Raw genomic sequence first — 288,358 nt, 5'->3', positions numbered from 1 at the left:
AGGTCCTGAAAAAGAAGGGCCAACACTGCAAATACTGACTCTTTGCATAAATGTCATTTAATTGTCGATAAAAGCCTTTGAAACGTATGAAGTGCGCCAGTCTATCCGGCGTTAGGTACCACCTTAATGGGGTTTTCCTATTTTGCTCTGCATGGTATATGCATTTAGAGCTTTTCATGGACCAGTACATGGCATCCATCCATTTACCCAGAGAGAATTCCTTTCCCATTTCTGCCTCCCACCTGGACATAAAAGGCTTTTTGCTTTCTTTGTCTATTGACATCCGAAATGAATGCCAAAAGGAGAGGCTGGAATGGGAACAGTTATCTGCTCTTAGTAGCTTGCCAATTGGGTCACTAACATCCGCTGTAGCATCTAAATTGAAAGATGAGAGAAAATGACAGATCTGTAAGTATTGATAGAAAATAGAGATAGGTAAGTTATAGGTGGAATGCAATACCTCAAAGGATCGTAGATTGGACTGGTCAAATAGGCTTCCAAGCGTACCAATCCCGCAGTTCAGCCATCCTGTGATATGAAGTGTAGGGATATGATACTCTATGGCCGAGATGGGGAAATGTTTCTTTTCCAGGGGTAAAGGTGCTCTGATTTTGAATAAGTGCACCCATGCGAACATGGAGGCTTGCATTGTGCTTAGTGGCACGGGAAATGTGAAAGGTTTTAGCAAGTAGGCAGCTAACAATGACTTAAGGGACCGTCTCCTAACATAAACCTCTTCTATACTGAGCCATTTGTGAGGTGACGAAGGTGACCACCACTCCATAGTTTGGTCCAACAGATTGGCTAAATAGTAACTGTATAGATCTGGGACCCCCAGCCCACCTTTACTAATAGAAGGATACAATACATTATTCCTAATCCTGGGGGGGGGGGCTTCCCCATATGAAGCTAAGCATGTCACCTTGTTGATGTACGATCTTGGTATTTTCAGAGGTATGCACCTGAATATGTACAGAATTTTGGGAAGAATTAGCATCATAACCGCGTTTATTTTTGCAATCCACGAAAGCATTGCTTTACTGTACTTGGAGTAGTCAGTTTGTAATTCAGTCCTCAGTTTTTTAAGGTTTAGTGAAAGCAGATTAGACAATGAGCTAGTAAGCTCCACTCCTAAATAACGTATCGATTCGGTGGCCCAGGTGAAGGGATAGCTATCACTTAATTCCTGATGTAAACTTTCTGGTACATTAATAGGGAGTACATTCGTTTTGCCAACATTTAGCTTATAATAGGAGAATGAGGAATACTGGTTTAGTATTTCAGTTACAGCCTGAAGTGATGTTAAGGGATTAGAGAGTGTCAGGATAACATCATCGGCATACAAACCAATGCAGTGTGAACATTTCCCTACTGTGACTTCAGATATTTGCGTGCAGTTTCGTATTTTTTCCGCCAATGGCTCCATTACCAGTGCGAATATCAGAGGCGATAATGGGCACCCCTGTCTAGTCCCATTGGTAATCGAGAAGGGAGCAGACAAAAATCCTGAAGCTAAAACATTTGCCTTTGGCGCAGAGTACAATTCTAGTATAGCCTGTAAGATATGCCCGTTGAACCCAAATTTCCTAAGAGTCTGATCCAGAAACCCCCCGTGCACTCTATCGAACGCTTTTTCAGCGTCTAAGGAGACAAAGATCGTGGGGGCTCTGGTCCACTCTGCAATCTGGATCAAATTTAACATTTTCCTAGTGCCATCCCTACATTGTCTACCTGGCACAAAGCCCACTTGGTCAGGATTTATTAGGGCAGGTAGCACCTTGTTGAGTCGAGCAGCCAATATCTTAGCAAACAGCTTGAGGTCAGCGTTCAACAGGGAAATTGGCTTAAAGTTCTCAGGGGCATCAGGAGGTTTCCCCGGTTTGGGTAGAGTGACTACAGTGGCCTGCAACATTTCTGAGGGAATGTCCCCAGAAGTCAGAAATGTATTATGCTGCTTAACTAAGTGAGGGATTAGTGTAGGGTGGAATGTTTTATAATATTCTGCTGGGAATCCGTTGGGTCCTGGGGCCTTATTAGATGGGGTATTTTTTATGGTGATGGAAATTTCCTCTGGAGTAATTGGCCTATTCAGAATACACAAATCATCCGCAGAAACCTTGGGAAGCTTAAGAGAGTCTAAATATGCAAAATTGCTTATGCGGATGGCTGAACCGTATTACGATCCGATCGCAAGTTGTATAGGGAGGAATAATACGCCGCAAAGGCATCAGCTATTTCCTGAGGGTGCGTAAACACTTTACTGTTGTACTTTAAACTAGCTATCCTAGCTGCAGCTGCTCTACTTTTTAATCTGCGCGCCAATAATGCCCCTGCTCTGTCCCCTGTGTGATAGAAGTTTGTCTGCATTCGCTTTAGACTTAATTCTTGACGGTATAAGAATAGTCCTGAGCGCAGCTCTGCATTCCGGTAGGAGAGCTAATGTAGAGGAGTTGTTGTTTAACTTATGGTTTTTCTCTGCATCCTGCAGTCGAGTTAGAGCATCCTGTATAGCCCTATTTCTACTTTTGTTCATTCTCGCCGCTAGTTGTAACAGAATCCCTCTCATATATGCTTTATGGGTAAGCCAAAGAGTGTGAATACTAGTGTCAGGAAGATCATTAAATGCCAGAAAGTCTTGTAAAGTATCTGTGATCTGCTTAACTCTTTCAGGGCATTTCAGTAGGTAAGTATTCAACCTCCATTGCGGGCGCGGGAGATTGGGGAGACCATCTTCAATTACAATGCTAACTGGGGCATGATCTGACCATGTCGCTCCCCCAATGTCAGACCTTGCGACCCTATGCAGAAGGCCTTTGGAAACTAGAATGTAATCGATGCGACTGAGATAAGTGCGCAGTAGATATAAACATGTAATCTCGCTCCTCACTGTGCTAATATCGCCAGATATCATGAAAGGCAGACTCATATAAAGTCGCTTGTAGGTCTACTCGACGGCTCCCTTGTGTGGACTTACAATCCAATGCTGAGTTAATCGGAATATTAAAGTCTCCTCCTATTACTACCTCCCCCACCGCTATTTTCTCCACTTTGTTAAACAGCCTCCTACAGAAGGCCACCTGTCACTACCAGAGCTTTGAGACGTTCTCACAGCTCTGTTTCTCCACCCCTGTGATGATGTCACTATTAGAGCTTGGAGGAGTTCCCTCTGCCCTGTTTCTCCGCCCCTGTGATGAGGTCTTTACTTTCTGTTTCCTTCCTCCCAGCTGTCTCTCCTGTGTTTGATTTCGCTGCCTTTAAATCACCCCTCCTCCTTTGTAGAGGTGCGGATTATACTTTTCATTTGAGCTGTATCTCTCGCTTGAGTATCTTCACCTGTGTGATATCTTTCACTGGATCTGTGTTCTGCTGAAGCAAGTACTTCGGATATTGTCTGCTGACTTTGGATCTGTTTTCACTGCAGCCACACCTCCTTCAGTTAAGTGTTCAGATATTGTGTGTTTCTGTTTCTTTGCTGACTGGATCCGAGGCGACCCCGGTTCCGTCCATATACTGAGCAGGGCACCGGTGGCCGTGCCCCTTCCACTATTGTAGGGGTTTCAGTGGTCATCAGCCTAAGGTACGCGGGCATGTCTCGATCCACCATATGGATCCGGACATGTGCATAGCAGCTTAGGGAGAGCTTTTAGGGTCTGACAGGGGTCACCCTTTATCCTCCCTAGTTTGGGTCCGGTCAGTTGCTATTCACTGTGTGTTGCTCACTTACAGCCGTGACATTATAATCCGCCAAACCGTCCTTTTTTTACATGGATCCGCTTTCTGACCTGGTTGACCGCATGCAGGGTCTTTCTTTGGAGGTAGCGGATCTCCGTCAATCTATGACTTAGCTTCAAGCATTGGGCTCTGCTCCGGCCCATGGAGTCTGTTGCGAGCCAAAGGTCTCACTTCCGGAAACGTTCTCCGGGGGCAGTGAGAATTTTGTTCGTTTCAGAGAGGCATGCAAACTCCATTTTTGCTTGTGTCCCCATTCCTCTGGTAATGAGGAACAGAGGGTGAGGATTGTCATCTCCCTGCTCAGGGATAATGCTCAGACTTGGTCTTTTTCGTTGCCATCGGGGGATCCCTCCCTTCGATCCGTGGAAAGATTTTTTGTGGCCCTGGGGCAGATATATGATGACCCGGATCGTGTTGCTCTGGCCGAATCTAACTTACGTTCTTTATGCCAGAACAAACTGTCTGCGGAGCTTTATTGTTCTGAATTTCGGAGATGGGCAGCTGATTCAGGTTGGAATGATGCTGCACTCCGGAGTCAGTTCTCTCATGGTCTCTCAGAGAGATTGAAAGATGCGTTTGCTTTCCATGAGAGACCAACGTCCTTAGAGTCTGCCATGTCATTGGCGGTACGCCTTGACAGGCGTCTAAGAGAAAGAAACGAGACCTCTCTGTCCAGTCATTTTCAGTCTAGGGGCAGTGGTGCGGACTCATTCACTGTGCAGGGGCCTCATCCTCTCTCGGTTCCCTCTGTGGAGGAGCCCATGCAGCTAGGTCGACTTGCCCCTGATAAAAGAGGATTTAGTCCTCAGAGAATGGTGTGTTTTTGTTGTGGGGGCATAGGTCATTCGGCAAATGTTTGTCCGTCTAGGAAATTCTTGAACTGTACTAAGAGTTATAATAAGAGAAAAACCTCAAAAGGTAAATCATCAAACTCTGCTTCATCTGCTACTTTGGGCAAAGTTGATGTAGGAATTGATGCTTTTCCTCTGACCTGCAGTTCCCGTTTTCTCCTTTCTGCCAGGGTAGCGCTAGGGAGCAAAGTCATTTCTTGTGAAATTTTTGTCGATAGTGGAGCGGCCGTCAATCTTATTGATACTCAATTTGTAGCCATGCATGGTTTTCAGGTTTGCACATTAGAAAAGGATATACCTGTTTTTGCTATTGACTCTGCTCCACTCTCACAGAGATCCCTGAAGGGCATTGTTCACAATATCCGGTTAGCGGTAGGTGACACTCATGTGGAGGATATATCTTGTTTTGTCCTTAACGGATTGCCTTCTCCTCTAGTTTTGGGGTTACCCTGGCTTACTAGACATAACCCCACTATTGATTGGCAAGGAAGGCAAATAAATGAGTGGAGTGAGTTTTGTAGAGAGAATTGTCTCACAGCGATCTTTGCAGAGGTGTCTACTAAAACGGTGCCATTATTTCTCTCTGATTTCTCGGACGTGTTTTCCGAGAGCGGTGTTCAGGAGCTACCTCCTCACCGGGAGTTTGACTGTCCCATTAACCTCATTCCCGGCGCCAAGCTGCCAAAAGCACGCCTCTACAATCTCTCACAACCGGAAAGAATCGCAATGCGAACTTATATCTCTGAGAGTCTCGATAAGGGGCATATTCGTCCCTCAAAATCACCTGTTGCCGCTGGGTTTTTTTTTGTTAAAAAGAAAGATGGCTCTCTGAGACCTTGCCTAGATTTTAGGGAGCTGAACCGTATCACGATTCGCGATCCCTATCCCCTTCCTCTGATCCCGGACCTCTTCAACCAAATTGTTGGGGCCAAGGTTTTTTCCAAATTGGATTTGAGAGGCGCGTACAACCTGGTCAGGGTCAGAGAGGGGGATGAATGGAAAACGGCCTTTAATACCCCTAACGGGCATTTTGAGAATCTCGTTATGCCTTTCGGCCTGATGAATGCTCCGGCCGTCTTTCAGCATTTTGTTAACAGTATTTTCTACCATTTAATGGGGAAATTTGTATTGGTGTATCTTGATAATATTTAGAGTTTTTCCCCTGATGTTCAGACCCATCAGGATCATCTTTTTCAGGTTCTGCGGATTCTGCGGGAGAATAAATTGTACGCCAAGCTGGAGAAATGTGTTTTTATGGTATCGGAGATTCAATTTCTGGGTTTTCTCCTCTCTGCTTCTGGTTTTCGCATGGATCCGGAGAAGGTCCGTGCTGTGCTGGAGTGGGAGCTTCCTGAGAATCAGAAGGCATTGATGCGCTTTCTGGGTTTTGCAAACTATTACAGAAAGTTCATTTAGAATTATTCCTCTGTTGTCAAACCCCTCACTGACATGACAAAAAAGGGGGCAGATTTTTCCTCTTGGTCGGAGGAGGCGCTTGTAGCTTTTTCTAAGATTAAAGAGAGTTTTGCGTCTGCTCCCGTCTTGGTGCATCCCGATGTTTCCTTACCTTTTATTGTTGAGGTGGATGCTTCCGAGGTGGGTGTGGGTGCGGTTTTGTCCCAGGGCCCTTCTCCTGCCAAGTGGCGACCCTGTGCCTTTTTCTCTAAAAAACTCTCCCCGGCAGAGAGAAACTATGATGTGGGAGATAGAGAGTTGTTGGTCATCAAGTTGGCTTTCGAGGAATGGCGCCATTGGTTGGAGGGGGCCAGGCATCTTATCACCGTTTTTACCGACCATAAGAATCTGGCGTACTTGGAGTCGGCCAGGCGTATGAATCCGAGACAGGCCAGATGGTCTCTGTTCTTCTCCAGATTCAATTTTGTCATTACATTCCGCCCTGGGATCAAAAATGTGAAGGCTGATGCTCTCTCTCGCTGTTTTCCGGGAGGAGGAAACTCAGAGGACCCGGGTCCCATTTTGGCGGAGGGGGTGGTTGTTTCTGCTCTGTATTCTGATTTGGAGGCCGAGGTCCAGGCTGCCCAGACTGAGGTACCTGCCCGTTGTCCTCCTGGGAAGTTGTTTGTGCCTCCTGAGTTACGTCACAAACTCTTCAAGGAGCATCATGATACTGTTCTTGCTGGTCACCCCGGGAGTAGAGCCACGGTAGATCTCATTGCTCGGAGATTTTGGTGGCCGGCTCTTCGTAAGTCGGTGGAGGGTTTTGTGGCTGCTTGTGAGACGTGCGCTCACGCTAAGGTCCCTCGTTCACGGCCTTCAGGTCCCCTTCTCCCGTTACCCATACCTTCCCGTCCTTGGACACACCTCCCCATGGACTTTATCACGGATCTTCCTCGTTCCTCAGGGAAGTCGGTGATCCTGGTGGTGGTGGACCGTTTTAGCAAGATGGCTCATTTCGTACCCTTCCCTGGTTTACCCAGTGCTAAAACGTTGGCGCAAGCTTTTGTCGACCATATTGTTAAATTGCATGGCATTCCCTCGGATATTGTTTCCGATAGAGGCACGCAGTTTGTGTCCAGATTCTGAAAGGCTTTCTGTTCTTGCCTGGGGGTTCGACTGTCCTTCTCTTCTGCTTTTCACCTGCAGTCGAATGGTCAGACTGAACGCGTCAACCAGAATCTGGAGACATATTTGCGCTGTTTTGTGGCAGAGAACCAGGAGGATTGGTGTTCATTTCTCCCTCTTGCTGAGTTTGCTCTGAACAACCGTCGTCAGGAATCTTCTGATAAGTCACCATTCTTTGGTGCATATGGGTTCCATCCGCAGTTTGGGACATTCTCAGGAGGGAATTTGGCAAAAGATTCAGAGTAATCTTAGAAAGATGAGTGAGAAATATAAGCGTGTGGCTGATAAGAGACGTGTGCCTGGTCCGGACCTGAATGTGGGTGATCTGGTGTGGTTGTCTACAAGAAATATTAAACTGAAGGTTCCCTCCTGGAAATTGGGTCCCAAGTTTATTGGGCCTTATAAAATCTTGTCAGTCGTCAATCCTGTTGCCTTCCGTCTTGATCTTCCACGGGTTTGGAAGATACATAATGTATTTCACAGGGCTCTTTTAAAACCATATGTCCAGCCCACGGTACCCTCCTCTTTGCCTCCTCCTCCGATTTTGGTTGATGGCAATCTGGAGTTTGACGTTTCCAGAATTGTGGACTCTCGCATTGTCCGCGGTTCTCTTCAGTACCTCGTTCATTGGAAGGGTTATGGTCCTGAGGAGAGGATGTGGGTTCCGGTGTCGGACATTAAAGCCACTCGCCTCATCAGGGCATTTCATAGGGCTCATCCTGAGAAGGTGGGTCCTGGGTGTCCGGAGTCCACCCGTAGAGGGGGGGGGGTACTGTCACTACCAGAGCTTTGAGACGTTCTCACAGCTCTGTTTCTCCACCCCTGTGATGATGTCACTATTAGAGCTTGGAGGAGTTCCCTCTGCCCTGTTTCTCCGCCCCTGTGATGAGGTCTTTACTTTCTGTTTCCTTCCTCCCAGCTGTCTCTCCTGTGTTTGATTTCGCTGCCTTTAAATCACCCCTCCTCCTTTGTAGAGGTGCGGATTATACTTTTCATTTGAGCTGTATCGCTCGTTTGAGTATCTTCACCTGTGTGATATCTTTTCACTGGATCTGTGTTCTGCTGAAGCAAGTACTTCGGATATTGTCTGCTGACTTTGGATCTGTTTTCACTGCAGCCGCACCTCCTTCAGTTAAGTGTTCAGACATTGTGTGTTTCTGTTTCTTTGCTGACTGGATCCGAGGCGACCCCGGTTCCGTCCATATACTGAGCAGGGCACCGGTGGCCGTGCCCCTTCCACTATTGTAGGGGTTTCAGTGGTCATCAGCCTAAGGTACGCGGGCATGTCTCGATCCACCATATGGATCCGGACATGTGCATAGCAGCTTAGGGAGAGCTTTTAGGGTCTGACAGGGGTCACCCTTTATCCTCCCTAGTTTGGGTCCGGTCAGTTGCTATTCACTGTGTGTTGCTCACTTACAGCCGTGACACCACCTGTCTGACATTGGGGGCGTAGACAGACACCAAGGAATATGGTTTACCATCTAGGGTACATAATAAAATAACATATTTCCCAGCTGAGTCAGTTATACATTTCTGTAGGGAAAAGGCAACCGTAGACTTTACACCAATGAATACCCCTGCTCTCCTCTTTCTCCTTGTGTGGGAATGGTGCACTACAGGGAAGCTCCTATGTTTACATCTGAATGCATCTCTTTCCAGTAGGTGTGATTCTTGAACAAAAAGCACATCACAATTGGCTTTAAGGGCTTCTGACCAGAGCTGCGTGCTTCTATATGGAGAATTTAGCCCGCGCTCATTCAAAGATAACATTTTTAACCCCATTGTTTATACATAGGAGCTCCCTGCAATGCACCACGCCGCACCTCTCTGTCCAATCCCGCCAAAATCGAGACCCAAAAAACACATGTTACATACAATGTGAGTATAGGAACCAACCAAAAAATAGAATAAAATAAAACAAATGTAGAAGGAAAGTAAAGTAAATACAGTGTGGTCATCAAGGCGTGTCAGGCCTGACCAAAAATTAACGGTCAAGAGACCAGAGAGAACAAGTCCAGTCGGGGCAGAGAACTAAAGCTCCCCGCTTCGGACTAACATCAACAAATGTGGACAGTCATCCGGCTACTCCCTGCTGGAATGAACTCACATATCAGGCTACGTCCCACTCCGGTGGGATCTTGTCTGGATGCGGCGCGGCTTCCTTTGCCTGAAAAGAGTCCCCACTGATAAGGCCCCAGTCGGTTAGATGACGAGTCGCCACTTGAGGTGAGTTGAAAACTTGTAGGCCCCCATTATACGTGGCCAGCAGCTTCACTGGGAAACGCTTTGTAAGCGTTGCTGCGGAGAGATCAGAGTATACCTCAATACCTGTAAAGTCCTCCGATGGGGACGGGTTCTGCCTCAGGACCATCAGGAACGCCTCTTTAATGGTGCAAAAGTGGATCCTGGCAATAACATTGCGTGGAAGAGATGGATCCAGACCTTTAGGCTTGGGCACTCTGTGGATACGATCTAAGATCATGTCCCTTTCTGTGGACCCAGGCAGTGCGGCTTTAAGAAGCTGCTGCAGGAGATGATCCAGCTCATGTGCTTCAACAGACTCTGGGACCCCATAGATTCTTACATTGTTCCGTCTGTCCTCCAAGTCTTGTAGCTTAGCTGTTAGTTTAGCAACATCATCTTCCATAGCCTCATGGGCATCGATAAGGGTGTTGTGGGAGGTAGCAAATTCAGACATTTTAACCTCCAGATGCGACGTGCGGTCCCCAATGCTCTGGATGTCTTTTCTGAGATCTTTCAGAAGCCCCAGCATGTCCTCCTTCATAGAGGAATGTAAAGTGTCCAGCATGGAGCGCATGACGTCTGCTGTGAGCTGAGTATTTTCAAGGGATTCCCGCTCAGGCCTGCTCCTAGCAGCCGGGCTATGCGTGGGTAGCGATGGCGTTCCCACCGGAGAGGTCAGCGTGCAGGCTGGAGGTGAAGTCCCCCTTAGGCCAGACTCTGCTGGCGTCGATTTACCAAAGAATTCGGTCAATTTTGCCGGAGCGGGACGTCTCCTAACCTTCCCCATGTCTGGAGCTCCTTAGAAGGCTGTAACTGGTAGTGATAGGATGCCGGAATAGCTGCTGTGAGCCGCTTTTTAGATGTTTAGTCCAGAGCAGATGCGCTATGCGACCGGCGCCATCAGCGAGCAGGCCACGCCCCCCCCCCCCCCCCCCCAAGTGCGTGTAATTATATTTCACTACATCACAGAAACAACTGAAACAAAGATCTAAAAGCAGTTTAGCAGCCAACTGTGTGGAACCTAATATTTGTGTCATTCTCAAAACTTTTGGCCACGACTGTACGTTCCCAATAATCAGATCAAACATCAGAGGTGTGTATCTTCAGCATAAAAGTATAGTGATATTACTCAGTAGTGGTAATGATAGTGGTTATGATGCAGTGGTAGTATTTGTGCACTGTATAGTGGTATCGCTGGTAATATTGACCTTTGAACAGTGTTTTGTTCATGTTTAGTGGTAAGGTTGGACTAGTTAAACATGAATGTTTTCTTCAATCTTGTCAACTACACAACTATGTCATTATTTCATATTTATCTTTGTATGGACATAACATTTGTTTCATATATATTGGCATTATTGTGAAAACTACTCTATATACATATATAAATTATTAGGAACCTAACCCCCCCCCCCTTCCTACTCCAGTGCTTGAGCCACTTGTTATCAACTGTTCCATTGTTTTATCAATGTATTCACATTGATCTGTTTGGTTTACTGCACCTTTCATTACTACACCTGTGTCAGCCCTGAAGTGGGTGGAGCCATATATTATGATGTCATTTCCCTCTTTGTTTCTGTTACTCCTCCTTCCCTCTGTGTATAAAAGAGATGTGATAGGGGTGTATTGTATAGTCTGATGAAAGCACGTGTTGTGCTGAAACGCGTCACTATATGCCTATAATATGTGACTGAATAAACGCAACATTCATCATCATCGCGAGTGCCGGTCTTTTTTCCTTTTTATTGCAAGTATTGGGACGTCTACCCACTGACTCGTGCACCGCGTCCATTCCAGCAGTGCCGACCCTTCTCTACACAAGAAACACCTCCAGGTCAGGAATATCCACAGACCAATGCTGAAACGATCTCCGGGGTGTTGAATCTTGCATTTAAATTATCTCCTCGTAGAAAGAGAAAACTGGTTTATATGGGTGTCCCCGCCTAGCAGTAGATTCAAGGGGACCACATTTCAACTGTAGAGGTAAAGTTTTAAATTGTGTCCCACAGGCGTGTCTCAACTGGAGGTTGGGGTAGGTTGTAATCTCTTTGGAGACTTTCAAAAGTACAGAAAAAATCAGTCTTGATATATTTGGGTAAGATATCTCACCCCTTTCTGAGGATAGAATTCATAGTCAGCGAGATGGAGGAGCTCTTTAAGATGCATGTTTCGCAACAGAGGGATATATGGGGACCAGGTCTCGCCATCCGCACTCACATGTACCTCTACAAATGTCTTCAATGCTGCCACCACATTTGCCATAGCCTCCGTATAGTGTTTCACCTTGTGCGCCCCTCCCCGATATATCAGGTTTGCCAGTGCTACGTATGAGCCCACTAGCGCCGCCTCAAGGACCACTTCTGGGTTATTCGCATCCGCACTGATCCACCATGATGTATATACCAGTTGCGAGGCAATATAATAAATATACATATCTGGCAATCTCAGTCCCCCCTGCGAGTATAAAGCCGTTAGGGATTTCCTAGCCAACCTAGGAGCCTGGTGTCTCCACAAAAATGGTGACAGCACTCTATCTAAGTACTCAAAATGAGATTTGGGAATTTTCATTGAAGTTGCTCTGTAGACCTATAGCAGTTTAGATAATACCATTTTGACAATGTTTATTTGGCCCACCAGTGACAGTGGTGGGTTTTCCCAGGCCTCGGTTTTACGGGTAATATACTCCATTGTAGGTACCACATTCAGTTGATAAAACTGACTAGGGTCTCTGTGTATCCGAATCCCCAAATACAGCATACGAAGCAATCAACCACCTCTAATCGAGAAAGTGGAGACATGTCTGTTCTTTCCACCTCATCAACAAGGCACAGGCCTAACTTCGCCCAATTTACCCGAAGTCCAGAGTAAGTTCCAAAACAGTCTACCGTAACCAGGAGTGCCTCTAGAGAGGGACCAGGATCTTCTAAATATACTAACATATCGTCTGCATATAACGATAACTTCTCTTGCATTCCTGCTATTGTCCACCCCTCTATCAGCATACTGTTGTTGATCAATTGGGCAAGAGGTTCCATGACGAGGGCAGACGACATAGTTGACAAGGGGCACTCTTGTCTGGTACCTCTATGTAACCTAAAGGGCTGTGACAGGTAGCCATTTCCCCTTACTCTTGCCTTTGGGGCCTGATATAGTAGCTGCACCCACCATACAAAAGACAGGGGGAACTTTAAGCAGTTCAGTGTCTCCCACATGAACTGCCATTCAACAGAATCGAAAGCTTTCTCATTGTCAAGGGAGGCGATTGACCGGGATCCCGCATTCTCGTGTCTAACCTGCAGATTTGTGAATAACCTCCTGAGATTTATATCTGTGGTCTTACCTGGCATAAAGCCGGATTGATCGGGACCTATCACCGAGAGTATAACATCACTAAGACATCTAGCCAGAACTTTCGCTAAGATCAATGTTCAGAAGGGAAATTGGTTTATATTAACTGCACTGGTCCGGGGGCTTCCCAGGTTTGTGGATTACTACAATAGTCGCCTCCATGAAAGATGGGGGCAGCCTTTTGTGTTCAAAAGCATATTCAAACAGTTTAATGAGCCTCGCACATTTGTAACACCCTAGAGTTGTGTTACTACACACCTCTACCCCGCTACTATCTTCTAAGAGCTTTATACTGTTATCTGATATGATTTTGCTCATGTCTTCCACAAACGTGCATATAAACCAAGTTAAAAGCAATTGTTCATGTAATTTGCCTGGTTACCAGTAGGTGGCAGCAACACATTGGCAGGTACAGCTTAGAATATTCCAGCTTAGCTCCCCCTCTGTGGAGAGTGGGCTGTTCCCACATCCTGCAGCATGGGTGGAGAAGGAAGTTAGAGTCAGTGTAGCCTCCCCCCTGCTAGGGGAAGGCTGTGTGATAGTGTCCAGGAGACCCCCTGCATAGGGAAAACATCAAGGATCTAGTCTCAGCTGAGACTTGGTCCTATACCCAGTCTGAGCACCTTCAACCTCAGCTGAATGAAGAAGCAGAAACTACAAAGTCCAAATGTAGTGTCCCACTAGGTAGGAGTGGGCACTACACAAGGGTCAATTGGGTAGCGTGTTACTTCTACTCACAAGGGACAGTGCTATTGTATTGATCTATGCATTTAATGTAATTTACTGTGTTTTACATGCAATATTTCCCCAGTCATATGCTTTGCAGGCCTAGTTGGGTGTAGTTAGACATCCCAGACACTAGAGGGAGATAGGGAGCCCCTAGTATAAATGTCCAGGCCTAGACAGGGAGTGGGTAGGTCATAGTCAGGAGTCTGTGGAGACAGAAGTGAGAAGGCACCAGCCCAAGATATGCTGAGGGCCTCCTCCTGACATGCAGCTGGATAGTCCTGGTTTCTAGCTGCACCAGGGGGCTAGATGAAGTACAGCCTGCTTGGAGACCGAGTGTATTCCAGGGGACTAGAGGAGTTACCTCGTCAGCCTGAAGCTCCTGAGGCTAAGGATAGCTCAGTTGAGACACCCCAGTGGTAGGACAGGACCTCCTGGGAGAAACCTGCAGTTATTCTCAAGTCAAGTAAGGATATTTACAGCCAAGATAGGTACACTAATAGGTAGAGGAACTATAAAGCAAAGCAAGGATTAAATACGGGAGGAAGATATATATATACCAAGGATTTAAGCAAGCATTTAGGCATCCGGTCCTTGGGATTGAAACCAGACAGTTCTAAAAGAACAGTGTACACTATTTCTGAGGAAAGGTACAACCTGATTCTGAGTGTATTGTGGATTTACCCTCTGAGTATCTTGCACCGAATTATACCTGCCAGTATTTGTATTGAAGCCTGCTTGTAAAGTACTTGATATAAAGAACTGCACTACTCCCTTGATGTATAAAGTTGGACTGTTAAGTAAAGCAACGTTTGGTTCACTATACCACCTGTGTACCTCACTTATTCCAACCATAAACCGGTGTGCCACCGTTAAAGGCACTGGCGTCACGAACCTTAAAGGGACCTTGCCCCAGGCACTCAAAATACCCGTAACATCCAGGGCACCTCATCCACCATCAGGCCTGGTCCCTACATACAGAGTGTGCCCCAGAGGAACCGTGTCTACCTCTCCTTCACTGCCACATGCCTGCCCAGGGTTCTCCAATACAGTGAGCAACCCTCGATTGCCCATAACCGTCACCTCACTTCGCTATACCCTGCAGGTCTGGCGTGTTGCATAAATTGGCGTCACGAACAGGATACGAACATTCCTGCGCCATTGCGGATACAAAAACTGTGTGCTGTTTATTGCGTTAAAGTGACAAGCCCTAATTGCTTTATTGAAAATTGCTGGGCCAAAGTGAACTGTGATAATTACGGTGTGAAGATTGTATTGTATGGACTGTTTTCTGCTTATTTAAGCCACCGCTTGCTGTCAGTGAATAGACAGCGCTTTTGCTCAAAGATAGCCGCTTAGCTTGTCTGGATTTGTTTGCTGCGTCATCTTCATACTGAATTGGCGGTAAAAATTGGCGCCTTCTGCTGAAAAGTGCGGGAAGGCTATATGTCGGCGCCACCGCCCTGTCTGGACATTTGCATGTCTGCTGAAATGGACTCCGCCTCCCCCATACTGGAGTACCTGGGGCGCGGCCTCCCAGTGCAATGGGAGGATCTGTCTGAAATTGTGGGCGCCACCCTGTCGCTCTCCAGAGAAGGATCGAGCATGTTGAAGAGTGAAGACTGCTCTCCTGGGATGTCTGCGCCTGATCTGCTAAAAATGAACATTGTTGGTGTAGAGCAAGAGGACGCTCCACCGGCCTACTCTCCGGGACCAGAGAGACCCGCCTGCCCGCCACCGAGGACGCAACCGGAGACCTACTATGGCTCCTGGAGAGACTTTTTCCAGCCCTCCTTCAAGTGGTCAGCGTTGATGGCAGAGATCCGGGAGGCCGCAATAAAGAAGACTACTAGAACTAAAATCTATTATGAAGAACTGGCAAAGACCGTTCATGAGTGCCACACTGACACCCAACCCCGCCTGGAAAGGAGAATGGGGTTGGTTGTGGCCTTTGACAAGGACCGATGCTTTGGTTTCATTAAAGACTATATTACCGGCAGAGACTTATACGTGAATCGGACGTCCGTCAAGCGGAGTTACCTCCCAGAGCATCTGCATAACCTCCGCGGGGGAGAGGAAGTAGAGCTCACCCCTGCCGAGGGCCTGCGAGGCCCCTACGCCACTGCCGTGTCCCGTCCTAAAAAGAAAACAGAGGACTGGGACCTTGATGAGGACCACCCTGGCTGCGAGCGCGAACCTGTGCGCTCTCCAGAACCGGCCCATCATGCCTTCCAATAACGGGGCTCCTTCATTGGCCCGAATGTCTTTTGGCAACCAACAGTGGTGGAGAAGAGGGTAAGCCCATGGCCCTCACCTGAGCTGCCTCGCAGGGAGAAGACTGTCCGTGAACTGCAAGATGCCGAAAGATTCCGTGCTGCCCTGGACAACATCAGGAGAGGAAGAGAAGCGGACGCCTCACCTGAACCTGCAGCGGCTGCGCAGGATGCGCCAACTCCTGTACAAGTGCCGGCGGCGACAGCGGAGGACAGCGATCCCGACTCCGAAAGCCTGGACGACCAGATCGTGCGGCTGGAGAAGAAATTGCGTGAGCTGCGCCAGATTGCCTCCGCCAGGATCCAGACTCCACCTGACCTGAAAGAGAAAGGACTTAAGGACTCGGACATCTCCGGGTCTGAGGTGAGAGTACCTGTCCCTTCCAGCCGGCCCTCTTTAGTGTCAGCACCTGCGGTGAGGTCTTCCTATGCTGTGCACCGGCGCACAGAGCCAGTCGTCCAGGAACCCACCGGACCGCTTGCAGCAGCGGTACCCAGGCCAGTGCAGCAACCTCCAATTGCCATGCCTGCACCGGTGCGGTCAGCAACCCTGATTACCCCTAGGCCTATGGGGCCAATACCTATTAGGGGTCCATTCATGCTGCAGTTGCCCCCCAATACTGTGTTGTGGGCACATAGGCCTGTTGATCCTCAGTACAGGCCCAGTCTACAAATGGAGCCAGGGAGCACCACTGAGATGCCTAGTGGATTTGACATGCCCCTGTGAATTGGCCTGCTAGGCCATTGATTTGATTTACTTTGCCAAGGGACCCTATAAAGTGGATTAACCCTTCCGGGACAGGAGTCCTTTGTTGTTTTGGCCCTCTGTTGCTGCTGCCAGATACCCACGGCTCAGTGGAGGCGGCAAACCACTGAAACACCAAATGCAGCAAGGCCATATTGTTTACAGGACCCCCTGCCTGCTTTTCTCAGAGTGAAGAAAATCCCAGTTGTGCCTATTTTGTGTATGTTGCACCTTTAACCCTTTAACCCCCTTTTCAGGTTGATTAAGGGTATTACAGCACTTATTTTTATATTTATGCCATTTAAATAATGTGGACTATTTTATGTGCTGTCATTTTATTGTGCAACTCAAATTGAAAGGAATGCGCCCAGGGATAGACTCTACCGTACAAGAGCCTCTGAGATTTTGCTACTACTTTAAGGAAATGTGCCCAGAGTTGGACTCCACTATATGCGAGCCTCTGTGATCCTATACCTCCAACCTTTGCTGTCTTTGATACTTGCTGCAGATAAGAAAGGAACCTGGGTACGGACTCATTTATATACTTTGAGCCTCCAAGAATTGTTATTTAATGTTTTTACATTTTCTATGGACTACAACTGTTCTATTATGGACAATTTGCAATTAAAGTATTATTATGGACTATCCTGGTATTTATTGATACGCTGTGCCAGGTCAGCGCCCCTGTTCCCTTACATGATCCTGAGAGAAGAGAACGACGCCCCTTTTCACCGAACTTGCTCCTTAGCCAGTGGAACTGCCTGATATATACATATTATGTATTTCGCAAATGTAGATGTATTTTCCTGCTTTGCATTATTTTTCTATTACAGGTGCAGTATCCAGCTGGGCAGGGCCTCTTCCATGTTGCGCCGAGGACGGGCAACGTCATAGCGTGGGGGTATGTAGTGTCCCACTAGGTAGGAGTGGGCACTACACAAGGGTCAATTGGGTAGCGTGTTACTTCTACTCACAAGGGACAGTGCTATTGTATTGATCTATGCATTTAATGTAATTTACTGTGTGTTTTACATGCAATATTTCCCCTGTCATATGCTTTGCAGGCCTAGTTGGGTGTAGTTAGACATCCCAGACACTAGAGGGAGATAGGGAGCCCCTAGTATAAATGTCCAGGCCCAGACAGGGAGTGGGTAGGTCATAGTCAGAAGTCTGTGGAGACAGAAGTGAGAAGGCACCAGCCCAAGATATGCTGAGGGCCTCCTCCTGACATGCAGCTGGATAGTCCTGGTTTCTAGCTGCACCAGGGGGCTAGATGAAGTACAGCCTGCTTGGAGACCGAGTGTATTCCAGGGGACTAGAGGAGTTACCTCGTCAGCCTGAAGCTCCTGAGGCTAAGGATAGCTCAGTTGAGACACCCCAGTGGTAGGACAGGACCTCCTGGGAGAAACCTGCAATCATTCTCAAGTCAAGTAAGGATATTTACAGCCAAGATAAGTACACTAATAGGCAGAGGAACTATAAAGCAAAGCAAGGATTAAATACGGGAGGAAGATATATATATACCAAGGATTTAAGCCAGCATTTAGGCATCCGGTCCTTGGGATTGAAACCAGACAAGAGTTCTAAAAGAACAGTGTTCACTATTTCTGAGGAAAGGTACAACCTGATTCTGAGTGTATTGTGGATTTACCCTCTGAGTATCTTGCACCGAATTATACCTGCCAGTATTTGTATTGAAGCCTGCTTGTAAAGTACTTGATATAAAGAACTGCACTACTCCCTTGATGTATAAAGTTGGACTGTTAAGTAAAGCAACGTTTGGTTCACTATACCACCTGTGTACCTCACTTATTCCAACCATAAACCGGTGTGCCACCGTTAAAGGCACTGGCGTCACGAACCTTAAAGGGACCTTGCCCCAGGCACTCAAAATACCCGTAACATCCAGGGCACCTCATCCACCATCAGGCCTGGTCCCTACATACAGAGTGTGCCCCAGAGGAACCGTGTCTACCTCTCCTTCACTGCCACATGCCTGCCCAGGGTTCTCCAATACAGTGAGCAACCCTCGATTGCCCATAACCGTGACCTCACTTCGCTATACCCTGCAGGTCTGGCGTGTTGCACAAAGTCCTAGGAAAAGCCAATTCCACCTCAGCTAGTCTGTCCCCATAAAGAAGAAGTTATAGAAAAGTGCAGAAGATGAATTCCTGTCACAATTACAGAGCTCCCAAGCAGACAACTTATCCTGCAAGCTCCAAATTTAAAGCAGAAGTATTTATTTCTGCCAACCATTGCCAAAACCTGCTGGGACCAAAGCTGTATACTGCTTGGATGAAAGTTATGTCAAGTAAAGCAACGTTTGAACTTCATCTAAAGGTCTGGACATAATCTCTTCTGCAAAATTCCTCTATTACTCCTACTATCACTACACTCAAATTTATTGCAAGTGAGCCAGGAGCCAGGAGTCCGGCAGTACCCAGGTAGGAGACACCGTGGCACAACTACCACTAAACTATAGAGACATTATAGGCCATTACACCACTCTACCTAATCTGGGATGTGCATTATAACACCTTGGAAGGGTCCTGGGATAGTACCCTGCGCATGCTGCAATTGGCGTCACAAACAAATACAGGCTATTATCCACCTGACCTGGCCACTGCATTAAAGTGGCATCAGCGTACCCGTTCCTGGTCACTGCAAATTGCATGTCCACATCTAGCTTGTACCACTCCAGAGGGAAGCTGTCCAGACCAGGGGATTTCCCGACTGCAATGCTCTATATAGTAACTCCTGTCCGACTGGGATAACGGTGTGAGCGGAATGGCCCTCAGGAAATTCTGCAAGTCACTAATCGCAGAGGGTGTTTTGGATTCATATAGATCAGAGTAGTATCAGGCAAACTGTTCACATATTTCCCCAGGCTAATTTATCTGAATTCCTTCTACACTAGTAATATATGAAACCACTGTTTGCGGCAATTTAGTTTTTGCTAAATAGGTTAGTGCTCTCCCATTCTTGTCACCCTCCGAGAAAACCAACAGTTTTTTTAATAATAGCTTTTTCTGAGTATATTCCACTAAATGGAGGTTGAGGCGTCTTTGTGCTTCACCCAATACCTGCGTGTATCATCACTCAGGTTCTGAATGTATACTTCTTCCCTAAGCACTAGTTCTGCTTCCAATCTAGCTCTAGTAATCCCAAGTTCTTTCCTATGTGATGCTATAGCGTGTATAAGCGTGCCCCGTAAAACCGCCTTGAAAGCCTTCCATTCTACAATAGGGTCTGAGGATCCCTCATTACAAGCCCAGTAATCAGTCACACCCTGTTGTGCTGCACTAGCCACAGGCAAAATCTCCAACCACTTACAGTTAAGGCGCCACTGTCTATCTGGGGGTGCAATCGGTTGTGTCAGAATCACAAGCAAGGGGGCATGGTCTGAGATACCCTTTGGCAGGTATTCCACCATAGTCATCATTGGCAACAGATCTCAACCACAATGTCTATATGAGAAAGCGTAGCAAATGATGCTAAGTAACATGAATACTGGTGATCCCTAGGATGTAGGTGTCTCCATCCCTCTGTTAGACCATGGGCCTCTGCCCAGTTATTGAACGATCTATTATGGATAACCTGAGGGAGGAGTCTATCCGCAATCGGATCTAAGACAGTGTTATAATCATCCAACATAATTAGAGGGGGAAGGGGGGGGGGGGGGGCGGTCGGTAGGATCGCCACTTTTCCCATTATGTCATCTAATACGTCTCGCTGAAATGGGGAAGGAATATATAGACCAACTATTACATAATCTATTCCCCACACAGCAGCAGAAACAATGACGTATCAGCCAGAGATATCTAACTGCACTGAGTGTAACTAAAAAGGGAGCACTTTAGCTATAATCACTGAGACTCCTCTAGCATAATTGCTATATACTGCGTGATAGGCAGACCCCACCTACGGTCGTTTTAGAGCTAATATTTTCTGCCCTCTCAGGTGAGTCTCCTGCAAGATTACAACATCTGGGTTGTATCCCTTCAGGTAGTTGAATACAAGGGATCGCTTCACTTTGTCATTAAGCCCCTGGACATTCCAGGAGACAAACCTACAGGTAGCCATTCCAAAAGAGGAACCCTATGAAGCGACATGAGAGGAACCCAGAGTGCACAGGCCAATCATACCCACATGCACCCCACAAGACACAGGACATAGAGGAACATAACAGATTAACCCATATCAGTATTAGGAATAACCCCTTTCTCTGCCCAGACCCCCCCAACTTATCTGAGCCTAGCATCCCAAACCGTCGATACGCTAACCTTCCTTTAGAAACACAGGGAGACACATAGAACATGGACAGTCACCAAGTCCTCGGTATTGTCGAACTAATTCAAGGGTCAACGAAGGTGTCCAGTCCATCTGAAGCTCCTCAATAGTGTTGATCGAGCACCAAAGTGCTCGGGCCGAACACCTCGGGATGCTCTGGTGCTCTACCGAGTTCCCAAGCACAATGGAAGTCAATGGGAGAACCCGAGCATTAAACCAGGCCCCCTCTGCTCTGAAGAGGGGAGGGTGTCTGGTTCACATGAAAAGGTCAGAAATTGATGGAAACACCACTGAAATGGTTCCGAAACAGCATGGGGAGGATGTCTGGATGTATCTTGGACTCGCAGGTCGCTGCTGAGAACGATGTTGTCCGAGTGGTATGCAAATTTTAGGCCTACACTCATAAAGCCTATGCACTAAGTGAAAGGGCTGCCAAAAATTACAAGGAACCGGCACTACAATACACTCTTCATTACACATAAAGGAGGGCATCACACACACCCTTGAAAAATTATGATTGATGGCCTGCAGGTGAGCTGACCCTCTAAAAAATTATATGCGAGGGCCTGCAGGTGGGCTGACACTGTAAAACATAATATGCAAGGGCCTGCAGGTGAGCTGACCCTGTAAAATATTGTAGGTGAGGGTCTGCAGGTGAGCTGACCCTGTAAAACATTATATGTGAGGGCCTGCAGGTGAGCTGACTCTATAAAACATTATATGCGAGGCCCTGCTGGTGAGCTGACCCTGTAAAATATTGTAGGTGAGGGCCTGCAGGTGAGCTTACCCTGTAAAACATTATATGCGAGGGCCTGCAGGTGAGCTGACCCTCTAAAAAAATTATATTTGAGGGCCTGCAGGTGCGCTGACCCTGTAAAACATTATATGCGAGGGCATATATGTGAGGGCATTATATGCGACGAATAAGCATGTTGATATGATGGAAGAAGAGGAGGAGGATGAGAAAAGGAAGATTCAACCATACACCCTTGTTTGTGGTGGAAGGGGTGCATGGGAATACAGTGTATTCAGTACATTATAAACAACACATTTAAAGTGCCTTTATGTTCATCAGCTTTCCTCTGGTGGAGTCAAGAAGTCATGGTCAATCCAGGTCTTGTTCATTTTTATAAGATTCATCCTTTCAGCATTTTCAGTTGACAGGCGGAAACGCTTATCTGTTATAATGCCACCAGCAGCACTAAATACCTGCTCAGACAAAACGCTGGTGGCAGGGCAGGCCAGTACCTCCAAGGCGTAGAGCGCCAGTTCGTACCACGTGTCCAGCTTGGACACCCAGTAGTTGTAAGGCACTGAGGGATCATTGAGGACGCTGACACGGTCTGCTATGTACTCCTTTACCATCTTCCAAAAATTTTCCCTCATTGTGACAGTAGGCCGTGCATCAGGGTAAGGGTGCTGGTGGGGTGTCATGAAACTGTCCCAGGCTTTGGAGAGTGTTGCCCTGCCTCTGTTGGAACTGCTGTGTGTTCCCTTTGTCTCCCCTCCTCGGTTGTCCATGGAACTACGGACTCTGCCGCCAGCTTTGTCAGATGGAATATTTGCGCTTGCATTCAAATGCCTGGGGTAAGGACATTTGTACGCTGCACTGGGACAAGGAAGTGGATATGGTCGCTGATGGTGCTTGCGAAGGTCCAGGTGCAGGGAGGGAGGCATCTGGGCCTGCGCCTTCGACAGGGGATTGGCCAGCACGTAACACAGGGGAAGAGGAGGCAGTGGTGTGACTCACAGACACAGATTGTGGACCCAGGTGTTTGGCCCACTTATTACGGTGCTTGGATGCCATGTGGCGGATCATGCTGGTAGTGGTGAGGTTGCTAGTGTTCACGCCCTGACTAATTTTGGTATGGCACAGGTTGCAAACTACTATTATTTTGTCGTCCGCACTTTCCTAAAAAAAGCGCCATGCTGTGGAAGACCTACCCCTTGTCAAGGGAGAGTTCCGCAAGGGGTGCTCCGTGGAACAGTTGCGGGCCTGTTTGGTGTGGCCCGCCTTCTCCCTTTTGCCACCCCACTGCCTCTTCCAGCCTGTGGCGGTGCAGTAGATCCCACCCCCTCTGTACTGCTGTCCTCGCTTGGCTTTCCACCTTGCCAGGTTGGGTCAGTGACTTCTTTGTCTACCACCTCCTCTTTCTCACTCTGCTCATCCTCCTGACTTGTTGACCTAACCGCAACCTCAGTGATTGACAACTGTGTCTCATCCTCTTCATCAACCTCTTGAGACAGTAATTGCCGTTGACTTATTGGCATTTGTGTCTCATTATCATCCACCTCATTAAACAGTAATTACCATTCCCCACCGTCATCTTCTTGTGACTCTGAATGCCCAAGAGTTTGGGAATCAGGGCACAAGATCTGTCCCTCTTCAAGCGTGCTTGGCGAGAGGGCCAAATCAAGGAATGGCGCTGATAAGAGCTCCTCAGAATATCCGAGTGTGGGATCGCTTGTTTTCCCAGACTCTTCATGATAGGAGGAAGGAGGATCAGGGTGAGGATTGTGTTGAGCTGACTCTTGGCTACTGAACCCATTGGGGGGGGCAGCGGCAGAGTACTCTCGAGAGTATAGTGAGAGCCAGGGGCGGACTGACCATTCCGGCGGTGGTGGCAGCGGCAGGGAGAGATGAGCGCTTTCACTGTGGAAGTGCTCATCTCTATATTCATCTGATGGACGGTGTGGGGCAGGGGAGAGGCGTCTCACTTGCTCGTTCCTCTGATAGGCTACAGGCTACAGCCATACAGAACGGGACACAGGCCGGAAGAGGCCTGCATCGCATTGCAATGTCATGGAGGTAAGTATAAGTGTTTATTGTTTTAATTATTTTTAGTACAGTATGGCAAGAAGGGGGGTGGGGCCCTATATACTGGCACATTATGGGGGGGAGCACTATGGAGAAGGGTGAATAAGCACTATGGGGGCATTATATAGGGGCATTTAATACTGGCACCTATTTTGGTGCCATTATGGGGAAGGGGGAGAGAAGCATTATGGGGGCATCTATGTGGGGCAGTCTATAGGAGCATTTTATGCTGCCACATTATGAGGGGAACTATGGGTACGGGGGAGGAGCACTATGGGGGCATCTCCTGCGGGCACTATATAGGATGGGAGGAGCACTACGGGGGCATCTTCTGGGGGCACTATATAGGACAGGGAGGAGCACTATGGGGGCATCTTCTGGGGGCACTATATAGGAGTATTTTATACTGGCACAAATTATAGGGGCACTATGGGCACCTTAGCTCAACTGGGGGCACTAAGTGTTTTTTGTAGTGGCACACAGTACGGGACATTGGATCACATGAGAGCACTCTGGGGACATTGATTCTACTGGGGGCACTAAGAAAAGGTACTTTTTATTTATTTTTACTGCCACACAACGGATCATTTTTTGTACTGGCGCCCATTCTAAGGGGGCTTTATCACAACTGGGGGACTATGGGAGCATTAAGACTTCTGACACTATTACAACTAAGTGCACTCTGGCACAGAATTATTACTATTGTTGGGATTTTGGGGAGCACTATTACTATGGGGGCACTCTGGCACAGTATCAGCTTAGCACAGTTATTTTTGGGGGACATTATGGTTACACTATTAGTGTCAGGGGCACTATTTGCTAGGTGCAATTATTTTTTGGGAACCGCGGCACTCGAGTTAAGTAATTAATTATTTATTTATCCATCCAGAAAATAAGGTTAAGGCCAACGTTTCGGTATCATCCCGCGGTTCTATTTTATTATACACTGATTGACGCTACCGCTGAGCACTGGATCATTGCTAAGGAGTGCCGTCCAAACAACCTCTATATTCAATTATTTTTTTGGAGCATTGTGTTCCAATAATTATTGAAAGGGGTGCTGTGTGTAACTAGTATTTTCAGGGGGTTTATCTCTTTCTACAGTATAGTTTTGGGGGGCACAGCGTCTCAGTATTGGGGGTGCATGATGGGATGTTGAGAAGTTGGGAGGAAAAGTAGGAAACTAAGATGTCTGCCTGTCAAACTCTGCAGAGATGAGAGATGGCTGAAAGAAATCATCACGGTGGTCTGAATGGAGAAGATGAAGAAAGAGAACATCTACATCAAAGGAGACGTCATTGTCTCTACCTGATAGATGATGATAATCCCGTCCGCGTCTGTAGACAATCTAAATTGCAAATAGTAGAACTATTCAAATACTTAGGGATCGTCATCCACAAGGACTCTGCAAAGTTTTACCAACTAAACATAGTTCCTACGATGGCCTATATTGCTAGGAAATTGGAAGCCTGGGAAAATTTGCCTCTAACCTTAGTGGGACACGTTAACATTATTAAAATGGTCCTCTTGCCAAAATTGTTATACTTATATAGGGCGGCGCCAATGTCTCTACCCAAAAAGCATTTCTCACTACTGGACAGGATGTTTACCCCTTTTCTGTGACGTAATCAATCCCCCAGAATAGCAAAACAAACCCTCCAGGCATCTTATGGGCGGGTGGTTTGGCGCTGCCGAATCTTTCTCTCTATTATGAAGCGGTACAATTGAGTTTTGTAGGATGGTGGATCAGAGCTGATGCGAGCAACCCGGCAGTTGTTTTAGAAGCGGCTCTAGTGGGATCCTATGAAGCCCTTGCAAATTTAGCATACAGGCAGGGGGCTTATGCAGCGCATATCTTCACGCCTGCAATGGCGGCGACATTAGCAGTCTGGAAAAATAGAGTGGAGGTACATATGGCTCAAGAGAGTGGGGAGAGCTGGTCACCATATTTACCCCTATGGAGGAATAAAGTCATCCCGGAATTGATATCTCTCACGGATTTTGAGTTCTGGCCTCAGAAGGGTTTGCGATATCTCACTCAAATGTACGAAAAAGGTTTATTCAGATCTTTTAGTAGTCTTAAGCAAGAATTTCAGTCTCCCCAACATTCTTTATATAGATATTTCCAACTGAGACATGCCTCTAGTGCCCAATTTGGCAGAGGACCATTGGCGCTAGACTGCGGTTCAGTGGAGGCAACAATAAGGCGGACCCGCCTAGATAAACCAGTATCTACCCTGTATGCTTTACTAATGGTGAAATTAGACTCTCCGATAGATAGGTCCTTTGGTAGATGGAGGCGAGATGTGATAGAGCTGGAGGCCCATCATGTGAAGGAACTGAGCCAGACGTGGAGAATAGATCAACTGTTATTAGCGCCAGAGATCAACTTATACAATTGAAATGGCTACACAGAGTATATTTTACACCTGGTAGACTATTTAAGATGTGCAGATTAGCCAATCCTCAATGTACACGCTGTGGATCAGGAGGAGTCGGATACTTCCTTCACATGGTGTGGCAATGTCCGGTTATTCAAAACTTTTGGGCACAGATACATGCCTATTTACACTCAAAGGTGGGGTTTCCGGAGATTTGTGTGCCGCAGTCAAGTCTGCTGGGAATTGTTAATGATATAATCCCCACCAAATATGGTAGAAGACTATATAGGTTATTCCTATATTACGCTAGGAAAACCATACTTTTGAACTGGAAAGCCCCTAAGGTTCCCACTATACAACACTGGATTCAACTAGTTAACACAGATCTGGAGCTCTATAAGCGGGTCTTCGAGCATAGGGATACTCCTGATCATTTCCTTAAAATTTGGAATCCTTAGATTAATGCGCAAACAGTGACACTTTCATTAAATTTTGGTTCCTGTGCTGACCGGTGGAGGAATGGCGTGTTTGGTTGTATGTTTGTTGGTGTGAATGTGATCCAGTACACTGTGTTTATCACTATGGTTCGTTAGCGAGCTGATTTCAGGCAGGAACCTTATGTAGTACACTCTATTCTGGAATATGACCTATGCTTGGTGGTGACCATTAGGATATTTTTGCATTTTGTGAATGTGCATTGTATAACTTGTAAGTCTGTTTCTTGGAAACTAATAAACAGATACTATTAAAAAAAAAGGAGACGTCATTGGATGTAAGAGGAATTGGCACGATATATGGGTGGGGCTGTGTGTGGGTGTGGCTTGAGGGTGGGCGGGGACACAGGGGCTCCATAATCTCCTATTGCCAGGGGAAGTGCCCCTCTCAAGATCAGGCTCTGGATCCGCCACTGACTGAGACTGGACTTGCTGGAAGACAGGGTTGTGCTTAAGCGACTGGAAGCATTATTTGCTGCAATCCAACCGACCACCTGGTCGCACTGGTCTGACTTCAAGAGTGGTGTCCTGTGTCGCCCTGCAAACTGGGACATGAAGCTAGGTATCGTGGATGATTGTTTTTCTTGTGCTCTGGCAGCAGGCACAGTTTCACCGCGCCCAGGGCCACGGCCTTTGCGTGCACCATCAGCATCACGGCCACTGCCCCGTCCCTTACTGCTAGCCTTCTTCATATTAAATGTTATATATGCTTGAAAGTATGTCACATGTACAGTAGCGTAGGATTTGGAAATGTATGCGCAAACAAATTAAAAAAGGTATTTGGGATGTGGAAACGTCACACAGGAGATATACCACAGATAATGTCAATGCTGTCACCAGCTGCTAATAAAAAATTACGATCAACACTACTCCTCACCCATAATTCGGCCATCCGTAGGGTGTGCAGTGTCGTGGATACTTGGGAACCCACAGATGATCAGCCTCTCCAGTCCAGCCAGTCAGATGGCTCTTCAGAGGTAGAAAATAATTTTGCAGATTCCCCATCTTGAACTCTGAGACGCGAAGGATATAGCGTAGTTGTGATCCCACCGCTGTAAACGGTCGCCTCTGCCTCTGGACCTCTGATGAGAAATCTGGGTAGAATGAGATTTTAGTGTTTTCAAACTTTATCTCTTTCAACTGGCGAGCTGCTGCTAGTATAGTGTTTTGATCACGATAGTTTAGAACTTTCAGAATAAAAGGGCGTGCAGGAGCCCCTGGTGGTAAGGGTCTGGTGGGTATTTTGTGTGCCCGCTCCACAATGAAATTGGAGGACAGATTGATAGGGGCCAGACTTTGTTTAATGAGGTGCTCCGCAAAGTCCTAAGGTGATTTTAGCCTCGTGGGCCACGTGGCTCTCACAGTCACTCTGAGAGGCAGCTAGCACTAGAGAGCCTCCTTGCAGCTCTCCTCAATATCGGTGCAGTGAGGGAGCCGGTAGATTCAGGCAGCAGGGGAAGCGCCCTGTGTGTCACAGCGAAGCCAAGGCAGGGGACTGCGCCCGACCAGTGGAGCCGGAGCGGAGGGCAGAACAAAGCCCAAATTGGTCTATCCCAAGGCTATCACTCCTAAAGATTGATCGCTTGATGGCCAGGATATAAGCAGGGTGTTAGAGGAGCTGAAGTGTCGAGCGTCCGCACTCCATGACGGTTAGGCCACGCCCCCTGTTTAGCCAAGACATGAACACCACTGAAAGTCAATGGGAGACGGATCCGTTTTCTATTGTGTCAGATTGCTGCAGTTTGCTCTCCGGTATGAGAGATTACGATTTGTCCCCATTGATAAATGAATGGGGACAAAACGGAAGTGTGTTTTCGAGTATTGAGACCCTATGACGGATCTCAATACTAAAAAATAGAAAAGCTAGTGTGAAAGTAGCCTAAACTGGATCAATGCATATGTTTTTCTTCAGCCTCACAAACTATGTAAAAAACAACAACTTTCTTTCCTATTCCAGATAGATTGGATAGAATCCTCAATACTTAAAGAGTGGTGAACACATTGCATCAGTATCAGGCTGGCTAGGGCACAATACATAGGGTACCATACATAACATGCATGTTGCATGTCACATCTTTTTGGAGAGAGAATCTACCACAGTAATCAGTCACATAACAGCCCAACAGTCTGAGCATTTTCAGCCCTCTTACAAATGTTTTCTGTTCTCAGCATTACTAATCCTAATGCTCACTGATTGATCCTTGTACCTTACAGATTGGATCTTCAGATTCTCTCTTAGATGTGTCTGCCAACTAACTAGAAGAACTAGATTTTCAACTCCACCCCTCCACTGAAATTCACACGGCACGATCTTCAATGACAGTTGTAATGTGGAGGGGGATTTGCTTAAAACTTGAGCACCTATAGCAGCTGTACTCCCCTTCTATTTTACAGCAAAGGAAACTTCAAAGTTCTGGAAGGAATAACCCAGAGTAATGCATTCGCACAATGTTTGATTTTTAACAGTAATTAAGGGTCCATTAGACGTCCATAAGTGTTTTGCAGTCTGCAAAACACGGATACCAGCCGTGTTTGTTTCGCATCTTGCGGACTGCACATGGCCGGCCCTATGATAGAAATGCCTATTCTTGTCCACAATTGCGGACAAAAATAGGACATGCTCTATCTTTTTTTGCAGCCCCATTGAAATGAATGGGTCCACACCCGTTCCGCAAATTTTCATAATGGAAGTATAGCCAGAAATATGGACGTGTGAATGAACCCTTAATGCAACGCCTACAATCTGTGCTTATAGTTAGGCTTTAATCAGTGTATAGCAACCCTTAAAGGCTATGTAAACATTTGGAGGCAATTATTTTATTGAATCTTACTCATTTTTGTCTAAAAATAATTTTTTCAATTGGCCTTTATTAAAAATATTGAGCGTGCTGTGGTTTTTGACCGGCTGCCTCTCGGCATGTTTGCAGTGCTGCATATATTGCTTTTAGAATTAGTGACTTTTAAAAATACCTTTATTTGTGATAGTGCGGGTATAGGTATGTATATACCAACAAAGTGTACTACGTTTCAAAAGGATTATATATAAATTTCTTTTGACAGGGGAGTAGTGACCCCTACACAGGACATTCACTGGTGACACAATACTGTCTATAGACTCAACGGTTCGAGAAAAACGCCAAAAAGGACAGGGTCTGAAAAAGGGCAGGGCAGACACGACGCTTACCCTATCAGCCCTAATGACTGCTCAGCCCAGGGTGACCCCCTGATGGTGGGGGTTCCCTGTCCCCGAACCTAAGACTATCAAATCCCTAGATCGACCCTAACCAGGGAAGAATATTAGATATACAATAACGGTAAAAAAAGGATATACCGAAAGTGGAAGGTGGTCCAAATGGATGGGGTCGCCACCTGCCCTCTCAGAAAACCAAATACAAATATTACAAATACAGAGAGAGTGGAAGGGGGTCCAGATTATAGGAAAATCACCATTCCTCTCAAATAAACAATACGCACGTTTTGAATATGCACATCTTAATACACAAACCTCAACGCGTTTCACCTGTAAAAAATCAGGCTCATCAGGAAGTAGGTAAACATTTGGACGAAGTCCAACCATGATATAGATGTGATCAATGATACAAAGGCGATAGTATAAATGGAGCGATACTTAGCTAGAGATGTTCAATAAAGGAGGCGTAGGTTAAAGGGTTACCAGAAGGCAAGATATTTACATCCCATCAGGAGATACCTAAAAAGGTGTATATAAATGGAGGAAAATTAGGTCTAGGATGACTAAGAAAATCACAGCTATAACAGTAAAAATCGCAGGTTCCAAACTCATACTGCAACTTACATGATGTTGATGCTGGCCAAAAACACGGCCCAGGTAAAATGCCAGCATCGATTCAATCCATTTATAGGGTCAGGTCGGTGTGTCCGGACGCCGGGACGCACTGTGGAACGCATTGGGCTTCCGGCCTCCGTCACTTCCGGCGCCGTGGAACGCATCGTGAGCCGCATATGGCTCGATGCCGGCACCGGAAGGTAACGGGCATATGCCGTACTGACCAGGTGATTGAACATTGGAGGGTTATAGATAGGACGCCAGCACATTGTTATTGCTGCAAATGACCATAAATATATCATCCATATTGTGCCACATATAAAAGGTATTTAAATGAGAGATTAATAAACAAGGGGCACAGGAGACCCTCAGCAACAACCCCCACAAAGACATGAATGTACCACTCAGCAGGTGATACATAAAAATTAAAGATATTAACTAAGATGAAAAAATACATAAAGACCTGCTTCTACAATCATATTGATGGAGTTTAGAGGTACCAGGTCGTATTTAGAGATATGGGGAGTCAGTCTTGTTAACCCCTTAATAAAGTGGTGCTTTTTGCACTGATCAGCACAGAATACTAGGGTCACATACCACTGATACTGAAAAAATTACTTAGGATCATCAATATTAAAACGGACAGGGAGGATATTAAATAAAACATGCAAAATTTAGTCTTTCATTGAGACCAAGGGGGGACTGGGATTGAAAACGATAAATCCAGGAGGACTCTTTTTGGAGAATCCTTCTGTCCCAGTCGCCCCTCCTCTCAGGAAAGGGGTCCACCTCCAACACCGAGAAACGAGCCGAACTCACATCACCCTTGTGGCAGCTATTAAAGTGATGGGCCACCGGAGTATCCTTGGATTTTTTAATGTCATTTAGATTCTCACAGATTCTTCTCCGTAATTCCCTCTTAGTCTTGCCAATGTAGTCCAGCGGACAACTACATTGGCAAATGTAGACTACGCCTTTGGTTTTACAGTTGGCGAAGTCACGGATCGCGAAGGATCGTTGGGTCACAGAGCAAGTTATTGATTTAGATGGGTTAATAAAATTGCAAGCTTTGCAGGAACCACACTTAAAAACACTGAGGGGCCTACGGTCTAGCCACGTGCCATCTCTCTTTGGGCCTTCATAGTGACTATGGACTACTAGCCGATCTCGTAGGCTTCTCCCTTTACGGTAAGTCACCTGAGGATAGTTCCTAATTACCTGTGTTAGGTCAGGGTCCATAGTTAAAATTGCTCAGTGCCTTCTAAGTATGGATACCACCTCCCCATTCCCAGAGTCAAAAGTAGAGATAAGACGCATCAGATTCTCGTCCGTGTCTCTTTGTCTTGGTATTAAAAGCTCTTCTCTTTTCTTTGACTCTGCGAATTGAAAGGAGTCCCTAAGGATTTTTGAAGGATAGCCCCTCTCTCTCAGTCTCTTCCTGAGTTTTCCTGACTCTTGATAAAAGTTACCTCCCGACGAACAATTCCTACGTACCCGTAGGTATTGTCCCCTGGGGATCCCTTTTTTGACGGCGATGGGGTGGTGGCTCTCCCAATGGAGGATACTGTTCGTGGTCGTGGGTTTCCGGAAAACCGAAGTATTCAAGGTACCCTCTACTTTAGTCACCACAACGTCCAAAAAGGTGATCTGTTCTAATTGGGTTTCACAGGTAAATCTCAGGCCAATGTCGTTAAGATTGAGGGTATCGATAAATATGTGAAAAGCTGCAATACTTCCTTCCCAGATCAGAAACACATCGTCGATGTAGCGAGTCCAAAAAGAGATGTTCTCACTCCACCACAGGTGCTGATCAGGGAAAACGACACCATCCTCCCACCAGCCCAGGAGGAGATTTGCATAGGTGGGGGGCACAGGAATTCCCCATTGCGGTCCCCCTGAGCTGGTGGTAGAAGGAGCCGTTAAACAAGAAGAAATTATGAGTAAGAGTATATTCCAGTAGTTGCAAGATAAAACCATTATGTGCAGAAAACTGGGTTCCTCTTGTATTTAGGAAATAATTCACAGCTTTAATTCCTTTATCGTGTGGAATCGAGGTGTAAAGCGATTCCACATCGATGCTTGCCAGGATACTTTTTGGATTTACTGTGAGAGTTTCAATTTTACAGAGAAAATCCATTGTATCACGGGTAAAGGATGGTAAACTTGAGACAAAATCACGGAGTACCTTGTCAAGGTAAATTCCGCTGTGATGTGTCAAGGAATTGATACCCGATACAATGGGACGCCATTTCAGGGGATGTATCTCCTTATGGATTTTGGGCAGGCAGTAGAAAGAGGCCGTTTGTGGGGTTTTGGGAAGGAGGAAATCAAATTCAGTCTTAATGATGGCACCTTGTTGTAGGCCCTGACTGAGGATTCCAAGAAGGTCTATGCGGAATATCTCAGTAGGGTCCACAGGGATTTTTTTATAACTGTTTTTATCATTCAGTAATGTCAAACACATTAGTTGATATTTGTGGTGGTCAAGAAGTATCAGGTTGCCACCCTTGTCCGACTGTTTAATAATCAACTCCTTGTTGTTTTCCAGGTTTCTCAAGGCCTGGAACTCTGATGCTGAGAGATTCGAGTGGAGAGGCACACCCTGTATTCTCTCGATATCAGAAATAACGAGACGCAAAAAGATATCGATGTTTTCGGTACTTACAGGGGGTGGCAGTCTGGTACTTCGCGGCCGTTTTGGAGATCTGGAAAATCATCTGGGCTGATTCCCAGGTCCAAGCATGTTTTTTTATTACAATTTTTAAAGAATTTGTGCCATTTCAATTTCCTAGCGAATAAATTCAAATCCTTTACCCAGGTAAAGGTGTCATGTTTTGTTGTCGGCACAAAGGACAGGCCCTTCTGGAGTAAATTAGTCTCGGCAGGGGTCAAGTTATACTCTGACAGATTGACTACCTGCAGCTGATCTGTTAGTTGTTTCGACTGCGGCCCCTTAGTTGGTACGAGGCCTGAGGAAGACGAAGAGGAGGATGAAGGAGGGTTGAGATCTGCTACAGGGGCGGCAACGGCGGTGCTGTTTAGAGGCAGGCCTTGATAGGGGGTAAACTGAGAAGGATTGTCTATTTGTGTACGATTCTGGGGTCCTGGTTGTCCAGATCCTTTGTTTCCAGATCCTTGTCCCCCCCAGTAGTTGCCTCTCTGCCCCCTTGATCCTTTCCATCTCTGACCCGGCCCTCTGCCTCTTGAGTAGCGACCTCCTCTAATGGTTCCTCTTGTATGGGAAAAAACGGTAATCTCTGAATCAGAGAAATCCTGGTCAGAGGATGATACCTCTGATTCAGTTACTGAGTTTTTGGTGCTCAAAGAGGTATATGCTTTATTGTCTCTAAATTCGCCCAGATCTTTAATAAGCTGTTGATGTTTCCTCTCCTTGATGAGGTTCTGGAACCTTTCAACAGCCGATTGCAGCGAGGATTCCCTTTTGTCGAAATCGGGATCCGATTTAAGTTTTAGACGCTGTATTCTCAAAAATTTGTTTTTCCTCATCAAGGAGAAGTGACATCAATCTCAGGGAGCTACTAGTAATCTCTTGTTACCACTTGGACACAAAATCTGGAGACTGGACACGTTCTGCTGGTCTAAGGGGAATACACAGGCCTTTTGGTACGATTTTATGCTCTAAATAATTTTCGAATGACTTAATTTCCCACCACGACTTAATGTTATCCTTGTATCCCTAATAAAGATCTTTAAAAACAATTTTGCAACTGGCTGAAGACGTCAATCCAGCAACCTCCCTGTCTGAGAAAATATCCTTGACCTCATTAATAAGATCCTCAGTAAAAATAGTACCCGTCAAGAAACTGGCCATACTTGAATTCATACAAAAATTGTCTAATAGTTAGATTTTTTTTATTTTCTTATCACATGAGTTTTAAATATATTGCTTTTTAGAATTAGTGACTTTTAAAAATACCTTTATTTGTGATAGTGCGGGTATAGGTATGTATATACCAACAAAGTGTACTACGTTTCAAAAGGATTATATATAAATTTATTTTGACAGGGGAGTAGTGACCCCTACACAGGACATTCACTGGTGACACAATACTGTCTATAGACTCAACGGTTCGAGAAAAACACAAAAAAGGACAGGGTCTGAAAAAGGGCAGGGCAGACACGACGCTTACCCTATCAGCCCTAATGACTGCTCAGCCCAGGGTGACCCCCTGATGGTGGGGGTTCCCTGTCCCCGAACCTAAGACTATCAAATCCCTAGATCAACCCTAACCAGGGAAGAATATTAGATATACAATAACGGTAAAAAAGGATATACCGAAAGTGGAAGGTGGTCCAAATGGATGTGGTCGCCACCTGCCCTCTCAGAAAACCAAATACAAATATTACAAATACAGAGAGAGTGGAAGGGGGTCCAGATTATAGGAAAATCACCATTCCTCTCAAATAAACAATACGCACGTTTTTAATATGCACATCTTAATACACAAACCTCAACGCGTTTCACCTGTAAAAAATCAGGCTCATCAGGAAGTAGGTAAACATTTGGACGAAGTCCAACCATGATATAGATGTGATCAATGATACAAAGGCGATAGTATAAATGGAGCGATACTTAGCTAGAGATGTTCAATAAAGGAGGCGTAGGTTAAAGGGTTACCAGAAGGCAAGATATTTACATCCCATCAGGAGATACCTAAAAAGGTGTATATAAATGGAGGAAAATTAGGTCTAGGATGACTAAGAAAATCACAGCTATAACAGTAAAAATCGCAGGTTCCAAACTCATACTGCAACTTACATGATGTTGATGCTGGCCAAAAACACCCCCAGTAGCCTGCTCAGGGCCCAGGTAAAATGCTCGCATCGATTCAATCCATTTATAGGGTCAGGTCGGTGCGTCCGGACGCCGGGGACGCACTTCCGGCCTCCGGAACGCACTGTGGAACGCATTGAGCATCTCCAGCCGGTCCCCGTTATAGTAAATGGGTCCGGAGCGGACTTCCAGCAGCACACGTGTGCTAGGGTTAGTACAGTTCCAGCAGGCATTTCTTCCTAATGCTTATGTGAAAGAAGTGTTAATAGGGCTGATCCTGGTGACAGAGCCTCTTTAAAGTTATTGTTCAGGATGTTTTTTTTTTTATTTCCACCCCTAGCCAGCAGAACCTGTAAAGCGAAACATACTTACCTGCTCTCCCCCACTTGGTTCCTGCTCCAGTCCCCATCTGTCAACATTGAGGGTGTCAGCTAGGAGAGGGGACACCCTGTTACCCTTAAACGTGGGATCCCCAAGGGACAATTTCTAAGAGCCCGGAGAAACTGCTCTGAATTAGGTTATTTCGGAGCAGCAGCCCGGGACCTTAGAACTTGTTTTATTGCAAGGGGATACCCTCAAAGTGTCATCAGGGATGCCTATCACCATTCGCTGAGTTGCAGCCGTGCTGAAATGTCCTAGAACGGCCCAAAAGGAGGAGAGTGGGACTAGAATTATTGGCATGTTTGACAAAGCACATGCCGAGATACGGAAAATTCTGCAATCTGAATCGGGCATCCTCCGCTCTGACCCAGACATAGGGGATCCTATTCCCAAGTACCCCCAAATTATATCGTCGCATCTGGAATTTGCAGGATAGACTGGTCCACAGCCTGTATGTTCATCCTAAACAGGAGACATGGATTCGTAGTAATCTAGTGGGCACCTTTGCATGTGGATCCTGCGTGGCATGCCAATATGTCAAGAAAGGAAAAGGGTTTAAGAGCACTATTACTGATAAGGAATACCACATCAGGTCCTTTATTAACTGTCGTACTGTGGGGGTCGTGTACCTACTTTCATGTGTATGTGCTACACAATACGTAGGAGAGACGAAAAGGGAATTTAAGAAAATAATTGGTGAAAACATGTCTGACATAAGAAACAACAAAGATACACCAATTGCACGCCATGTCAATGAGCACCATGGCGGCAACTGTCGTGTCCTTAAATTTCAGGGCGTCGAAAGCGCCAGGAGGTCGCAGCGGGGTGGAGATGTTTATACGACACTCTTACGCAAGGAAGTTCAATGGATCTTTAACTTGGGGTTTGGACATTGTGTAACATTTAGCATGCCTTTTCCTAACTATAGTTCCATCACCTTGGTTGTCTTACCCTGTTGAAGACTAACATAGATCTATCAGGCCTGATGTACTATGGTCAGTGGTGTATCTTGGTTTTGTGCTGCCCTAGGCGAGACTAAATTCGGGCACCCCCCTAATATAAATTTGACCCACCCCTTCCTGTCCAGGCCAAACCCCTTTCTCTCTAAACCCCACCCCTTCCTATGTGCCATCCACAGATCCCCCCTAAACAGTGCCATCCACGGATCCCCCTCCCCTAAACAGTGCCATCCACGGATCCCCCTCCCCTAAACAGTGCCATCCACGGATCCCCCTCCCCTAAACAGTGCCATCCACGGATCCCCCTCCCCTAAACAGTGCCATCCACGGATCCCCCTCCCCTAAACAGTGCCATCCACGGATCCCCCTCCCCTAAACAGTGCCATCCACGGATCCCCCTCCCCTAAACAGTGCCATCCACGGATCCCCCTCCCCCTCCCCTAAACGGTGCCATCCACAGACCCCCTCCCCTAAACGGTGCCATCCACAGACCCCCCCCTCCCCTAAACGGTGCCATCCACAGACCCCCCCCCTCCCCTAAACGGTGCCATCCACAGATTCCCCCCCCCCTCCCCTAAACGGTGCCATCCACAGATTCCCCCCCCCCCTCCCCTAAACGGTGCCATCCACAGATTCCCCCCCCCCCTCCCCTAAACGGTGCCATCCACAGATTCCCCCCCCCCCCTCCCTTAAACGGTGCCATCCACAGCTTCCTCCCCCCGACGCTCACAGGAAAACATTTAAAAACAAATCAGTAACCTAAACTTTATTCATTAGTGATGTCTTACTGTATACCTTACTCTGTCTTTCAGCTTCGGTAACAGCAGGCAGTGCGGGCGGGCGGCGCTCACTCACTGACGTCACGCGCCTGCTCCTCCCACTAGGCGGCGCAGGCGCGTGACGTCAGTGAGTGAGCGCCGCCCGCCCGCACTGCCTGCTGTTACCGGAGCTGAAAGACAGAGTAAGGTATCCAGTAAGACATCACTAATGAATAAAGTTTAGGTTACTGATTTGTTTTTAAATGTTTTCCTGTGAGCGGCGGGGCCCTGTATATTCTAACCCCCAGGCAAGCGTCCCTGTCACCATGGGAACGCCTGGGGGTTAGAATATACCATCGGATTTGTGTTTTCACGCTCTCACTGAGAGCGTGAAAACTCAGATCCGATGGTATATTATAACCCCCAGGCAAGCGTCCCCGTCACCATGGGAACGCCTGGGGGTTAGAATATACCATCGGATCTTCTGAATATACCGGAGGCGTCTGATGGGACAAGGGGCAAACAAGGCATTTTGCCGCCCCATTGGCAAGTGCCGCCCTAGGCAAATGCCTTGTTTGCCTCGCGATAGATACGCCCCTGACTATGGTGTAGGGATCTTGCTCGTCTGGTTCCGATTCATACATAGGATTGTCCGATTTGACATTTGGACATACAGTCAGGTCCATAAATATTGGGACATCAACACAATTCTAACATTTTTGGCGCTATACACCACCACAATGGATTTGAAATTAAAAGAACAAGATGTGCTTTAACTGAAGACTGTCAGCTTTAATTTGAGGGTATTTACATCCAAATCAGGTGAACGGTGTAGGAATTACAACAGTTTGCATATGTGCCTCCCACTTGTTAAGGAACCAAAAGTAATGGGACATAATAATAATCATAAATAAAACTTTCACTTTTTAATACTTGGTTGCAAATCCTTTGCAGTCAATTACAGCCTGAAGTCTGGAACGCATAGACATCACCAGACACTGGGTTTCATCCCTGGTGATGCTCTGCCAGGCCTCTACTGCAACTGTCTTCAGTCCCTGCCTGTTCTTGAGGCATTTTCCCTTCAGTTTTGTCTTCAGCAAGTGAAATGCATGCTCAATCGGATTCAGGTCAGGTGATTGACTTGGCTATTGCATAACATTCCACTTCTTTCCCTTAAACTCTTTGGTTGCTTTTGCAGTATGCTTTGGGTCATTGTCCATCTGCACTGTGAAGTGCCGTCCAATGAGTTCTGAAGCATTTGGCTGAATATGAGCAGATAATATTGCCCGAAACACTTCAGAATTCATCCTGCTGCTTTTGTCAGCAGTCACATCATGAATAAATACAAGAGAATCAGTTCCATTGGCAGCCATACATGCCCACGCCATGACACTACCACCACCGTGCTTCACTGATGAGGTGGTATGCTTAGGATCATGAGCAGTTCCTTTCCTTCTTCATACTCTTCTCTTCCCATCACTCTGGTACAAGTTGATCTTGGTCTCATCTGTTCATAGGATGTTGTTCCAGAACTGTGAAGGCTTTTTTAGATGTCGTTTGGCAAACTCTAATCTGGCCTTCCTGTGTTTGTGGCTCACCAATGGTTTACATCTTGTGGTGAACCCTCTGTATTCACTCTGGTGAAGTCTTCTCTTGATTGTTGACTTTGACACATATACACCTACCTCCTGGAGAGTGTTCTTGATCTGGCCGACTGTTGTGAAGGGTGTTTTCTTCACCAGGGAAAGAATTCTTCCGTCATCCACCACAGTTGTTTTCCGTGGTCTTCCGGGTCTTTTGGTGTTGCTCAGCTCACCAGTGCGTTCCTTCTTTTTAAGAATGTTCCAAACTGTTGTTTTGGCCAAGCCTAATGTTTTTGCTATCTCTCTGATGGGTTTGTTTTGTTTTTTCAGCCTAATGATGGCTTGCTTCACTAATAATGACAGCTAATAATAGCACACTTGAAATTAACTCTGGACCCTTTATCTGCTCATTGTAATTGGGATAATGAGGGAATAACACACATCTGGCCATGGAACAGCTGAGAAGCCAATTGTCCCATTACTTTTGGTTCCTTAACAAGTGGGAGGCACATATGCAAACTGTTGTAATTCCTACACCGTTCACCTGATTTGGATGTAAATACCCTCAAATTAAAGCTGACAGTCTTCAGTTAAAGCACATCTTTTTTGTTTCATTTCAAATCCATTGTGGTGTATAGAGCCAAACATTTTACAATTGTGTTGATGTCCTAATATTTATGGACCTGACTGTATAGACCTGGGTTTGGAGCGGCCGTGTACAGCCATCCTAGAGCCGGGCACATGCGGTCCACACACCATCAGATGTGGATTGCATACTTCTTGCACTAATTACTCTTTTCATCAAATTAAGTTCCTGATGACATGTGGGGCGTGATACCCCATATAGAAACGCATAGAGCTAAGGGAGGTGAAACTCTTGGGCCACAATAGGAGACTGGATAGGATTTTGAGCACATGTACACGAGCGCTAATTATTTGGTTTTCTCTTGTGGTCTCTTGTGTGATCCCCCTTGTCTTTCACCCTTCCAATAGGAAAGGCTGTGATTTATACTAAGTAGAAGGGTGATTGCAGTGAGGCACTGCTACTGGATTAAAATATAGATCAGTAGTCTATAGTGCAATTTATAGGGTGCACCTGAGGGGAGGTGGAGTGTTCATCTCACCTCTCATTATCTGAGTGCCCCTATAGCCTGTTCTTGGTTGATACCAAGGTCTAGGTGCCCTGATTTTATCATAGAATTACTCAATAAAGTTATTTATTTTTAATGTTAGCGTTCTATCAGGCTGAGAATTACATCACCGCTGAGGCCAGTTATTGGCTGCAGTTCCACTTTACCCTATCCATGTGGATGTTGACAGATGAGGACCGGATGTGCAGTCCAGGCAAACTTGGAGCCAGGGAGCTGGAACCAAGCAATAGGGGGTAGGCAAGTATGTTTCTCAGTCTGGGATGGGATAAAAAAAAATAAAAAATCCAGGACAAACCCTTTAAGGCCCTTTCACATGGGCCGTTGCACAAGCAATTATGGGAAGCAGACCATTTGTTCCTAATCACTGTCTGATCGTTTAAATCCACTAGACATGCATTTACATGTATAGGGAAAAACGATAGCTTCTTCAATCGCTTGTCCTCCATACATTTTCACTGTTTACCAGCAGCATCACCCGCTATCTACATAGGGCGATGTGTGGTTGACAAATTATAATTTTATGTGCCGCATACAAGATGCGACTTTTTACTCATTCGTTGGTTGATCAACAGCACATTTATACAGGGGAATTTTTGGGAACAAGTATTTCTATGGTAATTGTCCTGATCCTTGCCCCTTGTAAAAAAAAAAAGGGTTTTTAGCTGGATGTCCCCATACTATCCATTTTCCTTGGCTTTTTGGTCATTCTAGATAAGCCCCACTGCCTGTCAATGATGTGAGTGGTTATGAAACCTTTACAGCAACTAATATCAGGCTAATTATCAGGGATAAGGGTTTGTATGCTCATTCCTATTAACTTGCCCATGTAAAAGTGTCAGCAATCACCCAACGAACAAGCAAACACGGCCAACACCAAAAATAATAGCTTCTATATAGCACATCCTTTGAATCCAGAGGGAAAAAAAGCTGTCTGGTTTGAGAGCTGCACTTATACAAGCAGACAAACAACGTGAGTTTGTGAGCGTTCGCATGTTTGATTTCAAGTGTGTATTTGTATTAAGTGTGTGACTTTAGATTATGTGACTTCAGATTCAGCGCCTTTAGGAGGGGACTACAGTAAGTTAGATTCTTATCACTGCACCATATTGTATTTTTTCTCTTTTCTTGCGTAATCCCCATTTAGTATGTGTTTCATTATTGACAGTGCAGTCCAGTGCACATCTTGTCTAATGTATGCAGTCTTGGAACAGCTGTTTGAGGGTGCATATCTTTGTTCAAAATGTGAGCAAATTGGCCGCTTGGAATCGCACAGAGTATCTAACCGAGCAAGTTTCAACACTGAGAAGCGTTGACAATTTGGAAAAGAGATTGCTACTCACTGATCAAGCACTCTATGGGGTAGATGTGGGGGAGGGTGGTAGTGAGGAGGCTCAGGAAAGTGAGGTAGCTAGCTTTATAACAGTTATAAAGAGGGGTAGAGGGAAGAGTGCCAGGGAGGCTAGCCCTGATCTGACATACCCCAACAAGTTTGCAAGGTTGGCAGATGAGGGGGATGTCATTTCAGGGAGAGCCAGTCAGGGGAATGTAAGCTTCAGTAATCAGGGGACCAGGAGAGCTGGGCAGGCCAGACAGGTGCTGGTAGTGGGAAACTCTATTAGGGGTACAGATAGGGTGATCTGTCACAAAGACCGGAATCGTTGAACGGTGTGTTGTCTTCCTTGCGCTCGAGTTTGACACATCGCGGATCGGGTTGACAGATTACTGTGAGGGGCTGGAGAAGATCCAGCGGTCATGGTCAATATCGGAACCAATGACAAAGAGGTAGGTGGAGAGTCCTTAAAAATTATTTTAGGGATTTAGGTCACAAGCTTAGAGCAAGCTCAAAGGTAGTGTTTTCCAAAATACTACCTGTACCACAAGCCACGCAAGAAAGCCAGCGGGAGATTAGGGAGGTTAACAAGTGGCTCAAGAACTGGTGTAGGAAGGAGGGGTTTGGGTTCCTGGAGAACTGGGCCGACTTCTGTCGGCTACAGGCTCTATCGTAGGGATGGGCTGCACCTCAATGGAGAAGGGGCAGCTGTGTTGGGGGAGAAGATGGCTAGAAGGTTGTAGGAGTGTTTAAAATAGGGACTGGGGGAGGGTAATTACGTTATAGGATGGGAAGATAGTGCAGATAGAGACTGGGGGCAAGGTAATGGGACTGGGGGAGGAATGGAAGAAGGGACTAGAACAGTTAATGTAAAAAATTAAAGTAAAAAATATACATAAACCTCTTAATTGTATGTATACTAATACCAGAAGCTTGACTAATAAAACTGGTGAACTGGAGTTGGTGATATGTGAGGAGGACTATGACATAGTGGGAATTACTGAGACATGGCTGGATTATAGCTATGACTGGGAAGTTAATGTACAGGGTTTAAATCTGTTTAGAAGGGATCGCAAAAACCGGAGAGGGGGTGGGGTCTGCCTTTATGTAAATTCCTGTCTAAAGCCCACAGTCCGAGAAGATATAAGTGAGGGACATGAACATGTGGAGTCACTGTGGGTACAAATACATGGATGTCAAAACAATAATAAAATACTAATAGGAATTTATTATAAACCACCTAATATACCAGAGTTCACAGAAAAACTACTACTAAACGAGAAAGACGAGGCGGCAGATCATAATGAGGTAGTTATTATGGGGAACTTCAACTACCCAGATATTGACTGGGAAACTGAAACCTGTATATTTCATAAAAGAAACAGGTTCTTGGCAATAACCAAAGACAATTACCTTTCCTAACTGGTTCAGGATCCGACTAGAGGGACAGCCATACTGAACTTAGTATTAACCAATAAACCTGACAGAACAACAGATGTGCAGGTTGGGGGGACACCTGGGAAAAAGTGACCATAAAGTAATAACCTTCCAATTGTCATTGAAAAGAGTGTTTCTTCAGGGAGTAACAAAAATACCAAACTTAAAAAAAGCTAATTTAGCCAACGAAGAGAGGCCATAGGCCTAAAGTCCTCAAAAATAAAAATGCAGCCACAACATGGGATATTTTTAAAAGCATCCTAAAATCTAATTGTGAGAGGTATATACCTTATGGGAATAAAAGGTTAAGGAACAATAAAAAAAAACTATGTGGATAAATAGAACTGTAAAGAAAGAATTTAAATCACTAAAACAGGAGGGTTGCAAGAAAGCAATGAAAAACTATAAGGAAAAAAAATTTGAATATGTAAAAAACAAATAAAAGCAGCCAAACTAGAGACCGAGAGATTAATTGCCATAGAGAGCAAAACTAACCCTAAAATGTTCTTCTTTGATTAAAAAGTATAAATCTGAAGGTGTCGGTCCTCTACAAAGTAATGAGGGGGGAGTTGCAGAGAGTGTATTCACTGAGGAAAATACACTGTCAGATAAAATGCAGAATGTAAAAGTAAATTCCCCATTAAAAGTAGTATAGCGGCATCTTAAAAAGATTAAAATAGACAAATTGCCAGGACCAGATGGCATACACCCCAGTATCCTAAGAGAACTAAGTAGTGTAATAGCCAGATCCTATTTAAGGGCTCTATACTGACAGGGAGTGTTCAACAGGATTGGGGCATAGCAAATGTGGTAGCAATATTCAAAAATTGTCCAAAAACAGAGCCAGGAAACTATAGGCCGGTAAGTTTAACATCTGTTGTGGGTAAACTTTTTGAAGGTTTTCTAAGAGATGCTATCTTGGAGCATCTCAATGAAAATAAGCAAATAACGCCATATCAGCATGGCTTCATTAGGGATTGGTCATGTCAAAAAATTTAATCAGTTTCTATGCGGAGGTAAGTTCTAGACTTGACAGCGGCGAATCAATGGATGTCGTATATCTGGACTTCTCCAAAGCATTTGACCCTGTACCGCATGAAAGGTTAGTATATAAAATGAGAATGCTTGGACTGGGAGAAAATGTCTGTATGTGGGTAACTGGCTCAGTGATAGAAAACAGAGGGTGATTATTAACGGTGCACACTCAGATTGGGTCATTGTCATTAGTGGAGTACCTTAGGGTTCACTATTGGGCCCTATTCTCTTCAATATATTTATTAATAGTCTTGTAGAAGGCTTGCACAGTAAAATATCAATTTTTGCAGATGACACTAAACTGTGTAAAGTAATTAACACGGCAGAGGACAGTATACTGCTACAGAGTGATCTGGATAGATTGGAGACTTGGGCAGATAAGTGGCAGATGAGGTTTAACACTAACAAATGTAAGGTTATGCACATGGGAAGAAATAATGCAAGTCACCCCTAAATGGTAAAACATTGGGTAACACTGACATGGACCTAGGAATTTTAGTGAACAGCAAACTGAGCTGTAGAAACCAGTATCAGGCAGCTGCTGCCAAGGCCAATAAGATAATGGGTTGCATCAAAAGGGGCATATATGTCCGTGATGAGAACATAGTCCTACCACTTTTAATATCACTAGTCAGACCACACATGGAGTACTGTGTACAGTTCTGGGCTCCTGTGAACATGGCAGACATAGCAGAGCTATTAGGGTTATTCAATTAAGAAAAAAGATGACTGAGGGGAGATCTAATAACTATGTATAAATATATCAGGGCATCCTCTGCGTCTGGAGGAAAAAAGGTTTGTACACAAACATAGAAGATAATTCTTTACAGCAAGAGCAGTGAGACTATGGAACTCTCTGCCTGAGGAGGTGGTGATGGTGAGTTCACTAAAAGAGTTCAAGAGGGGCCTGGATGTATTTCTGGAGTGTAATAATATTACAGGCTATAGCTACTAGAGATAGGTCGTTGATCCAGGGAGTTATTCCGATTGCCTGATTGGAGTCGGGAAGGAATTTTTTCCCCTAAAGTGAGGAAAATTGTCTTCAATCAAATTTTTTGCCTTCCCCTGGATCAACTTGCATGATAACAGGCTGAACTAGATGGACAGATGTCTTTTTTCAGCCTTATAAACTATGTTACATCTCATTGTGTTAATAGTGATCTGCTGCTTTGAAACAATGATTCTCTATGGGGAGATGATTGCTGTAGGCAGTGAACAGAACAGTTTTTCCTGATAACTGCCCAAAACACCAGCCCATGTAAAAGGACCTTTAATTCCACAACCGTTTTGCAACTTTTAGCACCACAGACCAACAGCTGTAACTTCAAAGTACAAAGAATTGTAGCAAAACAAGATATAAAAGGAGTATACAGGATGCAATTGAATGTGGCATATCACTTGTCATGGTCTTTTACTTTTTTGCACAATAAAATCATTTAAATAAATATTTTTAAAAAATGTGCAAAATGTTTGTGCAACAATATTCTGAAAGCCTTTTTTTTTTACTGTTGAACAGTATGGGGGTTGTTTTCTTGTTGAGACGAGTTGAAGTTTTCATTGCTATTACTTTGGATACATACTAGTTTTTGGTAATTTTTATTTATTTTTTTAGGAGCCAGCTTAAACAAAAAAATTCTGCCATTATTTTTAGTAGTTTTATGACTTCATTAACTGTCAGCATCAAATTAATCCCTACCTACAGAAGCACATCTTCTCTTACTCCTAAATCAGCACATGCTCCTCCTTGAAACATATGACCTCCTCCGCAGAGCAGCCCATTCTTCTAATGCATAGAACTCAATCCTTCTGCTCATAGTTTTTCATTTACTGAACTATGGATGCAAAATTGTGGAACGGATGGGGATCTATTTATACAGTCGTGTGAATGCACTCTTGTCAAGAGAACAATAAAGTTGTCATGTTGATATCCCTATTCTGCAATCTACTATTATACTAACAGATAATATCTTCCCATTATCTATATAGGAGATTTATCTCCTGTGCCGAGTGCTACAAAAGAAAAAAATGTGGTATTAAATTTTTTGTGATATAGTATCGCTGAAATGAAAGAAAAAAAAACTGACAAAAATTTGTTTAAAAATCATTTTATATGAATACCGATTTAAAAAATACCCCTTACTAATAGAAATGTCCCTTTAAATAGGATCTGTCACCACAAGATTTAATGCAATCTGAAAGCACCATGTTATATAGCAGGAGAAGCTGAGCAGATTGATATATCTTTTTGTGGGGAAAATTCTGTAAAAACTGTAATTTATACGTTTATATATTTGCCTTGTCCACCTCCTGTGAACAGCTACAGTACCTGATAACAGACAGGAGGTGTTATCAGTGATAGCATTGTGTGTATAAGTGTGCATAAGAGATAGCTGTCAGTCAGGCTCCCTATACCGATAGGTATTCCCAGGAGGTGGACAAAGCAAAGATATAAATGAATAAATTACAAGTTTTACTGAATCTTTTCCCACAAAACTATAAATCAATCTGCTCAGCTTCTCCTGCTCTATAAGGCTACTTTCACACCTGCGTTCAGGTGTCCGCTCGTGAGCTCCGTTTGAAGGGGCTCACGAGCGGCCCTGAACGCAGCCGTCTGGCCCTAATGCATTCTCGTGGAGGCGGATCCACTGAGAATGCATCCGCCTGCCAGCGCTCAGCCTCCGCTCCGCTCAGTGAGCGGACACCTGAATGCTGCAAGCAGCGTTCGGGTGTCCGCCTGGCCGTGCGGAGGCGAGCGGATCCGTTCCGACTTATAATGGAAGTCAATGGGGACGGATCCGCTTGAAGATGACACCATATGGCTCAATCTTCAAGCGGATCCGTCCCCCATTGACTTTCAATGTAAAGTCTGAACGGATCCGCTCAGGCTACTTTCACACTTAGAAAAATTTTCTAAGTCATAATGCAGACGGATCCGTTCTGAACGGAGCCACCGTCTGCATTAATATGAGCGGATCCGTTCAGAACGGATCCGATCGAACGCTAGTGTGAAAGTAGCCTAACATGTTACTTTCGGACTGCATTGCATTTTGTGGTGACAAGTCCTATTTAATATAAACAATACAGAAACAGAATCCCAACCTGATTTCCTATTTCGGGGCAGCACCTTCTAGGTCTAAACCATGCTAATAGACATAATGCTGTTAACAGTGCTCTATTCTCTATAGAATATGTCAGCTCTGAAACTAGTTTTATGTTAGTATTGCTTGAACATTGCTATTTTCAACTGTTATTTAAAGGTAAAGTGGCAAGGAAGTTAATTAAGCTTACTGTAATGTTGTGTTATAAAATACCACTTCTAACATGTTTTTGGTTTACACAACTTTTTTGAACTGAAAGTGAAAAAAAATTGAGTTTCTAATAAGTCTGATTCTACATTATATTAAGTGTTGAATCCTCTAAGATAACACTACATGATAACATGTAATTTAATACTGAAACATGGAGAGCTGCAGGGTAATCTAAACTATTCGATGTGCACGCCAACTGCCACTCCCAAGATGCTCTTGCACACTACTTGGCTTCCTTCCAGTCTTGTTAGCACCAGGTTATATTATATACTGTAAACTAAATAATAAACACAACAAATCATGTTATTTATAAAAAGAAAGAGGGATTGCCTTAAAAACGAAACCCAAAAAACGAAATCCCAGAAGTTGAGGACAATATGTACCACGCAAAATAAAAATAAAAAAATAAATAAAAACCTTCTTAACAGGTACATTGCTAAAAAAAATGAATACTTATGGCTCAGAAGGAGGGTATGAAAATACTAAAAAAATAAAATAGACAAACAAACTGGGGTTTATACAGTTTATTACTATATTCTGCAAGACTTTTAGAGTAAGGCCTCTTTCACACGGGCGTCATGTTTTTTGCCCGGATAAGAGCCGGGTGCGTTGCGGTAAAATGCGCAATTTTTCCGCGCGAGTGCAAAACATTGTCATGCGTTTTGCACTCGCGTGAGAAAAATCACGCATGTTTGGTACCCAAACCCGAACTTCTTCACAGAAGTTCGGGCTTGGGATTGATGTTCTGAAGATTGTATTATTTTCCCTTATAACATGGTTATAAGGGAAAATAATAGCATTCTGACTACAGAATGCATAGTATAATAGTGCTGGAAGGGTTAAAAAAATAAAAAAGTTAACTCACCTTATCCTCTTGTTCACGTAGTTCGTTCCCGGTCTGTTCTTTGCTAGCTGTGGGCTTGGGCTAAAGGACCTTTGATGACGTCAGATCACATGCTCCAATCACATGGTCCATCACCGTGGTGATGGAGCATGTGATCTGACGTCATCAAAGGTCCTTTAGCCCAAGCCCACAGCTAGCAAAGAACAGACCGGGAACGAACTACGTGAACAAGAGGATAAGGTGAGTTAACTTTTTTATTTTTTTAACCCTTCCAGCACTATTATACTATGCATTCTGTAGTCAGAATACAGTGAATAGATAATACAGTGAATAGACTGTCACCTAGAACCCATGCGTGAAAATCGCACCGCATCCGCACTTGCTTGCGGATGCTTGCGATTTTCACGCAACCCCATTCACTTCTATGGGGCCTGCGTTGCGTGGATTATCGCACCGCAACGCACAAAGAGGAGCATGCTGCGATTTTCACGCAACGCATAAGTGATGCGTGAAAATCACCGCTCATGTGAACAGCCCCATAGAAATGAATGGGTCAGGATTCAGTGCGGGTGCAATGCGTTCAACTCACGCATCGCACCCGCGCGGAATACTCGCTCGTGTGAAAGGGGCCTTAAAAGTACTTGATCTGTACGTACAGACATCTGACTAGACATATCTTTTTGTGTGTACCCTCTTCACAATAAATGCTGTAAATAAAACATTAAAGGGGATGTCTTCTCTTTTTATTATTGATGACCCATCCTCATGTGTAATTACAACTAAGCCACCCCATATACTTCAAAGGGATGGCTCCTTCCTATTCACTTTCTTCCTATTCGCTTCCTCTTCAAACAACTGATCAGTGGTGGTGTCGGGTATCAGACCCCCGCCAATCTGATATTGATGACTAGGGATGAGCGAATCCACTTCGGATGAAACAACTAAAGTCAATTTGCATAAAACGTTGTTCTAATACTGTACAGAGCAGGAGCTCCGTACAGAATTAGATTGTATTGGCTCTGATACGGCCGAAGTTACCATTTGGAACTGAACCCGAGTTCGGGAAATGTTTTTTTTACAGTACAAATTAATTTATGAAGTTATTACGCGAGGTTGAAGCAATAACTTTGGCTCATCGGAGCTAATACATTCTAATACTGTACGGAGCTCCTGCTCCGTACAGTATTAGAATTAAGTTTTATGCAAATCGACTTTGGTTGTTTCATCCGAAGTCGATTTGCTAATCCCTATTGATGATCTATCCTGAGGATAGGTTAATATAAAAGAAAAGCGGACAACACTTTTCTGGGATTTTCCATGACTTACCTACTGTATTAGTGACCTATCTTTATTATTATCTAATCAACTGTGGGTGCTGTCACCTGGCACCACCGCCGACCAGATGTATTCCTTAACTGTGGTGGCACTTTTTTTTTTTACTTTCCCGTCAATGTAGCTGCATGAGGGTTAGATTATTTGCAGAATTTGTTATTACTTTCATCATTTTTGGGAACATATAATTTATTGATTAATTAATTTTTTTGGGAGGGAGGAGGAAGAGGAGGCTGGAAAAAAGTAATTCTGCATTTTTTTCTTTAAGCTACTTACAGTGCATTATAAATATCATGTTAACCCCTGAACACATAATCATGTACATGTACATCATAAGTGTTAAGGGGTTGTATGAAGCGGGCTCCCATGCTGAGCTTGCTCTGTATATTGCAGGTGCTGGTTGTATAGTACCGCAGACACCTGCTGGCAGTGACCGGGAATGCTTGACGCAGCCTTTAAAAATCTCATAGGCTGCAACAGTATTCTATTGCAGTCTATGGGACAAGTGATAAGAAGATTGAATGTATAAGTCCATGGGGACTAAAAAGTACAGTAAAAAAAGTGAAATGTTTTTAAAAATATATAAATAAATAAAAACACACAAAAGTATTAAAAGGGTTATCCAAGAGTAAGATAGACTTCCCAGAGTGGCCAACCTGTGGTGGAGATCATACTTACCTGGTTCCCGCTGCTGGGTTCGGTCTTTGCCCCTTCCAGGCCGCTTCCTCCTCTCCCTACCATGCTGAAATCAACATCCATCGACAAGTGATTGCTGCAGCCAATCATCGGCCACACAAGTGACTTGCTCCCCTAAAGTCACATGACACAAGGGGGGCATGTCATCGCTGCGGCCTGTAATTGGCTGAGGTGGTGATATGCCCCTGAATCCACATCCCCCATTGACAAATATTGTTTTCAGAGCGCACAGAGAGGAAGAGATGGCTCAGGAGCATCAGACACCAAACTCAGAAGCAAGTAAACCCAGATAAGTATGGATCAGCTACTCTGGGAGTTCTGTCTTACTCTTGTATTCAAAAATCCATCTCTCCATTTCCCAATAATGCACATAAAAATAAACAATAAAAAATAAACATCACTGCAGCTTAAAATGCCTGAAGTATTAAAATATAACAATATTTATCATGTTCATTGAATATTGTTCAAAAAACTGTACAAAAAATACCAATTTGCTGTTTTTTTGTGACGTTGCCCCCTAAAATAATTGAATAAAAAGTGATCAAAAACCCTTATGTACCTCAAAATGCTATCAATAAATAAAAACTCTGCAAAAAATGAGACCTCAGTTGTCAGAATATAGCGCTACAAAGAAAAAAACATTTTTTTAAAATAGTAAAACATAATAGAATCTATATAAATTTAGTATTGCCACAATCATAACGACTGCACAATAAAAGGGTGTTATATTATTTTAACACACAGTGAATGCTGTAAACACTAAACTAACTGAAAAAGCATGGAAGAACTGTTCTTGTTTTTCTCCACTTCCCCCCCACAACAATTTTTTTTCCCATTTTCGATAAATGCTATGGTAAATTAAATTGTGCTATAAAAATACAACTTGTCCAACCAAAGATAAGTCGTTATATGGCTATGTGAATGGAAAAATAAAAATTGGCTGCAACCTTGGGGTTTAATTTATCCTACGCATTGTTAGAATTATGGCAATGCCAAATAAATATAGTTTTAGTAATTTTGCACAGTAATAGTATATTTTATGGGAAAAAAATGCTATTTTTTTTTTTCAATAATTTTGGAGTAAATACAATTTGTTTATAACCGTTTCATTTTCTTTTTCAAGGGATAAAATTGCATTTTTTAATATCATATGGTATAAATGTTTTCTTTATTCTACAGTTCTACAGACTGTTATGATTGCAGCAATACCATAACACTTAGTTACTTTTAAAACATATTTCACCATAATAATTTTAAGAGCCAGTTCACATGTTTTTTTGGTGCATTTCTGCCTCAAAATAAGCTACAAATAACTTCTTAAAAACAGTCCCCCATTCATTACAATGGGATGCACCACATGGAAAAAAGAAGAAGCGTATAAAAAAAAGAAGCAGGATACCATATCCTAGGGCGGAATCCATGCTGAACCTACCGTGTCCGCAACAAAAACCACAAGCTGAAAATGCAGTTTTGTATTGAAGTTTTTTTTTAAACGAGTTGGTTGTTCTGAATGATATGTGGCAGTCAGGAGGCCCGATCGTGCTATATCCGTGCAAAGTTCTCATCATTTCATGAAGAGTAGTTGTTGCTACTATGCCCCAAAATGAATATACTTTTACTAAAATAAACATTGCAACTGTCACTTATCATCCAGACCAAGGGGTAATCTCTAAAATTCTGTAAAACTCTAAGGTCCTTCTTATAGTGTTATCCTTGTGTCTACATAGCATAGTCAAATCATAGTGTTGTACATTCACTTAAATCTTGATGTATCCATACCATAGATGAGTGAATCAGTTTGTAACGAACCAGGTGTGTTACAAACGTCCGAAAACTTCGGCCGGCAGACGAAACCAAAGCTTTTTAGGTTTGTTTTGGGAAAATTCAGCAAAAAGGCATGCAGCGCCATTTTACTGCAAATGTCAGTGGTAAAAAACACAAGGGAGAAGGAAGACAGATGCTCACATGACCCCAAGAGGAAGTAGAGGGGGAAGGCCTGCCCTGATTGGCTCACAGGCCAACAGACAGCCTGGATGAGCCAATCAGTGCTGTAGTAAACAAGAAGGTGCCCTTGCTGAACGAGCTGAACGAGCTTCTGAGTTGGGTGGGCTGTGATTGAGGGTGGATGGGTCTCTGCAGTATCTGACAGAAAACAATCTTAGGGACAGTGTACAGTCACAACCAAGCTTCTATTGTAGTCTAGTGGGAGGGACAGTGAAAGGAAAGGCTAGAAAGAAGAATTGTATAGTATAGGGAAAGGCAGAGAAAACTGTCAGCCAGGGAGTGAGAAGTGAGGAGCTGAGGCTGGGTGTGCCTGGCAGTGCCTTCTAGCTGTGATTACTGGCTTATAACACAGCTGCAGCTTCTGCAGAACCTCAGAAGCAGCTATCTTCAAGGACGTTTCTTTTCTTTTGCCATTTTAACAGAAATAGAGGGGTTTTTTTTGTAGGGGAATAAGCTCAAAACTGTTCAACATGTGTTTTACCATACAGAGGATCGATAGCATTTGAAATCAGGGCATCGCCTCGGGTATCTTTGAGTCCTTTGAACAGTTGAGAAATGAATTTGGTCTCCCACAATCGGCCTTTTATAAATTTCTGCAATTACGCCATGCTTTCCTGAAGCAGGCAAAAATCGACGTCATTGAAATGTACTACGGTACCGCTGTTTCAACAGATCCTTACAAACAATTCCTCATGTGGTTTGATGTCATCCATTTATAGGAATTTGTATGTAAAATCACTGAAACAAGAGGTCCTAGCAGTCAAGCATAAATGGGAGGCAGAGGTGGGGCCGATTTCGGAGGAGCAATGGAAGTCGATTTTAGCGCTAACTCCACAACTGTCGGTGTGTGAGGGACACCGTATGTCTCAGTTGTTTTTACTGCACTGTGTGTATAGGACCCCAGAGTTCCTATGTAAGATAGGTGTTCGGGTAAATGCGGACTGTCCTAGGTGTGGTAACGGTCCTGCATTCCTGATGCATATGTTCTGGGACTGCGCGGAATTTTTGGACAGAGATTTTGATCAAAGACGCCCTCTAACATAGTGGTTCCGCCTGGACCGAGGGCATGTGTGACTGGGATATTGGACATTAAAAATCGTCATCACCGTCTGGGAGTACAACGCATGCTTTTTCAGGCCAGGTAATTGATTGCAAAACACTGGCTTCGACCGCAAGCTCCGACCAGGAAAGAATTCTTAAATAGGTTGTCGGAAGTCTTGCGACTAGAAAAATGTGTTTATGTTAAAGAAAGTGTGTGGCGAAATTTGATAAGATTTGGGAAAATTATAGGATACGTTGCCCTGACTAGTCTCCCTTACTAAGGATGTAGATTCGGGAGCTGCTGTGTCGATCAAAATATTCTCCTCTCTATGATGGTATGTATAATTGAAATACCGTTGATATGGTAGGATAATACCTGCTGTACTTATATGGGTGATACTTCAGGTACTGACCATTAGAGTTATGAACATTGTACTGGGTTGGAAGCCTGGTGCCCGTTTCATCGCCTGGGGGGGGGGGGGGGGGAAGGGGTCAATATACATGTCTTACAGTATAACGTTTAGCGTTTTTTTTTAATCTCTGTGTAACCACAGTAGGCAAGAACATACAAACAGTGAGCCTTAAGTGGAACCCTGCCCGCTTTTCCTGCCTACTTGCAGTGCAAGCCCTAGGTGGCTACTCTGTAGTAGTGATGAGCGGCAGGGGTCATATTTAAATTCGTGATATTTCACAAATATTTTGTAGAATATTCGTCATATATTAATGAATTCGTATAATCTACATTCTTTTTTACGCAAAAATCGGCAAGGTAATGATAGCGTAATATGCAAATATTGCGCGCTCAATACCGGCGTGGGTTAAAAATGAATATATAGCACTATACAATATAGTGCTATATATTCGTTTTTAGAATATTCGTTATTTTTTTCCATCTGAAGTCATGATTCCTTCCTGCTTAAGTTGCTTGTGGGCCAACGAGTAATTGGCCCACAAGCAAGAAGCAGAGAGGAATCATGTGTTCAAATGGAAGAAAATGCTGAATATTCAATATAACGAATATATAGCACTATATTCTAAATATTCGCAAATTCTCAAAGCGGCTATATTCGCAATAAAAATTCACTTTTCGAATATTCGTGCTCAACACTACTCTGTAGCAGAGTAAGTTCACAACTAGTTCCCTACTCTGCTACAGTGCAAGACAGAACAACAAAGAGATGGCGTCATACGGGAAGGAAAAAAAAGAAAAAACTGTACAAAATCACAAGACAGGGGGTAGTCACAAAGCCAAGTCAAAGTCAGAACCAGATGGAAAGCACAGTATCAAAACATGAGACAGAGAGTGGTCAAAGGCAAGTCGAGATCAACAACAATAATAGCAATCCATACGCACACAGAACCAGGAGCACAGCTAGGGAGTCTGACCGATCTGGCGTGACCCACAATGCACGTCAATGGGGACGGATCCGTTTTCTCTGACACAACAGAAAACGGATCCGTCCTCCACTGACTTTCAATGGAGTTCATGATGGATCCGTCTTGGCTATGTTAAAGATAATAAAACCGGATCCGTTCATAACGGATGCAGATGGTTGTATTATCAGTAACGGAAGCGTTTTTGCTGAACTCTTCCGGATCCAGTAAAAACGCTAGTGTGAAAGTAGCCTAACATGTTTTCCTAAAAATTCTGAGTCCTAGGAGACTAGAGGGTGTTATATATCAATTTCCAGGACAATTGAAGCCAATCTGATCTTATAAGTGCAGGACAATAGCCCCCCGGGCGGCCTGGCGTGCACAGCATCATTGTAATCTATGATGCTGTGTACTCCCATGCGCACGATGTATGCCGCTCACGGACCGTATGTCTCGGAGGGCATCGTGTGCAAGTGGCCTAATCTATATATAGATCTCTCTATCTCTATATAATTATATCATAATCTACCCTGTACTATGATACAATTATAAACCAAATCCATCTGAGGAGTCCAGAGTAGACTGTGCCTACTACACTATGAAAATTTTTTAACACCTAATTTGTATTTTTTAAAACAAACCTTGTTTTTTTGTTGAAAAAACAATTATTTTAGATTATAATAAATTAACTTAACAAGGTTACTGGAATATTATACGTGTTCCAAAAAGCTTAGATATTTTAACCTGCTGTCACTCCTGTATCGCACCCCACATGTGGCCGGCTCTGGTGCCCTTTTTACCTACTAATGTTTGCTCTTTTGGAATGTAACTTATATCTGTTATTTATGTCTGAGCAAGAATAGGGGGGTTATTTAGCCTGAAACATGTTAAAAGATTATCAACTTTCTCAACATGTTGACCATCACAGAAAATCCTTTTTTGGGTGTTAGCGGAACCTTGGATTTTTTTCCCTACCTTTGAAGACGCATTCATCCACTAGAGGTGTTGCCAGCCAACCTGGGACTGCAGCGCACCCACCATATATCCTGATGCCTTTCAGCACAGGTGAGCAAGGTGAGCACCCAAGCTACATTTTTTTGTTTTAGTGCACACAACTCTTCATATGAGGCATCTCTGGGCTTGTATGCTGCTATAGCCTATGACACAAAGCTTTTTATAGTTACATCAAAGGTAGTTATAAGAGAAGGAGTGGTGCTGTGACCTGCAGCTTTACTTCCCCTTCTGATTATGGAGGTACTGTATATAAAGCCTACATGATCACCAGGATGAAAATGGATGAATACTTTTGAAGAATGAGTGGCCCAGCAATTCTACCCATCACGTCTTTTGCAGCTGTACAATGTTCATACACGCTTCGAGTGAAGAAAAATAAAATGAAGACTGGACTGTCAGTGTGAGCTGCACGTGCTAGTTTTGTGCGAATGCAACTGTGAAAAATACTGGAGACTAATTGCTAGTTTACAGAGAGATAAATGGTGCTGTGAGGAAAATTCACTTTATGAACCTCTCATCTTGCTTCTGCATCATGCTGTTTTGTAAAAAAATATAAAATAAAATACAGTACAATCTAAGCTACACTTAGTTACACTAAAAAAGTCAAGTATGTATGGAGATGGAGGCCTGTAGTCTGCCCTGGTTGGTTCAGGCCAGAGGGGTACAGTATAGGACCTCCGACACATGCGAGGGTGGGGACACAATACTGGACTTCTGACACATGGGAGAGGGGCACTATATAGGACCTCCGACACATGCGAGGGTGGGGACACAATACTGGACTTCTGACACATGGGAGAGGGGCACTATATAGGACCTCCGACACATGCGAGGGTGGGGACACAATACTGGACTTCTGACACATGGGAGAGGGGCACAATATAGGACCTCCGACACATGGGAGGGTGGGGACACAATACTGGACCTCTGACACATCGGAGGGGGCAGATTATGGAAATGAAAATGAGAGTGGGCTAGTGTTCCTCTATTCTGGCGACCAACATAGAGAAACACTGGGGTTAGGTGACTCATTAATCCCAATGTCGCTATTATGTTAGATAAATAAATCACTTATTATTAACATGAGGCACGTGGGGTTTTTACTGTCATATCTCCATGTGCCTCACATTAATAGTAAGAGTGACCCCATCATGTACATTCTCACATAATGGGAAATCGATACTCGGCAATAAAGGGTTAATGCATGGGTATTTTTTGTGGGAGTTTTTGGGTGGTATTGAATAAGTATCTAGTATCACAATACTTTTCTTGATATTTAATTCAAACTCAAAATTCTGGTATAAAATTTTCAGTTGCCTAGGATTTAGCTCTGGACTTTGACTGGGCCATTCTAACACATGAATATGCTTTCATCTAAACCACTCCAATGTAGATTTGGCTGTATGTTTAGGTTCGTTTTCCTACTGGAAGGTGAACTTCCACCCAGTCTTAAGCCTTTTGAAGTGTATTTCTTATCATCCTCTCTGACTAGTTTCCGTGTCCCTGCTGAAGAAAAGCATCCCCACAGCATGATGCTGCTACCACCATGTTTCATAGGGGTGGGGGGGGGGGGGGGGGGGGGTGTTCAGGGTGATATGCAGTGTTAGTTTTCGACCACACATAGGGGGCCATTTACTAACCAGAAATACATCTATATTAGGTGTATTGCTGGCGCAGATTGTGGCACAAAGGTCTGTCTCATTTACCATTTTCTACGCCTGGTTTAGGCATAGAAAATGGTCCATATGTAAGACAGTTAGGAAGCCTTCTTACATTTTGAAGTGTAAGTGGATAAGCCAAAGTTATGTTAAGGACAGCTTCTGTACATAACTCTGGCGGATCCACCACCAGCTATAAGGAATATTAAGACCCCTATAGTGTTTTGCATTTAGGCCAAAAGGTTCAACTTTGGTCTCATCTGACCAGAGCACCTTCTTCCATGTTTGCTGCGTCCCCTAAATGGCTTGTGGCAAACTGCAAACAGGACTTCTTATGGCTTGCTTTCAAAAATGACTTTCTTCTTACCACTCAGATTTGTGGAGTACACGACTAATAGTTGTCCTGGGCCTTTTGACTGCTTCTAGAATGAGTGCTCTCCTTGCTTGGGCTGTCAGTTTAGGTGGACAGCCATGTCTTGGGAGGTTTGCAGATGTGCCATACTTCTTCCACTTTCAGATGATGGATTGAACAGTGCTCCGTGAGATGTTTGGAGCTTGGGATATTTTTTTATAACCTAAACCTGCTTTACACTTCTCCACAACTTTATTCCTGTTTGGTGTGGTCCCTGGTTTTCATGACGCCGTTTGATCACTAATGTTCACTAAGGGCTGTATTGCACCAACATATTATCTGAACAATTTCTGTCCAATGAGACCAATAGTTTATGTGAATAAAAAAATATCCGTGTGTGTAATTGGCCATCTGACCAATCATTGGTCAGAAAATCTGTTGGTTTAATACAGCCCTATCAAACCTCTGAGGCCTTCACAGAACAGCAGTAGTTATTCTGAGACTATATTAGAAAAAGGTGGACTTCTATTTACTAATTAGGTGGTTTCTGAAGGAAATTGGTCACACTGGATTTTCTTTAGGGGTATTAGAGTAGAGGGGGCTAAATACAAAAAATGAATACAAAATTAAAAAATTTCAAAACCATGTATCATTTTCCTTTTACATCACACACACTTGCTACTTTGTGTTGGTTGGTCATATAAAATCCCAATAAAATACATTTAAGGGCCCTTTCACACCTGCGTTATAGTCTTCCGGCATAGAGTTCCGTCGTCGGGGCTCTATGCCGGAAGAATACTGATCAGGATTTTCCTAATGCATTCTGAATGGACAGTCCGTCCTTCAGGATGCATCAGGATGTCTTCAGTTCCGGAACGGAACGTTTTTTGGCCGCAGCAAATAGCGCAGCATGCTGCGCTTTTTGCTCCGGCCAAAAATCCGGAACACTTGCCGCAAGGCCGGATCCGGAATGAATGCCCATTGAAAGGCATTGATCCGGATCCGGCCTTAAGCTAAACGTCGTTTCGGCGCATTGCCGGATGCGACGTTTAGCTTTTTCTCAATGGTTACCATGGCTGCCGGGACGCTAAAGTCCTGGCAGCCATGGTAAACTGTAGTGGGGAGCGGGGAGCAGCATACTTACCATCCGTGCGGCTCCCGGGGCGCTCCAGAGTGACGTCAGGGCGCCCCAGGCGCATGGATCACGTGATCGCATGGATCACATGATCCATGCGCATGGGGCGCTCTGACGTCACTCTGGAGCGCCCCGGGAGCCGCACGGATGGTAAGTATGCTGCTCCCCCGCTCCCCACTACTACTATGGCACCCAGGACTTTAATAGCGTCCTGGGTGCCATAGTAACACTGAAAGCATTTTGAAGACGGATCCGTCTTCAAATGCTTTCAGTACACTTGCGTTTTTCCGGATCCGGCGTGTAATTCCGGCAAGTGGAGTACACGCCGGATCCGGACAACGCAAGTGTGAAAGAGGCCTAAGTTTGTGGGTGTAACGTGAAAAAAAAGTGGAAAGGTTAAAGGGGTATGAATACTTTTTAAAGTCAGTGTACCTATAGTTAAGAGGTTTTTGTATTGTATATTTATTACCCTACACCTTTCCTTCTGAACTGTTCTAGTCCCTCCTTCTATTACTCCCTCAGTTCTATTACCTCATCCCAGGTCTCTATCTGCACTATCTTCCCCTCCTATAATGCAATTACCCTCCCCCAGTCTCTAGTTTAAACACTCCTCCAACCTTCTAGCCATCTTCTCCCCTAAAAAAGCTGCCCCTTCACCATTGAGGTGCAGCCCATCCCTACGATAGAACCTGTAGCCAATAGAGAAGTCGGCCCGGTTCTCCAGGAACCCAAACCCCTCCTTCTTACACCAGTTCCTGAGCCACTTGTTAACCTCCCTAATCTCCCGCTGCCTTGCTTGTGTGGCTCGTGGTTGGAGTGGGCGATATAGACGATATTCGATATAAATTTGGCCAACGATAGAGATTTTGCCTATATCGTCCTACCGCTCTCGGCGCGCACAATGTTATTCTGAGCCGACACAGTGGAGAATGAGAAGTTCCCCCCTCCCCACTGTGTGCGGCTGCGGCTGGCCACCAGTGAGGACTGAGAGGAGTAGGAGCGGAGGGACTGTGGCCACTGCGTCACCAATGAATATAGTCAGGTCCTGAGGGGTTAATTGCGGCGGATCGCAGCACGCAGTCATAGAGGCTGGGTATGGGATATGGCCGGCACACGCAGGCTACGTTTGTATTCAGGCATTAACTATATCCATTGGTGGCGCAGTGGCAACAATCCCTCCCTTCTACTCCCCCTCTTCTCAGTATTATATTAATTGCGTTCCCCTCCCCCTGCAGTGCGCCCCTCTCTCCCCCACAGTATTAAATCATTGCTGGCAGTGGCCCCAGGGTCCCCCCCCCCCTCACCTATTAGTGGCAGTGGCAGCTTCTGATCGGAGCCCCAGCATTGTAATCCTGGGGCTCTGATCGATTACCATGGCACTACTGAAGCAATGGCTGCCATGGTAAGCTCCCTGCTGCTGTGTGCACAAATCACAGGGCAGCAGGGAGAGTGTAAAGTCTTATTCACCCTAATAGAGCTCTATTAGAGAGAATAGGACAAGGGATTAAAAGATCCCAGGTTCTAGCCCCTAAGGAGGCTAGTAGTAAATAAAAAGTAAAAAATAAATAAAAAATAAGTTTACCCCCCCAAAAAATATAGAAAATAATATATCGCAATATATATAGTTATTGCACATGCTTCAAATTATATCGGGATATAGATTTTAGGCCATATCACCCAGCCCTAGTTCATGGTACAGGTAGTATTTTGGAAAAGACTACCTTTTAAGTCCTTGCGTTGAGCTTGCAATTAATGTCCTTGAAATCATTTTTAAAGGACCCTTCACCTTCCTCTAACTTTGACACTGATTCTAAAGTGGACCATGACTGCTGGGTCTTCACCAGCCCCTCCCAGTAATCTGTCATCCCGATTCGTGATTTGTTGAACTCGAGCGCCAGGAATACAACACACTGTTCAACAATCCCTGGCTTTATGACAGATCGCTCCATCTGTACCCCTAATAATTAAGTCTCCCACTACCAGCACCTGTCTGGCCTGCCCTGCTCTCCTGGTCCTCTGCTTACTGGAGCTGACATTCCCCTGATTGGCAGAGGAAGTGTCCGGCTGCAGCAGTACCATCCCCGGACTGACATCCCTCTCATCTCCCAACCTTGCAAACTTGTTGGGGTGTGTCAGATCACGGCTAGCCTCCCTGGCACTTTTCCCTCTACCCCGCTTTCTGTTATTTAGCTACCTACCTCACTTTCCTGAACCTCCATGCTACCCCCCACCCCACACACACACCTACCCCATAGAGTGTCTGCTCAGTGCGCAACAAACTCTTTTCCATATTGCCAACACTTCTCAGTGTCAAAACTTGCTACTTTGGAATCGTACATCATGTATCTAAACGACTGAGTTTCGACACTTGATCAAAGATATGCACCCTCAGACCACTGTTCCAGGACTGCATGCATTTTTTTTTTTTTTTTTAATCAAATATAATTTATTGAAATAAAGTGTTTTTTTCCATATACAAAAGATAAAGAATGGACATATCTTTGTGTTGATAAATGATAAAGCAAGATGAGAGTACAAATATTGTCCTGTTTCATAAACAGTTGTACAGTGATGTCTACAAAAATAACAAAGTACATAAGCCCCCCCAACAATAACCAAGCAGAGAGACGACTACACCATCCCCTATGTGGACGAGTTAAATAAAGCGTATCATGATAGGCACGTTGTGGGAATTGTTGTGTGTATGAGTATATGGAAAAGAGGATGTCAGATGCGGCCATGGTGTGTGACCGTAGTATCAAGCCACCGTCTCGGCAGATGCCCCAAGGACTCAGGTCACATATCCTACTATAGACAGTTTCCCCATCAAACAATCCATTGTCAGCGCCAAAGACGCCAGACCAGGAACTGCAAACCATCCTTGCCATATTGACATAAATTTAGCTGGGCATCTCCTTTTTAGGTATACCCCTCTTTTGAATCGTAGAATGGTATTTAGTTGGTTTACATATGCCTGGTAGGTGGATTCCTCTGTATCCAATGTTTAGCAATTAATATCCTAGCCTGGAAGAGCATTCTTTGAATACACAAGGATATTTTATCATCTATTCCCGGCAAGTTTAAAAGACCTAATACACAGGCTTTGGGGTCTCTAGGTATTTGGGCTATGATCTTCATTATCTCTTCCCAATACCCCCCAGCTCAGAGCATTCCCAGAACATATGTATCAGAGACGAATCTGCCCTTCTACAGTGGGGGCAGTCCAAGTCTGTCCACAGACCTACAAACCGGATTCCCAAAAAGTTGGGACACTATACAAATCGTGAATAAAAACTGAATGCAATGATGTGGAGATGGCAAATGTCAATATTTTATTTGTAATAGAACGTAGATGACAGATCAAACGTTTAATCCGAGTAAATGTATCATTTTAAAGGAAAAATACATTGATTCAAATTTTCACGGTGTCAACAAATCCCAAAAAAGTTGGGACACGTAGCAATAAGAGGCTGGAAAATGTAAATTTGAGCATAACGAAGAGCTGGAAGACCAATTAACACTAATTAGGTCAATTGGCAACATGATTGGGTATAAAAAGAGCTTCTCAGAGTGGCAGTGTCTCTCAGAAGCCAAGATGGGTAGAGGATCACCAATTCCCACAATGTTGCGCAGAAAGATAGTGGAGCAATATCAGAAAGGTGTTACCCAGCGAAAAATTGCAAAGACTTTGCATCTATCATCATCAACTGTGCATAACATCATCCGAAGATTCAGAGAATCTGGAACAATCTCTGTGCGTAAGGGTCAAGGCCGTAAAACCATACTGGGTGCCCGTGATCTCCGGGCCCTTAAACAACACTGCACCACAAACAGGAATGCTACTGTAAAGGAAATCACAGAATGGGCTCAGGAATACCTCCAGAAACCATTGTCAGTGAACACAATCCACCGTGCCATCCGCCGTTGCCAGCTGAAACTCTACAGTGCAAAGAAGAAGCCATTTCTAAGCAAGATCCACAAGCTCAGGCGTTTTTACTGGGCCAGGGATCATTTAAAATGGAGTGTGGCAAAATGGAAGACTGTTCTGTGGTCAGACGAGTCACAATTCAAAGTTCTTTTTGGAAATCTGGGACGCCATGTCATCCGGACCAAAGAGGACAAGGACAACCCAAGTTGTTATCAACGCTCAGTACAGAAGCCTGCATCTCTGATGGTATGGGGTTGCATGAGTGCGTGTGGCATGGGCAGCTTGCATGTCTGGAAAGGCACCATCAATACAGAAAAATATATTCAGGTTCTAGAACAACATATGCTCCCATCCAGACGTCATCTCTTTCAGGGAAGACCCTGCATTTTTCAACAAGATAATGCCAGACCACATTCTGCATCAATCACAACATCATGGCTGCATAGGAGAAGGATCCGGGTACTGAAATGGCCAGTCTGCAGTCCAGATCTTTCACCTATAGAGAACATTTGGCGCATCATAAAGAGGAAGGTGCAACAAAGAAGGCCAAGACGATTGAACAGTTAGAGGCCTGTATTAGACAAGAATGGGAGAGCATTCCTATTTCTAAACTTGAGAAACTGGTCTCCTCGGTCCCCAGACGTCTGTTGAGTGTTGTAAGAAGAAGGGGAGATGCCACACAGTGGTGAAAATGGCCTTGTCCCAACTTTTTGGGGATTTGTTGACACCATGAAATTCTGATTCAACATATTTTTCCCTTAAAATGGTACATTTTCTCAGTTTAAACTTTTGTTCCGTGATTTATGTTCTATTCTGAATAAAATATTTGAAGTTGGCCCCTCCACATCATTGCATTCAGTATTTATTCACGATTTGTATAGTGTCCAAACTTTTTGGGAATCCGGTTTGTACATTGTATAGAAGAATGGGAGTTCTATATACTCTATGTACCAGGTATAGCTGGGATAATCTTTGAGCCTGACTAAGCATGAGGTTGGGGGTTAAACCAAGGACATTATCCCATTGTTTCTGAGAGATACCACCTACGTCTTGTTCCAGGTAGAGGGCCTAATGTAGTACATTTATTAAATAAGTACTTATATAGCAGAGATATGAGTTCTATAGCGTTACCACCACACAATAACTGTTGCATTATAGGAGGGGAAGCGGACAGCTGCAGACCATCTTTGAACTGTGTCTGAAAAGCATGTTTCAGTTGTAGATATTGGAAAAATACTGTTCTAGGTAGGCCAAACTCTGCCTGAAGCTGCGTGAACAGCTTCATAACCCCTTCGATTGAACCTGATGAAGAATAAAATACATTCTTTCTCCCAAGGGGAAAAGCCTTCCAGTCTGAACAATTCTGGTATTTGAGGATTACGCCATAGGGGCGTGCTGTCACTAAACCCTACAAGACATCAGTTCCTTGAACTTCGACCAGACCTTTGTTATTAGAGAAATTGTAGGGTAACTTCCAGTGCAAGACTGTGGCTTTCCTAGCTCTGCCATAGTGATAGGTGCCTTCTGCTTCATAATAAAGGAGGCCACCCTAGGGACTCACCGCTACACATAGTCCCATCCCCTAATGTGTTGTAATTCTGCGGCAATGAAATAAAGCCATGGGTTTGGAAGAGAGAGGCCTCCCTCTTCTTTGCCTTTTTGGAGAGTTTCTATGCAGATTCTGGATTCCATTCTTTTCCACACCAAGGAACCAAAAATACCATGAATCCTATATAATATTTGCTGGGGAATTCATATAGGGGAGTTATGTAGTATATAAAACACTGGGGGCATGAATATAATTTGTAATTAGATTACAGCGTCCAATAACCGAAAGAGGCAATTTACACCAAGCGTTAGTCCTCTCAGTAAATTTTGTGATTAGGGGGGTCAATATTGACTTGAGTCAAATCCAGCTGTTGTGGAGGGGGATCAAGCAGCAGAATTACAGATTTATCTCAATTAATTGTTAACCCTAAGTATTTCCCAAACTCAGTAATATCGCTCATAATAGGTTGAATAAAACACCGTATAGGAGCATGTCGTCAGCATACAGAGAGACCCTCTCCTCCCAAGGGCCCAGTGGAAACCCCTTCCACACCGTAGAAGAGCGCAGAAGGCAGGCCAAGGGTTCAATAGTGACAGCAAACAATAGGGGGGATATTGTTCCCCTATGCAATGTAAATTGTGTAGAGAGTACCCCATTTGCCCTAATTTTTGCTACCGGCGAGCTGTAGAGCAGATTGACCCAGGACATGAGTCCCCGGCCAAACCCCATGGCTTCCATAACCACCCAAGGGTATTCCCACTCCACGCTGTCAAAATCTTTGACAGCATCTAAGGATATTATGGCGCAGCAGCCCCCAGTGTCCACAGACCTCTGAAGATAAAAAAAAAAAAGTCTCCGAAGGTCAACAGAGGTACTCTTGTCAGGCATGAAATCAGATTGGTCCTCATGTATGAGGAAAGTAATAACCTTGTTAAGCCGATTGGCCAGCACTTCAGCCAGTAACTTCACATCAGTTGACAGAAAGGAGATGGGCCTATCGGATTCAGGCAGAGTTGGGTGCTTACCGGGTTTTGGCAGCACGACCACCAACGCCTCCCTCATAGATGCCGGCAGCTTCCCTGATCGCAATGCATCATTAAAGGTATCTAAGAGGTCAGGAAGAAGAGACTCTTGGTATCTTTTAAAAAACTCTGACGGCAGGCTGTCTGAACCCGGGGCCTTCTTATTAGGGAAAGAGCCATCTTAAGTTCCTGCAGCTCAAGGGGCTCATCCAGATAACTGGCCAACTCCAGGGACAGCGTAGGCACAGACATATTGGCAAGATAAGATTTTATAGCAACTACATCTGTTAGCAATTTGGAGGAGTACAGTTCCTTATAGTAGTCATAGAATTCATTGAGGATGACCGCGTCTTCTGCGGAGAGGCCCCCCTTTCTAGTCCTAATAGCCGCTATCCTAGATGGGCCCTTCTGCGAGCGAATCACTTTGGCCAATAAACTTCCTGCGATCTCACCTGCCTCAAAATATTTCTGTTGTAGGAAGAAACACTTATTGTCGGCTATTTGTAGCAGATGGTCATTAAGTTTAACTTGAGCCTCCCTCCACGCGGATTCATTCATTCTGCGCGAAAGGGGCGCCCACGTAGGCAGCCTCACAGCTTCTCACTTCCTGTTGTATAGCCTTGGTGAGTTCCCTAGTCTTTGTTTTACGCCGTTTAATTTTCTGTATATACAGACCCCTTACATAGTCTTTCATAGTATCCCACACTGTCTCCATAGCAGCCAATCCTAAATTAGAACGGAAGAATGTAAGAGGCTTCCCTTCATCCAGTAACTGTATCGAGAATGGGTTGAGTTTCCAAAGGAAAGGGTTGTCTGGATCGCTGCCCCTCTCAAGTTGTAACTCTATGGTGATGGGATAGTGGTCTGATAGGCTACATGGTAGGTATTCTATAGAAGCGATATAAGATGAAGCCTCCAGTGACCCAATAGGCAAGTTTATTCTGGACAGATAATTATGAGAAAAGCAGGAGTATTGGCGCTCCTGAGGATACCGAATTCTCCACAGATCATGAAGATCCAGTTCACGTAATAGCCTTGCCAATGAGGTTTCCAAGGTATTTGTTAGGACAGGACCTTGGTGAAATTTATCTAGAGTTGGGTTTAGATATTTATTGAAGTCACCTAGCATAGGTATCGGCGCCTGTGGGCCTTGAGTTACGAATGCCATCACTTTCTTTATCACATCACATGAATAGGGTGGCGGAATATATATGGTGATCAAAAAAAAGTATACCTTATATATAGAGCAATGTAGGCAGACATATCTGCCATCAGGAGCAATGTCATTGGAGTAACATTCAAAAGAAATAGCTCTGTTCACTAAGACGCTAACCCCCTTAGCATGTGTAGAGAAGGTGGAGTGGTAGTGTCACGACCATGTTTATGGCCGTGACTCCTTGGGAGCCGCATACGGTTGCCCGCGGTTTTTGGGTTGTTGTGTCAACCGCAGCTGGAAGCATTTTTGCCTCAGGTGCGGTTGCCGCGGACAACAGTTATGTGTGCGGTCCCCTTGGAGTTGTGTGCGTGTTTGTATGCACTTTCGTATGTCTGTGTGCACTCTGTGTTATGTGTGGTGTGCACTTACATTTTCCCCTCACTGTGGTTGCCCGTGGCAACGTTTGGTCGTTGTGTGTACATGTGGTGGCAGTGTCCCGGCCTTCGGGCTGACTCCCAGGACATGAGTGCCACCCATGTCGTTGCCTGCGGCAACAGCCACAGTGTGTTTTGTGTTTTGGACACTTCCCCTTTTTAGTTGTGTTTTCCTTTGTTGTTTGGTGCAGCTTATGGATCTGGATTCCTGTGTGTGGATATGTGTTTGCCAGCACAGGGATCCAGTCAGCAAGGCTGTGGCAGGTAGGTGGAACTAGTTTAGTTCACATGCCATATCCGTAAGTCTGTTTGTGTTCCCCTTTTCCCTGCAGCTTGGCCATTGAGACCCCTGTTCCTCCACGTCCTGGAGGAACAGGCCGTCTTACCCTGACTCTTAGTCCAGGGACCGGACGGAGGGTTGAGTTAGGGATTCGAGGTTCCGGAGCATGGGTCCTCCTACCTTAAAGGTCAGCCCATGCACCTAGGAGTTAGGGTCAGGTTAGGGATGCGTTAGGAGGTGACCTGCTCCCTAATCCTGTGTTCCTGGCCGAGCAGCCTAACATCTTCTGGCATCGCACGGCTGAGGATTTTCCCCGTCCTCAGCCGTGACAGGTAGGCATGTGAGATCCACGGTTTATGCAGCCGTCTCTGGGACTGCCAGGACAGATGCGTCTCTATGAGACACAGTATGGCTGGTTGATATTTCTGTGCAGCCATATAGACTGCCTGACATTTTGTAGCATATCCCAGGCCCCTGACATTCCACACTATGACCTGAACCCTACCCGCCATCGTTTAGAGAGATACATAAATGTGAAAAATGGAGATCCACATAGGTGAAACAAAAAGATGTGCGCAAGCTTGTCTCCCTGCAAATTCCCACTCAATGGAAACACATAATAAAAAAATCCCAACAAAAAGAACTCCCACGAAAGGAACATGAGGCACAAGAGATTCCTGAAGCCAACAAAGATGCAAACAGCAAAGTTTCTCTATCTACAAACAACAAGTCTAGAAGCAGTGGAATTACGACAGCCCCCTATCCAAAACTACAGTGTATAAAGAACAGTAAAACAAAAGGCAGAGGGGAAGCGGTGATGTTAGGCTAGTTTCACACTAGCGGCAAGGAACTCCGGCAGGCTGTTACAGCGGGTGAACAGCCCATCGGATCCGTGCTGCCGCTAGCGCACGCGTGCCCACGGAATACCATTCTGGCCCCTTTGACCACAATGGAGTTCCGGCGGCAGCACGGCAAACATGCCGAGAGGAGGCCGTAGTAAAACTATGAAATATCACCTTGCCGCTAGTGTGAAAGTACAAAAGAGGTGGAATACTCATCACCATGCCCCGGAAAGCAATGTAGCTCCCTCCTCTAGAGTCCACTTTATAGCGAATAAGTTCTCCTGATTATCCAGCCCCAGCAGATTCACGTTGGGAACTTTCATTCAGATCGAATCCGGCGAGACAAACAAATGGACCGTTCCTCCAACAACTGTGGTTTTGGTCTGCATCCGAACAGCATTTTTCGCGGATCGGATGTGGACCCATTCACTTCACTTTTTTCAGCAATGTGGGCATATATGAACATGGGACCAACACAGATGTCTTCAGCTGCCAAGCGAACATGTAACAGGTTATAGGTACAAACCTGCTGACAGCTGCCCTTTAAGACAAAACATACTTTAGATCACAACACACTTGCAAACTCGCTCTTGTAGTCTGCTCATAAGACTGCTATTTGAATCAGCTCCAAACCAGTCTGCAGATTTCTTTCCCCGCTCTGAAATCAAAGGGAAATTAATGGGGACATCTGCTTTAGAAAAGCTGCGACACATCATTACTTACACAGCAGAACGTCGGGCAGGGACTGACAGTCCCCCCATAGGATAACAGAAAACAACTTCAGACGCCGCTCCAAATTTTACGTTTTATCTGCTTTTCTTTATTCCATTATTGTTCAGCCATATGAGGTGCCATAAAGCATTAACCCCTTCACTACGGCGCTGGAGCGTTGGGCAAAATATAAACTTCAAAATCATTAAAAAAAAAATATATATATATATATAAAAAGTTTGAATCACCCCCCTTTCCGTAGAATAAAAAAAATACATAAATAACAAAAATATAAACATCATGGGTATCATCATGACTGAAAACGCCGATGGTGTAATGGAAAAAAGGGTCAAAATGGCCAATTTTCCATTTTTTTATCGCTTCTCTTACCCAAAAAAATTTATTACAATGTGATCAAAAAGTCAAACACAAAAGTGAATAAAAACTACAGATTGTCTGTAAAAAAAAACACCCACACAGCTCTGTAGATATAACTATAAAAAGCAAAGTTTAAATGTATGTTTGCACTATTTAGAAATAAAAAACCTATACATATGTGGTATTGTTGCAATCCTACTGATCCAGAGAATGAAGGACACAGGTCAGTTTTGCCGCAAAGGGAACGCTGTAGGAACAAAACCTATAAAACGATGGAGGAATTGTGTGTTTTTTTCCCAATTATACCCCATTTGTAATTTTTTTGCCCGCTTCCCACTACATTGTATGCAATATTAAATGGTGGCATTAGAAAGTATAACTTGCCCCACAAAAAATAAGCCCTCATATGGATTTGTGAACGGAAATGTGAACAGAAATATAAAAAAGTTATGGCTCAAGGAAGATAGGGAAGAAAAATTAAAACGCAAAAACGAAAAACCGTGCGGTATCCTAAGGGTTAACATGTGTTGCATTCAAAACATAGGTAACGTTTCGGGTCTGTATTCGGGTGACCCTTTATCAAGCTACAATAGAGCATATGACATATATTCAATGAAGTAGTAATGGTATATTCCCATTAATTACATTCACTACACAGTACATAGAAAATTACATTATCAAGTAATGCAGGTATGTACCATTGGATAAGGCTGTACAGTCGAACTGACAACATGGTTCCAATCACAAAAATCTTGGAAGAACATGATATATTGTTAATTATTAGCTGATAAAATGTTGTTGAAGAACCCCTTTAAAAATACATATATACACTGTTGTTGATGTGTATAACATGATTATATAATTAGAAGGGGGAGGGGCTTAAGTGACCACAGTAGAAACTAGAGTGGTCCTGAATACAATGGTATATATCTTACAATTAAAGAGTGTTGTCTATATAAGGCTTAGTTGTATAGAGGGGAGCAGTAGATATAGGGGATAGTATAGCAGTGAGGGCAGTATCAGATACACCAGAGTGGTCCTCTATATTGTGTTGGTCCTATAGTGGTGCTAAATGTAGGCATGGTAAGGTTGTCCTTACTTCAGTACCTCAAGTTGTGAGTTATATGTTAGTAAAGATACTGAGGTATATAGTGTTATGATATGTTCTTCAAGAACACATCATGCTCTACTGGATTATTAAAGGGGTTTTCAGGGAATTAAGAAAACAAAAATACTTAAATATTACTTTATTATAAATATATCCCCAAATACCTTTCATTAGTTATAATGATTTGTTTTGTCTGGGGAGCAATCACCGGGGAAAATAAAATGGCTGCCGTCCTATTAGTATACATAAAACCTGTCCTAATCACACATGAGGACAAGTTACTTTACAACACTGACATAAAGAGCTGCCTCATCCTCCTCTTCTACTTCTCAGGGATTATGATCCTGAATACAGTTGATAAGAATTTACAGCTAGAGTAAAAAAGGAGACATGAAGTATGGAGACTGCAAACAAGTGCTGCTGCTCATTACCCCACCCTCCTTTCTGTACTTCATGTCTCCTCAAGAACTCAATATCTACAGAGATTCAGCTGAAAATCATATTAAATTATATTCAATATAATAATCCCTGACAAGTAGAGCAGAGAGGAGGATGAGGCAGCTCTTTAGCTCAGTGTCCTGAAGTAACTTGTCCTGCTGTGTGATTAGGGCAGGTTCTGTGTGTACTAATATGACAGCGGCCATTTTATTTCCCCTAATGATTTCTTCCTAGACAAAACGAGCCATTATAACTAATTAAAGGTATTTAGGAATATATTTATTATCTATACTAATAAAAGCCCTGTGTGCGTGTTGGTGTCCGTGCATGTGTGCCGATTATTGAATTGCACATGCGCCGGCCAATCAGCACACGGCGCACCACACGCCTCCCGCACAGCGCACGCTGTCCTATCACAGCCGCCCCACATGCCGCCCACACCTGCCAATCAACACGTGGCGCACCACACGCCACCCAGTGCAAATGTGCAGGCTGCGGCAACTCAGGAGCTCTCACTAATGGCTCCTGAGCTGCCATGAAACTGTGGGCGGACAGGAGTTAGCACAGGCTGGCAGCAAAGTTAGCCTTCAGTGAAGCCTCCAGCCCACGCATACATCGCGGCACTTAGCAGCACCTTGGGCGGGTTGGCGGCTTCACTAAATGCTTAATGATGCCGGCAGCCCGCGCTTCTATTCATAACATTCATTATTGTTGGGCTGGCGGCTTCTCTGTATGCGCTGTACTGCCGCCAAATATGACTATAACCCCCCTCATCCATAGGAATCCACCCATGTACTGCAGTATTTGGGTGGATTCCTATGGATGAGGGGGGTTATAGTCATATTTAATATAGACACATGCCAATTACAGAACAGTCCCTGGACAGTGTTTATTTTAATTATGACTATAATCCCCCTCATCCATAGGAATCCACCCATATACTGCAATATGGGTGGATTCCTATGGATGAGGAGGATTATACGGTAGTAGTCATATCATGGGTATCACCACGACCGAAAATACCCATACTATTAAAATATTTTTCCAATACAGCAAATGGTGTAATGGAAAAAAGGGTCAAAATGGCCAATTTGCCATTTTTTCAACGCTTCTCTTACCCAAAAAAGTTATAAAATGTCATCAAAAAGTCACGCACACTCCAAAATGGTATCAATAAAAACTTTAGATTGTCAGCAGTGTCAGTGCAATACCAGCACCGTACACACCAGCACGCCGCCCGATCACCGCCGCCCCACACGCAAACGCGCCGCCCACACCAGTGCACACTGCGTGCCGACCAATCATCACACGGAGCTCCACACGCTGCCTGCACGCCGGCCAATCGCCGCCGTGGCTCGCAGGTTATGGTGAGCTCTCCGCGTCGGACCACCACCGTTACTGTCCCTGCATCACACAGCCACATAGCCGCTGACAGCAGTCTCAGCAACCAGTCACTGCCAGCAGTCTCAGTGCCACCAGTCAGTGACAGCCGTCTCAGCCATCAGTCAGTGCCACCAGCCACAGCCACCAGTCAGTGCCAGCAGTCTCAGTGCCAACAGTCTGTGTCAGCCGTCTCAGCCATCAGTCAGTGCCACCAGTCACAGTGCCAGCAGTCTCAGCCACCAGTCAGTGCCAGCAGTCTCAGCCATCAGTCAGTGCCACCAGTCACAGTGCCAGCAGTCTCAGCCACTAGTCAGTGCCAGCAGTCTCAGCCAGAGCCACCAGTCAGTGCTAGCAGTCTCAGCCACAAGCCAACAGTCTCGGCCACCAGTCACAGCCACCAGTCAGTGCCAGCAGTCTCAGTGCCAACAGTCTGTGTCAGCCGTCTCAGACATCAGTCAGTGCCACCAGTCACAGTGCCAGCAGTCTCAGCCACCAGTCAGTGCCAGCAGTCTCAGCCACCAGTCAGTGTCAGCAGTCTCAGCCACTAGTCAGTGCCAGCAGTCTCAGCCAGAGCCACCAGTCAGTGCTAGCAGTCTCAGCCACAAGCCAACAGTCTCGGCCACCAGTCACAGCCACCAGTCAGTGCCAGCAGTCTCAGTGCCAACAGTCTGTGTCAGCCGTCTCAGCCATCAGTCAGTGCCACCAGTCACAGTGCCAGCAGTCTCAGCCACCAGTCAGTGCCAGCAGTCTCAGCCACCAGTCAGTGCCAGCAGTCTCAGCCACTAGTCAGTGCCAGCAGTCTCAGCCAGAGCCACCAGTCAGTGCTAGCAGTCTCAGCCACAAGCCAACAGTCTCGGCCACCAGTCACAGCCACCAGTCAGTGCCAGTAGTCACAGTGCCAGCAGTCACACAGCCATCAGTCAATGCCACCAGCCACAGTGCCAGCCGTCTGATCCATCACTCAGTGCCATCAGCCACAGCCATCACTCAGTGCCACCAGTCACAGTGCCAGCAGTCTCAGCCATACAATGTGGTCAAGTTCCCTTGCCATTTAATATAGACTGTTCCTACTAATGTTTATGTACTACTGTTCTAGCGCCCGTTATTGTAACAGGCTTAATGTCTGGTAAAGTAATATTTAAGTATTTTCCTTTTCTTAATTCCCGGAGAACCCCTTTAAGTTATCAGCTAAAAATAAACAATATATCATGTTCTTCCAACATTTTTGTGATTGGAACCATGTTGTCAGTTCAACTGTATGGTCTTACCCAATGGTACATACCTGCAGTACTTGATAATGTAATTTTCTATGTACTGTGTAGTGAATGTAATTACTGTATTTTTTGCTCCATAAGACGCAATTTTCCCTCAAAGTGGAGGGAAAATGTCAGTGTGTCTTATGGGGCAAATACTAATGGAAGCGTTCATTAGAACCGGAGGACCGGGAAGCAGAGAAAGCTCTGTACTCACTGCTTACCGGTTGTCGGCACTCTGTGACCTCACACCGTGCACACCGGTTCACAGCACTGCGCGCAGCAGGAAGAAGAGAGAGATCTGGATCCTGGGAGCCCGCGGCATCCGGAGCAGGAGAGGTAAGTGTATTTTTTTTTTTTTATTTGCTCTGAGGCATGGGGGCCGGTCTGCGGCATAGGATCTGATCACCTGAGGTCTGAATTGGGGGTCTTATTTATATTGGGGCTCTTATCTTAGATCTGATTGGGGGTCATGCACATTGGGTCTGATTAACATTGGGGGTCTAATGATTTTTTTTTTTTCTTATTGTCCTCCTCAATACCATCACTATTTCATTGAATATATGTTATATGCTCTATTTTAGCTTGATAAAAGGTCACCTGAATACAGGCCCGAAACGTTGCCTATGTTTTGAATGCACAGCATGTTAATGCTTTACTGCACCTCATATGGCTGAACCATAATGGAATAGAGAAAAGCAGATAAAACATAAAAGCCGGCGTGCCACCTGAAGTTGTTTTCTGATGTGTCCCAAGGGTGGAGAGGGACTTCAAAAGGGACGAGCACCTAACAAAAGCATGTCTTGGATGAGTGCTGTGGCCAGGAATTAATCCAACCCATAGACCTCTTTCACACAGGCGTCGCGTGTGAGGGCCGGATAGGATGTGGGTGCGTTGTGGGAAAATGCGCAATTTTTCTGCGCGCGTGCAAAGCGTTTTAATGCGTTTTTCATGCGCGTGAGAAAAATCTGCATGTTTGGTACCCACAACGGTGTTGTGTAAATTTTATTATTTTCCCTTATACCATGGTTATAAGGGAAAATAATAGCATTCTGAATACAGAATGCATAGTACAATAGCGCTGGAGGGGTTAAAAATAAAAAATATTTTTTTTTTAACTCACCTCATCCGCTTGTTCACGCAGCCAACTTCTCTTCTGTCTTCTTTGATGACCTGGGAGGAAAAGGACCTTTGGTGACGTCACTGCGCTCATCACATGATCCATCGCCCGAGTGAAAGAGGCCATAGGATAACATTAGGGGAAGTTATTATGTGGCAGATTTTCGGGCACTTTTTTCCATCACATGTGAAGGCACCCTAAGGGCTCATGCACATGAACATTTTGGGCCTGTGCCGCGGCATGCAAACAGAATGGATCCGCAATCCACAAGGTACAGAGCGGTGCGGAGGCACGGAGCGGAATCACTACGGATTTCTGTCCGTGCCTCCGTACCGCAAAAAAATAGAATGCATTCTATTTTTTTGCGGTGTGGACTGAATGTTGCGGATCGCAGACCCATTCAAGGGAATGGGTTTATATCTGAAAACAGCAGCTGGTGCACCGCTATGTGTGGTCCGCAGCATGGGGCGCACATGTTCATGAGCCCTAAGGCCTCGGTCACATTTCCATTTTTCACTGATGTGTGCTGTCTTCATTTTCTGCGGACAGCACACGTACCCATTGATTTAAATGTGTCTGTTCACATTTCAGTATTTTTTTTATACAGTTCCGGACCGCAAAATACTGAATGCTCATCCTTATTTTTTGCGGATCTGTCTTTGCGGACCGCAAAATACATACGGTGGTTTGCATGAGCCCTAAATCTGTTGCTTCTTTGTACCGTCTGTGCTCCACAAACTGACCACGAACGTGTGCGCACAGTGGCCGTGCTGCGGCCCGCAATGCACGAACAGCGACCGCGGGGCAGCCGCAGCGGATTGCGGACCAATTCACTTTAATGGGTCCGCGTTCCGGCCGTTCCCACAAAAAGATAGGACATGTTCTATCTTTTTCCTGAACGGAAGTACGGGACGGTACCCCACGGAAGCACTCCGTAGTATCTCCGGATTTGTGGACCCATTGAAGTGAATGGGTCCGCATCCTTGATGAGGAATGAACGCGAAACGGTTCCCTGTGAATTGCGGTCGTGTGCAGGAGGCCTTACGTCATCATTTTTGGGCATAATGCCCATAAATGTCTTGTGTCCCCGCGCCCTTCTACTTAGCTCCGTCCATTTTTATATATTTTTTTTTTTTAACATCAGCAAACTACACAAAATGATGTTTGCTTAAAAAAAAGCATCTTTTGTACGTCAGAAAACTGGTGTTTTGCAAATGGACCCCACGTTTGTTTTTTTCGTGACAAGCTATTTGTATTTTTTTGCCAAAGTCAAAACAGGACTAAAAAGGAGGGGAAATATCAAAGACTTTTAACTGCACCTAAAAAAAGCAGTGACGTTTTTCTAAAATAACGCTGTGTGTGCCCCTGTACACTGCGGTTAGCTCACAGGGGCAGCGCGGGACGCACTTGGCAGAGACCCTTGTTTTCGGTGCCTATCTGCCCTTGAGGCAATGTCTGCCTGCTCGTGATAACAGTGCCCCTAGGTGTGTAATCTGCAGAGCTCTGTACAATTGCCAGGAGGAGTAATGTGGGCGCCTGGCAACCACCGCAATTACTGACTATTCCCCAACGTCCCGAGCTCAGCCCTCGCCAGCTGGGAGCCAAGCTCCTCCGCCATTGGCCACATTCGCGCTTCGCACCCGCCCCTTATCATCCTTCCTGTCCAATCACCTCGCGACTCCATTTGACAACTCTGCACCATACGGTACGGGAGAACCGAAACTATTTTTTGCGCTCCCAATTAAGAAACCACCGTTTACGTCTTATTTATTCTCCCCCTTCTAATCGATCCCCCCCCCCCCCCCCAAACAAGTGGTTTACCCCAGACGGGGCGGGAAATCCAATTCCGAGTTTTATAAAAAACAACACACGCCCCCTCGCGGGTGGGCGTGGCCTAGAGCGTTTGGTGGGCGGGGCTCGGTGGGGACGAGCGCTGCTGCGGGGAGAGACTTGCGAGTACTCGGTGGCTGGGCTAGCGCTGGACTCCCACAGCTACCAGAATGTGACCGGAGGAGCGCTGCGAGTGGGCACGCGTCGTTACAGCCGGAGCCTGGGAGGGACATAGGCAACACCTCATGGACACCGGACGCCTGGTGTGAGAAACTTCGCTATGGCTGCCCAGTCCAGGTAGGGACCAGTGTTATTTGCAGCGGCGACCTGTCTACGTCACGACCAGCCTGTAATGAGGGGTGTCATTAACCCTTCCCGGCTCCATTCATTTCATTATAGGGAGCGGGCAGAGGTGGCTGTCTGTAGCTTCTATGTGGGGGGAGGGGGGCGCTTCTGTTAACTCTTGGGTGTCCTGCTTGTCATAACCTGAAGCCTGACATATGACAAGCAGGTGGGTGACTGCGAATTAACCTCTCAGCTCCTGGTTACTTGGCTCCAGCCAGTTGCTTGTAGAAAAACGTCCTCTCGGCTTCTAGTGTGAACAGGGCCATTGCTGGTGTCCTGCTCAGTCATCCCCATTATGTCCATGCAGGCTTGCTGGAAACACTTATTACTTGTTTTGGGCAAAACTTTACCTTTTAATGCACTTTTTACAACTTGAAAGCAAATGTTTAAAAACGTCCTCCTTACTTCTCCCATCTGCCCCCTGTGCCCCATGATCCAGAAAACAGGCAGGGGCTTACAGTGCTTGGCACGTTCTTAAAGGGATTAGTTCTAGGGGCTTGGTAACCATTTGGCGGTATTATTCCATAGAGTTTATGGATGAAATGTCATAAACCATCTGCAGTAGAGGCCCCTGACACTGGGCAGTCCTTCGCCGTGCGCTCCGTATTTCCAGGCTGTGGCCAGCGAGAGGTTTGCTGACCCAGCAGTTACCTATATGCTGCCTTTTATAGAGCTAGCAGCTCTCGGCCTTTTCTAATGTCCCTGGTGACCTCCCCTCCCCCCATCCAATGACCTAGAAACTTTAATGGCCATTTGAGGTTACCAGAAAAGTTGGCCAGATGGCACGGTACCCTGGTCAGTCGTGCAGCTTGGGCCTATCCGTCAGTGCCAAAAGCCGCCTGAAAGAATTTCTAGCTTAAAAAGCTCTGCCAGGAGGCCTGGGTGGACTGCACTTCTGGTCAGAGCAGGGGTCAGCAACCTGTGGCGGTCCAGCTGTTGTGAAACTACAATTCCCAACCTGCGCCATTCATTTCTGTGGGAGTTCTGAGAAGAGCAGAGGAAGTATGCATGATGGGAGTTGTAGTTTCACAACAGCTGGAGTGTCGGGAGGCTAAGCGTTAGGATCTGAGTGACATGGCCACATTCGGATGGCTAGTGAACTAGGTCAGAACAGCTTCATAATGGCAGGTGCTCCCGGTGGGTAGTACCTGCCAAAAGGACAACACAAACGCATTTTTTTTCTGTGTCCGTTCCGATTTTTAAAAAAATGTTTTGGGCCCCTATGCAGAACTATGGGGCAGAAATGATTAAAGCGCTGATGGGTACCCGAGGCAAATTGCTAAAAATAAAATAAATATATAAATAAAAATAAATGGCACTGGGTGTGATAGGTGTCGCACAGTGCTTCACTGCGTAGCCGAAGAGTGGCCCTGCACAATGTGCTCATGAGCATCAGCACCTCGGGTCACCAGTACTCGAGCGTAGATGAGTGTGAGTGGGCGTATGGATACTTACCGTCTGATTACTGCAGCGACTACACATCCTGCCGACTTAGGACCACCATATGACCGAACGGCGTGTTCTGCTGATATGGGGAGCTCCCTACTCTTCCTGACAGAAGATGGAGAGAAGGATCAGGTGAAGTGAATATTTTCGCCCCATACGTTCGACACTGCTGGAATTGTCTGCCAGTGGCTTTTGGCCCCCCTCCAAATTGTATGCATACATATGTTCAGCCAAACTGGAACGGTGGGCAGGCAGGCTGGGGGCGCTTCCAAAAAAATAAATAAAAAAATCGTTATTCCCAGAGATGCCCCTTTAAGGGTACATGCGGATGGAAGTGTAGTTTTTGCGAATTTTCCACACATTCACTTGTAGATTTTGTAAAAGATTTTGATTCTGATCGGCGCCAGTTCTCAGTGTTTGCTGCACAAGCAATTGACCTGCTGCTGATTTCAGAGTCTGCACCACAGGGAGAATGTCCGCACCATGAGAGTATAAAAATGTTATCTACTTGGCTCGTACTGGATCAGGCTGCACGTTTTCCCCAGGCAAAAATCTGCATGGAAACTCCATTTCTATTATGCACCATGTGCACATGGCCTAGCGGTGCCCCAGATGGATGGTAGACACTTGTGTAACCTTACAGCAGCTATTGAGTGGCTTACTTTGTAGCACAGTTGTGACACGTGGTCAACGGAGGAGGTAGAAATACCTCAAGCACTTAAAGGGGTTGTCCCATGATTGATGTACATGACAGCCCTGTGCCTCACATGGATCCAGAGATCTCCCCATTCAATGCTCTGCTAGATTGATGTCAAACTGGCAGCTCAAAGGGAGTGTCTTCTCTGCTGCAGCTAAGGGGGCGTGTCCATGCTCTCCCTATCACAGCTCAAAGGGAGTGTCTTCTCTGCTGCAGCTAAGGGGGCGTGTCCATGCTCTCCCTATCACAGCTCAAAGGGCATGTCTTCTCTGCTGCAGCTAAGGGGGCGTGTCCATGCTCTCCCTATCCCAGCTCAGTGGGAGTGTTTTTTCTGCTGCAGCTAAGGGGGCGTGTCCATGCTCTCCCTATCCCAGCTCAGGAGCCAGTTGAAGGATGAAACTGAGCATGTGCGGCCATCTCAGTGAGCAGGTCATAGAAATAAGAAAAAAAGCAAACAGCAGGTGGCGCTACACAGACACATTTTATTGAATAACTCTGTGGCTTTGCAAACTTTTTAATTACATATAAATACAAAAGTATTCAGACCCAGGTGCTGGTTTGAAAACTGTAGGATATAAGGCATGTGCTCCAGAATAGTGGCATGTGTTCATTTGGAAATCTGCAGCAGGGTGATCAGACGCAGGGGTTCCTGGAATAGACGCAGCGATCACTGTCTGCCTGATTTAGGTGAAGCAGCCCAAAAGGGCACGTCAGAGAACCGATTTTTGAGAAGTCAGATTTCAGTAGTTGCAGTGTAGACCTCTGCATATTGTTCTAAACCTCCAAGAAACAGACTGTCTCTCAGTGTTTTTTATTTTAATTTTAATTTATTTTTTGCATATTCAGTGGGTATATGAGTACCAGTCTGGTATTGTAGTTCAGCTGACCTGGGCACTACAGCATTCAGGAATGCAGAGATCTACTGATAGGGCCCGGAAACCTCCACCATGTGCTTCACGGTCATAGGGAGACCTCCAGAGCGAGAGCTTCTGGCTAATAGAGGGAGGTCCATAGCCGGTGACCACCCTCCGTAATGTCCATATGTCCTAATATGGCATATTGACAGGGGTTGCCCAAATGGGACAACTTTGGTTTCCTATGAACTTGCAATCTTTTCTTTGCGAACGAATTAAAAAAAAAAAAAAAAAAAAACAGACTTAAAAGTTGGTTACAGTATAGATGTCAACAGATATTATTATTTATTATTATTATTTTTTTTTCCATACATTCTGCAAGCATATCTTTAAGGGTATGTTCACACTGCTAAAAATCCACAGCTGAAAACGGGTCAACGTTTTTTGGTTTGGGTTTTTCTGCTTCCATATCGACTTCTGTGGAATCCACCATCAAATCGGCTTCTAAGCGGTAACGTGTCACTTTTCAACAGTTTTCAGATTGGCTACTGATAAAGCTCTGCTACCATTGAATGTGGATTCAGCAGCGGAAAATCGGAAACCACCCATTTTCCGTGGCAGATTTTAGCCGTGTGAAGTGTGAACTCACTCGAAGGTATAGACAAATCTAAATGCCCTAAACCAGGCTTGTCCAAACTGCGGCCCTCCAGCTGTTGCAAAACTACAACTCCCAGCATGCCCTAATAGCTGTAGGCTATACAGGCATGCTGGGAGTTGTAGTTTTGCAACAGCTGGAGGGCCGCAGTTTGGACATGCCTGCTCTAAACAGAATAATTGCTGTCTGTTATGCAGTTGTGATTGTCCTCAGTGAGTAATCAGTTTTTGCCTCTGATCCTGTGACTACCATGGAGCAGGATATAGCCTCTGCTATATATAGGAAGCAGTCGGCCTATACCAGTGATGGCTAACCTTGGCACTCCAGCTATGGTGAAACTACGACTCCCAGCATGCTCCATCTATTTCTATACAGTTCTGGGAGCAGCCAAGCAAGGGGGGCATCTTGGGAGTTGTAGTTTTACCACAGCTGGAGTCCCAAGGTTAGCCATAACTGGCCTATACCATCTACCCTGTGTGCTGCTTGAGGCAAGCGGATATTAGCAGGGGGACATGTCCACGGCCGGGATGTCACACTTCTGCTCCACAGGGAACCGGAAGCAACGGGGACGGGACCCTCTACGCGTGAACGGAGCACTGGTGATCAGGTGAGGGGCCTTCATGTAAACACTCTCAGGACCATAGCTAAAAGTAGTTTGGTGGTGAGATGACCTCTTTAAACTTTGATATTTTGTACGTCCCGCTGATTGTTCAGATCCTTAGATAATATAATAACTATGAGACACTCACCTGATATTTACAATAATGTGGTCATGCACTAAATTTCTACGTGGTGCGATCATGTGGTGCTTCTGATGTGGCCATGCTGCGATCAAGAACCTTCAATACCTCACGGCCATTAACGATGCAGACTGGCTTAAACAGTGTGGTCTTATTAGTATAATTAGGACCCAGTGCGACCCGTTTAACTGCGTGGTTCTTGATCGCAGCACATCCGTGTTCCGAATGCCACATGACCGCGCCGTGGGACCACACCCTCAGGTGTTTGATTCCAAAGTTTCCCTTCAAAATAAGTAAAGCATATGTGACAAGCACCTTCTCTTTTCCCACTTTTCGGGCTGTTAAAATTCCTCTGAATCATATGCAAATGAGTTATTCATCAGCACGACTTCATCTGTGACGGGCATGCCCCTAGATTGACAGGGACGGACATTTAGTCTGGCCCTGATAATTCCCTGCCTGTGCCCCAATTAGCAGAGCAAGGGCTTTGACTTCAAAGCAGCGCCTGCTCAGTGACTGCTCAGAGGCAGAGCTTCTGGTCTTGATAGGCTAATTGTGGACACTGGATAGGTCAGTGGTGGCTATGGCACGGGTGCCAGAGGCGACACTCGGAGCCCTCTCTGTGGGCACCCGCACCCTGGATAAAGTCTGTGGTGTACCAATATGCCTTAGACTTTTCCTGCCAGCACAGGCAGCGCATAGAATGTAGGCAGGCTATTACAGCTACATGATAAAGTATGTGGAAGATATACTATGTTGGTATTCAGGGTAAATTGCCATGTTGGCACTTTGCGATAAATAAGTGGGTTTTAGGTTGCAGTTTGGGCACTCGGGCTCTAAACGGTTCGCCATCACTGGGATAGGTGGTACACATCATGGGGACACTCATGTGGCAGCACGCTGGAATAGAAGAATGTTTTATTATCTGCTAATAAATGCCTAGCAAGTATGGAAAAGAAGTTATTGACTGTTAATTCGCTTCAAATGTTATCCAAAAAGTGGCGTATCCGGGAGAAGCCCACACAGACACCCACATGTGCTCTGCAGCTGTGTTCCTTGGTTGGATTCAGACCCCGTAGAGGTACAGTAATGATCCTCCTTTGGCTATAACATGCTTTAGAGCCAGGGTTAACTTGCGTATCTTATCTTCATTCACAGCTTTAATATATATACAGACGAAAAGCATAAAACCAGACAGAGACATGGATTTTTAAGAGGAGCCTTTCTATTTTTTACTTCTGCCTGTGGTCAGAAATATGGCCACCAAATCCGGCAATTTTGTACCCAAACTGCAAACCACATGGACTTCCTGCTGCAAGACCTTGGCAGACGTCCTTGTGTTTACCACCGTGGTGTAACATTTGTGGCTTTAGCTTATTAAAGGGTCCAATGTTTATCATTTGGTCATCTCAATCTTGGGTCCTAAGAAGACGCCTTCATCCAGTTGGCCATGTAGGAAAGACACATGCTTTTATATATGGAGACTTTTTGTAGTGTAGCAGTCATATATGGAGTGACAGATACATGCAGATTGTGCTGCAAATTCACTGTCTGATCATACCAGTCCGATCCGCCAGATGACGGCACTGAGTCAGTATGTAGAGCTAATGTAGCTGAAGTCTTGAATTTTGCGGGGGCTGCTCCCACATGCATGGCTCTTGATATTCTGTGCACCGTATCTGAATTTGCGCACTGTTATGATCACTCTACACATAATGATAAGGATACACAATTTGTGTTCATGAAATTTAACAACGAGCAGTTTTAGGCTACTTTCATATTGGCTACAACTCCCAGCATGCCTGGACAGCTTACGACAGGGCATGGTGGGAGTTGTAGTTTTACAACAAGTGGAGGGCCGCAGGTTGAGCATCCCTGATTTAATACATCCGGATGCATCCGTTTTGTCCGGATCCAGTTGTATTCGCAGACTGGATACAAAACCGCAACTTGCAGCAGTTTGGTGTTCAGTCAAAATACTAAACAAACTGGAACAGAATGCGCCCCGATCTGGTTTGTTCTGCTTGTCAACGGGGACAATACGAAAGCATTTTGCCCCGGTTTTGGGATCCTCTGCAAAACGCTGATGTGAAAGTAACTTTGCCAAATGGATGATGGATGTTATCATCTGAAAAGCAGTTTTATCATTTCTGCGCAAGTGGCGGAAAAAAAAAGTCAAACACTGGTGTGAGGGGAATGAGGAATTCCCTCCCAAGGAATCTGTATGAGGAAGAGCATCCCTATACAGCGGACATGGTTGCTGCATGTAAATGTGGCTCTCGCCTCCTCTGACAAGGAATTATCGTGAACAAACTTCTTGATAATTGTCTGCTCCGTCACCCCATGTAAATGGGCCTTAAGATGCATCTACTGAATTCTAGATGAGCCTGGAACACAGCTAAAAGTAGCCAAGCAGAAGATGCTGATGAAAATACGTAGCAGATATACATGAAAGGGCATTCACCTTAGACGATAAGTGTGGGAGCTATTGAAGACGGGTAGGTTGGTGCGTTGGGTGCAAGTCTAGTGTTCCGATGGGAAAAAATGTTGTTACAACGCAATGATAAATGTACGATTGCTGGGGATCTGACCCCCACTGATCATCAGAACTGGGGGCCCATGTCATCCTGATGGATGGAGTGGTGGTGTGCATGCGAATAGGTTACCTCTTGTCAGACCCCCTCTGATCCAACCGTTCTCTCCTATCCAGTGGTCAATACCCCTTTAAACAGACTGAAGAAATGGGGCTGGAGGTTTGGTCAGTCCCTGCCGTTTATCACCCTGTACATTTAGTCTTGGACATAAAAACCTGACTTCATATACTTATCTCAGCAATAACCGAAGCTGCCAAAGACTCAGGCCGTGGCATGGAAAATTCCTATTCTCTCCAAGTAGAAAACTGCTGAAGTAGGCTGTCCAAGCTAACGTAAAATACAGGGCACACAAAAAGTAAATGTATTGGGCCTTGCTTACTTGGTAGCATGACATGATTACGGGGCAGACCCTGAGACATCATCTACCACCATGGTCCTGCAGGCATTGACGCTAAGCCTGAGTTATGTTAGTTGAGCGACTGCCAAAATATTGCAGGGTGTTTGTTCAGCAGATACCTCTCCATTGGAATAAATAAGCAAACCAATGGCCCTCCATAATAGCCCATTGTGTACTGTAGGCTAAGTGCTTCTGTAGGAGAAATCAAGCCTACGGGTCATTGCCTCCTATAGATATTTAGTAGGCCGTATGTAACAAAACTTTGTCAAAGGGTTTGATCGATGATCCGCAGTGACATAGCAGGAGCAGCCAGTGGTAGCTGCTATTTCCCTGGAGAACAAAAGGAATGGGCATTATGCCTGACCCTTTTTTGCCCTGTCATCTCCTGTTGGTGAGAGTGGAGACATCACCATACGCATGAGATGGTAAACCAGTGGTTTCAGATGACCTCACAGTATATGTAGACAGAAGTCCGTATAGCAGTTGGTGTGCACCTGGCACCTTGCAGGCAGCATGCTTTACAGCAGAGAGCTGAGCAGACTGATTTATAGTTTCAGGCCCCATTCAGACAACCGTGTGGCCGCTGTGCCTGTGTTGAGGACAGCAAACAGGGGGTTCGCAAAACACTAGCATCAGCGTGAGCAATCCGGGAGAAAACCGGCATCCAGAACCAGGTAAGTGTGCTCAGTGTGGCTAACCCCTTTAAATAGCGCATGCTCCATTCACTGTTAGGATGGCCCCATGTACTACTGAACTCAGAAAAAGCAGAGATACAAATGTATGACTTACAAGTTATACTGAATCGTCTCCCATAAGACTATAGATCAGTCTGCTCAGCTCCTCCTGCTCTAGAACATGCTGCCTGCAGATTTCATGCTGACAGGTTTCCCTTAAGTCCATATCACCCATGAAAAGGATACAAGGTTAAAGAAGGGAAGACCGCACATGTATCCAGTGAAATCAAATGGCGTGAGGTTAATCCAGTAGATGAGGCATTTTGTCACACGTAGCCTTTGTCAAGCATGCAAACTGCACATAGGCACATAATACTGTACATCCAAAAATGACATCATCAAGTTGAGACCTCATGGGTAAAAGTTAAAGAGTCTGTCACCACAATTTGCCCTTATAGACCACTTGCATAGCACGGTAGCATAACTATAGATCAGTCAAATGGTACCTTTTTGTCTTTTTGTTTGAATGTTCACCAGTGGCAAAAACTGAGTATTATTCATATGTAAATGAGGGCTCGCAAGTGCCCAGGGGCGGCGTTCGGGCTGTCAGTGCCCAGGCCGCTCTGCCTTCTCACATAACCCCTCCCCAGCCTGTTGCATTCAAACAAAAAGACAAAAGGTACCATTTGACTGATCTATAGTTATGCTACAGTGCTATGTAAGTGGTCTATAAGGGCAAATTGTGGTGACAGACTCCCTTTAAAGGGGTTGTGTTACAAAACATTCTACATTTTTCAAACCAATTATTCAATAAAATGCATCTGTATAGCGCCACCTGCTGTTTGTTTTTTTTCCTCTTATTTCTTTGACCTGTTCAGTTAGATGGCCGCACATGCTCAGTTTTATCCTTCAACTGGCTCCTGAGCTGTTATAGGGAGAGAGCTGCAGTAGAAGGGACACACCCCTGAGCTGCAACAAGACACTCCCCTTGAGCCACCAGTTTGATATAAATCTAGCAGAGCAATTAAAGGGAATCTGATCCACATGAGGTACAGAGCTGGTTCTAGGTTTGTTATAGATTGTCATGTGCCTTTTTTTTTTTTTTTTTTTTCTTCTTCTTCACACTAATCATGGTATAACCCCCTTTAGGGTATTCCAGGATTTCATGGCCTGTCCTCAGTATAAGATGAGGTGTTTCAGAGTACCCCTGCCGGACTACAGCTCTGTGCAGTAGATGCAGCTTCTTACTGCAATCACCATTTTCAATTCTATGACAAGTCTAAAATATCCTAAAAGCCTACATTAGGAGAAAATAGTATGTGCTGGATTTCCAGTCCTGTCGGGAGTTTTAAGATATTTTTTTTGTGTTTGCATTGTGTTGATACTACAGAATTTCTAGTTGCATTATAGGTTTTTAATTGCTGATTTATTTATTTTTTTCCTCTTGAGAACGTGTTTTGCAACATCTGTTGCTTACATTGCAGAACTACTATATTAAGACCTGTCCTTGAGCCGAAGGGAAGCATATCCTTGAAAATGGGGCTTGTTTTCCATGAAAACATGCAGAAGCTGCCTCGCTGAACTCATGTTTTGTGCTTTTTAGTGTTTTGCATGTTTAACCAGTAGATATAGGGATTATAATGTGATCACTAGCATGGCACCTGTGCTGGTTGACTTTTGTTTGCATGATAGAGGTATCTGGCCCCATTCACATTTTATTTTTCTTAAATTTCATTTTGGTTTGTGCCCTAAACGTGTCCATAGGGCTCCATTAGTTATATTGAGTGTCCTTTTTGCTCTCGTATTGCTGGCATATATCCATATACCATCCCCATTAGTCTAGTAGAGAAACGTATATATCTTTAACGGAGGCCATTACAGCGTGTTGGTGATAGAAGCCACTCTTTGGCGTCTGTCACAGGCCTCCGTTAAACTTTGGTTCATGTGACCAGTCACTTCCATCATTGGAGTTAATTTACTTCCAATGCAGACAGGGGAACAGGCGCATGCACAGTCCATCCGCAGTGTAAGTGAAGGGAGTGCTGGTTGATAATTGTTCACATGACCCTCCATCAGTGGCCATTTGGAGACCGCAGTGCTGGCCACCAAGTAAGCGGACCTGCCAATAAACATGAATTATGCGTATTGAGCCATAAGACACAGACGCTGATCATTTAATGATGCCTTTTTATGATATGTAAACAGGGCAATTCACTAGAAAGAGGCCCCAAATATTCTGTAATATCTCTCGCTAGGATGAAGCAATGTGCTCCTCAGCTTTGATGCCCGCGCGTTCGAGTGATGAGGTAGGCGGCAGACAGCTCTCGCAATCTGCATTTACAACCTCCAGGTGCATACCCCCCCCGTACCTCTTCATTCAGTCACTCGACTTCTCCTCAGGATGGTGTTGTACAGTATGGAGTAGCCAGTCTTCATGGTGCGAACTTATAGGGTCACCAGTTTGTTTAAGGGATGTCAGAGTCGATGAAGAAAGAAATATGGTGGTTGTGACGTACCCTCAACGGCAGGATCGCTGATCCCTTCTCATGGCTGAAAATGTCACAGGACACAATCGATGGCTTGAAACATCATCTGGAGCGGTTGCCTACGAAACCTCTGAAACACCTAGCACAGGAGACTGGGAGATCTTATTCAACATGTCAAAGAGCTGCAAAAAAGGCAAATTCGCATGCGTATCATGTCGTTCAGGAGCTCAAAGCAAGTGACATGGAGAACAGAGTCAGATACGGTCATTGTATCCAGGCGTTTGTGAGGGAAAATGAAGGAATATTGGACATCACATGGTTCTCGGATAAGGTGTGGTTCCATTTGCAGGTTTGTTAACTTGCAATACATTCGTTTATGGGGCACTGAAAATCCATTGGCTCTCGCCAAAAACCACTCCATGATCAAAAAGTCGGTGCACAGTGTGCGATGTCTCAGTTGTGCATCATCTTCGACAACACCGTGAACACCGATTTGTGAACATTTTTGAACAATTTGTGGATCAACTGGATGATCTCGAATTAACGGAAGGTTACCTCCAGCAAGACGAAGAAACGTGTCACGTCTGCGAGTAAGGCTACTTTCACACTAGCGTTCGGCTGTCCGCTTGTGAGCTCCGTTTAAAGGGGCTCACAAGCGGACCCGAACGCTTCCGTCCAGCCCCAATGCATTCTGAGTGGACGCGGATCCGCTCAGAATGCATCAGTCTGGCGGCGTTCAGCCTCCGCTCCGCTCAGCAGGCGGACACCTGAACGCTGCTTGCAGCGTTCGGGTGTCCGCCTGGCCGTGCGGAGGCGTGCGGATCCATCCAGACTTACAATGTAAGTCAATGGGGACGGATCCGTTTGAAGATGACACACTATGGCTCAATCTTCAAACGGATCCGTCCCCCATTGACTTTCAATGTAAAAGTCTGGACGGATCCGTTCAGGCTAATTTCAAACTTAGACATTTTTTGACAATATAATGCAGACGGATCCGTTCTGAACGGAGCCACCGTCTGCATTAATATGATCGGATCCGATCGAACGCTAGTGTGAAAGTAGCCTAACATGGCAGAAATTGAGTCCGTTTTCGGCAACGGGATAATTTGAAAGGTGCTTTGGCCACCACGGTCGCTGCATCTGACAACACCAGATTTCTTCCTTTGGGGTATGCTCAAAGGAAAAATCTATCAGAACACGTCTCGCCCCTTCCCTCCCAAAATGCTTCAGGATATGTTCAGGAACATGGAACGTTGCGTCAAAATGTGTCTGGCAGAAAATCGAGGTCACTTTCAGCATCGCTGTCACTGATTTGGACAGTAGTGTGCAGTCGACATCTGACCACTGCATTCTGAGTACAGAGCCGAATACACTGGCGTACATACTAGCTGTTCTCCTCAATCTCCTCAAGTATACCTCTGATGGAAGGATCGCAAAGTGATGTGAAGAGGCTGTAACTGTAAGTGCCCACTCGCTTGTCAAGTTTAATATGGATTTCTCCACAACCCCATTTTCATCCAACGAAAAATTTCTGTGAAAATAAACCTGATGCGGAAGTAAGTATACTTGGGCTACATGCACACGACTGTATGTGTTTTGCGGTGTTTTGATGTTCCGTATGGCGCTTTTTTGCGAATCCATTGTAATAATGCCTATCCTTGTCCGCAAACTAGAAAAAAATAGGACATGCACTATTTTTATTTTTTTTATTTTTTTTGTGGAGCAACGGAACGGACATACTGATGTGGTCCGCGTTTTTTTCCAAACCCATTGAAATGAATGGGTCCGCATCCTATCCGCAAAAAAAAAAAACAGATCGGACATGGAAACAAAATCCGGTCGTGTGCATGAGGCCTTATCCCAGGCACAGAAAAGGCGAGGATTAGCCCCATCGATAATCAGACTAATCCTTGTGTGCTTCTGCAGCACATCCATGGCAGAACGATTGTAAGCCTTGGATTTCTTCTGCAGATTGTGTAGTAAAATATATGTGCTGAATATGCAATATGTAAAGCTGACGTGCAAATATGTCCTAATAATTGTATAGTTGTTCGTAATGGCAAATTTGTGTTGCAGTCAAACTTCTATGGAATGATAAGCAGGCAGGCACTGGAGTATTTCATAAACTGAAGGTCCCTTAAGACAGGACAAGTCGTCATGCGATTGTCAGGAAGGAAGCGTTCCTTCCCTGAAATCGTCTGCTCGTCGATGGAGGAGACCCCTGCATTTACATGCATCAATCTCCTCCACAGTATGGGGAAGACTCCCCATACAGACTTGTAGTTTGCCAGCAGCAGAGTGTGATTACACAGCACGATCTGCTGCCGCCAAACTACTATTTAGGTGACCTCATGAATAATGGGATTACCTGATGATTGAGTTTATCAGGTAAGCGGTGGCAACTTTACACTGCCAGATAATCACTTACCAGCGTTCCTCGTCCATCTTTTCCTTGACATCTGTTATCTGGGACATCCTTGTACATGTGAGAGAGCTGATCCTGTCAATAGCTGTGGGTTTGGTGATTTTCCTGTTATGTGAATAAGCGTACAGGAAGCTATTAGTAATAGTCATGCTACCTAAGGGTAGGGTCACATTTGTGTTTTACCGATCCGGCAGGCTGATCCTATTATTGTCAGTCTGTAAATGACCCGATCCGGTGAACTCTGGTGGCTGTTCTCTGCCAGAACAGCCTGCCGGATCAGTTAAATGGAAATGTGAACCTACCCTAATCCATTGTGAACTGCACAGAGTACATCAAATGCTAGATGCGCCAGTAATAACTCACTCGTTCGTCCCTGCCTTAGGCCATCAGCCCTGTTGGACTTACTTTTTACTAGATTGAAGATGTAAGGGCTCTTTCACATCTGCGTTATTGTCTTCCGGCATAGAGTTCCGTCGTCGGGGCTCTATGCCGGAAGAATACTGATCAGGATTATCCTAATGCATTCTGAATGGACAGTCCGTCCTTCAGGATGTCTACAGTTCCGGAACGGAACGTTTTTTGGCCGCAGCAAATAGCGCAGCATGCTGCGCTTTTTGCTCCGGCCAAAAATCCGGAACACTTGCCGCAAGGCCGGATCCGGAATGAATGCCCATTGAAAGGCATTGATCCGGATCCGGCCTTAAGCTAAACGTCGTTTCGGCGCATTGCCGGATGCGACGTTTAGCTTTTTCTCAATGGTTACCATGGCTGCCGGGACGCTAAAGTCCTGGCAGCCATGGTAAAGTGTAGTGGGGAGCAGCATACTTACCATCCGTGCGGCTCCCGGGGCGCTCCAGAGTGACGTCAGGGCGCCCCAGGCGCATGAATGACGTGATCGCATGGATCACATGATCCATGCGCATGGGGCGCTCTGACGTCATTCTGGAGCGCCCTGGGAGCCGCACGGACGGTAAGTATACCGCTCCCCACTACTACTATGGCAACCAAGACTTTAATAGCGTCCTGGCTGCCATAGTAACACTGAAAGCATTTTGAAGACGGATCCGTCTTCAAATGCTTTCAGTACACTTGCGTTTTTCCGGATCCGGCGTGTAATTCCGGCAAGTGGAGTACACGCCGGATCCGGACAACGCAAGTGTGAAAGAGGCCTAAGGAGTATTTAGCTGTGTGTGCTGGCTCTTAAAGGGGTTGATGACCTATCCACAGGGATCTGATACCTGGCACCCCCTCCTATCAGATGTTTGAAGAGGAGGTGGCGCTCCATACGAGTGTTACTTCTTTATTACAATGCCTGTGGTCTCGGAAGTGGTCTGTAATAACAAGTACTTGCTCCATTCTCTTGGATGCCACCACTGCCAGAGAGACAACTGGCAGTGTAATGAAGAAGAAGGAGCACAGTCTCCTTTTCAAACATTGATCAGATGGGGTGCTTGGTGTCGAATCCCCACAGATCAGATATTGATGACCTGTCCTGGGGATAGGTTATCAATATATACTGCCTACACAAACCCTTGAAAACCCATGAATGCCATCTGAGGGCCCTTTTGGCAAGAAGCTTTCAGATTATTTTGCTTGGAAAAGTTGATAGAGTTCAGTGAAAAAAGTTTTCAGTCAGGCCTACCACGCACCTTGTCAAGCATGGCAACAAACAAAACAAAACTGTAAAGCATGAGATGCAAGTTTTGTGCCAAAATTGTAAGCAAAAACTGACTCCATAGTGAATCTGAGCCAATCTTTGAAGAGCTACCAGACTTTTCCGCAGTTGACTTAGCTATGCATTACCTATTTGCTTGTAATCTTCTGCTGGCGCTCTTGATTTACAAGAATCCTTAGAAGATGCATTTAGCTTCTGAGGGCTTTAATATGTCTATGTTGGAAATTAACACGCTGATCTCTCTGATAGGTTTTCCTTTTACAAGCGCCTGTAATGTTTTAGCGGTCCATGTGATTAATGGCAAGTCAGCTGTAGTCCATGTAAGCCCCTTCAAGTGGTTGCCATGGCAGTATCGAGCTGCATGACTAACCGGAGACTGCTGCTTCCATGCACGTAAGCAAGCTCGTGTCTGACGGAGAAGAGTAAGAATGCTTGGTGAGAAGTTACTGGGCAATAGGAGAATGCCAGATATTATGCAGGGAGCTGACATTTCATATTGCTTGTAGCATCTGACTGGTAAACCATGTATGAGAATATCACTTAAAGGGGTTATCCCATAACTAATGTAAAGAATTCCAATCAGACATCATATAGTACATGATAACCTCTTTCAAACAATACTAGAACCAGTCCTGTACCTCACATGGATCCAGAGATCTCTCCAATCAATGCTCTGCTAGATTGATATCAAGCTGGCAGCTAAAAGGGCGTGTCTTCTCTGCTGCAGCTAAGGGGGCGTGTCCATGCTCTCCCTATCACAGCTCAGGAGCCAGTTGAAGGATGAAACTGAGCATGTGCGGCCATCTCAGTGAGCAGGTCAAAGAAATAATAAGAAAAAAAAAAAACAGCAGGTGGCGCTACACAGACACATTTTATTGAATAACTCGCTGGCTATACTACATTTTTAATTGCATGCAATTACAAAAAATATTCAGATCCAGGTGCTGGTTTGAAAACTAGAATATTTTTTTCCATTGGACAGCCCCTTCAAAGCGACCCTCCAGCTCAAGAAAAAAGGTAAATTAACTCATGAACAGTTACCTGGTGCCCTCCTATTCACCTCTTTAGCTGCAGAGTAGATCCGTCAGTTCCAGGGCTCCTCTTCTGCCATCCAAGATGGCTGAGACACTACCTGATGCATACTGTGCATTTGTAAATCCAAGGCACTTCCTGATTGGCCTGCACTGGTCACATGAGCAGTGTTGGCCAATCAAAGGGAAGGGCTGGACAACTAGAAATTGGATTGGGCTACCAAATCACAGAATGCATTAGGCAGAATGAGAAGCAGTGCAGTCATCTTGGATGGCAGAAGAGGAGCTGGAATGATGAAAATGAGGACACCTTGTTAGTGTTCATTTCGCAGTTATGGGCTCATGCTCACGAAAGTGCAAATTGTAATGCAATGCATGGGCGCTGTCCTTGTGGCTGGCGCAGATGGATGCAGATCCATTCAACTTGAATGAGTCCATCATCTGTCCGCTCTGCAAAAAAAGGAGGAACTGTTCAAATAACTAGGTGATGCGGCATCAACTATAAACCCTGCAAAGAGATTTCTAGAGAAAGGCTATCCGAAAGGTTTAATTGAAGACTCCCTTGGAAAAATAGACAAAATCAAGCTGACCGTTTGAGAAACAATATAAAAGACCGGCCCACAACATCACAAACTGGTGACTAGAACAAACGCTATAATTCTGCACACCACAAAATTAGGGAAATACTTAATCGCCACTGGTTCATCCTACAGAAGGACCCCATCTTAGGTGGAACTGTAGCCAGCCAACCACACCTCACCTTCTGTAGAGCAAGGTCACTAAAGGAGATGGTGGTGGTACCATCATGCCCTAAACTTGGTTTATCCACCAATACCACCTCTAAAAGTAGGGGTTCCTTCAAATGCGGGCACAAACGCTGTAATTGCTGCTTAATAATCAGCGACAGGCTGCAAGAAGTTGAGATTACCACCTCAGGGGGAAAATATATAAATTACACTTCGCAGCCACATGGACTGCGGTACATCTAATGTAGTTTGTATGCTGCAGTGCCCCTGCAGACTACAGTACGTGGGCCGTACCACCCAGAATCTGAGGGAACGGATAAATTCCCATCGTTCTAACACAAAGAAGTATATAAAATCTAGTGTATCCAGACACTTTGCAGAAATCCACTCAGGCGATGCATCCCTTTTGAGGTTGACTCCTGTAGAATGGGTCCCCCAACTTCTTCCCACAATAACGCCGAAAATAAATGTATTAGATTTTCCGTTTTAATTCCCTCACTCCTTTTGGTCTTAATGAACGCCTAGAACACAACAACTATTAAAGGGGCTGTCTGGGTTCAGAGCTGAACCAAGACATATCCTTATTTTCACCCAGGCAGCCCCCCTGATGCTAGCACCGGAGCATCTCATGCTCCGATGCGCTCCCTTGCCCTGCACTAAATCGCGCACGGCAATGTCTCTTTTGTTTTCAATAACACACTGCCAGGCGGAAACTTCCACCCGGCAGTGTGTTCGGTGACGTCACCGGCTCTGATGGGCGGGCTTTAACGCTGCCCTAGCAGTTTTACTGACTACGGCAGTGCTAAATCCCGCCCATCAGTGCCGGTGACGTCACCGGGCTTTCTGCCAGCACCGTGGAGAGTCGCGGTACGTCACCGGATCTCTAAAAAATGCCTTTGCCCTGCGCAATTTAGCGTGAACTGCTCCGATGCTCAAGTCAGGGGGGCCTGCCTTCGGCTCCTCAAGCCTCCCAAACATGCGTTCCACTGTTGGAACGCATTGTGCACTTCTGCTCCAGACCACACCCCCGGAGCCCAGTGCATGCGTTCCACTGTGGAACGCATCAGGAGCCATCTGAGACGCATGGAGCTGCCCTGACCGGCGCTCTCTGCCCATTCACACAGCATCATACCTGGGCAGACCTACCTATAGATATTTGTGAATATATTCTATATATTCTGGGCAATAGAAAGAGTCCGGAGGACCGGAAGTGACCCTCCTCCCACTTCCGGTCCCCGCCAGAACTCACGGCAAATTGATGAATTAAGAGACCTATATATACCTGGCACAAGTGCATACTATGTTATGTGTTTTATTTTACACTGCTCTTGAGAAAGGGGGAGATACCCCGAAACGCGTTAAGCTTTTACTAAATAAATAACTCTCCATTTGGAACCTTGACTACCATTCTTTTGGGACGTGGAGGAAAGTTTATAACATCTGACAAGCGATCTCGGCGGGGGAGGAGAGGGTATAGGTGTTTTATGCTTATACTATACCTCCCTCCCTGGTAAAGTAAGTCCCCCTTTGTTTAAAAAATATTTAAGGACCCCCCACAGGAATATATGTTCCACCATACACTCACCTAAAGAATTATTAGGAACACCTGTTCTATTTCTCATTAATGTGATTATCTAGTCAACCAATCACATGGCAGTTGCTTCAATGCATGTAGGGTTGTGGTCCTGGTCAACACAATCTCCTGAACTCCAAACTGAATGTCAGAATGGGAAAGAAAGGTGGGCTACAACAGCAGAAGACCCCACCGGGTACCACTCATCTCCACTACAAATAGGAAAAAGAGGCTACAATTTGCACGAGCTCACCAAAATTGGACTGTTAAAGACTGGAAAATGTTGCCTGGTCTGATGAGTCTCGATTTCAGTTGAGACATTCAAATGGTAGAGTCCGAATTCGGCGTAAACAGAATGAGAACATGTATCCATCATGCCTTGTTACCACTGTGCAGGCTGGTGGTGGTGGTGGTGGTGGTGTAATGGTGTGGGGAATGTTTTCTGGGCACACTTTAGGCCCCTTAGTGCCAATTGGCCATCGTTTAAATGCCATGGGCTACCTGAGCATTGTTTCTGACCATGTCCATCCCTTCATGACCACCATGTACCCATCCTCTGATGGCTATTTCCAGCAGGATAATGCACCATGTCACAAAGCTCAAATCATTTCAAATTGGTTTCTTGAACATGACAATGAGTTCACTGTACTAAAATGGGCCACACAGTCACCAGATCTCAACCCAATAGAGCATCTTTGGGATGTGGTGGAACGGGAGCTTCGTGCCCTGGATGTGCATCCCTCAAATCTCCATCAACTGCAAGATGCTATCCTATCAATATGGGCCAACATTTCTAAAGAATGCTATATCAGCACCTTGTTGAATCAATGCCACGTAGAATTAAGGCAGTTCTGAAGGCAAAAGGGGGTCCAACACCGTGTTAGTATGGTGTTCCTAATAATTCCTTAGGTGAGTGTATATCCACACTGTTAAATAGTATAGGCACTGCTCTGAATTGATTCACCTACACCTTAACTCATCCTATCAATCTCATCATTAGCTTGTCGCCCCTGTGCTATTGCCTTCCCTCCCAGGGAAAGCTCCAGCACTTATTTTTTTTTCTCTTCATTCCTGTACATACCTTGCAGTGTAGACGCGTGCACTGCTATAGGGCGCAGCCTCGGTATCGATCCCCAACCACTACCACCTACCTCACCCCAACATCCCTGTCCACACTAATAGTCCTCCTGGTGCTCCTCAATCAATTTCTTTCATCTTTTGTACTACCCTAATTTTTTATTTTCCCTCATCGATATTGCAAAAAAAGGGAACAGGTTCTATATTTTTTTTATTTATTTTTTTGTGATGCGGAGGCACACACCGAAAACCCACTCTAGCTTCTGTGGGGTTTTCCATTCCTCCCCGCACCTTCCGGATTGCGGACCCATTCAAGTAAATGGGTCTGCATCCATAAAGCGGTGTGCACACGGCCGGGGCCCGTATATTGCGGACCCTCTGTTTGCGGGCCTCAATATTGGCCTGGCCGGCACACATGCGTGTTTAAAAAAAAAAGAAAAAATAATAATAATAAAATCTGTCAAAGCACTGATGCAGGGGCTGGCCGCAGAAATGAATGGAGCTTGGGTGCTGCAAGAGCAATGGTGAAGCCCTGCTTGCGCCAATTGCTTAATTTGCGTATTCAGAAAGAGCATCATAACTCGGGAACGAAGCCACAGATCAACAAAAGAAAAACAGAGTTTTAATCTGGTGAACCACAGCTATGTGTCCATGCAGCTATCTGTCCATATCAGTTTGATAGGGAGGAAATTTCTTTCTGTGTCTTACCCTCTTGCTTGAGGGTGTCAATGATGGCCTTCTGGACAGCAGTCAGGTCGGCAGTCTTACCCATGATTGCGGTTTTGAGTAATGAACCAGGCTGGGAGTTTTTAAAAGCCTCAGGAATCTTTTGCAGGTGTTTAGAGTTAATTAGTTGATTCAGATGATTAGGTTAATAGCTCGTTTAGAGAACCTTTTCATGATATGCTAATTTTTTTAGATAGGAATTTGGGGTTTTCATGAGCTGTATGCCAAAATCATCAATATTAAAACAATAAAAGGCTTGAACTACTTCAGTTGTGTGTAATGAATCTAAAATATATGAAAGTCTAATGTTTATCAGTACATTACAGAAAATAATGAACTTTATCACAATATGCTAATTTTTTGAGAAGGACCTGTATATCTCTATCTCTCCTTTCTTTCCATATGTCAAATGACACCAAAGTAAATTTAAGATGAGTTACCTATATATATTTTTTTTTTTTTTTTTTTTTTTTTTTTTTAACCTATATGGTATTTTTCGCCCTATAAAACACATCTGCCCAGAGGAGGAAAATGAGGAACAATATATTTATCAGACCTCAGCTTAGACCTCCAACGTTAATAAGTGCCCCAATCAGACCTCCACGTAAATGACCCCTATTCATATGGTAATATGTATAGTTTCACTTGAATAGGGTAAAAAAAAATGCTGACTATTTTTTCTCGGCATGGGCGTATTTATTTTCATTTTGTATTATTAATAATAATAATAATAATATTTTTTTTTATATATATTTTCACAACATATGTCCCCCATGAGGTCCTTGAAAGACCTCTGGGTGACTGACACTTTTTTTTTTTTTTTTTTTGTGCTATTTGCACTGTGCATCCCAGACTTATAGGCGAGCTACCTTGCCTCTGGTGGCATTAAATGCTCGGGTGTCTTTGGTAATGAACTTAAAATTCTGACGGTGTAAAAGCTTTCTGAGACCACTGCGGCCTGTGACTTTGCTCCATGGGTTGTAGACATTTAACAGTTCCTGCTCTGTCATATTCTTATCTGACCTGTGCAGATTAACTGTACCCGCTGCTGTTTTCCAGATACATGTAACAAGCAGCAGGTTGTGATAAGTACCATTAGCTGATGATGCAGTATTTCAGGAGCTTCATGAGCATGGTTAGGCTTGTCCTTGTCTGCTGTTTCACATGAAGTTTGACATTTTCACTTCTACCATGCATTACCTGAAGGCTTGCCATGTCTTCCTTATGTCGAGTGATGTGGTATGCCAAGTCACTAGCGGGTGAATTAGTGCAGCATATTTTACATGGATGCTCAACCATATAAAGCACCTGTCGTGCTTGTTATAATGTAAATCTTTTACCCTTTTCTTTGTACAATTAGGAAGTAGACTGTTTTGCTGGGATCTCTTTAAATGTGGCATGTACATGGCATATAGGGCTGCAGTAAACGAATATTTTTGTAATCGAGTATTCTATCGATTTATATTTCTCGATTCATCGAGTAATCTAATAAGAAAAAGCTACTTAAAATAACGTACGTAATTAGGTATGTATAAAGTTATTGGTTTGAAGGGGTTAATAACTTTATACATGCCTAATGCCAAGGTGCTTCCATTAACCCCTCCAAACCAATAACTTTATACATGCCCATTGGGTTTGGAGGGGTTAATGGAAGCACCTTGGCATTAGGCATGTATAAAGTTATTGGTTTGAAGAGGTTAATGAAAGCACCTTGGAGGTGCCTTCATTAACCCCTCTCTAAACCAATAACTTTATACATGCCAAGGTGGTGCTTGCAGCCTCCATTAACCACTCTCTCCATCTGCCTCCCCCCAGCCTCTGATGTGCCTCCCCCCCAGCCTCTGATGTGCCTCCCCCCCAGCCTCTGATGTGCCTCCCCCCCAGCCTCTGATGTGCCTCCCCCCCAGCCTCTGATGTGCCTCCCCCCCCCAGCCTCTGATGTGCCTCCCCCCCCCCCAGCCTCTGATGTGCCTCCCCCCCCAGCCTCTGATGTGCCTCCCCCCCCAGCCTCTGATGTGCCTCCCCCCCCAGCCTCTGATGTGCCTCCCCCCCCAGCCTCTGATGTGCCTCCCCCCCCAGCCTCTGATGTGCCTCCCCCCCAGCCTCTGATGTGCCTCCCCCCCCAGCCTCTGATGTGCCTCCCCCCCCAGCCTCTGATGTGCCTCCCCCCCCAGCCTCTGATGTGCCTCCCCCCCCAGCCTCTGATGTGCCTCCCCCCCCAGCCTCTGATGTGCCTCCCCCCCAGCCTCTGATGTGCCTCCCCCCCAGCCTCTGATGTGCCTCCCCCCCAGCCTCTGATGTGCCTCCCCCCCAGCCTCTGATGTGCCTCCCCCCAGCCTCTGATGTGCCTCCCCCCCAGCCTCTGATGTGCCTCCCCCCCAGCCTCTGATGTGCCTCCCCCCCAGCCTCTGATGTGCCTCCCCCCCAGCCTCTGATGTGCCTCCCCCCCAGCCTCTGATGTGCCTCCCCCCCAGCCTCTGATGTGCCTCCCCCCCAGCCTCTGATGTGCCTCCCCCCCCAGCCTCTGATGTGCCTCCCCCCCCCAGCCTCTGATGTGCCTCCCCCCCCCCAGCCTCTGATGTGCCTCCCCCCCCCAGCCTCTGATGTGCCTCCCCCCCCCCAGCCTCTGATGTGCCTCCCCCCCCCAGCCTCTGATGTGCCTCCCCCCCCCCAGCCTCTGATCTGCCTCCCCCCCCCCAGCCTCTGATCTGCCTCCCCCCCCCCAGCCTCTGATCTGCCTCCCCCCCCCCCAGCCTCTGATCTGCCTCCCCCCCCCCCAGCCTCTGATCTGCCTCCCCCCCCCAGCCTCTGATCTGCCTCCCCCCCCCAGCCTCTGATCTGCCTCCCCCCCCCCCAGCCTCTGATCTGCCTCCCCCCCCCCCCAGCCTCTGATCTGCCTCCCCCCCCCAGCCTCTGATCTGCCTCCCCCCCCCAGCCTCTGATCTGCCTCCCCCCCCCCCAGCCTCTGATCTGCCCCCCCCCCCCCCCCAGCCTCTGATCTGCCTGCCCCCCTCCCCCCCCCCAGTATTAATCATTGGTGGCAGTGGCCACAGGGTCCCCCTACTCCGATCGGTTACCATGGCAGCCAGGAGTCACGCTACTGAAGTCCTGGCTGCCATGGTATGTTAGTGAGCAGAGAGCAGCGCATTATACTCACGTGCGCTGTGGCCGGCGGTCTCTCCTTCTCATAGGTCTGTGCGGCGCATTGCTAATGCTGTAAGCATTAGCAATCCGCCGCACAGACAGAAGAAGGAGCGACCGGCGGCCACAGCGCACGTGAGTATAATGCGCTATATACACTGCTTGCTCCTCTGATGCTGACCTCATACAGGTAAACAATGACGAGAACGTAGCGCTTGTATAGGCACTGCACTCTCTTCAAACTGTTTATTGCCAGGGGTGTCGGGAGTCGGGCCCCCACCAATCTGATATTGACCTGTTCTGAGGCTAGGTCATCAATATAGGAAACCCAACAACCCTTTTTAGAGTTTGGTGGTTTTACATTTCCATGTACTTGTAGCAAGTTGTGGCTTTTCTTGCAATTCAATACAAGAATGTTAGAGGTGAGCCTGTATTCAGGAAGGAATTCCCAGCGTCTCTCACCTCCCCACTGAACCGTCCACGTTGCCTGGAAAGCTGGGAGACGTGTCTTTTCATGTACTAACAGATGCAGAGTATAATGTCATTACAGACACTTCGTGATGATGAGAATAGAAACCGAGCACCTATGACAGGTTTATGTAGGTTGTATTAATAAATGAATAAGTTGGACTGTACAGTTACAATGGTTATCGTATATGTAGACTTTAAAGGGAATGTGTGACCTCTAATTTCTTTCTGCCAGATAAAACCTGATAGTAACACATCCTTTTTTGAATTTTTTTTTATCTGGTTTTATTTTCTGATTTGTAGATGGTAGAAATTCTGTTTCCTGAACATGATTATGGAGGTGGCTATCTTGCCTGAGCTGCTGTTAACAGCATTTAGATAGCGACTTGACAGAAGCCCCATGGGCCATAGACAGAGGAGCTGACTCACTGACTTCTATGGGAGAGAATTTTAGGCATGCTCTCTGACCTGTGCAGAGGTCATTGTACAAGGGAGGAGCAGATAAACGAGACCATTACTCATTGTGAATGGTTGATTCTGTCTTATCGATATATAGGTGATATCTCTCATTGTAATCCTGCCTGTGATGATGATATGACTGCCGTAAAGTAATTTGTACAGAACAGGCAGTGGTGCCTAATATTGTTACACTTGGGCCTCATGCACACGACTGTAATTTTGGTCTGCGTCTGATATGCATTTTTTGCGAATTGCAATTGTGGAGCTTTCTGCATCCGTGTGGCCGTTCTGCAAATGGTAGAACATGTTCCATTCTTCTCCGTTTTGCTCACAAGAATAGCCATTTCTACTCAGGAGTGTGAGAACATTGCAGAATGCACACGGCCATTATGCATATTTTGCCGTTCAGCAGCTTGTGGACTGCAAAATGAATGTGATCGTGTGCATGAGGCCTAAGGGCCAGTGCGAGAACTGCAGAATTTTTAATTTTTTAGTTTTGTAGTCAAAAGGAAATTCAGAAGTGATATCACCACAAGTAAAATAAAAAAAAAAAAAAAAAAAGGGGTTTATTTATTAAACAGAAATATGCCTACATTAGGTTTATTTCTGGCGGATTGTGGCGCAAAGGTTCTTTGCGCCAAAATCTGACTTTTCCCTGCTTTGGTCTAAAAAAGTGAGTGTGGAAGGGGACGGCCCGGCAGGTAGGCCTGTCTCATTTACCATTTTCTATGCCTGGTTTAGGCCTAGAAAATGGTCTCCATGTTAGACAGTAAGGAAGCTCCACTACATATCTTCGATTCACCGGCAGCACAGGGGTTATTAATACCAGTCTTAATAAATGTGCCCTTAAATGTTTAAACAATACGGCATTCCGATGACTCCTTCCTTTAAAAAATAAAATTTAATATAATGTATGTTTTATCTGAATAATTGGCTGTATGTAAAACCTTTAAAAAAATTATCTGATAAAAAAAAAAAAAAAAAAAAAAAACTATACTACAAGAAAATTTAGACTATCACATTCATAGTCACCTGTGGCTGAGGACATGGGTTGCTAGATGGCCGCTAGCACATCTGCAATACCCAGTCCCCATAGCTCTGTGTGCTTTTATTGTGTAATTTGATACATATGCAAATTAACCTGAGATGAGTCCTGTCCCTGACTCGTCTCACATACAGGACTCATCTCGGGTTAATTTGCATATGTATCAAATTTTTTTGTTTGTTTGTTTTTTACACAATAAAAGCACAGAGGGCTATGGGGACTGGGTATTGCGGATGTGCTAGCGGCCATCTAGCAACCCATGTCCTCAGCTCTATACCCAAAATCCAGGTGACAGGTTCCCCTTAAAGTGGTATTATACCTACTATAAATGAAAGCTCTTTACACACAAAAATTTGAGCAAAGAGCTTCTACTTTTCAATTTATAGTAGGTATAATACCACTTTAATCTAGAATGATCCCCATTTCTCGATTCTATTGTTTGCATGTAAAATAAGTACCCGGTATATAATTTTTATTTTTATTTTTTAGCAGCTTATACAATGAAGAGAGAAATTTACTCCGCATTAGAGAACGGGAGAGACGAAATCAAGAAATTCTTCAAGAAAGAGACCCTTATGTTGACAATGCTCCACTTTTTTCAGAACCTTACAAGGTACATTTACATGCAGCACAATGGGTTAACTTCATCCAAGTAATGGTGGTTTGACTGTCTAGAGATGCATTTTGGGTGCATTCTTGAAATGTATCAGACTTGCCCCATAGTTGCTTAGCAGAGCAGCTGCAGTTTAGTTTGCTGACATGTGAAATAGACCTGTTTCTTAGTTCCCTCGGGAAATTAGAAGTCTCCAGAGCGCTTGCAAATTAGGGGAACTGGTATTGGTAAGATCACACCAAGTCTTGAAGGCGCTTGACGGCTTCTCTCCAGTGTCTGCTTCCTTTCTGGAGAGTTATTTACATGCCATAGAGTTTTCTACCTTTTGTTCTATGGATGACGTCTGCTGTTTACCAAGCAGATACTGCCACTTTGCAGTGACTTGTAAAGTTACTTTCACACTGGCGTTTAGGCTTTCCATTTCTGAGATCCGTTCAGGGCTCTCACAAGCGGTCCAAAACAGATCAGTTTTTGCCCTAATGCATTCTGAATGGAAAAGGATCTGCCCAGAATGCATAAGTTCCGTCTCCATTCCGCTTTGGAGACGGACGATTGCAGCGTTTTGGTGTCTGTCTGATGAAACTGAGCCAAACGGATCCGTCTTGGCACACAATGTAAGTCACTGACACAATATGCCACAATAGAAAATGGATCCGTCTTGGCACACAATGTAAGTCACTGACACAATATGCCACAATAGAAAATGGATCCGTCTTGGCTATGTTAAAGATGATACAAACAGATCCGTTCTGAACGGATGCAGACGGTTCTATTTTCTGAACAGTTCTGTCCATGACAGATCCACACAAAACGCGAGTGTGAAAGTAGCCTATGAATTGAGAATAAAGATTGTGTTGGTGACACAAGTGCAGGGTACTTTTATGCTACTATTGTTTTACTGCGATATAAGAAAGGCTAGTCTGTTTAAAACATTATCTTTTGACAGAATATGCTTAATTCAGAAACATTTATCATATCTTTTATTATCTTAGACAAGCAAAGGAGACGAGTTATCTAGTCGTATACAGAGTATGCTTGGTAATTACGAAGAAGTAAAGGAGCTCATTAGTGCAAAATCGCATCAAGACCTTATTGGCATCCCAGTTAAATCACAGGGAAGATCTGTTAAGCAACCTCCAACTAACAGTTCTATGGGCCCTCCAAAATTAAGTATGCCTTTGGGGCATAGGAATAGACCTCAAACTGCTCCGGAGCTGTCCTCTGGTGCTAATGTAAAAAATCACATCCAAAATCATAGTCTTCAGAATAACCGAACACAGGAGCAACGATCAGGAACCGTGTCTGTGGAAAGAAGTGGGAAGCAAGGTCAAGATCAACGCTCTGCAGAACAGCCCTCCTCACCAGCATCAGTCTTGCCCCTTTCCCCTCTGCTGTCACCCTTGTCCCCCCCGATTGAGCCTTTGTCCCCTTTACATTCCAGCCAGCAAACTGATTCCAAGTCTCGCAGCAATCGAAGCAATGCCTCCAAATCCCCAATTGTAACAGACCCAGCTAACAGGGACGGCGCTACCACTGTTGCCAACCTAGTAGCTTCATCACAAACCTTCCCAACCTATTTGACTTCAAAAACGCATACGCTGCCTCCAAAGCCCACGGCTTACGTGCGTCCTATGGATGGTCAAGATCAGGCTCCTAATCTTTCTCCAGATCTGAAGCCTCTACAAGAGGAGTATCATGAGGAGTCTTACGAAAGTCATGTAGATTTTAAACCCAATGCCAAGGACAAGCTTTCCAGAATGGAAATTACTTCTGACCATTTTGAGGTAGGTTGTAATAAATGTAAAAGAAGCAAATTCTGATGCCTCATAAACTATTCTCATTGACCGTATTGCCAAGCAAATGTGACATTTAGGAACAAGATGCATATTTGGCTTTGCAAGTAATCATTGTATGTTTTGGGACTAGATGATGGGAGTGTGGCTAGATGATGAATCAAAAAGAATGGTGCAAAATTATAGCCCGGGTATTCATAACGGAGAGAACATAACACAAATGTATTAGCATGAAAAAAAACACACTTATCCAAGTTTTAGCTATACACTACAAATGTTCGATATGTGCAGGTGACATGGCAGATGTCTAGGCGGAAGTCCAAGTGACGCTCCATCTCAGGTCGTTTAGATCTTATGGCTGGGGGGCAGATATACTTTTTGCCCCATTCTTGCAAATTCAACGCACAAAAAGCTTTTTATTGTTGTAATGTATCTTAAACCTTCCCCTTTTGTATACTAGTGTAAGCTCACCAGTACAAACAGCGGCGGAGTCACGGCGCAGCTTTCATGGCAGTGAGTCACGGCGCAGCTTTCATGGCAGTGGGTCACGGCGCAGCTTTCATGGCAGCGGGTCACGGCGCAGCTTTCATGGCAGCGGGTCACGGCGCAGCTTTCATGGCAGCGGGTCACGGCGCAGCTTTCATGGCAGCGGGTCACGGCGCAGCTTTCATGGCAGCGGGTCACGGCGCAGCTTTCATGGCAGCGGGTCACGGCGCAGCTTTCATGGCAGCGGGTCACGGCGCAGCTTTCATGGCAGCGGGTCACGGCGCAGCTTTCATGGCAGCGGGTCACGGCGCAGCTTTCATTTCTCAAGAGCAGAATTTATTTTAATACAGGCCATTACTTTTGAACCATAATTTTGACTCGTCCTGTATATGTCTAAAAATGTATGTATGTGATGGACTGAAATTTAAATAATTCAAGCAAAATTGTCAAACTGCCACAAATTCCATTAAAACCTCCAGTATAATAAAGCAAACGATTCAGTGATGTTAAGCAAAATAGGTAATTTGAGTAGCCACCAAAGCTAATACTGATTAAACGCATTGGAAATCCCTTGTAATTAATAATCTACATTCAATAGCTGTAATACAGCTGCTTTTTAGTGTCTGTATTACCTCTGCAAGACTTGGATTCCCATGTCATCGTGGGCGCCAAAGCATTATGGGTGGCTTTATCAAATATTTGAAATCTCCTGCGCTGCCGGACAATGTGCCTAATTTGTGAGGCGGTGTGCACCAGAATGAAATCTACGGCAGCTCGGAGCTGCTGTAGATTTCTCCATTTCTGCCTGGAAACAGGAGCAAGTGAAGATAAATGTGTCAGGCACACTCCGTGTCCCCTTTTTAGAAAGTGGCTAGGGTGGCGCAAAAAAAGTCCAAAAGTTTAAAAAGTCGTAAACAGTGTTTGCAACTTTTTTTATGCCACCAAAAGTGGGTCAGGGAGATGATATAACTCCCCCTATATGTTCCTGTTTCATGATCACAGTGTACCTATGGAACAAATCCTTTGGCCATTGAATTAAAGGGGGTGTCCAAGATAATTAAACATCTTGGATGAGCCCTGCAGTAGCCTAAAATAGAAAAATCATCATACCTACTTATACTCTCCTCCTTTCTAAAGTACAATTTTTTTGCGCCACTTGTCTGGTGTACAAACAGCAGCGGTGACATGCTGGTATACAGCATGTGACTACTGCAGCCAGTCACTGTCTAAGGGCCCTGGCACATGACCGTATGCCCTCAGAGATATACTGTCCGTGAGCGAGCCATATGTTCTGGGGCGTCATCAATCGTGCGCATGGGAGTATACAGAATCAAAGATTACAATGATGCTGTGCACGTCGGGCCGCCTGCGGGGCTATTGTCCTGCACTCATATGATTTTATGATGCTGTGTACACCCGGGTGCACAATCAATGCCGCCCTGGGACATTGGAGGGCATACGGTCATGTGCAAGGGCCCTAACACTGAGGACAGTGGTCAGCTAGCAAAGTCACGTACATCTGCACAGACACTGACATGCATAGTCAGCCCGGCAGCCTGTCGCTGTCCTCAGAATTGGACTGCTGAGGACAGTAATTGGCTGCTGCAGTCATGTTCTGTGTACCGACATGTTACTGCTATAAATAAGATTTTTATTTTATTTTAGTATTTTCCGAGATTTAGAATTATCTCAGACATCCCCTTTAAATGGTGTCAGTGCTTGAAAATGGTGTAGTTTAATCAGTAGAAAAGTACACCATAGTGATTAGGATATATTTAAAGGGTACACGAATATTATCAAGTAAACACATTAGTGTGATGTGAAGAATAGTACAGGTGAACATTTTCCCAGTGCATGCTAACTTGGATTTTCCTACCATAGGTCACAACTGTAACATGCTCTTAGGTCTTTATGTAAAGTCTATAAGAGACATCAATTCCCAGGTTCATCTGCAACACCAACACCTCATATACTTATGCCCCTAAAAAAATACACTGAAGAGTATTGTCACTGCGTGGAAATTACATTTAGGCCCCTTGCACACCACCATGTCCGCAATATAAAGATGCAGATCCATTGACTTTAATGGGTCCTCAGCTTGTAGACATATTCTTTCTTTTTGCAGAACAGACACATGGATGCAGAAAGCACATGGATTATCAGTGTGCTTTTCACATCCATATGTCCGTTCCGCAAATAAATACAACCTGTCCTATGCAAGTCCACAAAGTTGTGGATGCAACACGGACGGTATGTGTATTTTGCACATCTGCAATTTGCGGATTGCAGAATACATGTGGTGGAGTGCATGAGGCCTTGCAGTTATGTCACAGATTCTAGATTATACATATAGTACAGGGATAATAACCACAGTGATGTCACAGTACAGGGGTAATAACCACAGTGATGTCACAGTACAGGGGTAATAACCACAGTGATGTGTCGGTACAGGAGTAATAACCACAGTGATGTCACAGTACAGGGGTAATAACCACAGTGATGTCACAGTACAGGGGGAATAACCACAGTGATGTGTCGGTACAGGAGTAATAACCACAGTGATGTCACAGTACAGGGGTAATAACCACAGTGATGTGTCGGTACAGGAGTAATAACCACAGTGATGTCACAGTACAGGGGTAATAACCACAGTGATGTGTCGGTACAGGGGTAATAACCACAGTGATGTCACAGCACAGGGATAATAACCACAGTGATGTCACAGTACAGGGGTAATAACCACAGTGATGTGTCGGTACAGGAGTAATAACCACAGTGATGTCACAGTACAGGGGTAATAACCACAGTGATGTGTCGGTACAGGGGTAATAACCACAGTGATGTCACAGTACAGGGATAATAACCACAGTGATGTCACAGTACAGGGGGAATAACCACAGTGATGTCACAGTACAGGGGGAATAACCACAGTGATGTCACAGTACAGGGGGAATAACCACAGTGATGTGTCGGTACAGGAGGAATAACCACAGTGATGTCACAGCACAGGGATATCCACAGTGATGTCACAGTACTGGAATAATGACCGCAGTGATGTCACAGCACAGGGATAATGACCGCAGTGATGTCTGTCTCAGCACAGGGATAATGACCGCAGTGATGTCTGTCTCAGCACAGGGATAATGACCGCAGTGATGTCTGTCTCAGCACAGGGATAATGACCGCAGTGATGTCTGTCTCAGCACAGGGATAATGACCGCAGTGATGTCTGTCTCAGCACAGGGATAATGACCGCAGTGATGTCTGTCTCAGCACAGGGATAATGACCGCAGTGATGTCTGTCTCAGCACAGGGATAATGACCGCAGTGATGTCTGTCTCAGCACAGGGATAATGACCGCAGTGATGTCTGTCTCAGCACAGGGATAATGACCGCAGTGATGTCTGTCTCAGCACAGGGATGATACAAACAGTGCTTGTACCGTCAAGTCCTATGGGAAAGGGACATCACGCAGTGATGTCACAGAACAAGTATGGTAAACATAGTGATGTCGCAGTACAAGGATAATTAATACAGTGATGTCACAGTTCCGGGTTATAAACCTGGTGATTAGACTAAACAATAATTTTACATAGTTATGTGGTAATACAAGATTAAAGGGTTATTCCTGTCTCCGCCTCAGTTGGTATCTGGGTAGGCGGAGTTACAGAAATGGGTTAGCGCTCGATACTTTGCTGTTTTCATAACCCCCATTTGTGTAGCTGTGCTATGCGATTTGTGTAGCTCCCGTTCACTGCTGTAGGAGTTAGGGAAGCTGCACAGCGCTGGCCGCTGGAACATTTCCATAACTTCTCCTTCCCCCAGCTGGTGATTCCTGTCTTTGCCATGGAAGCCTGAGGTGGGAGTACCCTTTTAACAAGTAATATCAAGTGCATAGAATGAATGTTAGTATTCCATTATGTTGAAGAGTTGCTGTCGGCCCCTGCCACCATTGTGCCCTCTCTAGTAGGTCATGGTTTCAGTAAAATGGGTCTCCCGCTCCCGTGCTCTGTTCTTGCTGTCAGTTAGTGGCACAGTCTGCACGCTTTTTCTACTTTGGATGAGTCAGAGGTTTCATTTGGCAACACATAATACGTCTAAGAAAAATTCCCAGGAACTTCTTTTTTTTCTCCTCATAACTTTTCCGGTGACAAGTGTGCTTCACTTGATTTCCTTTACCTAAGACACCACTGATGCATGTGAATAGCACTGAAGAGGAAAACGGAAGGAACCTATGGACTGGTTATTGCACCCTTGTGGTTCTTGGGTTTCCTTGTGCTGTCTAGCTTTTAGCTCCATGGCTGGCGGAATTTGTGTGTAGGTAGAGAATGTTCTTGTAGGGTTTTATTGAGCTCACGAAGTCAGTGATTTCATTATTGCATAGCTTACCAATCACATAAAAGCAGTTTGTAGAGAGAGAGAATGCTAGCAGTAGACATGATCAAGCCATGGGTGCCAAGGTCCGATGGTGTAATATGCCTACTTTATGTTTACTTGCAGGTCTGCTCATCTGCATCCTGGTGCTGCACTCCAAAAATGGCTGTTGATGGAGGGTCCTGTCCCTCCTTGGCCTCCATTCACTGACACTTGTGACAGACAAGGATACCAGCGCATGCGCAATCTGACACCAGTGTAAGGGAATGCAGGTCACTGGATGGGAGCCTCCATCAACGGCTATTTTTGGAGTGCTGTGCTGGGAAGCAGGTGAGCAAACCTGCTAGTAAATATAAATTAGCTATATTAAAGGGCATGTGTCACCGGATTATCGGCATTACTCCAATATCTCCTGAGGAGTCTTCTAGGTCAGGCAATCCTCTTGTCAGCTGAATGTAATGCTTTTAGTCCTAATTCTTTGTGGCCTCAGTGTCCAAAAGCTATCTTTCTTTTTAAATTTATGTAAATTAGCCTCTGGGTGCAACGAGAGTGCTGCTGTTGCACCCAGATGCCCTGGTCTTTGCCTGCTTTGCCACACCCCCACTGCAAAGACTGACAGGCCAGGTGGAGAAAACCTATTGACATCTCTCCCTGAAGTCTCACAGGAGCACGTTTTTCACGCGTGATTTACTGGTATGGTGGGGGGCGCACTGCTGACTTTATCGGGGGCAGCGGTGACTCAGGGATTCAAGTTATGCATCCCAATGCCTCCTGGTCCAACAATGACTTCCGGTTAGGACAAAATACGTTTTTTTTATTTTAGCAAAACAGCTTTATGGTTAGTTTTAAGAAAACCGTGTAATGTGCCGAGCAGCGACGTGCCATTTGCTTCATCTGATGACACTTTTTTTTTCTTAAAGGGAACCTATCATAACTCGGGAATGGAGCCTCGGTTTAACAAAAGAAAAACTGAATTTTTATCATGTGAACCACAGCTCTGTGTCCATGTCAACAGTTTGATAGGAAGGTCGCTGGTGACAGATTCCCTTTAACCACCTCAGCCCCCCTAGCTTAAACCCCCTTAATGACCAGACCACTTTTTACACTTCTGCACTACACTACTTTCACAGTTTATTGCTCGGTCATACAACTTACCACCCAAATGAATTTTACTTTCTGTTGTAAAATTTTTCAAATAAAACTACATTTCTATATAAATTTTTCTCTAAATTTATTGTTCTACATGTCTTTGATAAAAAAAAATGCAATAAGTGTATATTTATTGGTTTGCGCAAAAGTTATAGCATTTACAAACTATGGTACAAAAATGTGAATTTCCGCATTTTGAAGCAGCTCTGACTTTTTGAGCACCTGTCATGTTTCCTGAGGTTCTACAATGCCCAAACAGTAGAAACACCCCACAAATGACCCCATTTCGGAAAGTAGACACACTAAGGTATTCGCTGATGGGCATAGTGAGTTTATGGAAGTTTTTATTTTTTGTCACAAGTTAGCGGAATATGATTGTAAGAAAAAAATAAAATAATGATGTCTCATATTCCACTAACTTGTGACAAAAATTAAAATTTTACATGAACTAACCATACCCCTCATGGAATACCTTGTGGTGTCTTCTTTCCAAAATGGGGTCACATGTGGGGCATTCCCTGGCATTTTAGGGGCCCTAAAGCGTGAGAAGTAGTTTGGAATCCAAATGCGTAAAATTGCCCTGTGAAACCCTGAAAGTACTCATTGGAATTTGGGCCCCTTTGTGCATCTTGGCTGCAAAAAAGTGTCACACGTGGTATCGCCGTACTCAGGAGAAGTAGGGCAATGTGTTTTGGGGGGTATTTTTACATATACCCATGCTGGGTGAGAGAAATATCTGTCAAATGACAACTTTGTATAAAAAAAAGGTAAACGTTGTCTTTTAGAGATATTTCTCTTTCCCAGCATGGGTATATGTAAAAAGACACCCCAAAACACATTGCGCTACTTCTCCGGAGTACGACAATACCACATGTGTGACACATTTTTTGCAGCCTAGGTGTGCAAAGGGGCCCAAATTCCAATGAGTACCTTTTAGGAGGGCATTTTTAGGCATTTGGATTCCAGACTTCTTCTCACGCTTTAGGGCCCCTAAAATGCCAGGGCAGTATAAATACCCCACAAGTGACACCATTTTCCGTGAGGGGCATGGCGAGTTCCTGGAATATATATATTTTGGCACAAGTTAAGAAAAAAAAAAAAACATTTTCCGCTAAGTTGTGCCCAAAAAAATATATATTCTAGGAACTCGCCATGCCCCTCACAGAATACCTTGGGGTGTCTTCTTTCCAAAATGGGGTCACTTATGGGGTATTTATACTGCCCTGGCATTTTAGGGGCCCTAAAGCGTGAGAAGAAGTCTGGAATATAAATGTCTAAAAAAATTTACGCATTTGGATTCCGTGAGGGGTATGGTGAGTTCATGTGAGATTTTATTTTATTTTTTGTCAAGTTAGTCAAATATGAGACTTTGTAAGAAAAAATAAAATAAAAAAATTCTGCTAATTTGTGCCAATAAAATAAATCTTCTATGAACTCTCCATGCCCCTCAAAAGTGATCTTTATAGCGCTGCAGCGATTTTACGGTGTTTTTGCAGTGATCAGAAAAAAATAAATTTCTGTCACTGCGGTGGGGCAGACTGAACGCAAGTGTGCGCACAAGATCAGGCCTGATCGGGCGAACACTGCGTTTTTTGTAGAGCCTATAGAACATGTCCTATTCTTGTCCGCAATTGCGGACAAGAAAAGGCATTTTCTATATAGTTCTGGCAATGTGCGGATCCGCAAAATGCGGAAAGCACATTGCCGGTGTCCTTGTTTTGTGGGTCCGCGAATCCGCAAAACACATACGGACGTCTGAATGGAGCCTTACAGGGGGGTGATCAGGGGTTAATAAGTGACAGGGGGGGGGGGGGGGGGGTAGTGTAGTGTGGTGCTTGGTGCTACTTATTACAGAGCTGCCCGTGTCCTCTGGTGGTCGATCCAAGCAAAAGGGACCACCAGAAGACCAGGTAGCAGGTATATCAGACTCTGTTAACAAAACAGCGTCTGATATACCTTTCAAGGGTTAAAAAAAAATCGCATCTACAGCCTGCCAGTGAATGATCGCCGCTGGCAGGCTGTAGATGCACTTGTTTACCTCCGGATCCTGTGAACGCGCGTTCACAGGAAATCTCGCCCCTCGCGAGATTACGCGCAGGCGCGTCCAAGAGGAATAACGGGGCCGCTGCCAGGACGCAATCCTGCGTGCGGGGGTCCTGAGGCGGTTAAAAGTGCATCTGTCAGCAGATTTGTTCCTATGAAACTAGCTGACCAGTTACATGTGCACTTGGCAGCTGAAGACATCTGTGTTGGTCTCATGTTCATATGATTTATTATATGCAAATGAGCCTCTAGGAGCCACGGGGGCGTTGCCTTTACTTTGTTCTCTCTGCAAGTACTGTTGACAGGGCCAGGCCAGGCCAGTGAAAAAGCCATCATACCTGGTCCTGTCAAAGTGCAAAGGGCACAGAGTTGCAGAGAGAGCAGAGCCTCTAAGTGTAACGGCAATGCCCCTGTTGCTCCTAGAGGCTCATTTGCATATATGAACACTTTATTTTTGTCAGCAATGTGGCACATGGCAGCTCAAGACATCTGTGTTGGTCCCAAGTGCACATATAACAGGCCAGCCAGGTTCACAGTTACAAGTCTGCTGACAGATGCACTTTTAAAATGAGCATACTGATATACAGGAAAGCTCAATTTAGTTGTTTTATGCACATTTTTATTACTGTAGCATCCCAGTTGTCATGAGTGGGGGCTCACCTTAGAAGCTGTACCCTAAGGCTCATGGTGTGCGGCACCACAATTACTTCTATCCTTAGTGATGCCGTTCTGGATTAGGTCACGTCTCACAACAACTGGTTGGAACAGCATTTTGCAGCCTCTGTTAGAAGTGACAATCCAAAGGGTATAATTGACCTGACATTTCTAAACCCGGCTGGATTTCCTGGATAAAATAGGCCGGATTATTCGCTGAAGCCTTCAAATCTGTTGTCCCTCTGTCCTGCAAACTGAATGCTGATCCAACAACCAGCAACAGGCTGAATTGTGTGCAGATGTAGCAGAGCTCAGTTTGTGGTATCAGTAGAAGTTTTGCTGTCATTGCCATTCGGGAGATGAAAAAAAGTCAAAAGGAAAAGTGGAGCAGTTGCTGTTGCCTTTCTCTAAAGGGCCTCTGAAATATAAGAGCTGGAATTGTATTTGTTGCTATTGACCCGTAGTTCTCAACCTGCGGTAGGTGTGCCTCAAAGGTACGCAGGACTTCCTAACATCCAGTAATGTTTGATTGCTGTTTGCTTGGGCCTCTCGACATTCAACTGTACCACTAGCCTGAGGCGTTTTACTCTCCTAGGCACCGACAACACAATGACGTAATCATCATCTTGACCACCTGAGCTAGGCTGCAAAGAACTCGGGACGAGTACTCCTAGGGGCACTGTAACTGGTTCTCTGCTGGTGCACACTATGGGGGCTTTAATACTGCATGGGGCACTATGGTGGTCTTTATTACTACTTGGGGACTATGGGGAGCACAATTACTAGCATGGACACTATGGGGGCATTATTCTGGAATGGGGACATTATTACTATTAGGGGCACTATTACTAAGAGCACTTTGGGATACAAAAATTACTATTGGTGGGACTCTTGGGAGCGCTATTACTGTGAGAACTCTGGCAAAGTGTCAGCTTAAGGCCTCATGCACACGACCGTTGTGTGCATCCGTGGCCGTTGTGCCGTTTTCCGTATTTTTTTCGCGGACCAATTGACTTTCAATGGGTCCGTGGAAAAATCGGAAAATGCTCAGTTTTGCAGCCGAGACCGTGATCCGTGTATCCTGTCCGTCAAAAAAATATGACCTGTCCTGTCCTATTTTTTTGACTGACAACGGTTCACTGACCCATTCAAGTCAATGGGTCCGTGAAAGAACACGGATGCACACAAGATTGGCATCCGTGTCTGTGATCCGTGGCCGTAGGTTACTTTCATACAGACGGATCCGAAGATCCGTCTGCATAAAAGCTTTTTCAGATCTAAGTTTTCACTTCGTGAAAACTCATATCCGACAGTATATTCTAACAGGCGTTCCCATAGTGATGGGGACGCTTCTAGTTAGAATACACTACAAACTGTGTACAAGACTGCCCCCTGCTGCCTGGCAGCACCCGATCTCTTACAGGGGGCCGTGATCAGCACAATTAACCCCTTCAGGTGCGGCACCTGAAGGGGTTAATTGTATTATAATATCCCCCTGTAAGAGATCAGGGCTGCCAGGCAGCAGGGGGCAGACCCCCCCCCCCCCTCCCCAGTTTGAATATCATTGGTGGCCAGTGCGGGCCCCCCCCCCCCTTCCTCCCTCTATTGTAATAATTCATTGGTGGCACAGTGTGCGCCGCCCTATTGTAACAATTCGTTGGTGGCACAGTGTGCCCCCCCCCCCTCCTCACTCTATTGTAGTAATTCGTTGGTGGCACAGTGTGCGCCCCCCATCGGCCCCCCCTTCCTCTATAGCATTAACAACATTGGTGGCCAGTGTGCGGCCTCCCATCTCCCCCCCCCCCCCCCCCCGACCATTGGTGGCAGCGGAGTTCCGATCGGAGTCCCAGTTTAATCGCTTGGGCTCCGATCAGTAACCATGGCAACCAGGATGCTACTGCAGTCCTGGTTGCCATGGTTACTTAGCAATAGTACAATAGTAGAAGATTCATACTTACCTGCTGGCTGCTGCGATGTTCGTGTCCGGCCGGGAGCTCCACCTACTGGTAAGTGACAGGTCTGTGCGGCGCATTGCTAAATGAACTGTCACTTACCAGTAGGAGGAGCTCCCGGCCGGTCACAGACATCGCAGCAGCCAGCAGGTAAGTATGAATCTTGTACTATTGCTAAGTAACCATGGCAACCAGGGCTGCAGTAGCTTCCTGGTTGCCATGGTTACCGATCGGAGCCCCAGCGATTAAACTGGGACTCAAATCGGCACTCCGCTGCCACCAATGATTGGGGGGGGGGGGGGGGGAGGGAGGAGATGGGAGGCCGCACACTGGCCACCAATGTTGTTAATGCTAAAGAGGGAGGGGGGGCCGATGGGGGGCGCACACTGTGCCACCAACGAATTATTACAATAGAGAGAGGAAGGGAGGGGGTGCCGGGGGGGCGTACACTGTGCCACCAACGAATTATTACAATAGAGGGAGGAAGGGAGGGGGTGCCGGGGGGGCGCACACTGTGCCACCAACGAATTATTACAATAGAGAGAGGAAGGGAGGGGGTGCCGGGGGGGCGCACACTGTGCCACCAACGAATTATTACAATAGAGAGAGGAAGGGAGGGGGTGCCGGGGGGGCGCACACTGTGCCACCAACGAATTATTACAATAGAGGGAGGAAGGGAGGGGGTGCCGGGGGGGCGCACACTGTGCCACCAACGAATTATTACAATAGAGAGAGGAAGGGAGGGGGTGCCGGGGGGGCGCACACTGTGCCACCAACGAATTATTACAATAGAGGGAGGAAGGGGCGGGGGGGGCACACTGTGCCACCAACCTATGATTACAATAGAGGGTGGGAGGGGGGGGGGGTCGGGGGTCCCGCACTGGCCACCAATGATATTCAAACTGGGGGGGGGGGTCTGCCCCCTGCTGCCTGGCAGCCCTGATCTCTTACAGGGGGATATGATAGTACAATTAACCCCTTCAGGTGCGGCAGGGGTTAATTATGCTGATCACGGCCCCCTGTAAGAGATCAGGTGCTGCCAGGCAGCAGGGGGCAGTCATGTACACAGTTTGTAGTATATTCTAACTAGAAGCGTCCCCATCGCCATGGGAATGCATCTGTGTTAGAATATACTGTCGGAAATGAGTTTTCACGCTCTAACTCATATCCGACAGTATATTCTAACATAGAGGCATTCCCATGGTGATGGGGACGCTTCAAGTTAAAATATACCATCGGATTGGAGAAAACTCCGATCCGATGGTATAAAAGGGACTCCAGACTTTACATTGAAAGTCAATGGGGACGGATCCGTTTGAAATGGCACCATATTGTGTCAACGCCAAACGGATCCGTCCCCATTGACTTGCATTGTAATTCAGGACGGATCCGTTTGGCTCCGCACGGCCAGGCGGACACCAAAACGACTTTTTTATCATGTCCGTGGATCCTCCAAAAAATCAAGGAAGACCCACGGAAAAAAAAACGGTCACGGACCTATGGACCCCGTTTTTGCGGACCGTGAAAAAATACTGTTGTGTGCATGAGGCCTAACTCTATTTTGGGGGGGCACTGTGTTTACAGAACAATTACTGTCAGGGGCACTGTTTACTAGACAGTTATTTTTGAGGGCACTATGTGGCAATAATTATTGTTGGTGGAACAATCTGTGGTACTAGTATTTTCAGGGGATCTATCTGTTTCTACTTCCAATGTTTGTGTGCCCTTTGACATAGTAGCTTAGCAGCCTTGTACTTAGAACTGCTCTTAGCTTGGAGTAACAGCACTGTAGGCCATTTTTTTTTTTATTAACTTGGCAGATGTCACATATAAATTGCCATGTTATCCACTGACGTAAGGCCCCTTTACACGGGCCGACACAGGAGGCACCTATTGGGAACAGACCGCTCATTTCTGATTGGCTGCTGGATACAGGAGGTGAGCCCTGCATTTCCATGCTGCCCATAGGCTACTTTTTCACACTAGCGTTTTTTGCGGATCAGTCATGGATCTGCAAAAAATGCCTGTGTTACAGTAATACAACTGCATGCATCCGTCATGAACGGATCTGGTTGTATTATGTCTTATATAGCCATGACTGATCCGTTTTCTAATGTGTCAGAGAAAACTGATCCGTCCCCGTTGTCTTAGGCCTCATGCACACGACCGTATGTGTTTTGCGATCCGCAAAAAATTAGATCTTCAAAAAATACGGATGATGTCCGTGTGCATTCCGTATTTTGCGGAACTGAACAGCTGGCCCCTAATAGAACAGTACTATCCTTGTCCGTAATGTGGACAATAATAGGACATGTTCTATTTTTTTGCAGAACGGAAATGCGGACATACGGAAACGCAATGCACACGGAGTAACTTTGTGAAATGGTTCCACATACAGTCCGCAAAAAATTTAAATTAACGGACACAAAGAAAGTAGTGTACGTTCGTGTGCATGAGCCCTTACATTGTGTGTCAGGACACCACATTGCGGAGAGAAAAACGTTGCTTGGAGCGTTATTCTGTCTGCGATGTGAGCGCATTCCAAACAGAACGGAATGCTTTTTGGTGCATTCTGTTTTTATTCATTTTAGTTTTGACAATAAATGCCTGATCCGGTACTAAGTGTTCTGGAAAACTGTACCGGTTTCTCACTCTGCGCATGCGCAGACCTTTAAAAATATGGAGAAAAATAAATACCGGATCTGTTTTTCCGGATGACAATCGGAAAGACTGATCCGGGATTGCAATGCATTTCTGAGACTGACCCGGATCCGTCTCACAAATGCATCCGTTTGCGTCCGGATTTCTGGATCCGGCAGGCAGTTCTGGCGACGGAACTGCCAGCCGGAATCCTCTGCCGCAAATGCACAGATGAATTGTGGAATGTTTCACCTAGAGTTCTACTATGTAAACTATTCATCTGCTGTGGTGCTAGAAGCCACGTATGTATAGAGTTCATCTGACTGTTCTTATTTGACTCTTCCCTGTCTGACATTTTTTACCTTCTCCTTCTTCCTTACACCATGTCCGTCCCCTTACCTCCCCAAGCTAAAGAGATTTCCTCTTCCACATAGCCCTTCAGCAATCACCTTTCCAGGACCTATATGTCGCCTGCAGTTGCTATTTCATTGTTGGCACTGATCTCACACTGGACCTGGTCTATTAAATGGGCTATCCACGATGGATAGCTGTGCACCGACTAGCGTGGGCTTTCACTGTGCAGGCAGACCAGCATGGACCATCAGAGCTATAGTCTATAGTCCTCGTACCACTTAACCCATTGTGGACTTCTGCTGGCATAATTTTTTTCCCTAGTGTCCTTTCTGGCTAGTTCTGAAATGCACTAGTAGAGAACGTTGTCTACCAGGGCATTTGTTGACATGGCAGCATGCAGACAATCTAGCAGTCTACACTTGGGAAGATCCTCTCCTGTGTATTGCAGGGGGTACCTAAGGGGCTAAGGACTTTAGACACCACCTTTACGCCTGTTGACCAAGTGATCTCCACCATTTCTCCATTGGAGCACAGGATCCAGTGGTGTAATACAACCTTGGTGCTGCCTGTTTCTAGTAGATCCTGCTAGGCACTTGGCTGTTCCTTCTCTGTGAGCTTGTGTGATTTTTATTTATTTTCCCCCCCCTCGAGGTGGAAACATAGTTGATGGATGCAGCACTTGTAGGGTAGACATTCGGTGGACTGCTGCTGAGCAGGTGGCATCCCATGACACGGTCGCAATAAATCCCTTCTGTTTGCCTATGGAGATGGCTTGGCTCCAAGCTTGCATTTTTCCATCTGCTCGTAATCAGTTTGGCTGACCCTAGGGTGTTCACATACTTATAGGGAAGCAGAGCCGTGTATGTGCCCGACAGAGGCCTTGAATATTGTGTATAAAGAGCCGAACTGATTCTAGGAAGATCTAGACCTTCGCCTATCTGATACCAAAGATGATATTTATAACTTTTACTGGGGAGCAATTAACATGAATGCAACCTCTGGTCATGTTGATGTCATGGAGGGTCCCTTGTTTGGTTGTAGCCTCCCTGCAGTTTTCTCCCTACTATTGAAATGTATCTGACATTGCCGATATTTGTAACGTAAGCTTCAGGTGAAGAACTAGAGAGAGATCCAGCATCCAATAAATAAATAAAAAAAACTTTATTGAAGCCAAAAACACCACAGATCTATTCATACTGATCCAGTATGTATAGATCCGAAACGCGTAAACACTCTGCTGCCCTCCCCCCCTCTAGTTTTAAGATGCTTCAGTGAAGATCTCAATTTTATTGGTTGGTGGATTTTTCTCTTGGCCAGTTTTTTGCATTTCCCCCATGCTTCTGTGCACCTTAGCTGACTGCCTTTTTTTTTTTATAAGCTTTTTTTTTTTTTTTTGTTCTAAATGGAGAAAATGGTACATTCAATTTATAATGCTTGGGTAATATTTGGGTAAACTTTGTGTCACAATCCAAGTGCAGAAATTGTTGGTTAGAGGGCATGGCTATGGAAGTTGTCACTGTGCACCATGTGCTGAAAGCCTATTAGGCAGAGAAAAATGTCCAATAATGGGACAAATTCACGTGTTCATGCATAATTTTTGTATGTTTATTTTATTTTTATTTATTTTTGAGTAAAAAGACCTAATTTATAAATGTTCCCCAGTGGGTTTGAACATCCAGCATGGAATAGTTTTGAATTGCTTTTCATAGTCCTCTGACTGTGGCAAGACCAGACCTGACGTAGTTTCCCATGTCAATCGTCATATACTGTTGTGGACTCTGTCCCATTGCACTCTGTGCAATCATCTCAGACAAAGTCTAATCTACCACGAGTATTGACAGGACAAAAAGTTGCATTCAGATCTCAGACAAGAGGGTTTCCTACATTGTAGAGGAGATCATGGGGCATTAAACGGCTTGTTTTCTGGCAGAATTCTAATATACTCGGTTCTATAGCTCCATGATGTGTGGTGGCCTTGGTGCCCTGATGAACCTGCCAGTTTCATGGAGTATATTCTAGGTCATTTACCCAGGTCATTCCTCTCGCTGGAGAACACAAGATGTTCGTTTCTACTGACGTCCTGGCAGGTCAGTGTCAGGTCACTGTTAAACCAATGAATTGTGTCCTGTGGAGGCAAAACCAATATGGAAGGTCCTGAACAGTCAATTCTAGAACATCCTGCAGTACTTTTTAAATTGGGTATGTTTTTTTTTTTGTTTTGTTTTTTGTAGATTTTATTGTATGACTCCTAAGAGCAACCACTAATTAAGATATGCCTTTTGGGTTATGTACACATTTGTTATACTTTTTTATTGTTTTTGCGTTGGTATCGCACTTCATTTTCTCTGTGAGCAATATGCTAAAGAACAACTAAAGTAGAAAAAAAATACAGACTACTGGAAACCATTTTAGAAGTCTGAGAAGATATCATCTTCCTGGGTTGCTGTTATTTCCAGGAGTCCAGTGCAAGCCATTGGCTGGCGTTACTTGAAAAGATATATAACTCTGTAATTCAGGACAGGTCTGCCAAAGCAAGAGATGGATTTTCTGGCCAAGAGTAGAGGACCTAACACCCTCTTTCATTAACTTAAAGGAGTTAAAGGGGTTGTCCCTCAGGATAGGTAATCAACCCAGCACCCCTGCCAATCAGCTGGTCGAAGAGAAGGCGTGCATTGTGCCAGTGCAGCCTTCTCTTCATTGTTTACCTGCTCACTGTCGTGTCCAAAGCAGGTGTAATTACACCTAAGCCATCCCATTCATTTCTATGGGACAGCTCTGTAGTATACACTTGTATAGGAACGAGCTGTCCCATTGAAGTGAATGGGACAGCTTAGGTGTAATTACACCTGCTCAGCACTGCTGTTGCAATAGCAAGCAGATGAACAATGAAGTTAAGACTGCACTGGCACAGCACGCACAGCACCTTCTCTTCAATGACGTAATCAGTGCGGTTGCCAGGTGTCAGACCCTCACCAATTTGATATTGATGACCTATCCGGAGGATTCAGGCAACCCCTATAAATGGCCTAAATTGGCAAAGAAATTATACTCTCTCCTTCCTACGCTGTACTGAATTACTCCCCTCTGCTGGTGTAGTGATGGGATGACCCTGTTGAGGCCAGCGATTGGCTGCAGCGGTGACCTGAGTGAGTGGAACTTTGCTCCTGCAGCCATGAAAACAAAGAGCAGGGAGGACAGGAGCACAGCACAGGAAAAGGCTAGTTACATAGACACATTGCTCCTGTTCCTGCTTTGACACACCCATGGGCATAATATCACAGAAGATAAAGAGCTGCATGTTCATGTGGCCACAGCCCATAACAGAAGATAGGAGCAATATAGTTGAAAGCAAATGCTTTAATAAATTGCAGCTAACTTCAGAGTGCATTCAAATGGCAGTACAAAAAGAAAAAAGGGCATTAAAAATAATGATCTATACCTAAACCCCTGCAGTGCCCTGAGTGTATATTATGCTTCCCCACATTGCACTCAGTATATATTATACCCACAGTGCCTTTGGTATACACTAATGTCCCCCATAGTGCCCCCCTGTATAAATATGGGCCCCATTAAAGTGGTTATCCCATGACTAATGTAAAAAATTAAAATCATACATCACATGACAATTTCTTTCAAACAAAGCTAAAACCAGCCCTGTACCTCACATGGATCCCCCCCCCCCCCTCACATGGATCCAGAGATCTCCCCCCCCCCCCCCACATTCAATGCTCTGCTAGATTGATATCCAGCTGGCAGTTCAAAGGGCGTGTCTTCTCTGCTGCAGCTAAGGGGGCGTGTCCATGCTCTCCCTATCACAGCTCGGGTGCCAGTTGAAGGATGAAACTGAGCATGTGCGGCCATCTCAGTGAGCAGGTCAAAGAAATAAGAAAAAAAAAAAAAAACAGCTGGTGGCGCTATTCAGATACATTTTATTTAATTACATATAAACACAAAAGTATTCAGTTCCAGGAGCTGGCTTAAAACCTGTAGAATATTTTTCATGGTACAACCCATAACATAATCACTGTCTGCTTAAACTAATAACACACACAGAATTAAATGTTACCATGTTTTTAATGCACACCATGTAAACATTCAAAGTGCAGGTGGGAAAAGTATGTGAACCCCTAGACCATGGATTTCAAACTCATGGCCCTCCAGATGTTGCAAAACTACAACTCCCATCATTCCCTGATAGCTGTAGTATGCCCAGGCATGATGGGAGTTGTAGTTTTGCAATAGCTGGAGGGCCACGAGTTTGACATCCCTGCCCTAGACTAATGACATCTCCAAGAGCTAATTGGAGTGAGGTGTCAGCCAACTGGAGTCCAATCAATGAGATGAGATTGGAGGTGTTGGTTACAGCTGCTCTGCCCTATAAAAAAAACACACGCAGGTACTGGGTTTGCTTTTCACAAGAAGCATTGCCTGATGTGAATGATGCCTCGCACAAAAGAGCTCTCGGAAGACCTACGATTTAAGAATTGTTGACTTGCATAAAGCTGGAAAGGGTTATAAAAGTATCTCCAAAAGCCTTTCTGTTCATCAGTCCATGCTAAGACAAATTGTCTATAAATGGAGAAAGTTCAGCACTGCTGCTACTCTCCCTAGGAGTGGCCGTCCTGTAAAGATGACTGCAAGAGCACAGCGCAGACTGCTCAATGAGGTGAAGAAGAATCCTAGAGTGTCAGCTAAAGACTTACAAAAGTCTCTGGCATATGCTAACATCTCTGTTAGCGAATCTACGATATGTAAAACGCTAAACAAGAATGGATTTCATGGGAGGATACCACAGAGGAAGCCACTGCTGTCCAAAAAAACATTGCTGCACGTTTACAGTTTGCACAAGAGCACCTGGATGTTCCACAGCAGTACAGGCAAAATATTCTGTGGACAGATGAAACCAAAGTTGAGTTGTTTGGAAGAAACACACAACACTCTATGGCACTGCACACCAACATCAAAACCTCATCTCAACTGTGAAGTATGGTGGTGGGGGCATCATGGTTTGGGGCTGCTTTGCTGTGTCAGGGCCTGGACGGATTGCCATCACCGAAGGAAAAATGAATTCCCAAATTTATCAAGACATTTTGCAGGAGAACTTAAGGCCATCTGTCCACCAGCTAAAGCTCAACAGAAGATGGGTGTTGCAACAGGACAACGACCCAAAGCATAGAAGTAAATCAACAACAGAATGGCTTAAACAGAAGAAAATACGCCTTCTGGAGTGGCCCAGTCAGAGTCCTGACCTCAACCCGATTGAGATGCTGTGGCATGACCTCAAGAAAGCGATTCCCACCAGACATCCCAAGAATATTGCTGAACGGAAACAAATCTGTAAAGAGGAATGGTCAAGAATTACTCCTGACCGTTGTGCACAACTGGTCTGCAACTAAAGAAAGCGTTTGGTTGAAGTTATTGCTGCCAAAGGAGGTTCAACCAGTTATTAAATCCAAGGGTTCACATACTTTTCCCACCTGCACTTACCTGCTGTGTTTAATAAAGTAACATTTATTTCTTTGTGTAATTAGTTTAAGCAGACTGTCATTGTCTATTGTTGTGACTTAGATGAAGATCAGATCACATTTTATGACCAATTTGTGCAGAAATCCCTTTCATTCCAAAGGGTTCACATACTTTTTCTTGCAACTGTATGTGTGTGTATATATATATATATATATAATGTGTTTCTATCTATTATTTATTATGCCAACCCTAAGAAGTACTCACCGCAGGCATGTGCAGGAGCACTTGCTCCCCACTGGAGGCAGCAAGATATGACGTTTCCAGCATCATGATCTCAAATGATCACACTGGGAACATTAGGTCCTGCTGCCTCCAGTGTGGAGCAAGTGTGCTTGTGGTGAGGTGGGTATGTGTGTGTGTGTGTGTGTGTGTGTGTGTGTGTGTGTATGTATATATATATATATATATATATATATATATATATATATATATATATATATATATATATATATATATATATATAATATATATTTTTTTTTTCTCAGTGTACCAGTTTTTAACGTCCGTTAGATGGGTGCACTTCTTTCTAAATGGACACTAGTCATTAAAAAAAACAGGCCCACTGTTTTCAACAGGGTCCATTTAGGTACTTTATACTCTGGTCATTAAAATGTCCATTAAAATAGGCCAATAGAATGTGGTCTAAATGACTGTTAACCCCTTACCAACATCCGTTGGGTCTTTAAGTATGGTGCTGAACAGGTGCCATAGCAGTCTGGTTTCTGCTGTTTTACACAGCAGACACCTGGAAGCAAAGTCCATGATCAGTGATGATGGCACTGCGTCTGGGCGGTCTTTTCCCAGACATCGAGATCAGGGGAACCACTCTTTTGGACTCTGATCGTCTTAAAGACCTGAGGCCTGCCACAGCAGTGTTCCTATGGAGCCCTGCCTTTGTTTATTCATAGCCTCACCGCCGAAAAATTGAATAAAGTGATGGAAAAGTCATATACCCATAAATAAAATTTTGGAGGTCAGAATATAGGGAGGCAAAAATAAAATGTTTCCAATTTTTGAATATTTTTTTTTTTTTAAATATTAAAATGCAAGTAAAATGATCAGAATGAAGGCAGTTCAGTTTTACCATCTGTAAAAATGAAACCCATAAAACTGGAATTGCATTTTTTCCCCGGTTACACCCAATTTGGAATTTCCAGCTTCCCACTACATCTTATGCAATATTAAATGGTGCCATTAGAAAGTACAGCTTTTAAAGCAAAAAAAAAAAAAGTGCTCCTTCAGGAAGGGGTTACAGGACCTCTTTAAAGGGGTATTCCCATCACAGACAATGGGGGCATATCGCTAGGATGTGCCCCCATTGTTTGATAGGTGCGGGACCCACCTCTGAGACCCGCACCTACAATGAGAACGGAGTGGGGAGAGCTGTGGCTTGTATTGCGGACTGTAAATGTCTTCAATATACGGGGACTGGCCCAATGCACTCCGTATCATGGTTGCGGACCCGTTGACTGGAATGCCTCCACATCCACCAAATATGACTGTAGATGGGACTTAACCTATCTTTTTTGGGTGCGGCGGCACGGATTTGAAGTGCTTCCGTCGGATTTTGGTTCGTAACGCTGCACCACAAAAAAATGGTGTTTTATTTTTTTGTGGTGTGGAACGTATCTTGCGCATTGTGCACCTATTCAAGTGAATGGGTCTGCTTCTGCAAACAATGCCTGTACCCGTGCATTGTGGAGCACTGTGGTCTGCAGCACAGGGCACACACGCTAATGTGCAGGAGCCCTTATGGTGCGCGATCCTGTCAGAGGAGCAGTTGTGAACATGAACTCACACTGCCACACACAGCCAGCTTCTCACACTTAACTCGTCTGTGTCTGCCTGAATGGCTGCAACTAAAGGTGGATATGGATGGGGCAATAATCGGGCAGATGATCCGGAATCGGCATTCTTGTGAATGCTCGTTCCCGATAATTTGCCCAAATGGTGTAGCTGATCATACGATGAATAAGTGAAACGCTTGTTCCTCGGGTGATACGGTCGTTCATGCAGGCACATCAATTATTGTTTCTGGGTAGCAGAATGCAGCTGTATGAGGACAAGCAATAGCCACCGCTCATACTGTGGAGGAGATCGCTGCATGTAAATACAGTGCTTCACCTCCACTGAACGAGCAGATGTTTGTCAGGAAAAAATGGTTCCTTTTCAACAATCTGCTTTTTACTCGGCAGGTCAATCCATGTTTTGTTGCCATAGTGGTTTTTGTGCATATTGATTTACCCCCCTCCCCTTCCCCCAGGCACTTGTAAGTTCACCCTTATATACTGTAAGAGATTGTGAAATGCTTCCTATCACACAGAATGTAGATGTGAAGGCACTTTAAGATAGAAGTGACTGACTTGACCATTGACCGCACTGTATTTGCACAGTGGGACTATAGTCTTGATCATACACTAGCATGCCTGTTTGGCTTTCTGCTTAGTTTCCAAGTGGCAGCGAGTGTGTAGCCTGCACCTTCAGCAAACAGACTGTATTACTACAGCAGCTGATATATAGCGCCCTATCTGTACAGTGGCATCAGGACTGCGTCCGAGCCTTCATTGGTAGCAAACTGATAAGTGTTCGATGGTAATAACTGCGTAAGCGTCGAGAGAAGGGTAGTCTGGGTACATGAAAGAATAGCTTGACTACTTACTGCTATGCTACAGACACTTTGCAGGAAATCATACAATTTAGATCTATGCTGCAGCAGCCACAGACATCCATTGATGACCTCTTCTGACTGGTCCAGACCTTAGGTTATGTTTCTGATGGCAAGAATAACACGGTCTAAAACATAATTTTTCGGTCAAATACCAAAGCTCCAGCAGACGCCCTATTAAAGCCAATTTGATCAGCCAATGGCCATTTAGATCCATTTAAAATAGAATGAATTTGCAGCATCATGGCTTCCAGTTCGAACAGAGCCTCACTGGACAAAATGTGGTATTTTACTGACTGATGCGTTGCTATTGGAAATATCTGTCAACTGCTTGTGTTGCGTAACATTTTTTGTAATTAAGTCGCACTGTGACGCCGCAGTCGCACAAAAATACAACTTGGATGGATTCTTTACGACTGTTGCGTGGCGTGTGACACCATAAACTACAGAAACCTTTGCACAACTTCTTTGGCGACAAGAAGTCTTGTATCCCTAGCCTAAGAAGCGGATTTGGTTCCTGCCAGCATTTCAGCAGGGAAGCCATTGTCTAATCCGTCCCCTCTCTGTGATCTCTTAGTATTTTAAGACATAATCTTATTAATTTTTTTTTTCCTTAATTCATTTTTGTTTTGGGTCCTAGGGAAATGTATGTTTAGTTGCACCATGATCTGACCAGTAATTGGGGTCTAGATTAACCACAGAGTTCACCTAAGGCACTCGATGCGGATTACTTGCAGAATATCCGCAGCTTAATACAGTGCCAGCAAAGTGTATGAGATTACTCAAATCTTATGTACACGTTTTTTTCCTTTTCCATGCGGAAATGGACCTTACGTGCTGATGTAGAAATCGACAGCAGGTCAATTGTTCACCTTCTCAAAAGAAGGGTGAGATCTGCAGCAAAACCACATCGAATCCGCTCCAAAATCCACAAGTAGCGCATGGGTTTTTTCGAGCGGAGCTTGTGTGGAAACGTATAACAATACGCCCAAAAAAGCACGGATTTTCCATTTTGAAATCTTCACTCGTGTACAGGTACCCTAAGCATCTTCAGTGGAGATCCACATCATGTCTAATTACACTGAGAATCTGCATGGATGTTTTACACGGGTGTATCTGGCATGTGCGTGCCACATGGACGTTTCCTAGGAGGGAGGAAGTAAATCTGCTGGTACGCTGCTTCCTATGGTTCCTCTATGTGCACTGCAGATATTTAGCCAATTAACATGACACAAACGTCACGTTATTGTCCATTAATGCACACTACGTGTGTCGGCCATGCCCATTGCGGTCCACAATGCATGGGCACCATCTATGTCCCGACAGTCCGCACTGCAAGAAAAATAGTGCATGCGCTACTTTTTTGCAGTGCAGAGGCACAAACAGAAAACCCACGGAATCCGTGCCTCCTTTCCACACCGCAGCGTGTCTTACAGATTGGCGACCCGTTCACGCGCAGTACGGGCAAGGCCGGTGTCAATGAACCCTAATTCTCAGTGCTGTGTTAAGTGATTACGGAGTCTCAAAAATCCATGGCTAGGACTTTGTGTGACAGTGCTGCATGGCTAGGAAATATCTAGAAGGAAGAATTCTTTCAAAAATGTAAAGTTGGCATGCCTCCCAAGTGTCCCTCTTTTTGACCTGTCCCTTGATCCTTAAATGGCCCTCTTTTTGACCCGGGTAATTAATGCATAAATGTGTATTAATAAATTAAATTAAACCTCATTATTTGGTGCAATTTGGGCCCTAAAATATCTATAATCCCATAAATGATGTGGCAATATTTAAATGGTATTGAAGCGCAAGAAAATAAATTGTCAAAGGCTCCACGTGCTGTAAAAAACTAAAGGAATTTATAGCCACCTAACCGATCCCCAGCTGCTGCAGTTGTGATGGAGTCAGTAATAATGCTTTGGGTGGAGTTAGAGGTGTGGCCTAGTAAGAAAAATACTGCCGCGATGTGCGCCGCACATATTATCCTCCTTTGCGATTTTTTATTTTTATTTTTATTTTTTAATTTATTTTTTCAAAGTTGGGAGGTATGAGTTGGCAACTTTTTAGGATACATCCACACAAGAAGGGGAAAAAATCTGCAGAAATTCTCCGTTTTATATACAAATTGTGTCCCAGGTGTGCCATGGATGTCGCCTGGTGCGTTGCAAAGTATGAACTCCGCAGAAAGAATTGTCCTGCTGCAGATTTTAAATAATTTGTCCATTTAGACTCTAAAAATCCACAAGGGATTTTCAGAGTCTAAATGGACAAATTATTTGGACTGAAAATCTACAGCATTTCCTGTGTGTTTAGACGTTTAGCGTTAGGGCTCATGCGCATGAACGTATGTATTTTGCAGTCCACAAAAACTGATCCGCAAAAAATACTGATGACATCCGTGTGCATTCCGTATTTTGCGGAACGGAACAGATGGACCCTAATAGAACAGTACTATCCTTGTCTGTAATGCGAACAATAATAGGACATGTTCTATTCTTTTGCGGAGCGGACATGCGGAAATGGAATGCACACGGAGTAACTTCCATTCATTGAAGTGAACAGTTCCGTGTAAGGTCTGCAAAAAAAACTAAAACTGAACGGACACGGAAAGAAAATACGATTGTGTGCATGAGCCCTTATTGTGGCACGAAGGGGCCAAGTAAGTTTGGCGCCATGTATTGTCACATAGCGGGTTTACTTGGGACACAGCAGCTTTGCCTACGTGTGTTGTTTTTTTACTGTATTGTTTGGCTCCCGGCTGGAAGCGGGCAGGTGTTTTCTCACTGCACCATGCAGTTACTAAGGAGGTCCCCTGGGCACTGCAGCTTTCATCACCTCCTGCCCCTCCCCGGCTGAGTGATACCTCACGTAATAAAATTTGAAGACGCTCGCTCCCGTGCTGACCTAGGGGGCATTTGAGAGAAATGGGTGTGTTTTAGGTGTGCCTTCTGCACGCTCACCATGTCGTCTTCAGTTTAGTCAGCGAGCTGCCAGAAGGACAGATGTTGCCAATTTCAAATATACAGAGGGGAAGGCAAATATTGCTAAGCAACCATTGACTTGAGAGAGCATTTTTAGGAGCGCAGCCAAGGGAGTTATGCCTGGGAGCTCAGCGAGCCTTCTCATGGCCCTGCCTGTGCGAGGGAAGAGATTAAAAGTTCTTTCTTGTGAAAGCCACCGTGGAGCCGCCAGGAGAAAGGCTAACCTGTTGACACTGATTAGGACTGACAAGTGGGCCACTGAGGAGCCACAGAAAGCTTTTGGCCATGTAGGAGGGAAGTGAGACATGTTCACGGAGGTAAGGTCTGATCAGCTGTCAGCGTGTGCTCTGCAAGTCGCACGCGTTTCAGCACCAGGATCTCTTTCCCGGCTCGACCCCTCTATTAATAGAGCCACCGTTTGCTTTTGCTCCTGTGGGTGAAACATATGGTAATGAAAAGGCCCAAAAGGCAGATTTAAAAGCAAACAGTGTGACTTTGATACTTGAGCCGTCACTCCTCCCTTGCACAGGGATTACTGATCGGAAAACTCTTTGGGTGCTTTATTACGTTTGGTGGGTGAGCATGAACAAAGGGGCATGAGCAAGCTTACACCTGGGGACGTGGACTTGGCTGCATAGATACTCGGGTTTCTTGTGCACGGATGGTGTTGTCTGCATTTCTGTGTATTTATATCTTGTATGACAGATCTGCATTTTGTGAGAAAAGTCCACAGGGAATACACCAAGTCCCTCTTATAGTAATCTCCTGAGTAGTACTGGGAGCAATTAGCAGCATGTGCTCCACAATTGCTTGTGTTTGTACCGCACGCTCCTGAATTGTAGTGTCTGCCAGCATAAATGCAGTATACGGTATATCTGCGCACGATAACATGGCCGTCGCAGTTTTCTGCTGACTTGTGTATTCACTTTCGTTACCTGTGTATGTCTGACATTGGTATCTTTTACCTTTCATTATTGCTTTGCCAAACATGTACAATATGGATGCCATGCTGAGAGTCGGAACACTGAAACTCTATAGATTGCATAATATCAAGTTAGACGTTTCTACAGAACATTTTGCTGCTCTCGTGTTTTGCCTCTGTCTTGATGGTAGTTGCTATCTTTTTTTATTTATTTATTTTTAATGGTTAAGTGATGTTCCCTTATGTGGCGTTCCGCAATCGAATTTCATGCATAATATCCAGGGGCTTAAAAGTCTCACCCCCACACTGCCAAAAAGTTCTTCAACAAACTTTGCGCATAACTTGGCCTGCAGTGCAGATTTTAAGTCGGCAGCATATCAATTTGTTGCAGATTTCTACCACAGATTTTACCCTTTGCAACGCACAGGGCAGAACCTGCGCCAAAGCCGCAGCATTTCCGTAATGCTTTTGAACCATTTGGCGTGGATTTCGCTGCTGCAAAATTGTGGCAGATATGCTGTGATGGGCACGTGGCTGTTCCCATCATGTTTGATATATATTCAGTGAAACCTCTCTAAAAGGCAATTTCAGAAAACCACTCCTTTAGCCCTCATTCACACAAACCTTGGCGGCCGTTTTCAGAAGCAGTTAGTCAATAGAGCCATTTCCATGGCCTTTTTTTTTTTTTTTTTTTTGACGACTAGTGAACAGTAGCCATCAAAAAATAGGACAGCCTATTTTTGGCCAGACAGACCACATTGAAATCAGTGGGACAGTTTTTTAATGGCCGTTTAGACAGCAGTGCACCCGGCTAGTAAAATAAAAAGATAACGCAAACTCTTGTGCGCTGGAACACTGGCTTCTCACTGGAGGCAGCAGGACCTGACTCCCTCAGCGTGGTGATGTCACATGATGCTGAAAGAATCAGGTCTTGCTGCCTGCAGTGTCGAGTCACTGTTCCTGCACGTGCAAGTGGATGAGGGGAGTATTTTTTATTTTTTTTGCACAAGCAGAATGGGGCCATTATTGCTTTTGGTTAGCACAAAGGGGGCATTAGAGTTTTTGAGATTTTTTTTTAACTGATGACCTATCCTCTGGAGACGCCATCCGTATATAATCATGTGGGTCCAACACTAGTACATGGGGCTTACTTTCAATGATTCCGTGCCCCACGGTTTGTGTTCGTGCATTGCGGCCCGTTCGTGTGAAATAGGCCTTAGTGTGTATGCACAGATACTGTGCAGGGGGATAGTCTTAAAGTGATCCACAGGTTGGAGAAAACAAAATGCACATTAACTGGGGAGCAAACAGAACACTTACTTTGTGACTTCCTTTTCCTCTTTCTATCTGCAGATCTGCCAATTCCTGTGCTTCTCTTATGAAATCCAAGACTGCCGCACCACTGCTCAGATTGCCTTTGGTAGCCCAAGACACTTCCAGCTGTCCTTGGATTGGCCAACACTGCTCATGTGAACAGTATTGGCCAATCCAAAAGCAGGGCTGGACAAGCAAGAAAGGGTCTTGGAATACCGAAGCACAGTGTTCACCAGTCTGAGTGGTCTTCTTGAATGACATCAGAGGAGCCCAAGAATTAGCGGATCTGATAGGGGTCAACATGCAATTGTTCTGCACGTTTGCCAATTATTGTGAATTTTCCTTTTCTTGAACTAAAGGGTCGCTTTAAAGGAGTTGTTCACCTTTTATGATGACCTCAGAGTTGACAGACCTGCGCTGGTGATCATACTTGCCTGATCCCCACTGCTGGATTCAGGCTCCATCACTGCCGCCTCTGCAAGTCCTAGGTCTCCCCACGTCAACATCCATTTTGATGTGGGGCACATGTCCTCAGCCAATAACTGGCTGCAGTGGTGATGTGTCACCCATGTAACATGTGACCCAATGACATGCCTTGCTGTGGGATATATAAGTTCAGAAAAAGCAGAGCTATAAATGTATAAATCTATATAACAATCTGCTCAGCTCCTCCTGCTCTATAACATGCTGTCTGCAGCTCAGGCACCATGGTCAACGTGATAGGTTCCTTTTAATTTAAACCATTAGTGTTAAATACAGTTAGCAAAGTCCTAATTCCTCAGAAGGCCCCATATAGTTTTGCCTCCCCAAATAAAATGTTATATGTAAGAAAAAAAAGTGTTTGGTTCTTGAAGACTAAAAAAAACTTAAGTCATTCCTCTGTGGCCTACATATTATGTGCCACAATGTGGAAGGACCAATGAAGCAGCCATAGCCTGAAACGCATCTCTAGACCTCCATTTAACACACATTTTAACAGAGGTATAACATACATTTGTTTCCATGGGAGAGAGTGCTACCCAAGTGACTTCCCAGTAGGCCTGTGGGACTGCTGCAGCAGCTATGTGGAAGAGGGCATGTACTGCCGAGTGCGATGTACAACTGCTCTATAGAATGAAGAGCTTGTACTTGTTATCATAGGTTTTACAATTTGGCAGTGGGAGGACTTGCCTTTCAGTGATCTGTGTGGATCTTACCAGTAATAGGATTTAGGCCTCCTGCTCACATCGCATCCAATCCGCAAAATATGCGGACCAATTCATTTCAGTGGGGGCCACAAAAAATGGGGACAAAAAATAAATAAAGGACCTGTACTGTTCTTGTCCATTTTGCATATCGTCTTTTCTCTGGATCGGCCACTAGGGCTCGCTATCAACTTTTCAGTAGCGAGCAGTGTAATCACAGCTCCTTCGTCCCATTCACTTCAATGGGATGGCTCCATCCTATCCACTTGAATAAAACGGATCCGCGAGGCCAACTGCCAGCACCCCACTGAACCAATATCAATGACTTTTCTGAGGATAGGTCAACAGTTGAGCAAAAGGGGAGAACCCCTTTAAGGAGGAACATTTTAGCTTCTTGGGCAGCTCATACATTTCTGACCCTTGTGATTTGTATTGGCATCTGATGAGCAGTAGCTTTTGTTTCCTACTTTGAGGCCACGACAAAAACAATCTGTGTAATAGTTGTGTGAGCTGCATATTTTTGTAATGTCAGCATAATCCTATATGCAGATGGACAAGGATTTGGAAAGCATAGTAAAGTTTAGTGACAGTTGCACAACTCGTAGAGCAGTTTTCCCTTTTGTGATGGTTTAGCCACTACTTGGAAGTTAAAGGGAATACAGTGTGCGTGTGTGTGTATGTGTGTGTGTGTATATGTATGTGTGTGTATATGTATATATATATATATATATATATCTATATATATCAAAAATATAAACGCAACACTTCGGTTTTGCTCCCATTTTGCATGAGCTGAACTCGAAGATCTGAAACATTTTCTACATACACAAAAGACCCATTACTCTCTAATATTAACAAATCTGTCTAAATCTGTGTTAGTGAGCACTTCTCCTTTGCCGAGATAATCCATCCCACCTCACAGGTGTGGCATATCAAGGTGCTGACAAGACTGCATGAATATTGCCCAGGTGTGCCTTAGACTGTCCACAAAAAAGGCCGCTCCTGAAATGTGCACAGTTTTCCCTATGGGTGGGGGGGGTCAAAAAAAAAAAAAAACGGTCAGTACCATTTGCCTCACGCAGTGCAACACATCTCCGTCGCATAGAGTTGATCAGGTTGTTGATTGTGGCCTGTGGAATGATGGTCCACTCCTCTCAATAACTGTGCAAAGTTGCAGAATATTGGCAGGAACTGGAACACGCTGTCATATACGCCGATCCAGAGCATCCCAAACATGCTCAATGGACGACATGTCCGGTGAGTCTGCTGGCCATGCAAGAACTGGGATGTTTTCAGCTTCCAGGAATTGTGTACAGATCCTTGCAATATGGGGCCGTGCATTATCATGCTGCAACATGAGGTGATGGTCATGGATGAATGAGACAGCAATGGGTCTCAGGATCTCGTCACAGTATCCCTGTGCATTTCAAAATGAATGCCATCAATAAAATGCACCTGTGTTCGTTGTCCATACCATAACACCACTGCCACCATGGGCCAATCGATCCACAATGTTGATGTTAGCAAACCGCTCACCCACACGATGCCAAACACGTTATCTGCCATCTGCCCTGAACAGTGAAAACAGGGACTCATCCGTGAACAGAACGCCTCTCCAACGTGCCAGACGTCATCGAATGTGAGTATTTTACCACTCAAGTCGGTTACGACTACGAACTGCAGTCAGGTCCAGACCCCGATGAGGATGACTATGACGAGCATGCAGATGAGCTTCCTTACGACAGTTTGTGCAGAAATTCTTTGGTTATGCAAACAGATTGTTGCTGTAGCTGTCCGGGTGGCTGGTCTCAGACGATCATAGAGGTGAACATACAGGATGTGGAGGTCCTGGGCTGGTGTGGTTACACGTGGTCTGCGGTTGTGAGGCCAGTTGGATGTACTGCCGAATTCTCTGAAACTCCTTTTGGATACGGCGTATGGTAGAGAAATGAACATTCATTGCATGGGCAACAGCTCTGGTAGACATTCCTGCAGTCAGCATGCCAATTGCATGCTTCCTCAAATGTTGTGAAATCTGTGGCATTGTGCTGTGTGATCAAACTGCACATTTCAGAGTGGCCTTTCATTGTGGGCAGTCTAAGGCACACCTGTGCAATATTCATGCTGTCTAATCAGCACCTTGGTATGCCACACCTGTGAGGTGGGATGGATTATCTCAGCAAAGGAGAAGTGCTCACTAGTTAGACAGATTTGTGAACAATATTTGAGAGTAATGGGTCTTTCGATTTTGCATGAGCTGAACTCATACACAAAAGTGTTGAGTTTATATTTTTGCTCAGTGTAATAAAAATATATATATATTTTTATATATATGTGTTAAAGTGGCAGCACCGTCTATTGAAAAGACAAAGGGGTGCAGCTGGCCCAGTTGGGATTAACCAAATCCAATATATAAAAGTCGAAAAACGGGCAGCACTCTATAAAATAAAAAATAGAAAACTTTATTCACCCAGACAGGACATGCGACGTTTCGGCTCTATGCTGGAGCCTTCCTCAAAAGAGGAACGCTCCAGCATAGAGCTGAAACGTCGCATGACCTGTCTGGGTGAATAAAGTTTTCTATTTTTTTTATTAAAGCATGGCATAATCCATACACAGAAATTAATACAGACTACCCCTCCTCCAACATACATGGTCAAAGGTATATCATACCACTCAGAATAACAGTAAGGGACCCAAAGCATGGGAAGGCAAAAAAGAGAAAAATACCCTCTATTTTTTTTTGTATTCTACATAGTAATCCCAGGCTGAAAAAAGGCCTGTACCCCAATTATTGTTGACTTTATTTTTTGGGTGTGGCATTATGTTTGTTGTATGGGCATCTGTATTTATTAATTAAATCCAGATAGTGAAGTATGTTGAGGGAAGGATGTCAGTAACTGATAGGACCGCCTCCTTGTCTTCAGTCAGTGATTGACAGCTATTTCTGTATACACAGTCATAGAGGGAAGGCTGTCAGTCACTGATAGGACCGTCTCCTTGTCTTCAGTCAGTGATTGACAGCTATCTCTGTATACACAGTCATAGAGGGAAGGCTGTCAATTACTGATAGGGCCGGCTCCTTGTCTTCAGTCAGTGATTGACAGCTATTTCTGTATACACAGTCATAGAGGGAAGGCTGTCAGTCACTGATAGGACCTCCTCCTTGTCTTCAGTCAGTGATTGACAGCTATCTCTGTATACACAGTCATAGAGGGAAGGCTGTCAGTCACTGATAGGACCTCCTCCTTGTCTTCCGTCAGTGACTGACAGCTATCTCTGTGTACACAGTCATAGAGGGAAGGCTGTCAATTACTGATAGGGTCGGCTCCTTGTCTTCAGTCAGTGACTGACAGCTATCTCTGTATACATAATCATAGAGGGAAGGCTGTCAGTTACTGATAGGACCTCCTCCTTGTCTTCAGTCAAAAGAGGAACGCTCCAGCATAGAGCCGAAACGTTGCATGACCTGTCTGGGTGAATAAAGTTTTTCTATTTTTTTTATTAAAGCATGGCATAATCCATACACAGAAATTAATACAGACTACCCCTCCTCCAACATACATAGTCAAAGGTATATCATACCACTCAGAATAACAGTAAGGGACCCAAAGCATGGGAAGGCAAAAAAGAGAAAAATACCCTCTATTTTTTTTGTATTCTACATAGTAATCCAGGCCGAAAAAAGGCCTGTACCCCAATTATTGTTGACTTTATTTTTTGGGTGTGGCATTATGTTTGTTGTATGGGCATCTGTATTTATTAATTAAATCCAGATAGTGAAGTATGTTGCTTTTTCTAGAGGGAAGGCTGTCAGTCACTGATAGGACCGCCTCCTTGTCTTCAGTCAGTGACTGACAGCTATCTCTGTATACACAGTCATAGAGGGAAGGCTGTCAGTCACTGATAGGACCTCCTCCTTCTCTTCAGTCAGTGACTGACATCTATCTCTGTATACACAGCCATAGAGGGAAGGCTGTCAATCACCGATAGGACCTTCTCCTTGTCTTCCGTCAGTTACTCACAGCTATCTCTGTATACACAGTCATAGAGGGAAGGCTGTCAGTCACTGATAGGACAGTCTCCTTGTCTTCAGTCAGTGACTGACAGCTATCTCTGTATACACAGTCATAAAGGGAAGGCTGTCAGTCACTGATAGGACCGCCTCCTTGTCTTCAGTCAGTGACTGACAGCTATCTCTGTATACACAGTCATAGAGGGAAGGCTGTCAGTCACTGATAGGACCGTCTCCTTGTCTTCAGTCAGTGACTGACATCTATCTCTGTATACACAGTCATAGAGGGAAGGCTGTCAATCACCGATAGGACCTTCTCCTTGTCTTCAGTCAGTGAGTGACAGCTATCTCTGTATACACAGTCATAGAGGGAAGGCTGTCAGTCACTGATAGGACCGTCTCCTTGTCTTCAGTCAGTGACTGACAGCTACCTCTGTATACACAGTCATAGAGGGAAGGCTGTCAGTCACTGATAGGACCGTCTCCTTGTCTTCAAAGCCCAAAATGAGCAGGAATTTAAATGTATAAATTGCAGGTTTTACTGAATCTTTACCCACAGAACTATACATCAATCTGCTCTATAACATGCTACCTGTAGCTCAAACCTCATATTCAACCTGACAAGTTCCCTTTAATGAGTGTGTCTGACATTTCATGAGTGTTAGGAACATACCTTCTGTATGACCCGTGTCTAAAAATGTATAAATGAATGCATTTAAAAATTGACTATAAAGCATGCTATAAAGACACTGGACACCTGCAAAGAGAAGGACTTCCGTGTGCTTCTGGGTCCTTGTGGCTGCGCCTCAAAAGAACGGACATGTAATATCTTTGGCCGCAACATGTGGGTCCGCACCACGATTTGGGGTGCACGCGGCCGGTGTCTGTGTTTTGTGGATCTGTGGTTTGTGGTCTGCAAAACGGACGTGGTCGTGTGAATACACCCTTACTGCTTGTTAGAGCGGTTTTCTATATATACTTCGAAAAAGATTTGGGGTTGGCACTGCCACCTCTTTATGGGGTTCTGATGGTATAATGTGTAATCTCCTGGTTGTGCTCTGCATCACAGACTAAACTCCACTTGTCTTGTGAGAAAATAATGACAAACGCGGCACTCACCGGATCCTTTTGCAGTTGCTTTATTTTTCTTAAAAACATATTCGCTGGTGCAGGCAATTAATCAGTGACAGGCGACGGCTGTTTCGCGCTCAGTCGCGATTCGTCTGGCCTCCCACTTGATGATGTCAGAGCACGCATCCTCTTTATGCTGTGCTTGGCGTCATCACGTTATACTTGACATTATTATGCCATCTTGTACCTGATACTTACCTAATCTGTTCTTCTGCACGTGGTTTATCTCTTGCTCTGCTCTGTATAGGACTTGTAATATCTGAACCTTAGTAACTTCTGAAACTAGTGAGCACAGAGAATCTCTTTAGCAGAAGGAAGCAGGGGCTGGGCGGTCACATTCCTCACTCTTGTGTATGCTATGTATGCTGGCGGGGGTTATCCAGCTGCGCTTTATATTATAATTTACCACAGCTTCATCCTATTTGAGTAAATGCGCCTGAGCCGTAATACCATGTCTATCCACTACTAATAGTACGGCGCTGTGCCTGATGAAGGCCACGGACCCTTCAAACAGCTAACTAGCATGGCTGCCAGGAGGTGGACCCCCTGCTGCTTCCATTCTGAAATTTCCTGGCTCCCCTGCTTCTCCCTCCCTCCTTACTCTCTCGACACAAGGGAAATGACTGCTCAGCCAATCACTAGTCACAGCGGTGACCCGCCTCAGCCGGTTATTGGCTGGGTACCATTTCCTGAGCCTCGAAGGGACTGTGACGTTGAGCAATGTGTATTTATTCATTTTTATTTATTTATTTTTTGTGAGCTGATTTTAAGTAACTTTTTCTCTTACTATACATTTTATTTAATATGTTTTACAGTATATAATGATTTTTATTTACGTTTTTATGTCTATGCTAGGGAATTTGTATGTCTTTTTTTTATAAAGATATGAATAACATAAGCTCGCAAAGACCCTAATAGACTGAATAACATTTGGGCCAATTATTGGGAATAAACGTTTATAGGCACAGTCGTTCCAACTAGATGAAAGATTCTTGATTATCGGCAGCACATCTCCCTGTGTAACCGAGCCTGTGCTGCCGATAAGCAGTGGAATTGAATGAGGGAGGAAGGACTGTGATAGCGTTCATCCACCCACATTTACTTTGCATAGGTCTGTGTAATCGGCTTGTGCAAAAGGGCACCAACGGATATGTTTATTATCCGTCGGCGCTCATCCTACCCGAATATCGGGCAGTGCAGTAGAGCCCTTTCAATACTTACTGCCTAGAGGTTCCCACCTCTGTCTTCAGATCCTCTCCCAAGAAAAAAAGGATCAGGCTGTTGAAATTCAGAATAATGTTTCCGTCACATTATACACTGCTAGTTTCCATGGTTCCGACCACCCTACAATCCAAAAGTGCAGGACTATGCGCACTCCCCTCAGTCCAGATCACCAGAGAGGCTGCAGCTTTTTCCTATGTTGTGCAAGCACGGCCACCACTGCTGGTTTACAGGGAGGTCACAACCATGGATGCGAGCAGTGTATAATGTGATGGAAAAATGAGTCCAGCCAGCAAAGGAGGTAATATGGATAATAACAATACATTAGTAAGTGCCTTGTATTAACTTCCTCTACATGATAAATGCCATTTCCTGAAGTGAGACAACCCCTTTAGGAGTTAAGTTGCACACTTTAGATAGTTGTTGGGGTTGGCCAACATTATATCTAATGTGTATGGCCATATCTAAGGGCTCATTCACACGACCGTATGGTAGCTGTGCCCGTGAACTCCATGAAGAATTGAATGGGTCAACGATCCACAAGATACAGCAAAAGATAGGACCTATATCCTGTCGTTGGTGGAACAGAGGTACGGATCGGAAACTCACAGAAGCCCTTCCTTTCGGGTCTGTGCCTCTGCACCGCAAAAGATAGGACATGTGATTTGCAAACCCAATGCTTTCAATGGGTTTGTGGTCCATATTTTGCGGGCAACGTCTATCTTTTTGCGTAATGCACACGGATGATCCATGTGCTTTCCGCGTCTGTATGTCCATTCTGCAAACAGAACATGTCCTATACCTGACTGCAAAATAAGGACTACGGACCCAATAAAGTCAAATGCAGATGCAACATGGACCACAGCCGTATTTTGTGGACCGTAAAACGGATACAGTTGTCGATGGGCCCCAATTAAGACAGCCCTCATGCTAGGAGCTAGATCAGTTCTAGATTCTTTTTCACTGTAGTCCTTGGAGGGAAGAGAAAACGTGCCCACTGTAACACCGCGTCCAGTGTACGGAGCGTGTGCGTAGGTGCTCTTTATGGAGCAGAATATGCCAGGCACACGTTTTCAAGGGCAGATCTGTGTACTGATAACACTCTATAGAGATAGGAACTTTCTAGTACATAAAAATTCAAGAGCACTAAAAAGCTATTTCTTTTGGCAGATCCTGTCCCTTTCCATTTGCAGAACTGGCAGTCACTCTTTAACACTTAGCAGGGCGGCCCACTGATATGCTAAAGACCAAAAAATAAAATCCCGCACCCCGTGAAGGTCTCAATTTTTTCACGATGGAAATGTAAATACAACCTTGTGTATAATGGAAACAGCCCAAAAAAGATCGTTTTACACTTTGCCCTGAAGGTGAATCAACAAGAACTTGGAAGAAAAACAAACCAGTTTCTCACCTCTGCTGCAATGCATAACGTCTTAAAGGGCCAGACACTTGAAACATCAGATAGGCCCCATGGATAACTCTGTTAAAGGGAATGTGTGACTGTAATTTTTCTGTCAGTTAATACCAGATAGTGAGACACAACATTTTTTTTTTTCTAATGTATTTCTCTAAAAAAAAAATATTTTATTTTTTATATTCTATTTTCTGAACATGATTACAGGGCGACCATCTTGCCTGAGCTGCTGTTAATAGCATTTAAAGTACTTTCACACTTGCGTTTTTCTTTTCCGGCATAGAGTTCCGTCACAGGGGCTCTATACCGGAAAATAACTGATCAGGCATATCCCCATGCATTCTGAATGGAGAGTAATCCATTCAGTTTGCATCAGGATGTCTTCAGTTCAGTCGTTTTGACTGATCAGGCAAAAGAGAAAACCGTAGCATGCTACGGTTTTATCTCCGGCGAAAAAAACTGAAGACTTGCCTGAATGCCGGATCCGGCATTTTTTTCCATAGGAATGTATTAGTGCCGGATCCGGCATTCAAAATACCGGAATGCGCAGACCTTTAAAAATGAAAAAAAAAAAAAAAAAACGGATCCGTTTTGCCTGATGACACCGGAAAAACGGATCCGGTATTGCAATGCATTTTTCTGACTGATCAGGCATTTTTCTGACTGATCAGGATCCTGATCAGTCTGAAAAATGCCTGATCAGTCAGAAAAAATGACATCCGTTTGCATACAATTTGCCTGATCAGGCAGTCAGTTCAGGCAACGGAACTGCCTGCCGGAATCAAACAACGCAAGTGTGAAAGTACCCTTAGAAAGATGCTTTTCAGCAGCCACTATGGACAGGAGGGCTGAGGTTGCACATTTTTTCCAGCAGAGTAAAATACTTCTCTTAGGCTACTTTCACATTAGCGTTAATATTTTTTTTCCAGTATTGAGATCAGTCATAGGGTCTCAGTACCGGAAAAAAAACGCTTCTGTTTTCTCCCCATTCATTGTCAATAGGTACAAAACGTAACTGAACAGAACGGAGTGCACTAAAATGCATTCCATTCCGTTCTCATACCGGAGAGCAAACCGCAGAATGCTGCGGCTTGCTTTACGTCCTGGGAATGCGAAGCAAAACTGATCGGTCATGACCCACAATGCAAGTCAATGGGGACGGATCTGTTTTCTCTGACACAATAGAAAACGGATCCTTCCCCCATTGACTTTCAGTGGTGTTCATGACGGATCCGTCTTTGCTATGTTACAGATAAGTCTACTTTCACACCTGCGTTCGGTGCAGATCAGTCTTGTATCTGCACAGACAGATCTGCACCGATAATGCAAACACTTGTATCTGTTCAGAACGGATCCGTTTGCATTATTCATAAAAAAATAAAAATAAATTCTAAGTCAAAACGGATCGGTCCGGACTTACATTGAAAGTCAATGGGGGACGGATCTGTTTTCAATTGCACCATATTGTGTAAGTGAAAGTGGATCCGCCCCCATTGACTTACATTGTAAGTCAGGACGGATCCGTTTGGTTCCGCATCGTCAGGCGGACACCAAAACGTTGTGAGCAACGTTTTGGTGTCCACCTCCAGAGCGGAATGGAGGCTGAACGGAACCAAACTGATGCATTCTGAACGAATCCTTTTCCATTCAGAATGCATTAGGGCTGGACTGATCCGTTTTGGACCGCTTGTGAGAGCCCTGAAACGGATCTCACAAGTGGACCCCGAAACGCCAGTGTGAAAGTAGCCTAATACAACTGGATCAGTTCATAACGGATGTAGACGGTTGTATTATCAATAATGGAAGCGTTTTTGCTGAACCCTGCCGGATCCAGCAAGGACGCTAGTGTGAAAGTAGCCTTAGCATTTTTTTTAGGCATAGTTTTAGCCAAAGAAGAGTACAAAATAATAAGCTGGGTGAGTTTTTTTTTTTTTCTGGCCATACCTTTGATATGTTTCAATGTAGCTATATGAGGGCTTGTTTTTTGTGGGTTAAATTGTATTTTTAGACTTTAGACTCTATTTTTGGGGTACATATAAGAAACTGTACGTTACATTGTTTTTGTTTTTTTAGTACTTTTGCACAATAATGGCATGTCTCATGCAATAATAGTTCTTTATATTGCTCCATTCAAAGAGCCATACTTGATCATTTTGCCACGGATGTAGTTGTATTATTTATATATTTTTGGGATGAGACGTAGCTTTCATTAGTACCATTTATATTTACATTTATCATATCTTTCGGACTATAAGGTGCACCTAGAATTTGGAGGAGGAAAATAAGAAAAATTATTTCCATCAAGACTCCCCAAATCAGACCCCGTATTATTCATCAAACCTCAGATCAGACCCCAAAATTGTCCACCAAGCTCCATTAGCCAGTTAGACCACTCAATCTCCATCACCCTCAGATCAGACCCCACAACTCCAATCTGTCCCCATCAGACACAAATCAGACCCTATAGGCCTCAGATCTGGCCCCACTCGGCCTCAGATCGAACCCCCCCCCCCCGCCTTTCTGAGCCTCAGATCGGACCCCCAAGTCCTAGGACTCACTGCACCGCTTCTTCCTGGCCCCGCTGTCTACTGTGACCTGACGCACATAGCATCAAAACATAGTGTGCAACGTCATCTTTATCAGCAACCTCTTCTAACAGCTTGATCATTTAAGCAGAGCCTGTGGCCTTTGTTGGGGCCCTGGCTGCCATGTCTAGTCTTTTGCATAGAAATATGCATGAGACTTCATGTGCAAAACATATCTGCTCTTGTACAGGTGTCTGTCGTTATTGTGACCTCTGATAGATGGTGTAGCAGCACTAAGGGTATACTGGCCTTAATGTGGTGGTGCACGCGGTGCTGAACGTCAGTCCGTAGTGTCCCTCCAAGCAGGCATCCAAAAATAGTAAAACCGCAGCACTCTCTTGTCTCTTGGATCTCTGAGGGAGGGGACTCGTTGACTTGTATGGGATCGGTGCAGATGTCATTATGTGGGGAAAGCTGTAGATAAGCTTTGATAATTGGCTATTGTGAATGGTGGCTCCCATGTTATTTATTTAAGGTTATCCTTCATTGTAATCCTACCTGTCATAATAATGAGTTGGCTGCTGAAAAGTGATCTGTACAGAACAGCTTCTTAAGCTTAAGGTGGATTTACACATGCAGATGAGCAGCCTTCCCAATGCTGGTTCAGTGACGGCGAGGCTCTGAATTTACACGTAGCGATCACTTCCACAGTATGAGGATGAGCGGTCATTATTGCCATCACTCGTCCTCCTACAAAATCCTTGTTCCTTGGCAGCAGAGTCCTGTTTAGGGCTCATGCACACAAATGTATTTTCTTTCAGTGTCCATTCTGTTTTATTTATTTATTATTTTTTGCCGACCGTATGCAAAACCATTCATTTCAATGGGTCCACAAAACAAAAGTTACTCCGTGTGCATTCTGTTTCCATATGTCCGATCTGCAAAAAAATAGAAAATGTCCTATTGTCCGCATTACGGAGAAGGATAGGACTGTTCTGAGGCCCCAGCTGTTCTGTTCCGCATCACACATAATGCACAAGGACGTCATCCGCATTTTTTGTGGATCCGTGTTTTGCGGACCCTAAAATGCATACGGTCATGTGCATGAGCCCTTAGACTGCACAATCTGCTGCCCAGAAACAATAATATACTTGCCAGCACTAATAACAGTTTCTCCCACTGAATGAGAATTTTGCTTGTTCATTGGGTGATCTTTAGACGGGCAAATTGTTGGGGACGAGCGTTCGTAGGAATGTTCGTCCCAGATAGTCTTCACGAATATCTGCATGTGTAAATCCACTATTAGTGGCCAGGATTTTAGGATTTTCTTTAGATATGTTGTGGTGTGTATAGTGATGTGGAACATGAAAAATAACATCACCATAAATTCTTTCAAAATATGTTTAACGTAAAAACTTGATTTAGACTATAGGTCATTTTCCTTTTAAATGATCTTCTCCCAAGCAAGTTTGTAATGATTTATTTAGAATAATTTCCTTTGTGACACCAGTCCATGAGCCTAGTGGCTCAGTGGTTAGCACTGAACAACATCTGCATGCAGTTTGTATGTTCTCACCATGTTTGTGTGGGTTTCCTCCCACACTCCAAAGACATACTGACGGAAATTTAGATTGTGAGCTCCACTGAGGACAGCAAGTGATGATGACATCTATAAATCGCTGCGGAATACGTTGGTGCTATAAAATAGTAAGTCGACAAAGTTTACATTTATAAGGCTACATGCACACGAACGTGTGCCCCCCGTGACCGTATTGTGGCCCGCATACAGTGGGTCCGCAATACACGGGCACGGGCTGTGTGCATTCCGCATCACGGACCCATTTACTTGAATGGGTCCGCAATCATGGAGATGCGGAATGGAGGCACGGAGCGGAACCCCACGGAAGCACTACGGAGTGCTTCCGTGGTGTTTCTGCCCGTGCCTCCACACCGCAAAAATATAGCGCATGCACTACTTTTTTTGCGGTGCGAACCATCGAATGCAGATCGCGGACCCTATTCAAGTGAATGGGTCCGCAATCCTCATGCGGGTGCCTCACGGTCTATGTCCGTGCATTGCGGAGCCCTAATGTTTGTATGCATGTAGCCTAAAATTGACAACACTTTCTTAATACAGGTGTATTAATACTAGCAATATGCCTGCTTTATCTATATCCGGAAAACCTGGGCATGGCATAACTTTGCTTGTATTTACTTTTACACAGGCCAATAAGTGGATGAAGGGTGTTCATAAGCATGCTCGTTTCCGGAAACTGACCAGTGTGAGCATGGCGGCAATCATCCATTTGTTGGCTGGTCCCATCTTTTGTGCAGGCCTCACTGTTATCAGTACATCTCCCTGTATAAAGGGTCTGAGGGGACTGGACTTGACGAAGGGCAGGAACTTAGGGTGACATTTATCAAGACCAGGCTTGACTTCCCCCTGTGGATCCTGAGGATGTGCCTAATTTATGCCGTGGCACAGGCCTCGTGCATTCTCCAGCAGGACATGCTCCAGACTCAAATCTGTGGCAGCCTAATAGTTGTCGTAGATTTTGGCAAACATTTGTTCCACCCCCCAACTGGTAACACCCAGTTAGACCTTTATTGCAGACTGCTGGCAATTCATTCATAAACTTCAAGTAGAAATAACTGATGAATGGCACAACATATTCTTAATAGATGCTCCAGAATTATTACATAAGGAATGCAAGTACAGACATATCCAGTAACAGGACCTCTTTAAACATGGGACAACCTCCTTTGAAAAGGGCAGCATATTGATATAGATCATGGACGTGCTGATCTCGAGCCTTGATCTCAGCTGTGGTCAGCGGTGTTACGGGACTGTCATTATAGATGGGGACTGCAAAGTAAGGAAGGATGCAGAGAAGGCAGCATAGGGATGAAAGGCCTTTCCCAGTCCAGTACCTGTAGTGAACCAGTCTTGTACCTTGTTGTTACACTCCGACATCTGCTTTTGCTTCCTTCATCCATTCACATCTGTTAAACTGGATTGGAGGAGAGAATGGAGTCAACCATCAGTAATTATATGCAATTATCTGCAGATGTTCACTATATCCCCATGGGGTTCATTTCAGGTTGAAAACATCGACACGTAGCAATATGCGTGCCTCCCGACCATATCAGAATAATGGTGAGATAATTGTGCTACTTATCCAGCGAGAGATTGTGCAGAGACCTCTAGCCAACAAATCACTTGACAAGAAGGGACCTTTTGTAAATCTGGGCAACACAAGAATGACTGCATTGTGGACCAGTAGTGCGGGATCCTGGTGGGGGTGATCAATCTTTCATGAAGTTATTCTGATAACTACAGTATTTGACAAAATAACGCTTAAAGGGAACCTGTCACCGGGATTTTGGGTATAGAGCTGAGGACGTGGGTTGCTAGATGGCCGCTAGCACATCCGCAATACCCAGCCCCCATAGCTCTGTGTGCTTTTATTGTGTAAAAAAACTGATTTGATACATATGCAAATTAACATAAGAGTCATATCTTACTTGTGTGACCAGAGAAGTCATATTTTCAAGCTCTGACTCATCTCAGGTTAATTTGCACATGTATCAAATCGTTTTTTATACACCATAAAAGCACACAGAGCTATGGGGACTGGGTATTGCGGATGTGCTAGCGGCCATCTAGCAACCCATGTCCTCAGCTCTATACACAAAATCCAGGTGACAGGTTCCCTTTAAACTATGAGGGCTTGTGTAATTGTTGGATGTGCCAAGCATATAAAGAGCAATAGAGGCACTTCTGGAAAGGCTCTGACATGGGTCTGTTTTCCGGAAAGGGATTGTGTAAAGGAGCACATCTCGTGGAACATGCTCATGGACTATACAAATTGATTTGTTCATTAGTAGACTGGATGGAAGCATTTAATAGATGTCTAATGCTGCCTCATATACCTCGCCGTGTCACCTATTGGATGGCTACCCTATGCGTCAACGTCTGGCCCGTTAAACAAGCCATAGAATATTGACTTGGGATATAAACCAGAACCTTTTCCATAAGAAATAGCCTTCCATTTACAGACACCTGTTCTAAGATTTTTGCCCCTCGTCGGAGCAGAGCACTTATTTCTCCCAGACCCATGTCAAAGGCCTCTCAACCAGCCAGACCAATACCCTAGTCTGCTCAAATGAGGTGCAAAAATCCAGAAACTGCTGTCTGCAGACGGGTGCCTTTTTCTATGGAAAACATTCTAGCTTTGGTTTATATCCCTAGTCATTGTTTAAAGGGCCAGACTCTGCACTGACATTTCAAACAACTTCTTCTCAAAAATCTGTAAATCACTTTGATTAAAACATTTCATGTTATCCATCCTAAAAGCATATCTGAAATCTCTGCCGCTATCTAGCAATTTTGCTGTCCACTCACTTTTACTAGGTGAATCCTATCCCAAGCAGCATAGAGGGACTGAAGGAAGTGGCTGCCTCCAGAGCTCAGTGTGCTTTTGAGCTCAATGCAGAGGGCCCTTCCCCATCCAGAGTTCAATGCTTGAACACTGGAGAATGTGCTGTATCTGACGGCCACATCTTCCCTCCAGTACATAGTAAGTGTATTTCTTACTCTAGTCATAAGAAAATTCCTTTTTGAAACTTCAGTGCCTCTGCATGTTTTTGTTTTAGCTTGTTTATTAGGAAGTTAAAGGAAGTCTAGACCAATATAGTACTGGCAGACCATCTGTATTGGGAGATGTCCTCAGGCTTCAGGAGAGCTGCTGGATGAAGGAACAGCACACTGGGGCACCTGGAAGTCACTATATGAGCTCATTCAGACGACTGCATGTGTTTTGTGGTCCGCAAATCACAGATACCAGCCCGTGTTTGTTCCGCAACTTGTGGACAGCACATGACTGTCACTCTCATTGAAAATGCCTATTCTTGTCCGCAATTGCGGACAAGAATAGGACATGCTGTATATTTTTTGCGGGGCTGCGGAATGGACCAACGGATGCGCACAGCACGCGTTATGCTATCCGCATCTTTTGCGGCCCTATTGAAATGAATGGGTCCGCACCCGAGTGCAGAACAAAACATACTGCCGTCTGAATGAGCCCTAAGCAGCCAGAGCACTGGCTTGGAGTCCTGAAGTCTATTGTGTTACACAGAGATTATTATGTCGGTGTAATTCAGTAGATTTCCGGTCTCTCGGGGTCACAGAGCATTCTAAATTAGTATAATGTGCGCTCCTGTCAGAAGAGCGGATGTCAGAACGGGACTTCGCACTGACACGCTGTGAGTTACTCACATTCAACTTACTCGTATGTGTCTGGCCTAAAACTCTGTTACCCTGTAAGTTCCTTTTACGTGGACTGATGTCTTTGGTAATTTTTAGGACGATTCAGATGTACCCGATAATTGGCTGGTTGTCAGCAAAGATGTATGAGGACAAGAGATTACTACAGCAGTCACCTGTTCCCTTAGCAAATCATTGTTTCTGGGCCACAGATCACAGTTTAGACCAGTGGTGGCGAACCTATGGCACGGGTGCCAGAGGTGGCACTCAGAGCCCTATCTGTGGGCACCCGCACCCTGGAAAAAGTCTATGGTGTACCAATATGCCTTAGACTTTTCCTGCCATTCATCAGCTCAGGGAACACCTATGAACAGCACAGGCAGCGCACTGAATCTAGGCAGGCTATTATAGCTACATGATAAAGTACATGGAAGATATACTATATTGGACTGTAGTATTCAGGTTACATTGATGTGTTGGCACTTTGGGATAAATAAGTGGGTTTTGGGTTGCTGTTTGGGCACTCGGTCTCTAAAAGGTTTGCCATCACTGGTTTAGACCATGCAATCTGCTGCACAGAAATGATTATCTTTGGTACCAGCAGAATGACACGATCACCTACACGTTACTCCAGCTCCACAGGTTGCATATTGTATATCTGCCCCTATGTTTTATGACATGACAGGTTACAGCAGCTGTACAGGTTGCATATTGTATAGCTACCCTTGTGTTTTATGACATGACAGGTTACAGCAGCTGTACAGGTTGCATATTGTATAGCTACCCTTGTGTTTTATGACATGACAGGTTACAGCAGCTGCACAGGTTGCATATGGTATATCTGCCCATATGTTTTGTGACATCACACTTTACTCCATCCTCAGCTGCATCTTGTAGTTTATTGGTTGTCTAGATACTTGTTCTCATATTAAAGAATACCTTAACCCCATCCTACCCTACATAGGCACATCTCATTTCCCCTGGATTCATTAATGTGTCATTACATTAATTTACAGGCTGTAAATATAACATTTCCCATGTATTTATATTTCATGATTCATTTTGCTATGGAGTTTTGCACATTGTTCTCATAAACTAAAAAAATAAATAAAAAAAAATCATAATTACATCTGAATGTGCATGCGTCTCCTGTGGAAGATCCAGAGGTCCAGATGCCTATTAGGCATCAGGTCCATTGCCAAATATGGAGGCCATAGGCACTCTACTTGTTGGCATGTGGAGGTCTGTTTAGCATCATTTTAGCTGGTTAGTTTGTGCGAGAAGCAATACGTCAAGGATAGAATAACTTTGTTGTAAAGCATCCCTTGGATGCCATGATTGGCGGTATACGGAGATACAGTAGAGCTCCATAGACGTCTAGGTGCCATCTGTACAACTAACAAAGCCTTAGATTGCTCATAATAACTCCTTTAAGAATTCTCTCAAGCGATATGTCTAACCAACACCTTTGGTCCATGAGACTCTGACCTTGGACCACTACAATGCTGGCTCCCAGATTGCTCTTTTCTTTATATTTAGGGAAAGAGGGAATATTTTTAACTGATTTTATGTATTTTTCTCCTCAGTGGTGAATATCTTGAGGTGACCCTTCAGTCAAAACCTAAAATTTGACTATACGTGACACATACATAGTCATCATGTCTGTTCCTCCCATGCTACTTTCTTTCTGGTGCCCTGTTGAATCCCTTTCAAGATGGCCACCACCATCTCAGACTTCCTCATGCAGTGTAGGAGTGTCTTAGACATAGCCCCCTACCACTACTGCCCATTGATGGACTGTTATGGCTGATGTAGGTGATTTGTCCATCCAGGGCCAGATTTTTAGGACTTGGATCTAGGAAGTTTCTCTGACACATGACTCCCTTTCCCATGTGACCTCTATGTGTTGGGGTACCTTCACACTAGCGTTATTCTTTTCCGGTATTGAAATCCGGTCTCAATACTGGAAAAAAACATACTCCCAATGCATTCTGAATGGAAAGCAATCCGCTTAGTATGCATCAGGATGTCTTCTGTACCGTCCCTTGTATGGTATTTGACCGGACGCATGCTGCAGTATTTTTTCCGGACAAAATCCCGGAACAATACTGCACTTCATTTCCATAGAGATGTTTTAATGCCGGATCTGGTACAAAGTGTTCCGGAAATTGCTGCATCTCCGGTTTTCCAGTCTGCGCATGCGCTGGGATTTTGATCTTTGAAAAATGTAAATACCAGATCCGTTATTCCAGATGATACCGGATAAGACTGATCCGGTATTTTACAGGATCCGTCTAATGAATCTGGGAGAAAAAAAAAGCTTTTCCTTTGTACATGGCTTGCTGGATTCGGCAGGCAGTTCCGTTGCCGGAATCAAAAAATGCCAGTGTGAAAGTACAAGCTGCAGTAATATCATTCTCATATCCCTACAGAGTGACGGTGAGTGTTTGTTTGCTGTCCACATCTTTGCTGGCTATTTTTCCGCCAGTGTCTTTCACCTTTGGAACGTTAAGTAGTTTTATGCTTTTGTTTGATCCGGTGTAGAAAATGTTGCGTTACGTAAATGGCTTTGACATCACTGAGTTGTGACACTGCTTCCTTTGTTTACACTGCCTCTACAAGCTACTTGGTAGATTACCAGAGGAAAAAAAAGCCACACTGCATATGCCACAAAAGCTGTTAAAGCAGATGGCACCTTTCACATCACCAGCCTCTGTGCACTGCCAGGAACATATTGCTGCTTACTACCTCACACTTCTTCCTAGGGTCATTCCTGTTTAATAACCAAATGTAGGTCTAGTGAGAACATAAAAACACAGAGCTCTCTAGAGCAGTAATTTAAAACGGAAGTGAGGATTCCTAAAAATTTCAATTTGGGTGCTCAGCTCATCTTACAGTATGTCGCATGCAACAGCTATGATGGTTTCACAGGCTTGCACGAGTTGGTCTTGGGGTGCTGCAGCGACTGGATATGCCGCGTTAGGGGTTCCAACAAACGTAAAGTAGTGAGAAAAAAAATGCCCAAACAATCCAGGAATGGCACGCTCACCCTAATTCAGATACTGGAATGAGGATAATGGATCCAGAATGGAGTTGGGGGGGGGGGGGGGGGGGGCCCCCCAGTGATGGCAAAACGTGTGTTTCGGGGTTCAATGCCCCCTTCTTGGGTCTTGTTTTTAAACCTGAGGAAGGAGTGTTGTGGCTTTTATCATAAAGGTATCCCTTTTTTTTCTTCCACTTTGTTCTGGATCCGTTATCCTCATCTCAGTATCTGAATAAGGGAGAACTTGCCATTCATGGATGGTTTTGGACATTTGTTTTCCCTCACTACTCGAATGTAGGTCTGATTTTATTTTTATTTTTTAATGAGTGAGCAGCAACTGCTGACAGAGGTGGGTAAGGGATAAAACAGTTTAGGCATACCTCGTGGGTGTTCATGTGGTCTCCTGGTTGGACACTAGAACCGTCACTCTGCGGGGCGTGGTTGGGTAGACTTCAGTGAAGAGAGTAAAGAGAGGACCTTGCATGTGAAGGGATTGAATCCATGGTACTTGCATTAAAATCTCTATTTGGTCATGCAAAAAGCATGAGCACCCACAAGGTATATATAAAGTATATAAAGAACTTTGCCTCTCACCGAATCTATAACAGTCAGCAGTTATGAGTCGTCAAACCTGCTGACAGTCTCCCTTTAAGTTTCCCTTTAATGTAGTTGTTATAGTCTGATTATCCAAATCTTTTTCCTAATGTATTTTTGTTCTATTTCAGACCTTCACTAATGAAGCCCATTGTGTTGAAGATATTTTGAAGGTTTGTACAATACAAGTACTTGATTGTCATGCAGATGTAATGGTCGTGCTGTCATTCAGCAGTATTGTGAGAGACTGGATATGGTAGAGCGATAACAGTAAATGCTAGATAGAAATAGAAGAATTACATACAGTGAATATAAAATAGGCAACTAGAAGGATTTCCGATATTGACAAGGGCCAAATTGTGATTACTGGGCCAGAGCATCTCCAAAGTGTCACTTCTAGGTGGGGTTTTCCCAGTACGTACTGGTTCATATCTATCGAAAGTGGTCCAAGGAAGGACAACTGGTGAACCGACCACAGCGTCATGGATACTCAAAGGCTCATTGCTACATGCGGGGAGTGAAGTCTAGCCTTTCTTGTCTGCTTCCAAAGAAGTGCAATTAAAACACAAATAGCTGATGAAAATTAATGCTGACTATGATATAAAGTTGTCAGAACGCGCTTCTCTACTTGTTTCGGAGTGCCCATGGTTAGCTCTGTCCACTGCCGAAAGTGCCTACCCTGGCTATGTTGGCAAAAGGACAGGAATATCGAGCAATGGAACAAGATGGCCTGGTCTGATATATGCCACTTACCTGGGGAATAAATTGCACTAGGATGCACAATGGGAAGAAGGCAAGATGTTAGAGGAAGTGTAATGCCATAGATAGTGTATCACTTTGGAAAGGGCATTCATGTGGATGTTATTTTGACACGTACCCCCTACTTCAACACTGTACACACCTAGCATACTCTTCAAGACAATGTTCTTTCCTAATTGAAATGGTCTCTTATAGCAGGATATTATGCCCTGCCACAGTTCAAAAAACCTTTGAGGAATATGACAAAGTTCAAGATGTTCTAGGTGTGGACTTGGTTTCCAAACTCCCCAGATTAACCTTGACCAAGCTTTTGTGAGATGTGCTGGAGGAACAACTCCAGCTCAGAAGGCCCCATCTTGTTACTAACATCTTGGTGTTTGATACCACAGGGCACCTTCAGAGGTCTTGTGGAGTCTATGCCTCAATGGGTCAGAGCTGTCTTGGTGGCATGAGGGGGATCTGCACAATATTAGGCAGTTTTTTATATTTTATTTTGTTATGGATAATTTTATATCAGAAGCTTGTGTTTTCCTATGTGTGGAACATCCTTTTATCTGGGAAGTGTGGAGCTTAAAAATATGGTATTGTTGCCCTTGCTCTGCTAATTGGGGCATTGGCGCAGGCTTGAAATTATCAGGGCCAGGCTAAATGTCTGGCCCTGTCAATCTAGCGGCGGGTGGTCACTTCTTCACCTGCTGGACAGCCCCTCACAGATGAAGTCCTGCTGATGAGACCATCAAATCTCTAGTCCCTACATTAGTTGCATACCTTCACACATGATCCTCTACATATCACTGGTACTAATTCAGTTTTCAATATTTGGGATTCCCTACATTCTAAATAATTTTTTCGGTGGATATTCTATACAGTTTGTATACCATGTTTCTGAGGAGAGGTAGGTACTGTGTGATGGGTAAACCGCAAAAGGTCTGTTCAGAATTTAGGATGCGTTAGCACAGTTTTTATATGGGATTAATGATAAACCCTATATCGCTAAATCCTGTACATGTACGCCATTTTCCTTATGGGAATGTATGGAGAGATTGCCTGTTGTATAATACAGCAGACAGGCACTGGCAGTGTCCAGGATCATAGATGAATCCGATCCTGGTCATTTAACCCCTATAAACTGCGCCATCTGAGGGGTTAGACAGAAGGGGGCTCCCTCTGCTCCTGCATAGAAATCTAGTGCTCTGATCAGTTGCTCTGGCAGCCTAGGGCCTTCTGAAGCCTCCCAGGCATGTCATATTGAACTGCTCATTAACGTTTGCTCTGCACCACAGCTTAACAGGCAGCCAGAAAAATTCCCATAGACTGCAATAACATTCTGTTGCAGTCTGGGGTACAAGTTTAAAGGGGTTATCCCATGATTAATGTAAATGATTGAAAAAACGATATATAGTACGACAGTCTTCTTTCTAAGATAGAACCAACCCTGTACCTCACCCGTACCTCACATGGAGCCAGAGATCTCCACATTCATTGCTCCAATTGCTCTACTACATTTATTTCTGGCAGCTTATGGGGTGTGTCCTTTCTTCTGCAGCTGGTGGAAATTGAAGGATGGAACTAAGCATATGTTGCCATCTCAGTGAGCAGAATAGAGAAATTACATGCAATTACAAAAGTATCCAGGTGCTATCCAGAACATCAGATCCAAAATATTTTTTGTCCCCTAAAAATGACAAAAATGTTTTTAAAAAGCACAAAAATATAAAATATCTAAATCACTCCCTTTTTATTAAAATGTAAAAATATTTATCATGTGCTGTGAACACAATAGAAAAAAATAAAATGGCCGACTTACTATTATTCGGTCACATTGCGCCACAAAAAAGTTAAAGTAGAACTCCCACAATTTTTTTTTTATTCTCTAACCTGTTAAAAAGGAACATGATGTAATCTGGAGTGAATGTAATCTTCTCACCACTGACCATATTTTGATCCTCAGCTGTGTCATGTGACCAACACTCTGCCTCGCCAACTGACAGGACAGGAAGTTACTTCTCTATTCATTCCTATGAAACGGACATTGAGGCTCCTATAGGAATACATGGAGAAACTGACTTCCTGTCCACACATAAGATGCTGTGTTATTTGGAAAGTCTGATCGCTGGTCACATGACAGCTGAGAAGCAGAAGGGAGGTTATAACTCACAATTACAGCCATTGGTAAGAAGATTGCGTATACTACAGTTTACATCCGATACCTTTCTAACAGGTCAGAGAACAAACATTTTTTGGGAGTGCTTCTTTTAATATAAAGTAATCAAAGTCCTATGTATCCCCAAAATGTTACAATAAAAACAAAAGTGTACACTGAGAGAATTAGCTCTTCCACAGATCTTCCACTTATGAAAAAGTTATGGGTGTCAGAATATGCCCAAAAATTTATACAAATGATTAGTGGAACCTGATGCAAATTCCTCCGACCACAGGCTAACTGGTCATCAATGGTGGTAGTTCTCCAAAAAAGAGGCAGCACTCTAATATAAAAGTGAAAAGACCCGCTTTATTCCCCTCTGCAACGTTTCAACTGCTCATTACCAAGCATCTTGATAAAGACTGCAATGAACAGTTGAAGCATTGCAGAGGGGAATAAAGTGGGTCTTTTCACTTTTATATTAGAGTGCTGCCTCTTTTTTGTTATATATATATTTTTTAAAGGTTTTTCCAAAAGTAGTAAAACATACTGACCACGTATAAGGTCGTCATGTCATTTTATTTGTTGTTGTGCACAGTTGAACGTTCTAAAAACAAAACCTAAAAAACCATGTCAGAATTGTGTTTTAATTTTCCAATTTCTCCCCACACGGATTTACCCCCCACCCCTTCACCCCCATTTTCCCATACAAGCTATGCTAAATTTAATGGTGCCATTAAAAATACTGATACTATTTGCTCCTCAAAAAATTAGCCCTTATATGGCTATGTGAGTGGAAAATATAAAAAGCTGTGGCTATTAGAATGCAGAAGAGAAAAAAGTAAAGCGCAAAATAAGTTGTCGGGGAGCCACAATCACTCTTATGTGTATACATTTTGTGTATTCTTGACTATTTATGGATCTCAACATTTATTTTATGTTCTTTAGGAAATGACACATTCATGGCCTCCACCATTAACAGGTATCCATACGCCAAGCACCGCTGAGCCCTCAAAATATGCATTTCCCAATAAGGTGTGTCTACTTCTCATTGTGTAAATTTTTTTTTTTCAGGGTTCACAAAATGGTGTTTTAAAGGGGTTTTCCAAGATTATTTAACTGATGGCCTATTCTCAGCTGATCTGTGGAGGTCCCGGGTGTCTGTCCTCCACCCATCAGATACTGATGACCTATCCAGAAGATAAGGCATCATTTAAAAAAAATCTGGGAAAACCCCTTTAAAGTGGGTCTATCATCTTCTTCAAAATCAGTTTGTGTAAAAACATAACCATACCCTACTTGTGAAAATGCTCTACTCCTGGGAAATGCCCTCTTTTTTTTATTTTTATGCAATCAATTTTTGGGTGCTACATAGGCAGGACGACTCCATTCTTTGCACCTGGCTTCTCTTGTGTCTGACTCTGAAGACAAAGGCACAATCAAGCAAGGGGGGGGGGGACACTGGGCAGCGATACTGGCGGAGCAATGGCACATCAATCAGAGTGGTCCCAGATTTAGTACAGTGGAATATTCGGGGGAAAAAAACTGTAAAAAGTGTAAGTTTCGGGGCATGTACCGGTAAGCTTATTTTGATGCCATGCAGACATGGTACAGTTGATATGCACAAAGTAACTCGGACACTATCCAGTAAAGCCACAAAATGACAGTCCACACTATCACAATCATCATGTCTAGATGTGAACCGCAGGGTAAATGCCAGTTTCCTGTCCCAGTAGATGGTAGTTATATGCAATATTCAGAGCATATCTTTATTTTGTAATATATATATATGTGTGTGTATGTGTATATACCAAAAGTTTGGACACACCTTCTCATTCAAAGAGTTTTCTTTATTTTCATGACTATGAAAATTGTAGATTCACACTGAAGGCATCAAAACTATGAATTAACACATGTGGAATTCTATAAATAACAAAAAAGTGTGAAACTGAAAATATGTCATTCTAGGTTCTTCAAAGTAGCCACCTTTTGCTTTGATTACTGCTTTGCACACTCTTGGCATTCTCTTGATGAGCTTCAAGAGGTAGTCACCTGAAATGGTCTTCCAACAGTCTTGAAGGATGCAGAGATGCTTAGCACTTGTTGTCCCTTTGGCCTTCACTCTGCGGTCCAGCTCACCCCAAACCATCTCGATTGGGTTCATGTCCGGTGACTGTGGAGGCCAGGTCATCTGGCGCAGCACCCCATCACTCTCCTTCATGGTCAAATAGCCCTTACACAGCCTGGAGGTGTGTTTGGGGTCATTGTCCTGTTGAAAAATAAATGATGGTCCAACTAAACGCAAACCGGATTGAATAGCATGCCGCTGCAAGATGCTGTGGTAGCCATGCTGGTTCAGTATGCCTTCAATTTTTAATAAATCCCCAACAGTGTCACCAGCAAAGCACCATCACACCTCCTCCTCCATGCTTCACGGTGGGAACCAGGCATGTAGAGTCCATCCGTTCACCTTTTCTGCGTCGCACAAAGACACGGTGGTTGGAACCAAAGATCTCAAATTTGGACTCATCAGACCAAAGCACAGATTTCCACTGGTCTAATGTCCATTCCTTGTGTTCTTTAGCCCAAACAAGTCTCTTCTGCTTGTTGCCTGTCCTTAGCAGTGGTTTCCTAGCAGATATTCTACCATGAAGGCCTGATTCACACAGTCTCCTCTTAAAAGTTGTTTTAGAGATGTGTCTGCTGCTAGAACTCTGTGTGGCATTGACCTGGTCTCTAATCTGAGCTGCTGTTAACCTGCGATTTCTGAGGCTGGTGACTAGGATGAACTTATCCTCCGCAGGAGAGGTGACTCTTGGTCTTCCTTTCCTGGGGCGGTCCGCATGTGAGCCAGTTTCTTTGTAGCGCTTGATGGTTTTTGTGACTGCACTTGGGGACACTTTCAAAGTTTTCCCAATTTTGGACTGGCTGACCTTAATTTCTTAAAGTAATGATGGCCACTAGTTTTTCTTTACTTAGCTGCTTTTTTCTTGCCATAATACAAATTCTAACAGTCTATTCAGTAGGACTATCAGCTGTGTATCCACCTGACTTCTCCACAACGCAACTGATGGTCCCAACCCCATTTATAAGGCAAGAAATCCCACTTATTAAACCTGACAGGGCACGCCTGTGAAGTGAAAACCATTTCAGGTGACTACCTCTTGAAGCTCAACAAGAGAATGCCAAGAGTGTGCAAAGCAGTAATCAAAGCAAAAGGTGGCTACTTTGAAGAACCTAGAATATGACATATTTTCAGTTGTTTCAAACTTTTTTGTTATGTATATAATTCCACATGTGTTAATTCATAGTTTTGATGCCTTCAGTTGAATCTACAATTTTCATAGTCATGAAAATAAAGAAAACTCTTTGAATGAGGTGTGTCCAAACTTTTGGTCTGTACTGTGCATATACATACGTACGTACGTACATACACATACTTTTAAGAAAATCATAAACGGTAAAAGATCTTCATCATAATTTGCAGTGAGCCACTCATTCATTTTATTAATAGTTGGAAGGATCAGCTCAGCTGCATTTGCCTATGTTCATTCAGTACTGTAAGGAGTGGTGGAGAGGCTAGCCACCCATGATGGGGATAAAATATGGAAAAGGAAAGATATGTACAGCTGTAATCCAAACCAGAAGTGCTCACCCCATGGTCTGCAGCTACATTGCATGATGATTTGGATTGCTGTGATTAGGGTTGGATACTGCTGTAAGACATTTTGGGGGAAATGTATTGCGACTGTTGTATAGAAAACTGGCTTAGGCCTCTTACAAACGAACCTGGTCCAGCCGCATGCGGATCGCGACCCCATTCACGTGAATGGGGTTCACGATCCGCCCGTTCCGCAAAAAGATAGGACAAGTTCCATCTTTTTGCGGCACGGAACAGAACCTCACGAAAGCACTCCGTAGTGCTTCCGTTCCGCACCACATCTTTGGATTTACATACCCATTCAAGTGAATGGGTCCGAATCCGTGATGTGGAATGCAGGCAGCCGGTGTCCCGAGTATTGCGGACCCGCCGTATGTGGGCCGCAATACGGCCATGGGGGACACATGGCTGTGTGCAAGGGGCTTTACTTTTCTAAAGGAACTCTAAAAAATGAAAGTTGGAATCTGATTAGTTGCTATGGACAAGTAAGCCATCTTTCCTTTCTACCAGTTTTACTACACCTATACACACTGGGCTCAATACCACAACGTGGCATCGTCTATATATGCCACAAAGAACACCAAGAATAGCGACGCCACAAAATGTATTCAAAGATGGTCTGCGCTAGCTGGAGATTTGCCAAAGTTATGAAGAGGCGTTTGCCTCTACATAACTTTGGCGCATCCATCGCTGGTCTAAATGTAAGAACGCTTCCTTGCTGGGTTAAATTTAGACAGGCGTGGAAAATGATAAATGAGACAGGCGTACCGGGCTTTCCCCTTCCAGGGGCAAGGACTGGCGTATATCTGATTATAAATAACCCCCATAATCTTTATGGTAACAAATCCAGAATAAAAATATTCCATGATTAAAACAGAAGTTACCTCCATACTCACACAGAACCAGGAGCTCCAATGTGGCGCACAATTGATCAGGGCAAAGAATCAGCATAAGGACCAGTAAACATAACCCAAAAAGGGGGAATATGAGTCAACATGCAAAAAGTCCACTGATACCGCAGCAACACCTGAGACCCCAACGCCGTTTCGCAGTCCCTTTCTCCAGGGGTCCCCTTAAGGTCAGCAAAATTCCCCATAAGGAAAGGTTATCCTCCTAGTTTTAGCACTAAATAGGAGTCTGACATTTATAGCTGTATTCTGTCTATGTATGTGAGCCCTTAGTTCTTATGGGTTGTGCTTTTTAATTAATCCTTCTTTTTTTTTTTTCTTTTTTTTTTTTTTCTTCCTTCTGCTGCTACACATCAGGAAAATCAGCACGTTCCACCGGTCAAAGTAAATCAAAGTGAGTGATTATAGTTAGATGTGTATGACTATAGGGAATGTTCCTATCTATAGGACACATTTTTCAGGCGATATGCCTTAAGCTTAGGGTGCTGACACACAGTGCAGTTCTTCCATGCATTCAGGATGCCGTTTTTTATTGTAGCAAGCTGAAAATACTTAAATCATTCCCATTATGCAGAACACCAGGGGTTAATGAGGCTGCTAAACTGGCTAAATTGAAAACTGCATCCTGAATGCATCTCAGAACTGCACTGTGTGCCCGCACCCTTAGCATTATTAAATGGCTAGTCGAGTGCTAGTTAGTGATTGGGCCTAGAATTTGGCCACTGGATTTTGTCATGCTGTAGTCTATAGACAATTTTTTTTCTAGTCATTAAAAAATGTCTTGTTTGCCAATTGCCAGTTTTCCGCATAATTGGTCAAGTGGAGATCGTTTTGGTACTGTATTTCAAGAGTTTGAGGTGAACCGTTTAGAGGCAGAGTTCCCAAATTGCAACCCAAAACCCACTTATATATCGCAAAGTGCCCACACAGCAATTTACCCTGAATACTACAGTCCAATGTAGTATATACTCCAAGTACTTTATCATTTAGCTATAATAGCCTGCCTTCATTCAGTGTGCTGCCTGTGGTGTGCATAGTGCGCTGATGAATGGCAGGAAACGTCTAAGGCTACTTTCACAATAGCGTTAATACCGGAAACAAAACGCTTCTGTTTTGTCCCCATTCATTGTCAATGGGGACAAAACGTAACTGAACAGAATGAATGCTCCAAAATGCATTCTGTTCCGTTCTCATATCACATGCTGCGGTTTGCTTTCCGTCCTGTGATGTGGAGCAAGACGATCTGACACAATAGAAAACTGATCCGTCCCCCATTGACGTTCAGTGGAGTTCATGACAGATCCATCTTGGCTTAAAGATAATACAACCGGATCTGTTCATAATGGATGCAGATGTTGTATTACCAGTAACGGAAGCGTTTTTGCTGAACCCTGCCGGATCCAGCAAAAACTCTAGTGTGAAAGTAGCCTAAGGCCTATTGGCACACCATAGACTTTTTCCAGGGTGCGGGTGCCCACCGAGAGGGCTCTAAGTGCCACCACTGTTCTAGGGCTTACAATCTTTGAGTAGTTGGCATGTGCTTTTTTTTTTTATTACAAGAGTCGATTTATGTTGGTATTTTGTTGGCCATTATAGCTAGCTTTCATTGTTTTTGTTAAACTTAAACTTTTTCAGGATAATCTTCTTTCTGTTTGTATTGACTGACAACATTTTGGACTTTTTCAATTTTTGGGGCAATATGTAACTATTTTCATAGCAGGAGTTGAATGATTGAAAGTCTTTTTTTTCCACCCGTCTGGTCTGTTCAGTGTCTCTCAGAAAAAAAAGTACTCATTATATATTTTCTTTACAGGACACAATGACAATAATGTTTCAAAAGTCTTTCCAAGCCCACACAAAGGATCATCGTAAGTCAATGTGAATAATGGTTTCCCAGTGTGTAGGTTCTGGTAAAACCAAGAAACTAGATCAGATCTGTGCTGCTTACATCCCTAAGGCCTCTTTCACACGGGCATCGCGTGTGAGGGACTAATAGGATGCGGCATGTTTGGTACCCAGACCCGAACCCTGACTTCTTCACAGAAGTTCGGGTTTGGGATCGGTGTTGTGTAGATTTTTATTATTTTCCCTTATAACATGGTTATAAGGGGAAAATAATAGCATTCTTAATACAGAATGCTTAGAAAAACAGGGATGGAGGGGTTAAAAAAAAACAAAAAAAAAACGCCTCATCCACTTGTTCGTGCAGCCCGGCTTCTCTTCTTTCATCTTTGAGGACCTGGCAGGAAAAGGACCTTTGGTGACGTCACTGTGCTCATCACATGATCCATCACCATGGTGATGGACCATGTGATGAGCGCAGTGACGTCACCAAAGGTCCTTTTTCTGCCAGGTCATCAAAGAAGAAGAAAGAGGAGAAGCCGGGCCGCACGAATAAGTGGATAAGTTTATTTTTTATTTTTACTAAGCATTCTGTATTAAGAATGCTAATATTTTCCCTTATAGAAATGAATGGGTCCGGATTGAGTGCGGGTGCAATGCGTTCACCTCACGCATTGCACCCGTGCGGAAAACTCGCCCGTGTGAAAGAGGCCTAAGGCTAGTTTCACACATGCACTAAAGCTGTCTCCCAGAGTTCACCATATCTGCCAGGCCCCATTGACTATAGTGGGATCCAGACGGTTTCCAGCATGAGCGTCGGGTTTCAGCTGGAAAATAATTTGTATACACACCGGTATTTGTCTGGCTGAAACCTATAACCTGCTTCTAAAACTAACTAGAAAACTGCTTCAGAAAGGCTGTCGTGAAGGTTTTATGAGCTCTAAAAATATCAAACCGAATACTTGGGGAGGGTAGTTTAGTAACATCACTTGAGAAGATTCTGTACTTTTATGACTCCTTAATCAGACAAGTTATTTAAACTGGGGATCACTCCGCAGTGGCATTACTGAGAACGAAGAGCCCCAGATTCCCATTCTTGGCCGGACGGTGGGATAAGACATGAATGTGAGGGTGGGAATGTGTATAGCAGAGTACGATGCTTGTAGAAAGGCTGAGGAAACAGATTTGGGCCTCTAATTCTTGCCAAAGTTCAGACCCCTGCCTAACTACAGTAACTGAGCGGTCATCAAATTTTATAACTTAAAATAGGCTGAAGATGTACCTTTTCCCTATCTATGGCTACGTGGTCAGCACATTTAAAATGTAGCATTTCTGTAAAAAAAAAATCCTAATTCCCTTTTGTGCTGTTCTGCTTATTTTGCCGTTGATATTTTGTGCTGTTTATAAAAAAAAAAGTGCACGGAAACTGTCAGCAAGCATGATAGCTGTTGCTTACAGAAGAAAGATAAAATGAAACCATCTTTGAAAATAAACTACACTTAAAAATAGAACAGAGAGAGATTTCTTGATGAAAAAAACAAACAAAAATGGGAGAGCAGCAAAAGCTGTAGATGGAGGGGGCGGGGTAGGATTGATGGAGGGGGCGGGGTAGGATTGATGGAGGCAAGATGTTAAGTAATTGCTAGGAAACCCAAAGTAACATATCCCACAGAATATACTGACATGAAGTATGCAGCTCTTGTTTTGAGGGTAGGCTTTATCGCATTCAAAACAATGGCACTAAAACAGTAGGAGAACATATGCAGATTTACTTTTAATGTAATAGATGCTTATTAGAGGGATTTGCTAATCTACATCAAAGTTTGTTTTTCTTGGATTTAGCATGTTGGAAGATGACCTTCAGATCAGCGACAGTGAGGACAGTGATGATAATGATGATAATGAAGAGGAGGAGGAGGTAAGTCACCAAGAGCAAATTGTTTTTCGTTTAAATTTATTTTTGGAAAAAACGAACACATCAACCTGAGATGGAGAATGGCATCACTGCTGAGAGGGGAATGTGTTCTGTTACCAGGCATGGATGCTTATCTCATATAAGATGTAAACAATAGATGGTCAGACGGTCCTGTTGAAATTGGCAGCTTTAGCTGAACTATGGCTACCCTAAGGTTACAATGTATGGCAGCCAAGGTTGTCAAACAGCATTTCCCTAGTAGTCAGTTTGAGGGACCAGTAATACTTTCATGTAGGCATGTCATGGGTAAGATCGCCTTCCTACACATACATGGGCATGATGATGATCACATGCGATCTCCTGCTGAAGAATGGCTGTGACGATTCTCCAGCACTTACGGCCAGGATTGTTGAAAACTCAGTTGCCACTTGATAAAACTTTTCTATACTACAATCTATGCAGATATAGAGTTTTGCGGGAAAAGGTTCAGTAAAACTTGTGTATTATACATTTAAATTCCTTCTCATTCTGGGATTTGAAGACAAGAAGACAGTCCTATCAGTGACTGACAGCCTTCCCTCTATGACTGTGTATACAGAGATAGCTGTCAGTCACTGACTGAAGACAAGGAGACGGTCCTATCAGTGACTGACAGCCTTCCCTCTATGACTGTGTATACAGAGATAGCTGTCACTCACTGACTGAAGACAAGGAGACGGTCCTATTAGTGACTGACAGCCTTCCCTCTATGACTGTGTATACAAAGATAGCTGTCAGTCACTGACGGAAGACAAGGAGGAGGTCCTATCAGTGACTGACAGCCTTCCCTCTATGACTGTGTATACAGAGATAGCTATCAGTCACTGATAGGACCGTCTCCTTGTCTTCAGTCAGTGAGTGACAGCTATCTCTGACAGCCTGCCCTCTATGACTGTGTATACAGAGATAGCTGTCAGTCACTGACTGAAGACAAGGAGACGGTCCTATCAGTGATTTACAGCCTTTCCTCTATGACTGTGTATACAGAGATAGCTGTCAGTCACTGACTTCAAGGAGAAGGTCCTATCAGTGATTGACAGCCTTCCCTCTGACTGTGTATACAAAGATAGCTGTCAGTCACTGACTGAAGACAAGGAGACGGTCCTATCAGTGACTGATAGCTATCTCTGTATACACAGTCATAGAGGGAAGGCTGTCAGTCACTGATAGGACCGTCTCCTTGTCTTCAGTCAGTGAGTGACAGCTATCTCTGACAGCCTGCCCTCTATGACTGTATATACAGAGATATCTGTGAGTCACTGACTGAGGACAAGGAGGAGGTCCTATCAGTGACTGACAGCCTGCCCTCTATGACTGTATATACAGTCACTGATAGGACCTCCTCCTTGTCCTCAGTCAATGACTGACAGCTATCTCTGTATATACAGTCATAGAGGGAAGGCTGTCAGTCACTGATAGGACCTCCTCCTTGTCCTCAGTCAGTGACTGACAGCTATCTCTGTATACACAGTCATAGAGGGAAGGCTGTCAGTCACTGATAGGACCGCCTCCTTGTCTTCAGTCAGTGACTGACAGCTATCTCTGTATACACAGTCATAGAGGGAAGGCTGTCAGTCACTGATAGGATCTCCTCCTTGTCTTCAGTCAGTGACTGACAGCTATCTCTGTATACACAGTCATAGAGGGAAGGCTGTCAGTCACTGATAGGACCGTCTCCTTGTCTTCAGTCAGTGACTGACAGCTATCTCTGTATACACAGTCATAGAGGGAAGGCTGTCAGTCACTGATAGGACGACCTCCTTGACTTCAAAGCCCAGAATGAGAGCAGCTATAAATGAATAAATTAAGTTTTACTGACTTCCCATAAAACTATATACCAATCTGCTCAGCTACTCTTGCTCTATAAACTTTTTTTTTTTTTCTTTCTTTTATTACCTTTTATAAAGCGAATACTAGTGAGTTCTTTCATTATGGAGGTGCTCAATACTATGCAGTTGGTGCGGGGAGCGGTAAATACAGCACTTTTGGTAGGGGCTGTACTCACTGCTCCCTGTTCCTCTCTGAGTGCTGCGCTGCACGGTCCTGACTGCATGCAGTGTCAGGTCATAGTGCAGCATGGGCCCAGAGAAAAACAAAAGCAGGAGGATGTGCAGAGTGGGGGCACTCTCCACAGAGGTAATTTTTATTTTATTTTTGTTATTTTTGGTCTGGTCTGATGAGACATAATTTTTTTTTTCTTCTGATTTTCATCCTCTACAACCTAGGTGCATCTTATAAAGAAAAAAATATAGTAGTTTTATGGGGGGAAAAATTCATCAAAATATGAAATGTATTAATTTATCTCTTAATCGATTCTTCTGCTCTATAACTACAGATTAGACATGCATTTTAATTGTGACGTGTGAGAAGTTGATAACAACATAATAAAATTTTATAAAGCATTTTTTTTTCTTCCGCAGATCACTGAAAAACCACTTTCTTCTGCACCATCAAGGTACTTGTGTACATATTTTCTACCATATATGTGCACACTTATTTGTGCATAGAACAATTATTTAGATTTTCTTGAAATGTGGTTACAATAAATAGGAGCAGAATTTTGAAACCTAATATTTTCTTGAAGCGTACGTAAATTTTTAATAAGCTGCCATTTGTGTGTACATGAGTGGGAACACCATATCTGACCATTACGTGACTTGTATCTAGCTTTTTTTTAGCAGTTTTCTGCTTTGCAGGCTGCATGTGTAATTAGCTGTCCCAGAGGTGGTGGAGTGGAGACTGTATTCCGAAGACAGATTTTTATGCCCGAATTGGGCCAAAATTTTGGTACAAGATGGTGCATCTTAGGCCCTGCCACTTTTAATCAAAGCTCCACCCTTTTTGAGCATGTTGGAAAAAAGAAACACTAGATCAGAGGTCTGAAATAGGGATGAGCGAATCGACTTCGGATGAAACATCCGAAGTTAATTCCCATAATGCTTTGTTTGAATACTGTATGGAGCGAGTAGGGCGGTTGCGGGTTGTCTCGGTATCGAGACGATACCGGGATTTGACGTTTATCGATACTAGGCTGCACTACTGTGCAGCCTAGCATCAGAGAACATGGAGCGCGCTGCTGTCAGCGCGCGCCATGTTCTTTCAGCAACACAGGGGACAAGGAGTCGCTTTCTCTCCCTTACCCCCTGTGCCGCTGCTGCCAATAAGAAGTGAGAGGGGCAGGTGCACTGCACCACCAATGAAAGTTAACGTTTAATACAAATATAGGTGCCGGCATCAGAATCACACAGCCGGCACCCTGCCTCTGACAGGGAGCTGCGATCAGCGGCAGTTAACCCCTCAGGTGCAGCAGATAAAATCGATAGATACTCAATTAATACTTTTGTCCCAGTATCGATACGATACCAGGATTTTACATTTATCGATACTAGGCTGCGCTACTGCGCAGCATAGCATCAGAGATCATGGAGCGCCGCACTGCTGTCAGCACGCGCCATGTTCCCTCAGCAGGATCGGGAAGGAGTCACTCTCTCCTACCCCCCAGGCAGCTCCCTGTCAGATGCAGGGTGCAGCTATGTGATTCTGCTGCCGGCACCCGCCTCCTGTATTAAAGGTTAATTATCATTGGTGGCGCAGCCCCCAGTATTAAAATCATTGGTGGCACAGTGCGCGGCCCCCCCCCCCCCCCCAAAATAATAAAATCATTGGTGGCAGTGGCCACAGGGTCCCTTCCTCCTCATTGGTGGCAGTGGCATCTTCTGATCGGAGCCCCAGCAGTGTAATCCTGGGGCTCTGATCGGTTACCATGGCAGCCAGGACGCTACTGAAGCCCTGACTGCCATAGTAATCTCCCTGCTGCTGTGTGCCCAGGGCAGCAGGGAGAGTGTAAAGTCCTATTCACCCTAACAGATCTCTATTAGGGTGAATAGGACAAGGGATGAAAAGATCCCAGGTTCTAGCCCCTAAGAGGGCTAATAGTTATTAAATAAAAAGTTAAAAAAACAAAAACAAATTAAGTATAAATCGCCCCCTTTCCCAATTTTACATATAAAAAATAAACAAACATCACATATTGCCATGTCTGAAAAGTCCAAACTATTAAAATATATATAAAAAATAAACTCCTATGTGATGAACGCCGGCACAGAAAAAAATCAAGACTGCGCGATTCGCTATTTTTTTTTATTCGGTATGCACTTTTTTGGCATATTATTTTTATTTTTTTCTAATGGTATCGAGTATCGCAATAATTTTTTATGGTATCGAAATATAATAAAAATTTTGGAATCTCAACAACCCTAGGAGCGAGCGCTCCGTACAGTATTAGAATGTATTGGCTCCTATGAGCCGAAGTTATTTGTAGTTTTTGAACAGCTGCTGAAGTGCTGGAGGTTGCTAATCCCTGCTTGTGCCATTTTGTGCAGAATTTTAGAGCAGATACATTAGTATATAGTCTTTAGATGACTTCTGTTTGCTAGTTTGTGTAGTTGTGTAGTAGAAGAGTCATTATGTTGAAAGTCCCTGTGTGTTTTGCCCATAATGTCTGAAATGTTAAATATAGAGGAATGATTCGGTATTCGGAAGTGTATTATCATTCTTATAACATATTTGAGCACTCATTTATCTTTTTTTGATGGGTGATTGTCTTCATATTGCTTGGATTCCTTGAAGCTTTTAACATTGCCTGGGTTACATTTGTTCTAAATTCCTAACTTATTGTATATGTTTCGATATTAGGATCGACGGTTGTTTGCACCATGTTTTTTTTTTTTTTTAGTTTTTTTTTTTCATTTTACTTTTAGCTTGATATTATTTCACAGTACATGAAGTAGGGCAAATTAAATGATTTAGGCCTCATGCATACGACCGTTGTATCCGCATCCAAGCCGCAGTATTTGCAGCTTGGATGCGGACCCATTCACTTCATTGGGGCCGCAAAAGATACGGACAGCACTCCATGTGCTGTCCGCATCCTTTGTTCCGTTCCGTAGACCTGCAAAAAAAATATAACCTGTCCTATTTTTGTGGACAAGAATAGGCAGTTATATCAATGGCTGTCCGTGTTGTTCTGCAAGCACACGGATGCCATCCGTGTTTTGCGGATCCTCAATTTGCAGACCGCAAAACGCACAATGGTCGTGTGCATGAGGCCTTAGTCAGGGTTTCCATAAGGCAGCCATGATATGGCTATGGGCTGCTGTTGTGCCCTGCACAACGACCAATAGTCGCACGAGTTTGAATGAAGGTAATACCTCGGTTAACACACAAATACTTGGGTGGGGTTTTGGCTGCAAACTGTTGCCTCAAGGTAAGCCGGCCTGAGTATTATATGATTAATCTGAGATGCAGTATTGTCTGAGAACAGTGATGCAAACTTCTTCAGAAAAGAAAATGTATTCTTGTTAGAGTGTGAAACCTGAGCAACTTATTAGGTTTGAGGGAACTATAAAACAAAAAAACAGTAAATTGATTTATGAAGTAATCGGTTGTTTAAATACAATGTCTTTCTTTATTTCATCTCTATTAAAAACTTCAATTGCACATCCTGAGGAAATGTTACGCGTTTCGATCCTGTGCTGCATTGTTGGACCTGACAAACGTTAGGAGCGGTCATTCACATGCGTTGAGTGTGGGAACGCTGTCATGGACCTTGTCATGTTTCATTTTGGCTCCCTGGCAGTATGGAAATTAGATCCGTTTTAGCAGACTGTACCAGACAGTGACTCATGTGTCTGAGAGGGCGGTATTGCTGGGGGTAGTTGTTCCAATTTGGAATGTTTAGTTATAGCAGATGTTCACAGATTGGTTACTAGTCTGAATGAAGCAGTAGGATGATTTTTTTTTATATATTTTTTTTTAAGTCAAAGGGTGTTTTAAAATGTTGTATTTTGTGCTTATGACCTATGATTGAGGGGGAGAGAAAAATAGATATTGATGCTAAGTGCTTTATTAGGGTGGAATGATGTTGGCCATGATGTTTTGCCATTTGTCCCATGGTGTTCTTGACCTCAAATCCACAGGGTAAATGGCAAATCTTGTCAGTAAAGTTTTCCTAGTTTGTAACATAAGATCAATAGAATTTTAGACATGACCCTCTTGCCAGTACAGATCCTAATGGTTAGTATACATAAGATAATGTATCTGCAGGTCACCTCACAATCATTTTATAATTTTCATTACCAGTGTTGTGCAGTCTCATGTGGACAGCGTGGCCTCAGCACATTCCAGCGGCATAGAGACAGAAGGAAGCGAGAGCGACAGCTCTTCAGACTCAGAAAGTGACAGCGGCTCAAGTGACAGTGAGGTGCCACCACCACCACGAAGATCTCCTAGTCCAGTGGTAATACTTTAGGATTAGTAACCTGTCCCCTAATCCACCTTGAGATGCTGTAACTTATGATGAGGCACAAGCCCTGTCATAAATTAGGTGCGTCCTCCTGCAGTCTGTGAGGCACAGAGCTGCTGTAGATTTCTGTCTTCATTTGCCCCAGAAAACTGATGTAAAGGAAGATAAATTTGTCACGCCCCCTCTCCCACACCTCTTTATGGAAATTGGCCCCCTCTCCCACACCTCTTTATGGAAATTGGCCCCCTCTCCCACACCTCTTTATGGAAATTGGCGAGGGCCGTGTAAAATCCAAGAGATGCATATTTTTGGAAAAGTTTGTGACTTTTTAACGCGACTTTTCAGGCACAAGGGAGATGATATTAATAGTGTCCCCCCCCCTTCCCATAGGGCTTTCTTTTATTTTTTATTTTTCATTGCATCAGATTTTTTTATTTTTTTTGTAGTGGTTATTTAGGGGAAAAAGGTCAGAGAAAAACCTTTTCTAATTGTTTAAATTTCTGTTTTATGGTAGCTTGTTTGATCAATAATTTCTATCCCCATAATAATTCCTGATAGCAGGTGCCAAACCAGCATTCTGTCCTGGTAGCCTTTGCAGTTCGCCACTAGTCCTTTCTTGGTAATGGTAAACCCCTTTAAGCCCCCAAATATGCTGCCTCCTTATGAGCTTAGTTAATATGATATACTGTGACTAACTTGCTCTCGTTGTATTGCAGCATGACACTTCATCTACTGGCATTTGGCAGTTGGGGAACTTTTTGGTCAAACCTGCACCTCTGGCTGAGAACCATAGTACTACAGATAATGAACAAGAAAGCCATTGGGAGAGTAAAGAACATGACTGTCTTTCACCTCCTCCCCATGAATCTCCAAAGACTGAGCCTCAACACAATGTGGATCTTTGGACTTCTCAGGAAGACATTGAGAGCAAACCCACCTTTCCAGATTCCCCCATATCCAGTGAAACTGTTACTCCTAGGCAGACTGTTGGTATAAAACATCCCAGAAGGCCTGTGAAGGCCTCTTTTCAAGAGGAGCCAAAGGGTGGTCTTACTGTGGAAAGTGAACCTGCTCCATACAGATCGCGAGACCAGCCCTCCAAAGAAAAGCCAACTGTGAAAACGAAAATCAAAACCAAATCAAATGAATACAAGGAACCAAATGCCAGCGGTGCACATCCAAATGAAAAAAAGAAGCACAAGAGCTCTCACCACAGTAGTAGCACCACCAAAAAGTGTCCAAGTACTCAAACAGACAAACCACAAAGTGCCCCTTCCCACTTACAATCCCACCCTGTTCCAAAGGTGCACATTGAAAGCAAAAGCAACCACAGGACTAACACGTCTCATCCTGCTGTTGTTGTGCGCGAGGACTGTCATAGGGACAAAGTGTTATTACCCATAGGGGAGAACAGATTACTGCCAGCAGTGAAGAGTGGCCACAAATCTCTAGCTCTAGTTGTCAAAATAGAATTGTCACTGCTATCTAGGATCCCAGGATCATCTAGTAAAAAGAGTCACTCAAAGAATAAGGTGGGAAGTCACAGTTCTCACCACAAGGAGAGGTCTGAGAAGACACACACTCACAGCAAAGAGCACACAAAGAGAAAGGTGAGGCTGTCACTTGGGCGCACACTGCCTGTTTAATCTGCATGTGACCGTTAATGACCATATGCAGTCTAGTTTTAGTCTACCTGAAATGGATACACTTTGTTTTGGGAATACGACAAGAGTTTGAATGAAATGGGTGAGCCCATTGGTTATTGTGGTCAGAATGGGCAATATTGTCTTCATTCTTGTCATGGATGATGGATCCATACCCTCTCGTCATTGTTTGGGTGTTTGGACATACAGTAGTTTTTGGTTCTACTAGATTTAAACATAGGGAGATTGTGAAGCCTTGGAGTTTAGGGAAGTTTCAGTTCTAGTAGAAGCTTCCCTAAGTGATAAGCAGGAAACATTTAGTGTAATCTTCACTCACTGCAAGTTTATATACCATCTGGATGAAATATTTTCTTCGTCGTTTGAGTTGTGCCTTTATATTTAATAATGAAGGACACTGCACTGCTTTATCCAATAGATTAAATACCACCAGCTACTTCTGAATGCTTAAAAAGAACCGGTCACCATGAAATGCAGCGCAGTCTGCAGGAAGCATGTTATAGAGCAGGTGAAGCAGATGGCTATATAGTTCAGTAAAAACTTAGTAGTTTATACATTTAAATCTCTGCTCTTTCGGAGTTCAGTTGTACATGGGGGGAGGTCTTATTAGTGATTGACAGCTAAATATACACACTTAGGCCACATTCACATCTGCCTTGTGAACTCTGGCAGTGTGTTCCGGACCACTGCATCTGGCGAAGCCACCATGCACCGCCGGTTCCACATTCACTTTAATGAGTTCCAGTGGGGATCCAGACACTTTCTGGCATATATGCCAGCTTTCGGTTAGACAGAAAATGCTGTGTGTATTATATTTTGTCCAGCCAAAATCTGGATACAGTGACTGGAACAGAGTCCTGAAGTTCACAATGCTGATGTCAACCCGGCTATACACATGGAATACTGTCAGTCACTGATAATTGTACACTGGAGAGGTGTTATCAGTGATGTCATTCTCTGTGTAAGTGTGTATACAAAGATAGCAGTCAGTCACTAATAGTTATACACAGGGGGGGTATTATCAGTGATTGATAGCATTCTCTGTGTAAGTGTGTATACATAGATAGCTGTCAGTCACTGATAGCTGTACACAGGGCAGGTGTTATCAGTTACTAGACTAGCAAATCTTCTGTTATGTCCCATGTTAAAGTGATTGGTGTGGCCCCAGTGATCAGACACTTATTACCTATTCTGGTGATAGGCGATAAATGTCAAATTTGGAAAACCACTTTACTTATGAGTTCAGTTTTCAGTGTCATTGGCAGTAGCAAGCGGGAAAGGACCGAAACCATTTGAGTCATGTGCATAGTGTACAAAATCTGCGGCTTTTACATAACCCCATATATGTGCGACAATGATAGTCCATGTCATTATGCCAATCATGTCAGATCTGCAGAAGATTTTACCCTTTGTGGCCATATCCCTGCTAGAAATTGGCAGGGGGTTGATCAGGGTATAAAAAGAAAAAAAAACACAATCTGCCATATCAGAGCTTCCTTGTTTCAGTGTCGTGGCTCCCAGGAGCGTGCCACGTTGTAAACATGCACATAACTGCTGCTGGCCAGTCAGTGGTCTGAGGAGCAATGTATGTATGATTGGTTACCGCTACATGCCATACCCCTGTTTACACAGCTCAATCTGCTGCGCAGAAACGATGATTGAGGTGTCCGCGCCAAAGATCATTTCAGCCAATGAACAAGCATTTTCATATTCACGGAGTGATCTGCAGCTCCTTTTACATGGGTAGATTATCGGGAACAAGCATTCATATGAACGTTCATTCTAGAAAATCGGGCTATGTAAATCCACCATTAGTCTCCTAATGTTTTATGCTTCAGACCATCCACCAACCTGAACGATGACTGTTTCAGTATTTTCCATTGCCTACCTTTCTTCAGGAAACTTGCTGTCAGTTCTTCAAGGAAACACGCTAAGATACTTCTCTCTAATTCTTGTCTAAACTGTTGAGGAAACTTTCAAGCATTTTTTTAAAACTTATTGGATACTACTTTTGCCTAATATTATAGAATATGCTGGATTTACTTTGGATATGGGACAGGTTTCATAATTCGTATATTTCACATTATATTCCTTTCCAATATCATGTTCCCCCATGCTTGCAATGAATCTCCCTAAGCTGCACAGGGCAGGCAGACTGGAAAAGATGACAATCTAACTTCAGTCTGTGAAAATGTTTTTCAGTCTGGTCTAATGTGCCGACTCTTCAGGCTTCAGTATAAATGCATGTAGTGCCTGTGCACGACCCATACGTATGTCACTCCTAGGGGAAGTGCAGTCTGCATACAATCCTTTGTGAGTGTGTCTGATTTTGTTCTTCGGTATGTCTACAGAAATCAAGAACATTCTCCCCACCCTTTTTTATTTTTTGTAAAGTCTGGCAGTGAAATATTTCAATCTACTCTTCAGAACCAGTTAATTTTACTCTGCTTGGGGCATCCTTAGACATACCTGGGTAGATCTTAATTTAGATCATATATACCTAGATCAGGCTGTCTAAAAATGCACCAGATTTATCACAGGGGCTCAGGCTGGATGATACATTTGGTGCAGGAACAGACACTTTTGTCTGCCTTTATACAATCTATTGGTTGGCTTGCTTTGCAACTTCCTAGTCACTATCCTACTGTGAGCTTGGTGGATCAGTCTAAAACTTTTGTCATTTTGTGACCAGATTTAGGTGCAATCAGATTAGTAAATGTGGGCCACTGTTCTTGAGGACCGTATCAGAATGCCTGATCTTAAAGGGGGGAGGGGGTTCCAAATTTGAAATGTTATTATTTTTTTTTACACTTATCCCAGAACAAAAGGCTGTATTAAAGAAAGAAAAAAAAACCTTATTCACCTGTTAAATACCCCACTGCTCCACCATAACTTTTGAGCCATTCATCAATCATGTTGCCACTGTAGCCAATAACTGGCCTCAGCGGTCAGATGAGCAAGAATGGCACATGACCGCTTAGGCCAACGATTAGCTGCAGTGGTCACATGAATGATGATTGGCCCATGACCACAGCAGGCCCAGAGGGGAACAGCGTGGGGAGATATTTAGTAGGTTTTATTTTAAAAAATCCCCTTAAAATCACAAGATCGTGTCATATAATAAATGGAGCATATTTTATTCTTTTTTTCAATCGTAGTTTGGCAGTTTGCCCAGGGTCTATGTCTATCCTAATATTGACTCCTTTTTGAACAATAACCTCTCGGTGCATAAACTTTTGCTGTCTACGGCTAGCCATACATATGACAGTTGCTTGTCGGGCAAATGCTCATTTTACCAACTGTGATCTCTCCCGAATAAGGCTAGGGAATAAGCTGCTGCCATATATCTTTGGTGGTGGCTTATCTGCACAAGCATTGGGCATGTTGAAATCCAATAGCCTAGTTCTTAGGTCCTCCAGAAATCTGCCATTGGAAGAGTCATTAGATAGTTGGGCAGACTTGCTGATATCTGCTGTGTAAGACCATCTTAAAGGGGTATTCTAGTCTGATCATTTTAAATAAAAATGAGGTTGGATGCGGCAAAATTAACTAAGAGTGAGTTATCACCTTGCCAATTCCCTGCTGCTGCTGTTTGGACACTGGTTAGATCTCCCCTCTTCTCGCCACTTCCTCTTCTTTGGTTTGACGAGCAGAAAACGACTTGCTCTCAACCAATCACTGGCCAAGTCGAGTCGCCATATATTGTGTTTTACAATTTATTTTTTTATTCCTAGGTGGACGAGGGTGAAAAAAATGGAACACACAAAAAGTTGAAGCTCAGTGATACCAAGCCTTCCACTGCCCACAAAGAATCATCCACAAAAAAGTGAGTTTGGTACTATACAGCCTCTTTCACGGCACCAAAATTTACTACACAGTTGGGGTCATTTATCAACTGGTGAAAAGTAGAACTGGCTTAGTTGCCCATCGGAACCAATCAGATTCCTCCTTTTATTTTCTAGAGAAGCTGTCAAAAATTAAGTTCTACGTTACGCCAGTTTGATAAATGACCCCAAGTATATGTATTATTTTCTATAAATTAAGAAAAATTGCAGCACATTTTACAAAGGCAGTTGGAATTTTTCAACAGTTTCTGTTAGAAGTTAGTTCTGTGTGAAAACCACCTGGCCTTCTTGAAAACACTACCTCTAGAGATTGCCAGTTTTGATTATTGCCGTGTATTTTCTCAAATTTAAGAAAGACAAAAATGCCTTGTGTATTGAGAACTACATCTTTTCATTCTGGTTCCTTCATTTTTTTACAAATGGTTTTAGATGAAGACAAGACTTAGGCTTTTCCTTATATTTTTGTAGACAAGACAGCTATAAAACCATATCTGTCAGTGGAGCCACCGATTGTTCTATAAAGAAAAAAGGGGTTTCATTTGACTGCTTTGCACAACTACCTTTTTTTTTTTTTTTAATAGAGGACAGAATAGTGTAGTCTACCATTCTTCTTTAACAGATATGGTAAGGTGGTACTATGAACATGGTGTGAACATTTATCTTTAAACTTCTGTAGAGAAGTGCCAAAATTGCACACTAGGAAGTCTGTCTGGTCTACTGGCACTCTAGAAGCTGGACCTTGGGTTTGGATTCTCTTTTGGTCCAGCAGATGGGGGTTGTTTTTCCCGCAGCGACACTTGTGTTCTGCACTAACCAAAAAAATCACTTGGTGTATTTAGAAAGTCCCACATTGCCAGACTATAGCAATGCTAAATAGCAATCTAAAATTATTTTCTTCTGTTTTGGTGATTTCTACAGATATTTGAGGAGAGAAAAGACACTCGTTGAATTATTAAAACTGGTGTAAAGTAGAACGGGCTTAGTTGCCCATAGCAACCAATCAGATTCCACCTTTTGTTTTCCAAAGGATCTCTGAATAATGAAAGATCTGATTTAGTTGCTATGGGCAATTAAGCCAGTTTTCCTCTAAACCAGTTTTGATAAATCTCCCCCATAGGGTTAGTACGTTAATGCAGTGACATTCACAACAGTGGTACACACTTTTGGTAAATGGTAACTGCAGGCAGTGCCCTTGATCTCCTTATTCTTGCTTGCCAGTCATATTGGAGTAGAAATATAGTGGAGAATTAGCTGCTGGATGAGTCGTTGAGTCGTTCCATAGGGGGTGCATGTATCTTCCACTCCTGACTGCACAACCCTCAACTAGAGAACTTACCAGACTATTCGATAGTCAGCCCCACAGCAGATTCAGCTAAGGCAATCAACAAGGCGAAATATGTTTTCAAGACTACCAAATAGTCTGCTTTCTAGCTGAGGGTTGTGCAGTCAAGGGTGGCAGTAGCAAGCACCCATCCAGATGCTAATTTCCTGCTGCTTTTGGTGAGTAACATTGAGAGAGCAAAATATAAGTTTTACTATTGAACCATATCCCTCTGAAAATTAAATATTGAGCCATATCCCTCTGAAAATTAAATATGTAAAATATGTGAATTATGACCTACCATAATTTTATGTTGTTGCTATAAGAAGGAATCCACATTTTATCAGTTTTAATATTGTTTTTACATTGTTTTTATATTCAATATCATGATTTTAGAAATACAAAAATACGATGTGGCTATATATGAATTATTTGGTGAATGCATTCCTCCTTTAACATTTTTATGAATTTGTGAAAAAATCACAACAAAGAAAAACATTATATGTTGAGAAAGAACCGAAAATCTTTTAAAAAATCGATATCCCCAAAAATTCGATATCCTAAATAAATAATTAGAGGTTTGAAAAATCGGCAAGTGTGAAGAAGAAGAAAAAATCGAAAGTCCTCAATGAATATAAGTCCAAAGAATTGAAAGTTCAAAAAATCGAAAGTACCGAACTTTACATAAAAAATCGGAAGTATTGAATTATAATTCTGGACTTAGGATCCGGTGCCCAGGTTTTGACGAAAACTCTACAGAGTATATAAGGCGGATCAGGGCTCCAGATGGCGACCAAAATGGTCGCCAATGCGACTTAGAATTTACAAATGGCGACAAGACTTTTTAGTCCTGTCTCCATTTGCGAGTAGACCCTCCGCGGCAGCTCTGCAGTAGAACAGCGGCGGGCACAGGAGCTGATAGTTCTCTGCCCCGCCACCGCCGATGTTCTTCTCAGCCTGAGTCAGCTCGGTCACAGCACGCAGAGACGCTGGCAGCAGGGAGGGGAGGGGCTGGGAGGAGCGTAATCTGATCCTAGAGTGGAGGCTGCTTCTGCCAGCCCCTCCCCTCCCCGCCCACCAACCAATCAGAGCTGAGGCAAGGCAAGGCTAACACTAGCAGCTCTGAGTCACTGACAAGTACAGGGAGAAAGAATCGAATGAGTCACAGGTGAAAAGAACTAAAGATCCGACTTGTGACTCATTCGATTCTTTCTTAGACTCCCTGTACAGTGTGCCCCCCCCCCCCCCCCAACACCCCAGTATAAGAAACATTGGTGGCACAGTGTGCCCCCCCCCCCCAACACCCCAGTATAAGAAACATTGGTGGCACAGTGTGCCCCCCCAACACCCCAGTATAAGAAACATTGGTGGCACAGTGTGCCCCCCCCCCCCCCCCAACACCCCAGTATAAGAAACATTGGTGGCACAGTGTGCCCCCCCCCCCCAACACCCCAGTATCAGAAACATTGGTGGCACAGTGGGAAGTGCTAATGAGGGTTAAAGAATAATTTAAAAAAATTAACTCACCTCCTCCAGTTGATAGCGTTGCTGCCAGTCTCCTGTTCTTGCTTCAGGACCTGTGGTGATGTCACTGAGCTCATCACATGGTCCATTACCATGGTGATGAATCATGTGATGTATCATGTGATGAGCACAGTGATGTCACCACAGGTCCTTTGACAGGTCATGAAGAAAGAACAGGAGACGATCAATTGGAGGAGGTGAGTTAATTTTTATTTTATTTTTTTAACCCTCATTGGCACTGCCCACTGCGCCACCAATGTTTATTATATTGAGGGGGGCACACTGCGCCCCCCAATGTTTATTATACTGGGGTGTTGGGGGGGTGCGCACTGCGCCACCAATGTTTATTATATTGAGGGGGGCACACTGCGCCACCAATGTTTATTATACTGGGGTGTTGGGGGGCGCACTGCGCCACCAATGTTTCTTATATTGAGGGGGGCACACTGCGCCACCAATGTTTATTATACTGGGGTGTGGGGGGGGGCGCACTGCGCCACCAATGTTTATTATAGTGGGGGGGGGGGCGCACTGCTCCACCAATGTTTCTTATATTGGGGGGGGGGGGGGGGGCGCACTGCGCCACCAATGTTTATCATACTGGGGTGTGGGGGGGGGGGGGGGCGCACTACGCCACCAATGTTTGTTATATTGGGGGCGCACACTGCGCCACCAATGTTTATCATACTGGGGTGTTGGGGGAGCGGCACTGCGCCACCAATGTTTATTATATTTACCTTCTACTAAGCATTCTGTATTAATAATGCTATTATTTTCCCTTAGAACCATGTTATAAGGAAAAATAATACAGTGAATAGACTTTCATCCTAGCAACCATGAGTGAAAATCGCACCGCATCCGCACTTGCTTGCGATTTTCACGCAGCCCCATTAGCTTCTATGGGGCCTGCGTTGCGTGAAAAACGCACAACATAGAACATGCTGCGATTTTCACGCAACGCACAAGTGATGTGTGAAAATCACCGCTCATGTGCACAGCCCCATAGAAGTGAATGGGTCCGGATTTAGTGCGGGTGCATTCCGGTATTTTGAATGCCAGATCCTGCACTAATACATTCCTATGGGAAAAAATGCTGGATCCGGCATTCAGGCAAATCTTCAGGTTTTTTTCGCCGGAGATATAACCGTAGCATGCTGCGGTTTTATCTTTTGCCTGATCAGTCAAAATGACTGAACTGAAGACATCCTGATGCATCCTGACTAGGGTTGGGCGATATACCGGTTTTTCGATATACCGCGGTATTAAAAAACGGCGATATGGCGATATCGCCGTTTCCTAATACCGCGGTATATTTCGTTACGTCACAGCTTTAAAAACAGAGTCCGCGGCACCGCTGCGCTGCCCCCACCCATCATTAGCTATATCTCCTCCTGCTTGTTCTGAAGGCGCTGTCTCCGACTCCACCCACCGACCGACGTCTACTCTAACGTCGGAATCAGCACGCCCCCAGGCCGAGACTAGCAGAGCTGAGCGCAGTACACTTACAGACTACAGCAGCAGCGAGTGGCGGGAAAGTTAGTCAGACTCAGAGAAGAACCTGCTACGCTCCGTCCGACTCCCGTCCCACCCACCCCCTGCGGAGAGAAGAGATTCGAGTGACTGTCGACGGGCAGCTATTAAAAGGTGTAAAATGTCACTCCACAGTTCTAACTTCTGCCTATTACCCCAGTTATATGACTTGGCCCAGGCCCAGTGCCCACTCAGTCGGTCCTTCATGCCTGGCTGCGCCGCCTACCAGTGCCACTAGCTGCATGCTCCTGAGCCATCATGAGTCCCTGCACTCCTGTCTCCCTCCAGTACCTCCCGGCTCCCCCATGACTGTTTGACATGATGAGCATGACGGTTGACCAACAAGAAGGAATTATGGTGGGCACCCGGCACACTGGCCAGACAGGTCACCGGTGACAACTTATGTCACAGTCACACAGGTAGCCATAAGACATGGAGGGGGCAGCTGCTGCCCCCCTGCCCCATATACTCTGTCTCCTTTTGTGACTGCTGCACCCCATTATAACTGTATGTAATGGCTCCTTGCGGCTGCGCTCCTTGTGACCCCCCATACAGTATAACGTCTCCTGCTGGCCCCCCATACAGTATAACGTCTCCTGCTGGCCCCCCATACAGTATAACGTCTCCTGCTGGCCCCCCATACAGTATAACGTCTCCTGCTGGCCCCCCATACAGTATAACGTCTCCTGCTGGCCCCCCATACAGTATAACGTCTCCTGCTGGCCCCCCATACAGTATAACGTCTCCTGCTGGCCCCCCATACAGTATAACGTCTCCTGCTGGCCCCCCATACAGTATAACGTCTCCTGCTGGCCCCCCATACAGTATAACGTCTCCTGCTGGCCCCCCATACAGTATAACGTCTCCTGCTGGCCCCCCATACAGTATAACGTCTCCTGCTGGCCCCCCATACAGTATAACGTCTCCTGCTGGCCCCCCATACAGTATAACGTCTCCTGCTGGCCCCCCATACAGTATAACGTCTCCTGCTGGCCCCCCATACAGTATAACGTCTCCTGCTGGCCCCCCATACAGTATAACGTCTCCTGCTGGCCCCCCATACAGTATAACGTCTCCTGCTGGCCCCCCATACAGTATAACGTCTCCTGCTGGCCCCCCATACAGTATAACGTCTCCTGCTGGCCCCCCATACAGTGTAACGTCTCCTGCTGGCCCCCCATACAGTATAACGTCTCCTGCTGGCCCCCCATACAGTGTAACGTCTCCTGCTGGCTGGCCCCCCATACAGTGTAACGTCTCCTTGTGGCTGCCCCCATACAGTGTAAGGTCTCCTTGTGGCTGCCCCCATACAGTGTAAGGTCTCCTTGTGGCTGCCCCCATACAGTGTAAGGTCTCCTTGTGGCTGCCCCCATACAGTGTAAGGTCTCCTTCCCTTGTGGCTGCCCCCATACAGTGTAAGGTCTCCTTGTGGCCGCCCCCATACAGTATAACGTCTCCTTGTGGCCGCCCCCATACAGTATAACGTCTCCTTGTGGCTGCCCCATACAGTATAACGTCTCCTTGTGGCTGCCCCCATACAGTGTAACGTCTCCTTGTGGCTGCCCCCATACAGTGTAACGTCTCCTTGTGGCTGCCCCCATACAGTGTAACGTCTCCTTGTGGCTGCCCCCATACAGTGTAACGTCTCCTTGTGGCTGCCCCCATACAGTGTAACGTCTCCTTGTGGCTGCCCCCATACAGTGTAACGTCTCCTTGTGGCTGCCCCCATACAGTGTAACGTCTCCTTGTGGCTGCCCCCATACAGTGTAACGTCTCCTTGTGGCTGCCCCCATACAGTGTAACGCCTCCTTGTGGCTGCCCCCATACAGTATAACGCCTCCTTGTGGCTGCCCGGCTGCCCCCATACAGTATAACGTCTTCTTGTGGCCCCAAGTGTTTTTTTCTTCTAAATGGGCATTTATCGCGATATATATCGTTATCGCGATAAATTTCTTAATATCGTTATCGTGGGAATATTTTTGATATCGTCCAACCCTAATCCTGACCGGATTACTCTCCATTCAGAATGCAGGGGGATAATCCTGATCAGTTCTTTTCCGATATTGAGCCCCTAGGACGGAACTCTATGCCGGAAAAGAAAAACACTAGTGCTAAAGTACCCTAAAATATTAAGTTTAAATCCCCCCTTTCCCAATTTTACATATAAAATATATAAAGAATAAATAAACATATTACATAGCGCTGTCCAAACTATTAAATTATTAAAAAATATCTCCTATGCGGTGAGCATTCACCATTTTTTAGTCACCTTGTCACCCCCAAAAATAGGATAGGACTGTTCTATTATGGGCCGAACATTTCATAATATGCAAAATGCACGCGGCTTTTTTTGGTGTTTTTTTTTTTTTTTTTTGCGCGGTATTGAGTATCGCAATACTTTATGGTGACGAAAGCGAATAAAAATTTTAGTATCAAAACAACCCTATGCCGATCTGATCGGAGTAGCGTTGTCACGATACCAAAATTTTGATTCAGTTTCGATTTGGCGACTAAAAATTAGATTTGGCTCCTAAATTTTTCAGTTCAGGAGCCAATGGCTACCAGGTATTTTTTTTAGTCTGGAGCACTGCGGATATAGACAGGTGTGGCGTAACCACTGAGGAAGGGATAAGCTACATTTCCCGAAACGCGTCTGGTAAACGCCATACACCTGTCGAAATTAGTCGCATGGCCATGCAGATACTACCGAAATATTTGGAAGACTAAATATCCGAATTTTTGATACGACATAGTAGAGACGTCATCACCGGACGAAATAGGAAGTCACGTGAGTACGATCCCGCTAAAACTTGCAAGCGCGGCTATCGAGGAGTGAGACGCCGGAGTCTCCAGTATCATCCGCTCCCCGACAAACACCGCGGACACACGTAGACTATCCCTGAAAGGAGGAGGTAAGCGGCTGATAAGCCGAGAATATCATTTTGAACACTATCCTCATCCTGATTAACAAACCAATGGACTGAATTTGAACGACACTGATTATCCCTATAAGGAATATTAGGACTCGGCTGTTCTATACAAATAATACCATCTGTGGACTACATATCAACTACTCTAGCGTCATAGAGGCACCTACCAAAATTAAAGAAATAACCTCTCTGCTGGAAAAGGACATAATATAGGGCCCCATTAGGAATACCTAGTACCAAATGGTAGAATAGCCCCTTGTGCACAGTTCTATCAGTCCCCATTGTGGTTATTGATGTGTTTTATTAATTTTATGTAATTGTTTTAACAATTAAATGTCTGCTTTATGTTAGAGTGCTCGCCCAACATACTTCTTTATTCCCCAAAATATAATTAGTCTGAAATCTGTTATTTCCTCTCCTCAGGGTGCCTAAAACCTCCTCCGAGGACGTCCGTAAGGAACATCAGCAGCAGAAAGCCTTATCTCCCATACATCACACACCTAAGAAACCTGAGAAAGTGGCACAGAAAAGGCGACCGAACGAGAGCAGCACTTGTAGCCAGCAGTCCACCACAAGCACCAGTAAAAGTAGTAAAAGACCTTCTATGCCCAAAGAAAGGAAAGTGGAGGAAAAAAATACAGAAAGTTCAAAAAGCAATAAGGTATGCTTCTGTATTCAGTCATCAGCGGCAAGTGCCATCTAGTGCTTTTTGCCGATACTGGAAAACATAAATGTACATATGCAGGACAGCAATCTGCATTGCTGTGATGTCTCTATAAATATTCAGAATCCTGTTGATCTGGATTAGTGAAGCCTGTGAGATCTGTTCAGTTCCTGATGCCCGAACCATTAATCCTGGGGTGGGCAGCAGTGAGACAGTGCATAAGATCATCGCAGGAGCCCAGCACTGACTGAAGCCAACTGTAACTGTCGACATTTGGACATAACTCAGATTTTGGCCATGTAAAGGGCCACTAAAGCCAGAATCCAAACACAAAGAAAGAACAACCAACAAAACGTAACATGATCTTATTTCTTTATTTGTTCTTGTTTCGTTAGATATCGCCATTGCAGAACATGAAATATACAATAGGCTACAACCATGTCATCCTCCCTGGCTCACGTGAAGGGGAAGAGGGAGGAAGTGTAGGGGCGGTGGTGGTTGGATTTAGTCTGGTAAATTTTGTCTACACAGTGAGAGTGGCCGTTTTGTTGGAATCTTAGTTACTAATAGTACAGTATAAACATAGGAGGGCTGACATGTTAGGCAGGCTTGTTTGACACTCAAGGAGTGGTGGTTACCCAATGGGTATCAAATATATGGTTGATGCCATGCCTGCCTTATCGCCGGGAAGGGGGTGGGGGGGTGTTGATGGGGGTTGTGGGTAGGGATCGACCGATTATCGGTTTTACCGATATTATCGGCCGATATTCAGGATTTTGACCGTTATCGGTATCTGCATCTATTTTGCAGATATTCCGATAACGTATAGGGAACACAGATCGCGCTGCTGTCAGCGCGATCCGTGTTCCCTCAGCAGCACAGAGGAGAAGGAAGCAGTGTCTCCCTCCCCCCTGTACTGCTGCTGCCGCTGCCACCAGTGAGAGGACAGGGGTCAAGAGGAGGGGCGGGGCTGTGGCCACTGCGCCACCAATGAAGATAAGTCTCTCATTCATTCATATACAGGAGGCGGGAGCTGGCTGCAGAATCACATAGCCGGCTCCCGACCTCCATGAGCGGTAGTTAACCCCTCAGGTGCCGCGGATCGCAGCTACCGCTCAATCGCTCATAGAGGTCGGGAGCCGGCTATGTGATTCTGCTGCCAGCTCCCACCTCCTGTATATGAATAAATGAGAGATTTATCTTCATTGGTGGCACATTGCGCCCCCAAGCCCCCCAGTATTAATCATTGGTGGCGCAGTGTGCCCCCCACCCCAGTATTAAAAACATTGGTGGCGCAGTGTGCCCCCCCGCCAGTATTAATCATTGGTGGCAGTGGCCACAGGGCCCCCTTCTCCTCCCCAGCAGTGTAAGCCTGGGGCTCCCATCGGTTACCATTGCAGCCAGGATGCTATTGAAGCCCTGGCTGCCATAGTCAGCTACCTGCTGCTGTGTGCACAAAGTACAGAGCAGCAGGGACAGTGTGAGGTCCTATTCACCCTGATAGAGATCAGGGTGAATAAAAAAAAACTACACGTTAACAATAAACATATTCATTTTCAGCCGATTTTGTTTTATTTATTTTTTTAAATTAAAATTCACAGAATATCTATATAAATTATCGGCTATTGGCCTGAAAGTTCACAAATTATCGGTATCGGCCCTAAAAAATCAATATCGGTCGATCCCTAGTTGTGGGTCATGAGACTAAATTGGTTATGATAAGCATTATCCTTCATTGATAGATATGTTATTAATATCTTGCACCGCTGTCAGATGATATGCATAACGTGATTGAATTGACAATATGCATCCATTGATGGAGAGTGTGCATCTCATAGTGTAACATTTATGTGCAATAATGTTCATGTTCTATTTTTACCTCTGAAAAAAGAATAAAAACTATCTGATAAAAAAAAATAGTACAGAATAGATTTGTAACTGTCAGCCACAGTGCCGATTGTACCAGCTCCAGTATAGTATATACAGCTGAATAGATAATCTGCCCAGTTATGCAGTGATAATACCTCCCTTCACCGCACAGTTGTGCAGATTGGCTTTCTTAGCAGCTTTGGAAAGCTGGGGGGCATGTGGAGGTATATAGTATATATTCACACTTCTGATATTATAGTCTTGGATATAGTGTATACAGAAAGTGTAGCCTCCATCACATCTCCCCAGAGGTTGTTGCCCAGCAGTCCTAGACTAGTGAATTACAAAATTGCCTAGTTATGTAATGATCAATCCCTCCATATATCTAGACCAACTTGCCGGTCCAGGTTCTGGAATAGCTGGGTAACAGCACTGTAGAGCTACATTAGTGACAACAGATTATGTTGCCCTGGTACCATATGATAAATTAACACAATATTAGGATGTCATTATATGTATTTTATATAAACAGTATGTCCCTATCACCTCCCCATAGATGGTTACCCAGGTTTCCCAGACTGCAAAATGGTAGAATAGCCTATTTTTGAATGGTAAAAAAAAATCCCAGTGACAAATCCTCCATGCTGTAGCATAGCTAGACCAATTTGGTATTCGGGATCCTGGGAAAGCTTGGTAACACATTATGTGGGACTGTAACGTAATTTATTTTATTTAATATACTCTTATTTAGCTCTGACATATTCCACAACTCTTTACAGACCTTAGCATCACGCTGTCCCCCAACGAAGCTCACAGTCTAAGTTCCCTATCAGTTTTTGGAGTGTGGGAGGAAATAAGAGTACCTGGAGGAAACACGGGGAGAACATACAAACTCCATGCAGATGTTTTCATTGGTCAGACTCAAATCTAGGACCCTAAATAAATCCCCCTCCTCACTCCTAAATAGTTCCATAGCTAGGCAGATTTGCCTTTCAAGATGTTGGGTAAGCTGGGTTAAAATCTTGTGGAACTGTAGCAAAACTTGAGAATACTAAATCTACCATGATACATCCCCCTTTTCACTGAATAGTGCCATAGCTAGGCATACTTGCCACTCAGGGTCCTGGGAAAGCCGGGTTACATACACGTGGAGCTGTAATGGAATGCAGAATACTAAATTTACCATGATAAATACACCTCTCCAATAAAACATACAAATGTACGTCTCCTAAACTGCTTATGGCAGCAGTTTGGAGATAAACATGTAGACATAGCTGCGTTTTCACTATGGATTGAATGTATTCACGTTATTTTAGTTTTTCAGGGTATAGTGTCCCTTAAACTCCCTAGATGCTGCTGTCAACAGCGACTGCGGCATTTAAGCAGTTGGAAGGGCTCCCTTTGCCACCATTGGCCATGGCAGCCATGGGCCTAACATGACTGTATGTCTATTAGACACATCCTAAGGCCTCTTTCACACGAGCGTGACGGATTAGGTCCGGATGTGTTCAGGGTGCGTTAAGGAAAACTCGCACCATTTTGCAAGCAAATTCAGTTTTGTCTGCGATTGCGTTCAGTATTTTTCGCATGGGTGCAATGCACATTGATGCGTTTTTCATGCGCGTGAGAAAAAAACTGAAGGTTTACAAACAACATCTCTTCGCAACCATCAGTGAAAAACGCATTGCTTCCGCACTTGCTTCTGGATGCGATGTGTTTTTCACGCAGCCCCATTCACTTCTATGGGGCCAGGGCTGCGTGAAAAATGCAGAATATAGAACATGCTGCAATTTTCACACAACGCAGAACTGATGCGTGAAAAAAAATGCTCATGTACACAGACCCATTGAAATGAATGGGTCCGGATTCAGTGCGGGCGCAATTCGTTCGCATCACGCATTGCGACCGTGCAGAAAACTTGCTCGTGTAAAAGGGGCCTAATAGACTGCCTGTCATTGTTGCAGTAATAGTTAATGTTAATAAGTCCTATGTCCCCCCCCAAAAAATTATACCAATAAAAATGATATCTCGCACTGCATAAAACTAGCCACATACAGCTACATTAACACGAAAATGAATGAGTTTTCGCTTTTGAAATGCGGCATTCTATTATTGTACAAAGTAGTTAAACATAAAGCTACACAACAACAGTAACATGCTGCATGTTGCTAATTTAAAGTGCATAAAACAATGGCTGTTCCCCCCCATTACCACCCAAAAAAGGTAATAAAAGATAGCACCCCAATATGGTGTCACTAAAAAATACAATTTGCCCCTCGTATGGCTGGATTTACTGAAAAAAGTTATGGCCAGGAAAAAAAACTGAAAATAAAGTGCGACCTCTGTATACATATAGGTATATAAAGATAGAGGTACATTTCAGGTCCGGTATTTGTCATCTTATTGAGGCATTTTTATACACATTATAGTGCAGTACCTTTTAATTTAATATAAATTAATATAACAGTTATGGACTAATTTCTTTATAAAAATTTCCAGGGATCTGCAGAAAATAACACAAATCCTTTCCCAGTGCCTTCTTTGCCAAATGGTAATGCCAAGCCAACAAGACCTCTGCTGAAGTTTGAAGAAAAGTACGTGTGTTGTATTCTTACTTGGTTAAACATGGCTGAGAGTATCGCTGATTCCTGAAAGCTGTATTGTGCATGGTGTCTAAACATGTCTTCTGTTCGCTGACCTTTCTACAGGCTACACTCACCAGAGCATTATATGAAGGAGGCCAAGAAACTGAAGCATAAAGCTGATGCCATGGTAAGTTTCTCGTTAGACTGATGCCATGGTTCTATATGTGCAGAGTGTTGGTTAGACTGATGCCATGGTTCTATATGTGCAGAGTGTTGGATTTGACAGCTTAGGACATTCTGTTTTTTTCTGGCATCTGGTCTGACTTGAAAGACTGCAACATTTTAGATTTTAAGGAAATGTGTCGCTAAAAAATGTTATCGGCCAGTTAAAACCAGATTGCAATGCAAATCCATAGCGAAGAAAAGTACACAGTGCATGCGTAGCACTTTGTCCACTCACTTTTGTGGGAGCTCCGAAAAGATCCAAGCCAGCTCACTTGGCTTTTTCAGGAACTCCTATAGAAATGAATGGACAGCCCACTGCGCAAGCATGGCCACCTCTCTATTCACCTATGGGAGTTCCAGAAATGGCAAAGCCGGTTCTCAGATATTTTTGAAACTCCCATAGGAGTGAATTGAGGGTGGCTGTGCTTGCGTGGTTTACTCTTGTTAACTTTGAGCGCCCCATTCTAGAAATGGGTGCGGGTCCCAGAGGTACCAATCACGAGAACGGGACCCAAAAAAATTAACATAGGGGCAGAGCAAGCATTCGCACTGCTTCTCCATTCATCTGAGACTGTTTTTCAGATCCTGTGAATAGGGAATAACTTCAGATTTCCAGAATACCCTTTTAACAACTGAAATGCTAGGGTACTTTCACACTTGAGTTGTTGGATTCCGGCAGACAGTTCCGTCGCCAGAACTGCCTGCCGGATCCAGCAATCTGTATGCAAACAGATACCATTTGTAGACGGATGCGGATCCGTCTCCTAAAATGCATTGCAATACCGGATCTGTCTCTCTGGTTGTCATCCGGAAAAAAACGGATCTGGTATTTCTTTTTCACATTTTATAGGATACCGCAGATTTGTTTTTGTTTTTTAAATCAGATTATTTTTATTTTTTTTATCTGATTTTTATTTATTTTTAAATCGGATTTTTCTTTATATAAAATGCTTTTTGAGGAAAATATATTACCATCCAAAGGTTATTCCATCATGAAATAAAGATTAGTTTTGTAATCATGTAGAATAAGGCTGTATATGTTAATTTTTTTAGTAAATAAATTCCATTAATTCATTCACAATCGGTGATGGCCAGTTAGCATTGTTCGCCCGCGAACACATGCGGGCTGCCATCTTTTTTCACAAGTCCAGTGATGCACAGGTAAGCCCTTACCTGTGCCTCTGCGCGAGAGGGTCTGAAATCAAATGTGGTCACCGGGTGCAGGCAGTTCCTAGAACAGCCGCCGGGGCCTTCATCGTGCTATTCTCGTAACTGCCTGCTCCCGGTGATCGCATTTGATTTCAGATCGGATTCCCACTTTTTAAAGAATGGGGCTAAATCAGGACTACTACTATCCATTAGAAGCCCGTACAACTGTGAAATGAGCTTGTAGTGGACATCAGGCTTCACATAGATATTGTCAAAAGGCGTCATGTCAGGACATGACCTGTGATCAAATAAGCTGTGTATGAAAGACTTTATCTGAGCATATGCAAGCCATGTGGAGCCATTCTGCCTGTCATCAGATACAAGGGAACCATAATCTTGCAAGCGTTGTTGTATCATAGCGTCACGGATCCTAGGGCATTGGGATTTGTGCCAAATCAGAAAATTGGATGCCCTTTCTCCTGCCATGAAATCAGGGTTACTCATAATTGGGGTCATGGGACCTTTTTTAATGCGAAATCTGAAACTTCGAGGTCCAATAATCCCAGCAGGCCAAGGCGTGTCTCACCAAGAAAGGCCAACTCTCTTGAGCTGGGCGGTTGGTAAGCCATGGTGCTACCGATAAATCTAGTGGGGAAAGCTCCCTCTCCATCCTAATCCAAAGTTTCGGGGAGTCTTTAATTGACCAGTTTATGATCCTCATCACTAATGCTGATGCATGATATACCTTATGATCTGGTAGACCCAGCCCTCCCTTATCCCTATGTTTAGTCAGCACCTTAGAACCGATCCTAGCCCTACCTGAATTCCAAATGAACCGATTAATGGCCTTCTGAAGAACCGCAAAATATCCCCCTGGAACGCTTATCGGGACAGTTTGAAAAAGATACAGAAATCTCTGAAGAACGTCCATCTTAACGACCCCAAGCCTACCAAACCATGAGATGTGCTTCAGAGAGAATTTCTGTAAATCTTCCAACACCTTCTTCTGTAAGGGTAGGTAATTAAGAGGATAGAGTAGGTGGAGTTGTTTCGGAATCTGTAATCCCAAATATGTTATACGAACGTTCTGCCATAGAAAGGGAAAATTGCTTTGAATTTGGGAAGCTTCCTCCGTTGGGAGTGAGATATTGAGCATCTCGCTTTTGGTGGGATTCATTTTAAAGTTGCTCAGGAGGCCGAACCTATGGAATTCATGTAGGATAGATGGGACAGTGACATGAGGATTTGAAACATACATAAGGAGGTCGTCAGCGTATAATGCCAATTTATGGTGCGCGCTCCCCAATTGTATGCCCGTAACATCTGGGTTAGCTCGTAATGCATTAGCCAGATGTTCCATAACGATCACACACAACAAGGGAGAGAGCGGACACCCTTGCCGAGTCCCATTTTTTTATATAGAAAGAGGAGGCTAGTATTGGTTCTCACTCTGGCAGTGGGAGTCGTGTATAAAGCACCAATTTTCCCTATTACCGTAGGGCCTAAGCCAATTTGCTTCAGCGCCGCAATCATAAATTCCCAATTAACTCTGTCGAACGCTTTTTCAGCGTCGACTGAGAATAAACAGAGAGGAACCCCCCTACTTTTAGCCCTAGAAATAAGGTTAATCGTGCGAATAGTATTATCCCTGGCTTCCCTACCGGGTACAAACCCTACTTGATCGCCGTGGATAACGCCAGGGAGAATTCTATTAAGACGATTCGCCAAGAGTTTGGAATAGATTTTAATGTCGCAATTGATCAGGGATATGGGACGGTAATTAGTGCAAACTTTTGGGTCTTTATTAGGTTTCGGGATTACAACTATATGAGCCTCCAGGGACTGTCTAGGGAAGGGACAAGAAGGAGAGATACTATTGAATACCCTTAGAAGAAAAGGCAAAAGTAGCTCTTTAAAGTCCTTAAAAAAGGGTGCAGTAAAACCATCTGGGCCAGGGCTTTTACCCCCCTTTAATGACTTCAAAACATCTCCCATCTCCTGTTCCGAGAAATCCTCTTCAATTTCTGCTCCTTTTTCTATGGGTATCGTGGGAAGAGCCGTCTCTTCCATATATGTATTTATCCGGTCAGCAAACGCCTCTGCAGGCATGTCCGCAAATTGTCCTCGGATGTTATATAGGTCCTCGTAGTACCCTTTGAAGGTTTCCGCTATTTGTCTAGGATGATGCACCAGAGCACCCTTAGCATCTAGTATATTTGGAATGAAACTAGCTTGTTGTCTAGGGTGTATATAGCGCGCTAACACCTTCCCAGGTTTATTGGCATGTGCAAATAAATAGCTGCGAAACCGCTCGATGTTCCTGAAAACAGGCAGAGAGCAACACTTTAAATTGGTCTCTAGCCGCCGTAAGCTCAGAAAGAACGTGTGGATCCAATGATTGCTTGTGTGATTGCTCTAGATCAGCTATTTGTCGCAAAAGTTGCCGAATCTTCGCCCCCTTCTCTCTTTTGAGTCTAGCACCATGGCTCACCAAAACGCCCCGCAACACACATTTCAATGCTTCCCACTGTAAGGGGAGGGCCGTGTCATCCAGTGAGTGGTTCTCAATAAATTGTCTGATCGTTGACTCCAGATCAGCTTTACATACACTATCCCTCAAAAGGGTCTCATTTAGCCTCCATGTCCACTCTTTAGCTACTAGGTCTGGTAATTCTAGAGATAAAAATATTGGTGCTTGATCTGACCAAAGTGTGGAACCTATGTGTGAGTCAGGAGAAAAGGACAGCGCATGATGAGATATCAGGAATCTATCTAATCTGCTGTAGGACTGGTGCGCCGGGGAAAAGTAGGTGAAATCCTTATCCTTAGGATGGAGTCTCCTCCAAACATCAACTAACTGTCTAGCATGTAATAGATGTTTAGTTCTGGTAATTGTCGACCAGGGAACCGAAGTTCTGCCTGAAGAGGAGTCCAGAGCGGGCTCCATGATCATGTTGAAGTCACCACCCAGCAGCACCAATCCCTCAGCAAAAGCATCTAACTTAGTGAGAATACCTGATAGAGCTCTGCTTTGTCTGGTGTTAGGCAGGTAAAGATTCCCAATGGTGTACACTCTCTCATGGATTCGCAGCTTCAGGAACAGGAACCGGCCCAGAGGATCCGATTGCGACTCTAGAAAGGTATAAGGCAATGATTTATGAAGAGCAACTAAATCGCCTTTAGACTTAGAATCCGGGTTAGTGCTATGGACCCAATAAGTATAATGTTTTGACAGAATCTTTGGAATCTGCTCACTTTTGAACTGTGTTTCCTGCAGCAGCAGAATTTGCACCCTCTCCCTGTGCATGCCGTATAAAACCCCTGAGCGCTTTTCCGGGGTATTGAAACCTCGAACATTTAGGGAGGCCAATTTCACACTAGGCGGCCCCACCATAATGATAGACACAGATTGTACTTTAGGCTATATTCAAGAGGGAAGGAGAAGAGGATAGTCAAGGGTTCGCACAAACCACTCCAAGAGTACCCTGCGTCCTGAGGAGGTCTGACAATCACAGACTATCCAGACAGGGAGGTAAAAGGAAGAGGAGAGGAAAGGAAAGGGACAAACAGGGGTGAGTTGCAAAGTCAGGTAACTGTCCCAAGTAGAGGGACCGACTCGTCCTATACCAGATAGAACGAAGGTTACAGTAGGAGACAGACTTCCAATGACGGACCAAGGAAGCCGCCACAGGGCTGAGGAGCCCAAGAGCCACAACTAAAAGATGAACATGAAAACAAGCACATACAGCTTTCAGTATCTAGTAAAGCATTTCTGTATCACTAAGCTTTCTATAAGCTAAACTCCGCAAGCCTAAACAAACTATAGGACAGTTAACCGTAGGCATGAGAGTAACATAATCGGAGAGAAAAAAAGCATAAACGCATTTTCAATCCCCCCAAATAAACACTTATTTCTGAGGTTGTCCCTGGAATATCAAGAGATGAATACTTATACGACTCAGCCTCAGGTTTACGATCTCGCTGGTTGCTGAGAATGCGTCCTCTGAGGCCGCTCTTCTAAGGTGCCCACTTGAGGACCGAGATGGCAGAGCTGGAATGACCTGCCAGTCAGGTAGATGAACCGGTGGTAAGTTCAATGCAGACAGGAACATGTCCAGATCGTCAGGATCCCGCAGCTCTACACGGTGACCATTTTTACGGACCACTAGCTGAAATGGGAACCCCCAGGAATATGGAATATCCTTAGATCTCAGGAGGTCCAGTAATGGCCTAAGTGCCCTCCTCTGGGCTAAGGTGTTCCTGGATAAATCCTGAAGAATCGTCAGTGTGGCCTGTCGAAATCAATTGTAGAAAGGTTGCGCGCCTTCTTCATTATAGCCTCTTTCACTGAATAAAAGTGTAGACGGCAGATCACGTCTCTGGGCCTAAAGGGGTCTGAACTGATGGGGGCTAGAGCTCTGTGCGCCCTGTCCATTTCCAGCCGGTCTGTGACAGGTTCCCCCAAGATGTTGCTAAACAGACCTTGTAAGGTGGGTATCAAGTCCTCCGTCTTAGTGGCCTCAGGGAGTCCTCTCACCCTGATGTTTCACCGTCTATTACGGTTTTCAATATCATCGTGGAGACGGTAAAGATGACCAAAAGATTGCACCCGCATGTGTTCATGGGTGAACAATGCGACCTGGCCATCACTGTTCACAATGTCTTGCTCTTCCAGAGGTTTTTATAAGATTATTGGGCAGTTTCTCTGCCTACAAGATATTTTCACAGATGCTTGGTTTACTTTTGCAGTTCTCAAAACTGAATTTGACTCGGCAGAGATCACATGCCTCTGCACAGCAAAAATGTTATAACATGAACAGAGTTGAGAAAAAGACCTTAATCCTAACTTCTACAAACCTATGAATACAAAATCAACCTAATCAAACTAATATGAAAATTTATTTTAAAAATCTTAATCTACTTGCATATTATTAGTTATACCAGCAAGAATTAGTCTTTATGTAGAAAACTATGATTTAAATCAAGCCTTACTGACTAGTGATTTAAATCGTGATTTAAATCAGTTTGATTTAAATAAAATCCACCCTGGCGCATACAGCAGGGGTCCGGCTATCAGTGACAGCCGGATCTCTGCCTCTGATCGGGCGGGTGCAGGAGCATGATCAGCAGGCTGTTCCTGTACTGCGCTGGGATTTCTGTCCCGCATTTCTGCGCTCTATATGTATGGCGCTGGTATCCTAAGGGTTAAGACTGATTAATAGAGATATCCGGGGTAAAGGCAAAACCTGTGTGTGAAAGTGCTAGTACATGACCTATATACAGTACTTCTGTACAAGGGTAGTATCAGATTTCGGTGTATCTGGCATAGCCGTCCTTTCCGTTTCCTCCCAAAGGTAGGGTTTCTTCCTTCAGGCTCTTTGTATACAGATCTGGTTGTACACATGCTTGATTGCTGACCAATAAGGCACAATGTTCCTATAATCCCTCTTTAAGAGGCATAAGCACTCATGGTATAGCCGGGGAGATTGCCGAAGGCTGCACCATTTAGCAGTCAGTCTGTTTTAAATGGAAGAGCAACTTGATTTGTTTTTATTTGTGTGGCCATTTGTACGTTGGAAAAATGCACCGATTATATGATTGGCCGAAAGGATTACAGTTTGCAGTGGCTTTCTCCCATTTGATAGAGGGATGGGGTGAGGTAGCAGTTGGAAGATCAAAATTTTAGCATAACCGAAGAACTTTTGTGATTGTGATTTTAAGTGGCTACTTACAGATATTTACACAGCAGTTGCAGAGAGAGCTTAGCCTCTAGGTGTAATGGTAACGCCCCCGTTGCTCCTAGAGGCTCATTTGCGTACATTAAACATAATTTTTCTCTGCAATGTGGGCACATATAAACGTGGGACCATCACATGTCTTCAGCTGCTAAGTGCACATGTAACGGGTCAACCAGTTACACAGGTACAAATCTGCTGACAGATACCCTTTAATTTAAAGGGTATGCATTATCAAATTGTAAAAAGGCATCTTTACACAGTTCAGCTAGATGTCAAACAGACCTACACAGAGAGCTTGACTTATATTATCCCAAAAATGTTCCCTTACATTGCCAGAAACCTTGGCAGGGTGACTCTATCTAATAAACATTCTCTGAAACCCATATACATTCATCCATACAATAGGGGGCTTCATGCAGTCTGAAGCTGCTGGTTTATTGCATGACTAATACAGTGAGAATGTCCCCTTCACGGGCTGTTTGTGTGATATAGGCATTGCTTGCCATATGTTCCCTGGCATCCTGCCTGGCTCACGGTTTACATTCCTGTGAGAAGGATCAGCCTATCCCCTCAGCTGTGCAGAGCCAGAATCCTATTAACTGCTTCATGGACCTGCCTGACTTGGGAACCATAACATGACCAAAAGACCCAAAGGGAGCCCACCTCTATCACCTATGTCCACAGAAGAATACCTTCACTGCAGGTCAAGTTTTAGTGAAAATATTTTTGTTCCAATACACGTATAATGGGCACTACTGACCTATGAACGCATGCAGTGCCGCTGGGCTTCTGCCAAGATCTATTTGGCACGCACTTTTCGTATTGTCAATTAATTACTCAGTAGCGTCTTTGTCTCATGGGACTGAAAGTTCCTAATATCCTTCTAAATTATCTCCAGGTACATACCTTCATTAGTAGATGTCATTACAGCAGCAGGATTACCCAAGAAACCTGCCATGTGCAAAGCCACCAGCCACATTTTGTTAGGCCCAGTTCACGCAGAGTTATTTCTGGCGCTTATTTTGGAGCGTTCCCACCTCAAGAACAGCTTAAAAAAAAAAAGTTAAAACGGCCTCCAATTAATTTCAATGAAAAGCAGCACTTGCGGTTTTTTTCGACGTGAAAAAGAAAAAACATTTTGGAAAACAAAATTGGAAAACATAAAAAAATATATGCTCCGCATGTATGCATGTGCTTTTTGTATGTTTTCTTGTGTATATCCGCACCAAAAACCACGAATTGAAAATTCAGTTAAAGTAAACACCCATTGGTTAAAAAAAAAAAAAAAAAAGCACTGAATCTGCACTGAATTTTGTAGGTGGATCTGTTGTCTGAACATACCCTCAGTGACTGAGAACATTGTTTCCCACTTCAGAATCCTAAATCTGATATCTATTTCAGAGATGATGGATTTAATTTTTTTTTTTTATTTGGCTTGCTTTGTTTAATGGTTTTCTTTTGAATTTTCATTCTAGTTGGACAAGATTGGGAAATCTTTAAACTACCTGGATGCTGCTATGTTTTTCATTGAGTGTGGTATTGCAATGGAAGCTGATGTACAGGCGCCAAAGTCGGCCTACACTATGTTTGCCGAAACTGTTGATCTCATCAAGTAAGTGAATAAGTTTCAAGTCTGCGTTGATGAACCATAGATACATCCATTGTGTACTCGGGGTCTTCTTCTACATTTCTGCAGTGCTTGTTAAAGGGGTTTACTATTATTACTATGCACTAAATACGTATTATTGCAATGTACATGCAATAAAAATTCTGTTTTCCTGCATTCAGTGGTGGACTAACACGCTCAGTAGATTCCCTGTTCTCTGCCCCAGACACCTTTCATTCCATCATACCTACTTCTAAATTCTTAGAAATATATAGCTATATCGCTCTCTAGACAGTAGAGAAGGAAATTGTGGGGACATCACATACCATATGTATCTTTGGGGCTATATGTGAGGAAATATTTTCTATGCATTGGAGGAATTGGTTAAAAGGGTTGTCCAGCCGTTAATATTAACCCCTTTAAGGCAGCTGACCAGAGTGTCTTTAAATAAGATGTTGTCAGGGCTGAATTGCCTCTATTGCCATCCAGGAGCTGCAGTATGAGGTGAAGCAATAATCCAAGGAGTGATTTACATAACTGTGACCAGCCCTGAAAACACCATCTGTGTGTTGACTGTGGCTCTCCTGACCTGAACTGAACGGACTTGGCGCTCATGCACACGACCGTATGCCCTCCGAGACATACGGTCTATGAGCAGGCCATATGTCCCGGAGCAGCATACATCGTGCACACAGCATCATAGGTGCATAATTTTGCCGGTGGTGATGATGGTAGCTACTTAAAGTTACCTATAGGAAATCATGATCTTTCTCGTGCATGGCATTGGGGGACACAGCACCATGGGTATATGTCCAACTACCACTAGGAGGCACTAGACACAAAAAGTGTTGGCTCCTCCCAGGTGGGCTATACCCTCTCCACAGGCACGAGGCTATTCAGTTTTAGTCTAGTGTCCGTAGGAGGCAGACCTGTCCTGCTTTTTTGCAGGTTCTGCTGTTTATTTTTATTCTTTTTTTCTCTCTTCCGCAGGTCGTTTTTTTTTTTTTTTCCACCGTTATACCTGCTGCAGGCTGGGGCTCCATCGTGTTCCACTTTAGTTGCCCCCCCTGCGGGCGCGTACTTCGGTACCATCGCCGGTCACCCAGTCCCCACGGACTGCATCCGCAGTGGCTTGCCGGCATTCCCACGGTTCCCGTGTTGAGTCTGCCGAAGGGGTGACCGTGCTGCGCCCGAAGACATCGGATGGTGAGTATATCGGATGGTGAGTATACTCCCCTGTCCCTGTGTCCCTGCCCCAGGGTTAGGTTCCCTTCTGTGGCCAGGGGGATGGGATCCACCTTAGCTGGGGGTCCTGGGGAGCCTCTTCGTTCCTCCTAGCCAACCCCCTCCCCCTCCTGGGGGGGTTATATTCATTTTTTTCCTCCCTTCTTTTCCCCCTCGGTTGGTCTTTTCTCTCCTCCCTGGCCACAGTCTCTCCCTGGCTTCCCCGCTACTTTAGTCCCCGGCTTCTGCCGGGACTAGGCCTCATCTTCTATGGCCTGTCCCCGGCTCCCAGGTGCTCTGTTTGCCCTGATCTGCCTATCCCCAGGTGTCGCTTCTCCCCCCCTACCCTACTCACCTATTTTTATGGTTCGGTGGGCCCTCTGTCGGCCGCGGTTCGCCCCGCCCCCCTTGCTCCATTCCCGGCCACCTCATAAATCGAGGCCCCGGCTTTTGGGCCTGCTAGGCCGCAATCTTCCCGGCCCCTCCCCCTTGCTTCCCGGGCTTTTCTGAGCCCCGCCCGGCCCTCGGGAGGAGCTATCTCCTCACCCTTTCCTGGGCTAACATGTTTTTTCTGTTGGAGGGGGTGGTTAACCCCTCGATTGCTTCATGTCCCCTGCAGCCCTACTGACCACCTCTTTTTTGGGGAACAGCTGCTGCTGCACCTCTTTGGGGGAACACTGCGTCCGGGTCAGGATAGACAGCCTCTGCTGGCTGCTTTTTGAGCATCTCTTCTCCCAACAGCTCCTCGGTCGCCACGTGTTTTCACGTGCGTCCGCTGTCTACAATGGCTGCCATGTGGTCATCCTGTCCCTGCTGGTGTGCAGTACCTCTTCCCAGATCCCATTGTTTTCCCTGAACAATCTTTTTGTGTAGGTTCCCCATGAATGGGTCCCTCCGTGCGACTCTCCCTGGCAGTGTCGCTGGAACGCTACCAACCCAAATTGCGGCCACCTCTGCCCTCCCAGGGTCCTCCCTGCAGATGGGGCATGCTCAGTTAGGGGTACCTGCACCCGGGTTCGGCGAGGGGTAGCTCACAGTACACCCTCGGGTGGTCTCAACGGGGTCCCACCCCTCCTCGGCATCCTCGGATCCCCCCCAGGACAGGCCTGAGGCTGGTGACGAATCCTTCCTGTCACCCCATCCGTTGCCTCTGGGGACACCTCTGCACCGATTCCCTCGGAACAGAGCATCAGGCGGTCTTCCTCCATATAGAAGCCCTCTGGGAGGTCAAGACTACGTGCACGGAGGAACCTCTCCTACCTAAACAGGGTTGGTATCCCCTCTAGTGGATTTTCGGATGGTGCTCCCCTGACCGCACAGGTATTCAACCGCACAGGTAAGGCAGCCGTCCCCGTGTTTAGCATACTGAGTCACCTACCCGGTGTCTGATACGTACGCCTTCTCCTTAACAGGGGGGTTCCTGCACCACTGCCATAGGCTGTCCCTGACAAGCCTTCCTGGTTCCCCTATACCAGGGGTTATCCTCTACACATTTGAGAGTGTTTCCGTGGGGTTCCCATCCTGGTGTTGGTGTTCGCCACTCTACCTCATTACAGGGAGTTCCTGTTCTGGGCAAGCGGTTAGCTCGGCTATCGCCTCCTGTAGGTTGGTGAGTTCAGAGCAATTGTACAGCCGCCTTGCCCCTTTTCTTAGGTAGTGTACCTACAGGAGCCATTACTCCTGGCTGGCTCTATGGTGTTCCATACAGCACTATTTCTCCCTTCCGGGTGAGATATACAGGTCGCTTCAATTGCCGTTGCAATTGCACCTGTCTGTTCCCAGCCACTTTGCTCCTGTCATAGGTGGAGTACCTACACCATCTCCTGATGCTGTAGCCGATTCCCCTGGCTTGGCGCTATGGTGTTCCATGCGACACTATTTCTCCCTTCCTGGCGAGATATACAGGCTGCCTTTAATTGCCGCTGCAATTGCGCCTGTCTGTTCCCAGCCAATTTGCTTCCTTCACAGGTAGAGTACCTACGCCATCACCGGTGTTGTAGCCGATACCTCTGGCGGGCTCTGTTGTGTTCCATGCGGCAACATTTCTCCCTACGGGCGGAATATAGAGGCCACTTTCAATTGCCGTAGAATTGCCCCTGTCCGGTTCAGTTACCTGTCTGTTCCCTGCCGCCTTGATCCCTTAACAGGTGGAGTACCTGAGCCATCTCCGGATGCGGTAGCCGTTCCTCCTGTCCGGCTTTATGGTGTTCCATGTGGCATTTTCTCTCCTTACAGGACGAGATATTGAGGCCTCCTCCTATTGCCGTGGCCATTGCACCTACCTCATCATAGTGTGCACCAAACGGCCATCTTACTCCCTTCATGGGTAGAGTCCCTGAACCGTCTCCGATGCTGCAGCCGTTCAACCTGTCTGGCTTCTAGGGTGTGCTATGCGGCCCTGTTTCTGTTGCCATTGCACCTACCTGATTGTGGTGTGCACCTGTCTTGTTCTTTGTGGTACCGTGCGGCCCTACTGGGTTCCATTGTTAACGCGGTTGCTGTTGCACCTCTCTGGGTCTAGGGTGCACCATGCGGCCACATTGCTTCGATCTTAAATGTAGTTCCTCTAACACAGCCATATTTCTACCTTACAGGTTGTGTACCTGTACCCTCCGTATGCTGTCTCATTCCCAGATGCTGTGGCTATGTTTCCACTCTCCTTAGTTGGCAACATGCAGCCACTTTGCCCATATTTTAGGCGTGTGTTTGTAGTACCCCAAGCGCTGGGCCCTGTGGTGCGGTCTGTAGCTCAGACAGTTTCTGTATCACTGGGTGTTTTCTGCCCACGGGTTCTAATCTGTGCTGCGGATGTTGGTTCCATCCATTTGGTTCTTCCATACATCTGCCACTCCTTTACTGTCGCGCTCATTGGTCTCCTTCTACCTCTCAAGGCACTGTCTGCACCAGGCCCCCTTCGTTCAGCGTGTGCATGGTTTCCATGTCTGGCAGGTGTGGGCCAGCCCAACCCCCACCTTGTCGGTCTACTGCTACTTCTGGTAGCTCCAGTATATGACTGATCTGTCTGATCCGGCGGGTGGTCCTCATTCAACCACGCTCCCTACTCCGTGGCCAGGTGGTTGTTGGCCTTCGTGCTGTAGTTGCTCTTGCCTTCTCTTTACGGTACTACGGTATGCTGTGCTCCGCGTTACCCCATGTTATAGGGGAGTACTCGCGTTGTTTCCTAATTGCTGAGCGGCCCATTCCTGGTGAAGTACAAGGATCTCCACTGGATCTTCTACCTTGTTTGGACACGTAGCTGGTGGCATCGGCCGCGGCTGCGGTTTTCTGTCATCGCTGGATGTCCGCCACACGGAATCCTTCTGGGTCCACGGCTTTTATCATTGCTGGACGTCCTCCCTGATGGGTCAAGGACAGGACCTCTGAGCGCCACACACACCTGTCTGAATTTTCAGCTGCTTGCTCTGGTATCGGACAGGGCCCCGTAGTTCCTTTTGGGTCCAGGTGTTTTCGGTATTCCCTTGTATTTTCTGCTTAGTTGTGCTACATGGCGGAGGGGCAGTCCTCTTGGACCTTGCCGTCGTCTGCACCTGTCTGGTGCTTTCTCCCCCCTGGAAGTTTTCTGTATGCCGGTCGCAGCTGGTTTCTACATTTCTATGTAGGCTACCCCGGTTTTTTCATGGCGACTTCTGCATTCCTTATGCATATGGATGTCTGTCGTTTTGTGGTACATCCCGAGCTGCTGTACTTGCCCTCTCTGGGACAATGTTTAAGGTTTGCTGGTCAATATTCTTGGTACGGCTAGTTGTCCATGGCCTATGCCCCTTCCCCTATGGTGGTTTCTTTTCGCCTTTCCTGGATATTCTGGCTTGCGTTGTCTTCTGGTGGTTCAGCTTCTGGTTCCTTGTGAGCCCATACTGGGTACTCCTTTCTGGAGTCCCTGTCCCTGTTCATTTGAGGTCCTCTTGGGATTTGTGTCTCTTTTTCCAGCCTCCCACGTCAAGTACCTGGTATTGAGTGGTTTAGTGCTGCGGTTTGCAGTTCCACCGTATGGTCTCCTTCGGGAGGGACCTCCTCCTGTTGTAGGACCTTTCCTCTTTAGGTTTTTTGGAGTGCTCTCCTTCTACTCCCATGTCTCTCAGTCCAGTGTGTCCTGCCGAGGTTGCCTGGCCTGTATCTGGCTTCTTTTTTCCATGCTACTTCACATGCCCAGTGTTTCCTCTGGTCTTACGCTTCACGGTGATATCTTGTTTTCGGAGGCTTGCGCCTCGTCTCCTGTTTTTGGGGACGCAGGAGCTATCGTTCTTTTCCTGGTTTTTTACCTACAACCCCCTCCTTCTCCAGGGTTGGCGGTTTCCTCTAGCAGCCTTGGGTTTTCACCTTTACATGGGGCGCTTAGCTTCTTTCCTGGCCTTGCGGTGAGGGGAGTCCCCTCCCTTCACATGTGAGCCTTGCTATGGCTCCCCCACTCGTTTGGTTTTCAGTGCTTCCCTGTTTCTTTTCTCCCCTGGCCTTTCAGGGGATGGCCACAGGTTTTTTTGGGTCTGGAACAATGTAGAGCGTTGGGTAGTTTCACCACGCGGTGCTGTCCTAATTTTTTCTCCAGCCCTTGGCTGCGCTCTGTTTCCTTTTGCCACCTTCTTGCATTTGGGATTTTCTTCCAGTCATTTGTCCTGGGGTGCTGGCAGTCTTCCCTGCTTCTTCTGAGGTTTCTTCCTTGTTATGGAACCTCTTGCCCATCTCGTGTTTTTTCCCGTTGGGTCACATGGTTCTCCTGCACCTGTATGCCCAACCGGTGGCGCGTCTCTTCTTTTCCCTCCCTCAGGGACTGCTTTGGGACGTCCCATGGTGCTGTGTCCCCCAATGCCATGCACGAGAAAATTGGATTTTTTGTACTCACCGTAAAATCCTTTTCTCGTAGTAGGCATTGGGGGACACAGATCCCTCCCTATGTTTTTTCTTCCGCTTCTCCGGGCTGGTCTCTTGATCTTTCCCGGTACGGGAGTTGTTGGTTCCTTGCTTTTCTTCTCTCTCCTACTGCTTTTGGTACAAACTGAATAGCCTCGTGCCTGTGGAGAGGGTATAGCCCACCTGGGAGGAGCCAACACTTTTTGTGTCTAGTGCCTCCTAGTGGTAGTTGGACATATACCCATGGTGCTGTGTCCCCCAATGCCTTCTACGAGAAAAGGATTTTACGGTGAGTACAAAAAATCCAATTATTATTAGGGCCAGTGTGAAAATTGCAGGATTATATACATTTTATAAAAAAAAAAAAACAAAGATAAAAAAAATATGTTAAACATAAAAACATGACTTAATAGATTTTCTAATGACACATTCCCTTTAAGCTTAACCCCTTAAGGACTCAGCCCTATTTCACCTTAAGGACTTGGCCATTTTTTGCAAATCTGACCAGTGTCACTTTAAGTGCTCATAATTTTAAAACTCTTTGACTTACCCAGGCCGTTCTGAGATAGTTTTTTTTCGTCACATATTGTACTTCATGACACTGCTAAAATTGGGTCAAAAAAGTTAATTTTTTTGCATATAAAAATAAAATTTTTACCAAAATTTTAAAAAAATTTGCAAATTTCAAAGTTTCAGTTTCTATACTTCTGTAATACATAGTAATACCCCCAAAAATTGTGATGATTTTACATTCCCCATATGACTACTTCATGTTTGTAGCATTTTGGGAATTATATTTTATTTTTTGGGGATGTTACAAGGCTTAAAAGTTTAGAAGCAAATTTTGAAATTTTGAAATTTTTCAGAAATCTTCAAAATCCCACTTTTTATGGACCAGTTCAGGTTTGAAGTCCTATTGTGAGGCTTAGATAATAGAAACCTCCCAAACATTACCCCATTCTAGAAACTACACCCCTCAAGGTATTCAAAACTGTTTTTTCAAACTTTATTAACCCTTTAGGTCTTCCACAAGAGTTAATGGCAGATTGAGAAACAATTTCGAAATTTCTATTTTTTGGAAAATTTTCCAATATAATCAATTTTTTCCAGGCGTAAAACATGGGTTAACTGCCAAACAAAACTCAAAATGGGTTGCCCAGATTCTGTAGTTTGCAGAAACACCCCATATGTGGTCGTAAACTACTGTTTGGCCAAATGGGAGCACATAGAAGGAGGGGAACACCATATGGGTTTTGGAAGGCAGATTTTGCAGGATTGGTTTTGTTTATACCATGTCCCATTTCAAGCCCCCTATTGCACCCCTTGAATAGAAATTTCAAAAAAGTGACTCCATCTAAGAAAGTACACCCCTCAAGGTATTCAAAACTGGGTTTACAAACTTTGTTAACCCTTTAGGTGTTCCACAAGAGTTAATGGCAGATGGAGAAACAATTTAGAAATTTCTATTTTTTGGAAAATTTTCCAATTTAACACTTACTTTATTACTGGAAAAAATGGGTTAACGGCCAAACAAAACTCAAAATGGGTTGCCCTGATTCTGTAGTTTGCAGAAACACCCCATATGTGGTCGTAAACTACTATTTGGCTAAACGGCAGGACATGGAAGAAGAGGAACGTCATATGGTTTTTGGAAGGCAGATTTTGCTGGACTGGTTTATTTACACCATGTACCCTTTCAAGCCCCTGATGCACCCCTAGAGTAGAAACTCCATAAAAGTGACCCCATCTAGGAAACTATGGGATAAGGTGGTTGTTGTTTTGGGACTATTTTAGGGGTAAATATGATTTTTGGTTGCTCTATTACTCTTTTTTGAGGCAATGTAACAAAAAAAATGTAATTCTAAAATTGTTTCTACATTCGCTATTTAGTTTTGTGGAACACCTAAAGGGTTAACCTAGTTTGTAAAGTAACTTTTGAATACCTTGAGGGGTGTAGTTTCTTAGATGGGGTCACTTTTTGGGCGTTTCTAGTCTAGGCTACAACAAGGGGGGCTTCTAATGGGACATGGTGTCAAAAAAAAACCTGTCCATCAAAATCTGCCTTCCAGAAACCGTATGGAGTTCCCTTCGTTCTATGCCCTGCCGTGCAGCTATATAGCCATTTACGACCACATATGGGGTGTTTCTGCAAACTACAGAATCGGGGCAATAAATAGTTTTGTTTGGCTGTTAAACCTTGCTTTATTACCGGCAAAAAGGTTTCAAATGGAAATTTTGCCCAAAAATTGGTGTTTTGGCACCGTTTTTATTTTATATTTTTAACACCGTTCATCCGAGGCGTTTGGTCAAAAGTTTTTTTTATAGCGACGACTTTTACGCACGCGACGATGCCCAATATGTATGGCTCTCAGACTTTGGAGACACTAAGAAGGCATCCTAAAACTGCGGCCCACCAGATGTTGTAAAACTACAATTCCCACCATGCCCTGCTGATGGCTTTAGGTTGTCTGGGCATGCTGGGAGTTATAGTTTTACAACATCTGGAGGGCCGCAGTTTGAGGATGCCTGCACTAAAACGAATATTTTTTTTGGGGAAAAAAATTGTTTTCGTGTCTCCAAAGGCTCAGAGCCATAGTTTTTTATGTTCTCTAGTGGACTGTTGGGGATTATAAAAATGTAGTACTCCATGGAAGTGTGATACTCCCTGAAGCAATCGATAACGCAGAGGCCCGGATGATCGGGGCACGTGTCGCACTGAGTGGTGGTGTCCTTCCGTATCCCCCTCCTGCGACACACTCTGCACTTTTTTTGGGTTCGTCCCTTCTTTCCAGTATGGGGGACCACACCTGGAAAGTGTTGGCCAGGGACGATCCGGGCGCCTCCAATTCCCGAGGTACTCCGGCCTGCTCTTTCCCGTTCCGAAAAGATCAGGGCCTTGAGGACTGCCTCATAGAACTGGAGGAATGTCCCTGTGCTGCCAGCGCTTCGGGATAGTACAAAAGAGTTGTACATGGCAACCTGTACCAAGTAGACCGCAACTTTTTTGTACCATGCCCGGGTTTTGCGCATGGCGTTATATGGCTTGAGGACTTGATCAGAGAGATCAACTCCTCCCATATACCGATTGTAGTCGAAGATACAATCGGGCTTGAGGACCGTTGCCGTGGTACCTCGCACAGAGACTGGGGTGGTGCTGTTACCGTGGATTGTGGACAGCATAAGGACATCCCTCTTGTCCTTATACCTGACCAGCAACAGGTTTCCACTAGTAGGGATAGGTACCTGGAGGGGGTAGGCAGGGAGGCCGCGTTGATTTTTCCGCACGGTCCCACAAGCGAACGTGGATCTGGCGGCAAGGGACCTGAACAAGGGAATGCTGGTATAAAAGTTATCCACGTACAAGTGGTAACCGTTATCCAGCAGTGGGTACATAAGGTCCCACACGAGTTTCCCGCTAACACCCAGAGTGGGGGGACATTCTGGGGGTTGAATATGGGAATCTCGCCCCTCGTACACACAAAATTTGTAAGTGTACCCTGAGGTACTCTCACAAATTTTGTATAGCTTCACGCCATACCTCGCCCGCTTTGTGGGAATATATTGGCGGAAACTGAGTCTCCCCTTGAATGCAACGAGAGACTCATCAACCGCGACCTCCCTTCCAGGTACGTAGGCCTGCTGAAATTTGGCCCCAAAGTGATCGATGACCGGCCGTATCTTATACAGCCGGTCATAGGCAGGATCACCTCGGGGTGGACATGCTGCATTATCGGAATAATGCAGACATTTCCGGATGGCCTCAAACCGGGGAAGTGTCATGACCATACTGTACAGTGGGGGTCTGGTATAGGACGTCCCCACTCCAGTATTGCCTGACACTGGGTTTTTGGACTAGACCCATATGCAGCACGAGGCCCCAAAATGTCCTCATCTCGGCTGCACTGACCGGCGTCCAGCCACCGGGTCTAGCCAAAAATTAGCCTGGGTTTTGAGCGACGAACTGTTGGGCGTACAGATTAGTCTGCTCCACCATCAGATTCACCAGTGGGTTACTGAAAAAAAAACTAAAATAGTCTATTTCAGTAAACCCCACTGTGGGAATCTGGATTCCAGGATTGCCAGCGAAATCCGGAATCTCAGGCTCCAGGTCCACTGGGGGACACCAGCTAAGTTCATCGGCAGGGGGCTCCGGTGAACTTATTTGGTGGGCCGGGAAACCAGTACGAACCCCAGGGTGGCTCGTACTAGGGTGGGCCACAGGATCCTGGGGCTGGTAAGGGGGGGGCAAGTGGCAGGGGGGGGGGAGGGGGGGCTGGGGTCTGATAGATGGATCAAAGAAAGTTTGGAATAAAAGAGCATTTATTTATTTTTTTCCTAACTAACTTTTCCTTTGTTTCCCTGCCTAACGGTGCCTCTCCCTCACTGACCCTAACCTACCTGGGTGGCGATGGGTGCAGGAGGGTGATGGATGGCGATTAGGGGGACACAGGAGCTGGTGCTGGACGATGCTGCCGGGTGCTCGTGCAGAACAGGAAGAGGAGGGGAGAGAGGAGCGCAGGAAGTTTGAATCTCGCGCCTCTCTCCCCTGCACCAATCAGCACCCTGGACAGCAGTGTTCAGCACCAGGGCCAGCACCACCTCTCCAAATCTTCGGATTGCGATTGGTGGTGTAGAATTACGCCACCGATCGCAGTCTTTTTCCGGTTCCTCGGGTCACAGGACACCCGAATGGACCGGAAACGCAGAAAACAGCAGGTCTGAATTGACCTGCGGTTTTCTGCGATCGCAGATACGGGGGGGGTCAAATGCCCCCCCCCCTGCGTTGTTAATGGCCCCCCCCCCATCCCGTTGCGATTAACCCCCGCGGCGCCGGAATCCCGATTTAAAGTTAGCACGTACCGGTACGCCCTGAGTCCTTAAGGACTCGGGAAATAGGGCGTACCGATACGCCCTGCGTCCTTAAGCGGTTAGAGGGGTTATGGCATGGTTGATGTAAAAAATGAAAATAAAACATCATAAAGTATAGAAGACAATATCTTTCTAACAAAACTTAGACCAGCTCTGTACCTTACATGGATCCAGAATTCTCCACATGCATTGCTCCAATTGTCCTGCTGGTTTGTTTTCAGGCTGGCTCCTCAGTGGGGATTTCCTTCCTGCTGTAGCTGTTTCCTTGTCTAACTGAAGATATGGCTGGTGACAGTTAAAAATGTAAACGGAGCGAGTGAGGGGGACAAGAAATAAAATAAAAAAACAAACAGCAGGTGGTGCTATACAGATACATTTTATTAAATAACTCAGTGGCTATATTACATTTTTAATTGCATGCAATTGCAAAAGTATTCAGATCCAGGTGCTGGTTTGAAAAATGAAGAATGTTTTGTGGCTCATCCCCTTTAATTTTTCTGTCCCTCTTATCCCATAGGTTCATTATGAAGCTGAAAAACTTTGCTGATAGTTTAGCACCTGCATATGAAAAATCATTTGCAGTTTTATGGTAAGTATGAATGTACTATGTCAGGAATACCCATACTTCGTGTGAGCTCAGGTTGCCTGCATGATGCCAATATTTTTTTCTTACCTTGTAAAATTTAGCATGCGTTGCCAGTCCGTTCTCTACATGGCAATGTTTCGCTACAAAAAAGACACAGCATTAAAGTATTCCCGCACTCTTGGGGAACACTTCAAGGTAAAATACTTTAACTTTAAAGAACTATTATTAGATTTCTGTTTGCTTGGAAAAACAATGCATGTATTTTTCATTTAATGAATTTCTGAATTTTCTTTATCCTAGAGTTCATCCAGAGCTGCACAGGCACCTTCCCCATGTGTTGCTAGGTAAGCCTAACTTTATTGAACCAGTCTTTATCTAATCTACTCCTTTTGGTGGATAAATCAAACTTAGCCCGGTGATTGGGCCAGTTATTGAGAAGGTGCAAACCTCGAAGTGCTTGTGAACAGCGATTTGCTTCCGAGAAACAGTAAATCTGTGTGGGGACAAGTGATTGGTTGTCCCGATACAGCAGAGTTTATTGCTGCATGAAAACACAGCTTCCACCTCTGTTTATGATCAGGCAATTATCAGTAACGAATAGTTTGTTCCTGATAATTGCCTACACAGTCGGCCCGTGTAAAGAGGCTTTAGGACTTAACCTTATTGCTCTGATCTGTACTGTGTCACTTGTAGCACTTTATGGGGCCCTGCTTTACCTCTGACATGTCTGTGACACAACTGCCGGTAGTTAGTGGGGTTGGAGTAGATTGGTGCCTTTAAACCCCACTGTGTGAATTATAGTGGCAGCCTGAGACCTAACAATGGCCTCCAAGTCTGCCATCTGTGGAAGCCTATTAAAGGGGTTCTGAGGAGTGAGCGGATCTGGTACACATGCTCTGGTCGTGTCCAGTGATAGGTCGATATTGGGATGAGGTGCGGATCATGATTAATCACAACTTGGCACTGCGTCTGCAAATAAACCCTAAAGTTTGTGTGTTGGGGTATATGTCAGAGATTGGAGGGAGTGAATTGCTTAAGGTGGCGGTGGGAAGGCTGCTGTATGTGGCCAGGAAACTGGTGGCACAGAGGTGGATCCAGGGGAGTCCGCCAACGATAGAGGAGTTTGTGAGAAAGGTGAATGATATGTTGGTCATGGAAAAAAGTGTGTTTGTTAAGAGAGGCTGTCCTCAGAAGTTTGAGAAATTGTGGAATGAGTGGTTGTCTTATACTCATACTGTGTTATAAAATAAGATGGAGATTGTCTTATCCCTATTCATTGGGGGGTCGGGGGGGGGGTCGGTATAGGCTTTGACTTGATTCGGTTTGTGCCTTTTAAAAAAATTTTTCACCATGTCAGGTTTTGCAAATGTAATTTGTATACCATTGCAGTTATTCTGGATAAAAAAAAAAAAAGAAATGTGCCAAAAAAGAAATTTTTTGTCACTTTACATCATAAAAATTGCAACACCAAGCGATCAAAAAAGCAGAGGCCCCCCAAAATAGTACTAATCAGTCACCTCATCTCGCAAAAATTTAAACCCTACCTAAGACAATCGGTAAAAAAAAAATGACTCTCGGACTATGGAGACCCTAAAACATACTGTAATTTTTTTTGTTTAAAAAATGCTAATATTGTGTAAAACTTAAATAAGCAAACGTATACATATTAGGTATTTCCGTGTCGTAACGATCTGCGCTATAAAAATTTCACATGACCTAACCTCAGGTTAACACTGTATAAATAGAAACTGTGCCAAAACAACCAATTTTTTTGTCACCTTGCCCCATAAAGTGTAATAATAAATGATCAAAAAATATGTACCCAAAAATGGTACCAATAAAACGTCAACTTTTCCTGCAAAAAATGAGCCCCTGCACAAGATAATCGGCAGAAAAAATAAGATATATGGCGTTCAGAAAATGGAGACACAAAAAACGCTATTTTTTCAAAAATGCTTTATTATGTAAAACTGAAAAAAACAAAGAAAGTAGACATATTTGATATCATTGCATCCGTAACAACCTGCCCTATAAAAATAGCACATGATCTACCCTCAGATAAATACTGTAAAAAATAGAAACTGTGCCAAAACAGCCATTTTGTTTTGTTACCTTGCCTCACAAAAAGTAATATAGAGCAATTAAAAATCATATGTACCCCAAAAAAGTACCAATAAAACTGGCACCTTATACCCTAGTTTCCAAAATGTGGTCACTTTTTGAAAGTTTCTACTGTATGGGTGCATCGGGGGGTCTTTTAATGGGACATGGCATCTAAAAACCAGTCCAGCAAAATCTGCCTTCCAAAAACCATATGGAGCTCCTTTTCTTCTGCACCCTGCCATGCGCCCATACAGCAGTTTACAACCACATGTGGGGTGTTTCTGTAAACTTCAGAATCGGGGAAATAAATATTGAGTTTTGTTTGGCTGTTAACCCTCGGTGTGTTAAAGAAAAAAATGGATTAAAATGGAAAATCTGCCAAAAAAGTTAAATTTAGAAATCTCCATTTTCCTTTTAATTCTTGTGGAACTCCTAAAGGGTTAACAAAAAATAAATAAAAGGACATCTACAAATTGTGACTTTTTCAAACTTTTGGTAAGTTTGGGATTTTTTCATAAATAAAGGTGAATATATTGACTCAAATTTATGACTATCATGAAGTACAATGTGTCACGAGAAAACCGTCTCAGAATGGCTTGGATAAGGCTACTTTCACATTTGCGTTCAGAGCGGATCCGTCTGAGACGGATCCGCTCATATAATGCAGACGATGGATCCGTTCAGAATGGATCCGTCTGCATTATATTGTAAAAAAAAATTCTAAGTGTGAAAGTAGCCGCAGACGGATCCCTCCAGACTTTACATTGAAAGTCAATGGGGGACGGATCCGTTTGAAAATTTAACCTTATTGTGTCAACTTCAAACGGATCCGCCCCCATTGACTTACATTGTAAGTCTGGACGGATCAGTTTGCCTCCGCACGGCCAGGCGGACACCCGAACGCTGCAAGCATTGTTCAGGTGTCCGCCTGCTGAGCAGAGCGGAGGCCAAACGCTGCCAGACTGATGCATCCACTCAGAATGTATTAGGGCAGTACGGATGCGTTCGGGGCCGCTTGTGAGAGCCTATAAACGGAACTCACAATCTGAGCCCCGAACGCAAATGTGAAAGTAGCCCAAGTAAGTGTTCCAAAGCCATTATCACATATTGACGCATGTCAGATTTGCAAAAAATGGCCTGGACAGAAGGGCGAAAACTGGCCCGGGGTAGAAGGGATTAAATGTCAAACAATACAAATAATACAAATAAAAAAATCACACAGCTGGTATTGCTGTGTCTGTAATGGTGCAAACTATAAAATTACCTCTTATGTGGTGAATGCTGTAGAAATAAAAAACAAAACAAAGCCAGGATTGCTTTTTTTCAACATGCCATCGATAACAGAATGAAAAGAGATATAAAAGTCATGTGTACAACCAAAATAATACCAATGAAAACATCTACTGCCCCTGCAAAAAAATAATGTTGCATAGATCAGTGGACAGAAAAATAAAAAAGTTATGGCTCTCTGAATGAGATGATGCAAATACAGATTTAAAACAAGTATGATGTAAAAGTAGTGGAACCTAAAAGCCTGTACAGATTTGGTGTTGCCATAATCCCACTTACTGGTAGAATAACAGTAAAATGTTAATTATGCTGAACTCTGTGAATGGTGCGAAAAGCAGTGTTTTTTTTTTTTTTTTCTTTCTGCTTCTGGTGCCAGCAGCTGCTGAAAACTGCTAATCAGTGTCTTGCCACACCCAATCTGATATTGATGACATAGGTCACCAATATCTAGAAACCGGAGAATCCCTTTACTGTGAATTCAGTCATTGACCTTTTACAATATACTGCATTCAATTCCTAACTGAAAAGATTGTTTCTGCAATAACATAAATCAATGGAGCTGTTCACGTCTACATTGGATCACCTCCTTTCTTGTAGAAGTACTGGTACTCCTTCCCCTATGTCTCCAACGCCTTCACCTGCTAGCTCAGGAGGATCTCAACCAGGGTCCATTGCCAGCAACAGTGGAGGGCAGAATCCTTCGGTTACCATCCCCCAGATGATTCACCAGATAGCATCATCTTACGTCAATATCACTTCCTACTTCCTCTACGCCTATGACATATGGGAACAAGCCGATATTCTTGCAAAGAAAAATAAAGGTATGATCTCGCTTTTAAAGTATATGTGGCCTGTATAGCACTTGTATAGCACACTGTATAGCACATACATTTTGGTCCCCCTGCTGGTGTTTCCTTTTTTACTAGCTTTATATTGTTAAGGCCAGTTTCAAAGGGATTATTTTATTCCATATAGAGCAGTACATATTCTTAATCTTCCATAGCTGTACTGCTGCTAACATTTGTATCCATTTTTGAATGGTATTGGAAATCTATTCTTTGTAGCCATGTATTAAAGAGTAAGGCCTCGTTCACACTTCAGTGATTTCCATCAGTGATTTGTGAGCCAAGACCAGGTGCAACTCTAAACACAGAACAGGAGCAGATCTTTCCCTTTTACCTCATGTCTGTGGAGGCTCCACTTTGGGTTTTGGCTCACAATCACTGATGGAAATCACTGACCAAACACTGTAGTGTGAATGAGGCCTAACTGTTTCATAAATAATTAGGACAGGCGAATATTTTTCTCGCTTAGGGTACTTTCACACTTGAGGCAGAGGATTCCGGCAGGCAGTTCCGTTGCTGGAACTGCCTGCCGGATCCGGAAATCCGGACGCAAACTGATGCATTTGTGAGACTGATCCGGATGCGGCTCCGTCTCACAAATGCATTGCAATACCGGATCCGTCTTTCCGGTTGTCATCCTGAAAAACAGATCCGGTATTGAATTTTTTTCTCATTTTTAAAGGTCTGCGCATGCGCAGACTGCAAGTCCGGATCCGTTTTGCCGGAACACCTGGGGCCGGATCTGGCATTAATACATTTCAATGGAAGTTAATGCCGGATCGGGCATTCTGGCAAGTGTTCAGGATTTTTGGCCGGAGAGAAAACTGCAGCATGCTGCGGTATTTTCTCCGGCCAAAAAAATGTAAGAGGGACTGAACTGATGCATCCTGAACAGAATGCTCTCCATTCAGAATGCATTAGGATAAAACTGATCTTTTTTTTTTCCCGGTTTTGAGCCCCAAAGACAGAACTTAATACCGGAAAACAAAAACACTGGTGTGAAAGTACCCTTATTTAGCACCGACATATTATGCACTTTCCAGGCTTTGTCATCACTCACTGTTCCCAGTGGGGCTCATAATCTAGATTCCCTTTTAGTAAGTAAGTTTTTGGTGTATGGGAGGAAACTCATGCAAACACGAGGAGAACATACAACATCTGCAGATGTCACCCTTGGGACCCTATTACAGCTGAGCCAAGATGCCGCCCCCCCCCCCCCCCCCCAATATAAGAAACTTTGTATCTCATCAGGGAAAGATGCTTCCTTCTCCTCTCATCAGACTGCTCCCCTCTCTTCACTAAGGCTACATTAACACAACAGTGAAGAACCAGTTGAAGTCAATGGGTCTATTCTCCGGGCATATTTTTTTAACGGCCAGTAAATAGCGGGTGGCAAAAAATTAGGAGATGTTTTCAAGGCCATACAGACCCTATTGAAATCAATGGGGCTGTTTTTAACGTCCGTTTAGACAGGAGTGCACCTAATGATCGTAAAAAACGAGTACACGATTAAATACATGGCATTAAAACTTAAATAAATTTGCACGCGTGATTTGCTTCTTGCTTTATGCAGAAGGATGTTTGACTAAATCACGCTGGAAGCACAGGTCCTTTTGCATCAAGTGAGGAGTGACGGTCTCTGCATGTGCAAGTGAATGATTATTTTTCTTTCTTTCACAAGTGATGCTGGGGGGCACTAATGGGAGCATTATTGGTACTGGGAGCCACTTATGAAGGCATTTGTTATACTGGAGTCCACTAATGATTGCATTAATAATTCTGGGGGGGCACTAATGGGCCATTCTGTATACTGGGATGCAATATTTACACTGGGGGGCACTATAGGAGCCATTATTCACACTAGGGGGCACTAGAGGAGTCATATGATATCCGGGGGCACTATGGGGGACATTATATATACTGTGGCACTATGGGGGAACATTATGTATACTGTGATGTGAAAAATAAAGCCAATAAAATGCATCCATTTTTAATGGCCATTAAAAATGGATGTGTAATAGCCATTAAAACGGCAGTGACCGTGTGTTTTTAATGGCGTGTTGTTTTTTTTTCTCACTGTCGTGGGAATGTAGCCTCTTAATTCGCTGCTCAAATACAACAGGCTGCCTGCTCACTGAAGGATCAGATCACATAGAAGTCTATGAAGTGAATGTTAAGTGCAGAGTGACTGCTGGAGACAAGCAGAGAAACATCAGTACTCGGCAGCTTATCCAGCATCAGTCTGTCGGAGTAATGCAATGACCCTCCATTACTACTTCTGATGTTTCTGAGAGTGTGCTACAGTTACACCTCTTGCACACGACCGTATGCCCTCTGAGACACCTGGTCTGTGAGCGGGCCATATGTCCCGGAGCAGCATTGATTGTGCGCATGGGAGCTCACAGCATCATAGATTACAATGATGATGGCTGTACACATAGGGCCACCCGCAGGACTATTGTCCTGCACTCATAAGATCATATAATTGCGGGACAATAGCCCTGCGGGCGGCCCAACGTGCACAGCATCATTGTAATCTATGATGCTGTGTACTCCGGTGCGCACAATCAATGCCGCTTCGGGACATATGGACCATATGTCTCGGAGGGCATACAGTCGTGTGCAAGAGGTCTTAAGAAGCAGTGTCTTCTGTTTCTCCATGTCCTGTCCATTTATGATTCCAGCTAGTCTCCACCCTAGCTCAGAAAGAAATTAGAATTATAGACAGATTACAGAGGGAAACTCTGCTAAAAATGACAGATACGTAATAAAATGTCCAGAAATTGTGTTCCTCATTTACCCCCACATGGCAGCTTATTCTGAAAAATCACCAGAAACGACAACTACACTTTAACCAACTACACAACTTGTATTTGCTTGATGGTGGATAGACTTTCTCTTTAGGAGGATAACCTGGCTTTCTAATAAGGCCAAGTTCACACGTCAGTTATTTGGTCACTTATTTCCATCAGTTATTGTGATTTTGAGCCAAATACTCAGAGATCAAGTTTAATGATTTGTATCTATTCTGTGTATTCGACCCGTGCCTGATTTTGGCTCAAAATAACTGAAGTGTGAACTAAGCCTAAATCGCCCCGCCTTCCTATAATAAGTGACGCTTGTGACCCTCCTAGATCCCAGAAATCTGTGGAAACACTCTCTCACACGCCCATAGAATAAAGCTCAGGTGGTGTATATGGTTATATTCTCATATTTCACCAGCACAAGTTTCTCACAATGTCTTCTCTGTGCTTCAGATTTCTTTGCAGATCTCAGTGCGGTGGTCTGTCCCCTGGCCCTGAACAGCTCCATGACTGAACTGGTACGCTACACTAGACAGGGTTTACATTGGCTGAGGCTGGAATTAAGTATGACTTAAAATGTGCTGGAGGGCACTTACTCTCTGAACTTTTTTTGCACTTTGAAAAGCCTGGAGTTTGCGAATGGGTTCATGAATTCTAGGAATATAAAGATAATATATATCTATATGGCTCCTGGGTTATCTCATGACTGGAAGCCTGCTGAACATTGCCCAAAATGATGGCATCAGGTTATGTGTGATGCCGAAGAAAAGACAATGAGAGAATAATAAATTTTATATTTTTGATTACAACAAACTGCAAAGTGGTGTTGGAAAGGTCAGCCATATTAGTGGTCTTTAAACATTTCTGTGGAAAACCAGCAGAAGAAGAGATGTCTTCTGGAAGATCTTCATCCTCCACATGTAAGTTGTGGTGTAACCCAGCAGGCCTATGCAGAACGCCTGGAAATTGCCAAATAAGCTGGCCTCTTTCCTGACTAGATGAAGAAGGAAGTGGTTGCACCCTTATCTGTACAGAGTATAATGCTATAAGGCAGGGAATAAAATATGACAGTGCGTATCTTGCAAATCTAAACCCACAGCTTTGTGCCTTAATCCAACTTCCAAGTGTCCTTCTGGTCCTGTCATATCTTATTCTCAAGCTGGAAACTAAACTGCACATTCTTGCACATGCACATTCTTATTTTATCATTTATCTCTGGTGGTTCTAGCACTGCTCTTTCTCTAAGCTATTGGGACTATGAATGAAACGATTGAACTACATGTTGGGGTACATTTCAACGTTGCCATTGGTCTATAATTTCTGCCATGCTTTTACATAGAGGCTGAGTATTCTTCAGTCTTTTTATTGTAGTTTAATTAAACTGGTCACCAGGACAAGGTTCCCCACATTTGTGTGATCCGCTGTCAAAGCTGAAGGCCAATTGCAGGTCAAGGGAACACGAGTAATCTCAATAACCTAACGCCTCCTTAGAAATGAGACCATGTGGGAAAGCTGAGAGGGGTCGGGTCTACCTGCAGCTCTGACCCTTGGGCCTCTTGCACACGAACGTATGTGTTTTGCGGGCCGCAAAAAATACGGATGACATACATGTGCATTCCGTATTATGCGAAACAGAACAGCTGGCCCCTAATAGAACAGTACTATCCTTGTCCGTAATGCGGACAATAATAGGAAATGTTCTATTTTTTTGCGGAACAGAAATACGGACATACGGAAACTGAATGCACACGGAGTAACTTTTTTTTTTTTTTTACGGATCCATTGAAGTGAATGGTTCCGCATATGGTCCACAAAAAAATAAATAAAAATGGAACGGACACGGAAGGAAAATACGTTTGTGTGCACGAACCCTGGTCTCTGGAGCCAGTCATTGGCACTAAATGTGTTTAGCTTTGACAGGACGGATCTTCTAATCTGTATGTAGCCTAGCTCGGGGCTATGTTGTGTCTAAGCCTATTGCTTCATGGTTATTAACAAAATATTGTTCAGTCGACCACTATCCTCCTCAGCTCATCCTTTAACATTGCACCTCTTGAATTCTTATGAGGAGAAGAACAGAACGTAATGCAAGGTATGCATGTTGCCACTTATCTTGGAGAGAAACAACATATCCAAGCACTGTCTATTCCTATAGTCAAGATGCCCCCCTGGCCAGTGACATCTTGTGCTTATGCCCAGTTTTATCCATGTACTATACTGTATTTAATATGTTGGTAAATGAATGATGCATCTGAATGGCAGCCTTTTCACCCCATCAATATTCAAGTTTTTACATGGAGTCCAGTGGGCTTCCCATTTTTGCACAGATCCTTGAAGAAATGGAGGCTGTTCCTGGCCTACACTAACATTCAAAAGTAAGCATGCCTATCTACTTTATTTTCCCCTCTTTAAAGGGCAGCTGTCAGCAGATTTATGCATATAAAACTGGCTGACCTGTTACATGTGCACTTGGCACCTGAAGGCATCTGTGTTGGGCCTCTTGCACAAGACAGTATGCCCTCCGAGATGCACAGTCCGTGAGCGGGCCATATGTTCCGGAGCAGCATTGACCGTGCGCACGGGAGTACACAGCATCCTAAATCACAATGATGCTGTGCACGTCGGGCCGCCAGCAGGACTTATACATTAGATTTTATGTAATCTATGATGCTGTGTGCTTCCGTGCGCACGATCAATGCCGCTCCGGGACATATTGCCCGCTCAGGCACCATATATCTCGGAGGGCATACAGTCATGTGGAAGAGGCCTTGGTCCTATGTTCCTGCATTACTGAGAAAAATTATGTTTTACTATACGCAAATGAGCTTCTTGGTGCACTGGTGGCGTTGCCGTTACTACTACCATGCTGCACCTGTGCTGGATACTAAATTGCACAATGCAATGTGAGACTTTAGGAGAAGTCAAGGCCAGGCATGTACACATTTATACTGTCTGACTCTGTCAATCAAAGTGAAGAGGACGTGGCAGTTGCAGAGAAAGCAGAGCCTCTAGGTGTAACGGCGACGCCCCCGTTGCTCCTAGAGGCTCACTTGCATATAGTAAAACCTATTTCTCAGTAATGCAGGCACATATGAACATGGGACCAACACAGATGCCTTCAGCTGCCAAGAGCACATGTAACAGGGCAGCCAGTGTCATAGGTACAAAGCTGCTGACAGATGTCCTTTAACATTCAGACATGTATGATATACCATACTTAGAGCACTTAACTAGCCGGCAATACACAACTACTTTTCTTCAGACTGGTGGCTCTTTTACCAAAATTCATGTCCTATACTGATCACTGCTGTATATTTTAGTTTAGTTCTTAAAGGAAATGATGTAATCATGAGAAGTGTAATAAGATGTTAATGTGAGGATTAGTCTAGCAAAGGAACAGCTATCATGTTAGATTCCCATTGAAAAAAATGGATTTTGGGGATTTTAACACTGAATGCACACCGATATTCTTGTGAAAGTTCTGTTGTGTCTATTAGACTTGAATATACAAGGTACTGAAAGTGGTAATGGCTTGTAGGTGCTTAATTACCATGGTGCTGTGATGGTCCCATGTGTGTAGACCAAACCTGATGTTAAGCTCAGCCATTGCAGGGTCTATTTGCCAAACTTGCACTATGAGTCAGGGGACATGGTCTCAGCTTTCATCTCTCTATATGTCTGAGCCAAAAGGTTAATCTCCTATATAATTGCAGTTATAAGTAATACACTCCTTGAATTGCCCTCCTCTTATGAATATTTCTCAGAAAAGCCACACACTTACTAAAAATCCAAAGACCGATTTTTCTCAGAGAGAAATAATGATCCTGAAACTCTTCCAAGTTGCATTTCAGTTTATCAGGGAAAACACTAATTAAAGGCTGAATACGTAAAACTGCCTAAAACTGCCCAAGTGCTCTCAAAGGGAACGCTCCAAAATGTATTAACCTTAATTTTTAGTCTGTAGCTCAATTGGACAGTATTTTGCAAGCATCTGCAGTGTACCATAGAACATTAGACATGGTCTGTATTGAGGGGCAAGAAAAGGTTGTACTTATATCAAACAGTTTCCTACAATCCCCAATAATAGTGGGGAAAAATGGGGAATTCAGACCCTATACCCTCATAGCAAACACAGCACCTATGATTCTACAGTGGAGTAAATGAGTTGTCCACTGCCCAGTGAGCTTACTATGGGGTCACTTTTAAATGGGACAGTTCTCAGAATACAAGTATATCAGGGAATTGCTTTTTCCTTTTTGGTTCTCCAGAGGCAACAAGGACTGTTAGTACGTTCATGTAGAGACATATCATATGACTGTGGTTACCTTTATTTTGTATACGAGGTGAAACCTAATAACCTATGTTGCTTAGTCATCATCTGAGCTGTATGGGACTAGTTTCAACCAGGATCTGTGAGCATATTGTTCATGGTAATGTCCCTTTACTCTCCTGGATTAATCATGGAAATATAATCTTTATCTTAATCTAAGTGCTATATGATCCGCACTTTAGTTCTTGGCAGAGAACCATCTCATTACACAGCCATGCTGCTCATGTTGCTGCTGATGAACTCTCGTAGTTCTAATATTTCTGGTGCTAGAAATATCATGGGTGCCTCGGCCCATCAGTGCTAAAACTATATATCTCCTTTATGGTTTCCCCATATAACACACATCAAACTAAAGAGACTGAACACGTGTGCATCCCGTATGAAATGTATAAACTTTATTGGCGACTAGTTTGTTTCTAACATTGGATACAAACTCAACAATCTGATTATTCCTAATTGTTTTCCTAATGTAAGTAGGCTTTAAGGTTATGAACGTTCTGCCATTCCATGATGCATCATTCATTCGTTTCCCTAATTTGAGTAGGCTTCTATGTTATGAGTAGCATTCTTTTTATTCTTCTCACGCATAACATTTTTTTACCAGCAGGTGGCACTGTTGCCCTGATCTATGTGAAACAATAGGCTGTTGCACAGGATTGTCCCAACGTGGACACCTACAGGTGAAGAGAAAGTACTTCACACCAAAAATTATTCAAAAGTAGTACAAAAACATAAAATATGGATTTGCACGTCTTCCTTTACAAGTTTGGGACCACAGGCACATGGGTTCAGTTCTTTGCTACAAGTTGCCGTGTTTTATTCAGCTTATCGCTGAAAGCGTGGATGGTCTGTCACGCCACAGCTCATGAAATGTTTATGCAGCAGCTGTAGTGATGTTATGCAGACTGGGCCTTCATGATGACATTGGCAGTGCCCAGTCTATATAAAATAGACTTGACTCCAACCGTAACATGATTTGTGTCAGGCAACTTTATTTATTTCCTAAGGAAATTATCACTTAAAAATCAAAAAGTTTAGAAAAGCTGCCACAACAAAGTCCTGTAAAATGACATGTAGTGATCTCACTCAGGTGTTACCAGAGCCATAGTGCCGTGCCACACTACATTTCACTAGTCCGAGCGGCATCTGTTAAGGGACAGGGTGACTGTGTGCAATGGGGAGATGTGCAGAGAACCGTTGCTGGAGGTAATTGGTGTATTTTAACTACTTCTGGAAATGATCTGCTTTCTGTGAATACTCTATAGGTGCCTTGTACAGTCCCTTAGGGCAAGAGAGACTGAACAGATCTGTGATTTTGTTTATTATGTTATATCTTTTATTTAACGTGGAAAGTCTACGCAAAATCTCTTTCCAAAGAAGCTGTGCCACTCCTATTTTGTTAATGATATTGTTGACGATGAGGATAATTTGCTGTAAAGAACAGAGGAAAAAATGATTTATTCTTTCTTTTTGGCAAAAGAGATGTCAAGAATTAAGCTGTAAATAAAATATCAAATACATTTTTATGAATGGTTTCTGGTTTCTTTAATGAATAGCATTCGCTTCCACAGTAAATTCACCAAGGTGGACAAGGTCTCGGGGACTATTGCTTACAGCAACCAGTTTTCATTTTCGAACCTCTTCTGACCCCTGAAAGGTTATGATTTATCTTGAGTTCCAGCTCGTAGAGAGGCTTTTAGGCAGCTGCCTCTAAGTCGGAGTCTGACCCTTTAACCAGGACTTTGGTTATTAGTCAGAGCCTATTGGTAATACTAGTAAGTATGGTATATAGCCCTAAAATTACCGGCGTACAGCTTTGTACTGCTCTCATTGAAGTATATTGCGTGAATCTATCATGGCTTTTGACCCCTTCAAACAGCTAATCAGCAGGGAGACATGGACCCTGCCAATCTGATATGGTCCTCAATATCTGCACCACACAACCCTTTAATTATGCAAAAATCTTGGTCATAGCTGACATAGTACTGCTTTTCTAGCACACAGACTGCCAGAATAGAAAAACTAGCCAGTGTACAGATGCATCGGATTTATCACACAGCCTGATGCTGGATGGTACATCTAGGGGATGGCCTGCACATGTTGTGGATTATGCATGGTTTTTCCCTGAGAATTCTCAGCACACTGTCCGCATCTTTTGTGGCCCCATTGAAGTTAATGGGTCCACATCCGAACCGCAAAAACTGCAGCTTGGATGCAGACCATAACTACGATCATGTGCATGAGGCCTAATACAGTATCAGCAAAGTAAATGAGATTAGACAAACTTAGGGCTGTATATAAAAGATCAGGCAGACGATTGGCCGCAGTATGTCAAATGTTTGTGTGGTTCTTTTGTACGGATTTCACTATTTTTAATGGAAGGGTGAGATCTGCGGCAAAATCGCATCAAACACAAGTAACGCCTGTGGTACTTGGAGCAGAAACACAGAAATCTGTGCAGATGTTTGGGGTCATTTACGAAGACCCGTGTTTTAGACGCCGGTCTTAATAACCCTGCACTGGTGCTTGATGCGACAGTTACAGTTGTGTTCAAAATTATTCAAACCCCAATGCTATAAAGGGTTTTAGAGAAGTTGGTGTACATTTGTAATTGTGTTCAGAATGAAATCTTAAAAGGACTTTTTAAAGAACCAAATGCAACTAAAATGACATCAATTGTTTTTTGTAATACAGTATTAAATGTTGTTTTTTTTGTGATTTCTTCATTGACACAATTATTCAACCCCTTAAAGACTACCACTCTTAAGAACAGAGGTTCATTCAAGTGTTTTCGATCAGGTATTGAAAACACCTATGGATGTCAAGGAGCAGCAATCAAGCATAATAAGCACCAATTAGGCAGATTTAAAAGGACTGTGATACTCGGCTCCTTCTAGACATTTACTGGTGTGTTTACAAACATGGTGAAGTCAAGAGAATGGTCCAGGAAGACGAGAAGAGGTGATTTCTCTTCACAGGAAGGGCAATGGCTATAAGAAGATTGCAAAGATGTTAAACATACCAAGGGACACCATAGGAAGCATAATTCGCAAATTCAAGGCAAAGGGCACTGTTGAAACGCTACCTGGTCGTGGCAGAAAGAAGATGCTGACTTTGACTGCTGTGCGCTACCTCAAGTGCAAAGTGGAGAAAAGTCCCCGTGTGACTGCTGAGGAACTGAAAAAAGATTTGTCAGATGTGGGTACTGAAGTTTGAGCTCGGACAATAAGGCGCACACTGCGTAATGAAGGCCTCCATGCCAGAACTCCCAGGCGCACCCCCTTGCTGTCTTCAAAGAATAAGAAGAGTCGACTGCAGTATGCCAAAAGTCATGTGGACAAACCACAAAAGTTTTGGGATAGTGTTCTGTGGACTGATGAAACAAAATTAGAACTGTTTGGGCCCATGGATCAACGCTATGTTTGGAGGAGGAAGAACAAGGCCTATGAAGAAAAGAACACCTTGCCTACTGTGAAGCATGGCGGGGGGTCAATCATGTTTTGGGGCTGTTTTGCTTCTACAGGTACAGGGAAGCTTCAGTGTGTGCAAGGTACCATGAATTCTCTTCAGTACCAGGAGATATTGGATGAAAATGTGATGCAGTCCATCACAAACCTGAGGCTTGGGAGACGTTGGACCTTTCAACAGGACAATGATCCCAAGCATACCTCCAAGTCCACTAGAGCATGGTTGCAGATTAAAGGCTGGAACATTTTGAAGTGGCCATCGCAGTCACCAGACTTAAATCCGATTGAGAACCTCTGGTGGGACTTAAAGAAAGCAGTTGCAGCGCGCAAGCCTAAGAATGTGACTGAACTGGAGGCTTTTGCCCATGAAGAATGGGCGAAGATACCCGTAGATCGCTATGCTTCACGTAGACGTAGCTATGCTTCACGTTTAAAAGCTGTTATAACTGGAAAAGGATGTTGTACTAAGATTGAATGTCACTTGGGGGTTGAATAAAACGGATAATGATGTGAGCACAGAAAAGACATTTGTGGTTATTTCATTATAAATGTTATGTGATATTTGTCTGACACACAAGTGCCTCTTTGATTTAATTGTAAACAAGATGACTGAAATGATCAAAATCAATGTCAAACTGGCCAAAACACTCAATTTCAGTGGGGGTTGAATAATTTTGAACACAACTGTATGTAGAAGCTCCGGCCTAAATCCACACCAGCTTCATTGCTGGCGTAGACTTATTCATTTTTTACGCCCAAAACCGGCATAGACAAATCCCCTTTGCAACTAAATCTGACACAGATATACGCCAATTTTTGGAGTATATCTAGTCATAAATGACCCTCTTTGTGTCTAACACTGCACCCTTAGATTGCTGTGATTTACTGAGACCATTAACAGGTTACATCATCTATGTGTAACTGTCCTGCTGTCATTATAACCCTAGTGTTTGTGATTGAGTGCATACCTACACATCCCTGATGAGACAAAATGGACTTTTCAAACTGGTAGGGTCACAATACAGTACTATGTAGGCAGCCTTATTGGTACCATACTACAAGGTTTCAAACCAGCCTAAGGGCTCATGCACATGACCATTGGTGTTTTTGTGGTCCGCAAATCGTGGTGTGCTGTCCACATCTTTTGCGCCCTGTTGAAAAGAAGGTGTCTGCATCCAACCTGCAAAAAATGTGGATCGGATGCGGACTAAAATCTATGGTCCTGTTCATGGCCTTATTAATTAGTAGGTTAGGTATGTGGGTTTTAAAACGCATTAAAATCTGTGGGGTCATGTACCAACGACTGGCCTTTAATGGCACTCTTTAAGATACCCCCTGCACTGAAAAGGTGCAGGTCTCATCATAATCGGGCGCATTCTCTGGCAGTCCATGAGCGTAGATTTAAATCTACTCCAGTTGGTAGCTGAAGTAAATTTCAGTCATTCACACCAGTAAACTAGTTACATGGTAGTGAATATGCCGGCCCGATAGCCCTGCCCATACCATTCCCCTTACTGAGAAAGTGGCAAGGGCCACATAGAAATACCACGTGTGTCGAAACTTAGATGAGGTTTGCTACTATTTTTAAATCAGTTTCCATCATGGGGGTCATAGTATGTTTTAGTATAGAATAGCTACTCCACCTTTATGTAAAGTATCTTTAGACTGTCTAGTCTAAGGTCATACCACCTATTAGTTGTCTTACTTTAGGCAAGGTGCAGTCTGTTACATTTTAAGCTACAACTTCTTGGTGGACGAGCGGAAAAGTGTCAAAAACAATGATATGGGGCCCCGGTTTGGGAACTCCGACTACATGTTGCTTAGTTCAGTTTACAACTGAAGCCACATTTCCTGTGTACCATTGACATATAGTAATATTGCATAAACCCGGTCAGTTGGTGTAATGTGACCTTTTGATGTAGGAAGTGTCAGATTTCTGTGAGGGCTCAGTAGAAAGTGTGAAAATTGGAACATTTCACATTAAAATGCTTTTCCAACAAATTTAATCAATTGGTCATTTTCTGGTGACATTACTTTTAGGGAATTCTCTTTGCAATTCCCTTATGTGGGTTTATTGCGTCTCTTGACTTTCAACAGACTCTGCATAAATCAATAATACAAGTAAATAAAATAAAAACTATAGACCAGGGATCAACAACCGGCACTGGAGGTTACTGTTCCCTGCTCCAGAATATCAATATCAGAAAAATGCATTTTTCTCCACTTATCAGACTCCTTTCCTTATCCAAAATGTTACATATCCAGCTCACTTTGTGTGGAAATTCTGCGTGTACGGAAGGAAAAGGCTGGGACTTACGCCAGGATGGTTGAGTCTGAAAAAAGGGCTTTTTGCGCCTATCCTGGGAGGAAGTAGTGGACGGACCGGACATGGGTCGAGGGCCGGAGGACCTGCGGGAAGACCTAAAGCGAGAGAAACCAGGACGGCCTCGAGCGGCGCTCTTGGTCGTAGGCTGGGGAAGATGGGTGCGCTCACCATTTTGAAGTGGCGTCCGCCGTCCAAACTTTTAGCCAAAGTTCTCTCCTGGCTGAGACTGCCAGAGCAGAGGAACGGGCAATGAGGGCACCTGCATCAAGGGAGGCCTCACAAATGAATTTTCCTGCCTGAACAATGAGCTGGGCTAAAGAACGGAGGTCCTGAATGGAGACGTCTGAATCAAGTTACTGGTCTAGCTGGGAAGCTCATTCTGAGACTGCCTTACCAGCCCAGGCTGAGGCAAAGACTGGTCTGAGGGCTGAACCTGAGGCGGCAAATATGCCCTTTGTAAGGGAATTCAGGCGACAGTCCTCAGTGGACTGAAGAGAGGAACCGTCCGCCACAGGGGGGGGGGGGGTGGTAAAGCGGGCATCCGGGCGAGACCAAGCCTTAGAGACCACTGACGAGAAGTCTGTGTGGAGGGGAAAAACCGTATATGCCTGCTTGGGGCGGAAAAAGGACACACTGGCCCTATCGGTGCTGGGAGGGTCGTCATGAATATTGGCGATGAGATGACCCACAGCAGAGGCTAGCTTGGACGGTAATGCTGAGTCCATGTCCCAATCCAAATCCACTAATTCTCCCTCAGAGGGCATGTCCTGTGAGGAGGGGCCCGACTGACACCCTACCCTTGGAGGGGACAGGGACACAGCTGAGGAAGTACTCCACTCTGGGGCGCTTCTGGAGCTGTCGGGCCCTGGAGGCATCGCTAGAAGCGAGGGACCCAGATGGGTCGGCGGCAGTAGCGGACCCGGAGGATACGACAGGGGATGTAGCAGGCTGTGTCTCGACGAGGTGACACAACATGAGTGAGGCTTTCCACGGCCTGGGACAGGGATCTCACCCAATCAGGTGGATCCAAGGAAACTGGGCGGCACGGCAGGTGGCAGACCTTGTATTGGGGCCTGGCAAGCAGAGCAATGTGGGTCTGATTGCCCCCTGTGGAAAGGGTGCTTGACAGGCGGTGCAGGCGTAATACCAGGGCCCCTGAGGGGTCTGACATGTTGGCAGGAAAAAAATCCAGGCTAGGGCTACTGGCGCTGGGAAGGGTTAACAGTTCTACCAGACCGACAACCTCAAGAGTGCTATAACAGGAGGAGCAGGCAGCAGAGGCAGACTAGAGCTGCCACACAGCATGGCAGGTGAAGAGCGGCAGCAGCGGTGGCCAGACTGTAACACTGAAACAGAGGAGGGAAAGACGGGAGCGGGAAGCAAAGCTCAGCTCTGCCTCCTGCCGATACTCCGATTTGAATGTAGGGAAGAGAAAAAGGGGCGGTCTGTAATGAAAAAAAAAGGACCGTGAACTCCTCAAGGCTCTGCTATGGCGATCTGAAGACAGATTTCAGAGCCCTGTCCCTTTCTGCAGCCGGGCGCTCCTAATGATCGCGAAAAAAATAAAAATGGCAGCAAGATGCCTTGCGCTGCTGGCTGCCAGGTGCGCGCTCCTCACTGGCCAGGGCAAACAATGCCTCACAAATGAGTTTTCCTGAAGGGACGCCTGATCCGGCAGGGAAGGGTAGTCCAGGTTCAGGGCCCTTGTGTTGGGGGGAAGACAGTCTGAGCCCATGACATCCCGGACTGCTCATGCGCTGGGGTCCCTAGTACATGGGGCCCAGCGACTGCCACAGCATGCTTTTGGCCATAGGAGGAGGCAGGGGGAGTGGGCAACCCTTACACTGGCGGGATGCAGGGAAGCTGGGCTGCCCTGGTCCTCCTTATCTTCTGTGGGGGAGGCAGCAGTGCAGGTGACCAGCACTGGCGCAGCTTGCCCCCGGGAGAAACAGAAAGGTCCAGGTGTCTGTTGTCCCTGTGAAGAAGAAAAAAAAAAAAAAAAAAAGAGAAAAACAGCCCTGCAAGCAGTGGGGTTTCTTGCCTTCTTGGACACTAAGCAAAAACTGGTAGTCTCTCTCTCTCTCCAGGCTGAGGGTATAGCTGCTGGAGGAGGGGCTTAACAGTTTTCACTTAGTGTCACGCCTCCTAGGAAGTTGAGCTATACCCAAGGTTTCCTGTGTCCCCCAGGGAATTGGGTGAGAAAGGAAAAAATATCCGGCACTGGAATGATATTCAGTAAAGAACGTCCTCTTTATTGAACGCAACATAAATCCAAGTACAAACAGATCCTCGCACAAAGCGGTTGTTGACGCGTTTCAGATGTCCTTAGTCGTAACGGCTAAAGACATCTGTCCAAAACAAATCAACAACAGTTTTGTGCGAGGATCTTTTTGTACTTTGATTTATGTTACGTTCAATAAAGAGGATGTTTTTTACTGCATATCATTCCAGTGCCGGATATTTTTCTTTTTTCCTTTCCTAATCCCTCTTAGTGTTACTCCATTTCAGACATTGGGGGGACATATCACTAGGATATGCCCCCAATGTCTGATAGGTGCAGGTTCCACCCCTGGGCCCTGCACTTATATTTGGAACAGAGCCCACCCTCCATTCATATCTATGGGAGTGCCAAAAATAGCCGCACGCAACACTCTGGTATTATTTGGATGTCCCATTGTAATGAATGGGAGGAGCACTACGCAAGCATGGTTACTGCTCCATTCACTTCTATAGGACTGATGGATTTAGCAGAGCCAGCGCTCGACTATTTTAATTGCCGGATCCGACGTTTAGCTTTTTCTGAATAGTTACCATGGCTGCCGGGACGCTAAAGTCCTGGCAGCCATGGTAAAGTGTAGTGGGGAGCAGTATACTTACCGTCCGTGCGGTTCCCGGGGCGCTCCAGAGTGACGTCAGGGCGCCCCACGTGCATGGATGATGTGATCGCATGGCACGTCATCCATGCGTATGGGGCGCTCTGACGTCATTCTGGAGCGCCCCGGGAGCCGCACGGACGGTAAGTATACTGCTCCCCACTACTACTATGGCAACCAGGACTTTAATAGCGTCTTGGCTGCCATAGTAACACTGAAAGCATTTTGAAGACGGATCCGGCGTGTAATTCCGGCAAGTGGAGTACACGCTGGATCCGGACAACGCAAGTGTGAAAGAGCCCTAACAATGTTCTGTTGTCTCACATCTACTGGATTCACATCCAACTTTCTGTGCTGTAGCTCTGCTGTATGGCATAGTTACAACTGAGAATTGCAGGAGGGGGGGGTGCAGCAGGATATACAGGTGAAACTCGAAAAATTAGAATATCATGCAAAAGTCCATTTATTTCAGTAAATTAAAAGGAATTGTATTAATGCAGCTTAAAATTAGAATTTTGTGAAAAGGTTCAATATTCTTGGCTCAAAGTGTCACACTCTAGACAGCTAATTAATCCATACCCCCTGAGCAAAGGGTACCTCAAAATTGAGACTTTGGGGTTTCATAAACTATAAGCCATAATCATCCAAATTATAACAAATAAAGGCTTGAAATATCTCACTTTGCATGTAATGAGTCTCTCATATTTATTTCAGTAATGCAACTTAAAAAGGTGAAACTAATTAACTTTGCACGATATTCTAATTTTTTGAGTTTCACCTGTACGTCATATGATGACCTGACTATGTACAGGAGTGACACTGTCTGGTCCATAAATATTTGGACACTGACACAATTCCAACATTTTTAGCTCTATACACCACCACAATGGATCTGAAATGAAACAAAGATGTGCTTTAACTGCAGACTGTCAGCTTTAATTTGAGGGGATTTACATCCAAATCAGGTGAACGGTGTAGGAATTACAACAGTTTGCATATGTGCCTCCCACTTGTTAAGGGACCAAAAGTAATAGGACAATTAGCTTCTCAGCTGTTCCATGGCCAGGTGTGCGTTATTTCCTCATTATCCCAATTACAATGAGCAGATAAAAGGTCCAGAGTTCATTTCAAGTGTGCTATTAGCATTTGGAATCTGTACCTGGCAACTCTCAAGATGAGATCCAAAGAGCTGTCACTATCAATGAAGCAAGCCATCATTAGGCTGAAAAAAACAAAACAACCCCATCAGAGAGATAGCAAAAACATTACGCGTGGCCAAAACAACTGTTTGGAACATTCTTAAAAAGAAGGAATGCACCGGTGAGCTCAGCAACACCAAAATACCATGGAAAACAACTGTGGTGGATGACCGAAGAATTCTTTCCCCGGTGAAGAAAACACCCTTCACAACAGTTGGCCAAATCAAGTAATTGACTGCAAAAGATTTGCAACCAATTATTAAGAAGTTTGATGATTATTATTCTGTCCCATTACTTTTGGTCCCTTAACAAGTGGGAGGCACATATGCAAACTGTTGTAATTCCTACACCGTTCACCTGATTTGGATGTAAATCCCCTCAAATTAAAGCGGACAGTCTGCAGTTAAAGCACATCTAGTTTGTTTCATTTCAGATCCACTGTGGTGGTGTATAGAGCCAAAAATGTTGGATTAGTGTCAGTGTCCCAATATTTATGGACCTGACTGTATATATACCCCATATTATTATGAGAAGCCACCTAGAAGGACATGCAAGCTTAAAAACCCAATGTTCATTTGCAATCATTCTAAAGTAAAAATACCAGTAAACGGGAAAACATTTTTTAATGTCAATTTTGAAAACTAGTGTCTTGTATGTTAATCCACAACATTTCAATAAATACACTTATATACACACACAAAAAAGGTCCAAACAGCGCATACTATATACACAGATAGCATAAACCATGAAGCCACTATGTAAAAGACATTTGGCATTTCAACAAATAAATTAACGGTTATACTTTAAGTCAGCAGTTTTGTAAAAAGTACATACAGAAAGTTAGACTTATTGCCCAGTGCTTACACACAGCATCGAAGGAGGTATAATACAAGTGCAATTCCTGAACACTGATATATACAGACGACGTTCCTAGCACAGAAGTCAGACATTAGGATATGATACTAAATGTAGTTTGCTTAGGAATTGCGAAGACTCCAGTTCTGTTGGTTACATGCAGTCTACCACGTTGCTCGAGCCCTGGCCAATATCCCGGATCTGGCTACTCAAGCAAGCACAGACGGCAACCCCTGCTCCAGCCCGACAGTGAGCCACGGACCCAACAAGCTCCCATCTATTGTAGAATGGAAAGAAACAAGAATGTTACTCAGGCAAAAGATACAAATCAAAAACATGGAGATTATCGTATATCGTGCCCAAGGCCTCATGCACACGACCGTTGATTTGGTCTGCATACGAGCTGCTGTTTTTGCGGCTTGGATGTGGACCCATTCACTTCAACAGGGCCGCAAAAGATGCGGAGAGCACACTGTCCTATTCTTGTCCGCGTTTTGCGGACAAAAATAGGTAGTTATATCAATGGATGTCTGTGCCATTCCGCAAATTGCGGAACACACAAACACCATCTGTGTTTTGCGGATCCACGGTTTGCGGACCGCAAAACACACAACGGTCGCGTGCATGAGGCCTAAATCCAATAAAATTAATGAAGAGTAGGAGAGATATCCAAAAGGATGACAAAATGACTAGCTACAGTTAGAGTAAAGGGGTTTTCCAGCTTGAATCAACATCCTTTAAAATTTATTAAGGTAAGGGTCCATTCACACATCCGCAAATGTTCTGTGGATCCGCAAAAAAACAGACACTTGCAATGTGCATTCTGCAATTTGCGGACCGCACATCGCCGGCACTATAATAGAAAATGCCTAATCTTGTCCGCAATTGCGGACAAGAATAGGACATGTTCTATGTTTTTGCGGCAATGGAAGCACGAATGTGGAAGTGCGGACAGCACATTCCGGCCCCATTGAAAATAAATGGGTCTGCACCCGTTCCGAAAAATTGCAAAACTGATGCGGACCCATTTTGCAGACGTGTGAATGGACCCTAACTGTAATTTTGTAACATTTCATTTTACCCCCTAGGTTCCATTCTGGGTTGTGGTCACATGACCATGTCCAGCTATCATTTCCTGTTAGGTCATGTCTATGGGAGTATATCAGAAGCAGTGATAGGGATGTGTCTATGTAACTAGATGGTGGTTGGGGGCGGGGCTGGAGCTGTGGCAGAGAATAGAGAAGGGCATCATGGGATTGGTTGGATACAGAAACAGGAAGTGCTACATACAGGATGTGAAGAAACCAGAGTGACCTGCTTACATGGTGAAAACGGGTCCAAAGAGAAAGAAAAAGCATGGGAAAGATGTACGTAAGCACCATAGTAATCCTAGAAACAGCATATATAGCAGGGGCAAAACATGACATTTATCCTAAAACATGGCTGATCTTTGCAGAGGTGAAGTTAAAGCACTCAGGATTTTTTGTTTTTCTTTTACATAGATTGGTAACTCACCACGCGTCAGAATAGAGATAAAAAAATAGATCTGTAATTTTGCACTGAAAATAACAGATCTGTCTTTCTGAGCATCCGTTATGATCAGTTTGTGTCAGCTCTGTCAGAAATACGTTATTTTACACGGGAGGACTTTTTATCACGTCTAAAATAACGGGTCTGTAACGGAAATGACACAAATGGATGCAAACTGATTATAATGGATGCTGAAAATAATGGATAAAAAATAAAATAAAAATTTATCAGAAGAACGGAAAACCAAACTATGATGTGAATGCGCCCTAATTTGTTACACACTAACTCAGTTGCAATATGGGAACAAGTCTGACACTTTGCCCTAATGTGTAAATGGGATGACATCCCCAATCAAATCCCTCCTAGCAGCTCTCAGGCCCCTCCCCACACTCCTCTGTATATTGGTATTTATTTTACTCATTTACATAGCGCTGACATATTCTGCGGCGCTTTATAGGCATTGGCATCCCACTGCCCCCAATCTAAGTTCCCTATCAGTATGTCTTTGAAGTGTGGGAGGAAAGCGGGGAAAACATACAATCTCCATGCAGATGCTGGTCGGACTCGCACTACCCGTCTATTCTGTACGTGTGTGCGGACTCTCCACGAGATGTAGCGTCACACTGGTCTCTTGCATGTAGGACGTGACAGGTGGGAGAGATGACAGTCTCAAACTGCATCACATAGGAGAACATGGAGAGAGCAGGGCTGTGGAGTCGGAGTCAATTTTGGGTACCTGGAGTCGGAGTCGGCAAAAAATGAACCGACTCCGACTCCTACTAAATTTAAATTGGAATAAAAAAAAAAAAAAAGCAAGTTTAAATGTCCGAATTCATAAACAGTTATAATTAATGACTTCTCTACTGTAAGAATAAAGGCCAATGCATGCAGTGTGTCACGTAACCGCAAAACAAACGCGTTCAGTGATGTGAAGAAGCATGCTTTTCATATGCTTCACTATATGGCACGCAATGCACAATTAGGAGTGGCAATACATATACTTTCCATTGTGTTGTGTTCTGATGTTACAGGGAACACAATGCCCATGGTTTACCTAGCCTCTCACTGATAAGGGATTAAGTAAATATGTGTTTTGCAGGACTAGAGACACTTGTATAAGTGAAGGGAATGGAGGGTCAATAGTTCAAGACTGAAGCTGTAAACCATTGGAAAAACTGCTGTCATTCAGCTAAGGCTATAAAACGTGTAAACTCAGAATGTTATCTTAAAGGGACACTGACAGGGCCAATAAGCATATTGAGGTATATATATGGCACTACAGGTCTTATAATGGGTATTACAATCATATAAGTATCCCCCCTGTCCACATTATACATACAGTAAAGTTAAGTTTTATAACCTGCTCCAACGGTCTTCAATCTGCCCAAGGGGCGGCGTTTCACTTCTCTTGCGCCCAGCCAGCCTACCCCAACTGCCGCTTTGAAGCGCCGCCCAGCTCATGAATATTCAGTTTGCTGGGCGGCTTCTGCGGTCCCCGCTCTGAAGCGCTGCGCTGAACAGTGCCCTGCGCATGCGCCGGCTCTTGTGAAGTCGGGGACAGTAAGCGCCGCCCAGCGAAGTGAATATTGATGAGCTGGGCGGCGCTTACTGTACCGGACTTCACAAGATCCGGCACATGCGCCGGGCACTGTTAAGCGAAGCGCTTCAGAGCGGGGACCGCAGAAGCCGCCCAGCAAACTGAATATTCATGAGCTGGGTGGCGCTTCAAAGCGGCAGTTGGGGAGGCTGGCTGGGCGCAAGAGAGGTGAAACGCCGCCCCTTGGGCAGATTGAAGACCGTTGGAGCAGGTTATAAAACTTAAAGTTTACTGTATGTATAATGTGGACAGGGGGGATACTTATATGATTGTAATACCCATTATAAGACCTGTAGTGCCATATATATACCTCAATATGCTTATTGGCCCTGTCAGTGTCCCTTTAAACATGACTATGGGATTCTTCTAGGGAAATCATGTTTTAAAATAAATGTCCCTTCCTGGATCCTCCCACTGCCCTATCTTCAGCAGAAGATCAGCACACAAAGGAGAAGGCAGCAGCTTCTGCCCAACTACCTCTCTGTGCTAGAAGAGCTTAGAAGAACTTCTTTCTTTCCTTCAAGGAATGTATAAAATACATTTGCATATTAAATACAGAGGAGTCGGAGTCGGAAGTACAAAAAACTGAGGAGTCGGAGCATTTATCTACCGACTCCACAGCCCTGGGAGAGAGTCTGCAGTGCGAGGGGATAGTAGCTGTGGCACTAATCTGTCATGGTTGCCCTCAGGAGGCAGTGCTGTGCGGCGAGATTCCACCCCCTATGTCCCTGCAAAGCCGGGCATGATGGGAAATTCATTAGGAAAACCATATCTGAGGGGAGAAGGAATCAAGATGGCTGACAACCTACAAGTTACACAGCAAATAAAACAGGAATCTACAAGGCATGCACAAGAGCCTCTAACCTATTCTTTAATAATGGCCTATCCTGTACTATATAGGCAAAAGGAAATAAATGGAGTGCTTCTTTAAAACCTTTTGAGGTAGTCTTGTTTTTGTACAATACCATATTGGTAGCAAAGGAGCCTGCATCCCATTAGAAGACATTTCATGCAGGTATGAGGACTGAAAAATCTCATATTTTGTCAAAGAACAGCATGTTGTGTCAGGGCTGATAAATGCAGTTTATATATCGGAAACATAAAACAGCTAGCTGCTGTAAAAGCCATCTAGCCAAATCACTTGCTAAAAAAAAAAAAAAAAAAATAGAATGTCTACTTTCTTTCTGAAACACTGCCACACAGGTTTTTGGAAGAAGGGCTACAGGTAAAATGTAAAAAAAATGTGAATATTGTGCAAAGTTCATTTATTTCAGTAATGCAACTTAAAAGGTGAAACTAACATATGAGAGACTCATTACATGCAAAGCGAGATATTCCAAGCCTTTATTTGTTATAATTTGGATAAATATGGCTTGCAGCTTATGAAACACAATTTTGAGGTACCCTTTGCTGAGGGGGGATGGATTACTGACTAGAGTGTGACACTTTGAGCCTAGAATATTGAACCTTTTCACAATATTCTAATTTTAAGTTGCATTACTGAAATAAATGGACTTTTGCACGATATTCAAATTTTTCGAGTTTCACCTGTACATGCTTTTCTAGTTCTAGAAAACCCTTTCTAATACATTAAAGGGGTTATCCAGGAATTTATATTGATGACCTACCCTCTGGATAGAGGTTTGTAGATTGAAATAACACACCAATGCAATGGCGAGGTGCCACTAGAAAGGTTCTTCAACCTCAAACAGAAATAAAAAGACTAGTTTTCTTCAGACTTGAAGAGTGTGTCCTGAACTTTCTTATGCCATCTTCTGGATAGGTCATCAATATCAGATTGGCAGCGGTTGACACCCGGGGCCCCCACCGATCAGCTGTTGGAAGAGGCCAGTGCTCTTTAAGCACCACAACCTCTCTCTAGGCCAGGGACCAGCAACCTTTGACACGCCAGCTGCTGTGAACCTACAACCCAACATGCACACTTACTAGGCGGTTCTTGTAACTCCCATAGAAGTGAAAAGAGGATTCTGGGAGTTGTAGTTTCAGAACAGCTGGCGTGCCAAAGATTGCTGATACCTGCTCTAGGCCATGTAAGGCACATAGCCTAGTTGTAGCTCAGCCCCATTCAAGTCAACGGGGCTGAGCTGCAATACCGTTCAGTGGTTTTAGTCCGGCCGACTCTGCGTCCGGATCTACACCAGTCCCCATTATAGTTAATGAGGCCAGCGAGCATTTATGTAGTGTCCGGCAATGCCGAATCCAGAGACCTCCTGCAATCTGTTCCCTGACTGATATTTTTTAACTAGGCTCACGTCAAAAAGATTCACTCTTGAAACCTTATAAATGCCACAATACACAATTACCTGTTCATAACTGGGTCATAGGACTCCACAGTATTCAAATAAGCATTTCCATTATGACCTCCAACCGCATATATTTTGCCCATTAAAGTTGCTATGCCCACTCCACCTCTTGGGGTAGTTAGCTCTGCAACATATTCCCACTTGTTGGCTAGGGGGTCATATCTTTCTACTGAACTCAGTGGAGAATTGTCATCAAATCCACCTGCAAGGATAAAGAAATCAGAATCAGGTCACCAAAGAAGCAGCTCGAAAACATACAGCAAATATCTGATTTCCTCTGGACTTCGAGGTGCTTGAATATAGGACAGAATATATTAGATCATTTGTAGCCCCAATCTAGCGATTTGCCTTCCATACTTTAAGTCGGTCATAAAAATTCCATCGATGAGAGCACAAGTAAATTTATGAAGCTACATGAATATTAAGCTGCCTTTTTTTTTTTTAGGGGAGGTGAAAGCTATGAGGGCTCTGGGTATAGTAGTCACACAGCATGACTTAAAGGGTCACATTCACTTTCCAGCATATAAAGTCCAATCATTGAGTAGGAACTAGGGCTGAAACGATTACTCGATTAAATCGAGTAATTCGACACAAAGAAATCCTCAATGCAAATTTTTTGCATCGAAGATTCGTTTGTGTCATGTGACCACGGAGCGGGAGTGAAGCGCTTGCTATTACTCCTGCTCCGTGGTCTCCCGCTGGCCTGCAATACTCACCTTTCCAGCAGGCGGCCTCCGGCCACTACACAGTACGTCCATGGTCCTGCGCTGCTCTGACCTCCTGACGTACGCACGCCGTGACCTGACGCACTGTGTGACGTCAGGAGCAGAGCAGCGCAGAACGATGGAGTGTCGGCAGCACCCCTGCTGGAAAGGTAAGTTGGTGAAACCGAGGGGGTGGGGCGCAACTAAGGCCAGGCGCCTGGAGTGCACAGCGTCATAGAAACCAGTGACGCTGTGCAATCCGGGTGTCAGGAGGAGCGTGGCGGCAGAGCTGATGGGGGCACTGTGTGGGGGCAGAGCTGATGGGGGCACTGTGTGGGGGCAGAGCTGATGCACTTGGGCTGATGAGTTTTTATAAAGGAAATTATTATTTTTTTCTTATTAGATTACTCGATTAATCGTAAAAAATAATCAATAGAATACTCTATTACTAAAATAATCGTTTACTGCAGCCCTAGTAGGAACTTTAATTCTTTTCTTCAAGGAGATACAAAAATAATAATTCTGTTCTGGTCATGTGATGGACATACATCTTTCACGTAAGAGTAAAAGCAGACATAAGTGAAAGACTTACCTACAACGTATAAGCAGCCATGAAGTTCACTAACTCCGTTGCCAGCCCTTCGCTGGCCCATCTCCTTCACATCTATCCATTTGTCCAGATGTGGGTCATACCGCTCCACACTTGAGAGGGAAGCAACACCATCATTTCCTCCCACGGCATAGACATGATTCTAAAAACAAGTGAAAAACAGTTGTTTGCATCTCTTCAAGGCTCCATGCACGTGACTATCAGTTTTGCGGTATGTGTTATAGCTGCATATTTTGAGGCCTCATTGACTTCAATGGGTCCACAGTCCACACTTTGCGGACAAGTATAGTACACGTAGTACATATGGGTGCGGAAAGCACATGGATCATCCACAAAAAGACTATTGGGGTCATTTATCAAACTGGTGTAAAGTAGAACTGGCTTAGTTGCCTAAAGTAACCAATAAGATTCCACCTTTCATTTTCCAAAGGAGCTGTCCAAAATGAAAGGTGGAATCTGATTGGTTGCTATGGGTAACTAAGCCAGTTCTACTTTACAGCAGTTTGATAAATTACCCCCCCTCCCGAGTCTGCAAATGAGGATGGCATGTAGACTACATCTGCACTTTGCATATCGCAAAAATGATACGGTCGTGTGCAAGGGGCCTAATTAAAATAGCTATATGCAATACTGGGGCATCAAAGAAAGGGATTCCCCCTCCCTGAGCCACAGAAGAGTGCCATTAAAAACAGCAGTTGGTTGGCTCAATGCAACCAGGAGCTACATGGTCACCCACTAATGTTAATGGTTACAATCTAATACATTTTTGCTGAAGGGCAAAGTGGGCAATACAAAGCTTCTGCAACGATACTGGCCGGCTGGCCACATACAGCCAAGCCATGCTCACCTGCAGCACCCATTGACCACATAAACTATGAGGTATAAAATCATGTGGTCAGCCGCACCATCAGGCCATGTTCTAAAAGCTGTATTTGAATTCCATTTCAGCTTCATTCTGAGAAGGGGTTGCTCCAACGGAAGTCATAGTAGTAGAAGTACTGGAGTACCCAAGAGAAGGGCGACTACACCGTAGAAGAACACCAGTATCATCAGATCCAATAAGGGTGCGGACACACATCTATATTCCCAGAAAGGAATATATGGAGGGATCACAGAGTAAAGATACAGCTGTATGAACGCAGTTGGTATAACACAAATGCACGACAACATATTAGCTACATCACTGGTTGCATATGAAGTCTGTTAGTATGTATTTTACATAGCTTTCCTGATCCTCCAAAAAGGGACAAGAATACACAGGAATGTTTCTCACACAGGAAGATCAGGATTAAAACCTTGGAATGCTTTATCCAGATGTATACTCAATGCTTGTGGTAGAATAAGCTGTGGACGTGGCCTCCTGGACCAAATCTCAGTGGAAAACAAACTATTTTATACTCCCACGTGAGAAAGAAGCAAATGGCTTTTGCAGTTGTATGTCTGGGGACAACAGCATTACTGTAAGAATTATTACAAAACACTGAAGGAGACTGTAGAAACCGTGAAGAAGAGAGGTCACAGGCAAAAGTAATAAGAAAACTTTACCTACTACTACCACCACCAAACAACAAAGAATAAATTAGTAATATGCAGACTATTCCAAAGCAACATTTAGCCCAATAGTTTACAACGCCGCTAAATCGATCTAGTCTAATGGCTACCTGACCTAAAAGTAGATAAACCTTCACAGCACTGAACAGTTCCATGCTCTACAAAACCATGTGGACTTATTTATATCAAATGTGGCTTCCAAAGTTCTTCCTTGTTTATAAGATCCCAAATGTAATGTCTCATTACGTTAATTATCTGCTTATCTACGTACCACCAGAGCAACAGATCCAACACCTCCACGTGGGGTGATCATTGGTGCCACAGCTGTCCACCGATCAGATTCCACATCATATCTTTCCACATCATTGAAGCAAGTGTTGTCATCCAGTCCTCCAATGGCATAGACTGGGCCACCAAGAGAAGACAGGGCAATGCCTCTCCTATGAAAACCATATACTCAGTGAATGGACATTAAGAATAAGTGAAGGCAGAGGATACGAGATACATAATACCCTGCAATATACAGAAAGATACAACCAGTATAAAAGACAGGCGCCATGTACGAGGGTAACAAGAAATTTGAGAGATGTAGCGATCGAGAGATCAGCCGGACTGTAAAGGGAAGTCATAAACTGGATGGTAATATTTCTCAGGCAGGAAGGATTTACATTTTCAAGAAAGTCAGTTCTCCGAAACATATATAATAAAAATGGATGACTGTGTATTTGGTGGACAGCTATCTCTTCCAACAACCCATGCAGATATATGATGCTTGCGTAGCTTTAAAAAGCTACCATGATCTTAAAAGTGAAAGGAGGTCAGACCTGAACAGGACCTTCTAACATACTGTATGTAGAGTGACTGAGTAGACAGGAGCTTTCATTATCTTTTTACCTCACATTCTTAGCAGACAGACAGAAAAAGTTATTAGAGAGAACATGCAATTAAAATGGCACCAACAGACAAATGTGCATGGAGCCTACATGATAACTTTTCCGTCATCACCTCGGATCCATTGTATCAGGTATTTCTAGATATTTATGCTCTTGTGTGTTTACCTAGAGCAGGGTTGTACATGTGGGAGGATCTCTTTTTTTTTTTTACTATAGATTACACTTAGATTTTTTTTTACTACCATTCTTATTTATTATTTATCATATACAGTACAGACCAAAAGTTTGGACACACCTTCTCATTCAAAGAGTTTTCTTTATTTTCATGACTATGAAAATTGTAGATTCACACTGAAGGCATCAAAACTATGAATTAACACAAGTGGAATTATATACATAACAAAAAAGTGTGAAACAACTGAAAATATGTCATATTCTAGGTTCTTCAAAGTAGCCACCTTTTGCTTTGATTACAGCTTTGCGCACTCTTGGCATTCTCTTGATGAGCTTCAAGAGGTATTCACCTGAAACGGTTTTCACTTCACAGGTGTGCCCTGTCAGGTTTAATAAGTGGGATTTCTTGCCTTATAAATGGGGTTGGGACCATCAGTTGCCTTGTGGAGAAGTCAGGTGGATACACAGCTGATAGTCCTACTGAATAGACTGTTAGAATTTGTATTATGGCAAGAAAAAAGCAGCCAAGTAAAGAAAAATGAGTGGCTCTCATTACTTTAAGAAATGAAGGTCAGTCAGTCCAAAAAATTGGGAAAACTTTGAAAGTGTCCAAGTGCAGTCACAAAAACCATCAAGCGCTACAAAGAAACTGGCTCACATGCAGACTGCCCCAGGAAAGGAAGACCAAGAGTCACCTCTGCTGCGGAGGATAAGTTCATCCGAGTCACCAGCCTCAGAAATCGCAGGTTAAAAGCAGCTCAGATTAGAGACCAGGTCAATGCCACACAGAGTTCTAGCAGCAGACACATCTCTAGAACAACTGTTAAGAGGAGACTGTGTGAATCAGGCCTTCATGGTAGAATATCTGCCAGGAAACCACTGCTAAGGACAGGCAACAAGCAGAAGAGACTTGTTTGGGCTAAAGAACACAAGGAATGGACATTAGACCAGTGGAAATCTGTGCTTTAGTCTGATGAGTCCAAATTTGAGATCTTTGGTTCCAACCACCGTGTCTTTGTGCGACGCAGAAAAGGTGAACAGATGGACTCTACATGCCTGGTTCCCACTGTGAAGCATGGAGGAGGAGGTGTGAGGGTGTGGGGGTGCTTTGCTGGTGACACTGTTGGGTATTTATTCAAAATTGAAGGCATACTGAACCAGCATGGCTACCACAGCATCTTGCAGCGGCATGCTATTCCATCTGGTTTGCGTTTAGTTGGACTATCATTTATTTTTCAACAGGACAATGACCCCAAACACACCTCCAGGCTGTGTAAGGGCTATTTGACCATGAAGGAGAGTGATGGGGTGCTTCGCCAGATGACCTGGCCTCCACAGTCACCGGACCTGAACCCAAATCGAGATGGTTTGGGGTGAGCTGGTCCGCAGAGTGAAGGCAAAAGGGCCAACAAGTGCTAAGCATCTCTGGGAACTCCTTTAAGACTGTTGGAAGACCATTTCAGGTGACTACTTCTTGAAGCTCATCAAGAGAATGCCAAGAGTGTGCAAAGCAGTAATCAAAGCAAAAGGTGGCTACTTTGAAGAACCTAGAATATGACATTTTCAGTTGTTTCACACATTTTTGTTATGTATATAATTCCACATGTGTTAATTCATAGTTTTGATGCCTTCAGTGTGAATCTACAATTTTCATAGTCATGAAAATAAAGAAAACTCTTTTGGTCTGTACTGTATCTATAATTTTTATTATTTATGGTTCTTATGTATAAATCCCTCCTTTTTTGTGTATTACTGCTTCAGGGAGTCCCCTCCCCCTATTGAGTTATAATTTGGAGTTAATTCTCCTTTGCGTTCCAATGTGGAACACAGAAAATCCTAGTTCAGTCGATTGAATCGTCTATATACACTATGCGTTCCACTGTGGAAGTTCTCATCCTTTGTTCAATTAATTTATATGTATTGCACTTCATTCCTATCCGTGCCCCTTTTATACCACTGATTATAACTCTGACCTCTAACCATTGGGTCTATTGGCCCTAGATGCCCCCGTTAGGACCCGAAACCGCATATAGTCTTTCATGCGTTCCACAGGTGGAACGCAAGTCTGGCACCCGACATCACGTGACCGGAAGTGAATCTTCGGCCCGTATATCTAGGCCCCGAAACTACCTACAGAAGCGGGGGTGAAATTCCTAACACAGCCGGGCAGTCACCCGTACGGACATACTAATTAATAAGGTCCCCACATGTATTTGCCCTAGAGACAGTTTTGGATTAATGTGAATATAAGCAGTAAACATGTGTTCCACGGATGGAACGCACTTCCGGGTCACAGGACCGGGAGGAAGCGCTCCACCACGTGGAGATTCCGTCTCCTTTTTTATGCGACCATCTATAAAAAGCTGCTCTGTATTTGTCTATGTGCATATACTCCTGAGGAAGGGGAATTTCGATGCCGCGAAACGCGTCAAGCTAATCTAATAAAAGTTACCTTGTGCAACATCTGAAGTCCATTGAGTCGTCAATCAATCAACAGGATGACAAGGGGAACCTACATGCTACAGGCGACCTCGGCGAGGGGGTTCTGGCGTCAAGCGTCTTGAGCTTCATCTCGCGTTTCAGACAACTCGTCCTTAGTCGTAACAAAGTATCACGATGAACAGCATGAATTTAAATGTGCACTAGTCCCTCCTCTCGAGAATCAAGGGGAGGGAAAAGCCTAATGATGGAGTGACCAATGGTGGAGGCTTTTCCCTCCCCTTGATTCTCGAGAGGAGGGACTAGTGCACATTTAAATTCATGCTCTTCATTGTGATACTTTGTTACGACTAAGGACGAGTTGTCTGAAACGTGTTAATCACTGTATGCAAAGTGGATGTGTCTGCTGAACCATTTATTACAAAATAAAGGAGAAGTTTTAAAGGACGTTTATTGAATCTGAAGCAGTCTTTCTTCATATTTTCTGCGCTGCCTTAACTGGGACTCACCCAAGGCTTCAGGAGTCGGGAGCAATACAGACCAAAGAGGTGAGCTGGAAAAAGTATGTGTGCTGCCATAGCAACCAAACAGCTCCCTCGATCACAGTGCTTCTGGGAAAGGCCGCTTAGATGCTATGGTGGCAATTGACCATTGCATCTAAGGCATTAAATGTCCATGATCAGCATTATTGCCAATTATAGACATTGGCTCCTGATGTCCGCTACGTAAAACAGCAGGCACCATATAGTACATGACAATCTCTTAGAAAGCTAGAATCAGCTCTGTACCTCACATAGACCCTGAGATATGTCTATTGACTGCTCCAATTTTTCTGCTAGATTTATTTCAAGCTGGTAGCTCAAAGGGCGTGTCCTTTCTACAGCAGCTCTTTCCTTGCAACTACCACAACTTCAAACAGAAAATATGGCTGGTGGCAGTTGAAGATTTAAGCTGAGCACGTGTGACCACCTCAGTGAGGTGGATGAAGAAATAAAGAACAAAAAAGACTCTATACTGATACATTTTACTGAATAGCTCAGTGGCTATACTAAAATTGTAATTATGTGCAACTTACAAAAGCATTCAGACCCAGGTGCTGGTTTGAATAATAAAAAATATTTTTGTTAAGTGGCACAACCCCTTTTAGGGGTTAAGCAGCATTCCTTAGGACATTACCTTTTTGAATTCATTGATGCCTTCATCATCCACTTATTTGTTAAAGGGTCAAATACCTCCATGCTACCCAAATGTTCGTTTCCATCATGCCCACCAACAGCATACACCTTCCCTGAAAATGAATAATAAAATGTGTATATATTATATAACATTTTCACCAAGCCTATTTCTAGCTATGCCTCATTGAGTATACATCTCGAGCTGCCTAATGGATACAATTTGAACAGAATCACAAACAAGATGATGATGTCTCCTCCCTGTTCAATTTGGGTTGATAACTTCTGGGGGCAAGAAATTCTGTTTGGCCAACACCTAAAGTCTGTGGGAAAGTTCCATTAGTAGTTGTGGGTATAAATACATTCTCATACAGACATGTTGTCAGCCCGATTTTCTGTAAGGTAGGCCTCATTCACACGTCAGTGATGACAGTGACAAGATGGGCAGTGGTTCATCCACAAAGATGCCTGTATGGGCCCATTCACACTACCGTATTTTTATTTTTGCATTCGTTCCGCAATTTTAAGGATTGAATGCAGATTCATTCATTTCAATGGGACCAGAAGATAGAACATGTCTTATACTTGTCTGTTTTGCGGACAATCAGCATTTCTATCATAGGGACGTACTGATCTGCAAAATCCATGTATTATCCATATTCCCCTGACACTGCTCAGCTAAAAATTCATTTCAAGAACATCTTATAGCAACAAACAGGGAAACATGAACCTATCCGTGTTGTTTCTGTGTTTTTTCATGGACACATGTAGACTATAAGCAACCCATAAACAGACAAAAATAAGGCATACTTCCATGGTGTAACCCCGGACAATGTTAAATCACAGATGTGTGTAGAACATGGACGCCACATGTCCATGAGTCACTGAAGTCTGAATAAGGACCCATGCACACAGCCGGTCTGCAAATTGTGTCCTATCCTTGTCCGCGAAATTGATAAGAATAGGATATGTTCTATTTTTTTTTCTTTTTGTGGGGCCGCGGATTGGACTTACGGACGTGGACAGAACAAGGCGTGCCACTCAACTGAGATGAACGGATCCGCATCCGATCCGAAAGGTGGTAGGCAGGTGACACAGACTCCTGTTTTGAACACAAACAGTGCTGGATATTTTTTTGCAACACTCAAAGGTCACATTGTGAATCCATAGGTGAACATTTGATGCGAGGTTGCAACGCGCCGCAATAACGTTGTGTCCCTGTGTCGCCCCAGCCCAAGGGTGCTGCCACACATCACAACTGTGCTCCGTTTCCTTGCCATCTTCTAGCAAAGGGAAAACTAAATTACATTACAAAATGGAGTTCTCTTTGCTGGAAGAAAAAAAACACGCCTTAAAACACAGGTATGTTGTTGCATAAACCCCATAGGGTTTTTTGACACACCAAAAATGCAGCACAGCCGTAACATGTGGCAGCACCCTAAGCCGGCAAAATTTCTCTAAAGGGTTAACCCCTGCTCCGCTAGATAAGGCTGTACTACAGTGGATTACTGGACCAGCACGTTCTATGACCCCCATATACCGCAGTGCTCATACACTCTATATAACAAGAAGATACAGCTGCTGTGCTTGATGGTTTCCTTTAAAAAGTGTAGCGTAAGCAGAGTCATAGTAAAAAGACATTTTACTGACCTCCCACAGAGATTACACCCACGTGTCTTCTGCGACTGTTCATTTCAGGCCCAAGGAACCAGCTGTTTTTGCTGATCGAGTAGCATTCAATGCTGCGAAATGGGTCACCCGAACCGCCACGTCCTCCCACACAAAACAGAACACCTGATGAGTGGACAGGCAGAGGGGGTACGGTATATTAAGTGGTACATGCAGCAATGTACACTAGAACACAGATTGTGTTTGTGCCTAAACATTCAGGTTAGAATTTGCTTGTGACAAATCCTGAAAAGCAAATAAAAATGTATATACTGGATATGTAAACCGTGCTGGCATCATGCATACTGCTAGTGCTGTATATGACGGCTCCTTCTTCAGGCTGCACATTACTTGTCTTGTATATTATAACAACTTCTCATATTGAAGTAGATTTCTTCTGCTGAAGGTCACTTTGGCTTTGCAGAAATAACTGTCCCCTTAGGACAAACAGCAACATGTCTGTTCCCTAAAATGACTGATCTAACCAGCTTTACTGGTAGGGGACTTGTTTACTGGCAGCTGGACGTGGGTTCTGCAGATCAGCTCAGAATTCTCTACTGCCGATACCTGCAAGGTTTAAAGGGCATCTGTCAGCAGATTTGTACCTATGAGACTGGTTGACCTGTTACATGTGCGCTTGGCAGCTGAAGGGATCTGTGTTGGTCCCATGTTCATATGTGTCCACATTACTGAGAAAAAGGATGTTTTATTATATGCAAATTAGCCTCTAGGAGCAATGGGGGCGTAGCCAATACACTTAGAAGCTCCATTTTTCTCTACAACTGCTAAGCCCTCTCCACTTTGACAGTGCCAGGCAGTGAAAACATCACCCCTGCCTGGCCCTGTCAAAGTGGGAGGGCGCAGCAGTTACAGAAAAAAATGGCACCTTTAGTTGTAATGACGACGCCCCCGTTGCTCCTAGAAGATCTTTTGCATATAGTAAAACATATTTCTCAGTACTGCAGGCACATATGAACATGGGACCAACACAGATGCCTTCAGCTGCCAAGCGCACATGTAACAGGTTATAGGTACAGTCTCATAGGTACAAACCTGCTGACAGACGCTCTTTAAAGTGTTACATGAAGCTGCACAGACCTGGGTCCATACCAAATGATTCTTGTACAAGAGAAAACAAAATGGATTTAGGGGGCATAGGGGATAACTTGTTATAACCGTAATACCCCTTTTAGCCCCATATACAGAGTATTGTCTGCTCCTGACTCTTCCCCAACATATGATGGGAGAGCAGAATCGGGCATGTTGTATATTAGTATCTGGCAGCGCCATTCTCTTCTCATTGAAAAACACATACATACTCAGCCAAGCTGAGCGAGTGTGTGCACATGCAGGAGGTGGGGAACCAGTTGTTGGCTTAACGCTCATGTATGGGGATCATTAAAGGGGTTGTCCGGGTTCAGAGCTCAACCCGGACATACCCTTATTTTCACCCAGGCAGCCCCCCTGAGGCTAGCATCGGAGCATCTCATGCTCAGAAGGGCTAAATCGCGCAGGGCAAGCGATCTTTTATTTACAATAACACACTGCCGGGCGGAAACTTCCGCCAGGCAGTGTGTTCGGTGACGTCACCGGCTCTAATGGTCGGGCTTTAGCGCTGCCCTAGGCGGTTTTACTGGCTAGGGCAGTGCTAGATCCCGCCCATCAGGAGCAGGGCAAAGAAGAGCATCGGAGCATCCTGTCAGGGGGGCTGCCGGGGTGAAAATGGCAACCCCTATAAAAGGGACCCATACACATTTGACTAAATTTGATAGGAATGGACTATTTCAACCCTAACCAATACCTGACTATTAAAACTTAAAGGGGTTGTCCTTTTTTTTTTTTTTTTTTAACTGTCCTCAGAATAGGTCATCCATCAACCGCAGATCGGCACGGGGCTTGACTCCTGAGGATAGGTCATCAATATGAGAAAACCTGACAACCCCTTGAACAACCAAAGATCATTTTAGCTGAACAAAGATGTCGGCTGTGTTTGAAATTCATATAATAGACAAAAGATATTTCATTGCTTAAAGATCTAGATTGCTGAAAGGTCATCTAGAATTTCTGTAGGTCCAGAAAACCATGTATGGCCAGTGTGAGGGACTGTAATAGCCAACATGGGCTAAAATGCGTACGGTTGCATCAGCAGATGATTGTCTGTTCAACCATTAAACTACTTTCTAATGTGTATGGTCACTCTAATTACCAGCGGTCTGTTTCCTGGGGGTCGTGCGAATAGAGTACTCAAAGTCAGGAACAGCCCGGCTGCTTAAATGCAGGTGATAATTCTTTGCTTCATCCAGCAGATCTCTGCATTTCAAGTCCTGTCTGATGACATATTCCTTGGCCACAACTGACATAAGGAACTCAACGGGCAAGAGAGGCAGTCGAACCTAAGGGACAAAGTTTCATACAAAATAATCTTAAGATGCAAGATATAGAATTCCCTTTTTACCCTAAATTTCTAATGTTGTTAGGACTTTTAGAGCAAACCACTTTCATGTGATAATCTAAAGAAGCAAAAGACATCTTAGTAATTTGAGTATCAGATCTCATAGCGAGATATTTGAAGGCCATTCTAATGGCTCTTCGAAACACCCCAATTATTATAAAAAGCAGCAACCAAACACGTTTGTTGCATTATATGTTAAATGTATACACAGCGACTATGTACAGGAGCCAAAGATGCAACATGATTAAAGGGATTCTCCAGGATTAGAAAAGCATGGCACCACACTTCTCCTCAGAATCTGTGCAGTATTCTAGCTCAGCCCCCCATCCATATCATGGGGACTGCCCTACAAAACCAGACAACTGTGGACTGTTGTGGCCGTTTCTAGAAGAAAGGAGTCATGCATTTCTAGGGTTTCTTTCACATTTGCGGCATAAACTTCCGGCAGACCGTTATGACATAGAATGGCGGGAATCGGCAAGATAAGGCTAGTTTCCCCACTAGCGGCACGGACCTCCAGCTGGCTGTTCCAGCGGGTAAACAGCCTGTCGGATACGTCCTGCCGCTAGTGCACACGTGCCCCCGGACTACCGCTCCAGCCCCACCGACTAATGGGGGCGGGGCAGAGTTCTGGAGTCAGCGCTTGCCGAGAGTCCGCCTGAATAAAAGTACGTCATGTCGTACTTTTATTCCGGCGGCCTCTCGGCATGCGTTGCCGTGCTGCCGCTGGAACTCCGCCCCATTTCAGTCAATGGGGCCGGAGCGGTAGTCCGAGGATCCGACAGGCCGTTCACCTGCCGGAACAGCCTGCCGGAGGTCAGTGCCGCTAGTATAAAAAGTACCCGATTGCATGCAGGGTTTATTGCTGGCCAAATCCCGGCATATTTGCCAGGTAGCAGGAACTGCGCCAGACTCCATTATAGGGGCACATCTGGCAATGCTGGATCCAGATAACTCCAGCAGGCTGTATAACCCCTTAGTTAAAAACAATACCTGAGACAGGATCTCATTGAGCCATACTTCATGGTGCTGCGGATTAGCACGGAGCCACTTTATAGCTGCATTGTAGACCTGCTTCTCACTCTCAATGTTCAGATCTCCAGAAGACAGCAGTTTGTAAAGGTGCTGAGGGGACATACTAACAAAATCCTCACACTCCACCACCTCCGGGAAATGGTCACAAGCATAGCGGTCAGCCATGTCCATCAAGTCCACACGATTGTGGCTTTCGGCAAAAGCCCTGACAGCGAGGCAATTTGAAGGGTGAAAATGTAACTTCATATATTCACAACAAGCCTTGGCAACCAGTTCCACTTGAAGAATACAGGCAGCGTACAGAAGGGGCTGAACGTTATCAACAGTGAGGGTGACTCGTGATGAATATGCAAACTTTACCAAGTCTTCAACGGCATCCCCATCAAAGTCACGTATCTCAATGAGTGTTTGCTTCGCCTCTGCCATATCAGACAGGAACATGGCACGGAAATATGGTATCACACAGGCCAACACAAGTTTGTGGCATGGAATCAGCTTAGAACCAACCTATATAAAACACAAAATAAATCATGAAAACCATACTGCCATATATATGTGCAAATGTAGAACAACTCCCATCCTGACCCATTTTTATAGAATTTACATGTTACAGACAGGACATGTGCATATAGTGTTGAACACAAGAGGGGCCAGTCCCACCAATAACCTCTAGAAACCATATTATGTTCCGCTATACACCACCTTCCATCTACCGGCTGGGTGGCACAGGGTGAGGGGAGGTCCTGTCTTCTGCAGCTGTTGTCCACCCAAGGCACTCTTGGTAATGCTGACTTGAGCAGAAAGGGATCCAAAACAGATTACCTAAGACTTCTAGATGTTGTGGAATTCCGCAACTTAGTCCTCTTGCACATGAACGTTGTGCGTCCGTTCCGTGCATTGGGGACTGAAATTTGTGGCCCCCAATGCACGGGTAACGTCCGTGCGGCGGCAGGGACGGATTGAGACCCATTCAACTTGAATGGGTCCATGATCTGTCCGCACTGCAAAAAAAATAGAACAAGTTCTATTTTTTTGCTGTGCGGAGGCACGAACAGAACCACCACAGTAGTGCTTCCGTTCCGCATTTCCGTGACTACAGACCCATTCAAGTGAATGGGTTCGCATACATGATGTGGAGTGCACACGGGCCGGTCCCAGTGTATTGCAGACCCGATATATGCGGGCCGCAATAAGGCCAAGCGAACACAACGTCTGTGTGCAAGAGGCCTTAGAACTATGGCTCAGGATAGAAGTACAGCACCCACCAGTAGAACGCTTTCCAGGCATTTTGTAGATGTCCTTGTTGTATCTTCTCTAGTGGCCATTGAACTTGAAGCAATGTCTTCACTTGATTTGCCTCAAATGGTCAAAGTCCTGACAAATATTAAAAGGGTTTTCCAGGACATTACTACCTAACCTTAAGATACATCATCAGTATTGGATCAAAAGGGGTCCAACTCTTAGGACCTCAACGGTCAACTGGAAACAGACACTGAACAACACAGCTAAATACACTGTGTAGTAGGGGTGGGCGATATGGCCTAAAATCTATATTGCGATATAATTTTAAGCATGTGCGATATATTGTTTTCTATATTTGGGGGGGGGGGGGGGGGGGGCGTGTTTAAACTTTATTAATTTTTTTTACTTTTATTTAAATAACTATTAGCCTCCTTAAGGGCTAGAACGTAGAACCCTTGTCATATTCACCCTAATAGAGCTCTATTAGGGTAAATATGACTTTACACTCTCCCTGCTGCCTTGTGCACACACAACAGCAGGGAGCGGAGTCCCCTCCCCTAAACGGTGCCATCCACAGATCCCCCCCCCCCCCCTAAACGGTGCCATCCACAGATCCCCCCCCCCCTAAACGGTGCCATCCACAGATCCCCCCCCCCTAAACGGTGCCATCCACAGATCCCCCCCCCCCCCCCAACGGTGCCATCCACAGATCCCCCCCCCCCCCCCCAACGGTGCCATCCACAGATCCCCCCCCCCCCCCCAACGGTGCCATCCACAGATCCCCCCCCCCCCCCAACGGTGCCATCCACAGATTCCCCCCCCCCCCCCCCAACGGTGCCATCCACAGATCCCCCCCCCCCCCCCCCCAACGGTGCCATCCACAGATCCCCCCCCCCCCCCCCCCAACGGTGCCATCCACAGATCCCCCCCCCCCCCCCAACGGTGCCATCCACAGATCCCCCCCCCCCCAACGGTGCCATCCACAGATTCCCCCCCCCCCCCCCCAACGGTGCCATCCACAGATCCCCCCCCCCAACGGTGCCATCCACAGATCCCCCCCCCCCCCCCCCAACGGTGCCATCCACAGATCCCCCCCCCCCCCAACGGTGCCATCCACAGATATCCCCCCCCCCCCCAACGGTGCCATCCACAGATCCCCCCCCCCCCCCCAACGGTGCCATCCACAGATCCCCCCCCCCCCCCCAACGGTGCCATCCACAGATCCCCCCCCCCCCCCAACGGTGCCATCCACAGATCCCCCCCCCCCCCCCAACGGTGCCATCCACAGATCCCCCCCCCCCCCCCCAACGGTGCCATCCACAGATCCCCCCCCCCCCCCCAACGGTGCCATCCACAGATCCCCCCCCCCCCCAACGGTGCCATCCACAGATCCCCCCCCCCCCCCCAACGGTGCCATCCACAGATCCCCTCCCCCCCCCCAACGGTGCCATCCACAGATCCCCCCCCCCCCCCCCAACGGTGCCATCCACAGATCCCCCCCCCCCCCCCCAACGGTGCCATCCACAGATCCCCCCCCCCCCCCCCAACGGTGCCATCCACAGATCCCCCCCCCCCCCAACGGTGCCATCCACAGATCCCCCCCCCCCCAACGGTGCCATCCACAGATCCCCCCCCCCAACGGTGCCATCCACAGATCCCCCCCCCCCCCCAACGGTGCCATCCACAGATCCCCCCCCCCCTAAACGGTGCCATCCACAGATCCCCCCCCCCCTAAACGGTGCCATCCACAGATCCCCCCCCCCCTAAACGGTGCCATCCACAGATCCCCCCCCCCCCTAAACGGTGCCATCCACAGATTTCCCCCCCCCCCCCTAAACGGTGCCATCCACAGATCCCCCCCCCCCCTAAACGGTGCCATCCACAGATCCCCCCCCCCCCCTAAACGGTGCCATCCACAGATCCCCCCCCCCCCCCTAAACGGTGCCATCCACAGATCCCCCCCCCCCCCAAACGGTGCCATCCACAGATCCCCCCCCAAACGGTGCCATCCACAGATTCCTCCCCCCCCCCCCCCCCCCCTAAACAGTGCCATCCACAGATTCCTTTAACTTTATTCATTGGTGATCTCTTTACTGTATACCTTACTAGGTCTTAGCTCCGGTAAAAAGAGATCACCAATTAATAAAGTTAAAGTTACTGATTAGTTTTTAAATGTATTCCTGTGAGCGGCATGGCCCTGTATATTCTAACCCCCAGGCAAGCGTCCCTGTCACCATGGGAACGCCTGGGGGTTAGAATATACCATCGGATTTGAGTTTTCACGCGCTCACTGAGATCGTGAAAACTCAATGATTTACTGTCAGTCCCTCCCCTCCTCTTTTGTCATTGGTGGTCAGCGGCAGCCGCGCACAGTGGGGAGGGAGGGACTCTCCTTCTCCTCTGTGCCGGCTCAGGAGAAGATGGTGCGCGCAGAGAGCACGATCATATCACGATCCGGCGACATGCTCAAAATCCATATCGTGGCACAAATTTATATCGCATATCGCCCACCCCTACTGTGTAGTGACCATGTCTGGATACTGCAGCACTGCTCCAAATCACCTTAGAGGCCCAAAAAAAAATAAAAAAATAAAAAAAAAAATTAATATATATTATATATATACTGGCATTCTCATAGTACAGTACTGTATTTTTGGCAATTCTAGCAATTTTCAGTTTGAAATTCAACTCAGCACTAGTTGTTTTATTAAAAGTTTACCAGCTCAGTGAACAGGAATGCTCACACATAACTAAGCTCAGTAGTATTTCCATCTGGAACAGAGGTCTCTCCCGTACAAGGTCCTACACTACAAAGTGATCTCAGATACTACAGAAACACCCCGTTCTAAGGGCTACTTTACTTCTTCAATTGAATGAAGCCTAATTCCCTGACACAGAGTGCAGTCATGCGGTTGGAGGATTTTCTTCGATAGACTGGTTATTAACTGAAGAAGAAAATATTTCTAAAGAGGGAGGCCCCACACATTAGGACAAACATCTGCTAATTTCAGTGTTATCGGACGACTATCTAATGTGTACAACCAGCTTAAAAGGGTTGTCCGTGGTTTTTTTCCCCCTCTAATTTGCTCCCCAGCCAGCAGTACCTGTGAAGTCCATACTCACCTGCTTCCTAACTCTTTCCACTTCCAGTCCCCCACATGTCACCTCCCGCACAGATGGGGTTGCATGTGCCACAGGAGCCAATGACTGGCCTTAGCAGTGACATGTCCCCCAAGGAGCATGCGACCCAGCAGCAAGATGCCACTTATGGACAAATCACCACTGAAGCCACTGGTTGGTTGCAGTGGCATATGTGACCCATTTTGTGCAGAAGATGAAAGATAGGGGATAGAAGTTCAGTAAAGAAAACCAGGTAGCCGGAGTGAGAGAGCAGGCGAGTATACTGCTGGCTGGGGGGCAAATAAAAAAAAAAACAAAAAAAACTGGACAACCACTTTAAAGGGAGTTTGTCACCACAATTTGCCCTTATAGACCACTTACATAGCACTGTAGCATAACTATAGATCAGTCAAATGGTACTGGGCTGCAGGGGCGGCATTCGGGCTGTAAGTGCCCAGGCCGCTCTGCCTTCTTCTCACATAACCCCTCCCTAGCCTGTTGCTTGGCCCGCCCTGTAAGCCTCTTACGTCATCCAGTGTACTGGCCGATATCCCGCCGGCGCATGCGCACTGTGATGACCATTGTGGGCAGCATCATTCCATGCAGTGCGCATGCGCGGGCGGGATAGAGGCCAGTACACTGGATGACGTAAGAGGCATACAGGGCGGGCCAAGCAACAGGCTGGGGAGGGGTTATGTGAGAAGAAGGCAGAGCGGCCTGGGCACTGACAGCCCGAACGCCGCCCCTGGGCACCTGCGAGCCCTCATTTACATATGAATAAAACTAAGTTTTTGCCCCTGGTGAACATACAAACAAAGACAAAAGGTACCATTTGACTGATCTATAGTTATGCTACCGTGCTATGTAAGTGGTCTATAAGGGCAAATTGGCTTGTGTAAATCCACCTTAAGACACCACTGACATTGGTTTATCTTCTGGGGGGCAGAGGATTAGGCATGTTAAAGACCAGTATGCTTGATCCGTCTCTCTTTACCCAACATTCGCTGTCAGAGTATGTGACACAGATTCTAACTGTAGAAAAGAAGATACCTTAAGTGTGATGTCACACAGCTCCCCCACTTCATAGAAATGGAGAAGTGAGTTGTGAAACTCCTTCCAAGCTTCATCAGCTTCAAAGACATACGAGCCATCACCCTCACTGTCACTGTCGCTTGTGAAGGACTTGTCCTGATGGAACTTCCTTCTCCCCTTCGTCTGTGGTTGCTTGGGTTGGCCAGGGAGCATAGATTCGGATGCCATCAGAAGTCAAAAAGTCTCGGCAACCACAAAATACTTCATATCAATGAACATGGTCCTACAGATGCAGCCATCGGGATCTGCCAATAAAATAAAATAAATTAATAAACCTTTATTACATCCCATAATAACAGTACTGCAACAGAAACCAAGGTCCTCCCAGAAGGTCTTCACTGGCCAAGACCTTGTATAGATTCCTAGTAGCATGTACAAAATAACTAGCATGAAAAGTGGCAAAGATGTATAGGCCTTAGGCCATGTTGTCCACAACAACCAGGTTTCATTCCTCCAGGGCAACTTAGAACAAAAAATGAGGATTCTGTGTGGTTTCTATGGGAAAGGTCAAATTTTCTTTGAGATGATTTTGACACATGACGCCCGTTGGTCTAAGTTTCTTCTGCAGGGCACCCTACAATAACTTTCTTCCACGCTAATTAACATGCTTGCATTTAACTACTCGACATACCAGCCTTACAGCAGTAGTCATCATGGGCTAATTGCTGGCAAAGACAGGAAAAACTTGTTTGCCTGCTTCTTGCTATAGAAATCCCACCACGATTATCCAGTAGCTATGGAAACTCTCAGCAAGGAGCTGGAAGCTGACGCGTGGATCTGAACTTTGTGCCTCTACTTCCACCTACCGAGTGTATAATTCACACTGAATAAGAGCACTGCCGATTACACGTGACGCTCCATGACCCGTAAATCTGCTGATAGAACAGGCTGGAAATTATGTGAGGCCACTGCATTGTCTTCTGTGACCTTTCCCTTAGAAAAACAGTTTGATCATGGTGGGCGATGACATCTTAAAGGGGAACTCCATTCACGCACAATAGCTCTCCTATCGGTTCAGGCCTTAAAAGAACAGTCTATGGACTTCTTATGCTCTAATGCAGTGTTTCCCAACCAGTGTGCCTCCAGCTGTTGCAAAACTACAACTCCCAGCATGCCTGGACAGCTTTTGGCTGTGCGGGCATGCTGGGAGTTGTAGTTTTGCAACAGCTGGAGGCACACTGGATGGGAAATACTGCTCTAATGGGTTATCTTAGAGAACTTTATTAACTCACCAGTAGCTGATGAAAGAAATGCATTATCTAAGGTCCATCCACGATTTAATAGTTAGTAAATGCTGCTCTTAAAGGGGGCCCCTCTGGTCTCCTATATTGTCTTCTCTGAGGGCAGTAGAATGCTGCAAGCAGCGTTCAGCTGTCCGCCTGGCCGTGCGGAGGCGAGCGGAGCGGAGGCTGAACGCCGCCAGACTGATGCAGTCTGAGCGGATCCGCTCCATTCAGACTGCATCAGGGCTGGACGGAGGCGTTCGGGTCCGCTCGTGAGCCCCTTCAAACGGAGCTCACGAACGGACCTATGAACGCTAGTGTGAAAGTAGCCTTAGACTGTTTTAAGGAGACTGAACCTACTCCTGGATAAGGGTTCCGCTGCTTATTTGTGACTGTGCATCTAGCCCCCCCTTTTTTTTCAATCCTTGAGTTTACAACTAGGTCTTCTCGTGTGTCGTTTTTGGCGCTTTTTTTGCGGTAAAATCGCCAGCTTCAGATGATAGCTGAAGGTCTATGGATAATATGAAACGCAGCACACAAACATTTTCACGCTACTGCCATTTTTGTTAATTACTGTACAGAGAAACCTAACAATCTGCGGATGGAGGGCAGGGAGAGCCAGCAACCCACGAGTATCATCCGAGTCTTCAATGCTGCATAGGCCACATAAGTGACAGACCCCGGAAACCACTATGCTGCCCTCAGAACAGCATACGCAACTAGACAGGACCCCTTTAAAGATGCATTGGACATCCCCTATCTACTGGGCTCCTAAGCAGCTGCACAGGTTGCACTTTTGTCCATCTTTGCTCCTATGCAGGGAGAAGTAAAAGGGGTATTCTGGTTAGATTAAAAGGGTTTTCCAAGACTTAAAGGGAACCCGTCACCGGGATTTTGGGTATAGAGCTGAGGACATGGGTTGCTAGATCGCCGCTAGCACATCCGCAATATCCAGTCCCCATAGCCCTGTGTGCTGACAGCCGAGAACCAGGAAGAAGAGAGAGAGCGCTGGTGGTGAGGAGCGGCGGCGGTGTCCAGGAGCAAGAGAGGCAAGTTATTTTTTATTATTTTTTTGTGCTGATGGCTGACGTGATCTGAGGCATTGGGGGTCTGATTGCTGGTCTGACCTGAGGTGCAATGGAAAATATTTTTTTTCTTATTATCCTCCTCTAAAACCTAGGTGCGTCTTATGGGCCGGTGCGTCTTAGAGGGCAAAAAATACGGTCCTCAAACCAGAAATTGTCTGAAGCAGAGAGAATATACCAGGACCACACAGAGGAGAAGCCAGCTGCTGCAGACGGGACCGGGACCAGGGCCAGGTGGGGGGGGGCAAAATTTAGCTTCACTTGTGTTGGCAAAAATCCTTGCACCGGCCCTCCTGGTCGGGTCCTAATGCTGAATCCCCCACAGATCACAAGAAAGTGGGTCCCGTACCCCCTGCAGCCCCCTGAAATCAACAGAGCGGCTGGTTGGGCATTGAGTGTGGCCACTCCATTTATTTTTATGGGAATTACGGAGAGAACCCAGTGCTGTACTTAGGTGTCTCCCGAACTTCTATCGGGCCCCCGTGATTGGTGGGGCTCCCAGCGGTAGGACCCCCACCGATCTAATAGTAATCATCCCCTATCCTGTGGATACGGGATAACTTAATGTAACCAGAATAACCCTTATTTTGTTTTTCGAGATGTCCACTGTGAACTAGCCCTTGAGTTAAGGTGGGTTCCCATATACCTGATCATCCGTTGCAATGTCCCTCTGGCACGGTAGGGAACACTGATGGAAGGATTGATCCCATGTAGTGATGAGCGTATTGATTCTGGCCTAATTCCACAAGAGACCCTCCCCCATGATTTACAGGGCCAGACATCTCGCCTAGCCCTGTCAATCTCATGCCTGTGCCACTGCTCTCAGTTGCGACGCAAGCACAGAGGCTCCACTATGACCTGGGCACGCGCCACTCACATAGGGTACAAGTCGGCTCCTGCCCTGCTCAGGTAGCAGTAAAGAAGGGCACCAGATGTTGTAAAACTACAATTCCCACCATGCCCTGCTGCAGGCGGATAGCTGTAAGCAGTTTATGCATGCTGGGAGTTGTAGTTTTGCAACAGCTGTAGAGCCGCAAGTTGGCCATCCCTGCAGTAGAACCTCTGTGCTTGCGTCGCTACTTGGAGCAACGTAGGCGTGAGATAGACCGGCCCTTTCAATCAAGGGAGAGGGAATTCTTTTAGCAGAGAGGTCCAGCCCTCGCTGCTCCAGGAGGATGGTTTCTCAATGAGTTCGATTCGTATGAATAGATTCTCACATTTCCAATCCCATGGTTTTCTAGGACATAGATGTCCTATTCTGCCCAGCACCTTCAGCACACGTCATCCGCTGTATCCAGATCCACCATAAAACTGGCTGGACGCGACTGATGCATGCGAACCCAGCCTAGGCATCCCCCACCCCAGTGTAGCTGGAAGCTTCCCCCTCGATTGGCTGTTATCCATGGCTGTAGTAGTGAAAAATGACACAGCACCCGCTACAATCGACAGGACCCATGTCAGCACCCGCCAGAGCAACAGATGTTTTCTGTCATAGTATCCGGGTTATTAGAGGGGTGTCCTGATGTTGGGACCCCCTTGGCAGCTTGCGCACCCAGTAGGTTAGGGAATGAGAGCTCTACACGTGATCAGTTACGTCACCCGCGTTTACTACATACACAGAGCAATCACAGAGTACGGCGTCTAAGACCACCAGAGGAAAACCACCACAACCCCCATCCTACACATTCCTGCGTGCTCCAGAAAGTCTCAAAACTTTCAAATCAAGCCGATAGTTAATTAACCCATGAAAAGGTCTTCAACGACAAAGTCACGAGAGACCTTCCCAAACTATTCACATCTGTCCAAGGGGACTAGAGCGAGTTTTTTGTTTTCTAAGACCCCCCCCCCCCCCCCCAAGCATATTGGTGGAGATTTATCAAACTGGTGTAAAGTAGAACTGGCTTAGTTGCCCATAGCAACCAGATTCCTCATTTCATTTTCCAAGGGAGCTGTCCAAAATGAAAGGTGGGATCTGATTGGTTGCTATGGGTAACTAAGCCAGTTCTACTTTACACCAGTTTGATAAATCTATTCTCTACCCATTGAAACTCTACCATAATAGTCACACAACACAATTTCCAGCATAAACGCACACTTTGTTGACTCTGGCAAACAGCGACAGCGTTTACTATTTATCTTCCCATATACGTTCTATCCGCTCATTAAAAGCGGCCGATGGGTGACAACTTCCGATCTCCCCGTCCGCATGTGAAGGACTGGTGTCTAGTGTTGAGCGAACTTGTGTTTAAAGTTCGGCGTCTAAAGTTCGTTTTATCGAAGAATCGCGTTATGGATTCTAAGTTCCATTATGGTCCGTGGTAGCGGAATCCATAACGCGATTCTTCAATAACCCGAACTTTAGACGCTCAACACCACTGGTGTCACATCTTCTATGCCACCTGCCAAGGGAGAAAGATGGTGAACAGGACACTGTTTGGGTACAACGTAGCATAGCTTGGGGGTGCTGGGTGCCAGGGATGCACCAACATGCCACTCAGATACATGGTTCGGGCTGGCTGTGCCCAGCTACATAGGGTACTACATAGTGTGCTGCCATCAGCACAGACAAGGCAAAGTTTGAGCGGTTTATTGGAGACTCACTGATGTTCCCCTTTAACTATCGGGAGGTGAGTACACAGGCCCCTCATTTACCATACATGTGAGTGACATCTAGACCAGCGTGCCTCCAAGTAGATGGTCAGCTCTTGTTGTCAGCTGCCGTGTAAACAGACATGTCACACTTACCTCCATAGTGTAAACTAGGAGCTAGCACACTGCCATGTCAACAGTGACCCGCCCCGGAGCACACTACAGGAAACAGCGGCACTCAGAGTCCGTCCATCTCACCCGCAGCACAAGCGAGTAGTCTCCTCTCCAGGGCAGCTAGCTTTCCCTTCTACGGCCTTACTACGCATGCGCGCCTCCCTACCCCTCCCACAACGACGCATGGCGTCCATCTTTCTTGTGTGCAGAGACTAAAAGACAGGTCGTAAAGCGAGTACGTGTAGTACGACAGAACGAGTGTCGGAGATTTCAGTATTATTTATTGAATCGTGTGACTGTTCTTATTCAGACTGAACACTAGTAAATAAAACGTTTCTAAAGGAGAGATGTGGTGAATGTGCGGCATTTCTACCACTAGATGGCGCTTTAGGTTAAAGCGGTTTGGACTTTGAGGAATACAGTATACTGGTATATAAAGCATTACAGGGAACTGATTTATCGGCTGGTAAATAACTAAAGTACTATATTTCCTCAGGATGTCAGAAACAGAAGGTCGGGCTCTTCGCCGTTTATTATCTCTGCTAGTGTTAACCGAATTTCATGAAAAAATCCTCGCGCTTCATGGTAACGAAATGTTTTCCCTGAAATGGTGGTAAAATTTGCCACATCTTGCATGAAGATCCCGCGCAAAATCTCATGCGTCGTGACATATGATGTCGCCACACTGGTTCTGCACTGGCTCTTCAGGCAGGATGGCCGTGGCTGCCTCTTTGCAATCAAGTGTATGATTTAATTTTTTTTAATTTGCAAACAGTAAAATGCTTTACTATTGATCTCAGATGCCTCGATCAGCGATGAACGCGGCATCTGAGGGGTTCAATAATGGGGAGGCGCAATCGCTGTTCCCTGTCATTGCACCTGATATTTACAAAGAAATGTACAATGTGCTGTGATATTACTGTGGTTATTATCCCTGTGCTGTGACATCACTGTGGTTATTATCCCTGTACTGTGACATCACTGTGGTTATTATCCCTGTGCTGTGACATCGCTGTGGTTATTATCCCTGTACTGTGACATCACTGTGGTTATTATCCCTGTGCTGTGACATCGCTGTGGTTATTACCCCTGTGTTGTGACATCACTGTGGTTATTACTCCTGTACTGAGACAGACATTACTGTGGTTATTATCCCTGTACTGTGACATCAGTGGTAATTAGCCCTGTACTGTGACATCATTGTGGTTACTATCCGTGTACTGTGACATCACGGTGGTTATTATCCCTGTGCTGTTACATCATTGTGGTTATTACCCCTGTGCTGTGACATCACTGTGGTTATTACCCCTGTGCTGTGACATCACTGTGGTTATTACTCCTGTACTGAGACAGACATCACTGTGGTTATTATCCCTGTACTGTGATATCACTGCGGTTATTACCCCTGTACTGTGACATAACTGTGGTTATTATCCCTGTGCTGTGACATCACTGTGGTTATTATCCCTGTGCTGTGACATCACTGTGGTTATTACCCCTGTACTGTGACATCACTGTGGTTATTACCCCTGTACTGTGACATCACTGTGGTTATTACCCCTGTACTGTGACATCACTGTGGTTATTATCCCTGTGCTGTGACATCATTGTTATTATTATCCCTGTACTGTGACATCACTGTAGTTATTATCCCTGTATTGTGACATCACTGTGTTTATTATTTCTGTACTGTGACATCACTGCAGTTATTATCCCTGTGCTGTGACATCACTGTGTTTATTATTTCTGTACTGTGACATCACTGTAGTTATTATGCCTGTATTGTGACATCACAGTGTTTATTATTTCTGTACAGTGACATCACTGTGGTTATTATCCCTGTAGTGTGACATCACTGTGGTTATTACCCCTGTACTGTGACATCACTGTGGTTATTGTCTCTGTACTGTGATATTGCTGTGTTTATTATCCCTGTGCTGTGACATCAGTGTTCATTATCCCTGTACTGTGACATCACTATGTTTAATTTCCCTGTACTGTGACATCACTATGTTTAATTTCCCTGTACTGTGACATCACTATGTTTATTATCCCTGTACTGTGACATCACTGTCGTTATTATCCCTGTACTGTGACATCACTGTGTTCATTATCCCTGTGCTGTGACATCACTGTTGTTATTATCCCTGTACTGTGACATCACTGTGGTTATTATTCCTCTACTGTGACATCGCTGTGTTTATTATCCCTGTACTGTGACATCAGTGGTTATTAGCCCTGTACTGTGACATCACAGTGATTATTATTCCTGTGCTGTGACATCACTGTGGTTATTGTTCCTGTACTGTGACATCACTGTGGTTATTATCCCTGTAGTGTGACATCACTGTGTTTGTTAACCCTGTGCTGTGACATCACTGTGGTTATTATCCCTGTACTGTGACATCACTCTGGATATTATTCCTGTACTGTGACATCACTGTCGTTATTATCCTTGTGCTGTGACATCACTGTGTTTGTTACCTCTGTGCTGTGACATCACTGTGGTTATTATCCCTGTACTGTGTCATCACTGTGTTTATTGTGTTTATTATCCCTGTGCTGTGACATCAGTGTTTATTATCCCTATACTGTGACATCACTGTGTTTATTATCCCTGTACTGTGACATCACTGTGTTTAATTTCCCTGTACTGTGACATCAGTGTTTATTATTCCTGTACTGTGAAATCACTGTGGTTATTATTCCTGTACTGTAACATCACTGTGGTTATTATTCATGTACTGTAACATCACTGTGTTTATTATTCATGTACTGTAACATCACTGTGGTTATTATTCATGTACTGTGACATCACTGTGTTTATTATTCATGTACTGTAACATCACTGTGTTTATTATTCATGTACTGTAACATCACTGTGGTTATTATTCATGTACTGTGACATCACTGTGGTTATTATTCATGTACTGTAACATCACTGTGGTTATTATTCATGTACTGTGACATCACTGTGTTTATTATTCATGTACTGTAACATCACTGTGTTTATTATTCATGTACTGTAACATCACTGTGGTTATTATTCATGTACTGTAACATCACTGTGGTTATTATTCATGTACTGTGACATCACTGTGGTTATTATCCCTGTGCTGTGACATCACTGTGGTTATTATTCATGTACTGTAACATCACTGTGTTTATTATTCATGTACTGTGAAATCACTGTGTTTATTATCCCTGTACTGTGAAATCACTGTAGTTATTATCCCTGTACTGTGACATCACTGTGGTTATTATGCATGTACTGTGACATCACTGTGGTTATTATCCCTATACTGTGACATCACTGTGTTTATTATCCCTGTACTGTGACATCACTGTGTTTAATTTCCCTGTACTGTGACATCACTGTGTTTAATTTCCCTGTACTGTGACATCACTGTGTTTATTATCCCTGTGCTGTGACATCACTGTGGTTATTATGCATGTACTGTGACATCACTGTGTTTGTTACCCCTGTGCTATGACATCACATCACTGTGGTTATTATTCCTGTACTGTTACATCATTGTTTATTATCCCTGTATTGTGACATCACTGTGTTTATTATCCCTGTATTGTGACATCACTGTGTTTATTATCCCTGTGCTGTGACATCTCTGTGATTGTTATCCCTGTGCTGGACATCACAGTGTTTATTATTAGAAATGAGCGAATTTCATATTTAGAAATTTGTTCACACTTCATTTGTTGGTAAAAGGTGAATTGCGTTATGGATTTCGTTACCACGGACCATAACGCAATTCTATGATGGAATGCATAACGGAATGCTTTTAGAGGCATTCTGTTATTCATTCCGTCATAATAGAAGTCTACGGGCTGCAACGGAACGGAATCCATAACGCATTTCACCTTTCACCAACAAACGAAGTGTGAACTAATTTCATAAGTTATTATCCCTGTGCTATGACATCACTGTGGTTATTATCCCTGTGCTATGACATCACTGTGGTTATTGTTCCTGTACTGTGACATCACTGTGGTTATTATCCCTGTAGTGTGACATCACTGTGTTCATTATCCCTGTGCTATGACATCACTGTGGTTATTATTCATGTACTGTGTCATCACTGTGTTTGTTACCCCTGTGCTGTGACATCACTGTTGTTATTATCCCTGTACTGTGACATCACTGTTGTTATTATCCCTGTACTGTGACATCACTGTGGTTATTATTCCTCTACTGTGACATCACTGTGTTCATTATCCCTGTGCTGTGACAACACTGTGGTTATTATCCCTGTATTGTGACATCACTATGTTTATTATCCCTGTACTGTGACATCAGTGGTTATTAGCCCTGTACTGTGACATCACGGTGATTATTATTCCTGTACTGTGACATCACTGTGGTTATTGTTCCTGTACTGTGACATCACTGTGGTTATTATCCCTGTAGTGTGACATCACTGTGTTTATTATCCCTGTGCTGTGACATCAGTGTTTATTATCCCTGTACTGTGACGTCACTGTGTTCATTATCCCTGTACTGTGATATCACTATGTTTAATTTCCCTGTACTGTGACATCACTATGTTTGTTAACCCTGTGCTGTGACATCACTGTGGTTATTATCCCTGTACTGTGACATCACTCTGAATATTATTCCTGTACTGTGACATCACTGTCGTTATTATCCTTGTGCTGTGACATCACTGTGGTTATTATCCCTGTACTGTGTCATCACTGTGTTTATTATCTCTGTGCTGTGACATCACTGTGTTTATTATCCCTGTACTGTGACATCACTGTGTTTATTATCCCTGTACTGTGACATCACTGTGTTTATTATTCCTGTACTGTGAAATCACTGTGGTTATTATTCCTGTGCTGTGACATCACTGTGGTTATTATTCCTGTACTGTGACATCACTGCGGTTATTATTCCTGTGCTGTGACATCACTGTGGTTATTATTCCTGTACTGTAACATCACTGTGTTTATTATCCCTGTACTGTGAAATCACTGTAGTTATTATCCCTGTACTGTGACATCACTGTAGTTATTATCCCTGTACTGTGAAATCACTGTAGTTATTATCCCTGTACTGTGACATCACTGTAGTTATTATCCATGTACTGTTACATCACTGTGTGTGTTACCCCTGTGCTATGACATCACATCACTGTGGTTATTATTCCTGTACTGTTACATCATTGTTTATTACCCCTGTGCTGTGACATCACTGTGTTTATTATCCCTGTGCTGTGACATCACTGTGGTTATTACTCCTGTACTGTGACATCACTGTGATTGTTATCCCCGTGCTGTGACATCACTGTGTTTATTATCCCTGTGCTGTGACATCACTGTGTTTATTATCCCTGTGCTGTGACATCACTGTGATTGTTATCCCCGTGCTGTGACATCACTGTGTTTATTATCCCTGTGCTGGACATCACTGTGATTGTTATTAGACATGAGTGAATTTCATATTTTGAAATTTGTTCATGTAGTGTCCCACTAGGTAAAGGTGGGCACTGCACAGGTTAATGTGTTGCATTGCATTAAATGTCATGTACTTGTTTTCCCTGTATTATCTGGGTGTCAGGCCTGTCAGGGTGTGGTTTAGCCTCCCAGACGTTAGAGGGAGCTAGAGAGCCCTAGATACATATAGGAAGGCCCAGACAGGAGAGAGGTAGTTCATTCCAGGGGACTAGAGGAGTCACTTCGTCCACCTGAAGCTCCTGAGGCTAGGATTAGCTCAGTAGAGACACCCCAGTTGCAGGATCCAACCTCCTGGGAGCAGTGGCGTACCAAGGGGGGGGGGGCCGCCCCGGGTGCCACTCACAAGGGGGGTGCCAGGCCGCCTGTCTTTAAAAAAAAAAATATATTTTTTATTCTTCAGGGCCGCACCGCCGATCGCCACAGGCGGCGCGGCCCTGGATGTAATTGCGGCCGTGCTGTGTGCTGTGGGGCAGGGGAGGGAGAGGCATGTCCCTCCCCTGTTCTTCTGATAGGCCGCAGGCACTAATGCCTGCAGCCTATCAGAGGCCGGCTCAGGCAGCGCGATGATGTCATTATCATCGCGACGCCTGAGCCCGGCAGCACACAGCAGGGACACAGGCCGGAAAAGGCTTGCATCGCTGCTGAGCTGATGGAGGTAAGTATTAGTTTTTTTGTTTTTTTTTCCTCTTTGCGGGGGGGGGGGGAGATCTGGCACTATGGGGGGGGAGCTGGCACTATGGGGGAACTAGCACTATGGAGGGGCACTATGGGGGAACTAGCACTATGGGGGGGCACTATAGGGGGAGCTGGCACTATAGGGGGAGCTGGCACTATAGAGGGAGCTGGCACTATAGGGGGGGCTGGCACTATGGGGGGAGATCTGGCACTATGGGGGGAGATCTGGCACTATGGGGCAGCTGACACTATAGAGGGAGCTGGCACTATGGGGGAACTAGCACTATGGGGGGTACTATAGGGGGAGCTGGCACTATAGGGGGAGCTGACACTATAGAAGGAGCTGGCACTATAGGGGGGGCTGGCACTATGGGGGAGACCTGGCACTATGGGGGAGATCTGGCACTATGGGGGGGCTGGCACTAGGGGGAGCTGGCACTATAGGGGGAGCTGGCACTATAGGGGGAGCTGGCACTATAGGGGGGCTGGCACTATGGGGGGGGCTGGCACTATGGGGGAGGGAGCTGGCACTATGGGAGCATTTCTTACTAGCACATTATGGGGGGGCACCATGGGGGAGAGGAGCACTATGGGGGTATCTGTGGGCTTTTTTTTTTTACTTATTGGCACATTCTGGGGGGCACTATAGGGGAGAGCAGCACTATGGGGCATCTGGTGTTACTATAGGGGAATTATTTGGGGGCACTATGGGGAAGTGGGGGCTCTAAAGTGGTCTTTTGTATTGGAACATTATGGGGGGCACTGGCATTTGGTGGCACTAAGGGGGCATTTTTTACTGGCACATTATGGGAGGCACTATAGGGGAGAGCGGCACTATGGGGGAGTGGAGCACTATTGAGGCATATGGTGGCACTAAGAAGGGGCATTTCTTTACTGGTACATTGTGGGGGAGGAGCACTATAGGGGCATCTGCTGGGGGCACTAAGGGGCATTTTTTTACTGGCATATTATGGGGGACACTATGGGGAAGGGGGAGAGGAGCAGTATGAGGGCATTTACTGGGGCACTATATAGGGGTATTTTATACTGGCATACATTATGGGGACATTAGCTCAACTGCGGGCACTAAGCGGGGGTATTTCATGTACTGTCATATTATAGGGAAAATTAGTACTACTAGGGGGTATTATGGGGAGCTTTACTACTACTGGGGGCTATGAGGAACATGATTACTAGGGCACTATAGTAGTATTTCCAGGGGGACTGTTTCTGCAGTATAGTATTGGGGGTGGCAGGGAACTAATGTCTGTTTCTCAATCTCTGCAGAGACGGGAGATGGCAGAAAAATCATCATGGCGGTCTGGTCTGAATGGAGAAGATGAGGAAAGAGAACGTCTACATCAAAGGTGACATCACTGGATGTAAGAGGTATGTGGCGCTATGTAGGAGAGGAGATGCCCCTTATGAACCATTGATCACCCCCCTGTAAGGCTCCATTCAGTGGTCCGTATGATTTTTACGGATCCACTGATACATGGATCGGATCCGCAAAACACATGTGGATGTCTGAATGTTTTGTAATAAATATTATTGAAAACATTGAAAAAAGTTTGTGCATGTTTTCTTAACTTTCTTGGGGGGTGCCAAACAAAGGGTTTGCCCCGGGTGCCAAATGCTCTAGGTACGCCCCTGCCTGGGAGAAAACCCACAGTTGTCCACCTTACAAGAGAAGGCGATCCAGGGTAAGCTAAGTAACCCTGATGGGCAGATTACACTAACAAGTGCAGCAAGAATCTAATACCTGAGGAAGATAGTAACCAAGGATTTAAGCCACCCTTTTAGGCATCCGGGCCTTGGGAGATAAAGCCAGAGCAGGAGTTCTAGAAAGGACACTGTACATTGATTCTGAGGAAAGGTACAACCTGCTGCTGAGTGCTTGTGAAGTTACCCTCTGCGTATCTTGCATGAATATTGCCTGCCATTTTGTGAATAAGCCTCCTTGTGGAACTGTGTTTGAAAGACTGTACTACTACCTGCTGTACAAAGTTGGATTGTTCAGTAAAGTTACGTTTGGTTCACTATATACTTGTGTACCTCCATCATTCCAACCACCAACCGGCGTGCCACCGTCCAAAGGCACTGGCATCACGAATACCACCGGGACCTTGCCCCAGGCACACAAAATACCTGTAACATCCAGGGCACCTCATCCACCATCTGGCCTGGTCCCTATCTACAGAGCGTGCCCCAGAGGAACCGTGTCTACCTCTCCTTCACTGCCACGCGCCTGCCCAGGGTTCTTCAAATACAGTGAGTACCCTCGATTGCCCATAACCGTGCCCTCACTTCGTCATACCCTGCAGGTCTGGCGTGTTGCATTCACACTTCATTTGTTGGTAAAAGGTGAATTGCGTTATGGATTTCGTTACCACGGACCATAACGCAATTCTATGATGGAATGCATAACGGAATGCTTTTAGAGGCATTCCGTTATTCATTCCGTCATAATAGAAGTCTATGGGCTGCAACGGAACGGAATCCATAACGCATTTCACCTTTCACCAACAAACGAAGTGTGAACTAATTTCATAAGTTATTATCCCTGTACTGTGACATCACTGTGGTTACTATCCATTGTAGGAAAGCGCAAGGGGCCGTCATTGACGGAAGATATGTGTCACCAAGGTTCCTGGCCTCAGTGAGGTAAGTGCCAGTAATTTTAACGGTCCATTCACACGTCCGTGTGTGTTTTTTTGCGGATCCGCAAAACACGGACATCAGCAATGTGCGTTCCGCAAAACACGGACATCGGCAATGTGCGTTCCGCAAAACACGGACATCGGCAATGTGCGTCAGCACTAATAGAAAATGCCTATTCTTGTCCGCAATTGCGGACAAGAATAGGACATCTTCTATTTTTTTCGGGAACGGAATTGTGGACCCGAAAGTGCGATCTGTAATACCGGATCTGGGCAGTACATCGTGCTGCCCCATAGAAATTAATAGGTCCGCAATTCCGGAACGAAATTGCGGACGAGTGAATGGACCCTAAGTGTCAGCGACAGCTAGTGCTGACTGACACTATTGGTTATTTAGTGTGGCTGTAAAGCCGACCCGGGCCGGCCCTTACTGGGAGCAGCCAAAGTGCAGGGTGGGCGGCTGTTCCCCACGTTCCAGGCCGGGTTTTGGTTAGGGATATAAAACCCAGCCAGCAGTCTCAGCTGGTGTGGATTATCCTCCATCTGACAGTGGAGCTTTGCCAGTTTGGCCGAATGCACACGGCCGTGTTCCGCAACCGAGAGCGGTCCGTGGTATGCCGGGCTGGATTCCTGTTCAGAGCAGTAGCGCACGGCGTCATTGGTTGCTATGACGCAGTGCACTTCATGTCGCCGCTGCACTACAGTAATACACTATACGAGTGTATTACTGAAGTGCAGCGGCTGCATGAAGCACACGGCGTCATAGCAACCAATGACGCCGTGCGCTCCTGCTCTGAACAGGAATCCAGCCCGGCATAACACTTGTGCATTCGGCCTTTATGCGTTGGAGCCTTAGAGTTTGGGCCGGGATTAAGGCCTGCTATCTTGTTTGCATGAAAGCACGTGGATTTCTATTTCACCCAAGGACTTATGTGTTGCTGCCTGGTGTGAACAAACACCAGACTCAAGGTGACAGTTTTTTCCTTGAAACAGAATTTTTGTTGTCACTTTCCTTATGTGTGAATAAAACACTGAAATGTTTAAGTTAAAGACGTTGTCGTTGCCTCTATACTGCATCCGCAAGTCTGTCTACCAGAGCAAATCCCCACAATTGGTGTCGGATGCGGGAAAACGCAGTGAGGCAGGCCTGAAGGCCAAACATTTTTAGTTTTTCTCCCGACACAAGTGCATGTCCTACATTAAGCCGGCAAGGTTATGACCTGTGTCCCCTGACAAAATGGAGGCGGTCGTGAAAGCCCTTGTGGAGGCTAACTTACAGCAGCGGGAGGCTATCAAGCAGCAAGAAGAAATTAACCAGCTGCTATTACAACATTTAATGGCATTGCAAGCGGCAGGAGCGTCCCAGAACCTCCACGATACCCGGAGAGCTGTCCGCGCGGCTATTCCTAAGATGACCCCCTCGGATGACGTCGAGACCTATCTGGCAGTCTTTGAAAAGGTGGCCGTGAGGGAAAAGTTTCCCTGAGACCAGTGGGCTGAGTTTGTCGCTCCGTTCCTGGGGTCTGGTCCCCAGCAAGTATTTTTAGATCTCCGGCCGACTAACTGACAGTAAAAGGTGAGATCCTGGTAAGACTCGGGGTGAATGTATTAGTCCGGACCCAGCAGGTACATCAGTGGGAATTTAACCCGGCTGAACCCACCAGATCACAATATTATGATCTGCTGTACCAATTGCAAAAATGGCTGCAGCCTGACATATTGACTCCCACTGCTATGTTGGATCAGCTGTTGGCGGATGTGTTTTGGAGGGCTTTGCCGTACCCTCTCCAGCACTGGATCGGCCAGGTGTCTCCTTGGAGATTGTCGACCTGGTGGAGCGCTACGAGGCCACCAAAAATCTGCAGGGGGGTTCTTTTGGAAGGGGGCCAGCCAAACCCCGGAAATCTCCACTCCAAACCCGGCGGCTGGTGCCAGCCAAACCCGACCGGGACGTACCCCCTTCAGCCCCAGCCCCGGTGGTCTGCTGGCGGTGTCACGAGCCTGGAAACATAAGAGCCGACTGTCCTCATCGGGGTGAATCCATGGATACCAATTATGGCTACCGCCGCTCATTGTATGGCAGGAAGCTGTGTGCCACAGGTACCTCCGAGACTGTGGAAGTGGGGGACACTCTGGCGGTGGCACTGCTGGATTCAGGGAGCCTTGTGTCCATGGTAAGAGCTGCCCTGGTGTGGCCTGCCGAGTATACTGGCCGAAAAGTCGGCTTTATCTGCATTCATGGGGACGTAAAGGACTATCCCACCGCCCTGGTCTCTCTGTCAATGGTGGCTGGCAGGTGAGATCCTGTTATAACCCAGCTGTGTGTTGTCTCAGTATTGATCTCTCAGTATACGTATACTTTAACAGTACATCAACCAAACTGGCAGCTTGGCCAGAACCAGAACAAATTTGGCACCCAACATGGGGTTTGAGGATTGGACCCTCTGTTCCCATACCCCCAGAGACTAGATGAGGAAAGGCACAACTAACGGACACCGGGATCGCGACCCGTAATACGAGGTAGGAAAATTGAGTCATCTTGCCTATAAAGTGTCCCCTGGTGTAGCCTCTTGGTGTTTGTCTAAGGGAGGGGTGCGGCAGCAGTCTGGGACATCCTCGAGGGCATGAAAGTAAGAACCCCATATGTTTTTTTAAAGTCTTGATGTACTGTGTTGTGCCTATAAGTTGTGAAGACCCTGTTGACAAGTATCACTGACTGAGACACGGAGTTCTCCTATCTGCCTGTATCAGAGTTCAGCCCGGCGTCTGACTCAAATCTCCATAAAGGGGACGATCACAGAAGGGGGGAGAGCGGTCCGCGGTAGCCCAGAGTGTGCTGACCGGGACTGAAGGGTCTTCATGTCCAGTGATTACTCTATACAGAGGCCTTTAGACGGCTCCAGTAGGTGCGAGAGACGATGGGACAGTACTCAAGGGTTCTTCCTTGATGTATTGTGGTTTATTGTTTTTAATGTGCGACCCTTTGTAACGGAAACACAGACTGATAGAAACCCAAAGGTCTTCTAAAGTGCCTGTTTCAATCGGTCACCCCGGTGTTGTGACCGAGAGACGACAAAAGGGAGGAGACCGGTCAGTGTCTACCCAGAGTGTGTGGGGCATTAGGCTCAACGTGTTATATCAGGTTTCTGTGTTGTCCAGAACAAGGTGAAGGATCCAGAAGATGGGAAATGAGGAAAGTGTCCCGAAGGGCTACTGTTCACTCGAACAGTACGTGGCGGACTGGAGAAGCAAACACCTTCAATTGCTTTTCAATGGCTTTTGTTTCAAGATAACATGATGATTTAAGAAATTTGAGTTAAGAGTGTAAGTGCTAACCCTGCTACATCTGTATAACATACCAAAAGGTGGCACACTGCCCTGTTATGTGGCAGACATTGTTTAATGAGAAAAGAGGGACGTTAGAGGATGATAAATTGACAGACATGGTCCGTGTGTGGTTGGACTGTAGTAATGAATTTGAACAGAAGGGGGGAGAACAAAATTTTGATGAGAAAAGACAGAGATATTTCTGTAAACCTGGTGTTGCATTGATACATGACTTGCTACCGCCCTATAATGGCGCCGGGAAGAAAGCAGGTGGGTGGACCTGCAAAACATGTGGTCAACAGAATTCCTCCTCCCGTGAAACGTGCCTTGCCTGTGGGGCTCCCCACCCACAAAACCACACCTTGGTAACTACTTCCCAGCACGTCCCATCACTTCCCGTGTTAGCTACAGCACCATCTTGTCCCCAGCCAATGACCATGAACGTACTTTTAATATCATACGGTCCGGACCCCCCCCCCCCCCCTGTCACCCCTAGTGTCCCGGTGATCTCAATGCTGTACCTGATGATAAACCCAGATGGCACTTTTATGACTCCCCGTTAGATCATGACACCCACACTCATAATGGTGGGAAGTCAAACAGAAGAGCCTGATCAAACGCAGTCTGACGAGGCGGTAGAATCTGTGTCGGGCACAAGGACTCCCACCCTTCCCTGGGCACAGAACCCAAACACCCAGTCTCAGATTGCTGCATTGCAAAGAAATATGCAAGATCTAGAGAGGGGCAATTACAAAACCCATAGTGAAGCCCTGGCACTAACACATCCCCAGGGCCTGCCCAAATATGTGTATTTTACTCCACAACAGTTTTTCACCATAGTGAATTTACTGCCTGACCCTGAAACCCACCCAATGCCATTTTAAAGGATATTGTCTCAAGTGCACCAAACCTATGGATGTACATGGTCTGATTTTCAAAGTATAGTGGAGAATAAGACCGGTGAATACTGCTCACTGATAAATGTATTTATTTTATGCACTTATATAGCACATTGGGACATCAACACAATTTTAACATTTTTGGCTCTATACACCACCACAATGGATTTGAAATTAAACTAACAAGAGGTGCTTTAACTGCAGACTATCAGCTTTAATTTGAGAGTATTTACATCCAAATCAGGTGAACGGTGTAGGAATTACAACAGTTTGCATATGTGCCTCCCACTTGTTAAGGGGCCAAAAGTAATGGGACAATTGGCTTCTCAGCTGTTCCATGGCCAGGTGCGTGTTATTCCCTCATTATTCAAATTACAATGAGCAGATAAAAGGTCCAGAGTTCATTTCAAGTGTGCTATTTGCATTTGGAATCTGTTGCTGTCAACTCTCAAGATGAGATCCAAAGAGCTGTCACTATCAGTGAAGCAAGCCATCATTAGGCTGAAAAAAAACAAAACAAACCCATCAGAGAGATAGCAAAAACATTAGGCGTGGCCAAAACAACTGTTTGGAACATTTTAAAAAGAAGGAACGCACCGTGAGCTCAGCAACACCAAAAGACCCGGAAGACCACGGAAAACATCTGTGGTGGATGACCGAAGAATTCTTTCCCTGGTGAAGAAAACACCCTTCACAACAGTTGGGCAGATCAAGAACACTCTCCAGGTGGTAGGTGTATGTGTGTCAAAGTCAACAATCAAGAGAAGACTTTACCAGAGTGAATACAGAGGGTTCACCACAAGATGTAAACCATTGGTGAGCCTCAAAAACTGGAAGGCCAGATTAGAGTTTGCCAAACGACATCTAATAAGCCTTCACAGTTCTGGAACAACATCCTATGGACAGATGAGACCAAGATCAACTTGTATCAGAGTGATGGGAAGAGAAGAGTATGGAGAAGGAAAGGAACTGCTCATGATCCGAAGCATACCACCTCATCAGTGACAGAAGTAAATAGATAAGATATCCCAGGGTGCAAGAATCCAGTCCAGATGGTGATAGTGAAAACATACTTTTATTGCAGAAGTACAACGCGTTTCGGGGAGTAGTTCCCCTTCATCAGGTACATAACTCTGCAGCCCTGGGATATCTTATCTATTTACTTCTGTACCCTACCACTTCTTGGAGACCTCAGGTATCTCCGACAAGAAGTCATCCCTTCGCGGCTTCAGATCCACCATCAAATCGTGACTCCAGTACACGTCTTGACAAGCTTTCACTAGAGTTGTGCCTACAGGTAGCACAACCATCAAAGGTGAGCCTTGCACTGGAACCATTTATTTTACCTGTCTACCAACGGTATTACCCTATGGTGCGCCCTGTTTTATTTTCAACAGCATGAAGTAAATCCTGTGGATTTAACCTCATCAGTGAAGCATGGTGGTGGTAGTGTCATGGCGTGGGCATGTATGGCTGCCAATGGAACTGGTTCTCTTGTATTTATTGATGATGTGGCTGCTGACAAAAGCAGCAGGATGAATTCTGAAGTGTTTCGGGCAATATTATCTGCTCATATTCAGCCAAATGCTTCAGAACTCATTGGACAGCGCTTCACAGTGAAGATGGACAATGACCCAAAGCATACTGCAAAAGAAACCAAAGAGTTTTTTTTAAGGGAAAGAAGTGGAATGTTATGCAATGGCCAAGTCAATCACCTGACCTGAATCCGATTGAGCATGCATTTCACTTGCTGAAGACAAAACTGAAGGGAAAATGCCTCAGGAACAAGACAGTTGCAATAGAGGCCTGGCAGAGCATCACCAGGGATGAAACCCAGTGTCTGGTGATGTCTATGCATTCCAGACCTCAAGCTGTAATTGACTGCAAAGGATTTGCAACCAAGTATTAAAAAGTGAAAGTTTGATTTATGATTATTATTGTGTCCTATTACTTTTGCTTCCTTAACAAGTGGGAGGCATATATGCAAACTGTTGTAACTTCTACACTGTTCACCTGATTTGGATGTAAATACCCTCAAATTATAGCTGACAGTCTGCAGTTAAAGCACATCTTGTTCGTTTAATTTCAAATCCATTGTGGTGATGTATAGCGCCAAAAATGTTAGAATTGTGTCGATGTCCCAATATTTATGGACCTGACTGTATATTTCGCAGTTCTTTACAGACATTAGCATCCAACTGTCCCCAATAGGGGTCACAATCTAAGGTCCCTATCAGTATGTCTTTGGAGTGTGGGAGGAAACCGAAGTACACGGAAGAAACCCACGCAAACACAGGGAGAACATACAAACTCCATGCAGATGTTATCCTTGGTCGGATTCAAACCTAGGACCCCAGCGCTGCAAGGCACCAGTGCTAACCACTGAGCCACCATGCTGCCCACTATAATGGACCACATTCCCATCCCTGAGCTGAGGGGTCAGAACTTTGACCCCTGGGATCATGAGTCTGTGAAATACTTTATAGAGAAATGGGCACAAGCAAAATTAGCAGATCATTCTACCACATTGCAGGACAGCTACGGTGGATCAGTTGACCCCCACTTTTTTCTTTTCACAGAAATGTTAGTTTCTGCTGTATTAGTTTAAGATCCTCTTTCTGATAAGAAACTGTCTTGCTTCTTGGTCTTTGTGGTTTTCGCTCAAATTATGTGACACCCACGGCTGCCGGATGTCTGACAATAAAATTCTGCACTGATTCATATGAGCAAGGGGATTCTCTGCAAACCATTTTGCACCTCATCCCTGATACTCTCTGGGCCAGAGGACCCCAGGATATCGGATACCTCAATGTCCCACCAGTCACTGTGACCCTGAAGGACCCCAAAGTCCTACCATACAAAGAGACTGGACCCAGTAGCCAGGGCAGCCCCTTCCTGTGTCAGAGCTGTACATGCAGTCAGTGCCCTGCTGGCCACCACTTCTGATATGGTACTAGGCCACCACCTCACTATCCTAGCACCACATGACATTTCTGCCATTCTCCAACAAACACAGCCTAGGCATCTGACTAATCAGCGTCACCTATGGTTGAAAGGTAGCCTGCTCCTACCTGATAATGTCACTATTCAAAGATGTCACATCCTCAATCCTGCTGCTCTTCTCCCTCTTCCAAGGGGGGAGTATACTGGAGAATCTGACGATTTTATTGATCTACAGGCACACTCGAGCTGACACCTCTGAAGCCAGAGGAAAGGCCCTAGCTGATCAAGCAGCAAAGCAAATAGCAGTGAAAGAGGAAGAAGAACAGCCCTCACAAGTCTTGATGGCAACAGAGTCCACAACAGACCTAACACAGAAATCAAAAGAGGTCTCCTGGGACCTGCTAGTCCAGTTACAGAAGCAGGCCATGCCACAAGAAAAATTGGATTGGCTAAAAGAGTCAGCCCAAGAAGAGAAAGAATCTGGACTGTGGACCCAAGGAAAGAGAGTATGTCTGCCCAAAGCTCTCTATCCTCTGATAGTTTCAATAGCTCATGGTCCCACCCACCAATCTAAGACCATCATGAAAGAACTAATAGACAAAATATGGGTGGCCCCATGGAAAACCCCTGTTCTGGTGAGGCATACTCAGTCTTGCCTCATCTGTGCGCAGTGCAACCCGGGAAGAACTGAGCCTACACCAACCAAATGTCTCCCCAAAGCCCAGTACCCATTACAATGGATTCAAATTGACCACATCCAGATGCCAATGTGCCAAGGGTTTCAATATGTGCTAGTATTGGTAGACTTGTTCTCTGGGTGGCCAGAAGCCTGTCCTAAATCAGACTGCTTAGAATTTAATGCAGGAAACTGTTTGTAGGTTCGGAGTACCTGAGGTCATTGAAAGTGATCAGGGCCCAGCATTCACTGCTAGATTAACCCAAGAAGCCTGGCAGATGGTAGGGTCACACTTAGCCTATCACACACCCTACAGACCCCAAAGCAGTGACAAAGTCAAACGACTGAACGGGGTACTGAAGTCCAAGATGCTGAAAATGACTAGGGAGACAGGGCTCAGTTGGGTACAATGCCTGCCAAAAGCACTATTTTCAGTTAGACACACCCCTAGGCCTCCACACAAACTGACTCCATATGAAATTTTGTTTGGAACAGGGCCTAAGATGGGGCAGTACTTCCCACAGCAATTGAAAATACATTATGAATCTGTGATTGCCCTGAGTAAACAATTGTCTAACATACGTGCACAAGTTTTCTCTTCCATTCCAGATCCTGACTCCATAGAGGGAAGCCACACTCTGAAACCTGGAGAGTGGGTGGTGGTCAAGAAACACATCAGAAACACCCTAGAACCACGATACAAGGGGCCTTACCAGGTGTTGCTGACTACCCCGACCTCTGTAAAACTTGAAGAGAGACCTACCTTGATCCACGCCTCACATTGTGAAAGAGTAAAGGCTGTCCCGACGACCCTGGAACAATAAGCCATCGGGGTCCACCTATTTATCATGACTTTGACTGTAGGCATAGCAGTGTTCATGCCACTGGGTGATGAATGGGGCAATTCACTGATATGGCACCATCAAATTCTAGTCCAGGGGTTGAATGAGACTGAGACTCTGAAAGATTGTTGGATTTGTACCCACAGTCCCATGAGCTCAGCCAGTATGCCTTATGTTGCCATACCCCTGGACCTTTCTGAACTGATTGACCTGTCTAACTCTACTATTTTTCTCACTAGCATATACCGAGTTAAATCCAGTACACACAAAGACAGGGAAGTGTCCTTACCTGTCACAGGGTCAGCAGATGCCCCATGGTTCATGATAAACAGATCAGGACCCTCGATAGATTATAGCTCTACTCCCTGGCAAGAGGGACACTGGGCTAATGTCACATGTTTTCCTAGCTAGACACACTGTTATTGTCTCCAAGTACAAACCAAAGGTATGACATTTAGTCCGCACATACACTCAGGTTGCAATGACTCAAAAACAGCCATGTGCAGTGTATTGGTGTAGATGCTGTGAACGGAAAAGACCTAACCTGTAACAACCATACTGTACAAGACCTTATCATATTAGCTAACAACACCGAAGGTCAGTTAAAAGGATATGAGCTGGCGAAAGGGATAAAATTTGCCAAATTATTTACCCAATTATTCAATAGCACAGCAGTGGCAGTTTTAAGAAGACATACAGTCATGTGAAAAAATTAGGACACCCTTTGAAAGCATGTGGTTTTTTGTAACATTTTTAATAAAAGGTTATTTCATCTCCGTTTCAACAATACAGAGAGATTAAAGTAATCCGACTAAACAAAGAAAACTGAAGAAAAGTCTTTTCAAGATCTTCTGTAAATGTCATTCTACAAAAATGCCTATTCTAACTGAGGAAAAAGATAGGACACCCTTGCCCCTAATAGCGAGTGTTACCTCCTTTGGCTGAAATAACTGCAGTGAGACGGTTCTTGTAGCCATCTACCAGTCTTCGACATCGGTCTGAGGAAATTTTACCCCACTCCTCAATGCAGAACTTTTTCAGCTGTGAGATGTTTGAGGGGTTTCTTGCACGTACAGCCCTTTTCAAGTCACCCCACAGCATCTCAATGGGATTCAAATCTGGACCTTGACTTGGCCATTCCAGGACTCTCCACTTCTTCTTTTTCAGCCAATCTTTGGTTGATTTACTAGTATGTTTTGGGTCATTGTCATGTTGCATGGTCCAGTTCCGCTTCAGCTTTAATTTTCTAACTGATGGTCTCACATGTTCTTCAAGCACCTTCTGATACACAGTAGAATTCATCGTGGATTCTATGATGGTGAGCTGACCAGGTCCTGCTGCAGCAAAGCAGCCCCAAACCATGACACTTCCACCTCCATGCTTCACAGTTGGTATGAGGTTCTTTTCTTGGAATGCTGTGTTTGGTTTACGCCAAACATGTCCTCTGCTGTTGTGTCCAAATAATTCAATTTTGGACTCATCTGTCCAAAGAACATTATTCCAGAAGTCCTGGTCTTTGTCAACTTTATCTCTGGCAAATGTCAGTCTGGCCTCGATGTTTCTCTTGGAAAGCAAAGGTTTCCTCCTTGCACACCTCCCATGCAAGTTAAACTTGTACAGTCTCTTTCTGATTGTAGAGGCATGTACTTCTACATCAACAGTAGCCAGAGCCTGCTGTAGTTCTCGAGATGACACTTTAGGGTTTTTGGAGACCTCTTTTAGCATCTTGCGGTCTGCTCTTGGGGTGAACTTGCTGGGGCGACCAGTCCTGGGCATGTTGGCAGTTGTTTTGAAAGCCCTCCACTTGTAGACTATCTTCCGGACAGTGGAATGGCTGATTTCAAAATCTTTTGAGATCTTTTTAAATCCCTTCCCAGACTCATAGGCTGCTACAATCTTTTTTCTGAAGTCCTCTGACAGCTCTTTTGCTCTCACCATGGTGCTCACTCTCACTTCAACAGTCAGGAGCACACCAAACTAAATGTCTGAGGTTTAAATAGGGCAAGCCTCATTCAACATGCAGAGTAACGATCTACTAATTATGTGCACCTGGTGTGATATACCTGTGTGAGATCTGAGCCAATTTAAGAGGGAATACATGTGAGGGTGTCCTATCTTTTTCCTCAGTTAGAATAGGCATTTTTGTAGAATGACATTTACAGAAGATCTTGAAAAGACTTTTCTTCAGTTTTCTTTGTTTAGTTGGATTACTTTAATCTCTCTGTATTGTTGAAACGGAGATGAAATAACCTTTTATTAAAAATGTTACAAAAAACCACATGCTTTCAAAGGGTGTCCTAATTTTTTCACATGACTGTATACTTAGTTTGCGGACACAAAGTGTACAAATGGTTATCCGAGAATGTCACAGGACTGTGCACCATCGCCAGGCTTACTCCTGCCAGCTTTATAGTACCACACTCTGAAAATGACATAAATGCTATTCCTAAACACACCTTGTACCGCAGGGCCAAAAATAACACACACAGACCAAACAGTAAGCCACATGTTGTAGAAATGAGCATTTCCCAAAAAAATTGTTAGTTCCATCTTCGTATAGCCCATGATAGTGCAGATGTGGGATCATTTGGTAGTAGCAACAGATTACCTAGATGACCAAATATGGGAAGTGATGAGACTTATGAATACCTCGAACATTGTGCAAAACCAGTTAATCACTGCCACCAACCAACACACATTAGTTCTAGACTATGTTACAGCTAAAGATGGAGGTATGTGCCAGGTTGTGGGACCGCTTGTTGCCATTACATAGACTCGCAGGGTAATTTGCAAGTTAAGGTGGGCCTAGAGAAAATGGCGGATCTAAGGGATAAATGGCTGGACGCACATAAAGCTGATAAAGATACATGGTGGTCTCATACCTTCTCTTTCCTTAACTCCGCCAACTGGTTTAAAGGTATTGGAGATTGGCTCATGGGAATTGTCCAAGTAATATTCCAGGTAGCCCTAATAATATTGGTGATATATGTAGTGATATTAAGCTCGTTCTTATTTGTGTGACCCGCCTTTCAAAAAGAATGAAGAAATCTGATGAACGACCTATCACGCTTCTCTATGATGAGGATGAACAAAAGGAAACGTCATTCAACTCAGTTCCCCTTCCCAGCTATGATGCCTTGCTGAGATAGGGTGAGATGAATCCCAGGGTACTACTAGAAGTCCGATTAACCAGGAACTTATCCATTAGGGATAGGTTGTCGCCACTGTGGGTGAAGAGTATTGCGAAAAGTATGCCAGGGGATTCATTAGGTAAGGGAAAGTCTACAATCAAGTTTCCAAGGGGGGACTGTTATGGACCATTATGACAAAATGGATACTTGCTTGTTGAGAACTTTGTTTAGCTAAGATGGCAGCCAGGTACCCAGGCAACGCCTATAAACTAGAATCTTACTTTGTGTTTTATTATGTGCTTCTTTGTGGTTTCCGTTCAGCTCAAGCAAGCAGTTTCAAAGAAAGAAGAAGTAACGGCTTCACCCACCAGCAAGGGGGGGGGGGGGACTTTCTCTTGTCAGTGATATTACAGAAAATATAGAGTTTATAGCCAATAGAAAAGATACACGCCACCTTACACCCCCCACTCCTTTCCGTCCTATATTGTCATGGCCACGGTTATGGCCGTGACTCCTTGGGAGCCGCATACAGTTGCCCGCGGTTTGGGTAGTTGTTTCAACCGCAGCTTGAGGCATGTTGTTGTTTGCCTCAAGTGCGGTTGCCGCGGACAACGGTGATGTGTGCGGTTCCCTTGGAGTTGTGTGCGTGTGTGTATGCACGTATGTATGTCTGGTGTGCACTTTGTGTTGTCTGGTGTACACTTTGACATCTTCCTTTCTCTGTGGCTGCCCGTGGCAACGTTTGGTATGTTGTACATGTGGTGGCAGTGTCCTGGCCTTCGGGCTGTCTCCCAGGACGGCTGCCACCCATGTCGTTGCCTGCGGCAACAGCCACAGTGTGATCTTAGTTTGGTCACTTCCCCTTTATGTGTGTTTCCCTTCTGTGGTGCTGGAAGGGTTAACTCCCTTCCCAGTGTGTGTGTGTCACTGGGTGTGTCCGACTGTGGGGTGTGGCTTCTTGGCCTATATAGCCTTGGTGTTTGGCATGGCTCAGTAGGTTGCTTCAGTCATGCTTGGCTGGAGCAGCCTCCTGTGCATATTCTACCTGCCAGTGAGAGCCACCCCTGTGGTCATAAAGATATTGTCGTTATGTTTATGTCTTGCTGTGTGTTGATGTTGTATGTTATGTTCTGTTGGGACCTTCCTATGTGATTTGGTGCACCTGCCATACCCGTAAGGCTGTATGAGTTCCCCTTTTGCCAACAGCTTGGCCATTGAGACTCCTGCTCCTCCGTTCCTAGGAGGAGTAGGTCGTCTTACCCAGCTCCTAGCTCAGGGATCTGCGGAGGGTAAGTCAGGGCTCCGAGGTTCCTGCGCATGGGTCCTCCTACCTTAAAGGTCGGCCCATGCAGGTAGGAGTTAGGGTCAGGTTAGGGATGCTTGAGGAGGTGACCTGCTCCCTATCCTGTTCTCCTGGCCGAGCAGCCACAACATCATCTGGCATCACACGGCTGAGGGTTTCCCCCATCCTCAGCCGTGACATATATACTGTCTTCTGTTCCGCAAATAAACCAGAGATCCTGTTATAACCCAGCTGTGTGTTGTCTCAGTATTGATCTCTCAGTATATGTATACTTTAACATTAATTAATTTGGAGCAGTACATCAACCGGACTGGCAGCTTGGCCAGAACCAGAACAGATGCATAAGGTAGCCGTCGCCGCAAAGTTACCGTATAAGTTAATAATTGGGAGAGACTTCCCCGGTTTCCCGGCACTATGGCCGAATACGAAAGTTACCGATACCCGGGAGACAGATGTAACCCTAGCAGAGTGGCTCGGCTCAGGGGGGAGGCCAGAACCCTGGGAACCTGAGTCAGAAGGGCCAGCAGTAGGGGTGACTGCTACTTCGGTGGAAGAGGAGGAGACAACCCCGCTAAGAGTGATGGTGGGAGACGTGAAGGACTTGCCGCCAGGTCCTGAGCTGGCAGACCTCAATGTCTCTGGGGATAATTTTGGTACAGCACAGCACAAGGACCCGACTCTGTCTCGAGCCTGGAAAAATGTGGTAATAGTTGAGGGTGAGCCCCAACAACCGGGGTCCGAGTCTATGTTTGCCGTTTTGTGGTTCAACAGGAGATGCTGTACCGGATAAATCAACCAAGGGGTGAACATATTAAACAGCTGTTGGTGCCCAAGGCGTATCGCAACATGTTCTTGGGGGACACCTGGGCCAGCAGAAAACGCAGGACCGGATTCTTCAGCAGTTCTACTGGCCCAGTGTGTTCAGAGAGGTGAAATAGTATTGGAAGTCTTGCTCAACCTGCCAGATAACCAGCCCTCAGACACATTTCCGTAGTACCCTGGTCCCTCTCCCGATTATTGAGGTTCCTTTTGAGCGGATCGCTATGGATCTCATAGGTCCAGTACCGAAGTCCGCTAGAGGGCACCAACACATCTTGGTCATCCTTTACTACGCCACTCGGTACACGGAGGCGGTGCCACTGCGTCATACATCAGCCAAACTCCTAGCTAAGGAGTTAATGGAGATGTTTTCCCGAGTGGGTCTTCCTAAATAGGTTCTGACTGACCAAGGGACCCATTTTATGTCCAAGGTCATGAGAGAATTCTGTAAGTTGCTCCACATAAAACTGTTGCGGACGTCAGTCTATCACCCGCAAATGGACGGCCTGGTGGAGAGGTTTAATCAAACATAAAAAATATGTTAAAAAGAGTGGTGTCTAAGTATGGGAGGGACTGGGATCTTCTTCTGCCCTATATCATGTTGGCAGTGTGAGAGGTGCCCCAGGCCTCTACTGGGTTCTCGCCCTTTGAACTGCTATATGGCAGACACCCTCGCGGTCTATTGGACGTGCCCAAAGAGGGGTGGTGTCACGGCCATGGCTATGACCGTGACTCCTTAACCGCATGCGGTTGCCTGCGGTTTAGTTTGGGTGTTCAACCACAGGTGAGGGCCGCTGGTGTGTGGCCTCACTTGTGGTTGCCGCGGGCAACTAGTTGTGTTGTGTATGTGTCAGCAGAGCAGCCTGAGCGGTGCTAGGCAGCTTGCTGCAGTGGCATGCGGTTACACCTGACTACCTTTATGTTAGGTGTGTGTGTATGGTGTGCACTGTGTTTTATGTTATTGTGTGCACTTCCCCTTTAAGTGGTGTTTTCCCTTCCCTGGTGGTGGAAGGGTTAACTCCCTTTCTGTGTGTGTGTGAGACACTGCGTGTGTCTGTGTGGGTGTGGCCACTTAGGCCTATAAAGCCTCTGTGTTTGGCATGTCTCAGTGGGTTGCTTCAGCCATGCTTAGCCGGAGCAGCCTCCTGTGCATTACATCTGCCAGTGGGGGCCACCCTTGTGGTCATAAACTAACTGTGACTCTTAAGTTTATGTTGATGTCCATTTGATGTTTTCCTTTGTTATGTTATGCACCTATGGATCTGGCTTCGTGTGTGTTTGTGTGTGTGCAGTGTCCATTTGTGTTTGGGTGTGGACACTTGCTGTCTTGCACGGGATCCAGTCTGAGTGTCTGTGGCAGGTAGGTGTGGAAGTGCTTTTCAGCCTCCTGCCATATCCATAGGCTGTTTATGTTCCTTTCCCTGCAGCTTGGCCAGTGAGACTCCTGTTCATTCGTGTCCAGAAAGAACAGGTCGTCTTACCCTGCTCCTTGTTCCAGGGCAATCCTGAGGGCTAGTAGGGACCCCTAGGCATCCGGTGTATGAGTCCTCCCACCTTCAGGGTTGACTCATATGGATAGGAGTCAGGGTCAGTTTAGGGACGCGATAGGAGGTGACCTGCTCCCTAATACTGTCGTCCTGGTCAAGCAGCACTTAACATCTTCTGGCATCGCACGGCTGAGGGTTTTCCCCATCCTCAGCCGTGACAGGTGGGAACAACAACCCACACCGCACAAAAGTGTTGTTGAGTATGTCACCCAGATGCAAGGACGGATGGAAACAGTGTTACCTCTGGTTAGGGAGCATATGGAGGCAGCACAGCGAGCCCAGAGTAGGGTCTATAATCGGCAGGCTCGGACCTGGAACTTTAACCCAGGTGATCAAGTATTGGTGCTGGTACCAACCGTAGACAGTAACTTCCTAGCTAGATGGCTTGGGCCCTACGAGGTACTTGCAAAGAATTGGAGAGGTAGATTACAAGGTACATTAGCCGGGGAGACAAAAGCCAGAGCAGGTGTACCATGTGAATCTGCTCAAACCCTGGAAAGATAGGGAAACCTGTACGGAAGAGAGCCCACGTCCAGGGTTTCTAGGGGAAGTGGATTCGGTCCCTCTGACTGAAGCGACAAGCGACTGCCACAATGAAAATTGCTATAAGAAAATTCAGACTGGCACATTCTTATTCATAGTCATAGGCGCATATCCATAAAGCAAACATGGTTGATAAAAAAAATAATGGCTGCACACACATATAAGCAGTAAAGCTGAGAAATGGGGATCATTCTAAATTCAAGTGGATCAATGGAAGCTCTTAGCGCACATTTTAATCAAACTTGTGTCGGGCCCATCTATCAAGCGTCAAGGTGGCTTCCGCAAACGGGTCCCTATCACTAATATACCACCTCTCTTGGATTTAGCCAAGTCCACATTTTCAGGGCAGTGTAGAAACCAGCTACATTTGCACTTTGCTCAGAAGCCCCAGGCAGTTGGGTTTTTGCTCAGTCTAAAAGAGGCGCTACTCTCAATAAATACTATAAGTGAAAAATGCTGAAGCCTCTCCTCTAAACAGGCTCATGAAGCCAGCGAGTTCGTTAGTCGGAACACAGATGTGTTCTCGGACCTTCCTAGACGCACTTCCATAATCCGGCATTATCACTGAGCCTCAGGCAAAACTCCAGTTAAAACCATACTGGGTACCCGAGGATCGGCGACAAGCCATCGCGGAGGAAGTGCAGCTAATGATACAGCTAGGTGTCATCGAGGAGTCAAAGCAGCTCCCGCCACGTTTTAAAGGCTAATGGACATTGTACAAACCGGATTCCAAAAAAGTTGGGACACTAAACAAATTGTGAATAAAAACTGAATGCAATGATGTAGAGATGGCAAATGTCAATATTTTATTTGTAATAGAACGTAGATGACAGATCAAACGTTTAATCCGAGTAAATGTATCATTTTAAAGGAAAAATACATTGATTCAAATTTTTACGGTGTCAACAAATCCCCCAAAAGTTGGGACAAGTAGCAATAAGAGGCTGGAAAAAGTAAATTTGAGCATAACGAAGAGCTGGAAGACCAATTAACACTAATTAGGTCAATTGGCAACATGATTGGGTATAAAAAGAGCTTCTCAGAGTGGCAGTGTCTCTCAGAAGCCAAGATGGGTAGAGGATCACCAATTCCCACAATGTTGCGCAGAAAGATAGTGGAGCAATATCAGAAAGGTGCTACCCAGCGAAAAATTGCAAAGACTTTGCATCTATCATCATCAACTGTGCATAACATCATCCGAAGATTCAGAGAATCTGGAACAATCTCTGTGCGTAAGGGTCAAGGCCGTAAAACCATACTGGATGCCCATGATCTCCGGGCCCTTAAACGACACTGCACCACAAACAGGAATGCTACTGTAAAGGAAATCACAGAATGGGCTCAGGAATACTTCCAGAAACCATTGTCAGTGAACACAATCCACCGTGCCATCCGCGTTGCCAGCTGAAACTCTACAGTGCAAAGAAGAAGCCATTTCTAAGCAAGATCCACAAGCTCAGGCGTTTTCACTGGGCCAGGGATCATTTAAAATGGAGTGTGGCAAAATGGAAGACTGTTCTGTGGTCAGACGAGTCACGATTCAAAGTTCTTTTTGGAAATCTGGGACGCCATGTCATCCGGACCAAAGTGGACAAGGACAACCCAAGGTGTTATCAACGCTCAGTTCAGAAGCCTGCATCTCTGATGGTATGGGGTTGCATGCGTGTGGCATGGGCAGCTTGCATGTCTGGAAAGGCACCATCAATGCAGAAAAATATATTCAGGTTCTAGAACAACATATGCTCCAATCCAGACGTCATCTCTTTCAGTGAAGACCCTGCATTTTTCAACAAGATAATGCCAGACCACATTCTGCATCAATCACAACATCATGGCTGCGTAGGAGAAGGATCCGGGTACTGAAATGGCCAGTCTGCAGTCCAGATCTTTCACCTATAGAGAACATTTGGCGCATCATAAAGAGGAAGGTGCAACAAAGAAGGCTCAAGACGATTGAACAGTTAGAGGCCTGTATTAGACAAGAATGGGAGAGCATTCCTATTTCTAAACTTGAGAAACTGGTCTCCTCGGTCCCCAGACGTCTGTTGAGTGTTGTAAGAAGAAGGGGAGATGCCACACAGTGGTGAAAATGGCCTTGTCCCAACTTTTTGGGGATTTGTTGACACCATGAAATTCTGATTCAACATATTTTTCCCTTAAAATGGTACATTTTCTCAGTTTAAACTTTTGTTCCATAAATTTATGTTCTATTCTGAATAAAATATTAGAAGTTGGCACCTCCACATCATTGCATTCAGTTTTTATTCACGATTTGTATAGTGTCCCAACTTTTTTGGAATCCGGTTTGTACTCCGTCCACATCGTCCGTACACTTCGGCGTACTTGGATGATATGGTTATCCACAGCACCGACTGGGAAAGTCAACTACCTAAAGTATAGGCTGTAGTGCACTCCCTTAGGAAGGCTGGCTTAACCTCTAACCCAAAAAAGTGTGCAATAGGGTTAGAAGAGACCAAGTACCTGGGGTATGTAATTGGGCGCGGAATTATTAAACCTCAGGTAAACAAAATTGAGGAAATATGGAATTGGCCACGACTGCTCACTACTCGGCAAGTAAAGTCGTTTCTGGGTATGCTGGGGTACTATATGAGGATTTTACCCCAATTTGCTACAGTCGCTGCACCATTGACAGGCCTTTTGCAGGGACGCAAGTCAGTGATGGTCCAGTGGAATGAGCAGGTGGAAAAGGCATTCTCCACTCTGAAGTCGGCCCTGTGTGGGTCCCCGGTGTTGCTTACGCCTGACTTCCAGAGAGAGTTTGTGGTACAGACAGATTGCTCCGAAGTAACCCTCGGAGCTGTACTCTCTCAGGATATCAATGGGGAGGAACATCCAGTTGTTTTCCTGAGCCGCAAACTTACCCCAGCCGAGACTAGGTACAGTATAGTGGATAGAGAGTGCCTGGCCATCAAGTGGGCACTCAAGTCTCTCCGCTATTATCTGTTGGGGAGAAAGTTCCATCTGGTAACCTACCACCCCTCTCAAGTAGATGAGCCAAGCCAAAGAGAGGAATGCTCGGGTCACCAGGTGTTTTTTGACTCTACAGAACTTTAAGTTTTCTGTGGAACATAGGGCAGGCAGGTTACAGGGAAATGCAGATGCCCTGTCCCGGGTACACTGTCTGGTGGGTGTTCACCCCCTCACGGTTGAACAAAGGGGGGAGGTATGTAGGAAAGTGCAAGGGGTCGTCATTGATGGAAGATATGCGTCACTGAGGTTCCTGGCTTCGGTGAGGTAAGAGCCAGTAATTTTAAGTGTCATTGGCAGCTAGTGCTGACTGACACTATTTGTTATTTAGTGTGGCTGTAAAGCCGATCCGGGCCGGCTCTTACTGGGAGCAGGGTGGGTGGTTGTTCGGCAGGTTCCAGGCCGGGTTTTGGTTAGGGATATAAAACCCAGCCAGCAGTCTCAGCTGGTGTGGATTATCCTTCATCTGACAGTGGAGCTGTGCCAGTCTCTGCGTTGGAGCCTGAGAGTTTCGGCCGGGATTAAGGCCTGCTATCATGTTTGGATGAAAGCATGTGGATTTCACCCAAGGACTTATGTGTTGCTGCCTGGTGTGAACAAACACCAGACTCAAGGTAACAGTTTTTTCCTTAAACTGACTTTTTGTTGTCACTTTCCTTGTGTGTGAAAAAACACTGAACTGTTTAAGTTAAAGATGTTGTCGTTGCCTCTATACTGCATCCGCAAGTCTGTCTACCAGAGCAAATCCCCACACCATGTACTGTGACAGCACTGTGTTTGTTACCTCTGTGCTGTGACATCACTGTGTTTATTATCCCTGTAATGTGGCATCACTGTGGTTATTATCCCTGTACTGTGACATCACTGTGATTGTTATCCCTGTGCTGTGACATCACTGTGGTTATTATCGCTGTACTGTGACATTACTGTGTTTATTATCCCTGTATTGTGACATCACTGTGGTTATTATCCATGTACTGTGACATCACTGTGTTACCTCTGTGCTGTGACATCACTGTGGTTATCATCCCTGTACTGTGACATCACTGTAGATATTACCCATGTGCTATGACATCACTGTTGTTATTATCCCTGTATTGTGACATCACTGTTTATTATCCCTGTACTGTGACATCACTGTTTATTATCCCTTGTACTGTGACATCACTGTGGTTATTATCCCTGTGCTATGACATCACTGTTGTTATTATCCTTGTGTTGTGACATCACTGCGGTTATTATCCCTGCATTGTGACATCACTAGGTTTATTATCCCTGTATTGTGACATCACTGTGTTTGTTACCCTGTGCTGTGACATTACTCTGTTCATTATCCTTGTGCTGTGACATCACTGTGGTTGTTATCCCTGTGCTGTGACATCACTGTGGTTGTTATCCCTGTGCTGTGACATCACTGTGGTTATTATCCCTGTGCTGTGACATTACTCTGTTCATTATCCTTGTGCTGTGACATCACTGTGGTTGTTATCCCTGTGCTGTGACATCACTGTGGTTGTTATCCCTGTGCTGTGACATCACTGTGGTTGTTATCCCTGTGCTGTGACATTACTCTGTTCATTATCCTTGTGCTGTGACATCACTGTGGTTGTTATCCCTGTGCTGTGACATCACTGTGTTTGTTACCCTGTGCTGTGACATCACTGTGTTTGTTACCCTGTGCTGTGACATTACTGTGTTCATTATCCTTGTGCTGTGACATCACTGTGGTTGTTATCCCTGTGCTGTGACATTACTGTGGTTGTTATCCCTGTGCTGTGACATTACTGTGTTCATTATCCTTGTGCTGTGACATCACTGTGTTTGTTACCCTGTGCTGTGACATCACTGTGTTTGTTACCCTGTGCTGTGACATCACTGTGTTTGTTACCCTGTGCTGTGACATCACTGTGTTTGTTACCCTGTGCTGTGACATTACTGTGTTCATTATCCTTGTGCTGTGACATCACTGTGGTTGTTATCCCTGTGCTGTGACATTACTGTGTTCATTATCCTTGTGCTGTGACATCACTGTGGTTATTATCCCTGTGCTCAGGCCCGGTGCAAGGATTTTTGCCAACACAAGCGAAGCTACATTTTGGCGCCCCCCCTCGCAGCTCACCTGGCCCTGGTCCCGTCTGCAGCAGCTGGCTTCTCCTCTGTGTGGTCCTGGTATCTTCAGTCAATTGCTGGTTTGAGGACGGAAATTTTTCGCCCTATAAGACTTAGGTTTTAGAGGAGGATAATAAGAAAAAAATATTTTCCATTACACCTCAGGTCAGACCAGCAATCAGACCCCCAATGTTAATCAGACCCCCATGTCAGACATCAGCCCCCATCCATCAGCACCCCATCTAAGCCATTAGCCCCCATCCATCATGCCCCCATGTAAGCCATCATGCCCCCATGTCAGCCATTAGCCCTCATCCATCATGCCCCCATGTAAGCCATCATGCCCCTCCGTGTCACATTTCTTCCCCTCCATGTCAAATCACCCCCCTATGTCACATTTCTCCCCCTCCATGTCACATTTTTCCGCCCTCCCCCAGGGTGCGCCCTAAGGCAGCCGCTTGGTCTGTCTTATGGTAGCACCGGCCCTGCCTGTGCTGTGACATCACTGTGGTTATTATTCCTGTGTTGTGACATCACTGTGGTTGTTATCCCTGTACAGTGACATCACTGTGGTTATTATCCCTGTACTGTGACATCACTGTGGTTGTTTTCCCTGTGCTGTGACATCACTGTGGTTATTACCCCTGTATTGTGACATCACTGTGGTTGTTTTCCCTGTGCTGTGACATCACTGTGGTTATTACCCCTGTATTGTGACATCACTGTGGTTGTTTTCCCTGTGCTGTGACAGACAGCTACTTGAAGAACCCCAGTGACAGCATCCAGCTTCATGCACTGGGTGAGAGAGAGAGAAAGTATAAGTGACAGATACAACTTCTCCACTGCAGCGTATTACGGTACCAGCAAAGT

The 288,358-nt window shown here is 44.9% G+C and overlaps 2 protein-coding genes and 1 long non-coding RNA gene across 5 annotated transcripts; 1 reads left to right on the top strand and 2 right to left on the bottom strand.

Annotated features, from left to right (window-relative positions):
* Positions 1 to 76,006: 76,006 nt before the first annotated feature.
* Positions 76,007 to 215,495, top strand: AFF1 (AF4/FMR2 family member 1). 3 transcript variants are annotated; one of them, XM_044303751.1, is made up of 21 exons: positions 76,007 to 76,209; positions 101,662 to 101,782; positions 102,775 to 103,566; positions 151,154 to 151,195; positions 154,873 to 154,959; positions 158,851 to 158,887; positions 160,307 to 160,361; positions 162,178 to 162,253; positions 164,710 to 164,744; positions 168,431 to 168,587; positions 169,310 to 170,203; positions 173,989 to 174,080; positions 181,828 to 182,065; positions 186,437 to 186,531; positions 186,646 to 186,709; positions 195,110 to 195,246; positions 206,717 to 206,788; positions 206,887 to 206,980; positions 207,086 to 207,129; positions 210,776 to 210,999; positions 214,281 to 215,495. In XM_044303751.1, the coding sequence occupies exons 1-21, from the start codon at positions 76,193 to 76,195 to the stop codon at positions 214,400 to 214,402; spliced, it is 3,495 nt and encodes a 1,164-aa protein (XP_044159686.1). In that variant the 5' UTR covers positions 76,007 to 76,192; the 3' UTR covers positions 214,403 to 215,495. The 3 variants fall into 3 exon arrangements, with proteins under 3 accessions (XP_044159686.1, XP_044159679.1, XP_044159695.1); XM_044303744.1 differs by having other exon boundaries at positions 101,659 to 101,782; XM_044303760.1 differs by lacking the exons at positions 76,007 to 76,209; positions 101,662 to 101,782; positions 102,775 to 103,566 and adding an exon at positions 128,439 to 128,710.
* Positions 144,834 to 194,768, bottom strand: LOC122944992. The gene is made up of 3 exons (XR_006391077.1): positions 194,541 to 194,768; positions 190,912 to 191,028; positions 144,834 to 145,130 (listed from the first exon to the last, which is right to left on the bottom strand). It is a non-coding gene; the product is annotated as an uncharacterized LOC122944992 (long non-coding RNA).
* Positions 215,496 to 228,626: 13,131 nt separating the features above from the next.
* KLHL8 (kelch like family member 8) lies at positions 228,627 to 257,676 on the bottom strand. The gene is made up of 10 exons (XM_044303731.1): positions 257,534 to 257,676; positions 252,439 to 252,725; positions 246,985 to 247,533; positions 245,746 to 245,932; positions 243,522 to 243,665; positions 241,876 to 241,987; positions 237,465 to 237,633; positions 235,625 to 235,784; positions 234,329 to 234,530; positions 228,627 to 229,154 (listed from the first exon to the last, which is right to left on the bottom strand). Exons 2-10 carry the CDS (start codon positions 252,646 to 252,648, stop codon positions 229,031 to 229,033), a joined length of 1,857 nt encoding a protein of 618 aa, XP_044159666.1. The 5' UTR covers positions 252,649 to 252,725; positions 257,534 to 257,676; the 3' UTR covers positions 228,627 to 229,030.
* Positions 257,677 to 288,358: the final 30,682 nt, after the last annotated feature.

The sequence above is a fragment of the Bufo gargarizans genome, chromosome 1, assembly GCF_014858855.1.
Source record: "Bufo gargarizans isolate SCDJY-AF-19 chromosome 1, ASM1485885v1, whole genome shotgun sequence".
In the NCBI taxonomy this organism is placed as follows: Eukaryota; Metazoa; Chordata; class Amphibia; order Anura; family Bufonidae; genus Bufo; species Bufo gargarizans.
This window is presented reverse-complemented; position numbering and strand designations above follow the sequence as displayed.

Excerpts from the sequence above, each read along its gene's own strand:
- AFF1 (XM_044303744.1), top strand. Across the intron at positions 168,588-169,309 it reads GAAGATCTCCTAGTCCAGTG|CATGACACTTCATCTACTGG; the intron begins GTAATACTTTAG and ends GTTGTATTGCAG. Across the intron at positions 206,981-207,085 it reads CTCTTGGGGAACACTTCAAG|AGTTCATCCAGAGCTGCACA; the intron begins GTAAAATACTTT and ends TCTTTATCCTAG.
- KLHL8 (XM_044303731.1), bottom strand. The coding sequence starts at position 252,648 with ATGGCATCCGAATCTATGCTCCCTGGCCAACCCAAGCAACCACAGACG. Across the intron at positions 243,666-245,745 it reads CCCCAGGAAACAGACCGCTG|GTGTTCTGTTTTGTGTGGGA; the intron begins GTAATTAGAGTG and ends TCCACTCATCAG. Across the intron at positions 229,155-234,328 it reads TATGACCCAGTTATGAACAG|ATGGGAGCTTGTTGGGTCCG; the intron begins GTAATTGTGTAT and ends ATTCTACAATAG.